At 44.9% G+C, this 284,666-nt stretch overlaps 7 protein-coding genes and 3 long non-coding RNA genes across 19 annotated transcripts; 5 read left to right on the top strand and 5 right to left on the bottom strand.

Annotated features, from left to right (window-relative positions):
- Positions 1 to 1,528: 1,528 nt before the first annotated feature.
- HDAC11 (histone deacetylase 11) lies at positions 1,529 to 35,504 on the top strand. 5 transcript variants are annotated; one of them, XM_054838591.1, is made up of 12 exons: positions 1,529 to 1,642; positions 1,746 to 1,853; positions 2,702 to 2,763; positions 5,120 to 5,268; positions 8,363 to 8,463; positions 15,677 to 15,793; positions 20,886 to 20,928; positions 22,337 to 22,413; positions 23,838 to 23,900; positions 25,881 to 25,977; positions 29,077 to 29,255; positions 32,341 to 34,319. In XM_054838591.1, exons 4-12 carry the CDS (start codon positions 5,202 to 5,204, stop codon positions 32,581 to 32,583), a joined length of 987 nt encoding a protein of 328 aa, XP_054694566.1. In that variant the 5' UTR covers positions 1,529 to 1,642; positions 1,746 to 1,853; positions 2,702 to 2,763; positions 5,120 to 5,201; the 3' UTR covers positions 32,584 to 34,319. The 5 variants fall into 5 exon arrangements, with proteins under 5 accessions (XP_054694566.1, XP_054694567.1, XP_054694565.1 ...); XM_054838592.1 differs by lacking the exon at positions 1,746 to 1,853 and having other exon boundaries at positions 1,546 to 1,642; XM_054838590.1 differs by lacking the exons at positions 1,529 to 1,642; positions 1,746 to 1,853; positions 2,702 to 2,763 and adding exons at positions 3,346 to 3,433; positions 34,382 to 35,504 and having other exon boundaries at positions 32,341 to 32,526.
- An 18,095-nt stretch (positions 35,505 to 53,599) lies between these two features.
- On the top strand, positions 53,600 to 58,087 carry LOC129211456 (uncharacterized). The gene is made up of 3 exons (XR_008578844.1): positions 53,600 to 53,765; positions 56,445 to 56,518; positions 57,684 to 58,087. It is a non-coding gene; the product is annotated as an uncharacterized LOC129211456 (long non-coding RNA).
- A 2,106-nt stretch (positions 58,088 to 60,193) lies between these two features.
- Positions 60,194 to 64,088, bottom strand: LOC129211517 (uncharacterized). The gene is made up of 9 exons (XM_054838726.1): positions 63,949 to 64,088; positions 63,497 to 63,568; positions 63,343 to 63,414; positions 62,934 to 63,005; positions 62,468 to 62,566; positions 61,737 to 61,844; positions 61,310 to 61,372; positions 60,696 to 60,870; positions 60,194 to 60,353 (listed from the first exon to the last, which is right to left on the bottom strand). The coding sequence occupies exons 1-9, from the start codon at positions 64,064 to 64,066 to the stop codon at positions 60,194 to 60,196; spliced, it is 939 nt and encodes a 312-aa protein (XP_054694701.1). The 5' UTR covers positions 64,067 to 64,088.
- Positions 64,089 to 66,848: 2,760 nt separating this feature from the next.
- LOC129211518 (uncharacterized) lies at positions 66,849 to 70,744 on the bottom strand. Its single transcript, XM_054838727.1, has 9 exons — positions 70,604 to 70,744; positions 70,152 to 70,223; positions 69,998 to 70,069; positions 69,589 to 69,660; positions 69,123 to 69,221; positions 68,392 to 68,499; positions 67,965 to 68,027; positions 67,351 to 67,525; positions 66,849 to 67,008 (listed from the first exon to the last, which is right to left on the bottom strand). The coding sequence occupies exons 1-9, from the start codon at positions 70,719 to 70,721 to the stop codon at positions 66,849 to 66,851; spliced, it is 939 nt and encodes a 312-aa protein (XP_054694702.1). The 5' UTR covers positions 70,722 to 70,744.
- Positions 70,745 to 74,497: 3,753 nt separating this feature from the next.
- LOC129211519 (uncharacterized) lies at positions 74,498 to 77,398 on the bottom strand. Its single transcript, XM_054838728.1, has 7 exons — positions 77,259 to 77,398; positions 76,807 to 76,878; positions 76,653 to 76,724; positions 76,244 to 76,315; positions 75,778 to 75,876; positions 75,047 to 75,154; positions 74,498 to 74,682 (listed from the first exon to the last, which is right to left on the bottom strand). Exons 1-7 carry the CDS (start codon positions 77,374 to 77,376, stop codon positions 74,498 to 74,500), a joined length of 726 nt encoding a protein of 241 aa, XP_054694703.1. The 5' UTR covers positions 77,377 to 77,398.
- A 3,948-nt stretch (positions 77,399 to 81,346) lies between these two features.
- On the bottom strand, positions 81,347 to 84,010 carry LOC129211521 (uncharacterized). Its single transcript, XM_054838737.1, has 6 exons — positions 83,914 to 84,010; positions 83,462 to 83,533; positions 83,308 to 83,379; positions 82,899 to 82,970; positions 82,433 to 82,531; positions 81,347 to 81,809 (listed from the first exon to the last, which is right to left on the bottom strand). Exons 1-6 carry the CDS (start codon positions 84,008 to 84,010, stop codon positions 81,379 to 81,381), a joined length of 843 nt encoding a protein of 280 aa, XP_054694712.1. The 3' UTR covers positions 81,347 to 81,378.
- A 2,803-nt stretch (positions 84,011 to 86,813) lies between these two features.
- LOC129211525 (uncharacterized) lies at positions 86,814 to 90,708 on the bottom strand. Its single transcript, XM_054838745.1, has 9 exons — positions 90,569 to 90,708; positions 90,117 to 90,188; positions 89,963 to 90,034; positions 89,554 to 89,625; positions 89,088 to 89,186; positions 88,357 to 88,464; positions 87,930 to 87,992; positions 87,316 to 87,490; positions 86,814 to 86,973 (listed from the first exon to the last, which is right to left on the bottom strand). The coding sequence occupies exons 1-9, from the start codon at positions 90,684 to 90,686 to the stop codon at positions 86,814 to 86,816; spliced, it is 939 nt and encodes a 312-aa protein (XP_054694720.1). The 5' UTR covers positions 90,687 to 90,708.
- A 13,303-nt stretch (positions 90,709 to 104,011) lies between these two features.
- Positions 104,012 to 106,963, top strand: LOC129211457 (uncharacterized). The gene is made up of 3 exons (XR_008578845.1): positions 104,012 to 104,106; positions 106,500 to 106,761; positions 106,865 to 106,963. It is a non-coding gene; the product is annotated as an uncharacterized LOC129211457 (long non-coding RNA).
- A 6,562-nt stretch (positions 106,964 to 113,525) lies between these two features.
- LOC129211335 (uncharacterized) lies at positions 113,526 to 118,222 on the top strand. Its single transcript, XR_008578822.1, has 3 exons — positions 113,526 to 113,689; positions 117,265 to 117,841; positions 118,035 to 118,222. It is a non-coding gene; the product is annotated as an uncharacterized LOC129211335 (long non-coding RNA).
- A 21,689-nt stretch (positions 118,223 to 139,911) lies between these two features.
- On the top strand, positions 139,912 to 246,190 carry FBLN2 (fibulin 2). 6 transcript variants are annotated; one of them, XM_054838246.1, is made up of 18 exons: positions 151,282 to 151,388; positions 152,947 to 152,983; positions 167,583 to 169,044; positions 209,992 to 210,103; positions 213,374 to 213,503; positions 217,597 to 217,783; positions 219,202 to 219,408; positions 221,909 to 222,025; positions 222,477 to 222,578; positions 229,866 to 230,000; positions 232,164 to 232,301; positions 232,627 to 232,770; positions 236,399 to 236,527; positions 237,052 to 237,177; positions 237,819 to 237,935; positions 238,785 to 238,913; positions 242,991 to 243,114; positions 244,115 to 246,190. In XM_054838246.1, exons 3-18 carry the CDS (start codon positions 167,664 to 167,666, stop codon positions 244,470 to 244,472), a joined length of 3,636 nt encoding a protein of 1,211 aa, XP_054694221.1. In that variant the 5' UTR covers positions 151,282 to 151,388; positions 152,947 to 152,983; positions 167,583 to 167,663; the 3' UTR covers positions 244,473 to 246,190. The 6 variants fall into 6 exon arrangements, with proteins under 6 accessions (XP_054694220.1, XP_054694224.1, XP_054694219.1 ...); XM_054838245.1 differs by lacking the exons at positions 151,282 to 151,388; positions 152,947 to 152,983 and adding an exon at positions 139,912 to 140,127; XM_054838249.1 differs by lacking the exons at positions 151,282 to 151,388; positions 152,947 to 152,983 and adding an exon at positions 139,912 to 140,004.
- Positions 246,191 to 284,666: the final 38,476 nt, after the last annotated feature.

Consider the following 284,666-nt stretch of genomic DNA (forward strand, 5'->3'; position numbering starts at 1 on the left):
GGCTCACCTGTCCTGGCTCCTTGGGAAATTAACTCTGTCCTTGCCAGAACCAGGACAAGGGCTTTTGCTGTCCCTTCAGAAACAACATAGTTTGCCAAATTCCTTCATTCTACTGAAGAATGAATGTGTAACAAATTACTCAAAACAAATTTAATAATCTGGCACAATTACTGGCAGGCCCGACTGGGAACATTAATATGGAACATTAGTCACTCTCGCTTTTCTGTTTGCTGAAAGAAGTTGGTTTTGGTAGCAATTTGGACGCTGGGGCCCATCTTCAAATGGATCCACACAAGTGGATCCCTGAACTTTAAAGAGACCAATCACATAAACAGCTTGAAAAGAGTTCCCTGGAAGGACAGGGCCGTTTTCTGAATCAATTTCAAACTAGACGCCCATTATAAAAAAGTATTTCTCTTTGGAAGGAAGCCTGTCCTCCCAGAGGTGCTTTTTATGATTTTCAACATGAGATGAATGATCTGGATGACGAAGAGCACATTAAACAGGCCAAACCTTGAGAGTTAATAGGTTGCTGGTTATTTATTGTAACAATGATATGCCTGTGCTTTCAAGTATGCAGCAATTAATAGACTCCCTTACCACAGGACCCCAGCAGTATCCATAATATTGTCAAAACCATTCAAGTTGCACTTTGTCTCAACAGAAGCAAAATGGTATGAGGAGAAACGTTTCCTTTGTCTTGGGAAAATAGAGCTATCACTTGAGAAACAACATCAGTACACTGCACGAGCTGGGTTGTAATTCATCTATTTTCTCACTTTTATGCTGTATTTGGGGCCTAATTTTGAGGGATTCCAAGAAATTTAGAGAAGTCTGGGTTCTGTATGGTCTGTAACTATTTTCTGCTTGTTATGAGTCTCTTTATTCTAAGAGACTTAGGTCATCTTATCGTATTTGCTGCTGACTTATGCTTGTTGTTCTGCTGAGTTCTAATCTTCTCTTTACAAATCTGAAAAGCGGAGCTTTTAAAGGAAATATCTTTCAGCCAAAAGTATGGATTCAGGTATTCCAGTGCATTTTATGAATGTATATTAATTTAAAAGTTTATTATTTGTCTGAGTCTGATTTTTATTTTTTTAAGAAACAAAATATTTCACTTATACGTATTTAAAATACGGTTTCCGGACAGACTGACTTTTTTGGAAATTTCACTTTGTTTTAAGTATTGCAATGTTGTAAAAAGATATTGTGAACCCCAAATTTTCTTGCAAAAAGCTTTTTTCAGAGTGACTAGTGAACCAAAAGTGTTGTTATTTGCTCAGCTCTGTTTCTTCTACCATGCTGTAAGGTTTCCTAACCCATTTGCCTCAAAAAGTCTGCTAACCGGAGATCAGAGAACATCCAAAATCCAGCATGGGTCATTCGCTTGCGTATCTTGGGTCTAATTCATGAGGAAATAATGACCTTCCTATGCAAACAGATAAGACTGAACAACAATGCTTTGTTTAAAAACTCATTGTGGTAATGAAACCAACCGTAAATGTTTCCACAGTAGGGCTGTACCTCTGCTGGGATGAGGACTGCCCACGTGCAGACGGCTGGTTAGGTGTTCGGTGTCCGCAACTACCGTTCCTTGGAACCATGGCAGTATCAAGAACAACAGTCACAGAATGCCTGAATGGTAAATACATACTATAAATAATATTTTCTAATTTGTAATATATCTTATATAGCATGTCCTACAGGGAAATAGGCACATGTCTTGATCGTATTTCTTTTTCTAGAATCGTACCCCAGCAAGAGTGAACAGGTGTTTAGTCTAAATACGAGCAGCACTTCCTTAGGCTGCCTCCCAGAGAGCACGCCTCTGCCACTGCTGCGGAAAGGAAAAGGTATTATTGGGGGGCCTGGTGGGAATCAGCCTGCAGGTAAGAACCCAACTTACTGGGGCACAAGAGGAGGAAAATGAAAGCAACAAGCATTGTGGCTAGCCAGAACAGAGGAGTAGGTATTTTCATTTGATTTTTGATGGTGAAAAAAATGACTAAGTAAACTTTCCATTTGGAGCAGCATGTCATAGTTTATATGTGAATGATTAATGGAAAAGTGCATACGGAAAACAATTTACAACATCCAACAAATACGGAAACCACTCTGCAAGTTTAATTTAAGTTTAAAAGTTAATTTAAATGAAAATGAAATAACACGTTATATTTGTATCTAGTTAACCAAACAATACTCAAACTCTAATTAAGCACCAAGCATTAAGTAGTCAGTAACAGGGAATAAAAGGTAGATATGCTGAACCAATACTGAGGGAAGTGCACAAAGGGCCAGAACAAAAAGAAATGTTAATTAAAAGATAATGTCAAAGGGATAGAATGTTTTCTTGGGATAACAGTCTCCTGCTGCTAAATAAATACCAAGGTGAAGTCCAGGCATCCATCAAAACTGAATGCCAAGCCAAAGCCAGCATATTTTAAGAGAAAAGACATTTATCTGGAGTTCTCATAAAGACACCCTATCCCTCATGAGAAAAGAGTGCTTCTGTACATTTATCCTTGGTTTGATAGATATTGCTGCTATTGATGGACCATTTTTCATGACGGGATTATTGATTTAGCTGTACAACTGTATAAGAAATGCTTTTTGTATATATTCAAGCAGGGTTAGTAAAGTACACGTAGAACTTGCCTTTTGACATGAAACTTGCTTATTTTCCTTGTGTGCCTGGATTTAGGGATGGTGTTCCTGGGGTGAATCTTGACCTGAAAATCAGTGGGAGTTCTGCTGCTCAGTTAGGTAATACCACTATTTCATCTTTGTTTTCCTCATTCTGCTGCTGACCTGCTATGTCTCTTCACCTACTTGTGTCTTGTTAATTTTATGTCATAATGAGAATCATATTTTCCTAGCGAAAGATGCTGTGTGTGGAATCGCTTTGAGCCCCTCCATATAAAATCATGGCAGCAGCTGATATTCAGATTTTTATATTAGGGTTGACTTTTTCTCACTCCCACAACATCAGATCAACTGCTTTTCCTGTGAGCTCTCACTTCCCTTTACCAAACGCCTTCTGCATTTCATCTCGTGTCATCGCGTCCCTCATGGAGATCACACAGATTCCCATGTGTAAGATGACGTTAACATTTTCCCCAGAGCCGTGGCAGCACTACCCTTGATTCCTCCACGCGTGACAGCTGTCCCTCTATCGGCTCTCCGAAAGTGCCCTCCTTGTGTCTCCCGCCCCGGAGCCCCGCGGCCCCGCCGGCACGAGGGCCCCGCCCTCCCTGCGCGGGTGCGGTGCGAGCGCTTCACCTCCGCGCGGCTCCGCGCTGGAGCCACCGCCCCGCCCCTGCCCCGCCCCTCCGTGTGTCCGCCCCGCGGTGGGGCGGGGCCGTAGCGCTCTCGGTGCCGGGCCGCCGCGTCCCCTGCGCGGCCTGGCCAGCGCGCCCGCGGGAGGCGGGGGGATGTGAGTACTGCGCCGGTCGGTGCCGGGCACAGGGACAGGCGCGGCCCAGCCGGGGCGGGCGGGGGCTCCGCCGGCGGGAGGCGGCTCTCGGGGCGGCGGGAGGGCCCGACCGGTGCCCGGGCCCGGCGAAGGCCTGCCCGGCTATGGAGCCCGTGGCCCGCCCCTGCCCTGGACAGGGCCGCAAGGTGCGCCCAGGGAGACGCGAGGGGCGGCGGTCTGGCTCCTTGGCAGCGCCGCTTGGCCTCCCCGCGCCCGGCCGCCTCCTGCCCGCCCCTTCTAACGCCCGAAACCGGCGTGAGAGCCAGCCCGGGCCGGCGCTAGGGGCACCTGCGCCGCTCCCGGCCCGGGGTGTGAGGTGTCCCGCCGGGAGGGAGCGCCCCGGGGAAATGTCCCCTTCCCTCAGCTCCCGCAGTACCGAGGCCTGCTGACAGAGCATCAAGGGCCGGGGGTGACACGTTCCATCTTACAAAAGCCGCCTTTTGTTGCGGGGTGAGACGAGGGCAGGATCGAGGGAGCCCTGGCTCTGTCTGTGGGTGGCGTGTGTGGGGATTGGGAGCGCAGGCTCTGGTGAAAAACCTTCATTGTCTTTGTGGTTTTTGTTGATTTTGACTGGATTTAAAAGGGTATTTTTGAGCATATTTAGGCTGGAAATAAGGCTTTTCTGTCTGTATTGTTCACCTGACAAAGGACCCTTCTGTCTCAGTAAGTTGTGAAGCCTTTTGCAAACTTCAGCTATATTTGGGGAGCAAGCAATGTCTCTGTGTAACTCGGTAAGACAGAGTTTGGCGTGGACTTGGGTGGCCACAGCTGGTGGAGTGGGCTGAGTGTGAACACAGAATCATGTTTTGTGTTTGGCCTGCCTGCTGTGTGCACACAGGTGTCCACCAAATACTCAGCGTGCGCATTTGTAAATGCACAGCATTGCTTGTTCTGTGAATGGGTTGTCAAGGAGGGCTCTGAGGGGGCTGTGCTGTTGAGTTTTGGAGAATACAAGAATTTGGAGGGGGGAGTAAAGGAAAGTATTGGTTAAGGGTTACAGGCGTGAGATCTTGAGAGTATATCCTGTGGTTGTATCTTACACAGGTACAAAACCAAGCCTCTATTTTTGTTGAGCTGGTCACAAAACAATCTGTTGTTCCTTGGGAAGGATCCTAGAAATCTTGTCAACCTGATGTTAGAAACATCATGTGTAGGAGCAGTGTGGTTTGGTTTTTTTCAGTTGTGTTTTGATACAGACTTTAAAATGTGAGTCTGGTAATGTATTTGTTGAAGGTTGTTGTCTGTAAAACCAGGTACACCTTCTAAGATAGAGGTGCTGCTTGATGAACTTGGAAAGACATGGGGAGAGAAGCAAATGTTTCCATTAATCAATGTCCGCAGTGAAGTTCGTATGCATAATTCATTAATGTAGTGTCTTCGGTTATTCTTTCTTTCCCCAGTACTGGTTAGTTCAGGAGTTTAACTGTACTGGTTGGATGTGAGAGTTGTCGCTCTCCCTGATTCAACCATTGAAGAGCAGTTAAACAGCCAAGCATTTCCTTCAGTAAGTATGGGAAATAACATCTTCAGGAATCATTCCTAACGTAAAGTTGGTATCAATGCGGACTCTAATTTGTAATTTGGAAATGTAGTGACTCTGTAAATAGTTGCTAAAAATGGTGACTAGTTTGTATTTTGCTTTTCAAGGCCTCACAGAACTGAGTTGTATGAGGATGCTCCATCAGCATGTTGGCCTATCGTATATTCTCCAGACTACAATATCACGTTCATGGGACTTGAGAAACTGCATCCATTTGATGCAGGGAAATGGGGAAAAGTAATCAATTTCTTGAAAGGTAAAGTAACAGAAGGTACCTCTTAGACCAACATTTGCACAAAAGCTAATAGAAATTATGTAGTTAGCACAGACTTATATTAATAATTGCCAGTATAATAGTGATTGTACATCGTCATTGAGTAGATTTAAGCTATGCTCTTTAATCATATTTGCAGTACTTTACTATGTTGATATATTTGCAGACTTAAGTCTTAGCAAGTTAAATTGATTGTAGGCTTTCTGAGGCCAGTTGGATATCATATGTTAGGCATTGTTGAAGATCTTGCCTGTGAAATATTTATAAAGATGAAACTGCAATGTTAGAGCAAACATCCTACGCTAGGGCTTTTCAATACAAAGGTTGGTTTCACAGTCCTTTGAAAAATATATGTTCTAGCCTGCTCCACTAAATAAACCCACAATTTTGGTTTGAGCTCAGTCATGGTATCTGTGCAGAGTGAAACTCGTGAAATGTGATTGAAAACTCAAGCTCATTAAACAATTTGCTTTCCCCACAGGCATGAATAATACTAGTCAGAATAACTAGTTTGATTTGTTTCAGTCTGGCCCAGAGCATTACAAGACTGTGAGTAAAAAGGAGTAAGGAGAAACACGAGCATAGCACTGTCTCAGACCATCTTAAAATATTTCTGGTCTTTGCAGTTTAAATGAGCATGAAGTGAGCAGAATTTCATTGCTTGGCCTTTGCAGCAAATATTCATGTGGAGGAACTGTTTCCACCTCTGAAGTGAGCACCAGAATCTTGACTTTCAGCCTAGGTGCAGGATGCTGGAGCCTTGTGGATGTAGCTCAGTGTGTTGTGTTTTGATACTCAACAGATTTGTAATGATTCAGACACTTCCTTTCAGTTCTAGATTAATGCATAAGAAAAAAGATTTCCTCTAAGTTTCCTCTTGAGGTTAGGTGCTCTTTGCAGTTCCAGTTTCTTCTTGCTTTTGAGGACCCAGCCTGGATCTGAAACAGAATGCAGACTTCAGTGTTGTAGCAATGAATGGAAAATCCTTCCTATGTTAGCTGCAAGCTTACAAACGGTTTGGCTTGCAATTCCATTGCTTTACACCTGGTGTAGCAAGAACTGGAGCATTCCTTGTGGCTTGTGAAATTACAGGTGTTAATGACCGGCTTGCTATGGGGTGTAACTTAGTTATTCCACTTGGACTGCAGACAGTCTGCTGGCAAATGGTGCTTTTCAGGCTGAAAGATAAATGCAGCTTGTATAAATCCATTCTTTATCAGCCTCATGATATTATTCTGATAATGTTTGGGAAGAGCTTTGAGACACCTCCGGTGACAGGCAGAACTTCTTGTGCTGGTGCTCATTATTGCTGTTTAAAAAAATTGGAAGATATAGGCAGAAATACATTGAGGAAATACAAATCTAAGAACCAAGGTTAGGATCAGGGCCTATAAAATCTTGGCATCTCTTCCTCTAACTTTTAAGCTTGCTCATCAAGTTTACAAAAAAAAAGGTTTTTCTTTTGCCAGGACAAAGGTTGTCGGAGAGCCAGGCCTTCTCCATTTATGTGGTCCTAATGACTCCTTCAACTGATAATCTTTTGCAGTTTAGTATTGCCCTTCTGACTTCAAGCTGCCTTGTATTCATTTAACCAAGGCTAAACAAATTATGACCCTCCATTTAGTAGCTCAGTTTTGGATCTTCCCTCTAAGAACCTTAAATAATAAAGTCTTGGGTTCCGTGACTGTTTTCTTAATTAATCAAAACCTTTGCCTTTCTGCTTCTTCTCTGTGTAAATTCTTTTCCTCTAGCTCTTTTCTGTGTGAAGTGTCCATTCTTTACTCTCAGTGTTTCGCAGAAAATTAGTCTTCCGAATCATTTTACTCTCCTTGCTTTGTAAAGCAGAAAGAAGCCACAGGATACCCCAAGGCGCTCCTGGTTTTCTCTGGCTCTGTAGCAGCTCCTGGCAACAGCAGACCTACACTGTTCCCTATCACCTTCTAGAAAATCACCAGTGAAAATCTTTCTACACTTACCTTCTCCTTCCTCAGGAATGAAGCTGTTAGCAGTTTGGCTTTCTGTCTGACAGCAGTGAATGAATGAAACATTTCTCAAGCCTCAGTCAGGAGAAACGTAAGCTTGCCAAACCAAATATTGTTGCAGGTGCTGTTCTTGTACAACGCTTCAGAACAAAATCTCTCACATTTGTGAGTTGTTTTCTTCCTCCTCCAAGTATAAAATTGGAGAAAAGGTACAGTCTTAGGAGGCTGCAGCCGTCCAGCAGTTAAATATCAACATTTATCTGGGAAGACCCATGTGGTGCGTTATATTTGTTGTTTGTAGTGATCATATGCAAAGCAACGTCGTTTTTGTGCACTGCTTAGCTTTTTTATTTGACCCTAACTTGAACTTTCTGGCAAGTACATCCAGATGTATGCATCTGAACATATTATCTTTGATCACATTCTCAAATCTTGGAGCGATATTTTGTAACTTGCTCTTATAAAACTAGGATTTTAAATAAACTATCTATCTTTTGGTCTCTAAGGGGAAGAATTAATAGTTGGTCATTGGTATTTCTTGAAATTAAATGGAGGTAGGGGTGTGACTGAAATGTCCTAATTAAGTGTAAATGTTTGCTGCCATGAACATCTAAGCAATTATTTTGTTTACAATTTTGATTATTTTTTTATTCTCCTCTGATTTAGGGAATTAAATACTAGTATCAAATGTGGAATTCCTTAAAGCATGTTAAAGAGTGGTGAATATTTGATGGTACGAGCACCAAGACTTCCCTAGTGTATCAAGCCCTAGACTGTACAGATTCTCTTGTGTCTGCCCATCCTGTGTCACTACCTGTCTTGTCTTTTAGCTTAAACAAGAAGCTACCATGATTACACACTGAAAACTTTCTGTAAACAAGATTTATCATATACGCATTACCTTAATAGCTTACCTGTATAGAGGGTATGTATTTGGAAAACTTGTAAACGCTGACTAAACGAAAGTTGTTTCAATGATTTACATTACAGATGAAGTTATTACCTCAAGGTCAAAGCAGCTTTTTTGGCAGGGTGGAATATGGGAAGTTAAGCAATGGTGTACAATGCCAATTGTTATTTCTCTCCTGTTTCAGAAGAAAAACTAATTGCAGATGACTTGATTGTACAGGCACGGGAAGCTACTGATGAAGATCTCTTGGTTGTTCACACAAGGCGCTACCTTAATAAATTAAAGGTGCTGTACTTATTAATGTGTTTTTCAAGCAAACTGTCTAGAATTAGTGTCAAGGGCAACAGATATCTACTAGATTTGTTACAGAATCAACTTTTACAGATTATGGAATGGTAATGTTTTTAATTCAACATAGTCATTGAGAATACTGAAAGGAAAACACAGAAATAGTAGGCAATTCACACTATAGAGGGGGGATTGGAAAGAGGGTCTACCATGTTATATAGGTGACTGAAATGATATTTCAGCAAAGTTAAATGAATATAAGGAAAACGTTAATATTTGAGATGCAAATGATACTCTCTTTAGTACCAGGGGTTTAATCTTCAAAAGTGTAAGTTTTTTATTTGGTCTAGTAAAATGTAGTTCTGAAATTGAAAATACATTGGAGAGCACTAAAGTGGAGTACTTTACTGGATGTTTTTTACTGCAAGGATTGCTTTATGAGCGCAGGTGACATTGCTTTTATTTTGCAACTCTTTACTTGGAGGCCAGAGGAGGGATTTGTATTAGAAATAATCTTCCATTTCATAATTCAGAAGTTATTTTGAGTCATCTTTGCTCTTCCATGGTGAAAGAGTCCTTGTATTGCTATTTCTGGAATGTTTTATTTTTCTGTGTATTGGATCTATTATTTGTGTGATCTTTTCTCGCTCTTACTCCTTTCGAGTTCTCCTACGCTTCTTCATTCTGTGCTATAAAGTTACGTGCGATTTCATACATCATTAGATTTGATCTTATTGCAGCTATTCTTGATATTGAGCTTTTAATTCCATAGAACCACCTACCTCTTTTTACTGAATCACTTCTTTGAAGCAGAGTGTAATGTGCATAGCTCAGTTTGGAATACCATAATAATATTTTTAGTACCTGCAGGATGGCTTCACAGGGAATTGTCTGTAAAACTTGTGTCTTGGTGTTCAAAACTGTCAGTGTTCAGTACTGTCGTGTGCATTCAGATATGATTAACTGTGTATTTCTCGTTCTCCTTTTCTTGAGAGAATATTTCCTGCAACTGTAGAAACTGGAAGATGTTGTCTTGGTCATGCCAGCAAATTCCTGCCAAGCAGGGAAGATAAAAGTGCTTAGTTGCAAATGAAAAATAACAGAGCTAGATGTGAAAAGGCCCTGGGTATCCTCTGTATTGCCTTATCCAAAGTCTGCTGTGCCCAGACAAATACAGATCTACCAATAAATGGCATCGTTTTGTGTTAGAACATTTCTGATGACTGCAGAGGTGCTTGCATTTCTGGGAATGCCTAGGTCTTTTAAAATAATGGATCACGTCATTTAAAATTTGGGCATAAATTTGGTAGGAAATTCCATACACTTGCAAGAAGAGGTGGTGGTTGGTATCTGTATTGGGTTTGCGTGGCAAGGTTTTGGTAGCGGGGGGGGGCTACAGGGGTGGCTTCTGTGAGAAGCTGCTAGAAGCTCCCCCTGTGTCTGACAGAGCCAATGCCAGCCGGCTCCAAGATGGACCCGCCGCTGGCCAAGGCCAAGCCAATCAGCGCCTCTGTGATAACATATTTAAGAAGGGAAAAAACCAAGCTAGAGAGAGTTTTTTGCAGCCAGAGAGAGGAGTGAGAAGATGTGAGAAACTCTGCAGACACCAAGGTCAGTGCAGAAGGAGGGGCAGGAGGTGCTCCAGGCGCCGGAGCAGAGATCCCCCTGCAGCCCCTGGTGAAGACCATGGTGAAGCAGGCTGTCCCCCTGCAGCCCATGGAGGAAGGATGAGGGGGTGTAGAGATTCCACCTGCAGCCCATGGAGGACCCCACACTGGAGCAGGTGGAGACACCTGAAGGAAGCTGTGACCCCGTGGGAAGCCCACGCTGCAGCAAGTTCCTGGCAGGACCTGCGGACCCATGGAGAGAGGAGCCCACGCCAGGGCAGGTTTGCTGGCAGGACTTGTGACCCCGTGGGGGACCCACGCTGGAGCAGTTTGTTGCTGAAGGTCTGCACCCCATGGGAGAGACCCACGCTGCAGCAGTTCGTGAAGGACTGTAGCCTATGGGAAGGACTCATGTTGGAGAAGTTTGTGAAGGACTGTCTCCTGTGAGAGGAACTCCGTGTTGGAGCAGGGGAACGATGAGAGGAGTCCTCCCCCTGAGGATGGTGTGATCAACTGACTGTAACCCCCATTCCCTGTCCCGCTGTGCTGCTGAGGGGGGGTGGAGGTTGAAGCCGGGAGTGAAGTCGAGCCCGGGAAGATGGGAGGGGTGGGGGGAGGTGTTTTAAGATTTGATTTTATTTCTCATTCCTCTACTCTGTTTTGCCTGTGACAATAATTAGTGAGTGATCTCTCCCTGTCCTTATCTCAACCCACAAGCCTTCTGTTATACCTTTTCTCCCCTGTCCTGTTAAGGAGGGGGAGTGATAGAGCAGCTCTGGTGGGCACCTGGCCAGGGTCAACCCACCACAGTATCTTAGCAGCAGCTGAAGAAGCTGGCTGGAGGTTGATTGAAGAGAAACAAAATGGTATGCACAAAGTAGATAAAACAGTACTGGAAATCGGTTCCGTGTTGGAAGGAAGGGTCTCCATGTTCCCTGCTTTAGGTAACATGACTAGTTCTAACAGCAAAATTTGGCCTTTGAATTGAGGTGATTCCCCCTCAGTTACTCTTTTGAAGAATTTAAGTCTCTGAGGTAATGACTGGACTTTGATAATTTGCTTGCAGTACTTTTCCACTTACTGCCTTTTTCTAGTATTATGTAAAATAATGAATTTCCTGCATATCAGCATTCTGAAATTTTGGAAGGAGATAGGCAATGAGGTTAAAGCTAGTTACAGACCATATGAGTCTTTCACTCGACCCATTTTTATCTATGAGAGGATCTATGGTAACATATGTGAGTGAATACTGAAATGCAAACGATGAGGATAATGCTTGTGCGTCAGTGGAATGCAAGATGTGCTTTTCTGAGAATGATCTGAAACAGGTGATGCTCGAATTAACATTTTAATCTGTTTTATGGATTTGCAAATCATGTAGGTTTGAAAAGAAAAAGTTAATCATTTTATTAGAAATGTAAATTTTTCTGACTAGTGAAAAGTGGATTGATTTGGTAATAGGGAGTGTTTTCTGGTGCTCAAGTGCTTGTGTGCTTTGACGCTTGTGTCAGTGCATCTGCAAGAGACCAGCGGTACCTGCCTGTTTGCTGCACGCACGGTGGTATCGGCAGTGTGCCTGGGGGAGGAGGTAAGGCTCTTGGGAGCGAAGGCGGGAGAAGCAGGCTCATAAAATAACTGGTTCAGCCTGTCATACTACTGCCTGTTTGAGGTGTTCTGGTAAAACAGTGCGTGCGGAGTGCATCTTGGGCTGTGCGTTAGTAACCAGCTGAACACGTGTGGTGGTGGTTTGGATAAAATGAGCACCTTCAGAAGTGCTTAAAATTCCCCTGTCCAGTTCCTCAGTTCATGCAGTTCTTGTGCTGTCATCTGCTGTCTCTGTTCACTCCCTACATTATGATTTTTCCTTGCTCCATTTTTTTCAAACTTCGTTGGTGAAAAATATATGAAGGTGAGTGGTGGTTTGCTGTAAAATGTTAATTTCAAAGGTCATGAGAGCAGATAAATGATCCATTTCACCTAAATTTTCATGTTAATGTGTCAGGTAGAGATCTGTAGGAGTACACAAAAATATTATTTTAAAGGTAATGATATTTGGGTATGTTTAGAGAAAACCCTGAATTCAAATACATGGTCACGGGGAACAAGGTCTGCCAGGTTTCCATATTTAAGACCGCTGTGCAAATGCTGTAGGGCATTCTTTGCAGCTAAAGCAACAAGTAAACCTCTTAAGGATGAGGTAGCATTTGGTTAACAGTGATTTGTTTCTTTCCTTTTAATATTTCCAACTCATTGGTTGGGAGAGTGGAGACCGATGCACCCCAATTGTGTTTTGGGTCGTTGATTTTCTTGGGTGTCACCTGGCTGGCATTGGTTTCTACCAGTGCAGTGTCTTCTTCCTAATGATAATAGTGCATTCATGCCTTGACCCAGAACTTTTTGTGGTAATTACAAGCTTCTTGCTCTCCTTTGTGATTTTATCTGATGTTAATTCAGGCTAAAAACATACTTTATCTGTTGAAGATGGACCCACTTAACTTTGTCCCAGGCAAACTTCTATGTATAATGTCATGTTAGTTGCTTGGTGTTGGATTTGTAAGTCTGTGAATTTTCCCTCGATGCTGGGACTAGCCTCAGGAACTTATCAAAGATTTAAACACAGTTTAAATTTAGATATTAAAGAACAAAATTGCATATTTCTTTAAAATTTGATGTATTGTTGGCTATTTTAAAATACTGGAATGCAATGAATGCATAACATGAAAGGCAGTACATCAGAGGTTGGTTTTGATCATTAAGGCTGTTTGTATTAATCCAGCATATATCAGCATAAAAGCAACTACTTTATCTTCCTAGTATTAGTTTTCAGTTTAACTTTTAGTCATTAAACACTACTAATTTGAAATAATTTGTGAAGTCATTTAACCTTACTAAGAAGAATTTTTATGGTTAAGGAATTAAAGTTAATAGCAATGATACTTTATAAGTAAAAGTCCTGCAAGAATATCCTCATTAAATGTGTACGTTATTATAGAGTTTGGGCTTAACCAAGGAAAATTACAAACTCTTGAAGTTGATTTTTTGTTTGTTTGTTTGTTTCATTTTGGTTTGGGTTTTTTTTTTTTTTTGGATGTAACATCTTAGTATAGTGTTACACTTAGACACATCTAGTGATACTGCCTAGCAGTTAATTTGATTGGAGGCCTATATTAAAGGAAAATATACCTGGCTAAGGGTTAACCTGACTTTTTTACTCCTTTTAAGAAAACAAGGAGTGAAGTTTTTTAAAAATTGAAACTTAAATTCATACATTGCATTACTTATCCAAAACACAGGAAGGTAAATAATTGTAAAAAATCTTGTGATATTGGCGATAGAAGTAAAGAAAGAGTTAAATAGAGTTGATAACTAAAAGGAATAAGTGAAGGCATGTTATTGAATAGTGTTTGTATATAGTTATTACTCTTTTCTCAATCCAGACCAAGTTTTAATTTCTGTGAAGTTACATAATTTCATGTCTACAAAACTTGACTAGAGAATCAGTAATGTGATGATGGCTGAGTGAGTGCAAGGATCTACCAAAAGAAATAATAACTGATATTACTCTGATATATGCAATTTCAGTGCAAAAAATAGTGATTTTAAAAAAAAAACAACCCAACAACAAACACCAAAGATTTGAAGGGTTTGTTCTCTGTCAAAGGAAACTAATATGTGTGAAGACTTATGTTACGGAAGCCAACTGACAGCCTGGAAAATGTAGTTGATGTAGTCCTCATCTATTCAAAATCATTTTTTATTTTTACGACAAGAAAAAGTATACAATTATGTAAAACCAATTCCTTTTGATTTCTTTTTCGAGTATATACATAGCTGTTCTGAAAATTTATTGCAGGAAATGTTGGAAGACAAAATTAGCACGTTGACCTAAAAAACCACAAACCCGTCCGCAGTTTGAGGCAATGTATTTCTCAGGTATTATAGTGGTGGTTTTTGAGAAGCATTTCCATTAGCCTGTAGCTGTGTTCTGGAACCACATGACTTTCCTCACGGTCAAATCACTTTCTGCATATGTTGGGAATTACAAAGACACGGTAAAGGACTAAGGCTGAAGCAAACGCGTGTCTTTAGGCTTGGCACTGTTCTGTAAGTGTCCTCAGCTTTGCTTACTCTTCACTCGTGCCACATAGGGATTTCTTGCATTCACTTAAAAACCTGCAGCAGCATATGTGTTGATTTGAGTCTTTATTGCTCCCACTTCTTCCCATTGAGATTAATTTTTTTTAAAACTGTGTTAAAACTTTCTGAAATTTTATGATCATTGTTCACATTTGAGATCAAAATTTATCTTATCCAAATGCGACCTTTTCAATGCCATTTTATAACAACAGGATTGAGTCTAGTTTTTTTACATTTTAAAGCTAAAATATCTTGTAAAAGGACTTAATTGAGACTGTATTACAAAATAATTAAAGCATTTTGTTAATGATGGAGAGCTGATAGTATGGCAACAGAGTAATGTCTTACAAATATAAAAGTAGTAACAGCTTAAAATGAACTGTTGAGAAAATATAGTTAGTACTTAAGAACTTTTATGAATAATGCCACCCCTCCAGTCCACCCAACAGTACCTCATAGTTGAAATATTGATAACTGGGAAGCCAAAGTAGCTTAAGTTTTTGGGGGGATTTGTGGGGGTTTTTTGACTATCAGAGGACCCTGAATTTGGCATGTGATTACCTTTGGTTAAAATTGACCACTTGTAAACAGCTAATGGTAATCGGGCAATGAATGTACTGAATCTGCTTACATTTCCTAATGTTGAAGAAAGGAGGTTGTATTCAGAATCTTTGTACAGGATGTCAAATTCATAATTCTCAGTACCTGAATGTTTCCGTTTTGGATGAAGAGGTATACTGCTTGTGACTTACGCTTTGAAATATATTTAGAAGTGTAATCACTGGTAGCAATGTTAGTAGAAGTTCTTTGAAGTAATCTATATGTGTTTGCAAAAAAAAGCATTTACATATTGCAAATATTTTGTGTTCTAACCTTCAAATCATGTTCTTGATGATAGGACTTTTTAACAAAACATTTCCTTGAAACATTTTCCAGAAGTGTTTAATATGCTAAATAAATTTTAATCAGTTCTCCATGCTAAAATTTGCAGTGTGTTCACTTAAGTATTTGAACTTCTTAGTTGAGTTGTCTGTTTGTTTGTTTTTCCTTTCTCCTTGGTATATCCTTTCCACTTGACATGGGAAAAGATACTTTAGGTTTGAACAATATATCAAGCGTAGCTTGCCTTTAATACTGCTGAAGGACATTTTACAATTCTTCCTCCCAATCCCAGGGATATTAGATTTTCTGAAATAGTAACTTGCTGAAAAATTGCTGATTTATTATCATTTGATACTAAAATCTGAAAAACCTAGTGAAAGTGATGATTCTCCGAGTTAACAGCTTGAGGATGAACCTAATGAACTGAACTAATAAGGACTGTTGTGGTCATCTCCATCTAAAAATATTAAAAATCTTGCTAAGGACCTATGAGCTCCTTTTTAGTAAATAGCAACTGATGAGAGGTCTAAATGTCATCATTAAGACAGGCTACATTAATTGGAACTTTTTTTCCCCTCTTGTAGTGGTCATTTGTTGTGGCTACAATCACAGAAATTCCACCAGTTGCCTTTCTTCCCAACTTCGTTGTTCAGAGAAAAGTTTTGAAACCTCTACGAACCCAGACAGGAGGAACAATCATGGTAAGGTGCTCAATTCACTTTTATCATATTCAAACTTGTTGATCAAAACACTATAAACCCGTGAGTTTAACTCAAAGGCTTGAACCCTGTAGAGGGAAGGGAGTTTGTGTACAGTCCTAAATATGAGCACAGTTTGCTGCTTTTTAGCAACCGCCCAGGTGAAGGATATCACTGATTTTATGGTCTGTGATTTGCAGAAGGGGAAGAGCCTGGGCAGGCAATGATAGATACAGCAGGACTTACGGCAAACAGAGAAACTGAATTCGTTTTGAACAGCGTTCAAACACGTAAATTCTAGGAGTGGGAGGTTTCAAAATTGGTAATACAGAAGCTATTTTTAAAGTACATATTTACCAAACGGCCTTGGTACTGTATGGGAAGAGATGCATGGTTTGGTTGCTCTTGAGACTAGGTAAACGTTTAAATCTAAAAATCAGATTGCCTTGTTCATTTTAATGATTAAAGTTCGTTTATCTACTTTTTCTTTTGTAAATACAATGTAAGCAGGTCAGCTGAACTCGAGTGGGGCATAGCCCGTTTCACCTTAACAGAATTGTTTTCTAATTAGTTAAATGAGTGCTCTGCTCAGAAGAGCTGTGGAAGCATCACCAGACGTTTAATTTTGCCTGAGAATTGCAATTAGAGGTGTTGAGGAAGTAGAAGGAAAGAAAACAGTTAATAGGTGGAGCCAAGAATGAGTTATTTAAACCATGTATTGAGGAAAAGATGCCTTCATAATTGTAAACCGGTAACTAATGGAACCTTTTCTGCCCTTTGTATCATTCCTTGTCATATTAGAGCTAGAGTTCAGAAACTATACAGCACGGTGCTGGGAGGAGATGGGAACAGTTCCGATCTCTCTTCACAGGCACTGAGCTGTAACAGTTACTTAAATGGAAGACAAATAATCCTATCTGAAATCATTAGTATTACGTTACAAATAGATCTTTGCTGCATTTTAGCTCCTCTTCCCAAAGGCAGTGGTTACAGTGGGTGCATGTGAAAAGGATAGAAGCCCACATTGCTTTTTCTAGATCTATGTGAAGCCAGTTATTGCAGAACACTATTCTGTGGGTTGGCAAACCTTTCAGAGTACGTCTGTGCCAGGTATGGGAATACGATTTACTGCAACTACTAGATCTTAAAGGTGAGCGAGATTGGGAAGTCATTAATGAATGATAAAGTAATAGCATTATTTTCAGAAAGAGGCTAATAGCTTCCCACTTCTGTCAACAGAAATGTAGGTACTTAGTAATCTGGAATCAAGGTTTATTTTTAAATGCTTACCCTAGGTACTTAGTAATCTGGAATCAAGGTTTATTTTTAAATGCTTACCCTTAGGAATGTATCAAGAATTCCTTCAAGACAAATAATATTAAGAGCTCTTCTATGACTAGTGCATAAAAAGCACGGTTTTCGGAAACAATGAAAAAGGTTGAATCTTTGAGACTGACCTATGAGAATGATGTGACTGAGCCCAAAAGTTTGATGAAGCAGTTCTCCAAGTTTTCTTTAATTTCGTGGGGCTGACGTGAGATTAACTGTTGCTACTATCATTTGTGTGTACAAGCGGATCTGGGCACTATTAAGTTTCAGCCCTCTTGGGTTTTACTATGTGAAATGAAAGTAGGGATCCAGTTGTTATCAGATTTTCAGGCAAGATGAAATGTCCTGCTTTTCTGTTGTATTTACTTTTTTAATGGTCTTTACTTTTTTAGTGGTAGAGCTACTCAATGCCTGATTCTTTATCAGAAAAAAAATGGCAATTTCTTTCAGTCTTTTAGTACTCTTAAATCTGTGTCCCATCCAGCTGCTTGATTTGCAAGTGTGTGTGTAATAGTAACTCTCTGCCAGCTGTTGTTTTTTATTACCAAAAGGTTGCAGAGAAAGGAATAGAATGGACTAGACAACTTGTTACCAGGTTTAATTATCTACTCTTAAGATTCAGAAACATCTTTTAACAGCGCGATTTAATTGTTTTAAGCATGTCATCTTAACTCCCTTTGTAATATCCAAAACATTGGTCATAGATCTTTAAAAATCTGGAGCTCTTAAAAAACTTTGAGTTATATCATCATGTTTGAGTTGTGTTGCAAACTGGTGCATTTTATTATTTATAATGGGGAGTGTAACGTTTACGTAATGTAGCTCTTCATGATACTGTGAAGTACTTGGAGTAATTGAAAAATGAATCAACATAGACACGCACGTGTTCAGAAGAATCTTGTTTATGATAGGAGGAAGAGGTGATAGTCATGATTGTAGCGGAGAAGTAGCAAAGGAAGATTCCCAGTAAGTTTTTGAACAGAGGGACAGTAGAGGGAAAGGTGGAAATGTCACTTCCTTGATGCTGGAATTGTCTGTGTGAAGTGAGTTAACTGCTGCTTATTGCTCTGAGCTGTTAAATAAAAATGGCCGGTGGTTTCTTCCTAATTCATGAGGACAGTAGCGAGTCCTGTGACATTTAACATGTTTAAGTATCCTTGCAGGTTGCTGTCTGGTTTTAATTCACGCTTGTGAGTGGGAAATGGCTTTCTTCTGTAAAATAAAAGTTGCATTTATCTTGCCCACCTTGGACTCTGTTTCTCCAACTATCGTTGTTCTTAAATCTCATTTTCTAATTCTACTTTAATTTTCTTGTGTTGCTCTGTCTTCTTGGATGTACATATTATTTAAAGTCAAAGACTCGTGAGGTAAGGAAATACGTGAAAATGTTTGTACAGTGTAGCGGTGCCTGATGCTTTTGCTGAAGCCTAAAAGTCTGCATAACCAGATAAACTACTGAAAATGTTAAACCAAACTTTAAGGACAATTTAGGTATATGAGTTTGGAAAGAACATCTTAAGTTCTGGATAAATCTTTAGACTTATTAGATTATTGTAATAGACTAAATAACAGAAAGTGCTACCTCCTTTCGTAGGTGTTTAACTGGCAAAAGCAGAGATGATAGAAGTGGAACAGAGCGCATCTCCCTAATGCAAACCTGCATAAGCTGCCTGGAACATTTTATTTTCTCCTGGCAATTTCCCCAGTTTCCCAGCAGGAGCTTGAGATAGGTATCAGCAAACCCAAATCTGGTGCTGTGTAATTGTCTTGCTTTCAGTGGACTGCTGAGAAGTTTGGGGGTAGTATGACTTTTTCCTTTCTTTTTTTTTTTTTTTGTTTGTTTTTTTCCAAACCTGATCTTACGGACCTGGTAATAGTAGAGAGAAAGAATTCTGGTTTCACGTGATTCATATAGTTCAAGCTGCTTAAATTTTTGGTTGTCACTTGCAGGCAAAGAAGTAGCTCTGTTCTGTCTCCATTTAGTCCTTTAGTGTCACTTCAGACTCCTGGTCGGTTCTCTTCTGTGCCTTCTTTCTGACTGCAGTCAGTAGTGGTTATTGAGATGAGGCGTTTGGGTCTGAACAGGAATGTGCAGAGTCTTCTGTCATACCCACACTGTCTTTCTGTACAATAGGGAAGAGGAATGAAGGAAATGGTAAAAGAGAAAAATAATTGTGATGAGTCTAGAGTTTCCTAATATTCTGCCTTTGATATTTCTGGAGGGTCTTGACAGTACGCACGTGTGAAATCCATTTCAACTTGGTTCTAACGAGTCAATGCTCTTATATAGTTTTGTGATGTTTTTCATTGTGCTTGTGTTATTTTTAATTCATAAGTGCGTGGTCACTAGTTACAAATGTGGTCATGTTGAAGAGATAGCCGCTCGTTGTCTATTATGTCTTTGGATCATGCTTCCTGCAATACAAATGACATCACTGGTCACTTTTGGATTGATTGTGATGCCGTATGCTGTTGTTTTTACCTTCTTTTGTTTTTCTTTATGGGGAAATAGGTGTGTACTTTAAAAGCAGTTTTGATTCACCGGCCAATAAAATTTGTACAGTGCAAGTCAGAATAACAATCTTCTGCTGTTCCTGATGGTCCTGTTTATAATGAAAATTACTGTTGAGTTCCTATACTTTTTATTGATTTTTAAGCAGTATGGGAAGATTGTTCTTTGGTGAGAAATCCCTAGGAAGTATGCTAAATCACAGATAATGGGCTTTCCCTGTGACTTAATGGGTTTTATAACTCAGAAATGACAGTCCTGTTTCAAGATCTAATTTGTGTAAGTTAGCACGTTCATAACAGGATGTTGTTTACCTTCCCAGTAGTTTTCCTAATACTAAATTAGAACTGTTCAAATATAAACATTGGTGATGAAGAATTCTCAACTGTTTAAACTTCCTTTTGTGTATGATGTGTAATATGTTCTTTCCATGATTATTGAGAAGACCAATCTGGTTTTACCTTTTTTCTCCCCTCCCCACCCTTTTTTTTTTTTTTTTTTTTCATTATAGCTAGTAATACCTTTTTTTTTTAACACAACACCTCAGGAATACTGCAGTTAAACACTTGCTTGACTCTTCCTGACCAAAAGAAGTCAGGTTTTTCAATTATAATTTCATCATTTAGACGTTGTGCATCTCTTCTGTGTCAGTACTTTCCCTTCCCTGAATGTTATTTGAGTCCAAAGGGGAGATACAGGCACAGTTTTTCTGTATTGCAGGGAAAAAGATTTGTAATATTCTATACTCTGCATGTTAGATTATTTAAAAAATGAAGTCACAGGACACTTCATGCTGTAACATTTTTCTGTCCCCAGTGCCAGCTGAAACTATGTTAATCTGTATTTTCAGGATTTTGAGCTTTTTTTACATGAACAGGAAAGATATTGGGAGATTCTTGCTCGTTTTTTACTCTTACCAACAGTTGTGTATTCCCTTTTTCATTTGTCTGCTAGGGGTGCATGTTCATCTCTGCAAGCTGCAGTTTTAGTTTAGTTTCAGGGTTTTTTTGTTTAGAACTGTTCAGCTGCCACAGAATGAAATACAGATGAGATATCAAATATTTTTTCAACTAATTATGCTGAGGACAGTTTTGTATGGTTCATATTCAGAGGTCTGATTCAGAATGACCTGTAGTGGTGAAACATCTGAAAATTCAGTGGGCATGTCCAAATGCCAAGGGTTGCATTTGAGGTGGAAGCAGACTGTTAAATGGTTGCCGGGTTCATTCCTGGGGTTCTCACTGTAATTTTCTCAAGGCAGGAAAACTTGCTGTTGATAGAGGCTGGGCGATCAATGTGGGTGAGTACAAATGTAGTCCATTAAATGCTCTTTGAAATAGTGTGTTTAAAATCATACTATTTTCATTTTAGCATGATGTGTATTCTGTTTATAGTAACAGAAAGCAACTGGATTGTGTTTTAACTAAAATTAACTCTAAAGGAGAAAACATGGAAAAAGTACTGAATTTGTTTTCTCCTCCGCTATCACACGTATTGCCGTTTTATAATTAAATAAAATGTTTTCTGGAAAGAAAAAAAAAAAAAGATAACTGGATAAAGATAAGATAGCGTGTGTAAGGAAAAGTGGACTGAAGTAGTGCGAAAAAATTAAGGAAAAACGATTGGAGTAAATGTAAACATTTCAATAAAATCTTTCTTTAAATGATAAAATAACTTTCATAGATCTTATCATCAGCTAATTTATATATTATCCCAGATAAAGGGATTGGTTGATATGCTGGAGGGCAGGGCTGTACCAGTTCGTGTCTATTTTTGGCTGCACAGTTTTTCTTGAAAGACTTGAATAAATGAATTATGAAGAATATAGTGAATATAAATCTGCTCTCCTGCTCATAGCAAATGGCAGTGCAGTACCAGTAAACTATTGAAGCAGTATTTAGTGCCATGTAAGACTTAGCTTGTTGTTTTCATAGAGCTCATAAATTCTGGGATTCTTACGTACGTCTTCTACAAAGTGAATATCCAATATTAAGAGTTAAATAGACATTAAAAACAAACCCAAAAGCCTGTCATATTTACTGATATGTAGAGTGAGCTTGGTAAGTTTCTTGCTTAGATATTTGTAGTGGGTTTCTCAGTAAAAAGTTCTGATTTATTGTATAAAAAATATGTTTTGGGAGGGCGAGGTCTAAATACCTTTTCTGTATAAAGAGTGTTTGTGTTTTAAAGAGGAGTTCTTAAAGCTTCTTCTGGTCTGAGTGTTTGCAAAAGACAATAGTATGTGCAAATAATAACACCATAGTTCTTAGCTTAGTATTTTTTTTTGAGCCAGTGTTCAGCATAAGAAAGACCTTTCCCCACGTCCTTTCCACCTGCCCTGTAATGTTAATTATACAATGCCCAGTGCCTGGGGGAGCCAAACTTTCCAAGCGACATGCTTTGTCATGGAGGCACCATGTGTTGTGTATGTACTTTTCTCAGTTCTTAGGGGGGTTGCTAGATGAGGGGGACAGTTCCCTTTAATCTGGGCATCTGTAGATCCTTTGCCTGATAGGCCATGCATAAGATACATACAGAAACCCTATGAGATGTTTTGTGTTGCTAGGTAAGGGCTTAACAGCTCTAGATGTGATATTTGCTAAAGGAAAAAATAGTGCCTGAAATGTAAGTGATCTCTGTCTCTTTGCAAAGACCGTCTATGTTCCTTAGTATCTAGCTTTTCACCTCTTCAACATTTTGGTGTTTAGGGGGTGGTTTTCATCACTGTTCAAGTGACAAAGGTGGAGGATTTTGTGCGTACGCTGATATCACTCTGGCTATAAAGGTAAGACATACCCTTAAACCAGTATTTTCTACTATTTGTGCAAGTGAGGAAAAAAAACCCCACATAAATTCATAAGAACTAATTTACTTCTCAATAGGAGAAAATAAAGCCATCTATAGATGGGTAGGAATAGGAAAATGGTGTGATACTTGATGCTGCAGAACATAACGCATCTCTGCTATTGTTCAGTGGAAGGGAAGAGCTGCAGGGGTCAGAATTATGAATGTAAATATGAACCATTAAAGTTGCATTAATAACGTCTTCTTGCAAAAAAGCACTCAAAATCAAACCAGACTGACTCTTAGTATCCTCAATGATAATTATCCTAGCCTTGCAGTTGAACCTGAAAATTCCACGTTATTTTCAGTTGATCCAATCAAGATGAACGCAGAGACAGAAATCCTCTCTCTGAATTGAGCCGCACTATACAGCACTCAAAGTGGTTCGAATTAATGAATAAAAATGTGAATGTCTCCAAAATAATCACTGAATGTAATGAATATATTTGGTATTTAGTTGTTGAAAAGCTGAAGCAAGAGCCTTCTGCAATTAGGGCTTATTTTTATCAAATGTACTATGGCGTATTTGTATACTAGAATATTAAAGTATCAGTAATAATCAAACATAAAAAAGCTCTAATGATTGCAGCACACTGTATGACATAACATTCTAATTTCTGTACATGGCAATTTGTAGAAAAGTAATCCAGAGTGTTCTACTTCCCCTATCATTAAAATACAGATTGAGAAATTACAGCGAGTGACAGTTTGTACAAAATCTTTGGGGTTTACCATGACTATATTAAAGTTAGTAACTTGTCAAAGTTAAGACTCAAAGAATTAAAAAATACTTCTTTTTTCACAGACGTGGAATAAGAAATGAATTCTGTTACTAGCAGTAGATTTAATGCATCCAGTCCCTGCAGCAGCTTTTCCTAAGTGGTAGTTTTTATGCTTATACAGTTGGATGCCATCGCAGTGGCCTGTTTCTCCCTTCCTGCTGCTAAGCCTCACTTGTGCTGTCGTTCGTGTCTCGCGGAGTGAGCTCCTCGATGTTCTGGGGCCTGTGCAGCTCTTCCTTCACCCTGTCCCGACCCACAGTTGCTGTTGCTTCCTCCGTGCTGTTGCTGGTTCCACTCTGGCCTCTGACAGCACCAACGCCAGAATCAGCTCTATAATCCTGAATTGGACCTGTCCTTTTTTTTTTTATCGTATAACCACAAAAATATTTTTTATGTGAAATAACTAGAGCTTTTGTAATTAAATATATTAGAATCATTTAGCCATTTGTTTGGTGGATGAAACAAATAGACATGCATTACATTCAAATCAGAACCATAGTATACTGTGCAAGCTTCAAGTCTCCATTTTAATGTTACCTAACTTCATAACTTTGTCCATCTTTTTCTTTGCTTATATATCCAGTTCTTATTTGAAAGAGTACAAGGAGTGTCTAAAGCCACAATTATTGATCTGGATGCTCATCAGGTGAGTGGTTTACCTGTATTCAGTGCTGCAGATGTTTTGCTCAAAATACAAGTGTGTGATAAATACTATTTTTTCTAATAATAGTATAAACTGTCCACTCCCAGAATACAAAGTTAATTGTAGGTGAAGGAAACTGAGCAGTTGAGTTGTTTAATTATTTTATGATTCAAAAGGCTGTTAAGCCACTTTAATAAAATTAAACTGAGTTGTAGCTCCATCATGTGGATAGATGTAAAAGTATTTTTGAATTGCATACTGATCTGAGGCATAACAGTCTCCAGACTAGATCAGTATCCCAGAAGAAACAAGACTCTGTTAAAATGGAATTACAGTTACCTCAGCATGCGTAATCATTGCAGCAACCTTTGAAGGGGATGAATTTGACCTTCAGTGTTTTAATGGAAAACCTGGCTTCAGGCTAATGACGTAAAGAATGCATCACCCTTCACTTGGTAAAGTGATTTACTGCGGGTACTGAGAACAAATCTCATCTTTGGTAGGATTTTCAAAATAAATCCTGAAAGGAGGTAAATAGTATTTTTAGAAAAGCAATTCATGCACCAAAATTGTGTCCAATCTGAAGCACTGAAGGTAACTTACTGTGTGTAAATAAACCATATTTAAGTAGTTCCATGGTAGTGAGGAAGCCTAATAGCTGCAAGTTTTCCATCTTCTATCATTTCTTCTCAGGCATCTCTGTCAGGGTGTGGATTTTTTGCACTTTTTTTGGTGTGTTTTTTTGTTTTTTAAAAACATCTTGAAACGTGTTTTAATTTTCAGGTATCATGCTGGTAATCTCAGTGTTGCACACTAAATCACCTCTTTGTTTCCTTTCTTTGGGAAAGGAGAGGTGTGTGAAGTAGTAGCTCAGCAGATCCTTTTTAAGTACACAGATATTCTCATCTTGTACATGTTCCAATTCTTGATGCACTGCTGAGTTTCACCTTTCATAAGAAAATGGTTCACCCAGAGGCTCTCATATTCCTAGATTTCTGTTCATGAACTGTTTATTTGTGGACCAAAGGTGCTGAAGAAATAAGTAGGAATTGCCATTTTTCTTTCTTTTGTGGGTTTGGTTTTGGTTTTGTTGTTTCTATGAGGGGAAGTTGTAGCAGAAATATATCTTAACTGTCCAGGGACATAAATTATGTAACTGAATTACAGAAGATACGTCTGTGGAAATGTCTGTTTCTGTAGTCCAAATGAAATTCTATTGGGGGTAGGGGCTGGGGTCCTGTATGGTAACACTGATTTCAACAAAATGATCCTAGTGATTGCTGTGAAAAGGTGATTTTTATACTAATGGAAGAAAGTCTAAATGAGGGCCAAAAGAATACTATTGAAATTCATATCTGGGGGAAGGGGAAATATTCAGAATGTGAGTTTTCTCTTGAGCATCCATCTTTACTCCCAGTACAATCTTTTTGTAGGGAATTCCTGGTGTTAAAACAATATGTTAAACTGTTAGTCTCTACTGTTTGTGATTTTTCCAGGGATTACTTATCTCACCAAGGCTTGAATTGTCAGAAGAGCTGTAGTCTATTTATTTATTACTCCTTGTATAAGAATATGAGTCTCTCTGCTGCAGTTGAGTGACCTTGTTTTCCTTTTTTTCTCTTTTTTTCCCCACAATTGGAAGATGAGGGATCTATTTGGTGGTCTCAGTTGCTTTTGTAATGTTGCTGGAGGCAATTAGCTTCTAATTTTCTTTGATTTTTCTTACATATGCAATGAGATCCATGATAATTACCTTCATAGAGCTATAAGGATGTTGATTTTGATAATACCTGCAGTCTTCACACTGATACTGTCAAAGCCACCAGAACTCTGTACCTCAAAATAACCTTCAAGACTATAAATAAGAGAATGCCACAGGAGTTTTGAATACTAGATCCTTGTAGTCTTAATTATTCTAGAATTTGCAGATTATTTAATTCTGTGTTAGTATGCTAGGAATAGCTAACTGCAAACTTCCTTCAGGGAAATGGCCATGAGAGGGACTTTATGGATGATCATCGGGTATATATTATGGATGCATACAACAGATATATTTATCCAGGGGATGGATTTGCTAAACGTAAGTATAATTGAAATTCATATTCCAAAATGTAAAAGACCTACTGTGTTGTTAAATAACTTCTTCATTTACTAATAAGCTTCCTTGCAACAATGTTAACTAGATTTTTAAAATTTTTTAATTTATTTTTTTTTTAATTTCACATTGAACATATGCTTTTCAATTATCATTGTGATATATCACAATAATGTTAATGTTGTAGTGTTTTCCCTCGCTTCTGGAATGAATTTCTGGAATGCAAGGTGTGGGTATTACATGGACTTTGTTAGCAGTCCATTCAAAAGCTCATGCCGCGCTTAGAACAGTTAGTCAAATCATTCTTTGGATTTGAAGATAACTGTTAGAACTTAATCTTTTCCTTACACTAAATTTAGAAAAGAATTCACTAAGGATTAGCTAATACTCTGTAAAAAGGTTTCATGTTCTTTTGAAAGTTATAATTTATAACATATTTCAGTGGTATCTTTCCAGTAGAGCTTATTTTCTAAGCATCTAGAAAACAAGATGCATCTGAATGTGAAACAAGTTGGGAAGCAGAAGGAAGTCATACAAATGTTAAGAGCTGGTGCTTGATTTCTTGTTGTTGTTTGTTTATCCCTACTGTGATGTGCCTATTGTCTGGTGACCTGTCACAATTAATTAATGGGGTTTTGATAACAGTTAAATCGGAATGCAAAAGCCCAAAGTTTATTTGATCTTTGATTCTGTAACACTGTCATTTATTACAGGCTTAATTTGTTAACTGAATCATAGCTTACTGGGGTTAGATGTTCTGCTGCTGTTGAATTTCTTCAATGACGCTGTCATTCTGAAAAGCCTACTTAATTTGGATTCTTGGCAAGAAGTAGGTGCAGTGCATTGGTTTTAACTAGTAAAGATTTTGAAAATCGTAGGATATGTATTTTCAAGGTATTAAACTAAAAAATGACCATTTAAAGCACATAATGTCTGTAAGCAGACAAATTGCAAGCAAATGAAGATTTTTTTTTTTTTCCTAAAAATAGCATCCCTTTATCCACATATCAAATGGCAACACTTTGAACAGATGGATTAAGACCAAAAGAGAGTAAGCCCTTGTTAGCTAATCTGAAGTACTGAACTGGCCCCTCTCCGGTGAAGCTGGCAGTACTAGCATTCCCTTCCTACAGATGAAGCAGGAGGCACAGAATGCTCCGGCCAAAGGCATGTGAATATGTGGTTCCTTGTAGATTGTATAAGGGTGTCTAAACAGGAGTTCAGCAGCTAAATCCTTTGAACTCTCTCCTGCTAGGTGACCACATGAAGGTGAGATCAGAGAGGGCATCTTTTTGAAGAGAGCTAGAGGCTTGAACCTGAGAGTTTGAATCCTTGATCACTGACTTCCTACTCATTTTCTCCATGATTTGTTAAAGGAGTCTCTTTGTACATTTTTTTTTTGCCCCATGCACTTCATTAGTAAAAAAAAAAAAAAAAAGGACTAGCTAACATTGCCTAATGAGCTAACATTGCCTAATGCTTAGCCGTAAGCATGTTGGGTCCCTAAGGGGAAGTAGTTTGGTATTACGCAGAAATTTAGGAAGAGAAAGGAGGAGATGGATGAGGAAAAGGACCAGTTCGCTGAAGGGTGAGTGTAAAAAGACAACAGCTGAATCTTAAAGTTCAGGCCTTAAAAAAGCATTGCTGTTTGTCTCAGTGTCACTTTACAGTTTACAAAGCTGTAGAAGTGCATTCACTAATTAGCAAGAGATGGACAAAAGACTATCAAATGCAAAAGCTGTGTTCCTTGTAACCTACAGATCCATCACTGTGTCCATCTGTCCCTGATCTGGGTAGTAACTAATCACTGTAGTTCTGTGTCTTGTGGTGGAGATGAAGACAAGAGACATGCAGAGGCATGGAATCTTACTCATGATAGTCTCAACTCCTTAATGGTTTCATCAGAACAATACTTATTTGTTCCCCATGCTAATGTGTTTACCTCCTCCTCAAAAGCTCTCTCCAGCTAGCAGATTCTTTACTCTGAAGAGGCTCTAAGTGCTGTTCAGAAGAGCACAGCTGTGCAGACTTATATGAGCACTTATCTAACAATAAGGAGAGAATTCAGGAAAAATATCATAAAGAAACAAAAATCTTTGAAACTAATGTTGATGCAATAAAATAAAGACAGAAAAAGAATGCTTCGCTAATGTTGAACGGGAATGGAGAGCAGAAGAAACCCTACCCAACAATCACGAGAATAAATAAGTTTCATTCTGTATTGAATGCATTCATGTTTGCTTGCTGGGTGCTGAATCCACACTTAAGATTTAAGACTCCAAGTCATTCAAGGCATAGGGAGGTAGAAGTCATACCTTGGAACACTTCTGACAGATTTGATTAATTAGCATTTCGAGTTACACATAACTCTGTAAAAGCACCCAAAGCTAGACTGCATAACCTTGGGTTTCTTTCCGCTACCTTCTCAATGCTCCTCTTCTAATGCTTATTAGAAGCATTAGAAATAATTTGATTTAAATTAAGAATAGATATTTGCTCTCCTGGTAGGATTACGGGGTAAGAACATTAAATTGAAAATGCTTGGGGCAAAGCTGAATCTTGTTATGCATTCATAAAGCAGTTCACATAAATTCATGATCCTTTGCTGTTAAGTTTTGAGTGTTGTGATAAAAATAAAAGATCTTAATAATTTCTTAGTGATATTTATCTTGTTTTCCCCCAACTATTTCCTCTGCAATAGCAATTCAGTGTTTTCTTTCCTTTATGCTTTATTTAGGTTACTTAAAAGTTAATTTTCTTTATGATTTCTTTGCTGATTGGTAAACGGACATGTAGATCAGCTGCTTTTCAATAACATTTTCCACTTGTCTCAGATTTTTTTTTTTATTCTCCCCTGCATCTAATTTTCTCTCTTCGGTGGAATTTTTTCAAGGTCATTGTGCTTGCGTTTGCTGGGAAAACATGTAGTTGAATAATTTTCTTTAATTCAGGGTTCTGTGAAAATGCAGTGTATTTACAAAATTTCCAGAAATGTTCTCTTCTTCTCTTGCTTACTTAAATCTTACATTTTCCCTCAAAGCAATGCTTTGTTTATCAAGTAACAATGAAACATTTATTTTTTAGGTGCCATAAAACGCAAGGTGGAATTAGAGTGGGGTACAGAGGACACAGAATATCTTCAGAAGGTACATACTCACGTGGAAGGAGCATTAAATGAATTAAAACCTGACATCATTGTTTACAATGCTGGAACTGATATTCTGGATGGCGATCCGTTGGGAGGACTTGCTATTTCGCCTCAGGTTTGTGTAACACTGAAATACCTACAGACTTTCACTCCTCACTAGATACTGAAGGCAGTCCTGAGAGTGACTTTTGGCCCTTTGTTAGAGGAAGGTAAGGTGTGTACTTCACACCACACTGGAGCGTTTTCCTGTTAGAGAGACATCTCCTTTGCTATTTCACCATATGTTTTTATCGTCTCTTCCTGACTAAATATTTCTGTTCTTTAGGTGCCTGTTCTGGTATCATTTGTCGTCTTACCAAAATACACTGATTTTGAACATTCAGACAGTAACCAGAGGCATATATTTTCACACTTCACCTGACTCCTAATTTTCCTGTTTGATTCGTTCTTTCTTTGTTTCTTTTACCCTCATATAACCCATTTTGCAATGTGTTCCTTCTGTCACCTGCCCCCAGTATGTATCTTACACTTAATTTCCTCTGTAGCACTCCCAGCTGTTTTAAACTGCTCTTCTGATATCTTCCAGTTCTAGCAATTTTGTGCAGCCTGTGTGTGTATTATTAGCAAATGAACAGATTTTTTCCCTTTCCTCATTCTTTTCCATACAAATATCATTATCCTCTTTCAGTTGAGTTTACCTTCTCTCCAGTTTGGTCTCAGATTTAAATTTTGATTTGTTCAGTATAGCTTCATAGCAGTCTTCACCTTCTAGATGTAACAAGTTTGTTTTTCTCAAAATAAAAATTTACGGATCTCGTAGCTCCTTTTTTTTTTTTTTTTTTTTTTTTAAATGATTCCTTCTCTGACAGCTCCTCGGTTCTGTCTCTCCAGTTTTCACATTTGGTTCTCTTTTAGTGTCCACCAGTTCAGTATAGAAGAGTGTCTTCTGTGTAAAAGTCTCTAAGGAGAAAGGGAAGAGCTTGATGGGCTTGGATTGTTTGGTTTTGACCTTGGAGAGGACATGACCTGAGGTGTAAGATCTCACTTGGTGGAGCAGAGCTTTTTGGAACGCAGTGGCCACTGAGAGAGATGGAAGCTAGCGATAGCAAGATATGCCTTTTCAAAATGTTTTCTGCTGTTTGAGAAGGAGCTGCGTTAATTGCCAAAATGAGTTGCTGTAGCTTGTTGGGTGCTGTGTAGGGAAAGAGACAAAATGTAGGGATGGGGAAGGAAAGGTGAGGCAATTCCTCTGGTCTCAAGTAGACGAAGTGCAGAGTGCTGTTTCCCAGGTGCCTGATGTAGAAAATATTTCTGAAGCTCAAGACTTTGTTTTTTGAATTGAGGGCAGGGTTTCTTGTCTCTCTGATCACCTTGGCTTAAATGTGAATGGAGTGTTTCACCAAGCTTTCCAGGCTACTGGAAATGCCGAAACTGAAGGCATTGAACCTGGATAATTCATCTCTTCAAGGTTCGTTAGTCCAGTCTTCAGTCCTGCGGTTATAGATGTCATTCATATTTTAAAATCTTGCTACAGTGTTAATTCTACTCAAAATTATGCCTCCTCAGAGTGCTATGAGTGATAGCTTCTTGGTGCTTGAGGCTAGAGTCAGAAAACTTGAGGTGTAGCAGGTAAGTCCCTCTTATCTTTGTTTCTAAGTGGGAGCTGTATCAGGCTGTCGCTTTCATTTGATCTATTTTCTTTCTTGGTAACATGCAAAAGTTGGAATAAGCCCATGTGTTTTCCCCTCAGTTCTTCCAGGCTGAGCCACTAGAGATGCTGGAGCAGGGATGAGGAGGCGGTTAGGCTCCTACAAATAGTGACTGCTTCCAGTTCTTGTGTGGTATAATGCTTGCTGCATCCAGCGATTGTTCCCAAGGGATGTACAGCTTGTTCTGTAATTCTGTTACTTCTTTTAAAGATCTGTTCCTAATATAATTCTTCAGTTTCCTTTGTCTTAGTTTTCAGTTGCTATTCCTTATTCCCATTGTTCTTTTGCAGGGCTGTGTCAAACCATGCAAAACCCATTACTGTTGTATGGTTTTACAAAATATTTTTTCAGCTACGTTTGAATTTTATTGTTTCCCTTTACCATTTGTTGTCTAATTTTTTTTTAATGGCAGGGCAATATTTCTTGATGTATTTACAGTCTTCCTCTAACCAGTTTGAGTAGCACATACTGATTTTGTTGTAACACCTTTGCTGCTGCTTCCTTAATTTTTTGCATTTGATTGCATTTAATCCCTTTCCCCTTCTCCAGTTTTTGAACTTACTTAAATTTCAAGCTGTCTCCATTGTCAGCTCTTGTCTATTATGTTGTCAGTCTTTTTGAGGAGTTGTAATGGATTGTTTTTGCCTCCTATGTATCTCTGGAACTCTCTGCTTTTACTTTTTCCACAAAAGTAGATTTTAATTCTGTTCTCACTTATTTCTGAATTCTCTCTTTTTTTTTTCCCCACACGTACTTATTTGAAACCCAAGAGACTTGAAGTCTTCTTTTGTACGGGTTCAGTGACAGTACAGTACCTCTTGGTCAGCTGTCTTTGTTATTTAGTTCCATACCCTTCTCTATTAGTAAGAGCTTATTTAGAATTTATTTTCCTTTCTATGGATTTACTGTTACTTACATTCTGCAACTCCCCCTCCAGCCATAGATTCTTTTAGTATTGGCTTTTATTAAAGAAACTGGAAGCTTACAATTCAGCTAGTGATTGTGAACATGTAAAATCTGATTTGAATTTTTAATTCTTCTGTAGCTTTCTGAAATCTTGCTCAAGTTGCTAAACTTTTGTCAGAGGATGTTCTGCAAGTTGAGCATGAACTAAAGCGCTTTGAATTCAGACAATCTTTCGTAGTCTTGATTTCTCACCTGTAAAATAGGGTGACCATTTCTAAACTTCGTAGTCAGTCTAGACTTTATGGCCTTTGAGCAGGAATTCTTTTAGGAATTTATACTAGACTTTTATTCGTTGTGTCCTCTAAAACCAAGTCAAGGATTTTTTATTTGCTGTTTATCTTTTTTTTTTTTAATGATTATGCATGTAAACCTCCTAACAGGACTTTCAAATGAATTTTTTATTTGTATTGTAAAATGTAGGACTTAATCGCTTATCAAGCATCCAATACTATAAATCCATAAACCATAGGCTAGAACTAAAATATCATCTTTGTATCACTTTTTATAACTATTGTAAACTTGCAGGGAATTGTGAAGAGAGATGAAGTCGTGTTCAAGGCTGCCAGAAGCCGCAGAATCCCAATCCTGATGGTGACGTCTGGAGGCTACCAGAAGAGGACAGCACGGATTATTGCCGATTCCATCCTCAATTTGCACAACCTGGGGCTTATTGACAAGGAGCTAGCAGCCAGTGGAGCTGAAAATCCCAAGGTAGAACAGATGATTAGAGACTCTGCTAAAGACTTAACCAACTTGTCGCTGCAATGACAAGTTACTAAATTTTAGGAAACAACTTCCTGGTTTAGGAGTGGGAAGTCTCCACATCGTTATCAGGGTTAATATGACATATTTAAAAAAGCCTCAAGTTGCCTGTAAAGTAACACAGTAGAGATAATATGCAGTCACAGAGTAACTGTGTCTAACTTCTGAAGCTATCTTGAGCAAAGGCAACAAATCCTTTTAAGCTAATTGAGACATATACTCAAGGGTACTGTCTTTCAGTTTGTAATATTACTGTAGAAAGCTTTAATTGCTTCTCTTTCTCTTATGGGTAGTCTGTTATGTTGAAAGAACTATGCAGTTGGTATCCAAAGACTGTCCCAGACCTATTTCAGACGATGCAGTTTGGACTATAGTGGAAAAAATATGGACTAAACCTACTGGCAATTTTTTTTTTTTAGATATTGCATTTTATTTATTCCTTTTTAATTGAAATGCGGTTAAAAAAACAAGTTCTGTGCAGGCTTCAACTGTCAGTTTAATACTAAAGTTAAGTGCAATACTATAAAAACCAGTTCAGTTGGTAGGCTTTTAAGCCATAGCCTATTAGAATGAAAGGTGATTAATTTATATTTTATTCCTGTTAATAGTGACTTAAATCCTACTTATAAACACCTTGAGAAATAAAATATGAAATGCCTTTGGCTCCATATGCAAATGAGCCATAAGGGCTCAGCATTAACAGTCTAGTTTTTGCCTCTCAAAATGAGGCCTGCATATGAAAGGCAATAGTTACTATGCATTGTAAATCAGAGTAAAGAAACTACAATAAAATGAAAACTAATTTTAGAGTTCTGAGAATTCTTGCAGACAACATTAGTAGAAATATAGGGTATCTCTTATTATTGCCAGCTTGTCATGTATAAAACAGTGAAGAGTAAATCTTTTTTTCCAAATAGTGCTGTGTTTTTCACTTGCTCGAAGAGTAATAGTACTCATAGTTACAGTCATAGTTAGTAACCAAATTGTTCGTATTTACAGATAAAAATACAGTGAAATTTCTACACTAAGTTAACCTGCTGACTTTATATGGGAGCTTCTAGGAGGATTTGGGAACAAAATAGGGTATTCAAAAGCAAATCCAGTACACTAACTGTAAAGTTTGGTTTTATTTAAGTTGGTATATTTTGCATTAGGTGCTGTTTGTAGCATTGCATCATAAATATACTAAACTGTATATTTTGCGAGAGGTTTTTTAACTGCCAAGTATCACTGATTTGTAGTACTAGTTTCACATCATGTTTAGGTTGGAGCCTTTCTGTGAAGGAACACCAGTATTTTCCTTGTAGTAGAATTGGTGTATAAGTTATTTATGGAATGTTCAACTCTAATTAGAATACTTACCTCACTTAGTGTTAATTTTTAGATTGATGGGGTTTGTTAATTGTAAGAACTTGCACAACTGCTATAAATAGCTGCTTTAAAACAGATTGACATATTGCACTAATCTTGAGTTGCGACACTGTTATTAAAAAGCACTTTTAAATTTCTTACTAGGAGGACCATCAGAGTACAACTAATGTTGAGATTTATTTTTTCTATACTGTCTGATGTTACTGAAAGATGTTGTTCTTTCATATAATTTTTATAAAATTCTAAATTACATTTCTATAAACTAAAACCCTGTCATAGTACCTTATGGTCTTTTCCAAAATGTTTTCTGTTTGTATTAACATGTTTATATTATTTTTCCTCAGTGGAGATTAAAATGATGCTGAACAATGCTGACTGACTTTTCTTTTCACTTCACATGTATCTCGGCTGTCAAAAACTTTGAATGGAACAGTTTATGGAAAAGACAAGAAGATGTGTTTTTCATACTTAAAATGGAACTGAAACTGCAGTGAATCTTAAGGGTGAATAGTACAAGGTTTTGTCAACAGCGGATGACTTCTCTGAGAGTTAATGTGTTGATCTCTAAAGTGAGCTTTGAAGTTTTATATCCAAATACTTTTTAAGACGTCATAAGGGGTTAAGTCACTTTCTAATTCAAAGTTACATTCCATTACCTATATTATCCATATTCTGTTACCTATATTGTCACTCGTGTTTTATTGTTAAAGTATTGAACTGTAAACTAAGCTTCTGTTAAGGCCACGATAGTTTTAGAGGCCTTTTAAATCATGATCTTTTCAGAGAGAACTGAATGTTCGCAGAAGAGCCTTCAGCCTCATCTGTAAAATTTCCAATTGTTAAGCAACAGACTGCATTTTCAGTGTTCATTATAAAGTTGGAATTGGTAAACAGATAACTCCTTCATATTTTTCAAAAGTTTTCATTTAGCCTAATATTTGACTTGGTTGTTAAAACCAAAAGATTAATTTCTACGTATGAAGAAACTAGTCCAAGGTAAATGTGTACTGTTTTTCAAAAAGAAGTGGTGAAACTGTTTCTAAGTTGAATTTAGACCACAGATATTATATGATTCATATTTAATACATTGTTATCATTAGGCAAAATTCTCTGGAAAATTTCATCCTGGAAACCTTGCCTTGACCTACCACCATCAAAATTTTTAGCTTTGACAGAAACTTTTGTGGAATGCAAATAACCATGTAAGTCTGCTAGGAGAATGCCATGGAGTCAGAAATTTTAGGGGGAATTTTTTTTTACAGTTGTAACTGTAAAATCCTCCCATAATAAGAAGGAGTGTTTCAGAACTGATGCCTCAACTTACAACCAAAAAACTATTGTGAAGAAAGACCTAGTAGGTCTTGTCTTTCATAATAAGACACTAGTTTTGACTCAAATTACTTAAATAGTATTGTTCAGTAGCTCATAGTTAATACACAAACATGCGTTCCATGTGTGAAATTTATTTTTAAAAAACCCGAAGAGTTGATGTTTTCATCTATTTGATTTGACAGTCAGTGTGTCGAGCTCCAGCCCCGCTTGCCTCTCTGACAGTCGACACACAGTACAGAACTTGGCATTAAAAACCCTGGGTGTTGGGGTAGTACAGAACTTGGCATTAAAAACCCTGGGTGTTGGGGTAGTATGAACTAAATTTTAGCTTTAGATGGTAATAGCAATCTCTCTCACACTGAAGGTATGACTTGTTTGGGTTTTTTAGCACCCTGCATTGTGAAGTCCAGACTTGTATCATGAATACAAGGAATGAGAAATGCTGTAGTCATACAGCTGTGATTTATTTTTTATTTTTTAAAGAGATTATGAAAATTAACTGGTGGACAGCTTATTGCATGTGGGGCAGGTAGTGCTTGTGTTTGGTGACTAATAAATGTCCATGCTCCCAGGTTCTGCACTCCTTTCTGCTCCTCAGAGCTTGAGGAACCTAATGACCCTGAAACACAATTCTTTTCAGTGCTGCCTGTGTATGTTTTTTGTCATCTGTGAAGTGACACTTAGGAATTTCTTGTACTTTATAAATTGTACTAGACAATTGTGTTCTACGTGCAACATAGCCACTTTGGGGAGAACGTTCTGACAAATCCAGAAGTTATGAAGTTAGTAGTCTTGGATCTAGACTTTGCTCACATTGTGCTGCCAGGAGCCGAAGGAGTTTGCTGAGTTCTGAAAGCTGCAGGGTCTAGGATCTTGGTGCTGTGTGCTATGCCAGTTTTTGACTAATTGAAAACATTCTTCTTTCAAGAAAACTGCAGTCCCTTGGTGAGGAAGAAAATTCACTTGTTATCTTTGCCCAGTGGAAGATGATCTTCCTTATACCCCCGGTTGATTCTGAAATGCAGAGCATATCAGAAGTGATAAGAAGGGCCTAATCCCAAGTGATGCTGTGTCCGGAACTTGCCTTGAATTTAGCACGGGTTGTGTATTTGCCAGCCATTCTAGACGCAAGCTTGCAAATTGTTCAGTGTGTGCCAGCTTTTAAATAAGTGTGATTTTTCAGGTTTTTAGTCTTTCCTTGATCCTGATGCTTCTGGTAATCTCTTAGATTTCCCATCCAGTGCTCATTTAATTTTCCCTTCTTTATCTTATCCTTTATGCAGGCAACGTTGCTACAGCCAGTCACTTTTTACCACAGGTCAATAGAATTAATTTCCTCTAAAAAGAGATGATGTTTTGGTAAGCTGTATGAGGGACTAATTCCTATTACTAGGCCTGATTCTCTCCTAGGCTTGCCATGGCAGTGAGAACAGGCGGGGTTTTTTGTTCAGTGCATGTACGGTACCTGCAGATGATCCATGGACAAATCAGATAACTCCTGTCCTGCTTTCCTATAGCCTTTTGAATGTGCAAGAATGCTATGTGCTGCACATCGTGCTGACTGCCTTAAGCTAAATTCAGAATGTTGTGGTAAGACAAAAATGCCATTTTGATTGAAAAGATTGAATAGGCATAGGAAATGATTGGGGCGGGGTTGTGATTCTGACTTACCAGCCTGATGCCATCCTGACCTCCCTCCTTCCAGTTTTTTTGAGATTAAACTTCTGCTTGGAGATGAATTAAGTACAAAAATTATGAAAAGACTGCCAGTAATGTTGGGCACATGTTGTGTTACCAGTCCTGCAGTGTTATATTTTGTCAGTGCAGTGGTCTGTGGAGCCATGGCATGCTTCCATAAATCATGTCTCCTTCAAAAGTACCAGTTAAACTAGTTGTAGTCAGATAGAAGGCTAGTTATACATTTCACTAATTAGATCCAAACTCTTGTCTTATTTTGCAGTTGAGAGTAGACATCCTTTGAGCTTGACTGGAACTAATTATCTTTGTTCTGGAAATGCATGTTTGATCACTGTTTAAAAAAAAAAAGTATTCAAGGCCGACCTAAAATAATGCATCTTGGCTTTATAGTGTCTTAAATTTAGTCCTTAGTAGAGTTAGATCAGATTGCGATGCTTTGTAAGAGCAAAGAGATGGCTCCTTTCTTTCACTTTCGACACCTAAAAAAGATCATAATTAATCCTGTTAGCCAAAAGCTTGTCATTTGTTCTGTGATTATTTTTTTTCTCTTGTATTTGCTACAGGTACAGAAGAGGGCAAAGTAGACTTAAGGCCTATTTAGGCCTATAGCAGAGGTGAGACAAGGAAACTGAAAATTTCCTAAACAAAAAGCTGCAGCCTGCTCTCAACTTTCCTTGCGTGTGACATTGGAGCTGCAGCCAGCAAGAGCCTCTTTACTTTTTGTATGAATCAAGTAGAATCTTACCTGCTATGCGTAGGTATCAGCATTTTTATTTGCTTCTTCCATGTATTGGCTGCTAGCTTTTATCTCTTTTCTTTGCTAAAGTTTCCCGTGACACCCATCCACCAAAACTGTCTCCAAGAACATTCTGCTTTTTTGTCCTAGTGACCAGGACTTCCTCAGTGTGGGCGCCGCTCTCCAGCTGTGGTACACCTATCTGCTGGCTGATTGTCACTTTATAGGGGCCTCCAGCTACTTAGAAATTCTCAGCGTAAGGGCTTGGTGGAATTTGGGCTTACTACTTTTGGTCTGCGGCTACATTAGAGTTTGGATCTTGTTTGGTGTATGACATTTTTCAGAAGTGAATGTATCAAGGCAGGCTCTGCATGTGCACCTGAGGGTCTGTGGCAGGTATACACTGCAACTTCTGTTGACAACTGTTTTGTGTTTTAGGATAAGCAGCTCCATAGGGTCCCAGTTCAGAAAGAGATGTTTGATTGCTGCCTGAGTAGAAGTAATTCATAATAACGTGTTCAAGAATGGAAACAGAATCAGATTTTAATTTGCTTTCTTTACTAATCAAAGCAAGTTGACAAATAGCAGAAGTAGATGGGGTTGGTTTTTTTGTGTGGGTTGCCCAAAAACTAGTGTGTCTGATGGTTCTTAATTTCAAGATACTATGATTGTCTTGGAGTATTATTGTAAATTAGATGAGTTCATCTTTGCCAAGGCTACATCCTGTGATAATCATAGAAGTGCAGATTAATGGAAAGCAGAGGGGAGAAAGCATAGCTGCAGGTGACATGCTGCAACTGCTGTAATCATTCTCAGTTTCACGAGAAGGCTGTTTTGGCTTAGCAGAGGAAGTAATGGCGTAATAAGATGCAGCCCTGCTTGTAGCTCTGCAGTCATAAACAAGAGGGTCAAGTTCTGAAACAGGTAAGTGGTTCTAAGGATTCTAATTCCTATTTATTTACTTTTTCCAGAACAGTTAAAACGTAATTATGTGAACATTGTGAGATTCAAGTGTTCTTTTAAAAAAAGAAAAGTGTTGATTCATACAGATTCTAGAAGAAGAGTTTTAAAAAAGGCATTGCGAGCAATGGCCGCAGCTCAGCTAGAGTCTGAGGGAGAGCTTGAGCGCAGGCTGTAGCTCAGGCGTGCCGAGGAGCGCTGTGAGCTGTGCCAGCCTGCCGGGGCAGCTCCAGCCGCAGTCAGAGGGAAAGGCTGGTTGGTAACACCCCTGAACACCGTGCATCCAGCTCTGATCTCCGTAATATCTTGTGTCCGTCTTCACGCAGCCCTGTCAGATGGCACAATACCCTGCTTATTGCCCTCCATATCTTTTTATAAGAATTTCCTAAAATACTATTAGAGGAAGTGCTTAGACTATTGGAAGTTGCAAACAGAAATACTGATGAAAGGAGCTTTGTCTGGATGAATCGTTTCAGCTTCATGGTATGCTGTCTCTGTCATTGATTCTGAGGTTAGTTGTCTTTATCTTGGCCACTGTTTCTCAAAGCTACCTTTTGTTAATTAAAAGCAACAACAAAAGCCAAACCCCAAACTCTGGGCAACTTTGTATTAGCAGTGCTAAATGTATTGCAGGAACTATGAGAAAATGCTTTAAGGATTTTTACATAGGCATCAATTAAATAGTACAGTTAAAGCTATTGATACCATGCTAAGATCAGAGAACAAAACTCTACAAAGAGAAATTAGTTATCCTCACAGCTCAAAGAAATATTCTGTGATGAGATTATAAAGCCAGACTAGAGCTTGATACCATGCTGTTGCACAGACTTGGAAACCAATAGGTGCTGAAAATCAAAGAATTATTTTAGATGGTAGAACTAGACGAGACTGTATAAAGACAAAGTCCGAGAAGGAGAAAAGCCAAACTTGGGCTTTTCATTCTTTCTAGTACGCAGTATCATCAGCTCTGTAAATCATGTTAATCTTTTGACTCTCTTTTGTTGTTTCTAGATGTAAACATGGTGTCATAAAGATGCAGTTTTGGAGTGGAAGCCATAGTAAAACATCTGTGCTTTTGATTTCTGGAGGGAAAATCACCTCAGATTTGCTTCCCAGGTGATTCCCTCCAGTTCCCCCTTATCTTCCATGTATTGACTTACAAACACATCAAGTTGTAAGACAGTAAAGCAACTCTTCACTGTAACTCAAATAAATGACAGGCCAACCAATGTATCTGAAGTCAACTTATCTTGTGATTTCTTCTATTTACTGTTGATAGTGTTACAAAGCTTTAAGAGTTCCCAATGATAAGTTATGTTTTTTGTCCTGGTTTTGGCTGAGGTAGAGTTAATTTTCTTTCTAGTAGGTGGTATAGTGCTGTGTTTTGGATTTAATATACACTGATGGTTTGGTTGTTGCTGGGTAGTTGTAGCGTCTACACTAAGCCAAGGATTTTTCAGCTTCTCAGGCCCTGCCAGGGGCACAAGAAGCTGAGAGAGCAGAGCCAGGCCAGCTGACCCAGACTGGCCAGAGGGATATTCCATATCGTATCACACCATGTTCCTATATAACTGGGGAAGCTAGCTGGGAGGTAGGATCGCTGCTTGGAAACAGACTGGGCATTGAGTTGTTTGGGGTTTGTGTTTGTGTTTTTTTCTTTTTCTTCCTTCCACAGGTGGTGAGCAATTGCATTTGTGCATCACTTGTATTATTATTATTGTTAACTTCCTTTGTTATCCTATTAAACTGTCTTTATCCCAGCCCACAAGGGTTTTTTTCCATTCTCCTCCCCATCCCCTTTAGAGGGGAGAGAAGAGGATGAGTGAGCTGCTGTGTGGTGCTCAGCTGCTGGCTGGGGCAAAGCCATGACGGCTTTTAATGCTCTTGGCAAGTTGGAAACACCTGGAATGCTTCAGCTTAGCTCTTTCACTGATCTTTACAATAGATGCATGTTTTACCCAATCCTTAATAAAGCACAAGTTTTACAAATAACACAGTAAAACTGTGTCATCACAGAAAAATAAGTACAATGTGCAGTGGCTACATTAAAAGGCAAGAGAAGTCTTTTGTATTTTCTCTAGCCTGCATTCATTTACTCTTTAGGGAGTAGGAAATTGAAACAAAACTGGTGAGTGATGGAGCTGTAGAGGTTCCATGATCCGTCAAGATTTCACACTGTTCGTTGTGATTAGATACAAGACCATATGCTGATAAATTAATTTGAAAACTGTATCTAACTGTGACTAGGAACAGAACTCCATGTAACTCCTAATGATTCGTCAGCTGTATCTGCTGCTAGGGATAACTTTCCTTAAATTGTCATAAAAATCCAGAAAGATACTAAATGCTATATAGTCTGGTTTCATTTGGTTAATAAAAATATGAACTGTATTTCTATGCTAGTTAACTAGAAAAACTCGTTCAAAGATAGATACACTGTGGAAAAAAAAAGCTAAGAAGTCTAAAGAAAGATGACATTTTTCTGAATGTATGGTTTGCTAAGCCATAAGACAAGGATGAAAACCAAAGCTTGATTTAATGCTATTTAAAAACTTTCCAGAATCCTTGCTTTCTCACAGCAGCTGTGTGTCAGTAGTGATTGCAGCATGCTCTGTGTAGGTGTTGGGGATTCGTGCATGGCTACACAAAAAGGACTTGATTGTTAATGAAGTCACAGTACATTTCCTAAAGTGCTACAGCAGGAGGTAATTTTTACATGGCAAGCAGCGTAAGGCCCACTTCTCTCCTCCGTATGCGAGGAATCTTTGTGACTCAGTCACAAAAGCAGGCTATTTTATATAGATTGGGTTTTCCTGTACCCGTTTGTGCACGTGTTATGCCACCCATGGAATCTGGGTTCTGTAATATCTGAAACAATGTTCAGAATGGAATGGCAGCCGTAAAGATGAGTCTCCTACTGTAGTGACACATCAGACCACCTCACTAATTATTTTGCAAATTTGGTTTTATACAGTATTTCTAGACAGACATTTTCTTACAGGCCAGCAAGCAGTGTAGCAATAGCTCGGAATGCTGCAACTCATTGAATAAGGGTGAGTGTAGTGAACATACTTTAAGGTTGTGATCTCATACGTTAATGTAAATTGAAAATTGAGTGCACTGCAGTATGAAAATAGCGATGGTTGTTAACAACTGTTCAAACAGTACCAGTCCTTTAAGAAATAGTGAACTGTCCAAACTAGCAATTAAGATGTTTTACTGGATTTGCAAAAAGAACCACTAGGTAGCCTCATTTTATAGAAATCCTTGGTTTATAGAGGAAGAGGTAGCACAAATAATCATTGTTAGCCTTTTCATTTCGGTGCTGCTTGTTTAATACGTGCAAATTGTTGTTCGCTTTGTCTGCTCATGAAAATGCTGCACAGACCAACAGCATCCACAGAGCAGGAATGCGAAAGGTGAGAGTTGCGGTACAAGCGTGTAGCCTTCCATGCCAGCACACTCATTGAATTAAAGGGTTTCATGAAGTGTGGCAGCAGCAGCAGCACTGATGAACTGCAGACATGGGATTTTTGAGCTGAATGCATTTGCTTGAGAACAACATGAAGAATTCAGAAAGTTTACCTTATTTTGACCTCAGAAAAGTAAATATGTATATCTGAAAGTTAACAAGCTGTAACAGAGATCTGTTCTTCACGATGTAGCTGCAGTAATTCTTATTTTTAAATACCTGAGGCTCTTGATGTAATGGGTCTCTACATTGAGAAATAAAGCTGAGTCACCAAATGAAGAATGCAATAAACTGCATTCAAAACGATTGCCATCTGTTTTTTTTATATTCCTCCTCATTAAAACTGGAAGGCTGATTTTTATTTTTTTTTCCCCAGATGCTGCAATGAAAATCAGGCATTCCTGAGTTGCAACATGGCCATTTTCATGTTGTTCACAACCTGAGAATTATACATGCTGTCTCCCTTTCATACTCAAGCAAATAATTAGAGGGAATTTAAATCACACGTTTTCAGGGTACAGGTAAAACCAAAGACTAACCTTACTTAGGCCCCACCTAATAATCTAAATCAGTAATCTAGTAATCTAAAACAAATAACTACATGTGGCACACTGCTATCTGAATGATTTGTCATTAAGATCAATTTTATTTAAGAAAAAAAAATGGGGTGGGGCAAGAGATGATAATTGCTGTTAAGAAATGCAGTTTCTAAGCTTTAGTTCACATACAAGTCTTTTCCCAGCTACGGACAAGGAATATTTCATCTTAGATGTGAACAATATAAACCTATAAAGAATTGCCAAGGTCAGTGCTAATGAAGTTGGGCCTGATTTATTGTGCATTTCTATAACAAGGACAGCTTGGAGGGTTGGATTTGATTTAGTTTTCAGCACTAAGGTATTGCTAGGGAAAAAAACCCCTACAACTCAACAAATTACCGTGCTGTGGATGTGGTGAAATCAATAGTGGTCACACAATAGAGATAATGCTTCTTGTTTCTTTTTTTTGAGGCATGCTGAAAGACCTTGAAATTTTACAGAGTGTGGGAAACTTAGTCTTTTAGCATGTCTCAGTAAAACGCTGTCTTTGAGATGCACACTGCTTCCACACTGGGCGATGTTACTGTCCCTACAAAATGCATGTAAACCTTCTCCTTATACTGTGCTTGTGGCATGTGAGTGGAGAAGCCTACTGTGTTTGGGAGGTGGATGACATCCCGTTGGGGTCATCTGGAAATGTGGAAGTGGACTTCTTGTAATGCAGTATTTTAAATGCGTGTACAAGGAATCACGGGGTCGTTTCAGTCATGAGGAGCAGTTCAAGGTTTGAAGCAGGAGTAATACCCAGGCAGATACATTTTGATGGTAGTTCACCTCTGGGAGAAGAAGAATATTGTTACTGACCCTTGACCTGCAACTGCTAATCCGTGCTGCCTAGAGGTGGAAAGTCAGCAGTCCTCCACAGAGGAATGACCCAGAGACTGGCAGCTAGTGAAGCTTATTTTAGAGTTCGAGTTGATAGAACATTTCTAAGCATTTAACAATTTTTCTGTTTGTTTGTTTCTAATCGTTCCCTTCCATTGTTGGCAGCATCTGGGGTTTACCAAACTGGACTCCTGGTGTATCTAACGCTTAGGGCTCTGGTTGTATTTCATGTTTTTCTTCCTCTGCTGTAGCTGTTTTGCAGCTCATTTATTTAAAAGAGGGTGGAAAAGATTTTGCAAATCAAAGGGCTGGCTCAGTTCTCTCTTTGACTATTTGGAAGAATTTCATTAAGAATAAAACTGTAGATCTGAAAAAAAAAAAAAAAGTTGCTTTCATAATGATACTTCCCTTGCTTCTATGGAAGTGGTTTGCATTTCTTTTGCACTCTATATGGGTGGTTTTCAAGCTGTTCCTCAGTGGAAGAGGAGCGGATGCAATCTCTGTGTCATCAACCAGAAGTCAGGTAATTTTTGGTGACTTAGTACGTAAAGAATACTATAAGGAGAAGTTTCTCTTTGAAAGTTCCTATGTGCTACCAGATACGTGGTATTCTGCTGTGCTTTAATCGGGTTCCTCTGCTGCGCGTAATCTGTATATGAATGAATTGGTGCACAATTCTTTCAAAAGATGTCATTATTAATCTTTAACTGTTTATAAATGGAGTGAAAATATGACTAATAATATTGAGTATCACAAAAATTTCTATATAGAAAAGATAGAGACATTGCAGGGCCTGAGGAGTTTGAGTCTGACAGCTGGCAAGGTTTTGTCCTGTCAATAAATAACTTGTTGAGGGAGAGTGAGGCCACAAATCCTAGAAATTAATTTTTTTTTTGCTAGAGGTCTTTCCAGGGAAAAACTGGTCTGACGTGTATAAATAACGTACAAATTTCAACAAGCCATTTTAATGTTAGAAGATATTTCATCTGTTTACACTTACTTTGAATATTTTCTCATTAAGCGTAGAGCTGTGTAGCAGATTACCAAGATGCACAAGTCTTTTTCAGTATTTCTTCGTGAACATAAACCGAGGTCACAAGACTCTCATTGAATTTTGACTGCATGGAAGTTAGAGGAAACTATCATTGCTGTTGGTATATGTATGCATACGTATAGTTATTTTGCACTGCATGATGACTTTAACAAGTTTGTGCTGCCACTGAGGATTGTATAACTCCTTCTCCCTTGCAAAGTGAAGCTGGCTAGGAAACTCTTGAGCTGGCCTTTTTGTCACCAAGATAACCTCCTACACAGCAATCCCAGGGCTAGTTTACAGCTGTAAATTACTAATATGTAGGAAACCACTGAATTTAGAGAAGAATATAGACTTTTTTGCCTTTTTTTTTTTTCTCCTCCAAATTTCAAGAGCTTGCCTTGTTTTTTGCCAGTTCAAGGACCTGTGGTGGAAAACAATAGCCATTATTGTGATGAAGATAAAATCTCTGAGAGAATATGTCTGATAGGAGTAGGGCTTCTAATTAAGGATGTGATGGTTGAGTTGTAGGCTAATTATCTTTTCCATCTGTTACCTAAGAGAATTTTGTTACACTGGGATTTGAAGTTTGTCAATTTTTGCTATCTTCTATTCTAAACCTGGGCATCTTTGCCAAGGCCAACAACGAAATGAGCACATTAAGATAATAAATCTCCAGCGAACAGACCAAGTTATTTATTTTGGATGAACGAGGCTACATGTAAGACTGGGGTGTGTTTGGGGTTGACTGGTTACTGGAGGTGGGAGTGCTTTGAGTTGAATGCTTTTATAATAAGGTTTAGTTGTGGGAACATTTGAGCCCAAAACGTGAAAGAATGCAGACCTTTCAAAATATGGTATGTGAGAAAAATGTATGATTTAGTGTTTCCATTTCCATAGAGGAAATAGCAATGCTTTGCTTGAACCAAATGATAAATTTCCTTTAAACTTAGTCATATGATGATCAGGGAAATAAATTCCCTCTAAACTTTTGTCAAAGCAGTTGAGAGAAAAGTTAGGTGTCTCAAAGTAACCTGTTGTCTACAAGGACGTGCTCATATTACTCAATGAGCAAAGGATTGCATTTGTCCTATTTTTAAAGACATTTTATAACAGCCCTAGAAAAATGAATAGAAGTGTTTCTCAGAATCTGAATTGGGTTTGTGGTCACTGCACTGTCAGACCAATTGTAAATATTACTTCTTCTTGGACAAAAACACACTTGTTCCTTCAAGGAGTAGAGATAATTGGGGGGGGGGGGGGCAGTGCTGTGTCATCAGTGTTTCTGCGTTTGAGCTTTTTAAGAGCATATGGTTTTTGAAATGTATGTTCTTCAGCATGTAATACACCTTTCCAACTGCACCTTGTACAGAAGTGTGGCAGGAAAAGGTCTGCACTACATCTTGGTACTTCTGGTACCATAAAATGCATCTTGAGGTCTCTGTGTAGCACTAAAATGGATATAACTGGGAAGAGCTTTTGGTATGTCATGGAGAATAGTGCAGAATCATAACGAGATGCAGTAGGGACTTAGAAAATATACAGCTAAACATCAGTAATGATCATTGCTGCCTTTATGTCTCTTGTTATTTTTAATACTTAAGCCTGAGAAAAAATGATCTTTTGGTGCTGTGTAGGGTGTTGGGGGGGGAGGGGGGATATGCTAAGTGAATTTGTAGGCTACTAAGCTGCTCAGTGTTGGAGGTTGCTGAGTCTTGGTGTACTACTGCTCAGGAGCAGCATCTGCAGCGCTGGTGTCCTCTTAAGATGAAACGGCTAGTTCTTTGAGCGTACAAGCAAGATCCTTGCTTATAGGGACTCTGCCGGGAGTTAACGTGACTGCCTTTAGGCAGATTTTCCTCCTGGCATTGTACAAGGGAAGGTTCAGTCCAGTTTGATTTTGAATTTGGGAGACTCAGTTACATCATGTTGAAGCAAATGTACCATTTCCCCCGACCCACTGAAAGCCAGCTCCCACAAAAGTGTTTCTTGTTCCTCAGCTCAGTGGGGTGAATTGTGCATTTGTACGTGTTACAGGAGCAGTCAGAGTTTATAGGATGGAGCCTGTCAGCAGCATGGAGTCTTGGATTAGCATCGCTTCATAACAGGGATGTTGCAGGTCTGTTGAACAGGTAGAATAACATAAGAGGCGGATTATTAAAATTATTTAAACTTTTATTGCATTTACAACAAATTAAGTGCTCTGCAATTAAAAACCCCAAAGTGCTCAGTTCAACAAGTGCTGAGCTACTGTGTAAATCCTTTCATGAGCCGTTTCTTGGTCCATCTCATTATATAATGTAATTGTGTGGCCCGGGTAGCTTCCAGTAAATCGCCTCTCTGGCTCCGTGGCAATCTCCCCACCATCCCTTATTCAGCCTCTCTCTGCAGGGAAGAGTCTGAAAAAAACACGGGAATGGGAAAGATGACCAGTGTTTACAATAAGCTAATGGGGAACCCAGCTGTTTTGATAGGTTGCATAATCTTGGAGAGGAAAATCCAGTGCCTTGAAGAGAAGGCAATACCAATTATCCTCTTTATGCTAACACTATTAGAAGATGTGTTTTCATCTGTGCGCGTGGTCATATTTAAACTCTCCAATCTGTCTTTTCTAAGTTACTTGCTTATTGCAGAAGGGCCTAGCGATTTTATATTTTAACTGGAGGAAATCTCTCTTGAATGTGTGTTGAATTTGGAAGTCTGATTTGGCTCAATTAAAATGTGATTAGGCTTTCTGTCTCCATTGTAGAGGTTGTAAGTGCTCTGGAGAAACATTTAATGTTGAAGGCTGGCCTGCTGGTTTTGGCTGAAATGTAGATAGAAATATGCAATGCTCTGAGAAATTCCAGGACTCCCACTAGGTCAAAAAATTTTCTCTCAACTATAGCATTTCATCAAGTTCCCTAGTAATATGTCTCCATGTATCACAATCATTATTGCTTGGAAATTCACCAACTTTGCAATGAGCTGAGGGTATTTATTATATGTACTGGATGGCATGCTCTTAGTAGAGAGGTCTGATTAAAATTATTTCCATCCTTTCTGGTTTCAGACTGTGTTACATGCTGTTGTTTTACTGTATGTTACATGCTTTGGATGAGATTAATGTAGTTATGTGAATATTTAGTCTAAGTCAATTAATTACAATATTTTTAGTCAACCTGGTAAAATATGTTCAGGATCTGGTCACTCAAATCTGGGCTAAAGCAGAAATTAGCTATACTTTGAGAAGTATACTTGGCATAATTCAAAATACTGTATACAGGAGATCTTAAAAATCCCTGAACTAGTCATCTTGTTATAACCAAACTAATTGGTTATAACCAAACAAATTGGGAACACAATGATAATGGCTCACTTCACTATATCTAATCTTTAAATCTTTAAGAACTGTATCTAGCTGGTCTTCTTATGGAATATCACTTTTCTGGGTGAAAATACAGAAAGCTTCACATAAGCAAAGTTAAGATTTGTAGTGCACCTGTTGTCCGATCTAAAACTGGCTGACAGCATAACTGCAATCTTGCAACAGACCTTTCTTGCCTTTGGCGCAGTGTTTTCAAGCAAGTTGTTAAGAGATAGTCTAACAAATTATTTCATGAATCATTTTCAACTAAAAGAACAGTGTGATTTGCATACAGAATTAAAAAACTCTTCCTTTGCAACCACATCAGTCTAAAGATATTCATAATACAGTAAGTTTATAGTGAAATGGGACACTAATGTTCCATGGAGTCTCAGCGTATTCGATATTTTTTGATCCTACGATGTGCTGGATTCCCTAGACCCCCTTACTCCAGGATGTGCTGATTTCATGAGTCTTCACAGTGAGTGGCTTGATATCCATTTTTATAATGAGAAATTTGGGAAGCAGAGCGGGGATGTTCTGCATTGTGGGCCTCTCAGCAGCTTTTTTCATGTGGCCCCATGCAGTGAAGGGTTGTCCATGCGCTTTTCAATATCCTGCCTATTCTGTCCTTGTATACGTGCTATGCTAGCATTGGGACGTGTCTCTGTGTCTTCATGACTTCTTAAAGGAAAAAAAAAAAGGCCATGAAAGTCTTAAACATTGCAAGTAGGGCATCAGTGTTGGTGGGGACCCAAGTTTCTGAAAGTATTTGGGCACCCTGGGCTCATTTAGTGCCTAGTTCCTGCTGAATAAAGGCATGTTGGGCACCTCGGTGTCTTTATGGAACTCATTCAAGGTGAATTGCCAAAGGCTATGCAGAAGTTAACCTACAGAGTGGACTGCTGGGCTCATAACTCCCTGTCCAGTGTTTTAACCACTAGAGGACACTGCCTCATTATTATTAGGGAAATTAATCATTGCACATTTAAAATGCCAATTTATAGGGGTTGTCTTTCTGTTGGCTTAACTTAATCTCAAATAAGATTGATTTTTTTATTTTGCACCATAACTATCCACAGTGCTGCCATATGCTCAGGTTCTAGTTTGAGCTGAATCGGTGACAAAGGCAGGTGGCTATGCATGTGAAAAGCTAATACCTGATCTTCTTCTTCAGTGCCTCGAAGAAAGCACAGCAACACTAGAAGACCCTGCAATATTAAGAGCTGTGCATCATCTGTGAGTGATCCGTCAGGCTCACACTTATTGCTACAGTCTCTTTCCGGCTTGCTAAGCTTTGGCCTTTGCTCTGAAGCATGTGGACAAGGACTGTCCAAGTAGGTAGATCCCACACCTATCCTGTGAGCAGCTCCACGGGGAGGCAGAGGGCAGCATGAAAGACGTGTGCCATTCTCCTGAAACGGTGGACTGGTGATCACAGAGTTGGTGTGATGTCATGCTTTACTGCCCCGTGATGCTCTTGGTGGCCTCCTGCTTCTGCCACAGCCAGAGCACAAGTGAATGGTGCTCCGGACTTGTGTGCAGATCTGGTATGAGAAGGCGTCAGGGGCAGACCATTGCTTGCTCTGGGAAGGGAAGGAAGAAGGTACAATTCTTTTTTCTGTCTTCATCTCAGAAGAGCTTCCAAAGTAGGCTGTCCATCAAAAAACACTTTTTCTATAGTTAGATCCAAAAAAAGAGAATAGAGAGATGCTTCAGGGTAAACTGATAGAATTTGTTGCTGCTGTCACTGATCAGAGTATTTAATTGTATTGTAGTCCCATGGTGGTAGCAGGAATGTAGCTCAATTTTTAAGTATTGTGATTACATTCACAGAGCTGCTATAACCATGAAGAATACCTGAATATAGGAGTAGGTACTCTTGTGTTAAATCCCACAACTGATTTCCATTGCATCATGAACTTATGAAGTTGGGAAGTCATCCCTCTTGAATCAGACAAATGCATCTCCTCCAAGAGCTGCTTATTTTCTTGTACCTTGTGCATCACGTACGCTGCAGATTGGAAAGAGGTAATTTGCTGGGTTAAGTTACAAAACTGTCTCTGTTCAGTCGCTGTGAATCACTGAGGTGTTCAAGAGTGAATTCAGCTTTGATAAAGTGGTATTATAACCATGAGGAGATAGGATACTCTGGAAGTATCCATCAGTCAGATCCTATGCAGTGTCAGTACTGGTGTGCCCATGTGCATTGTATGAAGACTGCTTTTATCTGCAACGCATTGCACTGGTTTTCCGCAACCCCCCGCAATGAATATTTGTACTAGTGTCTGCTCCCTGTAAAAACAAGCTATCCCATCTACCCCATTTATGTGGAAAATCTGGTATTGTTATATTAATATATGGAGATGCAAAGCACCTCGTGGAACTTAAAAAAGAGTAAAAGCAGTAGAATTGTCTAAAGGCAGATGAGTGGTGCAGTCCGGATGTGTGAACCCCGGTAACCACCACTGGCAGGGTCTGTGTCGGGAAGGTAAACTGGTACGTTTTTCCCTTGCTAGGAAGGATTTCTGTGCTTTAGTCAGAAAGTATCTATGCAGATTTCCTTGCTGAATGCTGCCAGCAAGCACTATTTCACTTACAAGCGCATGATAGCTTTATTAATTTCCATTGTTATAATTGCAGTGAATTCTTTTCTTGTACGCTGAACAGCTTTTCTCTTGTTCTGAGAATCGTTTTAGTGCAAAGGTCTCTTGAGGCTTGAGTTTGACTGAAAGACAGCCAGATGGGAAACATATTTTTGACTGACAGATGCCTGTGATTTGTAGCCCTAAAGCTTCTGGTAAAAATGAGGGGGAGCTCAGAACACAAGGTCGCTTGGAAAAAGGGAATGTTGGGAATGAGTAGCTAATAATTGTCTGTGTATGGAAATATATTGAGCTTGATCACTTTTGTACAGCTGGAGGCCCAAATCAGTTACATAAGCAATGATAAATGTAAATTGTTTTGTGTTTGTTTTATTAGGAGAGCATTTGGGTTTGTCTTTAAAACTCACTGTGGGACTGCACCAAACTCTCTTCTGTGTCAAACCAGATAATAGGTGATTCTTGCTGAGGCTAGCATTCACTGCAGGTTTACCTCTAGTTCTACCTCTCGGGCCTGTCTGCACACGCAAACAGTTATTTGTCTTTTTGAACTTGAGCTGGCTGCGCTCTCTGGGGATGTTGCTTACAGCCTGAGCTAGCGCAGCTCCCCAGCTGCTAATGCAATCTCTTGTGCAGTTTGAATAATATTTAGCACTGTATTTCCTCTCGTTTAAGTGCAGCTAATGCAAGGGGAGTTAACTTGAGTGCAGCAAACTCGAGTTAAATCTGTGATGAAAACAGCCTTAAATGGGTATGTTCAATAGGTTCTGCATATGTTCACAAAATTAAAAGAAAAACAATAAAATCACCCCACAAACACAAATGGGCAAGTTGCCCAGATCAGCACAATTTAATGGATGAGCTGTAAAGTGCTGACGTGCCACCCTTGAAGCGGAGCAAACGATCCCAGGGACACCCTCGGCCACGCCGTGTGCAGCAGCCGGGCTGCTCGGGGAGGACACGAGTGTTCAGGGACAGCCTGGCACGGGGGGGTCCTGGGAGGGCAGGCTTAAGATGCTCTTTCCCTTTATGGTCTCATCAAAACGGTTTCATTTCTTTATGGTGATCTGATTTCTGTGTAACCAAACGTGTTCTTGGTCCCCCTTTGAGTCAAGGAAACGTGTAATTCTCTTAACCGTGGTCCTGGCTTCTCCCTCATGCGTTTTCCCAAGGCATGCCTGCCCGCTGCAGTCGAACAAACCAGGTGGATGCAGCGTGTGCATGAAAACCACCTATGCCACATGTGACAAAAACTTAAAAAGCAAATTTAATAATCTTGTTGTATACAAGCAGTGTTTTTTATAAACATATTCACTACTGAAGTTGTGGAATGCTTTTGCCAGCGTAGTGCTATTATAAAGCATTTTAATGATTTAATATATGAGTATTATGGTTCACCTAAGTCTTATCATATGATGTTTCTGTTCTTTAAACAGACACCATCACTGAGTGGCTGGCTAATGGCCTCAGCACCGCAGTGTTTGCTGTCTTTTAATCAAGATCTGGTCTCATCAGTGTTAACAAAAATGGTTATAGGTACGTCAAACTTCAGTTGTGGGTTTTTAGCACAGAAATGGTTCTGCTTGGGATGCCAAGGAGAGTTGGCTCAGGGACATCTCAGTACCTGAGGGACCCCCATGTATGAGAGCCAAATCGAGGGGGGTCTTCAGGGTTCTGGTCTATCCAGATTTTCCACTGGAGGTTTCTCTTGCATCGTTGTGGTGAGGGATGGCTGAGCAGCATCGGGCTTGAGGTGTCTTGCAGAAAACCCCACAGCAGCAGCACTGTTGCTTGGAAAGCAGGTCAGATTTTGTCTTGGGTTCAAAAAAGGCCAAATTCTTCTCTCATTAGTGGCTGTAAATGGAGTTTATCTCCATCGCTGCTTCATTTGCACTGCTGTGGATTAGGTGCGGTTGATAGCAGAAGGTTGCCAAAATTCCTAAATGCTCAGCAGCTTGTCTGTTGGTGTTTTCAGGCATTGTCTAAGGGAGCTCAGTATTTTGCCTGCTCTCAGGTCTCTCCTTTGGCAGTCAGCAGTGGTAGGACTGCATGTCAGAAATGGTTGGACTTGAATTGCAACCCATGGACAGTGGGCATAGGGATCCCACCACCTGAAGGTAAGTAGGAGATGGAGGTGGGCAGCAGGGTGGACAGACCGGGAAGAGCTGTCAGAGGAAGCTTGTTCTGGTCAACTTCATACCTGGAGCCAAATTTGAGCAGTGGCGTAACCTTTGATGCCAAGAATTTTGGTCCTGTCTGGTTGGGAGTATTGGAGTAGTTCAGAGTAGGTGGGGATAGAGAGAGAAAAGAGCCTAGATGAGTTTTAAAATATTTTTTGTGAAATTCTGCAGCATTTGCTGTTACTTGTATTGTCTCCTTTGAATTTCACCCTGTTGCAGAGTCAGATCATCTAGAGGAGTTAAACTATGATTAAATTCCATGTTAAAATGAATAAACATATTGGGATCCTTTAGCACTAAATCACAGTGATGTTATATTAGACACTGAAAAGATAATCCAAAAATTACTCAGTAATAATTTAGAAATTATTTTAGGTGCCTGCCTTTTAATGTCTTCTGACATGTACTCTTTAAGTGATTTATCCATGCATTTATAAATTTCTCTTTTGCTTGGAATACAACAGAACTAGGTCTTTGATATTTAGATTCTTGTAACTGTTCTTGGAATTTTTCTTTGGATGAAGATTTTGGCATGGATGATACTTTGTGAAACAGTCCTGTTTCTGGATCTCATTCATCACAGATCTTGAAAAGAAATGTTTCTTGGCTTTCAGATAAGGCCATGGAATTTTTCAAAGGATGAATTTGAACTATAAAGCGTATATACATTTAAATATAGGTTCCTTTAAATATGCAGAGCTTACGTAAGGATCAGATTTGTATGCATTCCTTTATTGCTAAGTGTACATTTTAAATGTATTACAGGCAATGCAACATGCACCCTTAAGCTGGGTTTAAATATGACAGCATTTGCCAAATAAATTTATTTCCTTGAATTAATTCTGTTCTGATCAGAACAGATCATGAATGGAAACTGAATTATTTCTGTATATTTTTTTTTTTTTTTTTTTTTGGTCAGCTTGCATGTGCCATTTCTCCTTACAGTGTTTTGCACTGGGGTGTGCAGCAGCTGCCCTGCAGAGAGCACTGAGCAGATCCAATCCAGAGCTGGAATCCTGGCATTTAGGCAAAGGTAAAGCACAAAGATGGTCCGTGCCAGCTCACAAATTACCAGAGTGCAGGAAAAAAAAAGGGGGGGGAGGGGAGAGTAGAGAGGGGTCCTGGGCTACACGATGTGTTCTCTGTCTCTGACCTTGACACCTCCAGTTCTGAAAAGGTGTTTATGAGCTGTGCTCTGTCCCGCTGCACTCCACAGAACTACTTCTAGTGTGTAAAATTAAGCTCGTACATCTATCACATCAGGTTTGAGGCTTATCACTTTAACTGGAGTGTGGTTATTGGAGCCAATGTTTGCTTTAGGTGGGTCGCTGAAATTATAAAGTAGGGTATTGGGTTGGATGAAAGCAACTGAGCTCGTATTAGCAAAGCCTGGCAGTTCTGACGTGGAGCCTTTAGATTTACATAGTCTTTTGTCTTGGGCCTGATCTAAATCACCAGCATTTAGGGACAAGAAATGAATTAAGTCTTGTCTCTGTACAGACTAAATCCCTGGCCTCTGCTGAGCGTACCATTAACAGAGCCAGCAGTACTCATGTCTTTTCCTTGAGTCTATCATAAATTGCATTTATTAATGGCAGATTATATAAATTTCAGCCAAGTCTTTATCAGCACTTAGGCCAGACACCAGATAAACAGTTGGCTGCAATTCTGCCCTCTAATAAAATTGTACATGAAACTTGAACTCAGTTTTGTGGTTTTAAACACTCTTAAAAAATGAGCTGGCTCCTCAGCGGTATAAACCGGCGGTGCTGCCTAAGGCCAAAGCGCATCCGCTGCAGTACATCCGATGAGGATCCAGCCCTTTTCTCTCAGTGGGAGAGTCCTGGCTCCTGCCCTGGCCCCCGCTGTGCTTGCAGAGGAGAGAGGATGAGGACGAGCACTGCTGGGGAGGCTGCCCAAAGCCCTTGTGCGCGGCTGGTGGTGCGGCTGGGAGGGCACCCATCCCCGGAGCACGGTGTGCATCCCTACTGTGCGTCTCCCGGGCTTGGTTGAGATGAGATTCCCTTCACATCTGGCTTGCAATTTCCCCTCAGGACGGGCTGTTTGCTGCCAGTTGTACTAAGCGAAATTTCGCACTGCTGGGAGCAGCTTCCCCAGCTCGTGACGTGCCCATGCGGCGGAAGGGGTGGATGAGCGCAGACCGCACATGCCAGAGCTCCCAGGGACCGCGCTCTCAAATGAAAGCAGTGTGACAACACATGTAGCATCAGTGTTTGTAAGAGAGACAAGAGCAGCTCCGGCAAAGTTAGCAACTGTAGCATTTGTGCTATTTTTCTAAGTTCTTTTTTTTTTTTTTTTAAGTCTTTGAAATATTTCTTGACATCTGTTCTTCATTACACAACAATATAGCTGTCTTTTTAGGAAAAGAGACATTTTTCATTATTCATTTCAAAGTTAACAAACACATTTTAAGGCGCCCACAGTAACTGCAAGGGATTTGCTTTCAGGTAATTACAGCCAAGTCCAACTACAACACTGTTTTCTGTTCCATGTCTACATTTACCTTGGTCACAACTAAAACCAGGTTTTTATCAGAGTTCCTGGGTTTGTTTTTTATTAAAGAAGTACTTTGACTTCATTTGGATGGGCAACATGAAACTCTGGCAGGAAGTCTGAACCTTGCAGTACTTCATGTACTGAGTTCATCAGCAAAAGCATTTTGTTTGTTCTTTGTAGGGACAGCACAGTTGCATTGGGGCTTTTCCCTTTCCCATCAAAGGTATAGCATGTAGTTTTCTTATTTTACACCCGAGTGGAAAAATATGTAAATTTTGAGGGGTTTTTAAGCAAAAGTAATACATAAGAATTTTAAAACAAAGGTATGCAGTACCGAAAAGCTGACCTCTGTTTCCCCTTTCATGCCACATCGCATTCGCTGTATTTCTTTCTCCGAAACACCAGAGCCGAGTGTAGGGCTTGGGCTGCTTTCAGAAAGTAAGGGTGCTTTGAAGGAGAGGCCAAGGGCGCAGTGGCTGTAAGGGTAAGAGCACGCATGTACCTCAACTCGTGATTTCCATAATTATCGCTATGCCACCTCCGTTTTTTCACATCAGGGAAGGTGTTGCAGGCATCTTGGCATTTCAGTTGTTTCTTGATACTTACAATTCTTCACTTTTGGTTTTGTACACGTAGGGGGATCTTTTTCTGATCTCTGGGACAGTAAGAGAAGATTGTAACTCTTAAAATATTAATTCCCCTTTTAGCAGTGCTAAAAATTAAGAAAAAAAAAAAAACAACGAAAAAGCTCTGTTAATCAGCAGTAAGCTGTTTCCCAAAGCACATGACCTCTTTTGATCAGGTAAGCTAACCTGGAGCAGTGCATGCAAGTTGGTGAGGGTACAGCCAAGAAATTAACGCAGATTTTTCTGTACCCCTGACAACTTCTGAAAATGTGATCCCAGTGCTTCCAACCTGTATTGCTCCATCTTTTTGGAAGAGAAAAATAAATCAAAGAAACAAGTAAGGGCAAAAATACGAGGGGTCATCTGTGAAAATCCATGGAGTGCAATCTGTAACTAACCAACACCCTGCAAGCCGCAAATAGCAGTGGAAGCGTCTCTTATATTTGCAGTAGGCATCTTCACATTCAGTCACGTGCAGAGCCCAAGCCTTATTCTGTATTCTTGACCTGAGTGCAGAAATTACACGTTTGTAGCAGTAATATGTTTATTCTGTTTCTCATTCTGGATAGCGGCCGGGTGAAGTGTTGGAGCTAGGGATTCGCTGCAGACCGCTGATACTCTGCGATACAGGAAAGCAGCTGAGGTGAGTTTTCTAAAAACTGTTGTTAATTAGAGGTACAGCAGCTGGCTTGTAGCTCGGTTATTGAAGACGCCTAATAAATTCAATCCCTCTTGTCTTTTCCAGTGTAAAGCAAATGTCAGAAAAATGAATAGAAGGCTCCTGTCCTCACAGGGCAGAGGAGCTTTAGCTATAAAGAATTTTGATAAAATGAGAGACAGTGTGTCCCTGGACTTTTATTTCCCCCCTCAGGGCAGCAAGTCTGTACTCTCAAAATATCTGAAGGTTATCTTCTAGGCACAGGTCACTGCTTCGTGGAGTGGGGCTACCGCTGTCTGCTCACACTGACTCACTTTCCGAGAGTTTCAGTGTCATGACCCTAACACATCCAACAGAAAATAAGAGCAGGTTACTCTAAACTTAGAGCGCAGCAGGGTGCAGCTGGGATTAAGCAGGACAGTGACCAGAGCAGCAAGGCTACAAGCTAGCTCGGTTCGACTTGTTCCCGATAGTGGAACAGTATTTGCTTCATTTTATTGTGTTGACTGCTGCAGTTTCAGAGGAAAGCTTGAGCTCTGGACTCATTCAAACCCCGAGCATCTCCAGGCATGGTGGGCTCGTAAGAGCTCTGATCTGGGCAACCCTCCTGGGTGGACTCTTTCAGCTGTGTCCTGACTCGCTTGACTCTTTTTCCTCTTGCCAGATATTATTTCTGGTCTCCATCCAAGCACAGTGCCGATGCAGGATGATAGTGTTAGTCCGGAGAGCAATGGGTTACCTGCCGTCTGAGCCCCCCGTCAGCCTGCGGAAAAGAACTATGCCAAGCATGCTGCCCGCGAGTCATGGAGGGGAGGGAGGGAGAAAGATTTGCCATTGACTAATTTAAGGGATGCTCTAATCGGCTCCAACATTTAAACAAGCCTCTTTTCATACATCTATTGGGCCATTTTCAGTACTAAATGGCTCCATTAAATGGTTTTCCAGGTCTTATGCTGGCCAGACAGCTATTAAAGTCAATAGGAGTTTAGCCTCTGTAAGAAATGGAGCATCAGTTCTTCTGCCAGGTGAAATATATCATTCAACAAAAGCTAAACTCTTGTTCAGAGAATCCAACAAGCTAATGTAAACAAGGATATAAAGCTTCTCAAATCCTGCTGAGCTGTTTTTGCAGAGGTAATGTCTTTTACAGCACTAAGATCAGTTCCATGGGAAAGCGAACTGGGAACCACATCGGTGTTGCATCTCCAGCCGGAGGCGTGGGGACAACTCAACAGGGACAGCCATGAAATGAAGCGGAGTGGCAGAAAGCTGAGAGCAATTCCCCTTTTCTAGAAGAAGAGAGTGAGTTCTTCCAGAAGCAAACTAAGATCATGTCTTCCAGAGCTTGCTGGAGCCCGCTATGCGTAAAGCTCATCTCTGGAGACTAACAGGTTACCTTGTCAGAAATGTCCTATATGTGAAGTGTTTTTGCAAATGCACAAAAGAACAAAAAGCCTCAAAAATATCTTTGAAAAGGACTGGAACTGCCAAGGTCGTTTGGTTGTGATTAGGCACAAATTTCCAATCGGAAAAGAGCCTCTCCAGCAGGTTGGTTCTCACTGGGGTATCTTAGTGCTCCTAGAGTCAAGAATTACATATAACTTATTTTTTCTTGCAGAAATGTCAGAATATTTTTTTTATTTCCCAGAATTGTGAAAATAGTTTGACAATTAAATACTGAATTGGTGGGGAAAAGGGGGATAACCATTTGGTTTTCTTGACTATGAAAAATATTTTTTTTCAAAACAAAGATGGTAGCTAAACCTATCTATTTCAAAGATTTATTTTTTTTTTATGGATAGCTTGTTTTTTCAAAAAAACAGAACCACGCAGGAACATGTTTCTTAAGATGTTAATGATCTTGGAATGTGTTACTGTTAGTAGGGATAGGGATGGTGTCCTGAAACCAGCTGTGCAGGTTGCAAGGGGTCTGGCTCTAGCCAGGACATGTAAGTGTGAAATGGAGAGAGAATTCCAGTCTCAGTGTGTGACTCCTGGAATGTAAATCCGAGGGTAACAGCTCACGGCTGGGCAAACACTGGCCGGTGCTCGTTCGTGCTCCCATCAGGTTGGTTGTTTTTCATTTACCTCTGTCAACACAGATGTAAAACTAGATACAGAAGGAGATTTCTCATACTATTTTTGGAAGAGAAAAAGATGTTGCATCAAAGACAGGCTTCCATGGAGAAGTGGTTACTAAAGAAAAAGGACATGAATATTTCCTTTTCAGCTGATGCCTGAAGCACACTGTTTGCTTTGCTCTGTCATATAAATAACCTGGGCTGCTGTCTGCCGGCACATCCTGTGGCACAGCAAAGCAAATAAATGCACTTACCTGATATTCTTAAATCAATATATTCACAGTACTGCAAACAATGCACAGAGGGCGGCCACAGGCAAGGGCAAGGGCGGCCAGAGAGTTTTGTTCTTTGCTCACTTCGTTTGCTCGGAATACGGGGGCTGCTGAGGACCCCCCTCCACTGCAGGCTGTGCTGCGGTCTATGGCTGCCCAAGGGAAATGGAAATGCTGAGATCAAGCTCTCTTGATTTCTTTTTTTTTCTCTTGGTAGGCGAAACCTTCAGTTCTTACTGGAGTATATAGAAAGAGCTGCTGGTCGGCTGCAGAGTTGCACAGTGAGAGGTCCCCTCACTGCTGTAGCTCACTGGGAGGCACCTCTGTGTACCTCCTTGGCTCGCTGTAGCCCGTGTTGCTGTCCTGCTTATCTAAACCTTGACAGCAGCCTGTAAACCTGGGGCCTTTTAGTAGGGCCTGTAGTGATAGGACAAGGGGTAATGGTTTTAAACTCAGAGGAGAGATTCAGACTAGGTGTAAAGACGACTTTTTTTTTATGCTGAGGGTGCTGAAACACTGGCACAGGTTGCCCAGAGAGGTGGTAGATGCCCCATCCCTGGAAACGTTCAAGGTCAGGTTGGACGGGGCTCTGAGCAACGTGATTGAGTTGCAGAAGTCCCTGCCTATGGCAGGGGGTTGGACTAGATGGCCTTCAGAGGTCCCTTCCAACCCATTCTATGATTCTATATTTCACTCCACCTTCGTTGTGAGACTAGGTAACCGGATGTTTTAGGTGCACGTCCAGACACGCTGTAGCCTGCACAGCAGGAAGGGACGGATCAGAGACTTGCCGCAGCGACACTGGGTGTCACGCCTTTTGCCATAGTTACTGCATCACAGTGATGTTAATGGTAATGTTCATCCTGCCCTTGGATGGGGAGGTAGTTTGCAGCACCCCTAGTCGGTAACGGCTCATCAGTTCGGGCCCATTAATTAACAAGGAGCTTTGTTTTGCCTCTGGTACGTTTGCTTGTTAGGCTCATGTCTCGGGAGGTGCTCAATGGCTTCCCCCTTTTCCAGGGTATCCCACTTGATCAGATCCACAGCCAGAAGATCCCGCTGCAATCAACGTTCCCGGCCAACTGCCATAAAACGGGAGCTGGCAGCCCCTTTAAAGGCCTCGGAGAGAGCCCCTTCTCTAACCACGTCGTGAGCAACCTTGGGCAGGGCCGGTGCCTGGTGGGGTTTGCTGTTGGTACCACACGGACACTTGTGCGACAGCTCTCGCTTTATTTGGAGAGACAGGGCTGATCCCCAAAGCTGTTGGTGGGGGTTCTGTCAGCGCACCCCTACCCTGGTGCCCGCCTTCAGCCCGTGGAATAGGGCCAGAGCAGCGGACTCGAGGGGCGCGAGTTTAGGGTCCATGTGGAGGGCAGGCGCGGCAGGCTTTCGGGCCTGGTCTGGCTGTGCAGGCGCGAGGGGTGGTCACCGGCTTCCGCTTGGTTTTGTAAAGTTGTGGCGATGCGCCTGTGGAGAGAGGAGGCTGCTGAGGCCCTCGGCTGAGCTGGCACAGAGGGACTCTCCTCCGCGGCACGGCCCAGAGCCGGCGAGGCTCACCCCCGCGGGCTGAGCTGCTGGCACGCCTTGGCCGAGGTGGACACCTGCACCCGCGGCACCAGGCGCAGGGATGTTCCTCCGGGCAGGCCCCGGAGCGAAGAGGCCAGTTCAAGCCTCTGACAGCAGCAGCAAACTCGGCAGAGCTTTCTGGCCAACCGCTACCTCCCCGCTCCGCAGCGGCCCAACTAGAAATGCTTCGTGGCCAGGAGCAGCCATCGCAGGCAGCAGCAGGGGGGGAAGTCAACGACTCACTCTTTTCTCTTCCTCCACCACCGGATCAGGAGACAGCACACCAGTACGGCCAGCACCAGGGAAACCACGCCTGCTGTCGTGTCTGTCACCCAGTGCCAGCCAATGTCTTGCAGACGCGGAAAACTCCTGGTGCTCTGGGGACTGTAGGCAGTTGTGGTTCTCTCGCCGACCACACCTGGAGGAGCAATTCGGGACGTCAGTCCGTCCTGCGCACCACTGGTGAGCTTGTGGCACGTTTGATGTGGCCAGGAAGTTCTCTGTTTCCCGCCAGCGCGGGTGCCTGGGGGCATGCTCCCACCCTTTGGGACAGGTTGTTCCTCCAACCAAAACTCGGGGGGCCCGAAGCAGAGCACGGGGGGAGCGCAGCTGCTGGACCAGTCGCTCCTTTGAGGGCCACGGATAGAAACCGTCCCTGCGGCGGGGACTGCCACCCCCAACCCACCCACCCCACGGGCCAGCGCCCACAGCCCCAGGGGACGGAGTCAGGCCTTCTCAAGACACTTGCGCCTTGCCCTCCCCTTCTGCCTCTTCCCCAGCGTGGGCACTGCTTGCGGCCACTGCCCGGTCTCGGGACGCGTCTCCCACGTAGGGACCCCAGCAAGACGGCTCAGTACCTGAGTCCACCTGGAAGAATTCATGCGCACCGTCGTGGGAGTCTCCTGGGGGCTTTGGCAGCGCTGCCAAGAAGCAGAGACGACAGGTAAAGCCTCAGCGTGGCTCAGCGACAGGGGATGCAGGAGGACGGGGAGGTTCCCCCTAAGCCCCTGCCCGATCTGGACCTCAGCTGGCGGCAGGGATCCCGCTCTGTGCTGCTCTTGCGCCTCAGGCCTCCCGGGACTCCCGGCAAGCTCTGGGACGCAGCTACAGCGGGAGGTACAGTCGTGCAAGAGTCACGTTTCCCATCAGCTGCGCAACGTGGTCCCCAAACTCCTTCAGCTTTGGCGGCTGACGTGAAGCGCAAGAGCGGGCACCGGGGCGAGAGCCTGCCGCCACACAGCGATCCTGATGGGTGACCCCAGCTGACCACGGGACAGCGGTTACCTGGCATGCCGGTGCCTTGCATCGCCTCCGTCTCTTTGACAAAGGGTGGCAGCAAGCCACTGCTTCCTTCCGGAAACGCCTGCTCCTGCCCAGCCTCTTGGTCTGTCTCTGGAGAAAGGAAGCGGGACAGTTGGCTCAGATGGAACCGTTCCCCGTCAGGGAGATGGCTTCCTCAGGAGGCAATACTGCTCAAAGACCCGGACAAGTTGAGAGCAAACGCCTGGGCTTCGGGGCTGCGCCCAGTCCCTACTCCAAACAGCAGCCACGCCTGACCTGCCGGGAGACCAGCCATCTCCTGGGTTGCATTGCCCGTGGCGCGTTTTCGGCAAACTGCAAGATAACGCTAAATGCCTTCCTGCCGAGAGGACGGGGAGAAGCTGCAGCCGGGCCAGCCGGGGAAACAGCCCTGCTGAGAAGGGCTCCTCCTCCTTCAACAGGAGCTCAGCACACGCCAGGCCTCACACCTGACGTCTGCACGACCCAGCTCTGAGCCGCAATGGTAAAACTGGGGCAGCGGCTGCCCCTGGCGCTCGGCCTGAGCCACAACCGGCAGCAGAGGCTCTGCACCATCTCTGGGGCTCGCCAGCACCGGCGAGGCCTGAAACCCGGCGCTGCTGCGGCGAGGCTCTGATCGACCCCCTCCCGCTGTGCGGGCTACAGCCTGTCCAGACGCGCAGCTGAAACCTCCGGCTGTCGAGTCTCACGGCTGATGCGGAGTGAAATACACCCACCGTGCCTTTTCTCCAGTTCCTCCAGCGCTTGCTTTAGCACTTCCAACGACTCCAGGGACTTTTTTCCTCCTTCAGCATGGTTCTTTGCCCTTGGACGACCTTAACAGAAAGTATTGGGTTCAATTTGACAGGAATAAATTACGGAAAGCCCCTGCACAGCCTGTGAGGTCAGCAGAGACAGACCACTCATCCCTGTGATGCCAGCCGGGCTGTAGCCCAGCATCCAGCCGAGGAGCTGGCAGAGCCCTCCCTGCGGGCACCCCCCTAACTAAAGACCCAGAGAAGCCTCCGTCATCTCCTGCCATCGACATTGGCAGAACCGAACCGCAGCAGCGCCGAGGGGATCGCGCGAGGAGAGCGCACACACGTGCCGGTCTCTGTCCTCACGGCCGCGGAGGCGCCCGGCTGGCTGACCTCTGGGCTTTGAGCTGGCAGCTCGCAAAGGCAGGAAAGCGCCAGGACGTACCCACGCGAACTGCCGGAGGCTCGGTCCTGGAACCCAGCCGGGACACTGGATCACCTTCGCCTACAGGCAGGGCTGCAAAGAAGCGCAGGACAGAAAGCTGCCGTGACACAGTTCAAGGTGGTGCTTCTTCAGATCGGAGTGGCAGCGAAAGGACCCCTGGAGCCCACAGCGGCTCTAAACTCAAGCCCAGCAAGCCCGCCGGCTTGGCAGCCGGCACCGGGAGCAGCTCAGGCTCCGAGGGGCCAGCAAAGAGCTCCGCGAGGCAAAGCGCCCCAGGGCACATCGCTGAGGCCGACCCGCTCCCTCTCTGCTCTTCTGCATCCCTGCGCATCGGCCAGGGAAGGAGCAACTTGCATTTCACTCGGAAAGGAGATGCAAAGGTAAATGCTCCTTCCTGCCACCGACTTACCTGTGGGACTGCGCTCGGGCTCCAGGACGGGAACAGGCCAAGAAGTCGGGAAGCCGCCAACCACGAGAGGATCTTAGGGAAAATTGCACGCGAGTAAGCTCCTGCCACATGGCTGGTGTGGGTTCTGTCAAGGAAAGGGACGTGGAGAACTTACCTCCAGGATGCCCCGAGGGCTCCAAGCCAACATCCAGCTCAGAAGCTGGATAACCGTCGCCACCGTCCTCGTCTAGAAGCAAGCACAGAGGAGAAGCGTTTCCATTGCATGTTGGGATCCACGTGTGCCTCAGTGACCTGCGGGCCCTGGAAGGGGGTCAGCTAACAACGTGGCAGCCAGGCGCGGGTGGAGATGGCCGCAGCTGCCGAGGGGCCTGGGGACCTCTTGGCTGGCTCCTTGCAGCTCCCCAAACGCTTTCCAGGCCACGTGCAACACCCCTCGAGGAGCGGACGGACCAACACACAGCCCCGCGGGGCTTTCTTGCCGGGAGAGCTCTCGCGCACCCAGAGGAAGCCCTCGCTAAAGCACTGGAGGGAAAAACCATCCTCCACGCTTCTTGGGGAGAAGGGCCCGCTGGCCCGTGAAAGGCGGCACCAGCTCCACCTGCTTACCTGCTCCCCGTGCTCGATACGGAGCAGCCCGGGCAGCCCTGGCATGCAGGGCCACCAGGAGGAAGAGGAGGAGGAGGAGACGGCAGACAAGAGCCATGGCTCTCTGCACTTGCACCATTCTGCTGCTGCTGCTGCTGCTATCGCCGCTGCTGCTGCTGGTGCAGTCGGAGCCGGGGTCTGAGGGGTCGGTCTTTATGGCTGATGCGGCAGCGTGGGGATCTGTGACCTCACAGCCCTGCTGTGACCTCACAGGCGGGGCGAGGCTGCGTGGGGACGGGTCTCAGGGCGCTCGTGGAGAGCCGCTGGAGCACAGCTGGGGGAGCTGCCCTCGCGGGGAGGGGAGCACGTCCTGTCGGGCAGCTCCGTCCGAGGGCTGGGACACAGTCCCACACGGGGCCGAGCCCGCAGCTCTGCCCTGTTTTCCGGGCGCTGACACAGGGGCAGCGAGGAGCTCACAGTGCCCCAGAACAACAGGGAGCCACAGCCACGGGATTTCTGGCTCCCCGGGTGCTGTTACCAACAGCTCGTGGGGCTGAGAAGCCAGTGACCTCAGTCTTGAGACAAGGCCAAGATCCCATCCTGTAGGCAGCTTCCTGGCTGGAGCCCAGTTTGGGGCCTTGGGGGACCCCCGGGCTAACGAGTCACTTTGGCTTTACGGGCAAGATGAAGCCTTCACTTTTCCACGTCTTCTCCGTCTGAAATTGAAGGCGATACTTTTGGTCAGGAACCTCAGAGAGCAAAGTCAATCAATAAAACAGAAGAAATAATCGTCTCTCATGTTAGTTGACATGCAAAAGGACACCTCGAGAGAGCCCGCGGTGGGTAGACGCTGCCTGACCAACCTCGTGGCCTTCTATGACGGAGTGCCTGCATCAGCACGCAAGGGGAGAGCGACGGATCGCAGCTCTCTGGTCTTCCGTAAGGCCTTTGACGCGGTCCCCCCGTGACATCCTTCTCTCTAAATTGGAGAGAGGCGGGTCTGATGGACGGACTGTTTGGTGGATAAGGAAGGGGCGGGATGGTGGCATCCGGGGGGTAGCGGTCAACAGCTCAATGTTCAGGTGGAGATCAGTGACAAGTGGTGTCCCTCAGGGCTCCGTCCTGGGACCAGGCCTGTTTAATATTTCACCAGGGACACAGACCGGGGGATCGCTTCAAGTTGCGTCAGGGGAGGTTTAGATTGGATATGAGAGAGAATTTCTTCACCAAAAGAGTGGTCAAGCATTGGACCAGGCTGCCCAGAGAGGCGGTGCAGTCACCATCCCTGGAGGTGTTCAAAAAACATGTAGACGTGGCACTTTGGGGCATGGTTTAGTAGACATGATGGTGTTGGGTTGACGGTTGGACTCGATCTTAGAGGTCTTTTCCAACCTTAAGGATTCTATGATCGTGTGCACCCTCAGCGAGTTGGCAGGCAACACCAAGCTGAGCGGTGCGGTTGACCCTCCCGAGGGATGGGATGTCCCCCAGAGGGACCTGGACAAGCTGGCGAAGTGGGCCCATGTGAACCCTAGGAGGTTCAACAAGGCCAAGTGTAAGGTCCTGCACCGGGGTTGGGACAGCCCCCAGTGTCAATGCAGGCTGGGGGATGAAGGGATTGAGAGCAGCCCTGCCCAGGAGGACTTGGGGTACTGGTGGATGAGGAGCTCAACACGACCCATCGATGTGCACTGGCAGCCCAGAAAGCCAACCGTGTGCTGGGCTGCATCACCCGCAGCGTGACCAGCAGGTCAAGGTAGGGGATTCTGCCCCTCTGCTGTGGTGAGACCCCCCTGCAATACTGCATCCAGCTCGGGGGTCCCCCATCCAAAACAGAAGTGGAGCTGTTGGAGCGAGTCCAGAGGAGGCCACAGAGATGATCCGAGGGCTGGAGCACCTCTGCTATGGAGACAGGCTGAGAGCTGGGGTTGTTCAGCCTGGAGAAGAGGCGGCTTTGGGGAGATCTCATTGCGGCCTTTCAGTACTTAGAGGGGGCTTTTAAGAAAGGTGGGGACTGAGTTTTTAGTAGGGCCTGTAGCGATAGGATAAGGGTAACGGTTTTAACCTCACAGAGGGGAGATTCAGAGTAGATACAAGGAAGACGTTATTTATGCTGAGGGTGCTGAAACACTGGCACAGGTTGCCCAGAGAGGTGGTAGATGCCCCATCCCTGGAAACGTTCAAGGTCAGGTTGGACGGGGCTCTGAGCAACGTGATTGAGTTGCAGAAGTCCCTGCCTATGGCAGGGGGTTGGACTAGATGGCCTTCAGAGGTCCCTTCCAACCCATTCTATGATTCTATATTTCACTCCACCTTCGTTGTGAGACTAGGTAACCGGATGTTTTAGGTGCACGTCCAGACACGCTGTAGCCTGCACAGCAGGAAGGGACGGATCAGAGACTTGCCGCAGCGACACTGGGTGTCACGCCTTTTGCCATAGTTACTGCATCACAGTGATGTTAATGGTAATGTTCATCCTGCCCTTGGATGGGGAGGTAGTTTGCAGCACCCCTAGTCGGTAACGGCTCATCAGTTCGGGCCCATTAATTAACAAGGAGCTTTGTTTTGCCTCTGGTACGTTTGCTTGTTAGGCTCATGTCTCGGGAGGTGCTCAATGGCTTCCCCCTTTTCCAGGGTATCCCACTTGATCAGATCCACAGCCAGAAGATCCCGCTGCAATCAACGTTCCCGGCCAACTGCCATAAAACGGGAGCTGGCAGCCCCTTTAAAGGCCTCGGAGAGAGCCCCTTCTCTAACCACGTCGTGAGCAACCTTGGGCAGGGCCGGTGCCTGGTGGGGTTTGCTGTTGGTACCACACGGACACTTGTGCGACAGCTCTCGCTTTATTTGGAGAGACAGGGCTGATCCCCAAAGCTGTTGGTGGGGGTTCTGTCAGCGCACCCCTACCCTGGTGCCCGCCTTCAGCCCGTGGAATAGGGCCAGAGCAGCGGACTCGAGGGGCGCGAGTTTAGGGTCCATGTGGAGGGCAGGCGCGGCAGGCTTTCGGGTCTGGTCTGGCTGTGCAGGCGCGAGGGGTGGTCACCGGCTTCCGCTTGGTTTTGTAAAGTTGTGGCGATGCGCCTGTGGAGAGAGGAGGCTGCTGAGGCCCTCGGCTGAGCTGGCACAGAGGGACTCTCCTCCGCGGCACGGCCCAGAGCCGGCGAGGCTCACCCCCGCGGGCTGAGCTGCTGGCACGCCTTGGCCGAGGTGGACACCTGCACCCGCGGCACCAGGCGCAGGGATGTTCCTCCGGGCAGGCCCCGGAGCGAAGAGGCCAGTTCAAGCCTCTGACAGCAGCAGCAAACTCGGCAGAGCTTTCTGGCCAACCGCTACCTCCCCGCTCCACAGCGGCCCAACTAGAAATGCTTCGTGGCCAGGAGCAGCCATCGCAGGCAGCAGCAGGGGGGGAAGTCAACGACTCACTCTTTTCTCTTCCTCCGCCACCGGATCAGGAGACGGCACACCAGTACGGCCAGCACCAGGGAAACCACGCCTGCTGTCGTGTCTGTCACCCAGTGCCAGCCAATGTCTTGCAGACGCGGAAAACTCCTGGTGCTCTGGGGACTGTAGGCAGTTGTGGTTCTCTCGCCGACCACACCTGGAGGAGCAATTCGGGACGTCAGTCCGTCCTGCGCACCACTGGTGAGCTTGTGGCACGTTTGATGTGGCCAGGAAGTTCTCTGTTTCCCGCCAGCGCGGGTGCCTGGGGGCATGCTCCCACCCTTTGGGACAGGTTGTTCCTCCAACCAAAACTCGGGGGGCCCGAAGCAGAGCACGGGGGGAGCGCAGCTGCTGGACCAGTCGCTCCTTTGAGGGCCACGGATAGAAACCGTCCCTGCGGCGGGGACTGCCACCCCCAACCCTCCCTCCCCACGGGCCAGCGCCCACAGCCCCAGGGGACGGAGTCAGGCCTTCTCAAGACACTTGCGCCTTGCCCTCCCCTTCTGCCTCTTCCCCAGCGTGGGCACTGCTTGCGGCCACTGCCCGGTCTCGGGACGCGTCTCCCACGTAGGGACCCCAGCAAGACGGCTCAGTACCTGAGTCCACTTGGAAGAATTCATGCGCACCGTCGTGGGAGTCTCCTGGGGGCTTTGGCAGCGCTGCCAAGAAGCAGAGACGACAGGTAAAGCCTCAGCGTGGCTCAGCGACAGGGGATGCAGGAGGACGGGGAGGTTCCCCCTAAGCCCCTGCCCGATCTGGACCTCAGCTGGCGGCAGGGATCCCGCTCTGTGCTGCTCTTGCGCCTCAGGCCTCCCGGGACTCCCGGCAAGCTCTGGGACGCAGCTACAGCGGGAGGTACAGTCGTGCAAGAGTCACGTTTCCCATCAGCTGCGCAACGTGGTCCCCAAACTCCTTCAGCTTTGGCGGCTGACGTGAAGCGCAAGAGCGGGCACCGGGGCGAGAGCCTGCCGCCACACAGCGATCCTGATGGGTGACCCCAGCTGACCACGGGACAGCGGTTACCTGGCATGCCGGTGCCTTGCATCGCCTCCGTCTCTTTGACAAAGGGTGGCAGCAAGCCACTGCTTCCTTCCGGAAACGCCTGCTCCTGCCCAGCCTCTTGGTCTGTCTCTGGAGAAAGGAAGCGGGACAGTTGGCTCAGATGGAACCGTTCCCCGTCAGGGAGATGGCTTCCTCAGGAGGCAATACTGCTCAAAGACCCGGACAAGTTGAGAGCAAACGCCTGGGCTTCGGGGCTGCGCCCAGTCCCTACTCCAAACAGCAGCCACGCCTGACCTGCCGGGAGACCAGCCATCTCCTGGGTTGCATTGCCCGTGGCGCGTTTTCGGCAAACTGCAAGATAACGCTAAATGCCTTCCTGCCGAGAGGACGGGGAGAAGCTGCAGCCGGGCCAGCCGGGGAAACAGCCCTGCTGAGAAGGGCTCCTCCTCCTTCAACAGGAGCTCAGCACACGCCAGGCCTCACACCTGACGTCTGCACGACCCAGCTCTGAGCCGCAATGGTAAAACTGGGGCAGCGGCTGCCCCTGGCGCTCGGCCTGAGCCACAACCGGCAGCAGAGGCTCTGCACCATCTCTGGGGCTCGCCAGCACCGGCGAGGCCTGAAACCCGGCGCTGCTGCGGCGAGGCTCTGATCGACCCCCTCCCGCTGTGCGGGCTACAGCCTGTCCAGACGCGCAGCTGAAACCTCCGGCTGTCGAGTCTCACGGCTGATGCGGAGTGAAATACACCCACCGTGCCTTTTCTCCAGTTCCTCCAGCGCTTGCTTTAGCACTTCCAACGACTCCAGGGACTTTTTTCCTCCTTCAGCATGGTTCTTTGCCCTTGGACGACCTTAACAGAAAGTATTGGGTTCAATTTGACAGGAATAAATTACGGAAAGCCCCTGCACAGCCTGTGAGGTCAGCAGAGACAGACCACTCATCCCTGTGATGCCAGCCGGGCTGTAGCCCAGCATCCAGCCGAGGAGCTGGCAGAGCCCTCCCTGCGGGCACCCCCCTAACTAAAGACCCAGAGAAGCCTCCGTCATCTCCTGCCATCGACATTGGCAGAACCGAACCGCAGCAGCGCCGAGGGGATCGCGCGAGGAGAGCGCACACACGTGCCGGTCTCTGTCCTCACGGCCGCGGAGGCGCCCGGCTGGCTGACCTCTGGGCTTTGAGCTGGCAGCTCGCAAAGGCAGGAAAGCGCCAGGACGTACCCACGCGAACTGCCGGAGGCTCGGTCCTGGAACCCAGCCGGGACACTGGATCACCTTCGCCTACAGGCAGGGCTGCAAAGAAGCGCAGGACAGAAAGCTGCCGTGACACAGTTCAAGGTGGTGCTTCTTCAGATCGGAGTGGCAGCGAAAGGACCCCTGGAGCCCACAGCGGCTCTAAACTCAAGCCCAGCAAGCCCGCCGGCTTGGCAGCCGGCACCGGGAGCAGCTCAGGCTCCGAGGGGCCAGCAAAGAGCTCCGCGAGGCAAAGCGCCCCAGGGCACATCGCTGAGGCCGACCCGCTCCCTCTCTGCTCTTCTGCATCCCTGCGCATCGGCCAGGGAAGGAGCAACTTGCATTTCACTCGGAAAGGAGATGCAAAGGTAAATGCTCCTTCCTGCCACCGACTTACCTGTGGGACTGCGCTCGGGCTCCAGGACGGGAACAGGCCAAGAAGTCGGGAAGCCGCCAACCACGAGAGGATCTTAGGGAAAATTGCACGCGAGTAAGCTCCTGCCACATGGCTGGTGTGGGTTCTGTCAAGGAAAGGGACGTGGAGAACTTACCTCCAGGATGCCCCGAGGGCTCCAAGCCAACATCCAGCTCAGAAGCTGGATAACCGTCGCCACCGTCCTCGTCTAGAAGCAAGCACAGAGGAGAAGCGTTTCCATTGCATGTTGGGATCCACGTGTGCCTCAGTGACCTGCGGGCCCTGGAAGGGGGTCAGCTAACAACGTGGCAGCCAGGCGCGGGTGGAGATGGCCGCAGCTGCCGAGGGGCCTGGGGACCTCTTGGCTGGCTCCTTGCAGCTCCCCAAACGCTTTCCAGGCCACGTGCAACACCCCTCGAGGAGCGGACGGACCAACACACAGCCCCGCGGGGCTTTCTTGCCGGGAGAGCTCTCGCGCACCCAGAGGAAGCCCTCGCTAAAGCACTGGAGGGAAAAACCATCCTCCACGCTTCTTGGGGAGAAGGGCCCGCTGGCCCGTGAAAGGCTGCACCAGCTCCACCTGCTTACCTGCTCCCCGTGCTCGATACGGAGCAGCCCGGGCAGCCCTGGCATGCAGGGCCACCAGGAGGAAGAGGAGGAGGAGGAGACGGCAGACAAGAGCCATGGCTCTCTGCACTTGCACCATTCTGCTGCTGCTGCTGCTGCTATCGCCGCTGCTGCTGCTGGTGCAGTCGGAGCCGGGGTCTGAGGGGTCGGTCTTTATGGCTGATGCGGCAGCGTGGGGATCTGTGACCTCACAGCCCTGCTGTGACCTCACAGGCGGGGCGAGGCTGCGTGGGGACGGGTCTCAGGGCGCTCGTGGAGAGCCGCTGGAGCACAGCTGGGGGAGCTGCCCTCGCGGGGAGGGGAGCACGTCCTGTCGGGCAGCTCCGTCCGAGGGCTGGGACACAGTCCCACACGGGGCCGAGCCCGCAGCTCTGCCCTGTTTTCCGGGCGCTGACACAGGGGCAGCGAGGAGCTCACAGTGCCCCAGAACAACAGGGAGCCACAGCCACGGGATTTCTGGCTCCCCGGGTGCTGTTACCAACAGCTCGTGGGGCTGAGAAGCCAGTGACCTCAGTCTTGAGACAAGGCCAAGATCCCATCCTGTAGGCAGCTTCCTGGCTGGAGCCCAGTTTGGGGCCTTGGGGGACCCCCGGGCTAACGAGTCACTTTGGCTTTACGGGCAAGATGAAGCCTTCACTTTTCCACGTCTTCTCCGTCTGAAATTGAAGGCGATACTTTTGGTCAGGAACCTCAGAGAGCAAAGTCAATCAATAAAACAGAAGAAATAATCGTCTCTCATGTTAGTTGACATGCAAAAGGACACCTCGAGAGAGCCCGCGGTGGGTAGACGCTGCCTGACCAACCTCGTGGCCTTCGATGACGGAGTGCCTGCATCAGCACGCAAGGGGAGAGCGACGGATCGCAGCTCTCTGGTCTTCCGTAAGGCCTTTGACGCGGTCCCCCCGTGACATCCTTCTCTCTAAATTGGAGAGAGGCGGGTCTGATGGACGGACTGTTTGGTGGATAAGGAAGGGGCGGGATGGTGGCATCCGGGGGGTAGCGGTCAACAGCTCAATGTCCAGGTGGAGATCAGTGACAAGTGGTGTCCCTCAGGGCTCCGTCCTGGGACCAGGCCTGTTTAATATTTCACCAGGGACACAGACCGGGGGATCGCTTCAAGTTGCGTCAGGGGAGGTTTAGATTGGATATGAGAGAGAATTTCTTCACCAAAAGAGTGGTCAAGCATTGGACCAGGCTGCCCAGAGAGGCGGTGCAGTCACCATCCCTGGAGGTGTTCAAAAAACATGTAGACGTGGCACTTTGGGGCATGGTTTAGTAGACATGATGGTGTTGGGTTGACGGTTGGACTCGATCTTAGAGGTCTTTTCCAACCTTAAGGATTCTATGATCGTGTGCACCCTCAGCGAGTTGGCAGGCAACACCAAGCTGAGCGGTGCGGTTGACCCTCCCGAGGGATGGGATGTCCCCCAGAGGGACCTGGACAAGCTGGCGAAGTGGGCCCATGTGAACCCTAGGAGGTTCAACAAGGCCAAGTGTAAGGTCCTGCACCGGGGTTGGGACAGCCCCCAGTGTCAATGCAGGCTGGGGGATGAAGGGATTGAGAGCAGCCCTGCCCAGGAGGACTTGGGGTACTGGTGGATGAGGAGCTCAACACGACCCATCGATGTGCACTGGCAGCCCAGAAAGCCAACCGTGTGCTGGGCTGCATCACCCGCAGCGTGACCAGCAGGTCAAGGTAGGGGATTCTGCCCCTCTGCTGTGGTGAGACCCCCCTGCAATACTGCATCCAGCTCGGGGGTCCCCCATCCAAAACAGAAGTGGAGCTGTTGGAGCGAGTCCAGAGGAGGCCACAGAGATGATCCGAGGGCTGGAGCACCTCTGCTATGGAGACAGGCTGAGAGCTGGGGTTGTTCAGCCTGGAGAAGAGGCGGCTTTGGGGAGATCTCGTTGCGGCCTTTCAGTACTTAGAGGGGGCTTTTAAGAAAGGTGGGGACTGAGTTTTTAGTAGGGCCTGTAGCGATAGGATAAGGGTAACGGTTTTAACCTCACAGAGGGGAGATTCAGAGTAGATACAAGGAAGACGTTATTTATGCTGAGGGTGCTGAAACACTGGCACAGGTTGCCCAGAGAGGTGGTAGATGCCCCATCCCTGGAAACGTTCAAGGTCAGGTTGGACGGGGCTCTGAGCAACGTGATTGAGTTGCAGAAGTCCCTGCCTATGGCAGGGGGTTGGACTAGATGGCCTTCAGAGGTCCCTTCCAACCCATTCTATGATTCTATATTTCACTCCACCTTCGTTGTGAGACTAGGTAACCGGATGTTTTAGGTGCACGTCCAGACACGCTGTAGCCTGCACAGCAGGAAGGGACGGATCAGAGACTTGCCGCAGCGACACTGGGTGTCACGCCTTTTGCCATAGTTACTGCATCACAGTGATGTTAATGGTAATGTTCATCCTGCCCTTGGATGGGGAGGTAGTTTGCAGCACCCCTAGTCGGTAACGGCTCATCAGTTCGGGCCCATTAATTAACAAGGAGCTTTGTTTTGCCTCTGGTACGTTTGCTTGTTAGGCTCATGTCTCGGGAGGTGCTCAATGGCTTCCCCCTTTTCCAGGGTATCCCACTTGATCAGATCCACAGCCAGAAGATCCCGCTGCAATCAACGTTCCCGGCCAACTGCCATAAAACGGGAGCTGGCAGCCCCTTTAAAGGCCTCGGAGAGAGCCCCTTCTCTAACCACGTCGTGAGCAACCTTGGGCAGGGCCGGTGCCTGGTGGGGTTTGCTGTTGGTACCACACGGACACTTGTGCGACAGCTCTCGCTTTATTTGGAGAGACAGGGCTGATCCCCAAAGCTGTTGGTGGGGGTTCTGTCAGCGCACCCCTACCCTGGTGCCCGCCTTCAGCCCGTGGAATAGGGCCAGAGCAGCGGACTCGAGGGGCGCGAGTTTAGGGTCCATGTGGAGGGCAGGCGCGGCAGGCTTTCGGGTCTGGTCTGGCTGTGCAGGCGCGAGGGGTGGTCACCGGCTTCCGCTTGGTTTTGTAAAGTTGTGGCGATGCGCCTGTGGAGAGAGGAGGCTGCTGAGGCCCTCGGCTGAGCTGGCACAGAGGGACTCTCCTCCGCGGCACGGCCCAGAGCCGGCGAGGCTCACCCCCGCAGGCTGAGCTGCTGGCACGCCTTGGCCGAGGTGGACACCTGCACCCGCGGCACCAGGCGCAGGGATGTTCCTCCGGGCAGGCCCCGGAGCGAAGAGGCCAGTTCAAGCCTCTGACAGCAGCAGCAAACTCGGCAGAGCTTTCTGGCCAACCGCTACCTCCCCGCTCCGCAGCGGCCCAACTAGAAATGCTTCGTGGCCAGGAGCAGCCATCGCAGGCAGCAGCAGGGGGGGAAGTCAACGACTCACTCTTTTCTCTTCCTCCGCCACCGGATCAGGAGACAGCACACCAGTACGGCCAGCACCAGGGAAACCACGCCTGCTGTCGTGTCTGTCACCCAGTGCCAGCCAATGTCTTGCAGACGCGGAAAACTCCTGGTGCTCTGGGGACTGTAGGCAGTTGTGGTTCTCTCGCCGACCACACCTGGAGGAGCAATTCGGGACGTCAGTCCGTCCTGCGCACCACTGGTGAGCTTGTGGCACGTTTGATGTGGCCAGGAAGTTCTCTGTTTCCCGCCAGCGCGGGTGCCTGGGGGCATGCTCCCACCCTTTGGGACAGGTTGTTCCTCCAACCAAAACTCGGGGGGCCCGAAGCAGAGCACGGGGGGAGTGCAGCTGCTGGACCAGTCGCTCCTTTGAGGGCCACGGACAGAAACCGTCCCTGCGGCGGGGACTGCCACCCCCAACCCTCCCTCCCCACGGGCCAGCGCCCACAGCCCCAGGGGACGGAGTCAGGCCTTCTCAAGACACTTGCGCCTTGCCCTCCCCTTCTGCCTCTTCCCCAGCGTGGGCACTGCTTGCGGCCACTGCCCGGTCTCGGGACGCGTCTCCCACGTAGGGACCCCAGCAAGATGGCTCAGTACCTGAGTCCACTTGGAAGAATTCATGCGCACCGTCGTGGGAGTCTCCTGGGGGCTTTGGCAGCGCTGCCAAGAAGCAGAGACGACAGGTAAAGCCTCAGCGTGGCTCAGCGACAGGGGATGCAGGAGGACGGGGAGGTTCCCCCTAAGCCCCTGCCCGATCTGGACCTCAGCTGGCGGCAGGGATCCCGCTCTGTGCTGCTCTTGCGCCTCAGGCCTCCCGGGACTCCCGGCAAGCTCTGGGACGCAGCTACAGCGGGAGGTACAGTCGTGCAAGAGTCACGTTTCCCATCAGCTGCGCAACGTGGTCCCCAAACTCCTTCAGCTTTGGCGGCTGACGTGAAGCGCAAGAGCGGGCACCGGGGCGAGAGCCTGCCGCCACACAGCGATCCTGATGGGTGACCCCAGCTGACCACGGGACAGCGGTTACCTGGCATGCCGGTGCCTTGCATCGCCTCCGTCTCTTTGACAAAGGGTGGCAGCAAGCCACTGCTTCCTTCCGGAAACGCCTGCTCCTGCCCAGCCTCTTGGTCTGTCTCTGGAGAAAGGAAGCGGGACAGTTGGCTCAGATGGAACCGTTCCCCGTCAGGGAGATGGCTTCCTCAGGAGGCAATACTGCTCAAAGACCCGGACAAGTTGAGAGCAAACGCCTGGGCTTCGGGGCTGCGCCCAGTCCCTACTCCAAACAGCAGCCACGCCTGACCTGCCGGGAGACCAGCCATCTCCTGGGTTGCATTGCCCGTGGCGCGTTTTCGGCAAACTGCAAGATAACGCTAAATGCCTTCCTGCCGAGAGGACGGGGAGAAGCTGCAGCCGGGCCAGCCGGGGAAACAGCCCTGCTGAGAAGGGCTCCTCCTCCTTCAACAGGAGCTCAGCACACGCCAGGCCTCACACCTGACGTCTGCACGACCCAGCTCTGAGCCGCAATGGTAAAACTGGGGCAGCGGCTGCCCCTGGCGCTCGGCCTGAGCCACAACCGGCAGCAGAGGCTCTGCACCATCTCTGGGGCTCGCCAGCACCGGCGAGGCCTGAAACCCGGCGCTGCTGCGGCGAGGCTCTGATCGACCCCCTCCCGCTGTGCGGGCTACAGCCTGTCCAGACGCGCAGCTGAAACCTCCGGCTGTCGAGTCTCACGGCTGATGCGGAGTGAAATACACCCACCGTGCCTTTTCTCCAGTTCCTCCAGCGCTTGCTTTAGCACTTCCAACGACTCCAGGGACTTTTTTCCTCCTTCAGCATGGTTCTTTGCCCTTGGACGACCTTAACAGAAAGTATTGGGTTCAATTTGACAGGAATAAATTACGGAAAGCCCCTGCACAGCCTGTGAGGTCAGCAGAGACAGACCACTCATCCCTGTGATGCCAGCCGGGCTGTAGCCCAGCATCCAGCCGAGGAGCTGGCAGAGCCCTCCCTGCGGGCACCCCCCTAACTAAAGACCCAGAGAAGCCTCCGTCATCTCCTGCCATCGACATTGGCAGAACCGAACCGCAGCAGCGCCGAGGGGATCGCGCGAGGAGAGCGCACACACGTGCCGGTCTCTGTCCTCACGGCCGCGGAGGCGCCCGGCTGGCTGACCTCTGGGCTTTGAGCTGGCAGCTCGCAAAGGCAGGAAAGCGCCAGGACGTACCCACGCGAACTGCCGGAGGCTCGGTCCTGGAACCCAGCCGGGACACTGGATCACCTTCGCCTACAGGCAGGGCTGCAAAGAAGCGCAGGACAGAAAGCTGCCGTGACACAGTTCAAGGTGGTGCTTCTTCAGATCGGAGTGGCAGCGAAAGGACCCCTGGAGCCCACAGCGGCTCTAAACTCAAGCCCAGCAAGCCCGCCGGCTTGGCAGCCGGCACCGGGAGCAGCTCAGGCTCCGAGGGGCCAGCAAAGAGCTCCGCGAGGCAAAGCGCCCCAGGGCACATCGCTGAGGCCGACCCGCTCCCTCTCTGCTCTTCTGCATCCCTGCGCATCGGCCAGGGAAGGAGCAACTTGCATTTCACTCGGAAAGGAGATGCAAAGGTAAATGCTCCTTCCTGCCACCGACTTACCTGTGGGACTGCGCTCGGGCTCCAGGACGGGAACAGGCCAAGAAGTCGGGAAGCCGCCAACCACGAGAGGATCTTAGGGAAAATTGCACGCGAGTAAGCTCCTGCCACATGGCTGGTGTGGGTTCTGTCAAGGAAAGGGACGTGGAGAACTTACCTCCAGGATGCCCCGAGGGCTCCAAGCCAACATCCAGCTCAGAAGCTGGATAACCGTCGCCACCGTCCTCGTCTAGAAGCAAGCACAGAGGAGAAGCGTTTCCATTGCATGTTGGGATCCACGTGTGCCTCAGTGACCTGCGGGCCCTGGAAGGGGGTCAGCTAACAACGTGGCAGCCAGGCGCGGGTGGAGATGGCCGCAGCTGCCGAGGGGCCTGGGGACCTCTTGGCTGGCTCCTTGCAGCTCCCCAAACGCTTTCCAGGCCACGTGCAACACCCCTCGAGGAGCGGACGGACCAACACACAGCCCCGCGGGGCTTTCTTGCCGGGAGAGCTCTCGCGCACCCAGAGGAAGCCCTCGCTAAAGCACTGGAGGGAAAAACCATCCTCCACGCTTCTTGGGGAGAAGGGCCCGCTGGCCCGTGAAAGGCGGCACCAGCTCCACCTGCTTACCTGCTCCCCGTGCTCGATACGGAGCAGCCCGGGCAGCCCTGGCATGCAGGGCCACCAGGAGGAAGAGGAGGAGGAGGAGACGGCAGACAAGAGCCATGGCTCTCTGCACTTGCACCATTCTGCTGCTGCTGCTGCTGCTATCGCCGCTGCTGCTGCTGGTGCAGTCGGAGCCGGGGTCTGAGGGGTCGGTCTTTATGGCTGATGCGGCAGCGTGGGGATCTGTGACCTCACAGCCCTGCTGTGACCTCACAGGCGGGGCGAGGCTGCGTGGGGACGGGTCTCAGGGCGCTCGTGGAGAGCCGCTGGAGCACAGCTGGGGGAGCTGCCCTCGCGGGGAGGGGAGCACGTCCTGTCGGGCAGCTCCGTCCGAGGGCTGGGACACAGTCCCACACGGGGCCGAGCCCGCAGCTCTGCCCTGTTTTCCGGGCGCTGACACAGGGGCAGCGAGGAGCTCACAGTGCCCCAGAACAACAGGGAGCCACAGCCACGGGATTTCTGGCTCCCCGGGTGCTGTTACCAACAGCTCGTGGGGCTGAGAAGCCAGTGACCTCAGTCTTGAGACAAGGCCAAGATCCCGTCCTGTAGGCAGCTTCCTGGCTGGAGCCCAGTTTGGGGCCTTGGGGGACCCCCGGGCTAACGAGTCACTTTGGCTTTACGGGCAAGATGAAGCCTTCACTTTTCCACGTCTTCTCCGTCTGAAATTGAAGGCGATACTTTTGGTCAGGAACCTCAGAGAGCAAAGTCAATCAATAAAACAGAAGAAATAATCGTCTCTCATGTTAGTTGACATGCAAAAGGACACCTCGAGAGAGCCCGCGGTGGGTAGACGCTGCCTGACCAACCTCGTGGCCTTCGATGACGGAGTGCCTGCATCAGCACGCAAGGGGAGAGCGACGGATCGCAGCTCTCTGGTCTTCCGTAAGGCCTTTGACGCGGTCCCCCCGTGACATCCTTCTCTCTAAATTGGAGAGAGGCGGGTCTGATGGACGGACTGTTTGGTGGATAAGGAAGGGGCGGGATGGTGGCATCCGGGGGGTAGCGGTCAACAGCTCAATGTCCAGGTGGAGATCAGTGACAAGTGGTGTCCCTCAGGGCTCCGTCCTGGGACCAGGCCTGTTTAATATTTCACCAGGGACACAGACCGGGGGATCGCTTCAAGTTGCGTCAGGGGAGGTTTAGATTGGATATGAGAGAGAATTTCTTCACCAAAAGAGTGGTCAAGCATTGGACCAGGCTGCCCAGAGAGGCGGTGCAGTCACCATCCCTGGAGGTGTTCAAAAAACATGTAGACGTGGCACTTTGGGGCATGGTTTAGTAGACATGATGGTGTTGGGTTGACGGTTGGACTCGATCTTAGAGGTCTTTTCCAACCTTAAGGATTCTATGATCGTGTGCACCCTCAGCGAGTTGGCAGGCAACACCAAGCTGAGCGGTGCGGTTGACCCTCCCGAGGGATGGGATGTCCCCCAGAGGGACCTGGACAAGCTGGCGAAGTGGGCCCATGTGAACCCTAGGAGGTTCAACAAGGCCAAGTGTAAGGTCCTGCACCGGGGTTGGGACAGCCCCCAGTGTCAATGCAGGCTGGGGGATGAAGGGATTGAGAGCAGCCCTGCCCAGGAGGACTTGGGGTACTGGTGGATGAGGAGCTCAACACGACCCATCGATGTGCACTGGCAGCCCAGAAAGCCAACCGTGTGCTGGGCTGCATCACCCGCAGCGTGACCAGCAGGTCAAGGTAGGGGATTCTGCCCCTCTGCTGTGGTGAGACCCCCCTGCAATACTGCATCCAGCTCGGGGGTCCCCCATCCAAAACAGAAGTGGAGCTGTTGGAGCGAGTCCAGAGGAGGCCACAGAGATGATCCGAGGGCTGGAGCACCTCTGCTATGGAGACAGGCTGAGAGCTGGGGTTGTTCAGCCTGGAGAAGAGGCGGCTTTGGGGAGATCTCGTTGCGGCCTTTCAGTACTTAGAGGGGGCTTTTAAGAAAGGTGGGGACTGAGTTTTTAGTAGGGCCTGTAGCGATAGGATAAGGGTAACGGTTTTAACCTCACAGAGGGGAGATTCAGAGTAGATACAAGGAAGACGTTATTTATGCTGAGGGTGCTGAAACACTGGCACAGGTTGCCCAGAGAGGTGGTAGATGCCCCATCCCTGGAAACGTTCAAGGTCAGGTTGGACGGGGCTCTGAGCAACGTGATTGAGTTGCAGAAGTCCCTGCCTATGGCAGGGGGTTGGACTAGATGGCCTTCAGAGGTCCCTTCCAACCCATTCTATGATTCTATATTTCACTCCACCTTCGTTGTGAGACTAGGTAACCGGATGTTTTAGGTGCACGTCCAGACACGCTGTAGCCTGCACAGCAGGAAGGGACGGATCAGAGACTTGCCGCAGCGACACTGGGTGTCACGCCTTTTGCCATAGTTACTGCATCACAGTGATGTTAATGGTAATGTTCATCCTGCCCTTGGATGGGGAGGTAGTTTGCAGCACCCCTAGTCGGTAACGGCTCATCAGTTCGGGCCCATTAATTAACAAGGAGCTTTGTTTTGCCTCTGGTACGTTTGCTTGTTAGGCTCATGTCTCGGGAGGTGCTCAATGGCTTCCCCCTTTTCCAGGGTATCCCACTTGATCAGATCCACAGCCAGAAGATCCCGCTGCAATCAACGTTCCCGGCCAACTGCCATAAAACGGGAGCTGGCAGCCCCTTTAAAGGCCTCGGAGAGAGCCCCTTCTCTAACCACGTCGTGAGCAACCTTGGGCAGGGCCGGTGCCTGGTGGGGTTTGCTGTTGGTACCACACGGACACTTGTGCGACAGCTCTCGCTTTATTTGGAGAGACAGGGCTGATCCCCAAAGCTGTTGGTGGGGGTTCTGTCAGCGCACCCCTACCCTGGTGCCCGCCTTCAGCCCGTGGAATAGGGCCAGAGCAGCGGACTCGAGGGGCGCGAGTTTAGGGTCCATGTGGAGGGCAGGCGCGGCAGGCTTTCGGGTCTGGTCTGGCTGTGCAGGCGCGAGGGGTGGTCACCGGCTTCCGCTTGGTTTTGTAAAGTTGTGGCGATGCGCCTGTGGAGAGAGGAGGCTGCTGAGGCCCTCGGCTGAGCTGGCACAGAGGGACTCTCCTCCGCGGCACGGCCCAGAGCCGGCGAGGCTCACCCCCGCAGGCTGAGCTGCTGGCACGCCTTGGCCGAGGTGGACACCTGCACCCGCGGCACCAGGCGCAGGGATGTTCCTCCGGGCAGGCCCCGGAGCGAAGAGGCCAGTTCAAGCCTCTGACAGCAGCAGCAAACTCGGCAGAGCTTTCTGGCCAACCGCTACCTCCCCGCTCCGCAGCGGCCCAACTAGAAATGCTTCGTGGCCAGGAGCAGCCATCGCAGGCAGCAGCAGGGGGGGAAGTCAACGACTCACTCTTTTCTCTTCCTCCGCCACCGGATCAGGAGACAGCACACCAGTACGGCCAGCACCAGGGAAACCACGCCTGCTGTCGTGTCTGTCACCCAGTGCCAGCCAATGTCTTGCAGACGCGGAAAACTCCTGGTGCTCTGGGGACTGTAGGCAGTTGTGGTTCTCTCGCCGACCACACCTGGAGGAGCAATTCGGGACGTCAGTCCGTCCTGCGCACCACTGGTGAGCTTGTGGCACGTTTGATGTGGCCAGGAAGTTCTCTGTTTCCCGCCAGCGCGGGTGCCTGGGGGCATGCTCCCACCCTTTGGGACAGGTTGTTCCTCCAACCAAAACTCGGGGGGCCCGAAGCAGAGCACGGGGGGAGTGCAGCTGCTGGACCAGTCGCTCCTTTGAGGGCCACGGACAGAAACCGTCCCTGCGGCGGGGACTGCCACCCCCAACCCTCCCTCCCCACGGGCCAGCGCCCACAGCCCCAGGGGACGGAGTCAGGCCTTCTCAAGACACTTGCGCCTTGCCCTCCCCTTCTGCCTCTTCCCCAGCGTGGGCACTGCTTGCGGCCACTGCCCGGTCTCGGGACGCGTCTCCCACGTAGGGACCCCAGCAAGACGGCTCAGTACCTGAGTCCACTTGGAAGAATTCATGCGCACCATCGTGGGAGTCTCCTGGGGGCTTTGGCAGCGCTGCCAAGAAGCAGAGACGACAGGTAAAGCCTCAGCGTGGCTCAGCGACAGGGGATGCAGGAGGACGGGGAGGTTCCCCCTAAGCCCCTGCCCGATCTGGACCTCAGCTGGCGGCAGGGATCCCGCTCTGTGCTGCTCTTGCGCCTCAGGCCTCCCGGGACTCCCGGCAAGCTCTGGGACGCAGCTACAGCGGGAGGTACAGTCGTGCAAGAGTCACGTTTCCCATCAGCTGCGCAACGTGGTCCCCAAACTCCTTCAGCTTTGGCGGCTGACGTGAAGCGCAAGAGCGGGCACCGGGGCGAGAGCCTGCCGCCACACAGCGATCCTGATGGGTGACCCCAGCTGACCACGGGACAGCGGTTACCTGGCATGCCGGTGCCTTGCATCGCCTCCGTCTCTTTGACAAAGGGTGGCAGCAAGCCACTGCTTCCTTCCGGAAACGCCTGCTCCTGCCCAGCCTCTTGGTCTGTCTCTGGAGAAAGGAAGCGGGACAGTTGGCTCAGATGGAACCGTTCCCCGTCAGGGAGATGGCTTCCTCAGGAGGCAATACTGCTCAAAGACCCGGACAAGTTGAGAGCAAACGCCTGGGCTTCGGGGCTGCGCCCAGTCCCTACTCCAAACAGCAGCCACGCCTGACCTGCCGGGAGACCAGCCATCTCCTGGGTTGCATTGCCCGTGGCGCGTTTTCGGCAAACTGCAAGATAACGCTAAATGCCTTCCTGCCGAGAGGACGGGGAGAAGCTGCAGCCGGGCCAGCCGGGGAAACAGCCCTGCTGAGAAGGGCTCCTCCTCCTTCAACAGGAGCTCAGCACACGCCAGGCCTCACACCTGACGTCTGCACGACCCAGCTCTGAGCCGCAATGGTAAAACTGGGGCAGCGGCTGCCCCTGGCGCTCGGCCTGAGCCACAACCGGCAGCAGAGGCTCTGCACCATCTCTGGGGCTCGCCAGCACCGGCGAGGCCTGAAACCCGGCGCTGCTGCGGCGAGGCTCTGATCGACCCCCTCCCGCTGTGCGGGCTACAGCCTGTCCAGACGCGCAGCTGAAACCTCCGGCTGTCGAGTCTCACGGCTGATGCGGAGTGAAATACACCCACCGTGCCTTTTCTCCAGTTCCTCCAGCGCTTGCTTTAGCACTTCCAACGACTCCAGGGACTTTTTTCCTCCTTCAGCATGGTTCTTTGCCCTTGGACGACCTTAACAGAAAGTATTGGGTTCAATTTGACAGGAATAAATTACGGAAAGCCCCTGCACAGCCTGTGAGGTCAGCAGAGACAGACCACTCATCCCTGTGATGCCAGCCGGGCTGTAGCCCAGCATCCAGCCGAGGAGCTGGCAGAGCCCTCCCTGCGGGCACCCCCCTAACTAAAGACCCAGAGAAGCCTCCGTCATCTCCTGCCATCGACATTGGCAGAACCGAACCGCAGCAGCGCCGAGGGGATCGCGCGAGGAGAGCGCACACACGTGCCGGTCTCTGTCCTCACGGCCGCGGAGGCGCCCGGCTGGCTGACCTCTGGGCTTTGAGCTGGCAGCTCGCAAAGGCAGGAAAGCGCCAGGACGTACCCACGCGAACTGCCGGAGGCTCGGTCCTGGAACCCAGCCGGGACACTGGATCACCTTCGCCTACAGGCAGGGCTGCAAAGAAGCGCAGGACAGAAAGCTGCCGTGACACAGTTCAAGGTGGTGCTTCTTCAGATCGGAGTGGCAGCGAAAGGACCCCTGGAGCCCACAGCGGCTCTAAACTCAAGCCCAGCAAGCCCGCCGGCTTGGCAGCCGGCACCGGGAGCAGCTCAGGCTCCGAGGGGCCAGCAAAGAGCTCCGCGAGGCAAAGCGCCCCAGGGCACATCGCTGAGGCCGACCCGCTCCCTCTCTGCTCTTCTGCATCCCTGCGCATCGGCCAGGGAAGGAGCAACTTGCATTTCACTCGGAAAGGAGATGCAAAGGTAAATGCTCCTTCCTGCCACCGACTTACCTGTGGGACTGCGCTCGGGCTCCAGGACGGGAACAGGCCAAGAAGTCGGGAAGCCGCCAACCACGAGAGGATCTTAGGGAAAATTGCACGCGAGTAAGCTCCTGCCACATGGCTGGTGTGGGTTCTGTCAAGGAAAGGGACGTGGAGAACTTACCTCCAGGATGCCCCGAGGGCTCCAAGCCAACATCCAGCTCAGAAGCTGGATAACCGTCGCCACCGTCCTCGTCTAGAAGCAAGCACAGAGGAGAAGCGTTTCCATTGCATGTTGGGATCCACGTGTGCCTCAGTGACCTGCGGGCCCTGGAAGGGGGTCAGCTAACAACGTGGCAGCCAGGCACGGGTGGAGATGGCCGCAGCTGCCGAGGGGCCTGGGGACCTCTTGGCTGGCTCCTTGCAGCTCCCCAAACGCTTTCCAGGCCACGTGCAACACCCCTCGAGGAGCGGACGGACCAACACACAGCCCCGCGGGGCTTTCTTGCCGGGAGAGCTCTCACGCACCCAGAGGAAGCCCTCGCTAAAGCACTGGAGGGAAAAACCATCCTCCACGCTTCTTGGGGAGAAGGGCCCGCTGGCCCGTGAAAGGCGGCACCAGCTCCACCTGCTTACCTGCTCCCCGTGCTCGACACGGAGCAGCCCGGGCAGCCCTGGCATGCAGGGCCACCAGGAGGAAGAGGAGGAGGAGGAGACGGCAGACAAGAGCCATGGCTCTCTGCACTTGCACCATTCTGCTGCTGCTGCTGCTGCTATCGCCGCTGCTGCTGCTGGTGCAGTCGGAGCCGGGGTCTGAGGGGTCGGTCTTTATGGCTGATGCGGCAGCGTGGGGATCTGTGACCTCACAGCCCTGCTGTGACCTCACAGGCGGGGCGAGGCTGCGTGGGGACGGGTCTCAGGGCGCTCGTGGAGAGCCGCTGGAGCACAGCTGGGGGAGCTGCCCTCGCGGGGAGGGGAGCACGTCCTGTCGGGCAGCTCCGTCCGAGGGCTGGGACACAGTCCCACACGGGGCCGAGCCCGCAGCTCTGCCCTGTTTTCCGGGCGCTGACACAGGGGCAGCGAGGAGCTCACAGTGCCCCAGAACAACAGGGAGCCACAGCCACGGGATTTCTGGCTCCCCGGGTGCTGTTACCAACAGCTCGTGGGGCTGAGAAGCCAGTGACCTCAGTCTTGAGACAAGGCCAAGATCCCGTCCTGTAGGCAGCTTCCTGGCTGGAGCCCAGTTTGGGGCCTTGGGGGACCCCCGGGCTAACGAGTCACTTTGGCTTTACGGGCAAGATGAAGCCTTCACTTTTCCACGTCTTCTCCGTCTGAAATTGAAGGCGATACTTTTGGTCAGGAACCTCAGAGAGCAAAGTCAATCAATAAAACAGAAGAAATAATCGTCTCTCATGTTAGTTGACATGCAAAAGGACACCTCGAGAGAGCCCGCGGTGGGTAGACGCTGCCTGACCAACCTCGTGGCCTTCGATGACGGAGTGCCTGCATCAGCACGCAAGGGGAGAGCGACGGATCGCAGCTCTCTGGTCTTCCGTAAGGCCTTTGACGCGGTCCCCCCGTGACATCCTTCTCTCTAAATTGGAGAGAGGCGGGTCTGATGGACGGACTGTTTGGTGGATAAGGAAGGGGCGGGATGGTGGCATCCGGGGGGTAGCGGTCAACAGCTCAATGTCCAGGTGGAGATCAGTGACAAGTGGTGTCCCTCAGGGCTCCGTCCTGGGACCAGGCCTGTTTAATATTTCACCAGGGACACAGACCGGGGGATCGCTTCAAGTTGCGTCAGGGGAGGTTTAGATTGGATATGAGAGAGAATTTCTTCACCAAAAGAGTGGTCAAGCATTGGACCAGGCTGCCCAGAGAGGCGGTGCAGTCACCATCCCTGGAGGTGTTCAAAAAACATGTAGACGTGGCACTTTGGGGCATGGTTTAGTAGACATGATGGTGTTGGGTTGACGGTTGGACTCGATCTTAGAGGTCTTTTCCAACCTTAAGGATTCTATGATCGTGTGCACCCTCAGCGAGTTGGCAGGCAACACCAAGCTGAGCGGTGCGGTTGACCCTCCCGAGGGATGGGATGTCCCCCAGAGGGACCTGGACAAGCTGGCGAAGTGGGCCCATGTGAACCCTAGGAGGTTCAACAAGGCCAAGTGTAAGGTCCTGCACCGGGGTTGGGACAGCCCCCAGTGTCAATGCAGGCTGGGGGATGAAGGGATTGAGAGCAGCCCTGCCCAGGAGGACTTGGGGTACTGGTGGATGAGGAGCTCAACACGACCCATCGATGTGCACTGGCAGCCCAGAAAGCCAACCGTGTGCTGGGCTGCATCACCCGCAGCGTGACCAGCAGGTCAAGGTAGGGGATTCTGCCCCTCTGCTGTGGTGAGACCCCCCTGCAATACTGCATCCAGCTCGGGGGTCCCCCATCCAAAACAGAAGTGGAGCTGTTGGAGCGAGTCCAGAGGAGGCCACAGAGATGATCCGAGGGCTGGAGCACCTCTGCTATGGAGACAGGCTGAGAGCTGGGGTTGTTCAGCCTGGAGAAGAGGCGGCTTTGGGGAGATCTCATTGCGGCCTTTCAGTACTTAGAGGGGGCTTTTAAGAAAGGTGGGGACTGAGTTTTTAGTAGGGCCTGTAGCGATAGGATAAGGGTAACGGTTTTAACCTCACAGAGGGGAGATTCAGAGTAGATACAAGGAAGACGTTATTTATGCTGAGGGTGCTGAAACACTGGCACAGGTTGCCCAGAGAGGTGGTAGATGCCCCATCCCTGGAAACGTTCAAGGTCAGGTTGGACGGGGCTCTGAGCAACGTGATTGAGTTGCAGAAGTCCCTGCCTATGGCAGGGGGTTGGACTAGATGGCCTTCAGAGGTCCCTTCCAACCCATTCTATGATTCTATATTTCACTCCACCTTCGTTGTGAGACTAGGTAACCGGATGTTTTAGGTGCACGTCCAGACACGCTGTAGCCTGCACAGCAGGAAGGGACGGATCAGAGACTTGCCGCAGCGACACTGGGTGTCACGCCTTTTGCCATAGTTACTGCATCACAGTGATGTTAATGGTAATGTTCATCCTGCCCTTGGATGGGGAGGTAGTTTGCAGCACCCCTAGTCGGTAACGGCTCATCAGTTCGGGCCCATTAATTAACAAGGAGCTTTGTTTTGCCTCTGGTACGTTTGCTTGTTAGGCTCATGTCTCGGGAGGTGCTCAATGGCTTCCCCCTTTTCCAGGGTATCCCACTTGATCAGATCCACAGCCAGAAGATCCCGCTGCAATCAACGTTCCCGGCCAACTGCCATAAAACGGGAGCTGGCAGCCCCTTTAAAGGCCTCGGAGAGAGCCCCTTCTCTAACCACGTCGTGAGCAACCTTGGGCAGGGCCGGTGCCTGGTGGGGTTTGCTGTTGGTACCACACGGACACTTGTGCGACAGCTCTCGCTTTATTTGGAGAGACAGGGCTGATCCCCAAAGCTGTTGGTGGGGGTTCTGTCAGCGCACCCCTACCCTGGTGCCCGCCTTCAGCCCGTGGAATAGGGCCAGAGCAGCGGACTCGAGGGGCGCGAGTTTAGGGTCCATGTGGAGGGCAGGCGCGGCAGGCTTTCGGGTCTGGTCTGGCTGTGCAGGCGCGAGGGGTGGTCACCGGCTTCCGCTTGGTTTTGTAAAGTTGTGGCGATGCGCCTGTGGAGAGAGGAGGCTGCTGAGGCCCTCGGCTGAGCTGGCACAGAGGGACTCTCCTCCGCGGCACGGCCCAGAGCCGGCGAGGCTCACCCCCGCGGGCTGAGCTGCTGGCACGCCTTGGCCGAGGTGGACACCTGCACCCGCGGCACCAGGCGCAGGGATGTTCCTCCGAGCAGGCCCCGGAGCGAAGAGGCCAGTTCAAGCCTCTGACAGCAGCAGCAAACTCGGCAGAGCTTTCTGGCCAACCGCTACCTCCCCACTCCGCAGCGGCCCAACTAGAAATGCTTCGTGGCCAGGAGCAGCCATCGCAGGCAGCAGCAGGGGGGGAAGTCAACGACTCACTCTTTTCTCTTCCTCCACCACCGGATCAGGAGACAGCACACCAGTACGGCCAGCACCAGGGAAACCACGCCTGCTGTCGTGTCTGTCACCCAGTGCCAGCCAATGTCTTGCAGACGCGGAAAACTCCTGGTGCTCTGGGGACTGTAGGCAGTTGTGGTTCTCTCGCCGACCACACCTGGAGGAGCAATTCGGGACGTCAGTCCGTCCTGCGCACCACTGGTGAGCTTGTGGCACGTTTGATGTGGCCAGGAAGTTCTCTGTTTCCCGCCAGCGCGGGTGCCTGGGGGCATGCTCCCACCCTTTGGGACAGGTTGTTCCTCCAACCAAAACTCGGGGGGCCCGAAGCAGAGCACGGGGGGAGTGCAGCTGCTGGACCAGTCGCTCCTTTGAGGGCCACGGACAGAAACCGTCCCTGCGGCGGGGACTGCCACCCCCAACCCTCCCTCCCCACGGGCCAGCGCCCACAGCCCCAGGGGACGGAGTCAGGCCTTCTCAAGACACTTGCGCCTTGCCCTCCCCTTCTGCCTCTTCCCCAGTGTGGGCACTGCTTGCGGCCACTGCCCGGTCTCGGGACGCGTCTCCCACGTAGGGACCCCAGCAAGACGGCTCAGTACCTGAGTCCACTTGGAAGAATTCATGCGCACCATCGTGGGAGTCTCCTGGGGGCTTTGGCAGCGCTGCCAAGAAGCAGAGACGACAGGTAAAGCCTCAGCGTGGCTCAGCGACAGGGGATGCAGGAGGACGGGGAGGTTCCCCCTAAGCCCCTGCCCGATCTGGACCTCAGCTGGCGGCAGGGATCCCGCTCTGTGCTGCTCTTGCGCCTCAGGCCTCCCGGGACTCCCGGCAAGCTCTGGGACGCAGCTACAGCGGGAGGTACAGTCGTGCAAGAGTCACGTTTCCCATCAGCTGCGCAACGTGGTCCCCAAACTCCTTCAGCTTTGGCGGCTGACGTGAAGCGCAAGAGCGGGCACCGGGGCGAGAGCCTGCCGCCACACAGCGATCCTGATGGGTGACCCCAGCTGACCACGGGACAGCGGTTACCTGGCATGCCGGTGCCTTGCATCGCCTCCGTCTCTTTGACAAAGGGTGGCAGCAAGCCACTGCTTCCTTCCGGAAACGCCTGCTCCTGCCCAGCCTCTTGGTCTGTCTCTGGAGAAAGGAAGCGGGACAGTTGGCTCAGATGGAACCGTTCCCCGTCAGGGAGATGGCTTCCTCAGGAGGCAATACTGCTCAAAGACCCGGACAAGTTGAGAGCAAACGCCTGGGCTTCGGGGCTGCGCCCAGTCCCTACTCCAAACAGCAGCCACGCCTGACCTGCCGGGAGACCAGCCATCTCCTGGGTTGCATTGCCCGTGGCGCGTTTTCGGCAAACTGCAAGATAACGCTAAATGCCTTCCTGCCGAGAGGACGGGGAGAAGCTGCAGCCGGGCCAGCCGGGGAAACAGCCCTGCTGAGAAGGGCTCCTCCTCCTTCAACAGGAGCTCAGCACACGCCAGGCCTCACACCTGACATCTGCACGACCCAGCTCTGAGCCGCAATGGTAAAACTGGGGCAGCGGCTGCCCCTGGCGCTCGGCCTGAGCCACAACCGGCAGCAGAGGCTCTGCACCATCTCTGGGGCTCGCCAGCACCGGCGAGGCCTGAAACCCGGCGCTGCTGCGGCGAGGCTCTGATCGACCCCCTCCCGCTGTGCGGGCTACAGCCTGTCCAGACGCGCAGCTGAAACCTCCGGCTGTCGAGTCTCACGGCTGATGCGGAGTGAAATACACCCACCGTGCCTTTTCTCCAGTTCCTCCAGCGCTTGCTTTAGCACTTCCAACGACTCCAGGGACTTTTTTCCTCCTTCAGCATGGTTCTTTGCCCTTGGACGACCTTAACAGAAAGTATTGGGTTCAATTTGACAGGAATAAATTACGGAAAGCCCCCGCACAGCCTGTGAGGTCAGCAGAGACAGACCACTCATCCCTGTGATGCCAGCCGGGCTGTAGCCCAGCATCCAGCCGAGGAGCTGGCAGAGCCCTTCCTGCGGGCACCCCCCTAACTAAAGACCCAGAGAAGCCTCCGTCATCTCCTGCCATCGACATTGGCAGAACCGAACCGCAGCAGCGCCGAGGGGATCGCGCGAGGAGAGCGCACACACGTGCCGGTCTCTGTCCTCACGGCCGCGGAGGCGCCCGGCTGGCTGACCTCTGGGCTTTGAGCTGGCAGCTCGCAAAGGCAGGAAAGCGCCAGGACGTACCCACGCGAACTGCCGGAGGCTCGGTCCTGGAACCCAGCCGGGACACTGGATCACCTTCGCCTACAGGCAGGGCTGCAAAGAAGCGCAGGACAGAAAGCTGCCGTGACACAGTTCAAGGTGGTGCTTCTTCAGATCGGAGTGGCAGCGAAAGGACCCCTGGAGCCCACAGCGGCTCTAAACTCAAGCCCAGCAAGCCCGCCGGCTTGGCAGCCGGCACCGGGAGCAGCTCAGGCTCCGAGGGGCCAGCAAAGAGCTCCGCGAGGCAAAGCGCCCCAGGGCACATCGCTGAGGCCGACCCGCTCCCTCTCTGCTCTTCTGCATCCCTGCGCATCGGCCAGGGAAGGAGCAACTTGCATTTCACTCGGAAAGGAGATGCAAAGGTAAATGCTCCTTCCTGCCACCGACTTACCTGTGGGACTGCGCTCGGGCTCCAGGACGGGAACAGGCCAAGAAGTCGGGAAGCCGCCAACCACGAGAGGATCTTAGGGAAAATTGCACGCGAGTAAGCTCCTGCCACATGGCTGGTGTGGGTTCTGTCAAGGAAAGGGACGTGGAGAACTTACCTCCAGGATGCCCCGAGGGCTCCAAGCCAACATCCAGCTCAGAAGCTGGATAACCGTCGCCACCGTCCTCGTCTAGAAGCAAGCACAGAGGAGAAGCGTTTCCATTGCATGTTGGGATCCACGTGTGCCTCAGTGACCTGCGGGCCCTGGAAGGGGGTCAGCTAACAACGTGGCAGCCAGGCGCGGGTGGAGATGGCCGCAGCTGCCGAGGGGCCTGGGGACCTCTTGGCTGGCTCCTTGCAGCTCCCCAAACGCTTTCCAGGCCACGTGCAACACCCCTCGAGGAGCGGACGGACCAACACACAGCCCCGCGGGGCTTTCTTGCCGGGAGAGCTCTCGCGCACCCAGAGGAAGCCCTCGCTAAAGCACTGGAGGGAAAAACCATCCTCCACGCTTCTTGGGGAGAAGGGCCCGCTGGCCCGTGAAAGGCGGCACCAGCTCCACCTGCTTACCTGCTCCCCGTGCTCGATACGGAGCAGCCCGGGCAGCCCTGGCATGCAGGGCCACCAGGAGGAAGAGGAGGAGGAGGAGACGGCAGACAAGAGCCATGGCTCTCTGCACTTGCACCATTCTGCTGCTGCTGCTGCTGCTATCGCCGCTGCTGCTGCTGGTGCAGTCGGAGCCGGGGTCTGAGGGGTCGGTCTTTATGGCTGATGCGGCAGCGTGGGGATCTGTGACCTCACAGCCCTGCTGTGACCTCACAGGCGGGGCGAGGCTGCGTGGGGACGGGTCTCAGGGCGCTCGTGGAGAGCCGCTGGAGCACAGCTGGGGGAGCTGCCCTCGCGGGGAGGGGAGCACGTCCTGTCGGGCAGCTCCGTCCGAGGGCTGGGACACAGTCCCACACGGGGCCGAGCCCGCAGCTCTGCCCTGTTTTCCGGGCGCTGACACAGGGGCAGCGAGGAGCTCACAGTGCCCCAGAACAACAGGGAGCCACAGCCACGGGATTTCTGGCTCCCCGGGTGCTGTTACCAACAGCTCGTGGGGCTGAGAAGCCAGTGACCTCAGTCTTGAGACAAGGCCAAGATCCCGTCCTGTAGGCAGCTTCCTGGCTGGAGCCCAGTTTGGGGCCTTGGGGGACCCCCGGGCTAACGAGTCACTTTGGCTTTACGGGCAAGATGAAGCCTTCACTTTTCCACGTCTTCTCCGTCTGAAATTGAAGGCGATACTTTTGGTCAGGAACCTCAGAGAGCAAAGTCAATCAATAAAACAGAAGAAATAATCGTCTCTCATGTTAGTTGACATGCAAAAGGACACCTCGAGAGAGCCCGCGGTGGGTAGACGCTGCCTGACCAACCTCGTGGCCTTCGATGACGGAGTGCCTGCATCAGCACGCAAGGGGAGAGCGACGGATCGCAGCTCTCTGGTCTTCCGTAAGGCCTTTGACGCGGTCCCCCCGTGACATCCTTCTCTCTAAATTGGAGAGAGGCGGGTCTGATGGACGGACTGTTTGGTGGATAAGGAAGGGGCGGGATGGTGGCATCCGGGGGGTAGCGGTCAACAGCTCAATGTCCAGGTGGAGATCAGTGACAAGTGGTGTCCCTCAGGGCTCCGTCCTGGGACCAGGCCTGTTTAATATTTCACCAGGGACACAGACCGGGGGATCGCTTCAAGTTGCGTCAGGGGAGGTTTAGATTGGATATGAGAGAGAATTTCTTCACCAAAAGAGTGGTCAAGCATTGGACCAGGCTGCCCAGAGAGGCGGTGCAGTCACCATCCCTGGAGGTGTTCAAAAAACATGTAGACGTGGCACTTTGGGGCATGGTTTAGTAGACATGATGGTGTTGGGTTGACGGTTGGACTCGATCTTAGAGGTCTTTTCCAACCTTAAGGATTCTATGATCGTGTGCACCCTCAGCGAGTTGGCAGGCAACACCAAGCTGAGCGGTGCGGTTGACCCTCCCGAGGGATGGGATGTCCCCCAGAGGGACCTGGACAAGCTGGCAAAGTGGGCCCATGTGAACCCTAGGAGGTTCAACAAGGCCAAGTGTAAGGTCCTGCACCGGGGTTGGGACAGCCCCCAGTGTCAATGCAGGCTGGGGGATGAAGGGATTGAGAGCAGCCCTGCCCAGGAGGACTTGGGGTACTGGTGGATGAGGAGCTCAACACGACCCATCGATGTGCACTGGCAGCCCAGAAAGCCAACCGTGTGCTGGGCTGCATCACCCGCAGCGTGACCAGCAGGTCAAGGTAGGGGATTCTGCCCCTCTGCTGTGGTGAGACCCCCCTGCAATACTGCATCCAGCTCGGGGGTCCCCCATCCAAAACAGAAGTGGAGCTGTTGGAGCGAGTCCAGAGGAGGCCACAGAGATGATCCGAGGGCTGGAGCACCTCTGCTATGGAGACAGGCTGAGAGCTGGGGTTGTTCAGCCTGGAGAAGAGGCGGCTTTGGGGAGATCTCATTGCGGCCTTTCAGTACTTAGAGGGGGCTTTTAAGAAAGGTGGGGACTGAGTTTTTAGTAGGGCCTGTAGCGATAGGATAAGGGTAACGGTTTTAACCTCACAGAGGGGAGATTCAGAGTAGATACAAGGAAGACGTTATTTATGCTGAGGGTGCTGAAACACTGGCACAGGTTGCCCAGAGAGGTGGTAGATGCCCCATCCCTGGAAACGTTCAAGGTCAGGTTGGACGGGGCTCTGAGCAACGTGATTGAGTTGCAGAAGTCCCTGCCTATGGCAGGGGGTTGGACTAGATGGCCTTCAGAGGTCCCTTCCCACCCAAACCATTTTGTGATTCTATGAAACCAAAACTGCTGCTGGTGCTGTTTCTCGGTACTTACTCTGCAGTATGCTCCCCGGGGGGCCCTGGTTTGTGGCTGAGGTTCCCAGGTAATACTGCAGAAACTATTTTTTTTTTTTTTTTTTTAGTGCATTCCTCTGTGTTTGGGAGTTATCCCAAAATATAATCTGTTATTGATGGAAAAAACCTCTTGTTCCTTGTAGAAAAACAGGTTGTAAGGCAGTGGGATTTTTTTACGGGCAGTTGTTTTCACTATGTGGATTGATTGCACAGCCGATGCCTGCTTTTATCTGCTCGTGTATCTCTTGATAAAAAATTATCCTTTCTTCTTTATCACCACTGTTATGCAGTCAGAGAGTGATTTTTCTAGTCTTGGAATTTCCTGGGGAGCAGGAGGCAGCCTTTTGCAGAAATGCAGGCTCAGGGTTTCTGAAATGCTGGTTTCATCTCTGGGGTAAAATAAGGTTTTGTTCCTTTTCATTGTGGAGCTAGAGATTAATTTTATTGGAGCCTTCTCATGCCTCTCACTGTTCATTCAGTCTTCTACAGCCACATGCAAGTGCTCACACCTTTCACCCATGCGCGACAACAGGAACTGTAAGAACTGTGCTGTATTGTTCAAAGATTTATTTTGAGAGTAAAACTTGGGATTCTGCCTCTTTCTACTGCCTCAGTACCTCTGCGTATCTCTCGCCAGGCGCCGCAAGGTGGAAGTGATGGGTGAGGGGATGGATAACCTGCAGGCGCTGGGCAGTGCTGGGTAGCGCAAGCAGCAGGAGGTCCAGCAGCCCACTCGTCCCCAGTCCTGCACTAGGGCTCATCTGCACTAGGAGAGGGGGGATACAGCAGAACAGCAAAAAAAAAAAAAAAAAGGTATCAGCTCCAGTAAGGCCTTTTGCCAAGTGTCTGTGAGACCGAGGGTGGTGGTTGCTGGATGCCACACTCAGGTTGGTGGTGACGGGACCCGTGGAGCCTTGCTGCAGGGGCTGGTCTCGGCTGCGGTTGTCGCTTGGTTGTGTGAATTTAGCCCTGAGCTGGAGGCTCAGCCGGCGGTGGGGACCCGCATCCAGCTTTGCAGCGATTCACCAGGCAAATACCAATCCCAGGCTGGAGCCTCTGCCCTCCCCGAGCATTTTCCCTGCTCAGCGCCTTGGAACTGACACAAAAGGTTTCCAAGGGTGGGTTTGTATGTTTCTCCCTGTTTGAGTTACTGGAGGCTGCTGAGGGATGGGCCATTGCTCCCGCGGTCTCACACCCCTTCGCTCGCGGGCAGCGCTGAGGAGGACTGCGAGGATGCCGAATGTAACCTTCTGCCCCGCTGCCCCCCCGAATCACGAGCTGGCTGCTGCCCCCGCACGCATGGTCGCTCTGCAAAGGGCTCCGTGGAGCAGATGTTACCATTAGTTTACTCCTTTGCCTCCGTACTGACGTTTTTATACACACACAGCAGCTTGCGGTCCTGCTGGCCTTTTAATGGAAAGAAAATACCCTGCTCCATTGCAATTTGCTTTCTTTTCCTGGTGCCTGGCCACAGCGGGAGGGGAGCGTCCACAGCCCCTCTCCTGCAGGCAGCTGCTCGCTGGGAGGCGATTCCCCTTCGCACCCCTGCCCCGCTCCCAGTGCGGACGGGAGAGACCTCCCAGGGAAGGGGCCTGGCTGGCAGCAAGCAGCATTGCTATTGCTGCTGAAATACCTGCTTCGGGCCTCCCTTCTTTCTGGGAAAAAGCACTTTGTGCTCTCCTGCTCCTCCTGGCCTGGCCCGAGGCTGGCTCAGCGCGCGTGGCTCCCCGGGGCAAAACGCCCCGTCCGCTGGGCTTAGGGAAGCGTGAGGCTTGCTGCAGACTGATCGCCTCTGCTGAACGTCCCCTCACGCGGGCACCTCCGCAGGACCCGTCTGAGCGGGGACGTATCTCCTGAACAACCTCCTGGTGTTGCATTTTGGGGGGGTGGGATCCCACAGCAGGGCTGTGCTCTGCCCCGGGGGGGGACCCCGGCTGACCCCAGGACCTCTCCCAGGTCTCCTCCCTGAGCTGCGCCCCATGGCTCGGCCCCGAGGGCGCAGCACACTGCAGCGCGGACATCAGCTTAGCACAGGAATTTCTCAGCCTGTCGCTAGTGACTCATAGCCAGAGCGCACAGGAAAACTGTAGCCGCGTTTCAAAATACCAGACGCTCTGTTGTTTCCTTCCCACTGTGGATTTTCCATCGCCCCAGCCTTGGCCCGCCGGCAGCCTGCCTGGACACTCTCCCCACTGTGCTTCAGCAGTGCGGCTGGTCCAGGTCCTCCCGTTTCTATGGAAAGCCCTTCAGGTCAACGAGTCTACATTCCTCCTTACTTGGAAGCACATCCTGGTGAGAGATGATTCATGAATTTGCACCGAGACATTCAGCAATGACACAGTCAGTTCCTAAATGCACCCAGAGCCCACAGGCTTTGTGCCACTGCACGGCCCGAGTCGCACGCGTGTCCCTGCAGGGATCCGGAGGGGGAGGTCGGGCAGGAGAGTGGCCCCCGCAGCCCCTGCCCGTGGTGGTCCTGTGGCCTCCCAGGGTGCAGAGCAGCAGGTCATGGCTTGGCCGAGGCAGCAGCCGTGGTGGGTAGGTGGGCAGTGCAGTGAGGGGCGAAGGATTGCGCACATCTACTACATATTGTAAACATATCTATCTACTACATAGATATGTTTACAATATTATGTGTGAAATATTAGGTATGCATATTTATTAAATACTACAATTTGAGGAAAATTTTGGGAAAGTGGGTTAATCTCAAAGGTATTGGTAAAGAATTATTACCACTCCTTTCCTGGCTTATTGATTCAAGAACATTATATGTTGTTTTTTCTTATAATACCTTACACAAACAACCTCTGTGTCCATGCAACAGTCCCTTTTTCCCTGAGCCTTTGCTTTTTGCTTCCCCCCGTAACACCCGCCTGGGGAACGGGAACCCTTTAGCTCCAGGGTGCCAGGCCAGGACGTCTGTCCCTCGCGGGCAGGGCTGAGGTGGTCTGGGCACGGGTCCCTCTTGTCCTGTGCCACAGCCCCTCTGCGCACAAGGGCCCTGCGGACCTCCAGCGGCCGGAGGAAGCTGTCCCAGCGGCGATGCCGGCAGAGTGCTGCTGGAGGAGCGGCTCCGGCGAAGGCGCTTCCCTGGGGAGCAGCCCAGGAGGAAACTCGCTGCGCTGAACTTCACAGCCCATCATGTCAGCGAGTAAAGTTCACTTTTCTGTATGAACGGTTTTTCCACGCGTCTTAGGCGTGCTTTGGCTGGAGGCGCGCACGAGGCGGCAGGTGCCTCTCCGCCCTTCGGGGTGCACTGGGGTTTGCCTTTTGTGGGGACTGGGGACCAGCGGGAGCCCAGCTGGAGCCCCTGTTCGGGGGCGAGTGGTGTGGCCTCGAGCAGCATCGTGCTTCTCAGCAATTTACCTTCTCCACGTGACGCGTTGCTCCCTTGGCACTGAGCTTTCTTTTTAAAGCCCCCTCTCCCACGATGACGCGTAGCGGTGCTACAGAAACCACGGCACACCTGTCGCGGGCCAGGAGCAGGGTGAGGGTTTCTCCCAGCCCTTCCTGCGGCTCTGAAGGATGCTCGTGCCAGGCGTGGGAGGGGGGAGGCAGAGGAGGGGAGCGAGCCGCTCCGGCGAGGAGCCACCTGCGGTCAGTAATAGAGTAAGTCCTACAACAAACTGATACTCCAGTCTCATATCTTCTTGCTGACAGAATGATTTGTTTCAGTGTTTCGAGCCAGGTTCTTACTTAATTTAACAGTGTATTTGGTAATTAAAAGGCATGGAAGACTAAATGAAAAACTGAGTGAGGATTACAAAAGGAAAAAGGGCTGCTTCTCCCCATAGCCCGTGGATTTACCAGAAAGTGAGTTTTTCAAGCACAAAGGTTCTTGCTCCACTCCAGGAAAAGCCTAATTCAGTGCACCAGAAGGATTTTCACTTGAAACGTTGCTGATGTTCTCATGCTGCCATTCATTAGTAGAGATGGGCTGATTTCTTACTATTCACGTTTGATTTTTGTTTGGAAACAGTAGGAGAAAAAATGTGCCCGCTGTGAAGATTTGGTTCACACAGGTTGGCGTATTATTTCAGCTGCAGAAGTTGCAGGATGAATTCACAGCGGCTTTCCCAGATGAGACTCGGTACCGGCGTGTGTGCCACCGGAGCCTGGAACAGGCCCCCGTTCGGTGCCATACACCACGCCGAGCTGCTGGGCACATTTCGTTTGTTTTCTGGTTTTCAGTGACTGTAATAAGAGCGGCCACCCAGGGTGCTGGGCATCCTAGGCAATCTGTGCAAAATGCATAGGCCAGATTTGTTAGTTCCCCTGAATCAAATCAAACAACCCAGCGATAACATAACCCTGGCGTTGTAAACGTACCTAAGTGGCATTTGAAGCTTTTCGCTGTGAAAAGCGTGGTGCTGTTAACGCACTTCACGTTCAGCTCCAGCGCACAAGTGCCTTTTCTGCGGTTTTTGATCCGAGTCTCTGTGCCCCTCTCCGGCGGTGCTGGTTTTTCCCCCCTCAGGGCCGGACTCTGCTATATAACCTTCATGCCGCTGCTCGTCAGCGCATCCTCGGAGGGAAGGCGCTGGCTGCAGAGGTGCAGGGGGCCCTGGCTGCTGGGGGTGCACAGACTCGCCCCCCGCGTGGTCCGGGCTCCTCCGAGCCATCCAGCCCACGAGCGGAGTGAGGTGGGTGCCTAAGGATTCCCACAAAAACCTATTTTTGTGTGTTCCTGTCTCTTTCTCCTTTTGCTCTTAGTAAATAACTATGATTACAAGAAATGTTGCTTGAAATATTTGGACCTTGTAATAAAAAATTAGCATATTCACTGGAGAGCTTTTTTTTTCCCTTTTTTTTTTCCCCCCAAAAGGCAAATTTACTCTTTGATTTCCCTTTTCCTCACGCATCACCATGAGTTCCTCCATCGTGTCCGAGGGGCTGCCTCTCCCCAGATTCCCCAGCCCCGTCCATCGAACCCGTGCAGCCAAGTGCGTCGGGCGGAGGAGACGCTGGGTTTGGCTGCGGACGCTGGACAAACCAGGCAGGCTGCGATCTTCCGAGGTGGAAATACAAGCGGAACAGAGCAGCGGGTAAGTGGCAGCATGTGAAACAGGCACCCTTCTCGGTGCCGCTGTTAACGATCGCCTTTGGCTGGGCCCGGGTGCAGCAGGAGATGCTGCGGGTGCCCTCGCCCCGAGCGGAGCTGCAGTGTTGCTTTGAGGAAAAATCCCACTGCGAGCAGGGTTTCCGAGAGGGGAGGAGGACCAGGCGTGCTGGAGTGCAGGTCAGAGATCTTTCTTCTCGGGAGCTTGCAGGAGCTTTGCATGGGAGCAAGGAACAGGGGTCAGGCAGCCTCTACAGTGCTCCCTCAGCTGCTGGCGAAGGAAGAGGAGGAAAAACAGGAATGAAAAAAAGCCAAATAACTAAATACTCTCCTCATTTCTTTCCTGTATAAATGGCTTGGTCCGCGCTCTGCTGCTTTCTCCACCTTCCTCCAGCGCATCTCCCAGCACGTGGAAGGAATAAACTGGGTGTGAAGATGGGAAGGGGAAGGAGCCCACGGCACTTTCCCCGGGAAGGGGACAGAAAAGCCTGCAACTTCCAGAGGAGACGAGAGATGGAGAAAAGGGTGAGGAGCCGATGGCGTGGCTGAGGGAGTAGGGAGAAGAAATAAGGGGGAGGAGAGAAATGGTTGGTGGCTGTTTAATTGCAGGGCAGGCAGAGGACGCCAGTAACTCTGAAGAGTTTGGGACCTCCCTGCCATGAGGCAGCTGGCCCCAAAGGTTCATCTCTGCTCCAAGGGCACCCGCAGCCCGGGGTCAGCCAGCACAGGTACCAGGAGCAGCATAAAGGAACTGGAGCTTGGTGTAGAAAGCTACCTACGTGTTGCTGTGCGTTGCCAGCAGGTTTTGCGGCCCGTGCTGAGCACCACGGCTGTGCTGGGCGCGGACACCAGCCTGGTAGATCAGAGGAGCTGGGTACATCTGTGCAAGCTTAGGCTGCCGCCTCGGCTGCAGCATGGGCGCTGAGCGGGCGCTGTCCTTCCTCGCAGAGGAGAACCAGCGGGGCAGGCTGGGTGGAGAGACGCCCCACGTCCGCCTGAGATGGCAGGAGCCCTGAGAGAGTTTGAGTTTTGGCGTTGGTCCTCAGTTCTCATTCCTGCCCCGCGCTGGGGTCTGACACGGGGAGAGGTGCAGTAACTGAAGTTGTATCGGGTGGATGTTTTGGATATGGGTATTTTCCGTAGTTAGTCTGTGGGTCTGTATCAATAGATCTCTGGGTGGAGGGTAGGAACCATTTTAATCTTGCTTGCTACTTAGGAGAAGGCAGAGGATTGGGCTAGAGCCGCAGCTTGTGAGGAACCACCGGGCAGTTATAAACAGACCCAGGGAACGAGCAGCATGGCACCACCTCCATTTGGGCAGAGTTATTAGCCCAGCCCCAGAGCAGGGTGCCTGGAAACCTCTGCAACGCAAATAGTAGGGAGTTCGTTCATACAGCAAAAGATTTCCTGACCTTACCTAGCCTTGCACATTCGCTACACTTCTTCATTTGAACGGTCATCATGGGAGCACTCTGCCTGCGCCGGAAGGTCCATCCTTCCCCCGCTGCCGCTCTGCAGGAGGATGCTCTCCGTAATGCTGCTATACAGTGGGTCTCCTGGGTCCCTACCACTGAAGGAAAATAAATCTGTTTGCAAGAAACAAACAGCTTTGCGTAAACTACAGCTGTGGGCTGCCAATTTCATGTTCTTCCAGCACAGACACACATACCTCCCCCACCATAAAGCGCTCCGTTAACAGCAGCCACGGTACAGCTCCAGGGGCGTGTGGTTATGAGATCATGTCACTCGGGAACAGAAAGCACCAGACTATGCCCTGTGTCTTACAAATACAGATGTGTGGTGATTATTTCATGATAACCATCAGACTTCCTGCTGGAATGATACTTCTAATAATTTATCCTTCAGAAGTTTTTAGGTTGGGATCACCCTGTGCTCGGAGCCGAAGCAAACTGCTGCGCTAAGGTCTGCTCTGTGAAATAGTCCCCGAGATCCTGCTGCTGCACGTGCCGTGCCAAGATGTAGCCGTGATGCGTTTCAAACGATGTGTGTAACCAGAAAGTCGGATCGTTTCTAGCTGGGACGATGGATAGCAATGCTCAGACCACTAATATCACTAAGCACGGTTGCATGGGATTAAATAAGAATACCCTTATTGTCAACCATGTTCCCTTTTTTATTACTGGATAATATGGTAATACATGATTATAGTTCTTTCTGTATGTTTCTTCTTTATATACGTTCATCATCTAGACTCTAGGAGGGCTGCAGCTGCAGCAGGAGTGGAAGCACGCGGGGAAATGACTCACCTCCCATGGGCTAGGCATGGATTTTCGACCCGGCAAACCACGGGAAAACTGACATAAAGGTGGAGCGTTGTGTTATTCGGGGAACAAAATGTCACAGCAAATCACTGCTTTGAGTTTGGTCTGTTTTTTAATAGACTTGTAGGCTGTGAAGTAAGCGTGAAGAAAATGTACTTGTTGTTGCCTTACAAAAGGTCAAGTACAGTAAACACCTTCCGCTGCAAATGATCGAAAGGATGCTGCAGTTACAGGCAATCTGGGCCCTGCTCTCTTCTGGTGGGAGGGCTCTGGCTCTGAAATGAGGAGCTGGTGGAGTTTCGAGCGATAGCACGAGGCTCCCTTTTCCTTTATGGTTCTTAAAAACTCCTCCCCTGTTCCCACTAAATGTCCTGTCTGAGCACCCTTGGATGTGAATTCCAGTTCCATGGTTTCTTCGTCCAGTCCTACAAAATTGCAGAGTCCCTGCAGGTGGGCCCTGGTTCTGTGAAGACGTTTCTCCTCTGCACTTTGCAGTAACGTTCAGGTGCACCCACGCTTCTCCGACGCAGCGCTTGTTGCAAGGATCAGTTTGGTCTCTGTGGGCTTCCAACAAATCCCCCTTTAAACCTGCGCTGGGGGAGCGCAGTATGTGCAGGGGGTCGGAGGGCTCCCTGTATCCTCATAGGGTGGAAAACCTCTGTCCCTCGCCTGAGGGACCTCAACGCCAGGCAGACAAGCTGCCTTCCCCCTCCCTTTCCAGGGCAGTAGGAACGAGAGGACTGGGAACGGTAGCGCAGGGCAGTTTGTTCTCCATCCCGCCTCCCGCAGTCCCTGCCTTCCCCGCTGCCCTTGCAGGAGCTCCACAGCCTCTCCCCGTGAATACACCCCACGGAAAATCCTCTGCTCCCGCGCAGGATTCAGAAGTAATGCAAAAATCTCTCCCCACTTCTCCCCTTCCCAGAAGTCGGGCTCTGCATGTGTGTGTGTGTGTTTGCGTGCGTGCACGTGCCAAGTTTCAGCCCAAAGAGAGTTTTTACACCTGACTTACAACCCGCTGAAATAATTTTATTATGGAAGCAGTGACATAACTTTATAGCAATGCGCATACGCCACTCTCATGCCGGTGGTTTACAACGCTTTTATGAGGTGTGCCTGTAGGAGGTGAGGGCCCAGTGCAGCAGAGCCGGCGGTACCTGGCTGGGACCCCTCCAGCAAGGGGCCGGGTGGCCACAGGGTGCCCGGCGGCAGCCGCGGTGATGGGGGTTTCGGGGTTTCTCACACAGCAGACCTGGGACCTGCTAAAGGGACGATAACATGAGCTGAAGTCGGTTAAGGCAAGGAGCTCTGCTGCACAGGCCGGTGGGAGCTTCCCACAGAGAGCACGTTCACCTGAGAGCAGAATGTGACCCCCGAAAAGCTTGCAGGTTTTTCTTCTCCTTAGCCCTGAAGTAGAGACAATAAAAACAATTTCGTAGACGCTGCTATTGGCCAACTTCAGGTCAGTTCAATAAGAGCTCCTACTCCTCTGTCCCCTGCCAAAGAAAATCAGTAGCAAAGGAACAGAAGAGAGCGTCTGCTTGGTTTATGGCACGGACCGCTGGCATCAGAGCCCTGTAGCAGTGGGTTTCTGCCACCACGGGCCACAAAACAAAATGTCCGTGGCTGGTGCAGTCGTGTTTGAGGGAACCTGGCTGAACAGTCGGGTAACTCTGGAGCATCTCTGGGGACCACAGGTTTTAATTAAAATGTGAAACTGTCTGCCACGAGCTTGCATTAGTGCTATTAAGAGGAGAAAATCTTTTGTTATCGTGTAATTTCTGAAGGTGCAGAGTCATAGCTAAAGATGGGTTGGTGACAAGAAAGAGGGGTTTTTGGCTAATTGGTCACTAATTCATGTATAGTTGGCATTCAGCAACCGATTTGCATTGCCGAGTCTGTAAAGATGAGGTGCTATTTCAAAGCTGAAAAACTGCCTTCGTGGCACAGCGCTTGATTCAGAAATTGTCCCAGAAAAGAACGAATAAGCCTTTTTTAGGAACATTTCGTTGTTTCTATTGCACGTATCGCTACTGTGGGAGAAGGCTGCCTGTATATCAATATTTTTTCTGCTACTTGAAGTTCCAAAATGATTGATTCGGAAACCCTGATCCAAATGCCAATATGAGCAAACCACAACTACAGTTCTACCTACACTTATTCCTGCAGGGCATCGCCATGCTGCAGAGGTGGCTCACTCCACAAAACCACATGCAGACATCTACTACGTCCAGTAGAGCGATACATCTGGAACAAGCATCTAATCAGTCAAAAAACGTGACCAAAGAAATTAAAACCGTGAGCGTTTGGGGCACCAAAGTGACATCAATGGAGAGACTGGGGGCTCTAAAGGAACTGGGTGTCCCAGGAGAGCAAACGGTCGTTTTTAGACCACATACGGGAGCACTCTGTAGGGTGAGAACAGTTTTGAAACACAATTTTCTGATTTTTAAAAGCTTCTGTGGGTCTTCAGTACTGTCCTCCATTACCTCTCTGAGATACTTACAAGCTGGTGAAAACCAGATGTGCAACACAGCTGGGTGGGAAACGGACACCACCCCCAGCAGTATTTTGGCCTCAGGTATGACAATTTCAGTCCTTTAATGTTTTAATATTAAAGACAAGGAAGGCCTGTAAACTTTGTTTAAAAGTTACATATTAGCTCAGACAGGAATACTGCACAAATGCAATTTATTATTTTTCTAATTGCTACTGTTAATTAGAATGGCAAGGTATGAAATTGCCTGAGTAGATTAATGAATAATTTATTACTTTTTTTTTAATTCAACAAACCTTTTTTTTTTTTTAAACAGAAATTTGCAAAGTGAATGCAAACAGCTAATTAGAGCAAGGTGCTGTGCCAGCGAGTGCTTTGATGGGGTTTTGAAGAACATGCACCTGTTTTCATGCCGTAAGTGTGGGACTGAGTTTTGAGAAGGGATGTTGACGCTATCTTAGGATGTTCAGTCAAGGATAATTAATCTTGTGCACCCCTACCGCTTCCCTGGGTTAGTGTTCGTGTGACTGCGCTACGCAAGTGGGCTGTGCACGTGCAGAAGATGAGCAGAAGTTTCTCATGATGCAGAGGACTGCTGGGCTGGTGGGTCCGTGCTGTCTCTTCGTGTTGCTATGCTGGCGTAGAGCTGCTCTGAGTTTGCTAAAGCAGCGTTTGAGCGTAGAGTTGCTTGCCGTTATTTCAAATGCCAAAGCAGTATCTGCTGCGTACCAGGTAATTGAGCTATTTTTCCGATATTTTCCCAGATGTTGGTTATTGTAGTGGAACGAGTAGTCTAAAAGGTTGAGATGGAGAAACAAAAGAAAATTGTGGCAACTGTTTCAGGCTGATTATGTTCTTCTTCAAGACATCTAAATGAAGTAAGTAGCAATTGCGATGAGGGAGTAAGGAGACGCGTCAGATAAACAGCATGCAGAGGTTTCTGGAAGGTCTGCCCCGACGAGTCGTGAGCGCCGCAGTGAGCCTGCCTTGCCCACGGTGGGGGCGGGAGGAGCTGAAGGAGTCCGAGCAGCTCCTGGGAAGCCCTTTCCTTGTCTATGCGAGGGCAAATGGAAAACCAAGAGGGCGGGTAGCGCCGCAGGATGCTGGTTTAGAGTGGTTTGAATTGCGGCCTTCAGTAAATACAACTAACACACACTGTGGCATCAGGCCCACGAAGAAATACCATTTTCTATTTATTTAGCCCCCTTCATTCCACACGTAGCAGAAGCTGATTGTCTTAACGCTGAACCGACTCCCGATGACGCAGGAGGGACTGGGAACGCAGAGCCTCCGTCCCGAGACAGGCACCAGCTCTGCACAGAGAACTTCTCGCGCCTTCCGTGATCTGGCTGTTAACGGTAACTGAAGCGTAAAAAAACCCCAAACCCAACGCCACCACCCCACCCACCCAAAAAACCCCAACAAACCAACCTTAGAGGGTATCTAAGGGTCTCAAAGATTGTGTCAAGCCTTTCTGTGAATTGACTGAATACCTTGGGGCGATTCTCAAGCAAAGGCTCTGAAAGCGGGTGAGCCAGGATTGGTATGTACTTGAAAGCTACTGTCCAAAACCAACTGAACGCCATATGTGTGTTTTCTTCACCTAAAGCCTTGTGTATTTTAGTAAATCTCTGGAGAGCTCCTTGCTGTACAAAATCTTTAACTCTTGCCACAACATTGTCCAAACCGTGTTTTCACACGTACGTTGGCACAAAAGACCCTCATCAAGAAAGGTTGTATTTGAAACAAGCTTTGCATCTTTTACTGCAGATCCTAGGACTCGTTTACCTAAGTCTCACCATATGGGGAAAGAAAAATACTGTACATATGTACTGTGGTATTACAAATATTTATTCCTTTAACTCCATTTCTCTTACGGCTGGCTTCCTTGCAGTCATGCTAGCAGTTCACGTGTTTCCAGTATAATGCAGTGTCTTTGGTCACCGTTTTCTCAATTTATTTTAAATTACAAATCTATTGACTTTCCATATGCACGTACAGGATTATATATACTAGCATAGTTACATACTGTATGTACGCAGAGTATGCAGTATGGGCTGGTCTGCTTTGCCCTCTTTCTTTCCCCAGAAAAGTGGGTCAGCTGCTTACGTAGAGGGAAAATACAAGGGGAAGAAAAGGGATACCGAGATCTGTCACAGACTTTGATAGCCTATGCATTTTTCAAAACAGCGACATAAATATTTTACAGTGCGGCCCTGAAGCTTTATTTCAGAGAATATTTCTCCTAGCCAGAATGCCTAAGGTTGGAGGCAACGGGCCCTTATCCTCTCTAGTCCGCCTCTGTCGCAGTCTTGCCTGGTGGTCTCGGCCACTGCCAAGGTATTTACCGAGTCTGTTGGTCGTCACTAGTCAGAGACCCGCACACACTGTTCCGGGATGTGGTGCTGTTGGGGAGCTGGCTTAGCCTTTGATTTTCTGCCTTAATTTTGATTTTTATTTCCAGAATGTCTCCCCATTTCCTTCCATAGCTACTTTACTGATCTAGAATAATTTTCTGTCCTTTTTTTTTTTTTAAACTTCTTGTGCTGCTGCCTTCCCTGTCTTTTTGATCTGTTCATTGACATCAAGTCCGTCTTGCCACCCCCAGTGCTGGTGTAAGACTCTGGAACGTTATGGCCCATTGATGGTTATGGGCCACGGCATCCTCCTGTTGGTGCTGCTTACGCTTCTAACTCGATCATCTTCCCCTGGTCTCCTTGACGACCTTCTCCATTTCTTTCTTAGATACATCTCTGTTGTTTTACTGCCTCCCTCACGTCCCTCCTGAAGATTTGCATCTTTCAGGATTTTTTCAGGCCAGTAAATATTAGCAATATAAAACTTAAACCTGAAAATGAAAGATCAAGAAATAAAAAAAGTAGCTCTGGGTGGGCCATACTTTAATTATCTCACAGCACACACAACCCTGTGGCTATGGTTCCTCTGTGCAGCTGCTCACCTCTTAACTGGGACCAACTACTGCAAACCCCCCCAGATTTTAGACACCAAAACAGCTCTGCTTGTTTGACTCACTGGTATCTGTATGTCAGAGGGCCTAAAAGATCAGCTCTTTGCTGCAGGGAACTTGAATTCCTTTATTTATCACTTTTCTGGCAGTGCAATAGGTGATAACAGAAGAGGTAGATACCAAAGTCCAGCTTTGTGATTTCCAGTAAGATCAGAATGAAAATAATGAGGAATTATTTTGTTTCTTAACATGAGAACAGAGAATATTTTTAATATCCAATATGATTAATTTACAAAAAAAATCTAAATAGATTAATGATGCATACATAGTATTTCTTTTCTCAGATGATCATTTAACCAGATAACTACGTGAACCAACAATTACAGCATCACTTCCGTTGCTCTGATAATATTCTGTAGCATTCCAAACCTCGGCCTGCCCGGCCGAATGATGGGCTGTGCAGCAGCTGAGCACATAAAACGAGGCTTTTGACAACAGCATGAAATGATGAAGCACTGTGCGTGAAAGCTTGGTGCTCCTTTGCCAAAAGAGTTTTGATTCAGAGCAAAACTTCTAACAAACCACTGTGTTCTCACTTCCGTAATCTTTTCTGACTCTTAAATAACCGCTGGAGGATGAGATGGTTCGTGACCTGTTTTATCAAGTAGCGTGTCACTGAATGATCTTGTGAAGTCAGTCTTCAGTAGCTTTCCCGTCTTTAGTTTTTCTCAAATATTAATCTGAGGGTTGCTTAATTACTAAGTCATCTGCTTTTACTTTTAGATCATTTAAGGGGGAAAAAGTGCAGTTCAGACTCACACTGATGCCTTTCCAGCTTCAAGGTGCAAACAGAAATTTTCTGCGCTCCCCTTCAATTGGTCTGTGGTGACACCAACGACTCTTGCAGAGGTGCACCCTCCTTCGCCAGGGCACCGCCTGTCCCAGGGCCACCGTGGCAGCGGGAGCGGCTGCTGGGCTTGTTGTGAGGGCAGTCGCCTGAGCAGAGCCCAAGCAAGAGGAACCTGGGGCAGTTTATGTGGGACGTGTAAGCACACATTTATTGCAGCCTACCGTAGTAGCGAGGCATTTACTAGTCTCTGTGTAACCAGCTACTTGATTATCCTGTCCTTATTCTTACTTGTGAACAGATTTCAAGTCTACAGTGGTTTCGATGCCTGCATCATCCCATGCGGCTGTTCAAAACCTCGGCTCCACGCACTTGGTGGACTTGCAGGAAGAGATGGTGAGCATGCAGCTTGCAGTCCTTTGATCCTTTTTCCGGTGGTTTTTCTATTTTCTGTATATTTTTATCATTAATTATATCTTTCACCGCTCCAGATCTTGCCTAATTATCAGTCCTGGTATAAGCCCCATCCCTCTCTGGCAAGATTTCTGTTGGGTGCCTTGATACCTGCAGGTCTGAAGTTTAGGGTGCTCATGCAGAGCTGTGCTCACGTTGGAAGTTAAACGTTTTTAAAGAGTCTGCAAGATCAGCAGCGAGGATTTCAAGTTCCTCATGGCCGAAGCTGTGTCCAGTCGGCACCTACAGCCATTCGAAGGGAGACTGTCAAGTCTCCACGAACTGTCTGATGATGCAGTGTTGAAACATCCGCCTTTCCACAAACGCTACTGACCTTCCATGGCTCGGCCGAACTACCTGTAGCTAAAGAATCACGTATGAATTTGCATTTTCAGAGGGAAGCTTATTTTCCTGTGAAGTCTGAACGCACTTTTTAGCGACAGCAGCCTGTTTGACACTGCCTCGGCTCGCCTGAAGCGCCACTGGCTTCCGCTGAATGTCCACAGTCGTGTTGTGACTGTTGAGAAGTTGCCAGAGAAGTTGCTCGATGTTTTCCGAGTAGTTGTTTGGAATTCGCTGCTAAATAACGAGGAGAGGTCTGCTGTGCTGCCATTTTTGGTGAGGTTTCAAACGGCCTAGTTTTGTGCTATGATGAATTTTAATAATTGCTGTAAGTATGCTATTAGTCAAAATGAAGCAGAAAGAAACGCAATTATTGAACTAGACTGCTGTGACTGGAATCTATAGCTGATATATTAAAGCCCAACTGTCATGCTTAATAATTAACTCAAGCCGCTGGCAATTCTGGAAAAGAAAATGAACATTAATAATGAGTTAACTGATCATTATTTCTTTTTCCCCATAGCATTAGAACAATATCCTGCAGTATATCAATTAAACAATACAATAATTTTACATCATATACACTCTCTGCTTTCGCCTGTGCTTTTCTACCGCCTGCTTTCCCAACACCACTTTTATGTAATTACCACTTTTTTCAAAGTCTGTTTGCTGTCCTGGTCTGCGTAAGTATTGAGAGAGCCGTTACAGGATGCAAATATTATTTAAAATGCCTTGTTTCCACCTGAACCAAAGAGGAACGATCCACGTTCAGGCAGACACGCACCTACTTGAGAGCACTTTCTGTGCATTCGGAGTCTTCTAATTCCCTAGGCTGCTTTAGCAAAAGGGTGGTGATGGCAGGAAGAAACACCCAAATGAAGTGATCGGTGTACTACAACACGTGAGCATCTCTCTCGTTAAGCTCCCAGTGATGACTGTCTCTCCGTCAGGTCTGAAGTGATTGCTGATGGGGCAATCACAGTGATTAGCTCCTACAGCTCGCGCAGACTGCTCCGCTCAAGGGCCCCGCGCGTCTCGCGGCTGGAAGAGCAGTCCCTGCCAGACAAGGGCAGAGCAGGCATCTGGGGATGGTCAAATCCTGACTCAGGACAGCTCACTGACCTTCTGAAGCCAGAATCTTGATTTTTGATGCAAAATAACCTGGCTCCACAGGCTTAGTTGTGCTCCTCTTTCAACGGGCCGTGCGGCAGGCGTGGGCAGCAGCCAGCTGTGTGCTCGGGAAGGCACCTACCCTCGCTGAAAGGTGCACCACTGTTGCCTGGAAAACCCCACCTTTGGTGGGGCGGCACCACGACCATGATTTTCCCAAATCATGTTAGAAACAAACTTGGGTTTTTTAGTGATAAATGTTCTTGCGGGGAGGATGGAAGGGCTTTGGTTTAACATTGCCCTCAGTCGCAGGTTGGGACTACCTCGAGGGAGTCGTTTTAATTTGGATCTTATCTTCCGCATCTCGATGAGCTGTGCCAACCTCATCTTGCAGTCCTTGCAAAAATCATGGGTTTGGCTCTGAACGTGCTAATATTTACAAGGGAGTCTGAGAAACAGTAGAAACATCGCACAAATTCAGAGCATTATCTGAAGTTACCATGAAGATGACAATTCCCTCCTCTGTGCGCAGGGAAAGGAAAGCTGAATGCAGACAGCAGAGGAGCGCTGCCCTCTGAATTATTCAGAGGCCTTCAGTGCCCACCAGAGACCTCAGGATAAGCTAGATCCTTTTGTACATTTACCTTTTTTGTTTGATTTTGGTTTTTATTTCAGGAGGAGACTGAACTTTCCAAACAGAAACCTGGACTTAATGACGTCAGTGAGAGCTTATCAAATACGGGGTAGTGCCCACAGCTGATTACTTGTCCCCGGTGGGCTGGCTGGATTGATTTCTTCTGCTCTTGCTATTCATGATTAGAGGGCTGAATTTACAGATACAGCTGTGTTTGGGGGATGGCTCAACTTCAAAACCACGTTTGGTTTTTGCATCCTGCAAAAAGGCGGTGTGTGCTTGGGCAAGAGCGTTCGTCGTGCACCGTTTGCCTTTGCTGTTTCTTCATCTTCTGTCCCCTGCTGAGCTCCGGCCTTACCGACGGCGGGCATGCCATACCCTCGGGTGCGAAAGCAGAGGCACGCAGAGGTGAAGCCAATTCTTCAGGGTCAGATATCAAACAGCAGGACAGAGAGCTCAGCCCTGTTTGGGGGGGCCCCTCTCAGCCCCTCACGTGGGGTCGTGGAGGAGCCCTGCTGCAGGGCTGCCACGGCCAGTGCGTCCCTGTGCCCTGGCCCTCGTCCCCTGCCCTTCCCCGGGACTTGCCCTGAGGGGCTGCAGTCCCACAGCTGGGCTTACAGCAGGCTGGGCCCTCCGCCCCTTCCTCTCCTCTACTTGCAGCTCATTTGCTAGACTATCACTAAACTCCGGGCAAATTCTGCCAGGCTGAGGTGACAGGGCCCGGCATGGGTCAGAGACTGGGTAAAGTTAATCCAAAGTCTTTGCAGGATGAAGGCTTATACCTTTTTTTGCCTTTTTTTATGGGATAATTTTACTTCAAAGTGGTTCAAGGAAAAATTCTAACATAAGTGGTTTTTGAAAGAGTTACTTAATGATGTGTAAACATAGACCAAATAAAAAGGACTTTATCAGTACATTTGTTAGTTAGAAAAGTAAATCAAAGTGCAACTACAGAATACTGTTAGAAAAAGAGGAGAAGGGAATAAGCAAAAACCCAGCCCTCAAAGTGGAAAACCCCACTTACAATCCATTGGGAAACGGTTTCTAGTGCTTACATCTGGTCTCGCCTCTGAGAAGCCCCAGTAACCACCTTCCACTAGAGCTATCCCAAACCAGCCGCATCACTGCGTCGCTCCGTGTCCCGAGGGGCTCGAGCCTGGCCCGTCACCCTGCACGAGTTCATGCACGTGGCTACAAACGAATGTGAGTGAATTGTCTCCTTGGGGCACTAATGATAAAAGTACAATTCCATATGTGCAGGAGTTTGTTTGTTTGTTTGTTTGTTTTCTGCAGATCTGGACCTACATTTTAAGCTGTGTACATATTTTATTTTTGTATTCCTGATTTGAATTTTGCTTTCCATGGTGTTTTTTGGGACTTGCTGCTGCTGCAGTCCTTGTTCAAACTGATAATTTTGAGTATGGTGCATTTAAGGGTGTAGAGACAGGACTTGTAAAGAGAATTTTCTGTATGGCAGCACTATCATTCTAAACGCTTATTGAAAAAAAAACTTATTTATGCTGTGCATTAAACATACAAGGACTTCAAGGGGTTTAGCAAATCACGTCCTTTAATATGTATAAAAATGGACAATGATCCTAGATCACACATTGCTGGTCTATGCAAAAGGTTTATAGAAGATTTGATGCAGTTTACATACGTCTTTGTATCGCGGTGCATGTGGAAAGGCCATGGAAGAGCATTTGGTTTTTGTCAGGATGTCCATGTGGGATGTGCTGAGCCCCAAGCCATGCTGACGTGGCTCTGCACGCGCCAGGTGATGCGGGCTGGGGTGTGCCAGAGCGGCTGGCGGCACGGCCGCGCGGTGCCACGCAGTCATTGGCACATCCTCCCCACCACGGGCACAGACCTGCCGCTCGCAGGGAGCTCAGGTTTTATATTTTACTCATTTAGCACTTCTCATGCTCGGTGATGGTGAAGCTACGTTTTGATCGGTCTCCTACCACATGAGGTCCTGAGCATCCTCTTCTGCCTTTTCCAGCTCTCCTCCAGGGTCTGGCCAAAGGAAAAAGGGATTTATTGGAAGTAGCAAAAAAAAAGTAACTTTGAGTCTAATTTGGCACTAGCCTTTAGAGAGAGACAGTTGAAAAAGAAAGGTTTGATATGACCTTTTTTTGCAGCTTGGGTTTTAATATTAACTATTTTGTGGACCATTAGTTACTGTCTCGCTACATACTTTGGCTGCTGAAATGACACAGTAATTCTGTAATTCTGTCTGTCCTTGGGGAGGATGTTACGGATCAGCCTGTAAAGGTTGCTCTGATCCCGGAAATGGCTCTCGTGTCCTTCTGGTCCCATTGCAACGCGCTGGAGGGGATGGAGATCAGGATTCCCACCGTGGTCTGAACTCACTCCTGGTCTCGCTGTCCTGCACGAAGCTACTGGCAAGCTCAGAGAGCAGGAGTGTTGCAGAAAGCCCAGCCTGGCCTGCAAGGCATGCCAGTACCGGGGATGTGGCTTATCCGGGAGGGAAAAGCTGAGCTGCAGCAGCTCCGGTTCTGCAGCAATCGGCGAGTGGGGGTAAGTTAATCAATTTTCTGAAGGGTGTTAAGCTCTAGCTCAGCGTTTCAGGTTTTTCAAGGAAATCTCGCTCCCTGTGAGATCACCCCAGAGGTCAGCTTCTCGTTAGCACAGGAGCAAGGGGAAAACGACTTCCAGTGCTCACCTTTTGTGCCTGCAATAAATTCAGTGATGAAATACCAGAAAAGCACCTACGAAAGAAGTTGTCCTGCAACTTGAGATAGAAAGAATGAAAGAAATCCCTGGACTTATGAATTGGTTGTAGGGCTGAGGGAGGAGGGAGTGCTGCTTTCAGATGTGGAAGAGAATCGAGGTATCTTTAGAATGAATGGGAATAAATATTACTTGCCTATAAAACTTTCTTTAAAACTGAAGATAGCTGTATTAATATTCCTAACAGTTTTGGAGCAAGTAAATGACTCACTGCATTGGAGGATATTTACTCACTGAGTTTCTTTAGATAAATCCCCCTGATGCCTATGTTATCTGACACTTTTTATTTTTCTATTTTTAACAGGAACCAAAGTACACATCTCTACTCCAGGAACCATTGCCAAGGAGATGATTATTCATTAACTCTGGGTAAGGAAAAATGGGCTTAGCAACATCTAAGATCTCTGGGGGGAGTCTCTACATTAATTTCCTGTCAAATTCCTGTTGGTATTCTGTGTAAGCGTTACTCCAAATTAATAATGCAAAATAACTAGAAAGTAGCAGAAACCTCAAGGAGAACATTGCAAGTTTTAGCCAGAATGGGTTTAATTGATACTGTTAGATGCATCCATTGCTCCTGAAATCTGCTGAACTATTTCTGGCGCAGGTACCTGAATAATTACTTCACTCTGCGCTTTATATAGAAAATATAGCTAAAGAACATTTTATCTCTCAATTAGAATCGGTGGAATAATAATTGCTAATAACGTGTTTGATTAATTTTCAACATCATTGTTGAACATATTTCTTATGAATAAATGCCTTCATTAATAGATCGGTTTCACAGAATATAAATAAATTATTTGCAATACTTCCCCCCATCAGTCACTGAATAAATTATTCTTGAATATTTCTATTCATTAAGCCAGCTGCATTCCATTAAGAAATGATATAGACCATCGTTCAGAGAAAGACTCTGTAATTCTTTAAAAACCCACAGGGAATATTTCTCTCATATCAACGTTTTTATAGATATAATCTTTTAACCTGGAAACGCTGTGCTCTGAGTATAATTTGTGGAAATCACCAGGACTTTTGGGATAAACAACCTTGTGTGTTTGGAGCCCAGCTCTGCAGTGCCCCTGGGACACAGCCCGGGCGGTACGGAGGTGAGGGACGCTGACATCGGTGGGGTTTGCACGGGCTTGGTGATCCAAAATAAGCACTTTTCTCCATGGGGCCGTGGTTCAGTGCCTTTGGGTCCAGCAGAACTTGAGCACATCCTTTTGTGAGGGAAGGGCTATTCGGGAATGCGGGAGGGCTGGTGCTGCTGTCTTTGCCTGTCCCAGGGCCGGATTTTTATCTGCCTCTTACATTGAAATTCTCGATATAACTGTACAAATTAATGACTATTTGGCAATAAGGGTTGAAGGCAATGCCTCCCCATTGCTTAAATCTTGGAAGAATGTCTCATACTAGCAATAGTTTGACCGTAGCCACCGAAGCACATAGACACATCATAACTTTTTCCCACAATTAAGCGGGTTCACATTTGAGCATTTGGCATAGTCTCCTATAAATTTTGCACCTAATCACTTAAAAACGAGCCAATATAATTTTGATTTTTAAACAGTAATAATCCTCTTCTCATTTCAAGGGTCTACTCCCTCATTTTTATTCCTGTGACTAATTGTTCATCCATTTCTTGCTGATAAATGCCAGTTAGTGTGGCTGGCGACAGGAATTAATGGAAACCATAAATTACTTCTTGTCTGAGGCGATTCGTCACTTTGCAGTCCATCTGGTAGACGAAATTCCTCAGCGGTGCAGTGTGTCAAGGGATGAGAATGTCTTTGTTCTGGGTAGAGCTGCAGCACCATAACCACTTCAAAGGTATGTAAAGAGTGACCGGGCCTTAAAGCTGTGAACTGATGCAACACACCACCCGCAAGTGCTCAAGACTCAGTAGCAGCGTACGCAGGATGCAATGGTGACGTTACGTGAGAAAGAAAAGGGCCAAATACCGCTCATAAAACAAACCAAAACCATATGCCTCCGGTATAATCTAAATTCACTTTCATTAGGTAACTTGGTTGGAGATGGTTGAAAAGAAGTAATAGCCCAATTAAAGAACAAAACCTCTTGTCTCACGCTTAGGGCAGACCCTTACTTAGCAGGAGCGGAGATGAGGTGAGCATCACCCCTGAGGTGTTTTTCCCTTTGCATTGACTGTTGTGCCAGTGCTGGTTGCTGTAGCAGTTCCCTGGCAGCCCTGAGTACCCCAGCAGCTGAAACAACCTGCAGGGGAAAAACCCTTCTTGGCCTTCTACTAATCAGGGCAAACACTGCAACAACAGGAGCTCCCTGTAAAATATTTTCCTGCTGATACCTGCTGTTTCACTGGGAGCTGCTTGGCGTGAACCTTGCCTCCCAGTCTCTTTCAATCAATAGCTACAGAAGATCCAGTTACTGATATTTTTAAATTTATTTTTGTTCAGGTGGGTGATTGGTCAGGCTCTAAATGAATTCCCACGTGCTCCCTTGGAAAAACAGCCCCGTGCTGCTGCCAGCACTGCTGCAGCACATGGCGTGTTCTCAGCGACAGTAGGAAGGGGCTCAGTTGTTGGTGTGTGGTGCAGCCCTGGGGCAAGTGTAGGTCAGCCAGATGATCTGAAGAGCACAGGATCTTGTGGCTGGCAGGGGAGAAACAAAAAGAAGAAAAAGAAGAAAGGGAAAAAAAAAAAAAAGCAGGCCAAACCCACCCTTGTCTAGTAAAAGCTGTCTTGGGATCTCTAACACTTCTTGCAGCTGTATGGGTTGTTAGATGCATGAACTTCTAGCATTGTACCACAAAATTGAAGTAGAGGCCTTGAAGGCATTTCATGAACTCCTAACTCAAAAGCAAGTACATAACTTTTTTTTTTTTTAATCATCGAGATTTTTCTCTTACATCCTTCTCATCCCCTAGGTACAATATATTTAATATAAAACTTGACAAGAACATGGAATATTGCCCAAAGATGGTGGCTAGTGATGAAATACTATCCTGTGCTCTGGTAGATGCCTTTTTGTCCCCAAAGACTTGTAGGTTACACTGGTACACATGTCCATAATATGCTCTTACAAACTGTTGTGCTGTGCTTTTGGCACATGTAGTAACACTGGTTTTACGTTAATTTTTTAATGTATTCTCTATGTAATTGTGCTCCATATCGTATTTTGTTATTTCCAATTTGGATTGCTTTAATCATTCAGTGAACATACTAAGGAAATTCTGTTTACAACAGTCTTAAAAATTTAGGGACATTTTACTGTTTCTAATGGCTCCTAATATAATATTACATATGAGACACAGATGCTATCATTATGCCAATGTTACTAGTCAGTGACAAAATCAATGGGTATTTTAAAAATAGGTCATTTTGAGTCTGTGTCTCAGGAATATCAAATGACATTTCATAAACAGACAGCATTTCTAATTATGTGTTTATCCTGGGTCACTGCTTTTTCAAGACCTTCATTTGAACTGGCAAAGCAGAGAAAAGAGCAGCCAACCCCCCAGAAAGAGCTGATAGTTATCTGTTCCAATCTGCTTACCTTGGAGAGAACACATTTACCGGGTGCTTTATGGGGGGCTCAGGATATGCAATTATTAACTAAATCTGGGAGGGTTTCCTCAGGTTTTGATAAGTGAAAATAAGAGTGTTTCTCCCAAATTTACCAGATCAGAACCAAAACTTAAACTCCAGTTGCTGGGAGAAAGGAAGCTCTGTTCAGTCAGCTCTGAAGGTGGCGTTCGCTGTGCAAGGAGCTCGGTGATCCAGAGATGACTTGCGAATGAGGGAGAAAAAAAACCAGCCACCCAACCATCTACACTGTAATTACGTGAAATTACTTTGAGAAGTGGAAGATATTAAGAAAAAGTATCTGCTGAACAAAAAGAAATTGGGCGAAGCCCTTGAGTTGTATGGAGTGCAGTGAAACTGCATAACCTGCACTTTTTAAGGCCTGGGGAGGCTTACGAGGCACAGCTTTTGCTGTATCCAAACTATGTCGCATGCTGTGATTTTGATCTTGTGGAAGAGGATGGGGGGAAAAAGAAATCTCCTGCAAGATATCATGGGTTAGACTGTCCTGAGGACTGCTTTGGTATCGATACCATGAAATGGGCCTTTTGCGCATCGTTCCTATCTCCCTTCTCTCCAGCGAGTGAGTGCATCACTTGTCTCACCTTCGCTCCTGAGAAGAAGTGGGGAGGGTGAATTTCAGACAGGTGCTGTTGGTCTCTTGCAATCCTCAGTTATTTTTGGGTAACGTCTAAAAGAGGACCTTGCTGACATGTTAATTCGATGCTAACTCTTAGACGAGTTTCCCAGGCAACAAGGAAATGGCTGTGCTGCTTTCCACTCTCACTAAAGACAAACCAGATATTTAATGGATGACTAAAAAGGAACAAATACTTTAAATTCGTAAATACCAGTGAGAAGAAACTAATTATGTAAAGTAAAAAGGCAAATTAGCATGAAATTAAGGAAAGAGGAAATTTACATTTTGTGTCAGAAACATATTCACAGACTGACATATCGGGCTGTGACTAAAACTGATCAGAAGTCAGCACTTTCACTGCTGGGGAGGCTGCAGAGCTGTAAATTCTGTTTTAGAGCAATTAGCAGAATTTTTTATATTTCTGTGTTGGCAGGAAAATACCAGAGACACCCAAAGCATTTAATTTTTAAAACTGTGAAGGACGATGTGGATACCAGGACTGGGCTCCCATTGGAAAACAGTCCCAATGCTTCTTGGTTGTGGGTCTGTCCTGTCCTGTCTGGTGAAAAACAGGGTTCAGAAGCGATGGGGGTTTGAAGCTGGTGATGCAGGAGGTTGCAGCAGCCTCAGGTCAGGAGCAGTCCACGACATCCAGCTGCTCCAGAGCTGAGTGACCTGGAAAGTCCCAGATGCAAATGTGGCTAACTAAAGCCATCTTCCAAAATCCTGTCCTCCCAGGAATTCTGGGGGAACATCCCCCAGGGCTGTCATCACAGAAACAGGCTCCTCTTGCTGTAAATGAAAGATGGGTTTGCTTTTCCTCACCACGTCTGGTTACAGCTGGGCTTGCAGCTCTCTTTTGAGGCACGGTATTGTTTTTGACTGCCCGCTAAGCATTGCTTAAATAGTATCTTAAAAATATAGTTATCTCAGATTTCAAGTAGATGATACACTGGGTTAATTGTTACATGCCAACATATGATGTCTAGTATGGGAATCTGGAAGAGAAGCTAGGACATACTATCAGCCCCATTGTAGTGTTGGAGTGAATGGGCTCTTGATAATTTTTTCAAAGTGAATAAAAGTGGGAGGAAAACTAGCTTGCCAAGAGGAATAGTTGGCAATTAATGAAAAATAGCTTTGCTCTTTGTAGACTTTACAGATGCAAGGATGGGACGAACATTTTTTTGGTCCTGATTCAGCAGGTTCATGAGGGTCACACAATTCACAGCACAAAGCATTGGCCTGACCTGCAGAGCGCGATCCACTGGAGAGCCACGGAGCTGCAGGAAAGCCTTTGATCTCTGTGTGTGCCTGCCAGTTGGCCACTGCTGTCAGAAATGCCTCTGTTGTTCATGGGGAATGGGAATGTGATAAAGAAGATTTCAGAGCGTGCCGTATGCAAAGTCTCTGCTTTCTCCTGCCTCCAGAAACCTATGTGGCTCCAGAGCCAGCTGTATGGCAAAACTTTTTCTGTAGCCACCTCATTCCCCCAGACATCATACTCCTCCATATACCACATGAAGAAATAAGTAAAACCAAGTCCAAAGACCTTCAGTCAAGTTGTATTAAATCTTTTGCAACCACAAAACATTTCCTCTGCCTGCATGAACCATAAGGAGACACCCATAATTTATACAGCCGTGCTGGTGCCATAAGTTGCTTCAGCCGCCAGCAGTGACAGTGGTGGCCATGTCCTCCCAGTATTGCCCAGGATGGAGGCCAGCTTGCAAGAACGGCTGCCGTGCAATCAACCTGCAGCAAGAAAATTATGGGAAGGTGAGCGTGCCCAGGATTTACAGGGAGGCTTAGCGCCAAATGCCTTGTGTGCCCAAAGCACATTGAAAAAGTGCTTGTTCTGACAAGTCAGTCACGCAGTGTTTCTCTAAGGAGCTGAGCGGCGAGGAAAGGGGGGGTGCAAAATGAAGCCCAAAAGGCTGCGGGTCTAATGAGGTCTCTCCACTCCACACAGGGCTGGAGCCTGAATGCACGAGAAGGGCGTCAAAGGGACTGGCTCCCCGCTCTGCATGCCTGTGGGCAGCTGATGGGCCAGTGAGCTGGTTTGGGTAAGCGTCATTGGTATCTCTGTCGAGGGCAGGAGAGAGAATAAGGTAAGGGGCATGAAAGGAGGAGGAGAGGGTTGGTTTGGAGGAAATGAGAAACTGAACTCTTCTGGGGGACAGGAAGGGGTCCCAGGGCAGCACTTCCCTGCTGAGCGTGGAAATGTGAGGGAGAGGAACACAGCCAGGTGTATGCAGCCTTACAGTGCTGGGATGAGGTTGCTGGAGGTGGCTCTGGGAGTGAGATTATTGAATCAACTGCCACCAGCAGTTCTGCCTTACAAAAAAATCTCCTCTCTAGTTTGGACCAAGCAGCAGTCTGATTTCTGAGGTCTTGCAGAGAGCTGGTTGCTTGGGAATGGGAACTAGACCTGATAGCCCTGGACTTAATTGAAGCTGTGAGTATTCTGGTCAAATACAACTATTAATAAACTCCTTTAATATGGAGGAATGAAAAATGTCTTTTTTTTTGAGTTGTTAATCTGTTTGCTAAACTGCCTTCAATTCTAAGTTGGTCTTTTGACTCTTTGTGACTAGTTAGACCAAAGGATAGACAAGAAGGCCACTGCTGCCTCTTGGTAAAACCCCCTGGTATTTACAGTAATGCAGAAAATATTCTTCCAGTAATGTGGGTGAGAGGAGGGTTGTGCCTTTGAATCTCACTCCCAGCAGGAGCTGCACAGCCTGGCAGGAGCAGGAGGGTCTCTGCACTGACACCGGGAGCAGATGTGGAGGGCTGCATTTGCTTAACTGCCCTGGTGAAACGGGGCACCTCTGGCTACTAATTAGTGATGTACATGGAGAGCAGTTCTGTAGCATGACCATCCATGTCTCCATGCTAAGTTCCCGCTTAACAAGTCCCCCAAGAATTGCTCCTCGCCTCTAAGCGAAAGGTAAATGGGGCGAGTGGGTGTGTTGTGATATAACAAATACTGCATCACACATTTCCTGTGCAGAGGTCTCTGGGCTGTGAAGCCAACAGGCTTTTTGTACCAGCAAAGACTATTCTTTTTTTTTTTTTTTTTTTTTTTTTTTTTTGCGTAAGAGCAGCATTAACCATGAAGGGAAAGCCAACATTTTTGAAATCCGGCTCCAAGTTTACACTGTGCTGAAATGTCTTTCCATTGCACAAGAGCATGGCGAGCTGCTCTGGGATAAAGATGGAGCAATTTTTTGTTTAGCTCTCCAGGAGCAGAATAAACCACATGTATTCTTCACACCGCATAAGGATTTATGGGAAATGTTGACACGGTTGTGCCTGTCTGTCAAGATTACAACAGCAGCTTCAGCATTTTTTTGGCATACCTCTTTAAAATACAACTGTTTACTGATTTGTCATCTTTGTCTTACAACAAGGAAGGGGTAATTTTGTTTTGCACTTCAGGGATCTATTCAAGTAACCTCATCTCCTTATTTAGGAACATAATGAGGTGTCATTTTCATACATACATACTCAAACTGCAGCTACCAGCGTGTCCCTCATCTTACAGGAGCCATGCCACCAACTAATATGCTGATTTCGTATTTTAATGGATGTTACAGTAATTTTCTTTCCATACTAGGTACAGAAAACTGAGCATACTTTCCTGTATACTTTATATTGCGTTATAAAAAGGAACTCATTGCTCTGGACATTAAGTTCAGTTTGCAAAACAGTGTTCCTACTGCAACCAGTACTGCCAAACAAAATATTTGCCTGTTTACTGCTCTGACAGTAGGAATAGGGTAGGTGGTAGCAGAGCCATAGCAGTTACCTTTGTTAAATAGTAAGGATTTGAAAGAGGATTATATATATACTAAATGCCTTGCAATCAGGTGGAGACAGACTGGAGGGCTGAGAAGAGAGGGCTCAGGCTGAGGGTGATAAATGGCCAAGAGACTTACTATGGGGACTTGGGTAGAAATAGCAAAAGAAAAAAAAAATTAAAAAAATCAGATCAGCCAGCAGCAGATAAAATCCTTGGGGAGTGGTGCAACTGGAAAGTGAGATCAGGACCAAAGCAGGGAAATGGGAGAACTGAATGAAGCCTCTTTGCTCTGTTAAAGCTTTTGTCTTTTATCCGGTAACTTTAAATAACTGGAGAATCTAATAGTAACACGGAAAATCTAATAATCACCTGAATTCTCACTATGAATAGTTGTTGGCTTTCACTGCTGAAATATTAATACATTTAATTTAATATAAAATATTAAAAAATATTTAGGATTATTTAAAACACTGCCTAGTTTTTGAAGGTGCAAATTCCGTGAAGGTACAATATCAGTGAGTGCTGGTGCCCTGCCCTTGCCCTGCCCTCTGCTCCCTCCTGACTGCTGAGCACCAAGAGGTTCAGGAGACGGAGCTCTGCATAGTGTTCGTTAGGCAGAAGGGTTAAGCGAGTTTTTTCTGCAGATCTTTATTGCTAGGGTATGACAGGGAAGGAATCCAGCTTGCCTTTCATATCCCAGATTTGGTTTTGTAGTCTTAGCAATAAATTAAAAAAAAAAATCACCCTGTGAACTGCACACGCATTATCATTTCCCATGGATTTCCAGATCACTATGAAACCCCACCAGGCCAGCTTCCAAATGTCAAACTGCAGAGTGGAATTGCACTGGAAAAAAAGAGGTCACTGACAGGAGTTCAGAGCTGGACCAAAGAGCAGCACAAAGGGCCTCGGCAGTGTGGTCTGCGCGCAACCAGTCCCGCGAAACCGGGCGGCTGTGCAACTCCATCTTTGCATCTGCCACCACCAGCTCTGCTACTGGGCAGTGTCAGCGCAAGATTTAAGTCTTGCATGAAAAACTTCTTAGAAAATTGCTAGTACTTTTGAAAAGGCCCAGATCTATTTATTCTTTTGAAAATATGCATACAAGTTCATACAGACACTGCGGGTGTCCTCACCACAAAATTTAGCAACTGCCAGTAAAGGTTGTGAAGGGAAAGAGAAATGCAGCTGAACTGGAGAGTGTTCAGTTACTGACCATCTGTGTGGTAACTCGTGCTAAGGAATGACTCTTTTTTCTGGTTACTTCAACAAAGAAAGCACATCGGACTCTTAAAGTATCTGCTGCCATTCTCCTGGTAAGAAACCTCAGGCATTATGGAAGTTGCATATATTGTAACACAACCACATTATCATCTTGGTGAGAGGTATGGCACAGCTGACAAACGCTATTGAGTGAGGCAGACTAATGGCTGTTATCTTAAAAAAAAATCAACTAGCAGAAGCGAGACAAAACATGCAATTCATTAAGTAACCCCATATGATCTTCTGAGTTCCAAAAACTCTTCAACTCCAAAAAATGCCGATTAGGAGGAGGCTTTTAGTTAAAAGAAATCCTGTGGTTGACGACGCAGAAGCAAACCAGACTCTGACTTCTCAGGCAGCGCAGAAGAGCTGCATGGCACAGTTAGCTGGTGCCTGAGATACCGCTGCAGAAACAGCATGAGTATGCCCGCGTACACCTTTCTGTCTGACTGCATTGGGAAAGTTTCTTTGCAAATTCTCCATTAATGCAAATAGCTTGTTCAAGTGAGTTTCAGAAGCCGCTCAGCCTCCTGCGAGTGCACGCGTTACAGATGCCTGTTCGCGATCCCCTCCTATGCGCCTTCGGTGAGCCTTGCAGGGACTGGAGTGGCCTCGGCTGCTTCGACTTCTAAGAACCGCAGTCACTGCTTCCTCAGATGGTGACTAGTCACTTCCAATATTCTGTGGGTAGTTAGTGAAATTAGGTGTTTGGAAAAACTTGATAATACGAAAGTATACTGGAACATTTCTTGGATCAGACAACTGCATTACTCATGCATCATTAATTCTCAAAATATTAAGGGAACATTTCTAAATATTGGGCCGTATTCCGTTAAAGAGATACAAAACGGCTTGCTTAGTGTAAACCACGATGCAAAATGCACCTTTGGCCAAGCAGATGCCCTGTGTAAGGTTAGGTAGGAAACCAAAGTGGGACTGTTGGTGTAGGAGAGACTTGGGCTCAGACTGAGAGCTTTGGATTTCTGTTACGCACTGTGGTGTCTGCATGTTTTATTAGCCCAGAACTGCAATATCTCATTGTTAATGCTCGTATTGCTTAACTCCTCTGTAGGATTTTCTGTTGTCACAGCAGACAACATGATCTATTCAGCATTCCTTGTATAACTAAAAACCACTACTAACTTTGCCTGCAAGCCTGAGTTTGAAGAGAATGTAGCCTTAGTACTAATGGTACTGGGACCGCAGCTGCATTCATTAGCTTTGTGTTTTAGTTTCTGCCGTTCCAGCGAGATTCTCCTCTTTTCCAGGCTTCAGGCTGCCCTGGCATTTTCACTGCCTTCGTTACTGCCGTGCCAGAAACGCAAACAGAATTTCAAGTGAGCCTCATTTTCCCTCTTCTCTACATTGGTTCATAATGATGCTACCTACTGTTTCATTGCTCGCATCCCAGTTCCTGTGAAACTGATAGTTGTGCATAATGCTTTTTAGCTGGGAAAAGTTTGGAGCGTGTCAGCAACCAACTGCTTTATTAAGTTATTTTTCTGGACGAGTGATGCTATCCACTGCATTTTAAGGTCGTCTATGAAGATGGAGCGTGGAATTGGTAGCTTGCAGAAGAGCGGACCCCAGAGAGCAGCTGATCTGAGCCCAGCATGGGTTCCCACTGCCTCGTGCCTCCTCCCACAGTCCCTGAAGATCTGTGCTTGCAGTGGAGGAGGTGACACCCCATGCCTGACAGTTCCAGAAGTTGGTCCTTTTGATTCAGTCTGAGCTGGGGGGAATAGCTGACCAGAGACTGCTCCTGCCTTTTTATCACTTTCCAAACCCTCCACCCTGTTGCTCCAGAGCTCTTAACCTCCCCTGGGTGACCTGGCTGTCAGGGTGAGGGTTTTTTTGGTGACAAGCTCACTTACCACAGCTAGCTCATTCTCCAGGATTTCTGCGTAAGAATAGTGTAATATTTCATGGCTTTCTCCATTACTGACCCCTTATTAGATGGTTTGTAGGCAGACACCTTTTAAATTACAGCCCAAGTAATGGACGTGGAAGGCTACAGAAATGTCAAGGGCCATGTATGCAATTAGGGGAAAGTGAATAAAGATGAATAATGCGATGCGCAGGATGCTGGGAGGAGGTCTGCGGCCTGTCTTCCTGCTGGGCCCGTGCAAAGAGTGGAGCACTCCTGCCTTTGGGATCAGCTTAGGATGTAAGCACTGATTTACGCAAACCTAAACATCCCTGTAAAGAAATGCTCAGAATTCTGCATTATCTGCCTGAGCTAAGTAGAAATTGGTCTCTGAGCATCCCCCTAGTTTCCACGGGACTGCTCAGCAGGGGTCAGATGCAAACTCTTGCTAACTTGAACTCCCCGAGCTCTGATGGGGCCTCTGGTTTGGAAGATGCAGAAGCAGGAGGGAGCAAGGAGTAGGACAAGCCATGTAATCCCTGGGCCCCGGGGACATTCCTTCTATAGCAGAGTGAATTTTGCTGTAAAAATTTATCAATCAATCAGCTTCACTTGCTCTTGCATACAGAAGAGTTTATGTTGGAGAGTGCTGGGGTTTTTTTCTTTTTTCTACTTTAGTGGAATTATTTTAGATATTCCTGCTGGCTATATGTAGAAATTTGAAAGGAAACAATATAACCACTTTTGGAAGCTGACGGTTCTTTGTCGTGGAACTGATTTCTTAAAACAAAAACAATTTTCGATTTAATTTTTCTCATGTGTTATTTCTCTTTCTATATTATGCAAAGTAGTTCTTTACAGAAATGTCGCTCTTGTACATAATGTAAAAGGGAGACTTTAAATAAGATATTTTTGGCAGGCTACAAGATGGAATTTGATAAGGTGGGCTCTGGGGAGTTACTGTTTTGGGAAGTACAATGAGGGCAGGTGAGCCAAACTGTCTGTCTTTTTGGTGCCCCTGCTAGACACCCCAATAGGAGGGGGTTTATGGGAGCTTTGAAACAAGCCCTCCATCACTACAACCTACTTCACATTTAAAACTTGTTAGCATCGATGGAACAACAGAAAGATAAAGTGAAAGACTTCTGTGTGAAATTTGAAGGCAGGGGGGAGAAGGCTGTTCAATCCCACTTGATAAACTAGGAAATTCAATTGCTGTATTTTTCAACAATTTTCTCATCTCTGGCACGTCAGGTGGGTGGTAATGCTTTCAAGTTGTTACCACCACAGGGACTCACTATAAAGAATAGAAAAGTCTAAGCACGACATCAACCGCAGGCAGGCATCAAGCAGCTGGGAGGGACAGCGGGCACCAAGTGGTGCAGGATTGCTGCTGGAAGGGAGGCTGTGATCCTGCAACAGTCAGTCGTCACCCATGGTAGAAGAAAGGCGAAAAGAGAAATACAAATAGCAATGGAAGCAGTAACGTAAACATTTTACAAGGGAGGTCAAAAGCGCTTTATTATTTTTATCAGTTGTATTAGAATGAAAAATGAGATATGCTCGGAGTGTTTTTGAAAATATCTAGCAGGTCTGTGGTTATGAACTGCTAGGCTTGATGCAACACACTTGGTAAGTGGTAAATTACCCACGTATTTCCTAGACATGTGAGCTCAGCTTGGAGTGTTAAATAGCTGTTGTGGTATTTCCTTAGCAAAGACAGCTACTTCGTTTTTCTCAGTAGCATTTCCAAGCAGCACTCCTTCCTTTCCCACCTTCTCTCTGAGGGCCTCAGAGGCTGTTGAACATACCTAAGCACACAGACTTTTTTCTGTGTCCCAGGAGCTGGCTTAGTCATTTAATGATTTTTATATATCTATATATCTCTTTTCCTTCAGGGAGGAGAAAAGGTAAAAGCTCTGCTATTCTGACACTATTCAAGTTAAAGGCATGCTCCTATTGAACTCACCCAGGGGATTCAGTAACCTGCAGGGATTTCTAAGGAAAGCTGTCATGGAGCTGAAACCAAAGCTCAAGGTGGCTATGGCACCTATGTAATAACTGCCCTGTCTCTGTGCTGGAGGTTACCTTGGGCTCCAGGGAGGTATATCTGTGGCACCCCAGCATTGCCTGGGGCAGTGGCCAGCCCATGTAATGCCTGGAGACATCCAAGGTTGCTTCTCCTCTCTGGTGTTTTGCCCGGTCACTTGAGCAGGACATGTACTCACTGTCCAGTTGCAGTAAGAACTTGTTTCTTGGTTTCTGTGTGGCAGCACTGGACTCGAGACAGCCTGCTCAGAACATGAACGTCTGGAGGCTATGAGTCCTTCAGGAAACAATTCCAGCAGTCCTTGATGGCCTTCCCTCTCCAAAGCCTCTAGCAGCAAGGTACCACATCTTACCTGAAAAGGGGAAAACCAAGATGATCATCACCTAAAGCCTCCTTGGCTATTTAGCCAAGATCTATGAGTTACCAATCAGGTTAGCTCTGATATGGACAATTTTGAATATAAACATAGTTCACCTACACACATCCCCACTGCAGTTAAAAAGTGCCAGCAAGGATGATGAATAAATATGCTCACCATTAAGCTAATGAGACCCATATGCTTGTGCAGTCAAATAAAAGAACTAAATGTAAAGAGCCAAAAAGCAGATGAATGAACCACGACAGACATCCTGAAATCATGTTTAAAATGCAAATATTGATATTTCTCACACTTTTTTCCCTTATGTAAATCACATCTAAATAAGGCATCTGGTAGAAGAGAACATATTTTTGCCTTTGAGCTCATACTCGAATGAAGCAAACCCAACTTCAGAGAATACCTACAGGCTGCTACAATTAGTGCAGACAGTTGGGGAGTCACAAACAAGACTTGCCATCGTGATGGAAGCTGAGCCTGAAAGTAATTTATATCCAAATCTGCACAAATTCATCTGAGAATTTTTTTCCTAAAGATGCAAGCCACACAATTTTCTCCTGGGATGAAACTGCAAATGTTGGGTTTGGGGAATCCAGAAATAGTTGCAGTCAGAAAGCACTTTAGTGCCAGAGAAATTATCCACTTTCTTCTGTTTTGTTTCCACATTATACAGAAAAAGAAAAAAAAAAAAAAAAAAAGAGAAACGAACTGCCAGCTTTTATGAGCTTGATATTACTTCTTCAGGAAAGGTATATCTCAGGGAAGAATTTTCCTTTCTTTGCTAAAGGTTTGGGCTACTTGTAGCTATGCACTCGCTCTTCTAGCTGCTGCTGTTACCGACATTTATTGCTTTGTGGGTCTGACAGATCAGCCCATCTTTCTCCACCAGTGATGTCATTTAATTAGACAAAATATGTCTTATAAATACTGCTAGCAGAGGGCTACAAATTTCAGGCTACCCTCCAGGGAAAATGTGCCAAAATTCCTCTCCTTCCCTTTGAAGGTGCCACTTTGAATCGATGGAGCTACCGGCTTAACGTGCGTGGGATGGACCAGCCCTCCTGCCTGCTGAGACGCGAGGATGGAGCTTGCTGTTAGCTGAGCGTGGTTATTATTGCATACAGTCCTAGGTGCTGATGTTTATGATTAAGAGCAAAGTGACTGAATTGTGAATTTGGGGCCAATTCAAACGGAGATCAGGGAAGAAGCTCTATGTGGTGGTGGCTGCTTGGATTGAGGAGGAGGGTCTTGATCAATGCTATATTCTCGTGCCATCTTCCGCAGTGATATCGGGGATTGCACTGGGAACTAGCATGAGCCCAACATCAGATAGTCTTCTTGTGATATGCTTAATGTATCATGAGGTATATGTACTATACCAGGCATATATCACATGCCTGGGTCATAGGGGCAAGCATGTGATACTAAATAATGTTTGGCTCAATGGCAGTCAGATGTGTTTTCTTACCTGCTTTTCTTTTCATATGTATTTTTTTTGCCTTTTGCTGATATTCCTATTTTTCTGACCTCCCTTTCAGGGAGCAGGAAGAATAAATATACCCTTTTCCTTGGCTTCCTTTTGGACTATCTTCCTAAAAGCCAAAAAGCTGTGAATAATCATTGCATTTAGTTTAATTCATAGTGCCCTCTCAGATGGAAGGCTTAAATAGCCAGCAGGTACTGACATACTGTCAGAAATGGACACTTTACTAGTCCAAACTGTCTGTACCCAGTCGATGCCCAGCAGCAAAAGATGTAAATGTTTGGAAAAGACACTCCTGGGTTTTAACCAAGCATAGATTTTCACAAAACACAGTTTCAAACTGGTAGCTAAAAGTTTATAGTCTGTTTATCTGCACCTTGAAGTGGAAAGGCAAGCTGAAAAGCTATGAAATAATGAGAACCGAGCCCAGAATGGAGAAGGTAAGTGTAGATGTATAGAGCTATGCTAGTGAACACCAGCTAAGGATTTGGCTTTCAACTTCTATGTATTATCTGATTACACAAGTTTGTTGTTGTTGTGGGGTTTGGTTTGTTTTGGTTTTATCTGCAGGTCCGCTGTTACAGGATTTGACTGCATTGCAACATCCCCAGCTAGATGCCTGTCAAAGACCCTGCTGACAAAGGTTTTCTTGTGGTCCATATTACATTTATAACATCACTGAAATATAACCTAGCATTTACGATTAGGAGTAAGTGCTGATTAGGGGACACTTCTCCTCCAGCTGAAGCGTGACACTATCATGTGCTGGCATCATCCAACAGACTCTTACAAGCCACTAATGACAACTTCCTTCCCTCATATCGTATTGTAAATGCATTAATAGATCGCAACTGTAGCTCATATCTTGCTTAGCAGATGAAAGGAAATCATTCTCCTCCAGATTAGCTGAATTAAAATGGGAGTGCCGTTCTTGATTCACCAGGACTAAAGCGAAGGCTTATTTTATGATTCAACATTGAGGAGAATAGCTGTATGTTCCTGTTTCTTCTCAGTAACTGAAAAGGTTCAGTTTGGGAGATCATATTAACCACCCTCATGAAGTGCACCATATGTTTTAGTCTTTTTAATTACTGTAGCCTTTACAATCTCAGCTAAAAGTCATACTTAGTGCTTTGTTTTACAATTAAATCTCTCCTTTGGGGAGATCTTAAAATCTTTTTCTCTTGTCATCTGTGAAGTGTAAAGGAGAACTGCAAATTTTCATTACTATGGGCAAACAATAGTTTTGTTTGGAAAACAAACTTTAAACTATTATTATATCAAGATGCTTTTTATTAAATGCTGTGTTGATGCTACATAATGACAATGTAGGAGATAAAAGACATTCTTTCTCCCTCTTCAGCAGTGCCTTGCATAAGCCAAAGCATTGGTTTATTATTTAAAGATAAAGGTCTACACAAAATAAATAAGACACTATCAGCTCAGGTCTCCACACGTTTTTAAGATCTCAGTACTAAGGGCTAAGGATGAATTTACATCTCGAGCAGACTTTTGGTAACTGCTGAAGAACTTGAATCTATTCACAGCTCTCTCCCACTCCTCAAACCCACACGTACTTTCTGCAAAGTTCTTTGCACACAGATATGTCTCATTAAAAAAAAAAAAATCATTTCTCAAGTAACAGCAAGCTTAAATTTAGCCCTTCTGAACCTCACGCAGAGACAAAGTTCTGCTGGAAAACTTCTAAATATGAGGCAATGCCTGAGTGCAGGGATAGAAACATGACTTTCTCTGCCACAGGGTTTGGCTCCAGAGGATCTCCAAGCTGTTCCCAAGCACTAATTAAACATCCCAGCTCCCCTGCAAGATAAATAAGGGATTAACCTCAACTTGCATGCACCACCTTGGGGTGAAATTCAACAGCAGTGTGAGTAAAGGTGAGCCAGAGCTGCCCACAACTGGAGGTGCAGGCTAGTGGGGTACCGGCCATTGAGCTGGCTTCACCTGAAGTCGTGAGGAGCTGCAGCTACTCTCATCACAAATGTCACGAGGTTTTCTATTTAGGGCGACAATTTCCAACTATCTTGTTTTGTGCTACTTTATGTAGATAACACTTAAGACGGACATCTTCATTATCTTTTCCTATTTCAAGGTGACTGGTGCTTCCTGTTTGTCACAGAAGCTATTAGCATTGCAGTTTCAGGGAAAATTAATTTAATTTATTGCTGATTAAAATAGAGATGGTCAGAAACAAAAAACTAAACTACTTTCCTCCTCCTCCTCCTCCTCACCTCTCCTGGGTGTCACAGGGCTATTTCTAACACTTTTTTCCTCACAGTGGTGTGGCATTTTAACCTTTCCTAACGACCTCTCCTCAGAGGTGCCGCCAGCCTCCCTGAGGGGCTGGGCTGGGGCTGCTCCAGAGGTGGCCGGAACCTGCTGGAACTGGCTGTGTCCAGCCTGGGCTCCCCTCACAGAGAACCCTGCAGCCCCTGTGTCTTGCCACAGACACCCAGTACAAGGAGAAACAAGGAAAAGGAGTTTTTTGTGTGGAAACTGTAAGAAGTGAAAGCCACTGCATGGCTCCAAAGGTGTTTCAAAAGCAGAGAGATACGGGGAGTGCCAGGAAGTGGAAAGGACTGCTGTGGCTCCCCCAGCCCCTCACCCTGCAGCAGAGGTACGCGCTGCCCCCTTCTGTTTCTGTTATTTTATACAGCAGGAGTTGCAAGTGCACCTTATTCATCTTGGGAGACTTTCCTCCTGCTTGTCCCTTTTTCCCTTGTCTGAAACTCTCCCCCGTCGTCAGAGGCTCACTGACTTCTGGCAGATGCTCCTCCTCAGATGGTTGTAAGCTGTACTCCAGCTCTGGGGCCCCCAACATTAGAAGGACATGGAGCTGTTGGAGCGAGTCCAGAGGAGGCCACAGAGATGATGTGAGGGCTGGAGCACCTCTGCTATGGAGACAGGCTGAGAGAGTTGGGGTGGTTCAGCCTGGAGAAGAGAAGGCTCCAGGGAGACCTTAGAGCCCCTTCCAGTCCCTGAAGGGGCTACAGGAAAGCTGGAGAGGGACTGGTGACAAGGGCAAGGAGTGACAGGACAAGGGGGAATGGCCTGAAGCTGAAGGAGGGGAGATGGAGATGAGATCTGAGGAGGAAATTCTTCCTTGTGAGGGTGCTGAGGCCCTGGCACAGGTTGCCCAGAGCAGCTGTGGCTGCCCCTGGCTCCCTGGCAGTGTTCAAGGCCAGGCTGGATGGGGCTTTGGGCAACCTGGGCTGGTGGAGGATGTCCCTGCCCATTGCAGGAGATTGGAACTGGATGGGCTTTGAGGTCCCTTCCAGCCCAAACTGTTCTAGGATTCTGTGATTCCATGATTTTTCCCTTCATTAATGAGTTCCCCATTCTCTTATCTTGAACCAAGGCACATCTCACTGGGAACCCCAGCTCCACAGGTTTGCCACTGGCACAAGTGGGACTGCGATAAGGAGTCCAGTTCTCGTTGGGCACATGCACAGGTGCTAGGGGAAGGCCAGGCACTCCTGCAAGAGGAGCCCTGTGTCTCCAAGGGCTTGCTGTGCAAATGGGGCCTGTGGCGGCCACACAGAGTCACCTCTGCTCCTCCTAATGCCTGGTTTTTGTTAAAATTTGGGAAAAATTGGATCCTCTTGCCTTCTTTGGTGGCAGGGGTTTGCACAGGCTACAGATGCGGACTCCAGATTTTTCCCTCTCCCCCTCCTCTGTGCAAGGGCAAAGCGTGGGCCAGCTGTAACTGTTTCAGAAAAGCCCAGAAGGTGAGCAGGTAACACAGCTAAGTGGGGCCTTTCTGATGAGCAGCTACCACAGTGCTTTGGTAATCCCAGTTTTCAGATCTTAACAACAAAACCCCACAAACAAAACTTCCTCTGTGACCCTTTCTTTTCCCTGCAGAGGTGCATGGCTTACACTGGAGACCACTGGAGTGGGATCTGTGGGCAGCTGGGGATCTGCCCACCCCTGCCTGAAAACTTCTTCAGAGCAACACTTCCTGAGAAACTGTATTGTGTGGAGAAAACAGACCAGGATGCTGCAGGTCAGATCCTCACTGTAGAAGTTTTTCTTCTCTATTTATTTATTTTTTCTTTCTGATGGTTATAAAACTAACAGGCCACATTTTTCATTCTCTCTGGCATTGTTAAGGAGAAACAGGGATATAGGGATATCCCTAAACAGTTTACATCTGTGCTCTGAATCTTGAAGAAAACACCCAGCCAAATTTCAGGAGAGAAACTGGAGACAGCTGTGAAAGGGGCGTTGCTGCTGTCTGTTTTATAGGGTCATCTATTCCCTTCAGTAGTAACAGGAGAACCATATCCAAGGCAGTCATGAGTTGGCCTTTGAGTACAAACTGACCAGGGCCACATAGTATTGCAGCCTTGTTACTTTCCTACACAGCAGCATCCATAAATTTGGCAAAGAAGTATGTGCTGTATGTGGATGCCTGTTGCATGGATCTGGCTCCAAAGCTGCAGTTTCAGCTATGGTGGAAAAAAAGAAAAGGAAATGTCTCAGTTGGATTTTCCAGAGCAGGTAACACTGGGAGTACTTTTTAACTTTGAACTGAGATGATTTTGTGCGAACTAGGTGCATTTGTGCAGGATGACATCTCCAAATAGTCCCTGTGGAGCTCATGAGATGGTTTTGCTAAGAACTTGGCTAGCTGTGTGTCTGTGCTGCCCAACAACAGGGATGTTTTGCCTTGCTAGATGATAACTTTCACATGTTGTTAGAGATCCATCACAGTAGAAGTTAGTACTAACTGGCTCACATGGCTTTCAGCTTTCAAAGATTTAATCATCAGGTATCTAGGCTGAGTCAAGTTTTTATTAGCTCCACACCTTACCCAATTTGGGAAGCCTCTAATATGAGCCCTTGTTCCTGGCTAGAGGAGAGAGATGATCTCCCAGCACTTGGTGACAGTCACCCATTTCCCCACAGCAGTCAAAACACAATTTTACTTGTTTCTTTGAATCATTTGCATCTTTAAACAAGCAAGGAAATCAGCAATGACAATTGTATACTAAATAAGAGTAGATTAGTTTCTAACTCAATTGGTTTATTTTAACATAAGGCTAGTTTTCTGTGGAAAAGGTGCTGAAAGCCTGAGGCTGATGCTTTTACTAAAGAATAGCTTTTTGGGGAAAAAAAGTGAAAATGAGTGTTCTGGTGGTGGCCACCACTGCCTGGTGGGATCAAGAGACAGATATAGTGATAAAACCAGCAGCCTGTGCCACGTCTGTTCCCGTGTTGGTGTGTTACTGGAGGACAGACCCAGGCAGTGTGGCACAGCTCTGCCAGCCTCCTGGCTGGATCCACACCCGGACTAGGGCAGCTTCTCAGGTGCTTTAATGGTAATGGCTTGTAATAGCTGCTGAAAGGTGTTATGGCAAGGAATTGTCTGTCACGCTCCTTCGGGATAGTAGGCAGCATCAAACAGGAACTTGTGCACAGGGTGACTTTGTGACATGTGGGGAAATAGTCATTCGGGTGGTTTGTTTGTATAGTAGGTGTTTATTACAAATGCAGGATGTTACTAGGGCTCGGACCCTGCATTCTTGGCCTCAATGCAAACATTTTTATTTGAGCCATCCACCAGAGGAAAACAACGATCTGTGTCAAGTAATGATAAGGGTCTACACACATCTTTGTCTAAGAGGACCGTGCCATACCTCCCAAATGCAGGGGTTATTGCCAGTGGCCTGCACTCATTGGCAGCAGGTCTCTACCTGTGTGGGCTGACCGGAAACCTCTCATCAGCAGTGGTGGTCTCTGCCTTACTCTTGTGTGTCACTGTGGCCGGGGTTACACCAGGCTCCTCGCAAAAATTCAGGTGCTGGTTAGAACAGATTCCTGTGTGCCACGGAGCAATGCCTGGTATCAGGAGCAGATGAGGTAGAGCAACGGCCTCAGTTAACACGGTGATGTAAAGTGCTGCTGGGATGTGAGATCCTGCTGGGGAGTGGAGAACTGTGGAAGGCTTAAACAGTGATTCCCTCTGCATTTGTGAGCATTAGAGATGAGAGAAGGTTAGTCTTATTTATGAGTCTAGCGGTTTTCAAGGGTAGTTTCTGGCAATTTTCTGGTAACTTGGGGAGCAGGCAAAAAAGGCAGCGGGCAACTCCGGGTAGCAAAGCAGAAACTTGTGAAACACTAGTTCCCATGCAGTGAAATGCAGAAATATCATATGGAAATCATACCTTGCTTCAGGGATGAAGACACAGTCTTCCCATTTTGGGTTGGTAATGGTGAGAGTTATGGGAATGACGAGCTTGCGATTGGAATCTAGGTGCGAATATTCAGGTCCAGAATGAAACCTTTACAAAATTACTTTATAGTTTGGAAAGGAAAGAAGGGGGATCCTGCATAGGCTGGTACTTGGGCAAAGCACACAGAACTAATGTGGACATGGGAGTGAACCCCAAATTTTACAAGAACAGAAATATGGGTGCACAAGAACACGCCTGCAGGGCTGTCTGTGCCATGGCAAACACACATACACCATTTTGGGGGAGTTCTGTGGCGTGGGCATTGTGCACATGGACAAAGATGCTGACTCTAGCAGCAGCAGCTCCTCCTGATAGCTACAGGATACTGCAGCGGGAGGTGGTTATGTGCTCATCTTGGAAACAAATGCAAGAACTCTTAATTTTAAGATGGCCATACAAATATGAGCCACTACACTGCTGCAAGCAGAAATATTTCCACAAAGGGGAAAAAGTCCTGACAGTAGAAGATGAGCAGGTAAAATTTGGCGCTTGGGAGGTATGTAAACTAAAAATCTAGTAAGGGAATGAGAAGATACAAATTACTTTAGGTTTAAAGCCTGGCAAGTCCTTGCTTGCACTGAAAGGGCAAGGGATTAAAAAAACGCCCCCACAAACTTAAGGGAGAGCTTACACTTATCCCTGCACCCTGCCTGGGGCTGGCTGCATGCCCCTGCAGCCTCTCCAATTTCATCCCTTCTCCCTCCCTGGCAGGTGGCTGCTGCCCTTACTCTTCGCTGTGCGGCTGTTGGGGCTGCTGCTCGGGGCACAGAGCCATGGCAGTCCTGCTCCCCTGCGAGCACCCTGCGCCACTGCCCCATGCTCAGATCCTAACGGGACCTGGAGAAGCAATGCTCCAATGTTATCAAACAGGGGCCCTTTGCTGCCTTCTGTTTCCTTTGCTGTCAGTCCCTCTCTGCTTGCTCAGTTGATGCCCTTTGGCAGATGCCCCAATCCTTAATTCCTCCTTTGCTCTGAATAGTTCTGGGCAATGCCACCTATTTGCCCTGTCAGTAAGTACTCTCCAGACAAATGACTGTCTTGTGACGTTAATTTGTTTGTGCACCAAAACCATAAGAGTGGCTCTTTACAAGAACAGCAACGTAGAGCGTGCACAGGCGCTTCAGCCCTGCTCACAGTCCAGCTGCCAGGCTTCCCCTTGCTTACTTTCTTCTTGCAACCTGTAGCCATCCTGGCTTTCACACTGGCTGCTCTCTTGCGTCCTACCTACTGCTATATCCAGCAAGGCTGGGTACAGTGCTGACAGATCTCTGCACCCACAGAGAACCCTGCTGACGTTAGCAGAGCTGTATGTGGGTGCAAAAACCCACATAAAAACAGCCCACACAGAAAGAGCCTGTGGGCTCTGGATCTTAGTGGGCAACCTTAAATATTTGTAATGTTCTGTTGAAATGACATTTCAATACTGCTATCCTTTCTAAATCAAGAGCATGTTTCAGAATTGTAAGGCAAAGCATTACTTGGAGGGTAGCTTCACACGATGTAGCATGTTGGCATTCTTATCTTGGATATTTGTTTTGTTTACAACCTGCATGCAATTTGCTGCTGCAAATCTGAAGTGGATTTTAACAGTGTTAGTCAGCTCATCTACCATGAAAAGAGCGAGAGCTTCATCTGTTTTTTGAAAACTTTCAAGGTCAATACTGAACACTTTCAAAAATGAAAACAATAAAACTCGTTGTTTCAATTGCATTCTCAACTTCCTCACTCTCAAAATCTTCAGGTACAGAAGATCCTGTGAGAGGAACTGGGATGGCCAGGAGGAAATGGGAGATACCAACAGGGGTGACTGGGGAAAAATGCAGCTCTGCCTGCTCACTGCACATCTGTATGGATGTCAGATTTGAGCTACTACTGCATAATCAGAAATCAGTCCAAACTAAAGTGCGTTGACATGCTCAGCTGGGATTTCTTGGGAACTTTACATGTGACAAAAATGAAGGTAACAAGCCCTGGAGGAGGGCATGTTGTACCCGTTTCTATGGCTGTGGGGTATAGGAAGAGCTCGCCTTGGCAGGGGATTTGTCTCAGTAGCATTCGCAGTCTGAAAATTCGTCAATGAGGTGACATTTGCTGGCATCAGAGTGCTGATTTCTGAGAGCCATGCTTTCCGTTGTGTACTTATTGATGGTGAAAAAGTTTGAGAACAAGGAATAGTTTCAAGTCAGGTTCCAAGATAAAGATAATTTTCCTGCCATTTGTCTTGAAACAGCCCTTTGATCTTATATTTGGGTATATTTCTGAGATGCAGTAAAATGTCAGAATCTGAGAGAATACCTTATCAAATGCTGCTTATAAGTGCTCTTGGTTTGTCAATACATTAAATTAACAGCAAGTCGCTGTCGGGCACACTTGCTCCTTGGTCAAAGAATTATGCTTTACTCTGTTTCACGTGTACAACTTTATTTCCTCCAAGGGCACTGAATGTGTATAGTAGAGTACTGAATTTGACCAAATACCTGCAGAAAAACTGGCTGATGATAAAGAAAGGGCGACGCTGTTTTCTTCCTAAACTGTCCAAGTAGGTAATTCTCACACTACGTTCATCCAGCACCACAGGAATCTTCTCTTGTAAGCTGTTTCTTTAACTTTCCACTGCTAAGAGTTCAACCATGCAGGTCACGGCAAAACTTTGTAAGTCCTGGTGATCGGAACTCTCCAGAACAGTATGAGCTTTTCTCCACTGGGTTCAGAGTAGACTTACATTGTAATTGATTTGTTTGGATTGGGCTAGTCTGTAAACTGTGCAATCTTTCTCTCATTTGAAATGTGTTAGATTATTGACTCTCTGGTATTTCAAAGCAGCAACATCTGCTAAAAGCTTTTCCTATGTGAGCTGTGCATTTCTTATGTTTCTCAACTGTACACTGCAGTAAAAGGCATGCTGTTGGATGGCCTGACTTTGGCCAAGTAGGCACTGTTTTCTGTTGCTTTGTGACATCTTCCCAAATTCTGAAAAACTGTGGTTGGATGAGGACATGTGAGGAAATATTTCAGTCTCAGTCTGCCCGTGCTTAACAATTGTTCAGCTCTGCTCTGTGGTTATTCAGCCAGAGTAGCACTGCTTTAAAGTGGGAATGCTATAGCCATGTGGAAGAGAGGGTCACGGAAGACATGTGGCAAAAGAGTTCCTATGCCTTACAGTGGCAGAAAAAAAGGGGTAGAGGACACTGCTGTGCGTGGTTCCTACCAGTCTGCAGTTAGGAAATTGCTGCTCAGTAAACAGTAAATTTTTTTTTTTTGTTAGCAGTGAAGTTCTAAAATGTCACATTTTCTCCCCCCTGATTTGGTTCCTCTTCTTTGGGGCTTTTATTTGGAAAAGCCCCAGTTGCTTCTAAGTGGGTCAAGTTCTCTAGGATTAGCTACACCATGTGCAGAGGCTTCTCTGTGTGTCCTGGTTTCCTGCCTGTCTCTTGGAAGGAGGCAGTGCTACCCCTCTCCCCTTTGGTGCCCAATGCAGAGCTCAGTTTCCAGAGTGTTGGAGATGCAAAAAGTGGCTGAATAAAAGTCCAAAAGAACATTTTTCCTCTTTAAGTCAGACTTCCAAAGAATTAGTTCTGCTTTCCAAAGCTAGTCCCTGAGTGGGTATGAGCTAATCCCACCAATGACGATGGCTGCTCTGTATCTTATACAGATTCACACAGCTTGCCTTATCCTTTCAGTCTCCAAACAACACGTTTTTGTCAGTTTTCTTTCATTCAGAAATGATGGATATTTCCATTTAGCCTCACTTCATGAAATCCTGGATGTATTAGTTCTTCAGTGTCACTTGAAGTCAAAGCAAAATATTTTAAGTGATCTTATGATGTTAAAAAAAATTACCCTGTTTCCGAGCCATATTTTTACTCAGGCAAATAGAGGGAAAGTGTTGTCTGAGGACAGCCCACCAGCATAGGACTCCAACTTTCAGTTCAGGTTTAGGACTTCCTGGGCTTATCCAGGTGAGTGGTGGTGTGGTGAGGTGCAGCAGGGCTGAGCTGGCAGGTTCTTAACAGCTGTTTTCCTCTGCTGTGCTGAGGAGTTTCTGCCCTCTACAGTAAGGTACTCTGGGGCTGTGTTGCATCTGTTACTGCTGTTTTAGACTGATATGTAGAGGTATGAATTGATTTGTCAGGAGATCATTGGCAGAGCAGGGTAGAGTCAGCTCCCTGTGTCCGTTATCCTCCTGGACAGTGCCATTGCTGTCCTTCAGCTCAATCCTCAGCTGCTGGACACGAGGCTGAGACCCTGTGCACGACTTCCCCATACCTCCCCCCTCCTAAAGGTGCACCAACAAACAGAAAGTCTTTGGTCATGTTTCCTCCTGAAGTGCCCCCCTTGCTATACATTCAGCTCTGGGCATAGCAAGGGCATCGGGAATGCTCTTGTACAAGTGGTGAGAAGGATTTTTAACTTCTGTCTTTAATGGGTCTGGTTATTGGGATCTCCTGCTGCCTCTGCCTGTGTTGGTTGAGCTGGTGGAGCAAAAATGGTGGTAACAGTCAGTGGGTGTTTCAGGGAGAGGAGACCCCACATTGAAGATCTAACAGAGTTGGGTGCAGCTTGCGTCCCCTTCTTAGATCTGAGAGAGGATTTGTGTGCCTGAAAGCTTCTTAAGTATTTTCCATGTGCATCAGTTGATCTGATGAAAGATTTTACCCCTACCTACAGACTTTGCCTTGCTAAGGCCATCATGGCTTTAGCAGCAAAAACTGCTGGAGTGATTTTGGGAGTCTCCTGTAATTCCTGTTTTAGTTTTCTCACAGTCCTGGGGTTGACTCCACTGGTCTCTCCTGGTCTTTCTCAAACGCGCGTGACTCAGGCCCTGGGGTGTGGAGCTGGCCAGTGTGGGCTCATTCCCAGCTCAGCCACAAACTTAATGTGCCAAGCCCAGATGAAGCATTACTGCTGGCTCTGCTGCTTCCCATCTGCTCATGGTGCAGCTGGGTGACAGCAAGTGGCACTCATGGGCTGTCACCGGATGATTTAAGGAGACCGTAAACACTACCTTCAAAGCAGCAGTGCTCACATCACGTCTTCGCAGAGGTAGAGACAAAGCAGAGTCCTCTGCTCTTTCTATGCTTGCTTTTTTCCTTCAGCTGAAATTCAAGACTGTGTAGGATCATTTTTGGAGGGTTGATTGTTTCCTCACAAAGTAAATAGTATTTTTCTCTCTGGCTAAAGTTACACAATAATTTTGTATAGTTGGTCTAGCCCTGAGGGTGTCCGGCAGCAAACCCCCTCCCCACACACACTGCAACATCCCACAATAAGACAGTCCCACTTTCCCAAGCTTTGGCTGTGTCAGAGACAGGATACCACAGTATTCAGAAATGGAAATTCTTACACTGCTACTTTTCCCTAATTGTACGCACATTTTGTCTGTGCAGATTTCAAACTTGCCTGTGAATGGGAGCTGCTGAGAGCCAGCCCAAAAGTTTCTTCAGTAGTGTTGCATTTTTACTGTCACAGACTGGGCTGAGCTGTGTCTCTTACGAGGAGAGGAGAGTGCAGGAGAAGGGCATGACGAGGAACCTCTCCCCCAGGGTAGCAGTGGCAGGAGAACGTGACCAAGCGCTGCAGGGAACCACCACCTCTGACTGCAGCAGTAGATGCTGCTCCATCCCTTGGTTGCCAGAACAGGCAAAGCCGGCAGCCAGACTACGGATGCTCTACTACATCCATTGGCGGGTTGCTCCAGGCAGCTGTCTGCATTGCCTGTGCTAGGGGCAGGCTGGTGGTGCAGAGCCGTTTTGCTGAGGGCTGGACCGGCAGCCTTGGCGGGGAACTGAGTGCCGTGTTTCGTGTTTCTGTGGCCCTTCCCACGCAGGCTTTGCTGGGTATCAAACAGGACAAGTACTGGGGCCTGGATGTGTGGAGGGTGTTCGGTCAGCCCCTTCCTCCCGTAGCTAAATGCTGAGGAGCTGGAGGAGCTCTGCAGTGTTGAAACCAGCCCAGCTGGGTCTCCCTGTGCTGCCTGCCCCAGGGGCTTGTTGCAGAGGTTCAGGGCTGACCCTGTAGCCAGGCTATGGGATGGAAACAGCTTGTGCTGAACAGGCAGAAATGCAGGGGGGAGCTGAGCCTGGCTCCATGAAGGAAGATCCCAGAGCTCCCCATCCAGCAAGAGACAGGCTCCCTCTGACCGAGCCAGGGTGCTGGGGCAAGCCCCCTGTGCTTGCAAGCACGTCCCTGCTGCCTGGCAGGGAGAAGGCACCCTGGGTTATTCTTAAGACCCTCTGAGGGATGTTTTCTTGACATAGCGCTGCAGTGACCTTGTTCTTCCCAAGAACTCATCTTTAATTTGTACAAGGATGAGTTTCTATAAAACAGGCTCTATTGTCATATAAATATGACAACTGGACCCTCTTGAAGTAAAGATTAGGATCAAAATCACCAGATGCTTCTGTGGTGGGTTACGGCGAGGTAAGTTTGGGGCTACTTAGATCTTAGTAAGGAGCAGTGGGATGAAAAGAAAATTAAAAGCACTACTTAGAACAATTTTGAAGCCACCTTTGATTGAGCGGGCTTAACCTGGGCAAACCCAGGAGGTGATGTAGCTCTGCACCACGGCGGGTGCGGGGCTCGGCTTTCACCCCCCACTTTTTTTCTTTTCTTTTTTTTTTTTTTTAATTGGAAACCCCAGGAAATCGGATGCAGACTTTTCTCCTCCACGTGAGCGTTACAAAACAGCCGATCTCATTGTTTCAGTATGTCCAGCCCCGCTCCGCGGGCTCCCCGGGGCGGCGGGCACTCGCCTCCCGCCCGGCCCGCGCTGAGGCCGGGCTGCCGCTGGCCGCGGTGCGGAGCGCGGTGCGGCGGCAGCAGCCCCCGGTGTCAGGTTAGACAAACACCCCGCGCCGTCGGTCAGCCCCGCCGCAGCTTTCCGGCCCCTCCCTCTGGCTCCCGGGGTCCCCTTGCCCCTTCCCCCGCGGAGCGGAGCAGCGCGGCGCGGAGCGGGGCGGTAAGTGCGGCGGTGGCGGAGCGGCCGGGGAGCGCGGGCGCGGAGTCCCGGGCGCGGATCAGCCCCCGGCGCCCCGCTCCGCGGAGGTGCAGCGCTGAACCGCTCCCGCGGAGCCCAGCGGTAGGTCCCGGGACGCCCGCCGGTCCCGGGCGGAGCGGAGCCGGCTGCAGCCCCTCGGTGCAGGGGACACGATCCAAAGCCTTTTCCCGGCTACTGGGACGAATATGCAAATATTTCCTTACGCTGTTTCTCTTTTTTCTTTTCTTTTTTTTTTTTCTTGTTCTGAGAGTGGCAAATTGTCAAAGAAAAAAAGTTGCTGTAGATGTTTCAGAGCTGTTGCTTTATTGAAAACATCTCCCCGGGTGGAGGCGAGAGCAGCCTGCGGTTCGGTGGGAGTGTTTGTAAATCAAATGTCATTTGGAGGTGGGGGGAAATCTGGCAAAATTGTTCCGTAAATGTGTTCTCCAAGTTGTGCAGGCTTGCTTGCCTCGTGTGAGCTTAACGAAAACCAACGGGAAGTTTGAAAGGAAGAGGAGAAAATACACGGGATAACTAAGAAAAGTGCTTTCTGCCTGCTTTTGCTGGTGTGCTTGGATTCCTGGAGCGAGTGGCGCTGGGTGTGAACGCTCACCAGCTGCCTCCTTGGCAGAGTGGAACAGGGGGCTGTGTCGGGGAGATTTGGGGGACCAGACTTGTAGGATCGGTGGAGAAATCCAGCCCCCAGCAGCATAATCGCTCACGGCGTGTTCAGGGCTTGAGCGAGAGGCAGCCTGTTCTCTGCCCCCACGCCTCCCCTCACCTTATCTCTTCCTCTTGTCTCTCAAAGGCTTGTGCTGGGGGCCTGTCCGTCCTTCCAGAGCTGAACCACCCGCGGGGAGCCAGGCCAGAGGAGGTGGGGTTGGGCGCGTGGTCTGTACCACCTGCAGGAAGGTCCTTTGAGCTTATTGGCGCCACACTGGCGTTGAGAGTTTTCTCTAAGCTTTTGGTACTGAACGAAAACGTGTTATTATTGCTGAGTTATACTAGTAATGAGTTTTGTTTCTTTGCACCCGTAGGTAATGAATAGAGGGGTGGTGCTTGAGATTGTATCTGTTCCTATGGTTTTCTAACAGACCATCAGCACCTGGATTCTCCCCTTTCTTGTCCTCGTGGGACATCTTTGTTTTAGACATCCTTTCGGTTGCAGAGGGAGGCTATGGGCACATCCCATAAACATGGCTTTACTTATCGCTTGGTTAGACTGTCATTTAACAACAAAAGCTACAGCTTATGGTATCCAGTTAATGGGCATAAAATTATCTAAGATACAGCTTTCTAGACATAAAGCACGCTTATTAGTAGAATGGATGAAACTATTTTTAATATGAAAGATTTTCCCCTAATGGCAGAATGGGGCCTAAAGAGGCCAAAAAAGGGTCTTTTAACTGCTGCTTTTCCCAAATGGAGTCAGCCGGACCTTCAAAATCACTTTGAAGACAGTTACACCAGCATTAATAGGGCTGGTGTTGGCGTAAAAATATCATCCAAAAATCACACCCTTAATTGGCATTACTGTGTTGGCAAACCCCTTCCAGTGCTGCCTTATTCTTCAACAGCCGTATTATTTTAATTATATCCATGTATTCTGTCTCATGGGTAAGGCTCTGAGCAGGATTTATTGAATTCAGTGTGGTGGCTGGAGCTTTAACTTCTCTAGTAAAGGCAAGAAATCAGCTGCAAGAAAGTAGCTGAGGCCTTCAGTCCTGGTAGCTTTTCAGGGATTCCACTTTTGTGGGGCTGCTGATCTGAGCATACTGCAGTAAGCTACTTTGCAAGCCGTACTGGGTTAAGTAATGGCTAAATGCTAGCCTTGCAGTGTATTTAAATACTAGAAGAAATGTTTTTCTTTTAATTCAAATCAGTTTCTGTGACTGGAGAGATCTCTCACTCTTTTCCTTCCTTCCATTCATCCATCCACTTTTAACACCTTTTCAGATGCATTAGGTGATAACGTGGCATTATATGCTTCTAAATTTATCTGAAGCTGGAAGAAGCCATCTTTATGCAATTTTGTGCACTGAGTGGTATGTAGCCTTTCAGGGGCGATGATGGGCAGTGAGTCCCACGGTGCTTGGTGGCCTTAAAGGTAACATTCCAGTGCCATCGGCACCTTCTGTCCCGCTCGGGCATGCAGCATGGGAGAGCAACAGCAACCCACGTGCCTGAGGGCTGGTTGGGTGAATATAGCTGAGGATCAGTTGGCCCACGGGAAAAGGCTCATGAGCACGCAGGAGTTTGCACCGAGGCGCTCGTGAGCATAGCTTTACTCCTGCATAGCTCCTGAGTGCATCTTTACTCCTGCATATGCACAAGAGGAAGCCCATCAGATGTCCCAGGCTGGCTCTTGGCTCTGGTGGTAGATTGCTACAGAGCAGCAGTGCAGTGAGGAAATGGCATCTTCTCAACTGCTATCTCTCTGGTTGGTATTGAGTCCTGTTATTACACTTTGTGGAAATATTTTGTTTTGCTGGACAGTTCCTCAGCAACAGGAGGGACAGTGCTGGGGCATTTCCATGCTGCCAGAACCGCTCCAGCCCTGCGGATGTCTGTTCCTCTGGATTTGCAGGAGCAGAGAGTAGTTACATCCCATCTCCAGACTGTGACCTGCTTGCACTACATGTTAAAAATTATGCTTTTTGTGCCTTTTTTTGTGTGTGTTGGAACATCTAGGAGCTCCTATGGCTCTCACTGCTGTAGTGTCTGGTATTTGCTCTCAGTTCTCAAGGCCTGGTGGAGACTGTTGGGTATGGAGGGTACCTTGAATCTCCTTCCTTGTCATCCTTGTGCCCTTAGATTTTGCATCCTGTGTAAACCAAACCAAGCCTACTGCCAGCCATGCCTTTCACAGCTGCTTTCTTTCCTTTAATATGGGAGATGACAAATGTTTGCAATGTTGGTCTTCTCTTTCAAGCTGGAAGTTTTTCCATGCCTGGGAGTTTCTTCCCTTAGTTTGTGGGTAAGAGGTGGGATTTAACTGCTTCTGGCAAAACCAGAAGTGTCCCTTAAATTATGCAGAGATTTTTGTGGTCGCCAAAAGACTTACGGTGGGCACATGCTTTCCTACAGCTGCCTTCTGGCTTTTGAGCGTCATACCCTGAAGAAACCAGACGGCTGCTAGCTGGCCCAGCAGTGCTGGGGGCTGTGTGCCTCTTCTGTGAGCCTTTGACCTTGGGGAACCATGATCTCAGGTGGCTTCACACCGCCCTGGGGGAGGGCTGTGCCTGCCAGGAGCTCCCTGTCCTCTTCTGTCCCAGGGCTGAAGTGTACCAAGGTGTTTCTTTTCTAAGTTGTATGTAGATCCCTAGTGGCAGAAAGAACCTTGACTCTTAATTACTCTGCCTCTTACCTCCTCTTAGATACACCAACAGCCCGTGTGTTTAGAATAAGGCTTTAGTATAGTGACATAGTCTCATGCATTCACTTTTGTTTAGCTTTTCCCCTCGTTCTCTTGCATTAGAAATTTGGATTTCCTTTCAGTTCATTGGCATATTAACCTTTCTTTTTCCTGGAAGTGACATCTTGCCTTTAATAACAAGGGTCTGGATTTAATACCCCAAGAGGTCCTTTTCTGATTCCATGTTCATACAGATCAGGAGCTAAAAGAAAGAGACTTCTGAAAGGGGCTTTCCATAAAGTGGTTTGTTTTCTCCTGCTTACGTTATTGTGGTCTTTTTGTAAGAAATCAAACTGTTGAAACAAACATATATCCCACTCAGATACGAAGAATTCGCAGCTCGCTTGTGTCCTGGATCCACTGTTCCTCCTGCTGAACATGATTAGAGCAAGATCCTTTGAGTTACCTTTTCATTCTTGTGTTACAAACCTAATATATTGTTCATGAAAATTAAGTTCTGTTAATTACATCTCTTGGTCTGCTTTAAGACAGACCTACATTCCTGTCTGTCTTGTTTGCTAATGAACTCCGTGGATCGAATCCAAAATCAGGGAGAAGTTTAAGCACTGCCACAGATCCATGCATGCAACTCGCCCTGACTTCATTGTCCAGATGTGACCTCCAGGCTTCCCGCGTAGGGGTGGCCGTGGAAGTAAATGTTTGACTGGGAGATGTCACTGGCATTTATTGCTGGGTGCACGAGAGCCTGTGGCTCCTTCTTATGAATGAAGGCAGGCAATGACTGCTGAGCTGTCCAAACCGGTGCCAGAAATCTGGTATTGTAAGGATGTGGGTGGAGACGAGAGCGTGAGAAGTGCTTCTGCACCGGCAGTCCCACCATGGGACAGCTGCATGTCCAGCCCCAGGAGTGATGGACAGCCACACTGCTGCTCTGGCCTAGAGGTGGTCTGGGCTCAGGGAACCCTGGAGAAAAAGTCATGAAGTAGTACGTCACACACTCCTTATTGTGAAGGCTGAAAAAATGTCCCTTCTCACCTCACAGACTCTTTCCTGCCTATTTTGGTAGGAATTTTTTTTTTTTTTTTTTTTAAATTCCTAGCATGAAACTTCATTTAGTTCAGTTCTGGTTTTTACTCTTGACTGTATTCAGTGAACACACCTTGGAGACAAGGAGCTCATTTTTTCCTGTATCCACAAAACCTTTTAGTAACTGCTAACCCTTTACACCTGTACATGTATAGTCAAAAAAGGATCTTAACGTGGTTTTGTCTAGACTTGGGATGGAGGGAAAGAGAGAAAGCAATTCCTGGGGCATGGATACATGACTTTTTGGAAGTAGAAAATATAACCAGCAAAGATTATATCCCCAACAGAGCTGGCAGAAGGGGTCTTATGGGTGTTCTTAATCCACCTCACTGCAAAGTCAGCCAGGTTAGCTCAAACCACCTTTGTTTTTGACTTAAATTAGCTGAGTCTGCACTAGCGCAGTGAATGTTCTCTCTGTCCCTCCTGCCAGACGTGTGGTGGGGGACTACCAGCCAGCTGCTGGTCCTCAGCCAGCTCTTGCTATAGCCACGTCCGTGAGAGACTGTCTGTATGTCCCCCAGGCTTTACTTAAAGCAGAGCTGAGCCGTTTGTCCAGTATCGACTTAACCACATTTGTCAGGCAGAATGAGCTTAAGATGTGCCCCTTACATTCTCGTTTGTGCTGTCCTAAATCATTTCAGCTTGGTACCTATTCCCCAGCTCTTAGCTTGGGTCCCATTAACAGTTCTTTCTGGGAAATTTCACAGGTCACTGGTGCTCTGTGGCAGCCATCGTTGAGTGGGACCAGCTGAACTCCTTCAGGGTGTCTGTGTGGTTCAGATTGAACAGCTGGTTTTACCCATGGGAGGACAGACCTGTTCTTTTACCTGAGGGTTTGTGAACCAGTTAGGGTGATACTGGACATGCATGCATGGACAGAGATTTAGAGGATGCCTATGAGATTTGAATTCCCATTTAAATTAAAAGGCAATATGTTTTGAGTGTTTCTGTGAAGTGTTTCAGAGAAACACCTTCTAGGACTTTTGCTTTTCTGTACTGTGCTCTGGACTTTGGAGGCCAGGTTACTTGTGAAAAAGAAGATGGAAGGCAGAAAAATGCTGTTCTGTTGGTGTCGTGAATCTTCAGACAGGAGAGAAACAGAATATATTTAAAACTCTGAATTGTTGTGTAACAGGCAACCTTTTCACAGGAGAATGCTACTTTAAATATATGGCCGGAATGGAACTAAAAATAAAAAATCACTTCTGCAAATGATGATTTTTTTTTAAGAATGAAAACCAACTGGTTAGAAATGATTAATTATTGTAACATGTGAGTACTGTAAAGTTTCATCTATTCACAGTAGTATTTCAAATGATTTAAAGTTGTTTGCTCAAGGTTTGCTTTTACCATGTCATTAAATGTCATGGATTTTTTCCAGCTGTCCTCCACAAATGTATCACTCGTGATGGATTTTGCATGGGAACAGACTGCCAGATTTTAGGTTTTGATACCAAAACCCAATTTTGTTTTATTTTTAATATAGTTTTGCTTTGCAGAATGTATTACTGGCTTTTGATGGAGTTGGCAGAGAAGATGCTAGCAACTCTACTGGGCAGAGTTATTGGACCTGGCTTGCAGCTTCTGAAACCCTTTGAAGCTGGGGTCAAGGGTGGGCATCTGTGCAGATATCCAACCTCTCTGACCACTACCAGAGCTTTTCCCTGGTATTGACTGTGCCCAGTCACTGCCTCCCATTGCTGTCACTGCTTCCTATCTGCTGGCTGCACAATTCGCATGAGCACTTCCTAATTTGCTGTAGGCAAAATCAAGTGGATTATCTCAAGCCACTAATTAGACTATTGAAGATAATCCTGCTGGCTTTTGGGTTTGTCTCTCTACTTCCTGAAGTGAATTAGAGAGGACTGAGAGAGGCTGCTGGAGCAGCCACATCTGAAGGGAGCTGGGCTGTTGCTGGGTGTCAGGACAGGCAGCTGGAGGTCTCCTCACCAGCACAGCTGCAGCTGAGAGGGGGGATAGTCTCCATGGCCTCACTAACAGCCTAATGAAGTCATTATTGAAGGAGAACATCTTTCTTACTGAGCTGCTGAGGCTTGCCCAGTGGCTCTACCAGGTCTACTGAGGCTTATTTTTTACTTATTCAATTTTCATAACCAGAACACTTACACTTGGTAGCATGTCATGTTTTCCTGTTCTAAACTAATCTGCCTCATGCATGGAGCTCTGTCATATAATCAATACAACATACTGCCTGATGATCCTGGAAGACTGGCTATGATTAATGTATAAAACTTGGACGGCCACTTGGAAAGGATATAATCTGATGCTGTAGAGAGCAGATTGATTTGGGGGATTTCCCCCTCAGTTCCGAATTGGTAAATAGCGTAAATGGATCTGCTCAGTAAGAGGAACTGCATGCAGTGTGCTTTGAAACATTAGTTTGCCTTTAGAGCAAAACCAAAATGCAATCTGTGTTCTGACACGCCGTTTGGTTCCTGGCATGGCTGCTTGCATATCCAGAAAGATATGTCCTGTGGAAAGTGTTTGTAATAATTTGTAGGTTTTTCTGAAATGCAGATGTTAATAGCAAGATCACACGATAAGCAATGTCTTAGATTTTTGCATTCTTCTCAAAGTGGTGACATGGTACACTGTACCCTGGGGTGTTGCAAGTGTCTGAATACTTAGTATGTGTAAAAGAACATGAACATGTAATAATGTCTCTTCAGTCTGGGCAAATAGGTTGAGTGCATCCCTTTTATTCCTACATTTAAATAAAATTAACTAAGATGCTAGTAATCAAAAATGAAACTCACTGGTATATATTTTACATTTACTAAAATCTCTCCTCCTGTAAAGAGTGAAAAAGTAAACAAGCACTGTATGATCATCATGAAGATGAAGCATACCTCTAGACTGGACAGTTTCATATGTTTAATTCTAAGTCTTGGTTATACTTCTTTAGTTTGTGGTTGCTTATCTCTGAGGCTAGAAATAGCATTTCGTCGCATGCTTGTGCAGTGATGGGGCACTGTGGTACTCTAACATGCAACTAAAGTTCCATGTGCTGCCATGATTGTGATATGTCTTTGCACTGGTAAAAACCTGCTAAAATAGTCAATGAAGCGTGTCAGGCAAGCATGTGTGTGTGTTAAATAAAATAGTCTCCACTGGGCTTAAAATGCAATGTTTCCATTTCTTTTTAAGCCTGCTTTTCTAAAACTCATTTAAAGAGACTAAATAACATCTGCCGTCAGTAACATCCTTATGTTTGGGCCCGAGCCCTGAGAGCGCAAAGCACATGACGTTCATCCTAGTCACTGGGATGGGGTGCAGAGCTAGGTGTTCGCAGGCAAGCACTTGGGCAGGAGCAGAGCCCAGGATTTGGGTAATAATGCTAGTAACTTTTTCTAGTTGTTTTTCAATGGCCTTTTTTTTCCTGATGGGTAAATTAAGTAGGTCTTGTTTCCTCATTAAAAGAAAAGTTATGTTAAAGAAGAAAAATGCTTTCTGCAAATCACATCCTGTTTTCATCGTCATTCAATTAGCACAGATTTTAAGTTGCAGAGTGAGTGTAGTCCATCTGACCTACCTCCCCTCCCCTCCTTATTGACACTGATACTAGAACTATGGGAAAACTTAGGCTGCTGGCAAAATGGGTGGAAAATCAAATGTTTAATGTTTTGCTTGAACATTTTGTGGTTTCTCCTGAAATTCTTTGTCTGAAACAAAGGGTGTTCTTTGTTCTTTTTTGTTGTGTCTTTTTTTTATTTGGAAAAATCTGCAATGTCATTGTGGATTGCAGAAGTTTCTACAGAAATTGTGTAAGTTCTCTACAAGATTTTTTTTTTTAAACCTGGAAAAAAGAAGGGTAGTTATAAAATGCAAAAAATTGCCTATTCTGATGGTGAAAAAATTGTTGGCAGATTCTTACAAATGCATTCAGAATCAAAATGTTAGTGATTTGGAAAAATCTCGAAACAGAGTAATTTCACATGACCCCCTCTTGGAAGCTTCTAAGTTTTGCATTCTTTGCTCCAGCATAATTCCCACTGAAGAAATACTTCAAAAAGCAAGATTATGGATTCCTTTAAAAATGTCATTCCTTGCTTTTTGGGTACTGCACTAAGTTGTGTTTATATATCTTAATCTTATCCTGATTTTATATGATCAAAATTAAGCTTTCATGGAGTTGTTTGGAGTCTGGAAAAGATAGGAACTGAACCATGAAATAGACAGTTGCTGCTCTACTGAACTTGGAGGCTGTGGATGCCCAGGCTCTTCCAACTGGAGGCTGGGCAACCATAGTGGTGTGCTGCCCTTTCTCCCGGGCATCCCAGGCGGGTATCTGACCCGGGGTGCAGGAAAAAAAAAAAAGCCCTGGGAGCAAGCAGTGAGGGAGAGGTGGTGGTGCACCCACGCTTGGCACACTCAGTGCCTGCACAGTGCCCAGTACAGGGCCTCTGAGCTCTGAAGGACAGTCTGAAGCATGAAAAAAATGGTGGCTTTGGGATGATGTGGGTGAAAGGACATTCTAGTCACGTATCTTCTGCCCTTTCAGCCAGCCTGATGATTACTGGGATGCTAGCTTGCACTGTTAAGTAGTTGCTCGTTGTCACTGGAAGAGTATTCCTTTGTTATTTCAGGATTACTGAGACACTTAATTGGCTGTTCATTAACTGCCTTAGAGAAAAATAAGATCTGATTAATCATCATTTCAGCAAATTATAGCCTGTTCTACAGGCTAATGAAATTAAGCAGTGAAGGGCTGGCTTCCTGCAGTTAGCTGTGACCTGCCCTAGCTGTGCAGCCCTCACCGCCTGGCTCTGACCTGGAGGGCTTGAGGCGCACAGAAATCTAAGGGGTCACCGACAGGAATCAGGGATGGGGAGCGTAGAGTCCCATGTTAATGGGGTGAGGACCACTGTGGAGCTGATGCCTGTGCCTGGCAGAGGTACAAGTTGTGGACAAAAATGCAGACAGACAGCAAGATGTCTGTTGGCCGCAATTCCTAACCTTTGAGATCACTTCCTTTTTGTTACATTTTGTAAGCAGTTGTCATTATAACTGATCAAGATCAAATTTCTGAGCTGAGATCTTGAATTCATCATTGAAGAATGTATAGTTTGCTCTGAAATAGTCTTACATAGTACATTATTTCAAGTTTTACCTTACACAGATGCTGATTTCAAACATAACTGGTTTTAGTAAATTATCCAACAGGGAAGATGCAACTAGCACCTTTGCTTTAGAATAGAGGTCTAGAGTTTGAAGAAAGGAAAAGTCTGCAGATGCATAATGCAACGTTAGAAATCCCACACAAGGTATTTGCAGGTGTTACAAGGCTAGGTATTTAAAAAGCTGATTCCTTACACAAAATGGCCAAGAGTTAATGTTCCCCCAAAGCTTTTCCATTTTCTGCCATCTTTGTGTCTTGCATCCTTCCTTCTCCAAGATCCCTGAACTGTTGCTCCCCTTTAATCTCTTTAGGGGCCCTTTCTCAGCTGTTTAAAAGCAGCTATAGTTGCTCCCCCATCTGCCTAGGACTGGCAGAGACAGTAATAGAAACCTCCCATTTCTTTGCCAAGTGGGACTCCTTCAGCCTCCCTGTGTAATGTGATTTAGCAGCGTTTGAGACATTGATAATGTTGGGATTACACGGAATTTGCTTTCAAGAAAGTCAGGGAATACCACAACCATTGACAGTTTGCACTTTACCCTTTTCAAGACCTAAACATTCAGGAAAAGCCTACGCCAGGTTCGTGCCAGTTGTTAATCACCTGGGTTTTGGTGTGTGGTGCTTAGGACCCGATGGTGTGGTTGGGGCTGGATGAGCCGGAGTGACAGGACTTGAGGACTACTCTACCCCTTCGTCTCTGTGCTTTCTCTGGTGTATGTGTGTTTGGTGGCTTCACAACTGGTTTAACTCTTCCCTGTGCAGAATTTGGGAAGAAGAGGCATTTCCTTCTTCTCTGAAGTGTAGTCTTGTCATCATTAAGCATGATGATGATTGCAAATACAAAGCAGAAATAGGTCAATACAACAGAAAAAAATTAACAGAAGAATTAATAGAAGAAAATTTAGAGGCTGCTTTTTGTGTGTGTGTGTGCAGAGTAGAAAGCTTTTTTCTGTTAGCGGAAGAAACTGCAATTGTTTCTTGCTTAACTGATGGCAACACTGGAGAGGAACGGATGGCAGTCTTGCTGCATGCCCTGTTGAATGTCTTCATTGCCAAAGATCCTGGACCAGTTGCCCAGGCTTCACTGGGTCTCAAGGGGCCTCGGTGGGCCTTGCCAGAGCTCTCTGGGAAGGACCTTGGTATTGGCCGTGGGGATGGCGATGGCTCCAGCACGGTGATGGTGCTGAGCAAGGAGAGCTGGCTCCCTTTGGTGTGGGGGCTATGGTCTTCTCTGCGCTGGGCCCCCCCCGGGGGAAGAGAGACAAGGGCCTCAGCAGCCTGGTGAGTCCCCCGTCCCAGGATTTGGTGGGTGGGAACAAGGTTTTTAACGGCCCCATTTGGGTGGAGGAGGCAGCCCTAGTGCTGTGCTGGCTGTACCTGGGTCAGGCGGCCAGGCTCGGCTTTGAAATGTGAAGCAGCTTCCTTAGGCATTGCGGGGGGTAAAAAGTGAATTAACCATATCATAGGCACATGGTACTTCCCTGCTCAGATTACACTACAAAATCTGGGCAGTTCCTAAGATAGAGCTGGAAAAGGGGATTTGGGAGTGTGAGCAGCACTTGGAGCAGAGCACAGCTGACATGGCTGGGAACAAAAGGTGATAGGAAAACTCCCCGCATCTACATTGCTGCACATCCACAGGTCAGCAGAAATCCTTCCTAACTGGACATTTGTTGCAAATTTACTGGGAGAAGTGCAAAATAACTTTGTTTGAGTGCTGGCTTTGCTTTGTGCCTTGTGTTCTGCTAGTTGCAAAGATTGTATCTGGCTGTGTTGCTCTGATTTTGTACTTTGTTTTTTAGATTTACTTTCTAACTGTTCATCAGACTCTAATGCTCTTGTTAAATATCTTCTGTTTGATACAGTTTAAGGACTTATGTAGATAGGGGCGGATTTGCTTTGTTAGTTAAGACCGCTAAAGCTGTGTCTACTCTGCTTGTGGACAAAGCTTTTTGCAGTACAGATTTTTTTTTTTTGCAAAATACTCCATAAGCAACACATGTGTTTGTGCTATTAGTGAGATCTTCATGGACTTTTTTTTATCTTCTCCTCTAATGCGAGCTTCTTACGAAAACAATTATTTTTAATGCTGCTTCTGGCCTTTTGACTGGGAATTCAGAGAGCATTTTACCTCACATACTGAAGCGAAAGTTAGGTTTGTTTTTGTTAATGTAAGTCAAGAAGTAGCAATGATTCAGTGTGACAGGCTGAATGTGAGCCATATGAGCCGAGCTGCACAAGCATAAAGGCTGATTGTGCTGCAAAATATCTCCAAGTAATTTAGATTTTGACACACTTACCACTTCTCAAGTTGCATTTCCCCCTCCCCGCCACTCCTACCCTTCCCCCACCATCCAGGATCTGATGTGATGGAAAAATATATGCATTGTCTCTGGGAATAGTAATGGTTGGGCTAAAAGTGCTTTGCTTCTGTGAATTTTATTATAGCAATGCGAGAGCTTCACAAAGAGATGATAATAATTGTGTATGCTTGCATACATAGTCTTAAGTAACGACTTCATGGGCTTACATAGCTCAATTTTCAGATGATAATTTGTAGTACTCGGAGCGTGTAAGTGTCATCAACTTATCTGTTTCACTAACAGGTTTTGAAACGCACCGATATATAGTAGTTTTCTGATTTAAGAAGTGTAACTTTTGCATTGAGCCGCAGGAGCACAGCTCACACGCAGCTCCCGGCGCCTGTGACAAGAGTTGCATGTCAGGGAGGACTGCTTGTCCCCAGGAAGCCCAGAGAACCGGGCAGAGTGCCACTTGAGTCCCACTCTTGGGTGGAGGACTTTATAGTGCCATTTTTTTCCAATTAAGCACTATTGATTTCTTTTGTGCATGTTTTATTTTTTGTTGTAGACTTTTTTTTTTTAATCTGTGGTTTCTCTGTGTGAATGGCAAATGAAGGCTGTTTTAATGTTGACTCAAATGATACATACTCATAGCAGGATTTTATGTCCAGCCTTTTTATTGATTAAACATCTGCATGTCTCAGCATTTGGATGTAGAAAGGAATAGCAAATGGCAGTTCATTTCTGCCATTAAGGGTTTCTTACCAATAAGTGAAAGGTGGGGCAGAGAGCTGTGTGTGTATGTGTGCATGAGTATAATATATTAGTGTAACATCTATAAAATAAGACATATTTTAATGGCTTTTAAACTCGAAGATTGAATTCTGTTCTCTTAGGAAGTATATCGTGCAGACACAACAGACACATACCGAGGTAAGTGAGAACAGAATTTGTTTTTTCAGTGAATCTGTTCTAACCCATTGGCCCAGTCCAAGCCTCCCCCTGAAGTTTTTAGAAAGGATCCTGCTGACACTGATGGAAGTGGGGATAAAGCCAGGCATTAAGATGGTCTAGATTGTGACACGCCTTTGCTGTTTAATGTTGTATGTGAAGTCTTTAAAGCAGCAAACCAAAAATAATACATTGGATACTATTTTTAAGGCAAAATCCCAGCAAAATGTCTGTCATCAGGTTCCAAATGATTCCTTGCTTCACTTTAACAATGAGCTATCCGTTATATGGTCTTAATTTATGGAATGTTAAACAGTTTCTGGCATTACTGTGCCCCTGCAGGAAGAACAGATGGTACTTTTGAATGAGTTTTGCTATGGGATAAAATGTTCCAGGTCTTCTACAGATCATATCCATCTGTAAGTAAGGAATAGCATTTGTGTAAGAGAAACAGGGTAGAGTCAAACCACTGGAAATCCTCTACTGAAGGAAAAACAGTGCCTCTAGGCTGAGGTGGTAGTACGCATTGGAAGGTAACATGGAAAGCTACTGCTTAACATTATTTTAAAGGTGAACACTTATTTTGGTTAAACATCCCAAATGGGAAATCTTATAAATCAGGACTTAGAAGGCAGTGGTCAGTATATAACGTGGTCAGTATATACTGACAGTAGTCTGTATAGCAAGAGTATGCTACATTTCTAATTGCATAGATTGGCTATGTCTTCATCTTGTCGCCATGCAATAAAGTTCTGTCTGATTTGATTTATAGAGCTTTGGCTCTCTGAGAATAGTGTGGAAGCAATGAAGACCCAGATCCTGACAGTCCTCATCATGTCAATGTATAATGTAGCTAACTCTGCAGAACTGAGCGGAACATCTCCGTTGTGATGCACATCTTGCACCCTCCATAAAAGTTAGTCTTGCAAGTGAAACAGAGGATTGGAAGAATTTTGAGAAGTTGTGACACTTTCCTTCTCCATTCTTCTGAATGACCAGGAATTGCTAGGATGATGGAATCCATCATTTTTCAGAGCTCTGCTACAATTTTTCCACTTGGCCTCCTGGGGAATGATTGCTTTCTCCTCATTGGCCTCTGTACTTCTGGTCCGCGTTTTGTGAATGAGCATTCCCTTCAGTTTATCTCTTTCTTACAATTCTATGAATTTTATTTGTATTCCCTGTAGAGTTCTCCCTTGCAAATTGAAAAATCATAGGCTCTTCAGCTTTATCTACCTGAAAATAAGGTAATTAATCATGTAAGTTCCCTGTATGGTGCATAAAGACAAGCTCATGTCTAGGGGGCAATCCATCCATCCTAAAACACATTAACAGTGATATTAGTTACTTTCTGAAGTTTTACCCACCTCTCTGCTGACTGTAGAGGAAGCTTCATCCATGAGGTAACTTCTAGAAAACTGAAGTTAAAGTGAACCTGTGATCTTCAGAGAGTTTATATTCGTGGTTGTTGTTGTTCTGTTCTTGTTCTTCGTGCTTTGAATACTCAAGGTCACTGTATCAGCAACTTGCTTTTAGAAGCGATTCTGCAAAGTTGTAGTACCTTTATATTACTGGAAATCTAGTGAAAATCTTCCCTTTCCCAGCCTCCAAAATCAGTCAGCTGGGTGTGAACGTCTGACTGGGCTGCCAAAGTGGTTAAAATCATTCTGGGGTGAGGCTGGGTCGTGCCACAGGAAGGCTCTCTGCAGGTGCCTCTTTCTGCCGGACGGCTGCACGTTAGCCCAGCCTCAGCAGCAGCATTCGTTGAAGCACTAACGGAGGAATTTGAGAGAAGGCTGGAAAGCTAGAATACGTGTTATTTCACTTTCTGTACTTTCCTTGGTGTTTGGTTTTGGGTTTTGGTTTTGGTTTTTTTTTTCTACCAGATGTTCTGTGATTTTGGAAGACTTTATTTTATCTCTTGTATATTAGTAATGTTGTCATCTTAATTTTTCTTGCCACTCGTGTGCTGGACTGTGCATAATGAGTGTGGAGGGAGGGAGTATCAGCTCATTCTTCTTCCATTGTATTAATAACTTCTTTCCCATTGCATAAATCATCTTTACAGTTGTAGGATTTCTTCATCTGGAAACTAAAATATCTTTCTTCCCTTGCAGGAGAAAATTCGCCACAACATATATATGTATTTTAACATACCAAGATCAAACAAATTGTGCTCACTATCAATACCACCTTCTTGGAGTATTGCTCATTGTAATGAAAATCAGACTCAATTTAATGTTTCATTAGTGTGTTCAACCAAAAGATGTTATGAAAGGAAATGTAGTATTCAATATTACATGCACCTCTATAAGGTAACATATAAAATCCATTCAATCAGCATTTTATGTGAGAGTACCTGTATGTACATAATTTAATGTAAAAATAGCGCTCTCATCAGTTGATTGCTCTGGATTGTCTCTCCAACATTGGAGGAATACCTGGGTGTGGCCTGGTATGAAAAGCAAAGTTTACATCAATGTTTTCATTTCCCTTAAATTTTATACAAGAATATGGGCTACCTTACTTTTTGGTATACTTGAAAGGAGCTGTCTTTTTCTTAGAATTGTTGGAGAAGTCTGGTTGGTTTCTTCAGTGATGAGACCTGTATTCTTCTGGGCAGCAGTTAAAGAAAAATTTCCGTTTTGTTAGCTATCTTAAAACACATAGTATATTCCCCGTTAGAACAAAGTCACATTTTTGTGGTATCATCAGTGCTCCTGGATTGCTGAGATTTCTAATTTTTGAATGTTCTGCCTTTAATTGCAAGTTATCATGGATTTATTTGTATTTGTTGATGATCAATAACTTAAAATATTCAGGAGTATGGGTTGCATATTCATACAGCAGATGATACTAACTTCCTGTGGTAATAGAAAGTGTAATGTATAACTTACAAGATAAACAAGACTTGCTCTTCTATTATCATTCTGGTTTATAGGGTAAATACAGTGCAGTACCACAAATCATTATGAATACAAGAACTACATACGTGCGTCTGAGGGCAGAAGTTGTCTAAATGTGTTTAGACGTATAGCAAACTATCTGTTTGGGATCACTGAGTATGCCAGTTTGACATTTTGTACAGTATACAGAAAAAACAGTGCTCCTATCTCCAGGAAATTATGCTCCAAATTAATGTTACACCTTTGACAATTTGGATCTGGTCCAAAGCTACTGAAGTCAACGGAAGGAGTTCAGGATCCAGGTTTGCACACATGTAGCAGACCAAAGGGCTGTGAGTTACTTTCACCTTCCTTAGCAAAAATATGCCAGGGTACTACAAGAAATACCTATATTTATGTGTTTCTGTATCTGTTTATGTTGAAACCTTTCCACAAAAATTCATACTAAATATTTTGCTTTTGTGAGTTTAAAAATACCAGTCAGTTCCTTCATCTTACGACGGCCTCTAAATAGCTTTAAATCTATTTCAGGTTGGTTAGAAATAAATTTGCTGCCCAGAAGACAACAGGTCTCATCACCGAAGAAACAAACCAAACTTTCTTCAACATCTAGTACAATGCCTCCTCTGAAACACTTCTCTAGATTTTAATCTTAAGTAAATGAGGTAGCATTACTGGCCTTGGGCATCTCTTGAAGGATAAATCAGGCTCAAAGCACTATCCATCCAGATCCTCTCTGGCAGAGTACTGAAGCTGTCAGTCTGTAGGAGCTAGACATCTTCCTGGTCAGCATCAAGTTTAGTTCAGATGATGTGCTGCAGCAGATGTAATAGAAGGTCCCAGGCAGTGTGTGTGTGTGCTGGGTGCCTGGCACCCCAACTTGCTTGTCCCATCACCTCAAGGACCTGCTGGCCTCTGAGGAGCAAAGTCTTCCCCAGCCAGTGAAGCGCAGGATAGTTTGTGTCCCAAAATGGGAGTCTCACAGCAACTCTCAACTCCTCTTACACAACCCCTTCACAGTCTTTGAGGATCAGTGAAGAATAAACACAGGGTGGAAGATGGGAGGTATTGCAAGGGTAACTTCTATTAGTTACATCTGGCATTATTGTTGTCTCTGAATGACGGGCTCTGAGATGAAATAGCAGAGCAGGCATCTTCACATTTTGGTATCCAACAAACCAAATTAATTCCATTATCTTTTATGGAAAGTTTATGCAGGAACAGTTTTGATTGATGGATTACATCTGCGGCTGCTGACTGATTAGCAGCATGATAGATGTAGCTTCATTTACAGGGATTTGCTTTCATTCATGAGGAAAAATTGAAGGTTTCTTTCCAGCACATTTTTTGCATTAAAACTTTTCAAAGTGATCAACAAATGGTAGGCTTTGATTTCCGTTTGTTTAATGCCTGTGGTAATTAACATTTCTGTGAGAACATTTTAACCAAATGTTCTAGTTTCTCCTCCATTAAAATAATAATTTTTTGCTTTAGCTAAAGAATTTAATTGGTATATATAACAACCCTGATTTGGGATTTTTTTTGTAACCATATGAGAGGAAACTGTTGCTGAGAAATTATCATTGTTGCTTTTTCTGGACTTCATTAATTTATAATTGGCAATATGCCTCATGGTACATCCCGTCCACTTACTACAGATATGTGCTGTCTGCAGTCCATTGTCTCATGGCGTGGGTGTGGAGAGAGGGCATGTGTGTGAGTGCTGAGATAAATCTGAGTTCCTCTGCTTCATACCAAAGAATATCTGGGCAGATTCTCAAGCAGATCAATTAGCCAAACAGTTTTCAATGCAAAATTACAAGGCTGGATCCTTAACCCAGCCTGTCTTTGTGGAGTTGATTTCTAAATCCTTTCTCCTCCTCCATGGCTTGTAGAAAACCATAGGATTGGGAAATCAAGAGATGGGGCTGAGTTGTAGCAGAGCGAAGGAGATAACTAGTAATACTGGTACCAGTTTCTGTTGGGAGATGCATCCACCCTTGGATCTTTTACACCTCCATTTCATCCTGTATCCATGGTTCTTGCGCCGCAGGTTCAAGCACAGACTGACCTCTGGCAGTAGAGGTCCTATGCAACTGGTCTTGTAGTGAAGTGCAAAGATTTTGATTCATGCTAGGCTCAATCCAGATAAGCCTTGCAGGTAGAAGGAGTGGTCAGGACAGTTGTTTCTTCTTGCACTGCTTATTCTTGTCCTTCCTTCTAACAGGAAGACACTCTGCTCAGGTTAGAGCACAGCAAAATCTCAGGATCACTGTCAAGGGCAGAACTAGCAAATCTGGGATGATTCCAGCAGTAAGAGTGTGCTCAGGGCTACACAGAGGGCTGAAGATTTTGAAAATGAAAAATTCTAAGAAAACTTACTGTAACAAAGAAAAGGCAATCCCAGTTACTCAAGATAAATATTCCTTGAAGTGTGAGGTGGAGGTGAAGATGACAGCAGTGATGCCTCCAAAACCTGAAAAGGATCACAAGCTATGGTGGGCTTGCAATGGATAGATTTGAGCTAGCATTTTATCCACCCGTTACAACAAGTTAAGGAGTCTTCCTCCTCCAGTTCCCCCCCCACCCCCAGCCTTCATCCAGAAGAGTAGGCCAGAGAATGCCCTCTCTGTATGGAACAAAGGCAGCGATGGCCTTGTGTGCTGTCTCTAAGTGTTATTTATTTAAGAGCCAGAGCACAGGCAGGACAGTGGGTGTGCAGAAGTTCACCTACTGTCATGCGAGTCTCAGCTAGGTGCGTTCTGCAGCTGGGAGAGCAGAAGATGTATTTTCTCAGCTGCAGAGCAGAGCACAGCCAATGAAAGGTTTGTTGCTGCAGTTGGTTACTGAGAGCACGTTTACTCTCTTGAGGGACAGATTTGGATCCTGTTGAGTCATAAAGGAAAAGAGTTTGATGTTGGGTCCTGGGGATTTTGCTACATTGTAAAAAAAAATCATCCTGCCTTTTGAAGGGAACTGTCAGGATTCACAGTCTACTCCTAGGGAAATCCTGATTGTAGACAGCAACTGTATGTGTTGTGGATTAGAAGAGGTATGTTGACAGAGCTCAGTATAAAAGTCATGGAGAAACTGTGATCCAAATTAGTAAATGACTATAAAATGTTCACAGTGCAATACGTGTTATTTTCACCTCATCAGCAGATAGAATTTCACTATTAATCATGACAATGACAAGGCCAGGACACATTTACTGAAAAATTATTTACTACAAGCTTACTGTATTGACATCTTGTTTTGATACTCATTTGGAATTAATTGGCAGACTGAAGCAAGCCCCTCCGAGTTACTCTGGAGAGTCTCAGATCAAATTCTTCAGTTCTGAGGATGAAGTCCAGGCGATGGAGGAACTGCTGCTCCTCCGGCTGGTGAGCAGTTTTGCCTCACAGGTAGACTGTGGAAAACTGTATTACGGTTCCCTTTAGTCTTCCCTCAATGAAAACAGTTGTTAATTATTTCCAAATTGGCACACAGCAGTGCACAGGGCAGGAAAGGCCGCTTCCTAAGCTGTCAGTTAATAACAGGATTTCTTTTGTATTTTAGGGTGGGGGTGGGGGAATTTTAATCTTCAACTGTTCCCAAAGGGCTGTCTGAAATTGGTAGGTAGTACCCAGATGTGCTTCTCTTTGACACTCAGACGCTCCCACCAACATGTTTCCCAACAAAAGGAAAAGATCTGTATTACTGACTGTCATTGATTAGGGCAGCGGGGTTGAAAGTGCTGGCAGGACTTGTGCATGAAAGAGGACTGGATTAAGAAAACGAATAAACCCAAAGCTTGAATCTGTTGCTTACAGAAAGTTCTAAGTAGCATCATAGTCATTTGATTGAAGAAAGAAGGAATGGGGAGAGAGGATTGCAGAGGGAGTAGAAATGAGATGCTCAGTATTTGCACGCCACTGTCCTTGAGATTGCAGCTGGGTTTTTTCCTTGTTGAGTCAGCAGCATCCCTGCAAATATGTAAGCTCTGTAAAACACTGGAAGGAGCAGAGGATTGGAGTATCCTGGAGGAAGATTAGGGAAAGAAAGGAGCAGAGAGAGAAACGTAATCCAGCACCTTGAAATGATGCTTTCTGAGGAGCACGGTTATGACACTGTACAGGGATACATTTTACTTGAGTTACTTATGTTTTCCCACAAAAAAGTATCTAAATAATGGGGAGCATCGTGGAAACTAGGGATTTGCTTCTTTCTGAGAGGCAAGGGAAGAGTGCAGCTCTTTAAGTAAATGAGAAAAATTTTTTTCCTTCACTCATCAGAGCAGCTGCTAGTATTCACAGTGCTCACCTGAGCCCAGAGCATTGAACCGATACTGGTGATGGCCCTGCCCACTGGAGCTGTGCTGCCACATCTCCTGAGGCTGTCTCCACATGCGTGCGGCTGCTCGAGGTGCTGTGGAGCTGAGGGACACGCTCTGCCTGCCTGCTGCCAAAAGAGCTCTCTCTGTGCAAATTAGTTCATAAGTTATGAGCTTTGACAAGTTTTTGTTGGCTGTGCCTTGGGAAACGTTTTTGAATGGCTGTTGCTGAATTTGCTTTAATCTTTTCCCAGATATTTTGGCTGTCGCAGAAATAGCTGGATTATTTAATTGTGTTTTTTGAGGTGCATATATATTCACCTGAAACTTGGTGATGTGTAAAAAAAAAAAAAAAAAAAGTGTATCAATAACAAACACATTTATTTTCCCTATAAAGAAAGAGTTAGGCTCCTTCTGCAGCAGAGCTGCAGGACCCTGACCCAGCTGCAAGTGCATGCTGAGCTGCTGAGCCTCCTGTGCATGGACACTGCACTTGCATCGTCCTGAGGGAAACCGAATCTTTGTTGGTTTGTCAGGAGGTTCCGTGGCAGTATGCTTGGCATGTTTCCGCTCCTCTAGTCCCGCCATCCACGCACAGCCCCTTTGCTGAGCTCTCCATTGCCAGCGTGTCAGAGCTGGGACGAGGACCAGCCACGTGCGCTGGGCGGGACGGTGTTTCTGTTCGCCTCCTTTCCCCCATGTGAGTCGTTTCTCTCTTGCTCCTCTGCAGCTGCCATCCTCCCACTGAGTCACTTTGGATCTGCTGCAGTGGCGACTCCCAATGACACAGAATTTCACTCTTCAGTGAGCCAAGTACCTGCCCTGTTATTTTGGGCTGGTCTGGGGCAAGCGGGAGCACTGACACACTAGACCCAAGACCTGATTCTCCCCTCCTCGGCTCTGCCCTGTCATTCACTTGGAAAAAGGCTGCCTTTGTTCTCCAGGACTTCAAAAATGGCTTCAAAAGCTGCACATTCTGGAAGACTACGTCCCAGAGCTGCCTGCTCGCTATTGCTAATGCTTGGCTACTTCAGCTGAAATACCTTGGGTGATGCTTTTCCATTACTGCAGCGTGTCAGGTTCCTGTTTGGATTTGAGCGTGGGGAATGTCCTGGAGAGCGTCAGGAGCATCTCTGCCCGGGGGCGCTTCTGCTGGGAAGGGAGGTCTTGTCGGAGCCACTTTTGGGAAACCGCGTGAGTTTTGATCCCGTGCTGCTCGCTCCTTGTTTGTCCCACTGTTGAGTTCTCTGTTGAATTAAGTAATGATCTTCTGGACTCCCAAATGTCCATTTTTTAAGCTTTTCCATGAAAAGGGGGTTAACAGTAACTGATTTCTTATTGAAAATAAAGCCGAGGAAAACCGCCTGCAAAAGCTATGACTTCTGAAAATGGGCTGATTTTGCCAAGAACTGGAGTGTTGACAACACTGAAGTGACTAAGCATCTCGTGCTTTACTTTTGATAAGAAAAAGCAGCTCATTGAATCTGGATTTACAGTGGGGTTTATCCTACTCCTCTTCTCTTTCTCCCCAACCCAGGTGCCCCGAATGAGAAAGCTGACTTCAGCTCACCTCCAATTTCATTAATTAGCAGGCAGAAATGACCGGCTCTGTGCACTGTATATTGCATAAGAGCAGTAAAGGAAACTCTTCTCCACTTTTCATTCATCCATCTGCTGAATAGCACTTTAGTTACCTCTGCTAGCGAGATGGGCTGGGAGCAGCCAGCAGCAATCCCTTCCAGCGCTTGGTGAGATCACAAGTTTCCGGACTGAGAGGGTGTGAAAGGAAGAGCTAATCCACTGGCTGGCACAGCCGAGTCAGGAGTTACCGGGCTTAGGGGTTTTTTCTGTTTTTCATACAAGAAAGGTCTCTCACAAATTTCCATTTTCTCTTGCATTTAAGGGGGATTGTTTTTAAATTGATATTTCCTTCCGTCCCCTCCCTTCTTCCTCCCTTAGTCTAAACTATGACCGCAGCCATTTAAGAGCTGCTGGCAGCTGCAGCAGACCAGAGAGGTCTGGCTGGGGAGAGGTGCTAAAATACATAGGCTGGTGTAATACGTTAGCCTTGTTGTTCAGTGTGGGTGTGCACATGCGCTTCAGCCTACTACTGTGCTTTTCGCAATGCTTTCACCAGTGCGATAGAGAAGAGATTCAACATCAGACCAATGCTGTGTTTGGTCCCTGGTTATGTACAGCCTGAGCCTGGAGACCCAGTTTGGACTGGGTAGCACTGGGAGAGACCAGGAGAACAGTTCATAGCCGCTCTGTGGGTTGATGAACTTGTTTTGTGCACAGGTGGTGAGTGCCACTACTGCATTTGCTTTCCCACAGCTTAGTGCGTTGACAGACCTTTCTTTCTTTGCACGCATGAAACCTGAGCATAGATTACTGGGTGACCTAAGTGGCTAAGCCCCGCAGTTGCACCCAGCAGAGAGTGTGCTCCCACTACATGGCACAGGAGGGATCACGCACCTGTCTGCCACCTTCTGCTTTTGCATCAGGCTTGCATCTGGCTCTGCACGCCGCTCAAAAGAAGATGTATATCAAAACAGCATTTCTATTTTTACCATCCTCGAAAAGGGCAATTTAGTGAGGAGTTGAGAGGTAGGACAGAGAAAAGAATTGTTCTATCTAAACCTATTTGGGGGGATCTACAGCTGATGTATGTCTTCAAAGCTAGAAGTCAGTGGGTTCTCATGCAGGTCTTGTCCTCTGCAGTAGGTTGAATTTATTCTATTTATTGCTTTTTGTTTATAAATGTCTGCCTCTTTTTATTCTGTGAACATTTGAAAGAATGCTCTTGATCCTGCAATATCTTCCACACGTACACACCTTCTGCAGTTGTTCTGCTGTCTCTGGGGCAACCTTCACACAGAAAGATGACATTTGTGTCAAGTCTTTGAGGGAAAGTGCCTCTTGTCACCTCTGCTTACCTAGACTAAGCTTTCTGGTTCAGCACTGAAATGAAACCATCTGGATAAAAAATCTCCCAATAAAATACTCCTCTTAATTTAAAGAAGTTGCACATTTAAAATGTCTAGATCTTCTGTGGGAACACACTGGTTTCATCATTTTCAAATAATACAGCTGAACTGTTTTAATCAAGTCAACATTCTTCCTTTCGACTTTATGCTATGGCTTTGATTGAAGTAAATCACTCTGAGTATATTGTTTCGCAAAAATGTCAGAATTTATAACTTTCTGGCCCCAAATTGAAGCATTTTGAAATCTTGTTTTGTTTTACCCACTTCCCCTGCCAGGAGACAGGAATATGATGTTTTTCAGCCAGTGCTAGTTATAATTTTGATGGTTGTTGCTGTTAGCCTTGGCTGTTAGCCTATCTGTCACACAGATATTGGTTTCATCTGCAATGTGAAGGATTCTCATTTCCTTTTCTGTGAAGATGTGTGCCTGTAGTTCATGTTCATTTGGACTCTTACTTTTTTTAAGCTGGTTTTCCATAAGGTGTCTTTGCTTTGCCTTTCCTAGGAATCATTGTTAAAGAAGGAATTGAGGAATAAGGAGCTCCTTTGTGGTCTGACCATTCTCTGTTTACTGCTGATTTACCTCACAGGTTTACTTCTGTTGACTTTGAGGTACTTAGTCCCAATCCAGAGCACTTGCGCTCCCTTTCACGGACGCTCGTGCTTTCTCAGGACGCACTGTGTGCACAGGACTGGGAACAGCTGCTTTAACTGTGGCCCAGTACGACCCCGCTAAAGCCCACAGGGTTAGCACTTGAACCAAAGCAGAGTAGGATACGCAGGTTAGGAAACTCCACAAAGGACGTAAATTGAAGCTTTCTGGGTCATGAAGCAATGCATGAGGACTGGGGTGACACTTGGGTTATCTTGCTGTGGAGCTCTGTAACGTTTTTCACAGAGACTTTGAAAGACCTTTATTTTAGGTGTGCAGGGCTTAATTTGTTGTGACATCCCACCCGACTGAGCAGCGAAAGTCAATGACATTGGTAAGAGCGGGTGAAGGACAGAGTTGAGACTAAAAAAAATCTGATTCTCATTTAGGTGAAGCCCTTGTCTATTGTCCCAGTTGTGTAACAGGACATTAAAGAAAGCATTAAAATAGTTAATGGAAACAAATTATTGCAATAATATCTAGTGGTTTTAAACTCCCCTATCCTCCAGAGACAGTGCATTTTTTACCCGCTTGGTGTAGACACCTTTATTTCACAGCTCCAGCTTTTGATGCCATTACCGAGTAATTAGCTGCTGTCTCCAGAGCATCGTTTCAGCACTGAGGAAGGGCATAGATCCAGAGGCAGTTGCACATCAGCTGCGTGGGCTGGCAAGAGCACACACACTGTTTGGAGGGATGCGTTTTCTCAGTGGGGCTCAATAGTCGAGTCTGTGTGCTTCACTCAAAGCTGGTTTTCTCTGTGCCTGAAGGAGAGACTGTTTCTTTGATATGCGAGTTTATGGGTTGTTGTTGATGGGGAGAGCGATGGGTGTGGGGAACAGATGGAGAAAGCTCAGGGAAAATGCGATGGTTTAAAGGAATAAAAAGAGATACTTTTGTTGGAATCATTACACCAGAAACAAGGAGCCTCTGATGAAGGAAAGTGAGCCTGAGGATAGGGAAGATTGTGGTGTTATCAACAGAAAAAAGGTTTATGAGGATGTCAGCCTTATCAGTTTGAGCTTGATAGCTTGAGAAACCAAATGTTGAGAGATGTGGAAATGATCAAAAGAGAAAGGTACAGAGGGACTGAATAAGGCATTGAGCAGGAAGTGTGAGAGGCGGGGAGCAGGTCAGGGCTTGCTGCGGGAGAGGGGCCGCAAGCTCTCCGGGCCTCTCTGTGGGCGAGAGACAAGGGAGCAAGGGGAGGAACAGAGTAAAAACTGGAGGTGACCTGGGAAACGAACCAACCCTTGGACAGAAAGGGGGTGCAGATGAGGAGGTGAGGACGTAACTGTACAGGGGAGGGCAGTCGAGCAGCTCCTTTTGTGAAAACAGGACCATTCCATGATAAAACCCTCAGCTGTGCTTGAACATCTAGGCATGCTAGATATAAAGTATGACTGGCTTTCTGCTTCTTGCTCCAGGATACACGGTAATTTGGGGGGTTCTTGTTGGAAATTCAAATTTACGCCTGAGAAGTGAGCGCTTGTTTAGGGAAGCCTGAATGTACAAGCAGGGCAGGCAAACACTGTTCACGGGAACGTCCTGCTCCCATTGTCACATTTACCTGTTGGGCTGTGCTGCACCGGGACAGCAGTAGTTGACTGTGAGTAGCTGCTGTTTGGATCTAAAGTGGGTGATGCACACAAGCTTGTCCTTTACTTGGCCCACAGGTGCTGATTACCAAGGCAATGCTGTGCCCTACCTTCGTGCATGCAGAGGTGGCCAAACCTGGGGCTGAGACACCCAAACAGCCCACATGGTTGTCCCGGGGCTTTCTGAGCCTGGGAAGCACTGGTATGGGAGAGAGAGGAGCGGGTGAGGGCAGAGCTGTGCTCAGCTGCCACCAGCAGTGCTCTGGCAAGCACAGAGTTGGACCAAGGGACTTACATGCGCTGAAGCATTAAAGCCAGGAGGTTCCAATGGGAGGGGATGGTGACAAAATCCTGCTGTGGGATCCTCGCAGAAGCAGCTTATCATTAATCGTCCTTCCATTTATTATTTCCCACTAAAGCTATTTGTAATAATTACAAATTTGGATTACCTGGAAAAGCTGCTGAAAGTAGGATAAATTATTAATTCCCAGGCTGGATTCTGAAGAATTAATTTCAGCACCACATATTGAAAATTCTCCTTCATATGAAATATCCTAGTTTTGAGAGCAGTTCTGAAAAAGTGAGATTCTTCCAAGCCATTATTACACGTTCTGACAATTTTATTTTTCCTTCAATCAGTATCCTTTAGCACGCCCAACTAATATACTCAAATTAGTAGTAGAAAACCTACGTTTGTAAGAATTATATCTCTGTACAACGTACTGAAGTAATTCAAATTCCAGGGCAGAGCTGTGGAAATTCTTAGCACAGTTTGTCCGTATCTTATCAGAACAGGCACGCTTTTCCCACTGCCTGGCCGCTTTCCAGCAGTGCCGAAGCAGACTTGTTGGAAGCCCGGTTTGAATGGGAGAAGTAATCTTTCTGAATGGATTTTCTGGCAGAATTCCTGTTGCGTGTGTGGTTTATTGTTCTTGGTGATGTGACTACATTTTACCCCCTAGATAAATGTTTTAGGGTCTTTATTTTTTTGATGATGGGAGGGGTTCTGGAAAACTAATCAGATCGCTAATTCTATAAAATTCTATAAGCAAACTTTTTTCTGTTTTAACTACTTTTCCATGTTAATTGTGTAGCTTTTTGAGCATGCTTTTGATATAAAGGAAAACAGCTGATTTACTTTAACTCTTAAACTTCTCTATGGTCAAAGGGTCTTGTAATTAAAAAGCAAACAACTTTTTTTTCCTCAATGCATTTTAACAAAGCGTTATGATGCCAATTAATTTATATATATTCTGTTCATAGTGTAGTAATTCACTAGAAGTATTGCTGGTGGTGTCAAAAATAAAAGAAGTGGTTGCCAACGGTGGCACATCCTCGGTTGATGTAAATGTCCACAGCATGTACAGTTGTAACTGTAGTGAAGTCAGAGTGGATCCCGCTCTGCGCTATGGGCCTGCTGTGGAGCTGTGCCAGCTTCTGTGAGCTGAGGATCCAGCCTCTAATATGTATTACAGGATAGCTAATATGGTGTTTAACCACATAGTAACCGCAGTATACAAAGAAGTTCTATTTTAGCACTGCTGGGGCAAAAAAATAACTGTTAATGCCAAAGACTGAGGTGCACAAGACTGCGAAGTGGGGGAAGGAGGCAGAAAAAAACTCCTCTTATTTTGAGTTAACATGTGTACAGACAAATTCTCACGTCTCAAGGCTAAGTTTTGTCTAAGAAAGATCTTTAAGATTTGGGTCTTTGTAATTAAAACATAAAGAATAATTATCTTAAACTTACATCTGCAGAGGAAGAATGGTGTATTTACTTATTATCTGCCAAAAAAAATCTTTCTCTTTTTAGCTAGAAAGATTTAACAAAAAGGCATTCAAGTATAAAGGCTGCCTTTTTATTGAAATATATATAGATTTTGTGAACAGATTCAAAAAAGAACAGTCACAACCTTTTTTTTCTTTCTTTCTTTTTGAAAACGGGTCGGGGGGGAAGCATGCAACTCCAAACTTGGTGCCTACAATGCTTGGAAGACATTATGATTGATTTCGTACTTAGGTTTCCAGATGTTGGATTTTGTCCCAACTTTTAAAGACCTCTAATGTTTAACAGGATATGTGCTGAGTATAGTCTTTAACAGCGTTTTCTTTCATAACTCTAGGGTCTATGAGAAAAGGTAACTCGGGAAAACACTGCAGATTTGGAGCTGAATCTACAGCCTTCTAGGAAAAAAAGCCATTAAATGTGCAAGTTTGGACTGGAGCTGTATTTGTTTGGGAAGACTATGGATAGGTACCAGAGCTGGCAGCTGAGCTGTTTGAATGCCATCCTCCTTGTGCTGCTGTGGACCGGCATTTCCCGTGCACAGAGGGACTGCACGGGTGCGGAGTGCCAGCCCCTGGACAACTGCATCGAGGACGTGCTGGAGCCTGGCGAGTGCTGTGCCACATGTCTGCAGCATGGCTGCACGTGCGAAGGCTACCAGTACTACGACTGCGTCAACGTGGGCTTTATCAACGGCAAAGTACCCGAAGGGCAGTCTTACTTTGTGGACTTTGGAAGCACTGAGTGCTCGTGTCCCAAGGGAGGAGGCAAGATCAGCTGCCAGTTCATGCTGTGCCCAGAGCTGCCCCCAAACTGCATTGATGCGGTGGTGCCAGCTGACGGCTGCCCGCAGTGTGGGAGAATAGGTTGCCTCCACGAGGGCCAGAAGTATGTAGCGGGGCACACCTTCCACATGCCCCCCTGCAAGGTTTGCCATTGCCCGAACGCTGGTGGTGAGCTGATGTGCTACCAGCTTCCAGACTGTAACACCTTCGCCTTAAACACTGCAAGTCCGATAGATGCTGAAGACAGCGAACCAGAGAGGCACTACGACGATCCGTACAGCTATGACCAGGAGGCTCCAGAAGGAGACAACACTCAGGTGGAGTCTCCAAAAAAATACAGGAGTTATTCGTCCCACCTAGAGCAAGAGAGCATCAGCCAAGAGCAAAGCGAGGATTATGACTATCTGCCAGCCAGCGTTGCTCCTTCAGCTTTGGCTCCGGCCGATCCGTACACTGAGGAAACGGCTGCGCCACTCAACACACCAGTGCCTCATGTCCCCTCTGAAGTCCGCAGTGCCACAGAAAGAAGTGAGCGAAAGAGGGTGCCCCGTACCACTGCAGCTTCCCTGCAGCAAGTGATGCATAAGGAAGCACCAGTAACCACCAGTGCTCCCCCGGAGCACACAACAGCCGCCACTGAGGCACCCAAGCACCTGGAAGAACTGGAGAGGCGACCAAAGGGGAAGCAAGGGGATAAAGAGAGGCCTGAGCAAGAAAGAGCCCCCCATTCTAAAATGAAAAAGCATGCCAGAAAAGAAGACCCAGGGAACAGCATGCATCTAGGCTTGAAAGAGGTGAATTTAACAGATCCAAGTTGGTCAAAATCTTCCCATGAAACGCACGAGGGAAATGCTTTCCCCAAGGTAAAGTTCAGTGCAACAACCTCTCCTCCTGTTGCTCTGAAGGAAGACCGTAGTCAGTCATCCCAAAAGCAGTCACAGACGCTTTATCGTTACCAGCCTGAGGAAGATGGGGACCCCAACTCTATTCACGCTAACCCCAGGTTACCAGAAGGTAAGAACCACTTCCAGTGTAGATGTCTAGAGAACATTTACTCATAATAATGTTGGTGCATATCCACTGTTCTCTTCTTACTGCTCCATGTGGACATGAAATCAGGCACACCTCCAGTTACCTTCTTTCATCCCTCTCAGAAGATGGTGTGTGTTTCAGTTGACGTAATAGATACCATTTCACTATTGCCTACCCTGCTTTGATTTTGCAGACTGTGGATGGTGTTTTCTGGGATTTTAACTTCAGATGATGATTTGTTAAAATCTGACCTTTTCCTTCCATTGCTGCTTTTCATTTCTAATGTGAAGTTAGAGAAACATCTTTCTCTACACAAAAGGATTTAATTAGTTATCTGCTTGGATCCTCCAGTTACCAACTGAATGTAATCACATTTGTAGCTTTTGTCTTTTGCTGGGGAGGAAGTGAAAGAGTTGCGCTTCTACTACAAAAATATTTACAGCACTCCTTGTAATATTTATCCTATGGTTGAAAGACTGTCCAAGCTCGTTAGTACAAGAACTTGATAGATACACTCAAATACCCCTGAGGTGTAGTAGGCAGAAAAAGGACTGCCTCTTTCTTTGTGTTTTTTGGGGGGCTGGAAGTTTACGATGTTTACGATCAACTGTGGCAAGTGTATCTATTTCCTCTCTGCCTCTGGATTCCTCTTGACATCTGCAATGAATGTTGATTATATGCTTTATGTTATGCTCGTTACTGTAATGAATGCAAACTTCATTGCTATAAATTAGCATATGTACATCTCCTATTTCCAATTCATTTTTCATCAAATCAAGAGTAATATCTCCTTTTTCAAGATGTGGCACAAAATGTTCTCGTGAGACTCAAATGTATCATACTTGCAGTCTTTGTAGAGAATACTGATTCCTCCCTAGACAGTAATATTTCTTCCTGGGTTATCTAGGTAGCCCTTAAACATCTTGAGCTGCCTAGTCCATCTACCCAAGAAGTTTAAGGGAGATACAAGGAGAGCAGATTTGGAGCTGAGACTCTAGGTCCCAACACAAACAGCGCCTCATGACTGTTTACCAAACAAAAGATGTATGAGGACCATGAATGGAGATGGTAGCCTTTTTCTTTTTCTTCCACTTATGCTTTTATTGTAAATATTGACCTCACAATTAGTGAGGTTGTAGCAGCTATAACCTTGACTTCTTGATTTCACCAAAAAAATGTTCTAGAAACCAGTCTTACCTGAAGAACCTCACTGCGTGGTGGGAGTTCACCAGGCAGTAGCATTTGAATGCAATGCCTTGAAATGAGAAAACATTAGCTGGGCACATGTACCGTCCAGAGGGATGCCATTAGGAAGAAGTGTAGACTTTCAAAAGTGATTTAATAGATAGTTAATGTGCTCCAAGCCTTACCTCTATGTTACCATCTCTTCACGGATGCCTGTTGTATTTTACTTCTAGCTCCTTTTGTTATGTGACCAATGAATCAAACAGGGGTGACTGATTGATTATCCTAGGGGAATAGTGAGCTGATTCCAGCCTTCCAGTTTGTGTAACCTGAATAAAAGGATCTGTCCACAACACCTTCATCTGCTCTGTGCAAATGCAAGTGGCAAAAAGCATCTGCCTACATGGTGCACTGAGTTCATCTGTAGTCAGATTTTACGCTGCTTAGAATTACCATGCAGCTTAAGCGCAAAGCTCTTCCCTTATATTTGTTACAGCCTGCCACAAAATCTGATCTGAGCTGTGCGTAATACGTGGGTCTGAGTTAGGTCTAATATACAATAACCTATTTTCTGATTATAACTGAAAAATAATCTATTTAAAAATAAATTGCCTTGTTTTTCTCTCAAAAAGGAAAGACGGGCAGGGTTTAAGAAAGCCTGTTGGGGTGAATGTGTAGCGGCAGAGCTAACGACTACATTTTAGAGTCTCCTTAGGTGATTTCCAGTCTCTGATTCCTGGGAACTGCTTGGGTGAGACAGGTTGGTTGGGAACTGGATTAGGTCAGGATGCCTGTTGGATAGGAGCAAAATGTGATGGATGTCATGTCAGGCATGACTTGTCTAGCCTACAGCAGGCTGGGAAGTCACTGGATGCCATTTTTGCCTTAGCTGAGATATAGATATATATTTCCTTTAAATATTGTAGAAGTAGAAATGAAAATAAATAGCCTTTGGGAGCACAGCACGCTCTGGCTGCAGACAATGCAGCTCTGAGACTGCTGGTCCTGCGTTTGGCGCACGGAGTTGCAGCACGCCCTGGCAGTGAGCACCAGTGTCATTGCACCGCGTGCATCATCCCGCAGCCGCTGCCAAGTGGGGCCTGGCCGGGCAGCCCCTGCCCCCCGTCTGCTCCCCCATTGCCGTTAGGAATAGTTGATGGAAGCAGATCTGTGCAGGCTGTAAAGGAACTACAGAGGCTTCTCCAGAAACCAGGAATCTCCCTTGACATGGCTAGCGCCAGTGCTCGTGCCTAGGGACTGCTGTATTTTCACTTGTTTTGTTGTTGGTTTAATTGATGTGGTTGTGACTCATGTGAGTAGATCCATATGTTTCAAGTAATAAAACACATACATCTTCTGTCTCTTTGGTGACTCCTGAGCCAGTGATAGAGGGCGAGCGAAGATATTAGACTCGAAAGAAAAATTAATTTTGCCTTCAGATATAGAATGAAAACATAAATTTTGTACTTGTATTTCTAACTATTAAGTGGCAAAATCTACCAGAATTGCCAAATAACTTTTCTCCTCTCAAGAATCAGCAGCACGACGTAAACTGCATCAATCCCCTCATTTGAAAACCTGCGAGGTCATTTTGCTGTTTCCTAAAGGGGCTGCCAGTCTCGCAGCGGGGTGGTGCCACCCCTCTGGGTGCAGTTAGGCAAATGGGTGGCCCCAAGGCAGGGTTCAGGCCCTGCCCAGCTCTTTGGGGTGCAACGTGAGCCAGCCCTCGTGCAAGCCAGAGTCACTCGTGTCCCAAAACAAGTGGGAGCTCCCAGGCCACCGGCCGCACCCTGCCCTGCCCACGGGCTCCCAGAAGCAGCGAGCGCAGATTTTGTTCGACCAGCTCTCAGCGGGGTGCAGAGGCCATCGCTGGCAGCTCAGGGAGGGAGTTTTGGTCACTGTGAGTGCTGTGTGATTGCAGAGCGTCTGCAGCGTGCAGGGGAGATGTATGCAGCCCGAGGGGCTGGAAGTGGCTGTGCCTTTCCAGCAGTGGCTGCCTCAGAGGGGAGAGCTGCGTTAGGGGATTGTTTGGGGGTCTTGCACTTAATTGGATTTTCCTGGGTTTTTTCATCAGTCTCTGTATGGGGATGGATTTTCTTTCTCTATTTTAGATTTTCCTTCCTTGAAATCATCAATATGGTTATTAACATTTCATGTTAGTTGCTAAATTTATTTAGGTTCCTGAGTCACTGAGAAATACTTTTTTGTGACTGTCGGGACATTCTAGATTATTTTTTTTTTTTTAGTCTTTCCTTTTATCCAGAGTTTAGAAAAGTATGGGAGGCTTCATAGCTTCGTAGATGCGTTTGCTGCCACTAAAAATTCAGCCCAACTTACATGGTTATTGCATTTGTTCTTCCTATTAGCTGTATCCTGGCACAAGAACTCAGCTGTGGTTGGATCCCTGATGCCTTTGGTTAAAAACTTGGCTTCATTACTTATATTTTATGTATCTCACTTTGCTTTTATATGTAGCTGAGTTTTCATCTCCCAAATCTCCGATGCCTCATATGTAATCTAATGGTGGAAACAATGTGGAGTACTTTGGTGCTCAGGAAAGGTTAATTTTGTGTTTTGATTCTCTTTCTCCTTTTGCGCTTCATTTTTCATCTGTGTTTCAGTACGACTCCGAGGCTGGCACTCGCAGGTCCCCAGGAGAGGCACCGTCCCCGGCGAGGCTGCCCTGGGGCATGTGCTGAGCTCTGCCCGCCGGGGAAGGAAATAACTCTGCATCTGAAAAGCTGCTGCTGTTAGACACAAGCACATACAATGAGATGTACCATTGCACTGTATTTCGCATCAGCCAGCTAAGATGGTCTATTTAGCGTCTTCACTCATGGACTCCAGTGAATTCCCATTTGTTTGGGGAATTCTTTCCTCTCTCCTTTTTTTGGCTGCTCTGAGCTTTTCTGGACCAGCCGTTTTGCTGATTACCTGGGTGCTGTGTGAAGCCAGGCCCTCACTGGTGGCTCTCTGGGGCAGCAGCAGCAGCAGCACTCACAGCCCCCAGAGAGGACGCGAGTGCTGCTGCCTTGACAGAAATGGGCCCTGCTGCAAACCCACGGGTAAAATGGTGACTTGGGGGAGCCGGCTCCATTTGCAAGCTGGGAAGCACAGCACCAGCTCTGCTGAGCTGCACGAGCTAGGCGGATGCTTTCCTGTGTCCGACGGTGGCGGCCGCTGCTGCTCAGGGGTCTCGGCCACGCTCTGCTCTGTGCCAGCCCATAGCACTCCCTGCTCTGGAAACATTTGTCTCTTACTCTGTGCGTGAGTGCGCTTGTCAGAGATCCTCTGTACATATAGACTAAAGAGCAACTTTCTTCACCAACGTACAGACCTATTGAAGTTTCTGTGGCAAATGATAATTACTTCATTCCTAAAGGAACTGTAAGTGTAAAGTAGAGGTAATTACTCAGCTGAGAAAGTGTAAATTAAGACTTTTCACCAAGGGAGGGGATGAGATTGATGGAGCCTGTTCACTTTATACAGTCTCTTTCCAAACATTGATCTTATCCTGTCACTTGCTGCAAGAACAACAAACAGAGGGAGTTTTGATTTCTTTATTTCCTATTTCCTCATCCTAAAAATGCCCTGATCGGGGGAAGGTTGAATAAAACAACTTTAAAGATCTTACTGTCAAGTTTTGTTATGATTTTCCCACTTTTTTCCATTTCCCTATGCTCTGCCAGTAGAGTGCTGTTTCTTGGATAAATGTAACTCAGGTAGAAAACAGCCTTGTTGTGAATGTTTCATGATTTGCATTCTCATTTTGGCAGGCTGAGTAGCAATTTGTGTCTAGTTGGAACCATTGTGTTTCAGAATGGAGGTATTTTTCCACTTAAAAAAATCACCAGTTGTGGATGAGTTTATCATGGTCATTTTTAGAGATAAGGATAATTGCTCTCCAACTGAAGTAAATTGCACCAAGTAAATATTTGCAAGCCAAGATCAGCAGATGTGAGAATGGTGTTTATTGCATCCTGATCAGGTAGGAGGTACTGGGAGGTGCTCGTGTGACTTCTAGGGATGTAGTTAAGATTTTAACCATCCCATCTACTGCATGTTTGCTGATATTGAGGCTCATGAAGAAAAGGTGGCCTTGAATTTCCTGAGAACAGGGAGGGAACGAGATGCAGAAAGCATACTTGCAGGGAGGGTTTCCAAGGCTTTTCCCGAGCACACCAACCCTTCATCCCTCCTACTGCCACCATACAATGCACCGGAGGTGGCAGAATGCTGTGAAGGGTGCTTCAGAAACACACACTCTTACTTGCAGTATTTTGTATTTTTGCTTAATCCTATGTTGTCTACTTTGTCCCCGTTCTCTCTGCAACAGGAAGAAAGCAGCTTTGAACCCTCAAACTAGGGTAACTGAAAAATAAAAATAAACCTCAGGAGAGTGGGGTGTGGGGTGAAAAAGCCTCTGGGCCAGTAAGTGCAAATCAGCGTGAATTACAGCCCCAGGTGACAGCGTTCAGTTGTGTGTCTGGCAGTCACAGTTCTGAGTAAGATTATAGAGGAAGATAGCATGAATGGATATAAGGGCGGGCTAAAATACTTACAGAAAGAGGAAGACTAAAATACTATAAAATTAAGAAGCATTTAAAGAGAGAACTTCAACATAGATCTAGCTGTTCTGCCAAAGATGGCATTCATACCTTACTAGGTCGTTAGATGCAGTTTAGAAGGAAAAAGAAAAAATGCAACAGCTTCTTTCCTAATTAAAAAATACCAGGTATGGTATGGGGGGGGGCTGATCCCCCTTCCCTTGCTCACCTCAGTGCTGTGACCCCAGCACCCATGGCCAGGGGCTGCCACCCCCTCCTTGCCAGCTCCACTGCCCAGCTGGTGGTGAAGCAGCTTGTGCAGGGACCTCTCTTGGACTGGCTGGCAGACCTGGGCTGCTGGGCCACTTCCAACCAGCCCTGCTGACAGTGGAGCTGTCATTTCAAGTTTGTGCTTGAGTGGAGCGTTGCAGGATGAAGCGTGGCTAGGTCTGCCCTCCTGCACGCACGATTTGGAAGGAAGCCTACCCAAGGTGCAGTAGCCACCACGGTTGTGTTTCTCTGTCTTTTTATTTGTCTGCCTTCCGCTATCTAAAAGCACAAGTAGGGGCTGAGGTGGGACAGCAAGATGAAGGGAAGCACTTGTGCTGTGATGGGCCCTGTTGGCACTTTCCGTTTTAACAAGACCAGCAATTTCAAGTGTGTGCACGCTATACACTCTTTGTGGCACGAATTTGTGAGCAAAGGTGCAAGGGAAACCATAGCCTGCCCCATGACATGGAGGAGTGCGTTCAGACTAATTGTTTGCAGACTCTGAAATAAACAGTTGCCAAAGGTATCAGATCTCCAGGCACTGGATTGCCACGTGTGGCCTGACTTTCTGTTTCCAAAGCTCTTGCTTTCAGTGAATGCAACATTAGGCCTGTATCAAGTGCTTGAGGACTCTGAGCTCGGATCAGAAGGGCTGATCTAACCTGCCAGCACGTAGGCAGCCGCTAAATTATAAGTATCCAGACTTGCCCTACCCAGGGGCAACCCCTGCTTCTGGGGTCAGTGGTGGTGGTTTGGTGTTTGTGTCTAGATGATCTCTCTGGACGTGTTGCTGCATGACTACTGCCTGCCTCTTTGTGTTTTGGGAACTGCTTTGGGTCAGACCACTGCTGCTGGTTTTCCAGCTCCAGTGTGCCTCTCAAAGCTGCAGGCTCTGAATTTGGAGCATTATTCTTTCTTTGCAAGAAGCTCCCTGGTAAGCCCAAGCCCTCCTCACTGCAGACCTTCTTCCATTCATCATGTGCTCCATTTTGCTAAAATGGAGATAATAACTAAAGGTCGTGAGCTCCTGGTTAGCAATACTTTTATGTCAGGCTTTTATGGGGCTGTTTTGGTCCTTAACAAAATACTGAAATAGAGTATTTTAAGTGGTAGCTGTATATTGAACCAGGAGCTCATGATCTTTAGTTGGAGAAAACAGTTTAGAAGATCTTTTCCTAAAGATGTGAAGATCTGTGAAGTGGTGCAAGCAGAAGCCTGGTATGCAGAATGCCAAGCTTCAGCACCATGCTTTACTAAAAACTGTCTGCATAACCTCTCATAGTGAGAGGTATGCAGATATTTAAGAACCTAAACAACTTACAGAAATGCTCAGGTCTCAAGGTCTTTTCTTTTTAAACCCCAGTACCTGCCAATCTAGTAATTAGAGATGTTTGAAAAGGTAGCTCTCTGTCTTCCTGAGTTACCCATAAAATGAAGATAACAGCTCCTCACTTCAGTGAGATCTTATGGACAAGGCTATGACTCACTGGGGACCATGGCAAGCAGGTACAAGGTGGGACAAATATGCATGTTCCTTCGGACCTTGCTAGTCTTGCGTTCGTTAAATACACTCTGAAGAGCAAGGTCTTTTTCCCAGCATCTGGTGCAATGATGTGGTGTAGTCAGATTTCCCATCCGCTGATAGTGCATTTTATACACTGAGGTCTTTTTGCTGCAGCACGAGGACTATTACTCATGCAGTTGGCTGGAACAGGGTTTTTTTTTTTTTTTTAATAAGGAAATTCATTGTGTTAAGTGTTGGCACCAAGGGGAGGTGCAGAGAATGTTTGGAGAAAATGTGAAACAGGATGAAACATTCACACGTGGCTGGGGAATGTGTATCGGCAGTATCAGTGTCCTGTCCTGCCCTGGAGGAGCACAGCACTGCTGGCACTAGCCCGAAAGGTGATGTCTGCGTGGGACAGGTTTTCCACAGTGACACTGAACACACACTAGGATTTTCAGATATCCTTACCTTCATGGGATTTAGTTAAAATCTTATATGTTCATATTAGTTTAAATCTTAAATGTTGAAATAATAAAATCAACTGGAGTTGAGCACCTAACCTATAATGGCATCAAAATATTTTTGGAAACCCATCCTATTACCTATTTTGTAGAGGTAAGCATCGTTGTGAAAAGTTAGCTCCATGCATGGTTTGCAACAACATTTGATCTCAGTTCTGAAATTAAAACATGCTGGAGACAAGCTATGGAAGTAAGATGGGAGTTTTCTTGTACAAATTAATTAACCACTTGAAAAGACAAGGCTCTTGGACTCACCAGGTTTCTCAAGGGGACTGCATTTCCTGGTTATTTATAGTATGCATCTGAGAGTTTTTTTGATTTTTTTTTTTGTATGCATGTTTGATACTTCTTCAGAAAACAGAATTTAAATGAGACTTCTTTGCAGTAGTGTTTGTAGTATTCTAATCGATCACTGAGGAATTAAAAATGACTCTGAATGTAGCTCCTTGCTAGAGAAAGGCACATATAAGTAGTAATTTCTGATCCAAATTTTGTGAGACAATAACCTTTTGAATAGTTTCAAATATGTAGGCCAAATAAACGTAAGCTTTCTGCTTACTCATGAAAGGATTTGTAATTTCATTACCCTGGGCCTCACAGTAAGCAGTATCTCTTACCTCTTAGGGATTCTTAGGTAACAAGGCAGCAGTAATTGGAATTTTATAAAGATCCCCTTATGTGTGAGCAGGTTTTATGTTTTATTGACTATTCACAGTCTGTGCTGTGCCTGAGATGACCAATTCTCTTCCAAAGCCACCAAAAAGTCCTAACCTGCCATCCCAAAGCACCAGTGGTGTTGGTGCTAAGCCAAAGCCTGAGGGATGGATTGGGTGAAAAAAGTAATTGTTTTGTCTTTAGGACCAGCAAACCTCCACTGCTCATTTTTCCCTTTCCTGCCTTTTCCTGGGGGACCAGGGAGCTGCAAGCCCCCCCTGGAGCCACCTGTGTTTGCTCTGACACTACACGTGGAGCGGCTGTGGCCCCACCAAGCACGTTGCAGTGGATGAATTTGTAAGCAGCAACCTTACAGAGCCTCTGGGTCTGCAATTGGTCACTGCGTGGTGGAATTACTGGGGTTTATTCCATCACTGGGACACGCTGATGGTGATGGAGTACCTAATTAGGTGGTAGCAGTTGCTAATGCGGGTGCTCTGGGGTGTTACAGGGAGGCAGCTGTTCCCTCAGCCTGGGGAGCAAGGGGGGTGCGTGGGCAGCATGCTGAGACTACCCATGCACAGCTGCCCTGCCTGCTCCTCTACAGTCTGGTCACGCTGGGTGCAGTTCTGGCTGCAACTCATTCAACGCCTTCGTGCACCAAAAAAAGAAGCAATTTAGAAAAACACATGGAACAATAATTCCTTCTCCCTCGTTGCTATGAGTACTGCTTGGTTTTGTGTTGCTTTTGTGAACCATAGGGATGCTGATTGCATTCAAAAGGGCTCAGAGTTGTTTGACGGTAGTTTTGAATTACCAAGTACTAAAATAAATGTTTATGGCTCCAACAACTCTGGGTTTAAAACCTGTTAACAGTATAAACAATTGCATGAAAGGGGAGGATTTGCATCAGTAACTTTTAAAAGATGTTATGAAAGTTGATGCTCTTGTGAACTGTTGCTGTGTGTATAATGTACATCTTAAAAATAATGAAAATCATCAGATGAAACCTTGTAGCCTTACTGTTACCATTCATAGGGGAAGTTATTTCTTGCATCTCCAGTGACCTGTACTGCGCTGGTTTGTGTGCAGTGTTGTACCTTTCCACTACGGTTATTTGGATTGAGCGCATGATTATGTCTCAAGGATGAGTAAGGTAAGTGCTTAGGATAAGCTTTATTTTATATGAGGTCACTATGTAGAAATTTTATTTCAAGAAGAGTGATTTGCATCTTCTCTCCTGTGTTAGCCTTCCTGTGCTACACCTTTGCCTTCCCTGCTTTTTTTGGCCATTCCTGGATCTCATTGTGGATTTTTCCCCTCCTTGTTTACTGCGTCTCCCCCTTCCCTACCCGTAGCCCTCAAGGAGCCAACTGTTGTGGCTTGGAATTGACTTTCTCCTGAAGTCAGCACTCTGAGGCATGCTGATAGCTGCAGTTTGGAGGTGGCGTGGCAGCGCCTGGCTGCAGCCCTGCATGGGGTCTTTGTGGGCAGCACGGGGACTTTGCAGCCTGGTGTTGGCCACCAGACATTGGGGACCAGTACAGGAACTCTTCTGGGAGAGCTGCAGGAAAGAAATGAAGATGTGCCTCCAGTGGACTTAGGGAAGTTAGCAGGTTACCAAAACCTAAATAAACTGAAAAGACAAGTGCTCAGTACAGGATCGTCAGTGAGCGTTGTCGAGAAGGGACAGAAGAGTACCAGATGGGAAAAACCAGCATTTGCCATGGGTATCATACCTAGCCCAAGGAATTTTAAGCTAATTTTATGCAATATATTCTGGTCTTAGTATGTCACTGAGGTGCTTTTGGTGTATTTTTTTGAGTAATAAGCTTAATAACACTGTGTGAGGGCTGCAGTCTGGCATTGAGCTGTAATAGCACTCACCTCCTCCTCATATTCATTGTGAGCAACAACATTAGCTGCGTTTGGAGCAGGGGAGCTGGAGTTTGACTGAGCTGGCTCATATGCAGGGAACAGAATTGAGAAGAAAATGAATGAGCTCTTGCAACAAGAACATCTGGCTATACTTCAGTTTCCTTTTCACCTCTCACTATTTATATGTTAGTTTCTGTCTGAGTTTTGAAAGACATTTTGTGTGCTACTTACTGGAATAATTTTCTGAGCACAAGTTAAAGTGATTAATATTATAAAGTTATACATCTTGTATGAAATGAGGCATCAAAAGTGCTGCTCGTATTCGTATTCTGATTGAGACATCCTACAGGGACTGAGGAAAGAATTGTATTTTGCTGTCAGTGGTTTGTAACATAGAATTTATTATACTTAATACCAAACCTACTGTGTGCCGATAGCACATGGCAAAAGGAATTCCAGAAACACAAACTTTGCTTCAGTGGGGAACAGAATTTCCTGAAAAGCAAACACTGAAATGAAAAGCATGTCATCTTCTCCAGTGAGCTTAGCGATGAAAGCAGATAGCCTTGTGCGCATGATACAGGCATTGTGTTTTGGGAGGACGGGTTTTTAGAAGACTCGTGTATGTTCAAACTTGTCTAGTTTGTCATTAAAAAGTCAAGTTCACTACTGAAAACATATCTTCTTAATGAAAATGGAGCTTACTATAGATAATGTTCATTTCTTAGGACTCTTTCCATGAGGCTAAAGAGTTCTTTTGCATTCAGCAAGCAGAATGGGAAACTTTCAGCTAGATTAATGGTGTTTACAGAGTCTTTTTTTTTTATTTGTTTTTTAATAATGATTCTGAGAAATCACTAGGAGGAGGACTTTTAGATAAGAGCATTAGGTCAATCCATTATCTGCTTGGTGGCATGGAAAGCCTTACACCCACCCAACAACTCTGCCAAATGCTGTCAGTATTTGACGATCAAGCTTTCAGTTGATGGCTGTTTCTCTCTAATGCTCAAGTAGACCCAATTGTAATTCTTCAGCTACCTCTATAAAACATCTTGTTTATGGCCTATAAGCAGCTGAAATTAGTGTAGTTCTCCCTCTTATCCAAGAATTTTTTCTCTGCAATGTGCAATAATTTTCCTTGTGTTGGAATTGCCTTGCATGAAACTACTAGTAGTTTTCATTTCCAGATTCCAAATTACAATATTCTAGCCAAATGATTTTGTAAGAGATTTACTCTGTGGAACTGCTTTCATTGAAGATAACATACACTGAAGTAATGTCTCGTACATTAATGATAAAATTTGTACTTTTACTGGTTCTGGATCAAAGTTGATAAGCATTGTCTTAACTCATGGCATTGAAATCAAAAGAAAAGTATAGTAAACATCAGTGATGACTAGGTTTTACATTAGAAGGTTACATAAATGTTTAATTTCAATCAGCTTGGATTGACTGTGGTCACAAGCAAATTGTGTTTTTGCTTGTATCTTTAAGTGCGGTGGAGACTTTCCAAATTCTTGTGCAGTGGTCTCAGAAGTTTGGGTTGTTGCATTAAACTAATGAATGTGCCTTTACATATGTTCCTGAAATATGGACTTTTGCCTCACTCAGTCTGTGGCCCTGGAAGTAATGTTCCTGGACTGTGAACCCTTTGTTACTTGGCCCTGGGGACAAGTGGAGCAGGTTTGTACTGTGGCATGACTGAGAATCCGTTGTGGAACAGGCAGGGACTCTCACTGCCTTGGCATTAGGTGAAAACTAACCAGTTAAGATGAAAAAAGAGTTATACTACTGGTTTTCTTATTCTTGATGAATTTAACCAACCAGTTAAAATGAATAGGAGCTTTTGGAGTCAACCAGTTATGTTTGCTTTTCAGTGTGAATAATTTGGTGTGCTGAAAAATTCTGGCATGTGGCAGAGAGGCCAGTTTATGCTTACCGTTTATGCTCACGCTCCTGTGCTAAGGTTAAATGAGTTTAACACCTTGGGGCTGAAACTAAGCATCATCCTTCAACCCTCAGGCCTGAGTCCCCATTCTCACTTTGGTGAGTGCCAACCTTGCAGATGCCAGCACAGTCTGGCAGAGCAAGCAGCTCGCATGTAAGGAAACGTCAGTGCCTTCAGAGGTGGAACGCTTCATCAGCACTGCTGTTTGCCTGCACTCCTTTGAACCATGCGCTCTGACCTTTATTAGGGAATATTAAAGTCCCATTTTGGTATGGGGAACAGCTTCACACAGTCTTGAAATGTGACCCTGATAGTTCAGAGACATTGCTCACTGTTTTTCAGCTTTTAAATGGAGTCAGTAACATTTCTTGAAAAAAAGACTTTGAAGGTCAAATCCTGTCCTGTCAATGCCATATTAACCCCATGAGTTCCAGTAAGGTGTACACTCATTTTAGCTGTATTGCTTCCTCCTATACTACTATAAATGGTAAAGGGCAACTGTTAAGTATTAGAAATTCTAAAAATTAAATGGTATCTTTAAGAAAAAACTCCTTACGTTTCATATGAACGTACAACAATTGGTCTCACTTCACAAGGCTTTCTTTGCAGTCACAAAAAACTTACTTGTTCATCTGTTCTATTTTTTGGTCAGACTCAAATTCCTTTCCCAGATCTTACAGTTAATTTATAGTAAACGAATACCTCATAAAATGTGCAATCATACAAACACGTTATTGTAGCCATTTGTCTTTTTGTTCGTAAATTCCACAAATTAAATGTCTGGGTAATGGATGTTTATGGAGATGCAGTCGATAGCACTGACTGAGCCCACGGCACGACATGGTGCTGAGGGTCATGAATGAGCCCCTCTTCCCACGACTGGCAGGAAAGGGATTGATGCCTACTGATCCGGCATCACGAACCACATTCCTTCAGAAAAAAAGAGCTGGTGTTGATCGATGAATAATGTGCTTCCCCATCCATGCCAGTTTAACAGCACTGAGGTTCACACTGCTGTGTGTCAAATCTGGCCCAGAAAAGTCCAGAGTACCCCAGGGAGTTAATCACGCACCTGACCACACGTATCTGGATTATGGTCAGTTTTGTAAATGAATATAGCTCTGTCTTTCAGAGAGACACCAATTCATTATTTTGCTAGTCTATAAACCCAGTGTAATTGCTCTGTCTTATAAATAATGGCAGTATGAAAATTGTTCTTGTGTACTGCCTTCGTACTAGGTCAAAATACTGTGTTCTTGGAGCAAATCTTGGCTTACTTGGGTGCAATTGCAACAGAGGTAGGTCCTGGTACTAGTGAAGAAATCTTCACAGCACTTTCATAGTTTATGTTCTTCAGTGACAAGAAACAAAAATATATAAATGCTGCAAGATTAGGGAATAAATCCATTTCCTGGAAGGCCAGAGGACCACACTGCTGAAATGGTGATTGAATGTATTCTCAAAGATGAACTAGAGAGGTTTTGTAAACCCAACTTGTTTGTTTTGGCTGGCTGTTTGCTGCCACCTTGCTGAGATTTTTCTTTTGCTGCTTGAATCTGTGCCAAACTCTTCAGAACCTGAAAATTGCCAAATCTGATGATAAATAAGGAGCAAGTGTTGGTGCAGTGGAAGGAGAAAGTGAGCTAGCAATGGGTGTTAAGAGGACCAATATTTCTGGCATCATAGCCCGTGGCACACTCAGTACCGTGGGTGTGTGTTGCCCTGTCTGTGCATTCTCCCAAGAACGGAAAGCAGATTATCTGCTTTCATACCCTGTCTCCTTCTCCCTGCGGCTCTGGTGGTGCTAGTGGTACAGTGCAGGTTTGCTCAGCAGTGCCTCTCATGGGACTGAAAAGGTAAAGTTCAGGCTTTATCTATGCCCTAGATCTAATTAGGAGAAGATGCTACCTGCGGGCTCCTGTGGACTAGTTTCAGGGCTTGCCTTTGCGTGCAGCTGGTGGAGAGCGAGGAGGCTGCTGTACCCGCATGCATAGATGTGCAGGCTGAGCTACAGTATAGAATTTAAAGTTGGTGTTCATTACAGAAGTTGCACAGAGAGAGCAGGCAGGACGGATGTGTACATACAGCCAACACTGGTTACAGGTTGTGTGTGACTCTGTTGGGTATCAAATGCCTTAAAAAAAAAAAGGTGCAAAGTAACTTCCAGCTGTGTGCTGGAGAGCTGTGTGATAAGACTGGAAAATGCCTTTATCTTGTTTGCCCTCTTCTTTTCTTATTCCCTGGTGGTAAGACTTGGTTACTAACTTTCAAACTGCTGAGCAACTTTTAACCACTTGTGTGTATTTAAAAAAACCCCACCTCAGTCTGACACTAAAGTACTTCCTAACATGTTCTCGGAATTGGTCTGTCAAGCAGGAGAGTTCAGCTCGGCAGTAGCGATGGCCATTGCCACAATTTATGTAACTGAAAATAGAGGTTTTATAAGGAGGAGTTTATAAGTGGCAAAATTATTCCACAGGTTTGCATGGTGCTCTAGGAATGCTTGATCCCTATAGAGAGATGGAAAATCTGTGCATATCTCTTAAAAGTGTAGTGCTGCCGAGAGCCCCATAGATTTGGCAGCTGGAGGTCAAGCCATACTACAAGGTATTCCAGTAACACAGGGAGCCTTTGCTCGGGATTGGAAAATCCTCAAAGTGATGCAAAGTAGGTCCTGGTTTGCACAACTAACACAACATAGCAAATACATTTCTAACTGTAGCTCGATAACAAGAATATGTAAACAGACTTCACCTGGTTTCACGTTTAACTGCAACATTTCTCGCAGCCCAGACTTGCCTGGCTTTTTCTTCCATAAGTGCCAGTAATGGAAATTGATTAATTTGACAAATTTCTGCTTTTTGTAGCAGGTCTTGTTCAGAACAAGGAAGAGTGAAAATCTAGTATGTGGTAAAGTTCCTTGTCAAGTGTTGTGCCGCACACGCTTGTAAAAGAGACTAATAAACAATTGCCAGCATGGAAATGTATGCCTTGGACATCACTTATAAAATTAAGGAAAGAGTGCCAAATCCTACAACATGTTTCAAATAATCTGATATTTGAGGTTATTCATAAGGATCCATCTCCCGGAGTCATATGGCTGCCCGAAAACATCACCTTTCATTTAAAAGATTTTAAAAAAACTAAGTAGGAGAGCCACACAGTCTTCCTTAAAGAGAAGAGCTAAATCTCAAGTGTTTAAAAATAAAACAAACAAACCCCCACCCCAGCTTGTAAATAGATAGCAAATGAAAAGAATTCAAACACGTGCATGTTTCTGCGTGGCCCCTGTCGCAGTCCTTCCCCAGCCATCATGCTCCGTGGGCAGCGTGGGGGGTGGCGCAGGGCCGTGGAGGGGTGGCCGTGGGCTGGGGGGAGGCGTCTGTGTGCACCTGGAGCACAAGCATGGGAAGGTCGCTGCAGCAAGGAGGAACCGAAGAGGTGCAAGGCAAATCTGGAGTAGGAAACCCAAATTGAAGGCATTTCTCTTGCTGAGACCCAGAAATCACTAAAGAGGGAAAACGGAGCCTTGCTGAAATTTCCGCAAGGGAAGGGAGATTAGCAGACAGGTATGTCCTACTTTGTCGCACACTGTGAGCTATTAGAGGAGTGGGTGATGGGGTGGGCTCCGTATTTTTTCTATTTTACTTTCAACCTGGAGGCGGCTAAATAGGAATGGTTTAAAATAGTATTGTAGTTGCCATAGATACTTGTCTAAATTGAAAATAGAGGTCTGGACCAAGCTTTTAGTCTGTCCGCCAAAGCAAAACTTGGACCTGCGTGAAGAAACCTGAGTGGGTTTGAGGAGTCATGCCGAAGCTTGCGCCACCACAGTCAGTGATTCAGCCGCGCCGCAGAGGATGTGGATGTGTGATGTCACTGAGCAGCTCCAGCAAGGGTTCACAGGGGCCTGGAGACTCTGGGAAGGGAAAAATCCTTCATGCTTCAAACGTTTTCCTCTCTTTTTTTTTTTTGCCCCAGGAGGTCTGTAGAACTTGGAAAAATGCCATGAAATGTTGCTTTCCTGGGACTGGGTTTGATTTTTTTATTTTTTAAATGTTACTGTGCAGCAAAGCAGCAGCAAATTTAAAGTAGTTCAGCTGGATAAAAGCATCCTATTAAGGTAAATTCAGTTTATTTGTCCCAGGAATGTGTGGCAAATGTGTGTCTAATTACAGATAAGGCAACTAAGCCTTTCATCTTCTTTCAGTGAAAAAGAATCTGCAATAAAGTGAAAAAATGTTTTGGTGAAACGTATGAAGGCCTTTTCAAGGATTTGGTTATCACAAATGAGCCCCACTTAAGGGAATTGCAAATGTTTCGCCCTGTAGTGCTGCTTTGTGGGTGGCATTGGATATATTGGGACAATTTCAGCTGACACCGGAAATCCCTCACTTTGAGATAAAAATCTGTCGTTCTGCCTTTGGAGATTTCTAGTTTCATCTGTCCATTTTTAGGTGGGGAGGGCAAATCAGTCCTGGTCCGGTGAAGACGACAGAGATGCACAGCATACATCAGTTGAGTCTGGCCTGAAAAGTGCATACTTAACATTGTGTTGTATTTCCTCTCCAATTTCTTGCTTGGTAGGTGGTAGAGAATTAGTGCTTAATTACTTGCAGGCTGTGGACAACAACCAGCCCCCTTAAACTGTTTACATTTGTGGATAAGGCTGGAGCTGAATGTTCTTTGTGGTTCGGTCTTTCTCAAAATCTATGGAAGGCTTTATAGTGCCTGTTTATCTTTTATACCATATACTGGGATAAATGTTTGTTCCCAAAGAGCTTTTATCTATTAAAAAAAAAACATTCACCCATGTCTATATCACATTATGTATGATAAATCCAATTTATACCATTCAGCTTCCCAGCTTGTGGAAAGCCACAGTCTGTTGTTCAACAGGCTTGTGTGATTGTGGGAGTTCATAACTGAGCAGAAAATCAGATCCAAGTCTTAAAGGTGGAGCTGGAATTCTAGACTTGCTTGGATACATGGAATTACATCTAGCAAACATCCCTTGAATAAAACATTAATTTCCCATTAAAAAACATTATGTTGCTCTAATAATTGTTCCTGTTTTGAGTAATCCTCATTTCCTGCATATCTCTGGTGACTCATCACAGCAGAGATCTCATCCATTCTGCTTTGCAGATGCTCTCAAGCTGTCTATTCCTGATCTGACTCAGCTTCTTTATCATCAGCATCTTCTCTCGTTGCTATTGTGCTGTGAAAATGTATGCCTCACTAAGGATTTAATTCTCCTTCCAGCTTAAAAATGACTGCCACTGCTGGCTACGCATCTAAATTTAACTCAAGTTTTAAGAAAGTTGCAGGTTAAAAATTTACATTTTATGTTTTCAGGTTGTCTCAAGTCTTGAATCTGCAGCTGAGAAGCCCAGATTGCAAAAATGTATGCCTCTCTCAGTCCATATCTCTATCTATAATGGGAACAAAGCTTTCTTCCTTTCAGATTTTCTGCGAGTGGTTTGCCAGTGTAATAAATTCCCAACGTGATCTGTGCATCCAGTAACTTTAATTAAACTTTACTTCAAGGGGTTAAAAGAGATGGGTGGTGCATGGGTCTGTATGGAGCTCCGCGTGTCAGCTATCGCCTTTGTAACAAGGTTTGAGATTCAGTTACTGAAATTTATAGGTAAATATGGTTTTAAGAAAGGTAATTGGTGGAGGGTGTACTAAGCAACAAAATCACAGGATTCACAGAAATCCTTGTTGAATATATGGCTTAGAGGGCTACAATACTCTGAACTGTGACACGCCTCTGTGCAGTATGTTCTAGCACATTAAAATTCGGAGCCCTCAGAGCTGTGGTACAGCTGCGGGCAAGTCTTGTGTGATGGTTGTATTGCTCATGTGACACGTTTGTCAGCTTTGGGGTGCACAGCAGAACCTTTTATGACTCTCACTTGGCAATTTGGATTAAAGGAATGGAAGGTACAGGTGTCGTAAGGGTATAACTCCTGTTAGAATTACCTAGCTGTAAACATGCATTTAAGACACTCTGCTCTTAGTTTAAGGCTACAATAAATTTTTGATCCTGAAGCAACACGGAAAGTTTCTGCCATGAGTCCTGTGGGCGATGGGGATGTGTGCAAGGAAGAAGTGAAGGCCTCTTGCACAGATGAGTCTTTCCTTCCTCTGTCAGTATTTCCTCTGCATGTTCTGGGTTACTGCTCAGGAGCTTCGTTGTCCATCTCATTAGTAGCATTGAGTCGTACAGGTAAGCTTTCTTTTTCTTTTTTAAGTCACCCTCATCCTCCTATGCGCAAAATGGAATCTGTTGTTAAATATACAGTGCACTGCAGGGAATAAATAATTTGGTAGGCTGTTCTAGGGTTTTTGTTACTTAAGTTCTGCATTCTGAATTGGTACTGCCATTGTACTACTTGGAGTTACCCTCGTTACTTGTGCTACAAGTTGTACATGCCATTCATGATAGCAGATCATCTTTATTTTTAATTGACTTTTCCACTCTTTGTACTATTGTCAGTTATTTAAGCTTCTTAGGTCATATTTGGGTAAAGGTTTTGTTTCCATACTGAAAACAGGTTCTAGTATTAAAAGATGCACGCTGACAATAGCTTTCGCTCAATGACTGATGATGGAGAGAGGACTTTTGGGATAGTGCCATGCTTCATATGGTACTTTAGATATATCTGTCATTTGAGGTGGTTACCTCAGCTGTCAGTCTGTTAAGATTACGTAAAGTTTTTAAATTATCTCCTCTTTGCATGGCCAAAAAATGATTCAGTCCTCTTGCGTATTGTATTACCTCAAGCTCTTGGTATTTATTACGCATGCAGTCAAGAAATTAAGAGTCTGAGGCTTGCAAAGATTTATTTAGTAGCATTTAATAGCTATCTGTTTGCTAGTAATTTGGCTCAACAGAATGAGAAATTTATTTTTGAATTGTTTTTTAATGAGCAGATAAGCAGGTTTCTCTATCGCTCTCAAACTTTGGGTTGTCACTTCAGGGCTGCGTTTTTACAAATGGAAATTGTTATCTCTCAGATAGGTAGCAGGCTGTTGTGGTAGTTTCTATTGATTTTAATGGGACTTGATTTTAAATACCCCTATTAGCTAAAAGAAGAATAAGAAACTTTCTCTTTTACTTCAGAGATATTTCTTTTACTATATATTTGATACTTGATGGAATTGGTGCAGCGAGAATGAACCCTAAACGATTCCCAACTCTCTGAATATCTGTATGTTATTTTTTGTCATTGTTCTGCTGTTTGCAGAAACAGTCATGTAAGAAAATTTAAACACATCTTTAATTTTGAAGGAGTTACATTTATCGTAATGATTTTGAGCTTGTTCATCACTGGACCTGTACTCATGACTAGAGCAGCAGGGCCTGTGGTCCAAGAAAGCCTCTTGCACCACAGAGCTCCAGTGCGAATCTACCTGGTCCTGCAGCATCACCAGTGAAGTGTCACCATGTCACGATCAAAAAGAGCACTTGAAGGTGTGCTGAGAAATATGAAATAACTAAATACGGTGCTGCTTTGCTAAGTGACACGAGAGTTTCGTGGCTACACTGCATCTGTGCCCAAGTATGGAGGGGTTTACGCATGGTTGGCTCCACTAATGTGCAGGGGTGACTCTGCCCTGGGCTTCTCCCAGGCTGAGAGCACCACTGGGAGGAGAGGAAAGGGTGGCTTGTGATACTTGTCTTTGGAAGGGCCAGGGCAAACAGAGATACTGCCTGTGTCATAAGGATTTCTGCAACTGAAACAGAGGATGAGCAATGTGGTGAGTCTGTGGAAGATAAAAATAGTTGTAGTTAACTAATGAACGAGCTGTGATTTAACTTCATGCTGCTGAAACCATTCATATGTGCAGCTGAATCTTTCTGGAAGGGAACTGAACTGAACTGCAAGAGGTGAGTTCAGCACCTGGGTGCTTGGTGCCTGAGCCCACCGAGCAGTAAATCAGTGTCTGACACTTGCAGGTTCTGCTGCAGATCCAGAGAGTATCATCTCTATTCTGGCCGAACCAGTTCCGTTCAACCATTCCTTTCGTCAGAGCTTGGAAACAGCTCTGGGGGAATTTCAAAGTCTAGCAAAGCTGGTTTTCATCTTCCAATCTCTAAACTGAAAAAAAATGTGTGTGTGAGAGAAGGTGTGGGTCTACTAATTTTAAAAAGATCAAAACCTATTTTGCACTTAAATATGATGTTGTCTTAAATACTGGTTGTGCAAGCCGAGTCTTGGGAGGGCAGATATTTCAAAAAATGCTCCAGAGGATTTGTGTGTGTCTGCAGCGAGGTCCTGTCTGGCATTGAGCTGGTCCTCCCTGGGACACCGCAGTTGGGCTTCCTCTCTCCGCCTGGGCCAGCCGGCCTCACAGCATTTCCAGGAGCTTGACATCTTTGATAGCACTGTCTTTCTGACAACTTCAACTAGAAGTCTGGCTAACAACTTAAAAAATGTATGAGATGATTGGAAATTGTTAGAGACATGTAATGCGCAGTTCTGCAGGGCATTTCTTTTTGATGTGAGGTATGAAAGAGAAAAAGCCAAAAGAGCTGAGCGGAATGTGCATGCTGGTCCAGTGGGGTCCCATAGCAGCATTTAGGGTTTTTCTTTTGCTTTTTCTAATCAGAAATTTAAAATTAAAAGTCACTGCTGATGAAGCCTGTAGATGGCATGTAGGCTGAGGGAGCAATGAGTAACAAGGAGGCCAGCATAGGTCTATATGGATTGCTTGCATTTTAGCACAGTCAAATGTAAGGTCATTCACCCAGGTTCTTGGGTCAGGAAAGACAAAGAAAAAGCTAACTCTGTCTTCTTACAGTCTGGCAAAGCAAACAGCTTTGCATCACACAGGGCTTAATGCTGCCATGAGGCTTATGGAAGAGAGCCTGTGGTGACTGAAGGTGTTCAGCATCCCTGCTTCAGCTGTCATTACAGTGTTAAGGCTGGTCTTCCTATGAACAATTAATGTACACAAAATGACTTGCCTTTGGGTACTGTGTTATGATAAGTAGCATCAATCCCTACAGGTAAAAAGTCAACTTCTGTCGTTTGCAGTTTGTGAAATCCTATGGGAAAAAAAAAAAAGATAAAACAAAGGAGTATTGTCTCATAGAATCATAGAATGGTTTGGATTGGAAGGGACCTCACAGCCCATCTAGTTCCAACCCCCTGCCATGGGCAGGGACACCCTCCACCAGCCCAGGTTGCTCGAAGCCCCATCCAGGGTAATAGAAATAGGTAGGTAATTACTGCTTCATCTCTCTTTTACAGAGTATATTTGGCACTGCAAATTCTCAGATATTTTTAAAAAGACGCAGAATAGTAAGTAAAGTGTGGGGGATTTTTGGTGAATATTCTTGTCCATTTTTAAGGAAGTCAGAAGGACTCTTAGTAGTACATGTAGTTCTTTATGTTGGCTTCTTGCCAGGGCATTGCTTTTTTTTCCCCCCTGTGACCTTCAGTTTACTCCAATTATGACTTATTTACAAATGCAATCCTTGGGAATGTAATTCAAAAGTCATGTACTATGAGACAAGGCAGATCTTCATTTTTCACAATGTCAGATTAAGTGGTAGAAAGTGCGATCCTGTGGATCTAATGGGACATATGCCTGGCCTCTTCTCCACTCTTCTCTTCTCCCTGCTGAAATAAACTTGTAGCTATGTGGAAGTAAATCATAACTAACGTAATGCTTATACCTGTGAACTAGAGTTAGTTGAGCCAAGTCTCCTGGGGGCAGGCGGGAATGGTTACGCAGTTGTAGTAAATCAAGCGAACAATGCATAGGGTTTGCAGGAACTCCTCAGTGTCAGCAGAGCTGGGGATTGCTCACAGAGGATGCCTTTAGCCTAGAGACTCTGATCCGTTGGCTCCTTCCCCGGATGAAGGAGGACTGTGGGCTGCTCTAGAGCAGAGCCAGCCAGTGGCCCTGGAGTCGCCCGCAGCCTGGGGCTGGCACAGGGCTCTGCCACTGGGACTGCAACCAGGCACCAGCCGTGGGGGTCCCAGCCCATGGGAGCAGCACTCAGGGCTCCCGGTCAGTGCTGCAGGGTCATCCCAGGACCCGGGTGTGCCGGGCCGTCCTTCTAGCTCAAGGGAATTTGCTGGCACCTTCTGTGCAGGAGCCATGCCTGCAGCCTCCCCTCCCTTTGGCTCGGCAGCTGATGTGACTTGGCACCTACAAAGGCTTTTGGCACGAGAACTGGCAACCTTCGCTTGAGAGAGTGACGTGGAGCAGGAATTCAGTTTAAATGTTTTGCCTTGTTGTCTGGAGGAGTCCGTTCCTCCCTGCTGTTTTGAGAGCCCAGGAGGCGTTATCCCCACTGAGTTGTTATCTTTTGTCACTACCCCGTACCCTAGTTTCCTCAAATCCTGCCAGTTACAGAAAGAAAATGAATATGCTTTTTCATAAAGCATGAAAAAACTACATAATCTCTTCTTTTATGGGGGAAGAAGGATTGGGAGGGGGATTTGTATGGCACTGGCTCTGGTAAGTGAAGATTACTGCTATTAAGGGAAAAGTACCTTGATAAGATGGTTAAAAAAAATTATATATATAAAAATTGCATGCTAGCTTGGATCTTTAAAAAAAATAATTTCGTAAAGGTGATGCGTGGTGGACCCATTTGTTTATCTGAGGTGACAAAGGAAGGAAGAAGTCATCTGAGCAAGAGATCTGTATGAAATGAAGATGACCTCAGCCATGCCGTACATAACTTTATAGATGGGAACAATGCCTCATTCTAGCAGCCAAAACAGTTCCTAAGGCATTGAGAAGACTTTCAAGACATGCATAAAGAGAAGTTGTTGTGAGTTAGACTGCTGGGATTTAAATTTATGGCCATATTGAAAGGAACATATCCTCGGCTTGAAGTCATTCTAATTAGTGTCAGGTCAGTCTGTCCTCAGGATTTAAAGTAATAGTTGTACGTAGGGTACGTAGTTCAGAAGTTCAACTTTTAACTTGTTTTCTCATACTGGACTGGATTCTGAAAATATTCCATCAAGAGTTAAAAATGTTGTCTTTGTAGCAAATATCACTGGATGTCAAACAAACATATCAAATTTAATTGACTTCTTAAACATATGAAGTTTTTTGGAACTGTTCCGTGGAAATAGCATTTGGAAAGTCCTACCTGTCGGTACTGTTTCTCTTCAAGTTGGATCTATACATTGCTGGCAGAGAACTGGGCAATTTGGGCTCTTGCTGGTCTTGGGCTGATTTTGTTTGAAGCCAGATGCTGATTCTTGGGAATTAATGTAACCTTCTGTGTTTAAATACCAATGTATTTTCCTCATTTGCAGTTGGTTTTTATGTGCCAACCCCACTGGACAGATGTTTGTAAAATAACTTTTTTGGTTTTTTAATCACTGATTCTCAGTGACAATTGATGTCCTTTTAACTTTTTGTGTCATAGATGTAAATTGACATAAAGCCTTGGAAAGCTGCAAGTGGTGAAACAGTTTCCCTGCTCTTAGGCAGTTAAACAACTATAATATGGGAAAATTTGTAGAGAGGAGGGGAATGTGGAAAGCAAAATTGTCTGTAGAAGGCCTCTTTTCACTTCTTTCAGTATTCAGTATTACTTCCTTGCTAAATATCTTTAGTCCACAAATCAAGTGCCTGGAGTTGCACTAGTCATTACTTTAACAGATGATGGTGTGGAAAAGTAATTAGCCTTAAATAACAAATTGGTATTTAACAAGTATTATTATTTTATTATATTATTATATTGATTATATCATTATTTAACTGCCTGCTATGCCAGGCAGTTTTGCTTTATACATCATATGCTGTAAATATGTCATCTTAATATCATTATGAATTCATGAAACTGTTAACTCAGGTTTCCATGTTCTCTCAAGTTCTTGAAATATTATTCATTCACTTACAGTGCTAGTCAGTTCATGTGCAGACACTGGAGATTAAAAGTCATATAAAAGTCAATGAACCTCTGTGCAAAAATAAAGTCTTTTCCAGTTGCAAGTATCATATTCCTTTGATTTTATCCATTGGCTTGAGGTGGTTGCAAACAGGAGTTGTGCAGTGGGGTGGTGCAGCGCAGACACAGTATCTACTGGTGCTGCCAACAGGATAATGGATCTCCTCAGCCCTTTAATACCTGCTGAATACAAGCTCAGCGCTAATAGCGCTTTTAAGAGCACTTCGAATACACTGAGCACTGGCAGTCCTGACTGAAATCAGAAGCTTTGCTGAGTCAGCGAGTGAATGTGCAAAAAGGTTTAAGATTGATAAAGGTCCAGGGGAAACATATTGTCCATATGAGCAGTGTGGTGGCCAGTAAATGTAGGATCAGTAATTGTGGGCTTGCTGGATGGTTGTTTTGCGTCCTGACATAGAGGGAAGGAGATTGCTTTTTTTTTTTTCTGTTGGAGAGTTTCCAAAAAGACGTGGGAAAAGAGATGGCGTTTGGGGAGAGGTAAGGAAAAAGGGTCAAGAAAGATAAGAGTAAGGTGCACAGGTAGCAAAGGGAGAAGAGTAAGGGACTCAGAGACAAAAAACAGTAGTGAAACAGAGAAACCCTCCAGGACAAGAGCTACAGGAAGCCAGCTGGACACAGATGACATTGCTTAGGGTTGTAGGGGGCTGTCGCTGCTATAGTTACTGTGTTCTGGCCCAGCAGCTGGGTTGCTGATGCTTTTATCAATATAGCACAGTGCCATGCGACCAGCAGACTCGGCACATGGTCACAGCTGCGTGCACAGCACTGCCCTTTGCCCAGTGTCATTTGGCTGAGACAAGAAGATTAAAGAGTGTGGTCCTAACCTGAAACATGTGGATGGCACTTTTCTGTTGTTGAAAGCTGAATATTTATATTTTATATGAAAGTTTTTGTAACGAAATGCCTAGAAAGCTTGTCATCCCAAGGGGTTTTATGTTGTCTTTTGCCAGATAGCCAATCTTTCATTGTAATGTGGTTGCAGTGCATTTAACTTGAATTTAAAAACAAACAACTCCTCCCTAAAAGCAGCGTTGCCAATACACTCTGTTGGTGGTCCTAACCCTTGCCGAAGGGAGCACAGCTCAGAGCGGGTGCTTCTCCCAGCAGCTTTGGAGCCCCCTTGGCATGGCAGCTTTAACCTTTAATTGTGCTCCCATTACAGAAAAGCCTTCTCTCATGCCCTCGTGCTGAACATCAGAGACGTAGGGACAGTGTTAGGCCTCAGAAAGCTTTCTGTCTTGTCTGCAGAAAGGACTGGAAAGTCCTTCAAAGCAAAATGCATCTCAGGTACCTGCAGCTTGGGCTAGTTGGGTTGGTGGCCTCCAGAGCACTCCTGTGCTGGAAACAGGTACATTTTTCTTCAAATTTTCATAAGGACTCACCTATCTGATGTGATAAGAATTTCTGACTTTCATTTGGTTTGCAGACACTGGGAAAATGTGTGCCGATACTCTGCTATAGTTATATACACTCCATCTTCCCTCCACCCCTCTTCCTTTTCATTGCCGGTTTACACAGAGTGGCAAAGCCACACCAGAATTTAGATTTTGACCCCATATTTCCAACTGTGTGGTAGAGGGGAACAATTGCTCACCTCTCACCCCTGCGTGGCCCTTGTCCTGTGTGAAAGCTGATGTCTCGCAGTGATTAGGAAACAGCTGGCAGTTAACAAAGAGTGTTTGTTGACTGGGAGAAGCAGCAAGTTCAAAGTTGAACTTCTCCCTTGATTAAGAAAGATGCATTCCTTACTGGGGGAGGGATCTGGCTGGTGCCCGGCCACTGCCAAGAACGTGCTGTACCGTTCCGCGTTGTCCTGCACGTTGCTCACTTTCTGCTTCCCACTGAGGTCTCGATCTGTTTATCGGCGATGGAGGCAATGGAGGGTGGAAAGCAGAATAGCAGCTTCTGGACCTTGTAGAAATGCAGGTGCTGAACGCAGAACCTCTCATCTCATAGGTGTCATTGGAAAGCACATTACTCTGGAGTTCATGTCTGCGTTGCATCATGTTTCATCTCTGAAGTCCTCAAATGTTTGAGTTTTAGTGCTGTAAGAGAGAGCATTTCCCCTCGCATGAGTTAGGTATTGAGGTTACTGAGTTACTGGGTTTAAATGTGATCTGGAACCTGGCAGAGGTAAGGAGGGTCCTTCCTGCAGGAACTTGCCTTCTTTCCTGCCTCCAAGAGCCCATTTGGGATGTGCACGATGTGCTACTTGGTTCATGAGAGACCTTCTGAGGAGGAGAAGCTTTTTTGGAGGTTATTAGGAGGAAGATGCGTCTGGGGAAGAAAATGAGGGCATGCCACTGGCGCTTTACTGAGATCTGTGGGTTGCCTGTGGATGCTCCCTAGTGTTCTTAAAGATCCATTTCAGATTACAGATACAGTATAGAAAGGTGTCATTGGCAAATCCAAATAAAACCAAATTTGATCTCAGCTAGACGTCATAGTTTTTTTAAAAGAGTCCTGCTTCTGTGGAATAGTTTGTAAAAGACCCATTTTGTGCCGATTTACCTTCATGTACATAAATAACAAAATAAATTAGATTAAATCTGCTACATAATTAAAAATCTGCATTACAGTCTGTTTTACAGAATGATGCTGGTGTTTGTATGTAGTACGGCCAATGTGCATAGATAGCATATGACACCTCAGCACTAAAAGATTTCTCCTCTTGGCCTGGATCTATTGAAAAACCAAGAGGGGGTGAGTTTATCTTTCATTCGCCTTTTCGGTGCTCTCTGACCTTATTTAAAGAATCTGGTTTTTATGAGGTGTATTGATGCAGAAAGAAAAAAAAGCACTGGAAAAAATACCTGCCTAGTGATTTTGGTCTTTGCACAGGATATATTTATATCCTTTTGACTTCAAGGGTGGGCATGCAGCTGGATTATTGAAACACAGTTGAGGTAGTAACCACGCACTTCAGTTCAGGCTGTGAAGCCACCTCTAGACTCAATGCAGACTACGTAAACCATGCTTTTAACCATGTGTCAGTAGTTACCAGAATTATACTTGTGTTTGTAGCTCTTCAGCATGCAAGCAGCTCTGTATGAAGTAATTACCTCATATGTGAAGATAAAATTTATGCTTTACTGGGCTGAGAATGTATTTTTCCTTTCTCCAGAAAAAATGGGCAGATCCCTTCTAAGTGAAGATGCAAGGATTTGTACTCATTTTCCTTAGAAATTAATAGGCTACTGAGAACTCAAGAGGGGTGAGAGAAAAACTTTTATTTTAAACACATGCGAACATTAAAAAGCTTGACTCTGCATCAACATTTTGTAGCCTAAGATTATAAACAAACACTGTCCTGTTTGAAGCTATTGGCAAACTCAGCTAATGGAGCACAGTTGTTAGCTTAACAACTAAAATTCGGAGAATACTGTGAAGGACCTTGGCCTTCGTAGGCATTGTGCTTGTCTACGTGGGCCTGTACAATTTGGTGGTGCTCCAAAACCTCTCAGCCACCAAGAGCCTGGTGTTTCAACCACTCAGATCCCTACTTCATGGACGATGACTCCACAAGTTATTTTCTTTTTGCAGCTATGTCCAGACTTTTCTGAGTTTAAGTATATAGACGCTTAGCTCCTTTCTTATGTACTCCCCCAAGAGGTTTCTCTCACCACAAAGTGCTTTGTACGGATCTTATTATCAACAGCCTCCAGTACAGAGCTGAGACTGTACACCTATTACTAGCTAGTAGTAGGCTGACTTGAACTAGAAACCTGGATAAGAAATTTCAAAATTGAACCATCCTGATACTTTGATCTATCAATTATAATTTGATCTTTAAACACGAAGCACTAAAAGCACTTCTCTGCTCTGATTTTCAGTTACTTCTGTTCTCCATCATGTCCTCCCTTATCTAGCTCCTGTTTCCTCAGCCTGAACAGGTGCTGTGTGTAAATGGACATTGCTTTCCCAGCTCGTGCCTGAATATTAAAAAAGAAAGAAAATGAGCAGTGGACTCTTTACTTATTTACATACAAATAATAAAACCTGGTTTTTGGAGATGTGTTGACAAAGTGGTATGTAAAGTTCTGCCTCTTTTAATATTCTCTTTTACTGTGTTTCAGATGTCTCCTGCAGTAAGTAACTGTAATGAGCCTTTGTGGGAGAGATGAAGAGACTCCTCCACCCTTCATTAGAATTTGTCGCCTTATCCCAAATGCTCCAAAACACATTTAAATCACAGAGTTGGAGCTTTTCACAAGTCAGTCCCTTTTCTCTCTCTTCATCTCTAGTTCCAAAGTAAAATATGTTCAGGAATGTAAATTCCTTTAAAATTGGCTGCAGTCTGTAGTTTCCAAGTAGGAAGTGTAGCCAGAGTCCATTGCAGGAGATCGAATTCCAGCTGAGATTTAACTTGTGCCTGTTTCAGGTGTTGCGTGCGGGGTGGTGGAGCCTGCCCCAGTCCTGCTGTGGTCCACAGCCCTCCTCCTCCAGCTGGCCAGGATCAGAGAGAGAAATCTCCCTCCTAGCTGTGTATGGAGTGCCTGGCTAGGCTGGACCATGGCTCTGTCTTTCCAGTCATGTTTGTGCTTGTTCTGAGTGGTGTACATGTAAGAGCTTGAGAAGGAAAAGTATTGCGACTATCTCTGCAGCTTAGAAAAAGCATAAAATGCTGAGACCGCTGAAGAAATAGTTTCTGCAGAGACAGATACAAGCTGTCAGCTAATGAAATGCTAATCTTTTCACAATGTCCTTATGCTTATTTCATACTTTGTAGGAGACAGATGTTACTTGTTGAATGTTCCCTGTAGGAAGCACTGTCATACTTGATCTCACTGTGCCTCGTACAGGACTTGAGTCAGCAAAGGGCTTCAGCACGTGTCTAAGGTTCATCAATGCTGCTGAACTAAGGATTTGCTTTAATATACCATGGCCGTAGTTATTCTACGTATTCAAGGACCTTGTGCTTTAATTTTTAGTAAAGGAGCAGACACAGCTTGTAGGCTTCCATGGGCACTGGTTCAAACCATAGCGTTAGGTGAAAACATCCACTTCTGCCATAGTTTACAATAATTTGCAAATGGTTGCCTTATTTGAAGGTCACTTCAATAACAGTGCTTGCAAGTATACAATAGTATCCTTTAGGGAGCATGACTTGCTCTTTTTAATTAGGAACAATGAGTTGAAACAAAACGCGAGTTTTGTGTGTGATCTGAATGGTGTAGATTTTTAACAGGGAGGAATTAGGGAATTAAACACTTAATGTCATTGTTTTTCTCTTGGTATATTATGGCCAAAGGCTCCAGTGGGGTTACACTGAGCTGCACCATGGGAGACCAGATAGTTTGAGCTGGAGGTAAAGTCTGAAGTTGAAATGAGCAAAATGAGTCACCCAACACCTCCTGTGGGAAACCACAGTAACAGTGTCAGACAAGGTGCTTCATTTAGAAGTTAAGAATTCTGTTTTCCTAATTTCCACCCCAAATCATTAATTTCTTAGGGAACTGAAAAACCTTGTTTCCAAACAGCTCTGGTTCTGAAGCATACTGTATGGCAAAAGAGAAATTTCCTGCTGTGCTTCCTGCTAGGGGCTGCTAAATTCCCCTGAAACACTCCAAAGATCATTATCAGCCCATTCAAATTAATATTTCCTCCTACGTTTGTGAGGGATAAAAGGAAGTTTGTTTTGTTACTGTTGACTCAAGTATCCCACTGAATTTCCTTTGCAATAACTGCTCTGGCACTGGGTGCTTCCTGGAGAATTTAAACCTCCTTGGGGTTAATGCATCAAGGCAGAACCATGGGCCATCAACTCTTCCAGCCTGTCATTAATCCAGGAAGTGCCCTGGGCCGCAATGGTTATTGCTGAAATTCTTGCACAAACACTGATTGCAGAACTTCATAAAGAAAAGCCAAAGGAAATGAGAGAGCTCTTCAGAACATCATAAAATAAATAAACAATGTAATTTATGATTATAAACCTGACAAGGACTAGCAAGGAGTACAGTAGGATACCCAAATAAGTAGAGCTGGAGCCCTACAACAACTTTTCTGCTCAGTTTAAGCATCCCTATGCACTAATTAGAAACTCAATGAAACTCAGAGGTTTCCTTCCTCTGATATTAAGAATTTTCTGGTCAATGGTCCTCAGCCCTGTCCAAACAGAGCTGGAGGGCACATTCTTCACCAGGTACAGGTCAGTCTCCTGGGGCGTGCTGCGGGTTGCTGATTCATGCTATCATGTAATCTTATCTTTTCTTACTTTTTCAAGGTGTGCAAGACTGTTTGGCTAGGGCTGCTGCTTCTGTGTTAACATACTGTCTTAAGTTACTTTGAAAGTTGTGTTGAGAAATGTAGCAGAGGAAAGGAGCTGACACCAGCAGCTGGGGATGAGTCAGTGAGTAAATTTTCCCAGTTTGTTTCAGTGATGTTCTGAATAGAGATGAGCATTCAATATACAGTGAATAACTTCTCTGATGATTTTTACTGTTTTTCTACTTTGCCTGAATTGGTCATGAAGAGAAAGAAAATCTTGGCCATTCCCCCCCCCAAATGATTCAAGAGTTTTTCTGTGAACAATTTCTGGACGGGCTCTCCTAGAGTGCAGCTAAGGGTGTGTGGTTTTAGTCTGTGCTGCATGCGGTTGTACTGATCGAAGCAGATCAAGCACTGGTCATCTGCTTGGGATTTTTTTTTTCAGTTACCAAAGCTGCAAAACTCAAATACGTAAAAGCTTGCAAGTGCAACCTGAAAGAGGAGTGAACTTTGGGGTTGGCTTCGTGTGACTATTCATAACCAGTTCCCTCTCACGTGTTAGCTCTGCCGGTGTGTGTGGTGGCTAAACCTGTAATCTGTGCCCCAGTGAAGAAGATACAGTTCAGATACATATGTACAATCCTCCTTTGTGACTTTAAACAAAAGTACAGTTTCTACTGTGATTGGTATGAGATCAAATTATGTATTTATATGGGTTATATGGTTAAGGTGTGTCTAGAGTTGTTAAGCAGTTGAACTCCAAAATGGTGCAATAGCTTGGCTTGTCCTTGATTAACATTCCCAGTCCAAAACAAAGACCTTTTTCACTGCTACACTCTTAAAATTTAAAGGAGCAACATGTCTTGATGGATGGATGTCCCTGGTATTGCAATGTGTGGGTTTGAATAGTTACATGGTGAAACTAATGATTTTTTTTCTGTAGATAAATACACACAAGTAGGGGGAGCACATAAGCTAAATTAAGGCCTTACACACACATCAATTTGCCTCTTTATGTTTGGGTTTTTTCTTTAAAACAGAATATTATTTCTGTAATTTAATTATTGTTACAACCTCAGCTCAGTTTGTAACTGGCTAAGAACATACTGCAAGTGCTTGTGTTACTAAATGCTTGAGTTGCAGCAGATTCAGTGATCCTGCCTAAATTTTCCAAGTGCTCTGACAGACAGTCCCTGACTACATCCCCTGATAAACACTATGCCTCTTAATTTTAACTTTAAAATTAAACAGGGCTGTTGGAAATGCCTGCTTTGAAGAAAGGAGCCTACCTAGCCACAAAAAGGAGCAGGCAAAGAGCGTGCTCTCCCCCAAGATAAAATTCTTTAGACAGGAATTACAAGGGTAATCGGAACCAGGCTTTCCAAAGCCTCTGCTCTTTTGAAAGTTAATAGACAGCATAAATATACTCTGTGCACTATCTGGGGAAGGAAAGTTGAGGTGGAAAATACAGCCAAGACTATGCTGAAGGGCAAGAAACATTATGCCTACTTGGAGTTATTATTGGAGCTGATAGAAGGATGATTGTGTATGAACTGCTTCACTTGAAACTCAGCGACAGAAGGATAGATCCAAATGAGACAAATGTTTAAAAGGCAGGAAGAGAAATTGCTTAGGTTTTTAGTTGGTGAAAAAGGTTAAAGAATTTATTTAGTCATCCGTATCTGTCCATCCCTGCCCCACACACCACCACCCCCCTTCTTTCAACCTGGAGCTAATAAAGGGTGCTGTCATGGAAACGTTAAAGACCAAACATAGTCTAAATTATCTGACCTCTGGCACAGGTAATACAAGTTTTGACTTACAAGGATTATCCAGAACTAAAGCCAGAGGGAATATAAGGTTGCTATTCATTCACACTTTGAACAAAATCTGCCAAACAATCCTGGCTGAGGTTATGTTGATGTATGTCTCTATTGTACAGTGCATAGTAAAATGAGAACATTCAGTTTGTTTTCTCCAGTTTTTCATTGTGCCTTTGGGCAGACACAACTCTTTATATTTTGCCAAGCAAGCCAGCATAAGGAATTTATGAAAAAAGAATAATGTAGGAAACAGAGCATTTTCAGGTTGAAATGGAAAGCAGATGCCTCCCAAGGAGTGAGGGCAATATAACAGGAACTTGTCCTGGATGAATGGTGGGATGGATTTCTAAAGAGATGCAGGTGACTTCAGAGGAAGTAGGAGAGCACAGAAAAACTCTTTGCTGTATGAAGTTTAAAATGAAGGCAGGTTGCTGCAAGTGTGATGGACCTCACTCACATTACTGTGGTGATGGCATGGCAAATTGAGTCCAGTAGGAAAGGAAGAGGATGATGGAAAAGAGGAGAGAAGGATTAGGTACTGGATTGAAGCCATGAGATGTGTGTTGAACTCTCAGCTCAGCCTGTATTTCTCCTACAATCTGCTTTTTCGTTATTTCCAATGAGAGGAGCCTAAAAGTCTAATGAGCGCTCGTGGGTTAAAGCCCCTTCCCCAGCAATGAGCTAACTGAGGATTTGATCATGGAAACACTCAAGCGCTACTCTCGTTTCAGTAAGATTTAGAGTCAAGTATGCTCCTGAACACTGAGGCACTTTGAGGAGCCTGCAGTAACCTGCACATACGCTAATTTATCTGGGAACAGGTCCTGAAGAAAGCTTAACCAGTCCTAATGACGTAAGTGATAGTTCAGTTTCAAGTGAAAGCAGCTGGCTTTGGGGCAGTGTTGTCGCTCTCCCCTCCTCTGTCTTTGCCAAGATAAATGTTCTTCTCCTCTTTACCTTTACTCATTAAAATGTCTTCCTAGCCGTCTCAGATAAATCAAGTTAAGAACATGTTACATTGCCCAACCAAATGGTGAAATTCAATGAGGGAATTTAATAAAGCCTCTCAGACTGTTGATAAGATAAGAAATGACAACCTATTAAGGGGTAAAGCTACAGTACTTTATTTATTAAAGCTTTAAATGATGAAGAGATTGGAGCAGATAAAAAGACCCACTGGAAACAGGTAGTTTTCAATATTTGAAGAACTCCATCAAGTTAATCGTTTTTCTGTGAAGTTCTTCTTCGTTATTTGCCATAATACATGGTTTTATGTTTGCAGGCAGGTATTTGATAAGGACATAGAATACCTTTTTCTCCAGTGTCAGCAAACAATTCTTGTGAAATGTATGTGCCGGGTGCATTGCAGGTCTAGATACCCCTTCCTTTAAAAGGAAAGATAGACATATATGAAACTATGAACATATTTTCAAGGTGCTTTTAGGTTTTTTTTCATAAGGGAGTGCGAAACAAGTCATGAGTGCTGACTAGACAGGAAAAGCAGCACTCTGATTTAATCCCTTCACGGACCACGTGTGCTTGTGGAAAGGCAATGGAAACTGCTCCTGTTCCACTCCAGTACCATTTCTGTTCTTTGTCCACACATTTCTGGTGGGTGAGGATGGTTGCAGCAGGTGAAAGCAACCTATCCCACTGGATCAGCTTTTATACCAACAGCTTTCTTTTAAGATGTGAAAAGGTGCTAGTGAACTCCAGTACCTCAGGAGTCAGCCTCCATGCTTTGCTACTTGGGAAGTCCTAATCCACCATGGGTGCTGCTGGAGAGACTCATTAACTGCTCTCAGGGGCCAGTTCGTTAACTTGATGTGCTGCAGGCTGCTGCTGCCTTCATGTATGTGATGCTGGGCTGCAGCTCTGGGGGTGGCTGACTTATGCCAGCTCAGGACTTGAGCAGTTTGCACAGTTGCTTTTTTCAAAATTATGTTATTGCTTGAGAGTCGTGGCTGTCAGCTTCCCGTGTGGATGAGCAATGAGATCTTCAAAATGAAGATGCGTCTTTGTGTAGTGCCTCATTTCTAGAAGGTTCCACATCAAAATTAATCTTAGTGCACAAACCCATTTCCTTGCAAGATCCTGTGTTGTTTGTTGGTTTTTAGTTCCCAGCCCCCCACCCAAAGAGTAAGTACTATAGTTTGGGCGAAGACACATTATTTTCCTCAGGAATAGGAACTGAATAGCGTGCTTCATCATAAGAACAAGAGTTCTGCTCAGTTATGGAGGTATGAGCATTGCCTCTTTCACATGTGGGTACTGATCCGGCAATTAACAACTTAAATTAAAGCCAGCAGTGAAGGGATGTAGCTGCCTGGGGCTGACAACATCACACTGCCCCTGAAATGCCAGTCTTCATGCTTCATCTGGAACACGGTGCACTGACTGTCCCTGGCTAGTAGGTGATCTTATTTGGAAATAATATGAATTTTGAACTTACCTGTATCTTGGATCAAGTGGTTGTATCCAAGCCCCTGCACTGCGTCTGCCTACACGGGTGTCTCTGTAGATAAAAACTACTATCTAAGGCGCTTCAATGCGTCATGGCTCCTATGATAATTTTAGTAGAAAGGAAAATAGTTGTTTATTTTAACTGAATGAAATCTTGGTACTGTTAAAGCTAATGGCCAAGATTTAACCCGTGACTTGCCACTCATGGGTGGAAGGCTTGGATGGATTGGTTAGTGTGAAGAGTCAGTGCTCACTGCTTGCATTGTGTGAGAAAGTGCTGAAGTCTTAAGGTTTGTCTGTCTGTGTTCTGCTTAGACAAAAGAAACATTTAGGACAGGAGAACGGTGGATAAAACATACCTAATAGCTCGGTCAGTGAGTCAATGCATTTGCTCAAAGACTGGGTATTTGCACAATTGGAGTTAGTCAATCGATGCAAATGCTCTGCAGAGCTGCAAAACTAAAGTGAGAATGGAAGTAAGCAATGAAATCAAAGGTGCGAAACCGCTTAAATGTTCTGAGTGGAAATTCAGGTGAAGCTGAAATCAGTGAAACTTAAGTGTCCAAAAAAGCTCTGGCAAGAAACGGAAACATTCTATCCCTGCTTGACTAGTCATAGAGCTGGCTGATGTTTTATCACTCTCGAAACATCATTTGTGAACACTGGGAGGAAAAAAGGGGAGGAGGAGGTTTGAAAATCCCTTTTGTCTCCTCTGCTGTTCTCACAAACTGATGGTGTGAGTGGGGAGAAATAATTTAGTAGCCTTTAACTGTGTTTTCCTCAGTCTAATGTTTGAGTTTCAGCTAAATGTTTAAAAATACACACACCTCCCCTATACCAGATTTTTCGAGCTGAAAGATGAAATTCCTGGGTAGCAGCATGTAAAAGCTGCGTGGATATCACGTGGCTATGGAAAACCTTGCTGTGACGCCGTGTCAGTGGGAGGCCATCCCGCCACCCGTCAGGTTTGGACCAGGCAGCGAGACAACATCACGTTTGCAGGCACAGTCAAGGATGAGTTAAAGTTCTCCGGGGGGAAAATGTTTCTCTAAATATTTGAATTAAATGCTAAATGTCTCTAAAAGACAATACACAAACTTCTGAGATTAGGCCAAAATGTACTTTAGTTCATATCTTCAGAGTGATGTAGAGTGATAATTGTAGGAGATAAGTTACTAAATTGAAAACAAGTGAGGAGCCATGATGCTGGTTTATAGTACAGCCTGAAATAAATTACTTTTTTTTTTTTCCTAGTGAAGAAATTAATAAATAGCAAATTATCTGTTAACAGGTATCTTGTTAAATGACTCTTTGAAGTATCAAAGGTGCATACAGTATAACAAATATTCAGTATGATGTTTTCAAATAAAATGACTTTGATTTCCATGAGCAGATGCAAATCTACTTCTAAACGTGCTAATATCATGAAAGCCCCAAATAAACAAAGCTCTACTTGAATGTTTAAGTATTTCAAAGTCTGTTATACATATAGCTGAAAGTCTCCATCCAGCATAGAAGCTATGTGATCTTCAGTCTTGTGCATGTTTCTAGTTGTATATGTTTGTTCTTGCTAATGTATAATGAAAATATCATAAATCTGTGCTAATGACTGTGAATCCTATTATGAATTATTCAGTTTTTCTAATTCCTGATTGAGATAAAATGCAATAGTTTTGTTCATTTTATTATAACTGCATTCTAGCTTTAATTATTCATAAGATCATAACAAAAGGCAATATATTTTGTAAATATGACTGCTTAATAGTATGGCATTTCAGTACAGCAATCTGATATTGAATCTTTAGTGAGGAATGAGTAATTCATTTTTATTTGAATTATAAATAATGTAGATTACTGCAGTATAGATTAGTAAATTCTGCTATATTCTTGTGTTTTAAACCTAGCAATACTGTAGCAACAAATGTGGTTCAGCATTTGGTAAAATGAATGGAGTTTCCACTGAGGGACTGAATTAAAACTATGTTGAAAAACTGTTTTATAGCAATGTTTTGCGATTATTTGGTACCAGGTATATTTCCTGCCTAGTTTAACTGCATATATCATCCCTCTCATGTCATAAAGCAACTCTTACGTGTAATACAGCTTTCAAGACTTAAGTATAGTTTTAACATTGTTAATATGCTGCATAAAAGGAAAGCATTGCACAGACTGAAGTCCAGTGGCAGTTTGTTGTGGTGCTTGTGCCCTTGTGTGTGAGCACGAGCATGGCGATGTGGGAGGGCAGAAATGGCTTCGGTGACCAGAACCCCTCTGCAGCTGGGCTCACAGGGTGAGGGTGCAGTGGCGTCAGGTCTGGTTTGGGTTCTCTCTCCCTGAAGCCTTAAAGAAAACAAAGTAAAATTTACAAAAGTGGGATGTGCACCCCGTTTTCCCCCCTCACTCCTTTTCTTTTTTAACATATAAATAAGGACTGAGGGTCGAGACGAAGCTGTCTGTGCCACGATCTCGTCTACAGTCCTTACTGTGCACGTGAGTTTTCTGTGGCACTGACTTGCCGTAGCGCCTCTCCCCTTCTCTCTGTAACCTAATGGAGCTGCACAGCTGGAGTTTATGGGCACAAAAAGAATGGGCTTTGTCCTGGAAGCCAGACTCTCCCTCTTAGTGTCAACTGTCAAAACTATTACTACTTTTTTGGAGTTCCTGTTGATTGACGCACTATCAAGAAACGTGGAAGGGCTGGGGCAGACGGGCAGTTGGGTGGCAGGTGGTGCGGGGTTTGATGCTCCTGGCCACAAGGTTGCTGCTGGTTTGGGCACACGTGGCTGCAGCTGTGAGGAGCCGTGTCTTGTCACTTGCTGTAATCTCCTCCCCTCACCCATCTGTCTGAGTTAGTGATGAAGGAGGTGTTTTTCCACAGACCGTTTTCCCTTTTCAGTGAAATACCTAATTAAAAAGTCAAAATACTTTCGCCAAGAAGTTCCATGTGGGAAACAAAGTTCCTGCAGTACCGCTGTGCAGCCGGGAGTAGAGCCGGAGGCAGCAGCGCCCACAGAGCCCCCCTCACCTCTGCAGGTGGCTCAGGCTTGGCCCCAAGCTCGCTCCAGAGGGAACGGAGGCAATCCTACTTATCCTTGGTATCATGGCTTAATTACATTGCAAGAATATCCCCCAAACTGTGTTTCACCTGCCAACTGCTCAGCCAGATCAAACTCAGGTCTGTTAAGACACTGCTATAGATTGTGTGTGATGAACCCTATCAGGGATCAAAGAACACAGAGGGAAATGGAATTTGGTAATTTTTCTCCTGTGAGATCTTGGCCAGTAATGGGACGCATATTCTTTCTTTCTCTCCCTCCTCTTATCTCCTATTAGATACAGTTTCTTAAAGTTGTTTTCTCATGAGCAGACATCTCATGATCCCAGGCACTGTATTTTGTACGTGTTTCATTATTCTAGTTGCTTTTTATAAAGCGAGCCATGCTGGTGATGAGAACTTTCCAATTTCCAAGATGTGATTTTGTGTCCTGTATTAACTGTAACAAGTACAAAGGAATAGTCTTCTACTGAGGACGTTTGTATTATCCGTGTAAGTGCTAATATTTTTTAACACTGAAGATAGCACAACACTTCACTGAAACTTCTTACCCTTGATATCTAATGACTACTTAGCTCTAGAAGACACTATAGAAAGTTCTTCTGCTATTGTTTGAAATAGAGAATAACTGCTGTAAATACGTGACAGCAGAAATGTGCTGGTAACGTAGGCTGTCTCTTTTTTCTGAATTGTGCAGCATGGATACCCAGATGTTTTGAACTATAGCCATTTCTAAAAAATGTCTCACTTAACCATAAGTGTTAACAGTTTTGCAAAGAAAAAGTATTTATCTTGATACCATATACCAAATGCAGGCAAGAGGAGGGATTCTGTTAACTTTTTCATCAAATCTGGCCTATTGGAGAAGCTGCCATCTAACACTGCTGTCAGCATGTGGGAGGAGAGGGTTCTCGGTTCGGATGGGATGACTGCAGCATCGCTCCTGTCAGCCTGAATGCAATTCCCTAATAGATGGAAATTGTGCAAGGCCGGTCCAGCAGCGGCTGGCTTCCAAATGTGTAGTTTTGTTGCTGAGTCTCGACAGGAGAGCACTTCAGCGTTTTTGCTAAAGCCCTTCTTGAGAAAGAGGGTCCCCCCCTCCCACTGTAAGCAGAACTGATTGAGGAGGGTTTTACCTAAAAACTGGCTGAGGGTTCTTGAAAACACCTTGTTCTGCAGCGTGGGTTGCTGGGTGTTGGTCAGTGAGAGCTACCCAAGGCCCATTGCACCCATGCACCTCCTACAACTCAACATTGGGGTGGTTTTGTCTTGTTTCCTTGTAATGATAACACCAAACCATGCCAGATACTGGCCTGGAAGGATGAATAAAATGCACAAACTGTTCCTTATATCCATGTAAATGGCTTTAAAAGGAACTGGAGCACTTCTGATGAGCCAGTGGAGAGAGCGGGCGCTGCTCCAACTGATCAGCACAGGGCCATTGACTCTTTGTGGGGAAAGCAGAGCCCTCTGGTCTGATATACCATCTTTATTGTGTGTGTTGACATGTATAGCAATACAGTGAAATCACAGCCCCCGAGCATTCGTAATGCACCTCATGACTCTCTAAAAGGCATCTCTTAATCATTTTCTTACCTGATATCTGTGTAAGTGTTCCCAAGGCAGACAGGTCCTGCTGCGGACCCGTTAGCTGGTAGGGGGCAGACCACGTGCTTTGTGCGATGCAGCCCATCCGCTGCACGAGCAGTCGCAGGAGAAAACTTCCTAATGACACAGCACAGCACTCGCCAGCTGCTGCCACAGAGCAGGCTCCTCGCCCTCCAGCGTCACTTTAGCTGCCTTATGTTAGTGTATGTTTGGTGTTTGCACCCCAGTAGCATGGCAAGTGTCCATCATGAAGTAAACTTCTGTATAGACTCCAAAAAATATTGTTTCTCCCCAGTCTGATGTGTCCTGAGTCTGTTGTATACAGTGGAGAGGTAGTATATTGAAAATCCACTAGTTTAAGTCATATTTTACTGATAATTTACATCTTAAGAGGAAATCCTCAAGGAAAAATGTAAAAAGTAGCGTAGCATTCTACATGTCCATCTCTTTTGCTACATCTTAGTGGCAGTGTTTTACATGAGCTCATTAGCAGAGTCAGAGTTACATCTCTCAAACCCTTTTCATTATGGTTTTAAACCAGCTAAACCTTCAAATTCAGCCATAGGACGCTTTAGGTATATGTACTCTAGGTAATTCTGAGGAGAGAAATTTCTTAAGTCTGTCTTATGGAAACAATATCTTAATGCTACATATGTCAAACCTACTAAAAGCACTCTTGCTAAATACTAAGAACTTTAAGTGACTGTGACAAGGAATGTGTTTGAGTTTGTTGTTACTCATCAGTGAAACTTCATATTCACAGTCTGGTATAAGAGAACTCCCGAGGCTTGTGTGCGCTCTGTGCCCGGCTTGTGTGCGCTCTGTGCCCAGCTTGTGTACACTCTGTGAGCTGTATTTCATGTGTTGTGAACTTTGCTTGGACACCTTCATGCTAATCCAGCTGGTGGTAGTGGACGCACTGTTACAGAAGCATGGTGACTTATTAAATCAACTAGCATTAAGTGGCCAAGAATGACTTTTCAGGGTGGGGTTTTTTTTTGTTGTTCAGAGATGCCAAAGGTGGAGTTGTCTTCAAACCAGTTATGTCTTTTATTGTATTTAAAACTCTAACTTTCTTCTGCTGTTCCTCCCTGAAAGACATTACCAGGTGATCTTATGTCAAGATACTGCAGGCATCAGTTGCCTTTTTCTTTTTTTGCATATAACCAAATGAAATGTGGAAAGAAAAAAAAAAAAGAAGAAAAAGGTGAACTATTGTTATTTTAAATATCTTCTCAATTAAAAAAACAGAGCTAAAACGAATCCATTCCATACAAAAAATTCTGGGTGTATGTTTTATACAGGTTCCACAAAGGAATTGATTGAGAGCTGCTGTGGAGCTGGACAGCAGTGGGCTGTAGACAACGGGGAGTGCACAGAAATCCCTGTAAGTGGCATGGATGGTGATATTTGCAGGTACGTAAGGCAAAACCGAGCATTTTAGATTAACATAGAGAGCAGCCCTTTAGGAGAAATCAAATGATTGTACAATTTGTGAGATGTTCAGGAGACTGGGAGCTGTTTACTTCATTGTATAAATTACTGGTAGACTGGCAATATGTTATGGCAAATTAGAAAGAAGGATTTCCCCCTCCCTTTCCCCAAATCCTAATCTAAACAAAAGCCTTTTAAGGTTTCTTTTCCTCTCTCATGTGAGCAGAGCACAAATTTTTGTTTTCCAGTTTTATGCGCATCTGTGGAGTTGCAGATAAATAGAAGGGCAGAGTTTGTCTTCTATTTGGCAAATGCTAAATGCAATAATTATCCATATCATTAAATGATGTGTTTATTGTCCAGCGTGAATGGCTGCTGGTTCTGATGTCTGTGTTCAGCTGGAGGGGGGACCATACGCCTTGATAATGCTGCTGGTATCAATAGCATCTGGTCTGAGGAGGGTGCCAGAATCAAACTGCACAGCGAGAAAAGAAGAATGGGTGCAGAGTAACCTAGACAGCATATTACACTATCTGCAACTCATCCCATCTCTCTCTGCTCCCCCCCTAGTCTGAAACAGGCCTTAGGGAGGGATGAAGGCAAAGTTATCGGAGTCTCACACAGTGCAACATAAGCCAGATGGATTTCTCTAAGAGTGATCCCAACATTTTCAGCATTAAAAAAGTATGGCATAACTGATTTTATCAAAGTTAGTATCATTGCACCTTTCTGAAGTTAGTGGGAGATTAAAATCCCCCCCACTGGGATCTGGCATGACATAACTGACACAAACCAACTGTCTATGAAGTAAAGACAGATTAAAAAATTCCAGCCTGGGCCTAAGTAGGTGCAAATCCAATACATTAATGAGTTACACCTGCACATCTGAGACTGGGTTTAGATGAAAAAGCTGGATCCTAAATGTTTCAGTCCCTGTGAATCTATTGGGATTTGAAAGAATAAGAGATCAGGAGTTGTTTTACTTTCAAAATTTCAGTTCTGTCCCTGTTTTAAAGATGTAAAACCATCTGTAAATATTCTGTTTAAAGAAAAAATTTCATGTAAAAAAGTATTCAAATCTATGGCCGCAGAACCTTGAAAGCATAGACAAAAACTTACTGCTCCCATTGGGAGATGTGCCAGCGTGCAGAGCTGGTCACTGTGCACGTGCCCAACCTCAACTGCACTGTTCTGGGTGCCAGAATGCTGGCAAGTAATGCAAGCTCCTGAGAGTCTGCCACTAACTCGGCTCAGTATCTAAAGACTTTGAAAGTAGAAGATAGATACTTATTGTAAAAATCAGTAACTTTTCTCCCAGGACCATTATCTATAAATACTCGGGTTTTACAAGTGACCACCACTGAGGACTGATTTTTTCAGCAGAGGCAAATAAGTGAAGCCTCCCCTGTGTCATCTGAGGCTGTAGATTGTTTATGTAGAGGTTGCAGATTGTGGTGTCTGTTGCCTCCAAATACCACTTTGGGGTTTTCAGGTGGCAAAAACTTAAATGTTAAAGCTTCTTGTTGATGTATCTTGATGTCACTGGACATTCACGTGCCAGCTTGGCTTACCTCTGTGTAGTGACCAACAACACTAACTGCAGGATGGGAACTGGGACTGCCTAAAAGAGATCATGTGTAGTAACTAGATGAGTGAAAATAAAGCAAGTTACAGGAAATCCTTAGATAGTCAATTGATAGCCAGATGTAAAAATACTCCCAGAGCTTGTACTACTGGCTGTATCAGAAATAGGATGTTAGGCTAGATGAAATCTCATCTGACCCAGTATAGTAGTTTTTATCTCATAATTGATATGTGGTTTATTGTAACGGAGCAGTGTTTATCTGGGTGGCATTTACTTCAGCTGTAGAAGTATGAATCCTGCTTTTTGCTGCCATGCTGTGTCCCAGTTCGAGACTCCCATCAGTTTAATACATTGATGTCAATTCACTGATCTTAACTCATTAACTCTTTCCCTAAAGCAGAAATGTTCTGAATCTTCTTTGAACCAACAACTCATTGATCTGGTCTGCAAATAGGTTTGTGACAATGCATCAGCAAAAGATAGTTAGACATCAAGGTTATTCTTGGAAAAAGAAAAACTTCACTTAAGTCCTTCATGCCACCGAATCTGTCCAGAACAGAAATTTACCCTTACTCATAATATATTATTTCATCTGAGTTTTAACATGTTCACCTGTGTCACATATACCCAATCTACTGGTCATGTACTCAACATAACTTCCTCAGGAGAATTCTTGTGGCCTGCAGCTCTCAGACCTCACCCTTCTCCATCACAGGGGCCCTTCCCTGTCCCGGGACCAGACACGCACCCCTCCCGGGGAGCCCGTGCTGCATGGATTGAGAGACAGGGTCATGGGGTAAAGCCAAAGGGACTACGTGATTTTGTCTGCCCTTTTGTACCTGAGCGAAAGAAGCAGATACCTCTTTGAAAGGGCGGGGGGGTGTGAATCCACTAGAGACTTTAATAGGGAAGAGTATTTTATTATTTCAGCGAACATCTATTAAATTTCATTTAGGAATTTGCCATTTAAATTTTTTATCTGTTTCATTTCAACCTTCAGTGAATCTTGTTAAAATGTTTTAACATTTTAAATGCTTTGAAGAGCTGTGTATAGGAAATGTACGTTCCCAAAGTACTTCATATCCAGTGATCAAGTCCCCATAACCTTCTCTTTGATAACCAAAGTTGGACGAAAGGTTAAATTCTGGGTTGCAATCTGCAGGGCTGTAAAGGAGAGTTTATAAGGGTTTTGTGATGTGACACTTTCCTTAGCTCCTGTCCAGAGCTTCGTCCTCTGGTTGGTGAAGAAGTAAGTGTGTACACATGCGTTTCCCTTTCCCCACTTTCCAGGGAAGAAGGTTTCTGTCCATTTTCTGTTTCTGAAACCTACTGAAGAGTTCTGAGAAGCAAAACACGGGGAAAGAGGAACTGTTGCACAGATATAGATGAGCTTTAAGAGATAATTGTGACCAGACTTTGAGGACAGTGACCTAAACACAAGACTTCTTGAGCATTTATCAGTACATCTTTTTATTAGAAATGAGGGGAAAAAAATATATCCTGCAAAGGTCAGCGGTACTGTCTGTGTTATACTAGTATTGACACACGTGTCAAACAGACCAAATCTGTGGAATGTGTGGTGAATCCAATGGGTCTGGGGTTTTTTGCATCCCATCCTGATGTCTTCTCAATGTCAGTGAACACTTGACCTCCGTGATCCTTTGCAGAATTGCTCAGAAGCAGTGTTGCATCTCCACCGTAAAGGAGAACAGCTGCCTGGCTGGCATGATTGCTGCTAAGGAAGGAGATGTTTGCGGACCGGAGGAAAGCGATCCCTGTGGGGGATCATCGTATAAGGTAAGTTGCTCTGATACTTCTATAGGTTTTGTTCTGATATGGAGCGTCCTCATTTCCTGCATTCAACAGTAACTTATTCATACATTATTATGGAGCACAGTAGGTTATAAAGTTGCAGGAACATGGCAGGGAAATTATGCTATTTGCGTTTAGGTTTCAATTGCCTGGTGATGCAGCTCCTTTTAAAACTTCATAGTAATGTTGTTTTGAATTATTTCCATCTCCATTTTTAAGATTTAACTTGCTGTATTACTTTTGCTTCCTCAGTTTGGAAGTAGCTGAAAAGACCATTTTAGGTTTTATGTCTATGGTGTAGAAGAATTTAGAAAATGATAGGGCAAAACTTAATCAAAGATATAATGCAAAACCCGTACTGAACAGTTTGCTTGGCTACAGTGTTGAATTGCAGCCTCATTTCTCAGTTAAACAAAACGATGGACTAGAGGAACAAGCATTTTAGATGATGATGGAAGCTTTTGTTCATAAATAAAGGCAGACCATTAACGAATGGTTCAAATCACAAATCACGAGCTGCAGCCTCAGCTTGCGTAAATGAGATTTGCTTTATGAGAATCAGTGGAGCCAAACCAATTTGAACCAGTTTGAAGATTCAGCATCTTGCTTGCTCGCTTGTCTTGTTTTTACCAGAAGGGTGCATTTCAGAATTCATTTCGATCTGATAATAATTTACATAGCTATATCTAAGCTTAAGTGCAGCTTCCGTTGTCTCAGCAGGAAACTGATTAGTTCTGTCTGTTCTTATACATTGGGGATTCTTGCGGATAATTGTTCGCTGGAAAAGCAGAATACATGGACATCTACTGCGGAGTTTAAAGTTTAATTAGCTATGCCGATTTGTCATTTTCAGAACTATTATTTACTTGGGTCTGGAGTCTATCATTAGAATAAAAAGAGAATTTGTACACTTGGGAGAAAACATTAAGGTTTCTGAAGTGTGACAGAGTTATTACTCTTAGGTTTTCACCGTGGGTCTTTTGCATGCCAGGCAGAGCACAAGCTGTAGAGTAAGTCTTATCACACATGCCATTCCTCAGGAGGAAGTGGAGAAGGAAAACTTCATCATTCCTGTCTGAACTGAAACAAGTTACACCATACTCTTGGGGAATAGCTCCTTGTGCCAGTTCCAATGTAATGATTTCCTTCAAAAGAGACCATCTGAAATTGTAAAATTAGTGAAGGAGCAGCTTTGCCCTCCTCTATAGCTCCTAAGTCATTGCAGCTACTGCTTGAAAAAAATAATTAAAATGAATAAATATTGACAGTGTTGAGACTAAGAAAGGTTTGCTAATTTTATTATACTTAAGGATTCTTTCAGAGGTGACCTCGCAGAAAATGCTGAAAGTGTATAGCGGTCTTTCCCCTGATCTGCTCCACTATTAGTGACTGCTGTGTCGGGGTGTCATAAATCAAAGAAGTTTGTCTGGAATGTGGAAAGATAAGTTCGTTGCCCCAAAGACTTTGCAAGACATTTACACTGTCCTGCTAAAGGCTAGGCAGTTTACTTCCAGGTAACAAACGTGCGTAGGTCTTCTTCAGGCGTTTTAGATGTGGGGTCCTTACTTTTCCTTTGAGATGAATGCAGCAGTGCCAGTTCTTTGGATCCAGGTACTGAACTTGAGTTCAATACCACTTAATCTTAGGCTGATCTTACGTGTTATTTATGCTAAGAAAAAAGCACATGCTTAGGGGCTTTTTGGTAGTGGATGGAGATGCCACCATGGTAAATCCAATTATGCTGGTTTCCAGGAAAGGTATTTTTGAGAGGAACAGAGAAAGTTGTGAATCAAACAGTGGTTCTCAAGGCATGTTTCTCAATGTCAATGTAAAAACGGTATGTGAAAATTTATTACTAAATCAGTTGTAGAATTCTGGTGAACTTCAAAAGGTAGCTAATAGAAGATCAAGACGTTCAAGTTTCTACATTTCAGAAGGAACTTTTTGACTAACAAATTTTTTCACTGGAAAATGAGACACTTGTATTCATCTGGAAAATATGTGAACCCAAAAGTGTGTGACTGATTTAATACTTTCTGTGATGCCTACACATGGGATAAATTGTGAATCAAAACTATGACTGAAAAAAAACATACATTCAAGGCAAATATTCCAATATTTTACAGCACTTCAGTAAAAATATCTATTATCCTTAAATTCTTTTATCTTGCATACTGGAGCTGAAAAATTTGTACCAAAACTAAAAATATTTACAGAAAGTAGAATTTTCAGTTCATAAAATTTTGAACTTGGGGATTCTGGATTTGGGGAGGATGAAAACAGGATTTTTCTCTTTTCTAGCATGACAACAATCAATTATAGTTATATTATTTTTTAATACTTCTTTTGAAAAGATGATTTAGCCTCTTTAGTATCAAAAATAATTCAGCATCTTCATGACCTGTACTGGCTCTTTTCACAAACATGTCTTTGGGCACATAAAGGCAGCTCTTTATGGCTGTGCATATTTGCAAATGTGAATAACATCTACTACTTACGATGGATGTTTGTGGACTTTTCAGATTAGAAAGGAGGGACATAAAACATGAGCCGTAGCCATAGGTACTGGGCTGAACATGCAAGGCGTACACATCGCATGTGAAATGCCCAAGAAACCCTAAAGCTACAGTGTTTGAGTCTTGAAAAAGTGACTCAGCAGAAGTTTCTGCAGATGGAGCTGTTAGTGGACAAGTTTCCCCATCTCCCTAGTGGAGACAGACTCTGATTTAATGGGAATGCCAATCTAGGATTGGTGATCGTGAAATGACTCCTCTCCAGCTCCATACTGCGTCCAGCCCTTACAACACTGCTGCTCTTATTTGCTCTCCTCAGGCCAGAGATCTCTCTCCTGGGAAGTAGGAGCTTAGTTTAGTTTTCTTCTGTTCCATCCTTGGACTTTCTGTTGACGTAGCTAACTGGTGCCAGTTTGAATTATGGCCTTCATTTTGCCTGTCTGACGCCTTTTCATAGACTGCATATTTGAATAGACTGAAATTGCTTCTCTTGGTTCAGAGAGGCTGTTTCAATGTAGCTGCAAACCTTAAATGAGTGTTGCTGGGCTGGATGTCGTGACTGTCAAAGGAGTTGCAGAGGGAGAGACTCTGCATTTTATAAATATTCTGTCAGTAAAAGCATCTAAATATATATGTATAAGGGATATCAGGACACTTACATTTAAATCCAGACAGGCATCTTCAGTTCACTTATGACCCCATATATCTCCATAGCAGAGACTTACAGCTCCTCAGCTTCCTTGGTTGATTAGGTATCCACTATGCATACACAGTATGGACTTTTGGAATTTGATATAATTTATCTGATGTATTTTTGTGACTGTGCAATAGATTTGTATGTGACTGAGTAAAGCACAGCACAGCTATTGTTTGCCACCTGCAGCAGAGGAGACCGCAAGAGAGGCTACATTTCAGGGATGCCCCGTTGCATCAACCTGTCAGTGAAGCTGCTGCTTAGATGCACTCAGGAAAGAAAAGGAAGGCAAATAGATCATAAAATATACCCTGGCCTTTCTGTGGCCACTGTCTCAGTGGGATGCTGTCCAGGACAGTCAGGTAGTTAAAGGTCACAGTAGGTTTGCAGGGCAGTGGTGCATAGAGTCTTCATCGACAGAGCTCAGATGCTGCAGCTGATCCTCATGGCCATGCAAGATATTTACAATTCCTTTCACATTGCTTCAAACTAACCATTTTTTGAGATCTAATGTGACAACCTATAGATCTGTATTACTTTGTTTATAATATACTATATACAAAGCAATGGCTGTGTGCAAGAGCTAGAAAGAGGTGATGTGCGGCACCACTACTGCCTTGCATGTGAAGTTGCTGCAATCATTGTCACAGCGAGTTTGTGTGTAGCCTGGTTGCAGCTGACCCATTTGTGCAGGGATGGCAAAATCAAGCGCAAGCAAAGCTTTGATGTTTGCGAACGTCTAAACCCCAAGTGCTTTTCCAGATGCTCTGCTGTTAAAGAAAGTGCAGATCAGTTCCCGGTGTGTGTGTGGGCTCATCTCTGAAGCGGACTGTATTAAATCCTCGTTACTGATGGTCTCCTCCTTTTGCAGCAATGCTGTGATTGCTGTAATCTGGGCCTGCGACTGAGGAGCGAGGGGAAAACCTGTGAGTCCAACATAAATCTAGGCTACCCCTGCAGTCATGTGATGCTGTCCTGCTGCGAAGGGGGAGATCACTTTATCCATCCAGAAATAAAAAGGCATCCTGAACCTTTGCCAACAGTGACACCTGAGAAGGGTAAGTGTCTGTTTATGATTTGTAAGACATTGCAGATAAGGTCTCTGCCTCACACGGTTGTATGGGGAGGTGCTGGAAGGACTGATGCTACAGGAGCACAGTTGCTTTCTGTCTCAGATCAAATAGATACTCCTTTGTTCTTAAAACAGTTTTGAAAAAGAAAAAAATACGTCATTGTTTCTGATCCTCAAAACATACCTTCTTTAGTAGTTTAGGGCTTTGTTTGGGGTTTTCTGTTGGTTTTTTTTTTCCCCCCCTGAGTCACATAGTACAGAGACCATTGTCTTTCAGCAGGAGCAATCCTGAAAGATTCTGCATAAAGCAAATAAGGGGTATTTTCCAGCCAAAGTAGTCCCATGGATTATGATACCAATGAAACATGCTGGGAATAGATTTCCTATTGTACCACTGAACATCACAGCGACTTTCTCACAGCACACTCTGGAGATGCCCCAGAGCACCACAAATTTGTTTGTACTCTTTCAACATATCAACATAGTGATGCTGAAGACCTAAGTCAAATCCCTGCAGCCAAAGAGGCATGACAAAGGGAGCGTGACAAATCTGGAGCTTGGACAGCTAGATTTCCTCCCTCAGCCCAAGGCCACGCTCCTTCTAGCATCACTCTGTAGCCACCTGTCATGCATGAGTTGCATGGTAACCTCCTGCGTATGCTAGGGTTCAGGTTTTGTCCATTCTCTTCTGATGAGCTGAACATACATTTTCTCTTGCCAACAAATGTGAGGGTTTATTTCAACCTAGCTGAGACCTCACTGAGCAAGGAAGTTTGCATGTATGTGTTTAAGAAAAGCTGACTGAGAAACTTGCGGAACAATTCATTTTAGTATCACAGAAAGTCTTGTCAAGCTTGGTCAGGAAGTGAAGAAGTGCTTTTGCCAGTGTTCAAAAGAAGTAAGTAGAATAGCCATGTCACTATTAAGTGGGTCGCAGAATGTTTGTAGTGCTAGGTACAGAAGCAGCTAATAAATTAATAGTGGTGTAGAAAAGAGTTTCCAAACCAACTGGATAACTTTTTCTCCTGAAATTAGAAATTCAGTGTGGTTCTTCAGTGGGACCAGTCTCAGGTGAGGCTTCAGTGTGATACCTTAGTTCAAATAACAGCAGCAGTGGCATTAGTAGTCAGTGTGAAAGGTGAGCCCGTGACCTCCCAGAGTCACCCTTTTTCTTGGTGGTTCCTCTAAAATGTCCATCCCTCCAGCCTTACAGAAGGCGGTAGTGGACCTGCATTTGGCACAATGCTCTTATCTTCAGGATGGGTTCATTTTCTCTTGTCCTTGGAGTAACTGATTTGGGTAGATTTGCCTGTATCTGGAGTTTGTGTGACCAAATGCTCCATGCTGTACAGTCCTAATGCCAAAACACTTTTTAGAGAACCAGCAAGTGTTGTTCTGTTGTAGTTTCAGAGACAGAAGATCACAATGAAGCTTTGTCCATCAGTAATGAAGCTGAGCTGTCAAATAACCTGCCTGGAGATGACCTGGATGAATGTCTTATCTATGGTGGGGAACTCTGTCAGCATTTGTGTATAAACACCGTGGGCTCCTACAAGTGTTCCTGTTTTCCAGAATTCACTTTGCAAGATGATGGGACCAGCTGCTCTCCAGGTGAGAAAATGGGCGGGAAACACCATGAATGATGGTGTCTTTGTGCCTCCTGCATTCATCTACCAGGCTTTTCTTTTAGTTTCTCTGTAGTTTCTGTGAGGTTTTTTATAGGTACTGATGCATGGCTATTTTCTGTGGAAATTGGACTGGTTAATAATGTAAAGAAAAACAACCATTTAGGAAAACTTAATTATGCCTTATTTTTGTGTATTGGTGCATGAGATCAGGGTGGGATTTAGTGTGTTCAAATGAAGTCTGTTTTCACTTTTCAGAAGAGGATTTGTAAAGATTGTTAATGAAATACCTTTTCTTCTTCGAGTCATTTTGTATTTCAGAGCTAGCTTTCCTTTAGATAAACTTTGCTCAGTTCAGACAGAGAGCATTGCTTCCTGAACTTTGATTTTTATCTAAAATCATTAACGTCTTTCAGTGATACAAAATCTAAATATATCTAGTGTGGTGGAAGTCTTGAAAAGAAAGTCTATTGTGTTGTAATTGTTTTGATGTCTGGAGTTCTCCAATGGCAAGATTTCAAATCAGATAACCCAAAAAGTTGAAACCTTATATTAGTTACAAGTGCTTTCAGTTATTTAACAAGGAAAATAAGTGTTGCCATCCCATGACAAAGTTCCTTAGACTTCAAGTACTTTCTACCCAAGCCAAACAATGAGCGTTCATTATGTCATTCTTCTCGACATGATATTACAGTGCTTACATCAATAATGTGTTTGACAGTGTTTCTGCGGCAGCTGTCTGCCCTGTTGTTTATATTAAAATTCTGAGGAGGGAGCCTAATCCAAAAGAGGTAAAGAAAATGGTTCTTATTTCAGCACTGCAAAATTTGGCTTGATCACTCACCTGGAGCATACGTGTGGTTTTGTTTTCCTTTACTTTGCTTCTCCCATTACTAACTCCGTCAAAGTGCAGATTTGTGTTAATACATCTTGTATCTGGGTAGTCAGTATTCCTGGCAGATCTGCAAGACTGCAGTGCTTATGGCTGTGCCAAGAGGTGTAGAGGGATTTGCAGAGCTCAGCTGAGGCAGAGGATTGCGACGAGGGTAGGGGACTGCGAGTGAGACATCTGAGGCATGTAGGAAGAGCGAGGTGCTGCTGTCATCGTGGAGTACTGGGTCAAATTAAAGGCTAGGCAAGGGAGATGGCAGGGCTGGGCACCTCACTCGCTACGCTTGCCTGAACCGTGTGTGCTCCACCTGGCGATGTGGTACGGTGGCCCCGCATTTCTCGTTTTTCCTTTGCGCATGTGCACATCTCTGTCATGTGGTCTGTATGTGGAGACCCACACCAGACAGTTTGAAATCTCACACTGCTGGTAATTTTTACTCCTGTGACTGGATACAATGCTTTTGTGTTTGTACCTGTCCCAGTACGTTTCCTGCTCTTTGCTGGACTGTGAATGTTTTTGTATTTAACTTTTGGCTTTTAAAACATGTCACATTTTTTCATGAGCCTTGGAAGAAGCAATGTTCATGCAGTGGCTCCATGAGGCAAGGAGAAAGCATACATGGATGAAACTTCAAAAGCTTCTTCTAGCTTCTCTGCTCTCTTTCTGGGGAAATCATTCAGGATATGCCACAGGCAGGTGTCTTGTGTTTGCCTCTGTGTCATAGCCCACTGTATGTCTGTGATTTTTATTTTTTTTTAAATGAAATCGCTCTTCCTGTACCCCAAACACATATTGCAATCACACTCCATCATTTAATGTTGCCATAGTCTGGTGGCTCACACTTTGCTCCAGGTGACACTTGAACTCAAATCAATAGGAATAGGACACATCCCTCATAAGGAGGAATTCAGCCTTATGGATTTAGGCTTCTGTTTTGATGATATTGATAAACTGGATTACTCTTATTGATGTAAGAGCTTTTTTTTTTTTTTTTTAACTATTCTGATACCTTTACCGTTACTGTTTGTTGAAAATCTTAATGACAGATAGCAGCTGTCATGTTTTCCGCTTGGCTGTGTAAAAGTCATTTCAGAGTATCATGTGCTTGTAAAGGTGAGTGTCTGCTTTTTGTCTGTGTTGAAATAGGACGTACAGAATAAGTTTAAAGACTTGTTTTGGATTCTGCTTTTTTTTTTATCATACACCAAATGAAAGACAACTGCTGTCTTTACAATATAGCAGCATTTTAAAAAATAAAATTAACAGTTTCTGTTTGATTCATTAGGTGTTGCAATAGTTTACAGAAGTAATTTTCAGCCAAGCTCCTTGCTCTGTATTCACAACGTTAGTGAGTGTCTCCATTAGCTTGCAGCGCTCTGTGTGTGCGTGCTGTCAGACAGTTGTTCATATCAAACAGATTGCAGCATCCAAAACTGACTATTCACCTCCGTGCAGAGACAGTTGTCTAGGTCACCAAAATATTTCCTCCTACAGACCACGATGGAGCAGGATGAATGGGACTGGGACCCTTGTCATGGGGTGTGGGTGGGGGTGATGCTGTCCCTGATCCACCTCTGCCTCCCTTGCCTTACAGACCCTGACAGAGGACAGGTGACAAGGCTGGAAGCAGAAGCCACCATCCCTCCAGCAGCCTCTCCTTCTCAGCCTCTTCTCATCGTGTCCTTACAAGAAGAGCAGGATAAGTGTAAAGGTATGTTGGAGGTGTAAACTGCAGATGCAGACGAGTGAGGAATGTTTAGAGAGCCTGAATAAAATTCCACACGTCCCTTCGCCAATATGATTCAGTGCACATCCTCGATTTGTTACCTCTGGCATAAGGCTGAGGAATTGTCAGGGGAAACCTGAGGAAGTAATTTGAGGCACTACTCTGGTTTCAGGGTTATTACACACCTGCTATTTAGTTCAAGGTAAGCAGCGCAGCTGTGCAGCGCAATGTGAACAATACAGGTAGGAGTGGCACAGGTGTGTGTCTGTGTAATAGGAGGGTTGTAAGTAGTGATTAGGGCTGTCTGAACGGATTGTTTACAAACTGCATTCCCCATTGCCTAAACTGGGATTATATTTGGATGACCTGGAAGTTCGTAACTTCAGCTGATTGATGTTGTGAATGCTAATGTGTTTTGCAATTTCACTTTGTATAGATAACGGCCCCTGCAAGCACATCTGCAATATTGTGGAAGGAAATGTTGTATGCTCTTGTTTGTCTGGATATACTATCATGGCTGATGGGATTTCTTGCGAAGGTAAGTGGTTCAAGTTCACCATAGAGACATGGTTAAAACACTTCTATATACATCTTATTGATCCCATACTCCTAGGTGTTTCTCTAAGGGCTCCTTATTTTCAGTACTGTGAATTGCAATGGCAGTACAGAGACCATTTGCGAGAAGGAATACCAGATCTGCTTCACAGATAACTCCTGAAGCATGTCTATCCAGTGTGCCTGTTACCTGGGGACTTCAGGTGAAGGCAAGCGTGGATTTGTGCTCTTCTCCTCTGACATTCCAGGCTTTTTTTCAGCCCTCTTGGTTCATATTCCCACTATCGTTCTTCCCCAGGGTCTGTCTAGTCAGCACCTTTTCTTCCTGAGAATGGGAGCAGCTAGCAGGACGTGGACTTAGTTGCTGTCCTGAGGAACTCCCTCAGAGCTGCAGCGCTGCTGTCTCATCTGTTTGGTTTGATTTGGTTTCTGCTTGCTTTGAAAACCTGGGTTCACTGGGGCTTCACTGCTAGGAAGAGTGTGCCAGTGTGAGCTGGTACAGCTCCATGTGTTTCACGTGACGCTGAAGCTCAGGCCTGCACAGTGATGAACAGTGAATTGCAAAGCTGCGTCATGATCATTCACATTATGTACATTGTAAATGGATGTGTTTGGGTAGTGACAAAGGGTGTGTTTGCCCAGGAAAGATTTGGGGGTCGGAAGCAATGCCCTGTGACATACCTTAATTATAAATCTGTAAGTATGGGAGCAATAACAGCCAGCAGTGAAATGCAAGGAGAAGCCTCTGATGCTCCGAATTGCTCACAAGTGATCCACATCCCTCTTAATCTCCGATCTTATTGGATAACAAATAATTTTCATGAAATTCCAGATAGTCTGTAAAGAAAATGGGAATTTAATATCACCAGATGAAATATTCACTGTGCATTGCTTACTCAAGTGTGGTGGAAGCTAATTTGATTAATTGATGTCAGAATCAAAAGGGGCATTTCAAGGCAATTGTTGGAGGTGAAAGCATTCAGAAACGTCAGTGGAAGTAGTGAGTTTAAATTGTAGCAAGGCACATTTATAATCTGTATTAAAGTAAGTATTTGATGGTAAGGGGGGTGGTGCACTGAAACAGGTTTCCTGCAAAGAGTGTGCGTTGCATCTGTGTGACTGCCTGTTCTAAGAATGGCTCTTTCTGCAATGACAAAAGCGTAGGGGTGTGAGCAAGGACTAGATGATCTCCAAGGGTTTATTCCAGCCCTGTGTTCAGTGTAACACTGTGTGTATTATAGCATGGTGCTGATGTGGTAGCTCCAACACACTTCGTTTAGAGATCTCCAGCATGAAAGAAGCGTTGTTTCATTTCAGAAATTGTTCTAATAGAGTTCTATTTTTCCCTTTTGGTTGCAACATGTTGATATAGATTTGGATGAGTGTCTCACAGGTGCTCACGCTTGTTCCAGAGGACAATTATGTGTGAACACATTGGGATCATTCTACTGTGTCAACCACAGAGTGATCTGTGCAGAGGGCTTTATACTCAACAGGCATAGAAAATGTGTTGGTAAGATGATAGGTATAAGCCGTTCACCACAGCATCATAATTCTTCATGCTCTGCAATGCATTTAAACCATTTGTGCTAAAAGGCTCTCTGGCCATCTTTGCATATGACATTTCAATATGAGTTAGTAAAAACACATGTGCACCATTTGCTCAGCCACTTAACATCATGAGTTGTACGCTATTTGGCTTTTTCCCTAGCAATACATTCTCAGGATACATATAACTTTGCTCAAAAGTCATAAAAGTTCATAGGTATGATGACCACAGCAGTACTGATGACTATTGAACTGGACTAAGAAAACATAGCGGTTGATCTCCCTGGACAGTGTCAATCCCCAAACATCATGGAACAGCAAAATTTCATCAATATAGCTTGAGAAATCTGCAGAAATCCAGGCAGTGGAAAAGGTCCATTCCAAAGTGATTGGAATTTTAAAATTCAGATTAGTCTTTCGTTGATTCTGGCACAAATTTCTTCATATAAAAGTCAAAGATGCGTCATAACTGCTGTATCATCCCTGCTATTTAAGTTCATATAAGAAACTAATCTATTTTTACAAGTGTATTTATGAGGATTTAATTTGCTTCAAAAAGCCAAGGCCTGAGCTTACGAAAGAGTTTCCATCTGGGGTACTTTTCTAGTGGCTGGTCTAGGAGGCACCTGAGCTGCAGCAGTGCTGTGTGGTAATGCCTGGAAACCTGGAGCCCTGTAGTCATTAATGACAGCAGCGGTGCCTGTCACTACAATGTCACATGTGAACACATTCGCCTTCTTCCACCCCTGTCCTTCTCCCTACTTTTATAACGTTGTTTTTCTAACCATCACAGCTTTGGTTTTGTTCTTATCTTTTAAAGCTCTATGATCTCATCTTATTAATGAGCATCATACGGCATGAGGGCATGAGCAGGAAAGTTTATACAGTGTCATAGTTTAGAGCAGAAATGTGATTTACTACCTTCTGGGTTTTCCTTAAATTGCAAAAATTGGACTTATTTTTTAATTATTATTTATTTTTTAATCAGAGATACTAGTAAGCATGGAAAACTAATGAAATTATTTAGTTTAAATTAAATGGCTGAGAGATCACCACTGGAAGGAAGGATGCCTTTCAGAGAAACTGTCAGATTGTGAGATGGAAGATGGTATTTGTAGTTGGCCACGGTCTGCATGGCGTGTTTCAGGACTTTCACAGAGCCTGCTGCACGCACCACACTTCTGAATATATGGTCTGGTAAGTGAGCAGCTGAAGGAACTGCCTCCCCTTGCTTTCTGCCACTGACAATCTTACCATTTAATCCCCTGATGTTTTTCCTGGACTATGCAGTAGGGAAATATCTGTCCTTTTCTACATCTCCCAGGAGCTTTTGAAACTACATTAATGCATGTTTGTCAGCTACTTTGGCAGAAGGTACTATAGAAGATGCCAAGTGCTTCCTTTTATTCACTTTCTTCCTCTCCTGTCCATATGACATTATAACAGAGTTTGATTGTGACTGATATAAGATAAACCTCAGGCATCACCAGTAAAATGGAAGATACAGCTCGCATTTGTAAAGCTAAAAGATCCTCTTCTTCCTGACTAAATAACAAACCTCTGTATTTCTCTAATGCAAGTCGGGTTTTTACAGGTATCCTTGTAAATAAGCTAGACACTGTGAAGTTTCTCTTTCTTTTCGGCTAGCTGTACCCTGCGTTCTCCCTACTCTCATACAGCTCTGCTCTGTGTGTTTGCCTGCAGAACATTTGCGGTATTTAACATTTTTCCTGCTTTTTCAGTCAAAGGGGAAAGCCACAAGCATATTGTGGTTTCTGTTTCATTCAGCTGCCTCATTGCAGCCGTATTCGCCTCAGGTATCCTTTTCCAGCTGAACTGCTTTTGTGCTCCATCTTGAGCTATCTCAAACACCGTGAGGAAAGCTTTGGTAATTTGTTTGCAAATGATTGTTGTTTTAGTGGTGGCACCCTCTGCACACTTTAGGGACAGTAGGAATGATCTTTGTACAGCAACAAAACAACCAATAACCTTTTATCTGTTGAACTTCCTTTAGTCAAACTGTGGAAGGTTATAATCCCAAGTGCATTCAGGAGCAGATATCCAGAATTCCTGAAAGCCAACTATGCACAATGAAGAGTCACCAGCTGTTTAAATAGCTTGCACACACCAGCTTTGTGTAATTTCGTGAATAGATATTAAAATGTCTTTAGGCTTGAAAGCTCCATTTTCTCCAGAGATAAGAGCCAGGTGGGACGTTTTTAACGTGGATTGCTTTTCCTGGTGACTTTCAGGCAAAGTCATTACCACCACCCACACGCACACTGACGGGAGACTAGTTTGCTACTTTTTTTTGCTACTCCCATCTAAATTTTCCCTCCTGCCAGAGTGAGCAGTAAGTGGTCACTTTATTGCTGAACCATAGGGACTGTGCGTGAGCACAGGATGGGTGGTTGCAAAATAACGACGCTTCTAAATAAAACAGATGTATTCCATAAAACAAATTGAGCTGAAGGAATTTGAAGAAAAAAAAAATCATGAGAAACTACAGATGCAGGACAAAAAAAGTCTGCATTTCACATTTTTATAAAATGTGCAAAAAATTAATTCTCAATGTCAATGTACGTATTGAAAAAAATAACAGTAGGTGAATGTTGATATTTTTTTGCAAAATTTCAGCTTCTTAGATGCAACAGATATGCTCAGGAATCATGTGTATGCTGCTGTTTTCAATAACAATTCCAGGGAAAAAATGAGATATTACGTGATTACATTTCATTCCGGTTTTTACTGACATAAAGTGAGGAATGTTGTTGCCACACACATAGACCTAGTAGATTTCTCAAAAATTAACTGTGTGGCTTGTTTTTAATATATTACTGAATTATTTTCTCTCATTTCTTTTTTTTTTTTTTTAATAAATATCATCTTGCCCTGCCTCACAGTCTTAGTTGGCTTGGATGAAGACTACAGCTGGTCCAATGTTGGGAATTAACTTTGTTTCAAACTGGAAACATAGCTCTCATTTTTCCTAGTGCTCTGTCAAGCATCCTACTGACTTGTTGAGTTGGTTTCCAGTACTGAAGAGATACAAGTTATGGGCCCTCTTGATTTTATGGATAATCAACAGAGAGGAAAAAAGGAGAGAGAGAGATTGTCCTGTTTTATAGAAATGTATTCAGTCCTCAGTCCCCTCTGCTTGTGCCATGATGGTAGAGTGATGACATGGACAGATGGGAACTCATGAGAAAGATGCTGCAAGTCTTCTGAGATCTCATTTTGTGGCATTGACAATTTAGGAATTTGTTTAGAAAAATGAACAAAAAATGGCATGTCTGTTAAGTAACAGCAAAAAGGGAACTTTGGTGGGCTGGCAACTGGCCTGATACGAGAGATGGAGATTCGTGCCCTAACATTGGGTAGGACAGAGCAGAGCCTTGCATGCTACCTGGCTCATAGTGTGAGCCTTGCATCTCAGCCCAGGTCACAATCATTAGGCTTTAGAGATCATCAGTGTATCACTTGTGCACAGAACGTTCATCGAAAGCAAAAATTCTGCGTGTAATATTCCAGTTTCCATAATTTTAGTTTCCTCAAATGCGTTCTGGCCAGTTCTACTTATTTTCTCAAGTACTCAGAAATTTGAAAATTGAATCAAAAAATGTGGACAAAACATGAAATTATATTAGTTCTTCTCTGTGAAATCTTAACCACCTTTTTCCCCATTGACACCTGCTAATCAGGTGGGATACTTCCTACCTTGTTTGGGTGGTATTTCAGACAAACATGCTTTCCTCCTAGTGGCTCTTTTGACATCCTGCTGAACTGCCTTCAGTTCATATGCTGCACTGTGGTGCTGACAGTTTGTTTCTATGAGAAGGCTTTTTGTGGTTTGCAAGAAGAGATAAGCTCAGATCTGTTGTATAGCCAGTAGAAAGTCTTGCATTGACATTAGCTGTTAAGTAGCTATCCATAGCCATTCTTCTCTAAAATTAAAAAAAAAACCAACAAAAAAAACCCCAAACCAAATAAAAAACCCAACAAAAAATAAGCTCATATTTATTTAAGAACTACATCTAGTGAGGTGGGAGAGGTCTACCACAGCAACTCATATTCTTCTCCCAGTATATGAGGGGATTTGTTTTGTTTTGTTTTGGGTGTGGTTTTGGTGGTTTTTTCCCCAAGACCACTTACGAGAATATTGCAGCATATTCTTCATTCTAATATGTAGAAACTGGGAAACCATACAAGGAGGACATAACCCCGTAAAAACTTTGGGGTAGAAAAGTACCTGCCACTCAGTGGAAGTTCACAAACACAAGTGGGACAGGCACAAAGATATCCAAGCTGATGGAAGAGACCTTGCTGTGGATTAATTGGCTGGCTTTGGAAAGCAAGTACACAACATGTGAAGAATAGCAATGGCAAGCAAAGAGAAAACACAAGTAAATGAGAAGTGAAATGGCACCAAGCTAACATACTGGTCTTGCAAAAATCCATGCACATCACTAGTTAGCTGACTTCAGCAGGAACTGAAATTTCTTGGTGCTTCTCTTCATCTATTTTGTAGAAAACAAGCTGGCACGTTTTCTAAGACAAAAAGCTTTTAAAATGGCTTTTCCTGTTTTCATGCTCCACAAGGGGAAGTGATATATCTGATGTTGTAGTTATCTGGGAATGAGGCTCTACAGCCAAAAGGAAAAATCTCATTTAAACAGTACTTGCTTTATTGTGTGGTACGAAAACAGCTTTGTGCGCAGAGAAACCGGATGATTGGTAATAGTTATGGTCACATTTGGCTTTTGTTAGTTCTAGAAATACTTCTTAGCTTTATATAGAACTGCGAACGTGTAAGATTCTGTGGAGAATGGCAAGAAAGTTTCTCTTCCCAGTCTCTACTCCTTTTTGTTGCTTCTAAGTATTTGCTCATCATGCTATTCTTAGCTTTCATTATTAAAATAAGCAAAACCTGAATTTGAGATTATTTCATCCAAGCCTATCAAAACGTATCATTTTAATGGTGTGGCATATTCCTTTCCAAATTGTCCTAAATTCTGCAATCTTGTATTTAAGTGATTTTTTTAAAAAGAACTTTTCTACTACTCCACCTGCTGAAATCAGATCTCTTTAAAGATTTAAATACAAATTTACAAACTTGATTGAGCCTTCAGGATTCCTCTCTCCGTCTTTTCTTGTGTATGCAGTTCTAATGAGGCATTCCTTAGGAAATCAGTGTGTTGCGCGACTCCAGCTGCAGCGGGGCAGGCAGTCTCAGTACCTACCTCTTGCAGCAGCCCCACACCAGCAGCTCCTGTCTATCCGGCATGAAGGACTGATACGTAGCCTGAGCTATGAAAACCTGGTAACGAGCAATAAGTATTAATCACTTTCTCATTCAAGTTGTCCAGGAGGTTTCTATCCATTAGACCAGAAGCTGATCATCAATGCTCTGCCCACCCTGCTTTTAATCAGTTCTGTCTGTCCCTTGTCCTCAATGCCTGCACCATGTGCTGCGGGGAGGAGAAGGATATCTCCCTGTGATTTGTGTCTCTTGAGTTACTCTGTGTTAACAAAAGATCCTGGAATAAAACATCGTTTATCAGGACACTGTGGCAAAGTGTGTATTGACTATCTTTTGGAAGAATATTGACTGTCTTTTGGAAGAAACGGTTTCACTTGAGGTTTTGACTCCTTCCAAACGAGCAGGAAGGGGCAGATCTCTTGATAAATGTGAGGTACTGAAGTGTTTAACTATTTCTTGTAGACATTAATGAATGCGTAACAGATTCGCACACCTGCCAGCGGAGAGAGCATTGCGTCAACACCATGGGATCATTCAAATGTCTCCAGGAATTGAGCTGTCAGCCAGGTTATGAACTTAAGGATGGAGAATGTGTTGGTAAGACAAGTGTTTTTTCAGCTGATGCAATTCCTGTTCCCAAAAAGGAAAGGAAGGGGATTGCAAAGCATTTTATTGTTGCTGGTGCTGATTGCTAGCAGGATTGTAACTCAAAAAGGCTGATCATCATGGAAATGTTTGGCTTCATGAGCCCCTTCTATACATTCATTTATTTGAAATAGATCCCAGGGATAACTATAAATACTTTGGAAAATGCACGAAAAATTATGAATTAGGGTTTTCCCTGTTTTTAAGAGGTTAGAGAGAGATCTCACTGATGGAGGAATTTCTGTTATGTTCCTCTGGCTAGCTCTACTTCTCTCTGAAATGGCTGATAGTGTTTGCTCTTGAACACTGAATCACAGCCTGAATGGATCATGGGACCGACTCAGTCCGGTCCTTCCTGTGTTTAGGAGGCCTGTCTGCATTTATTTACGTTTTGAGTGGTCGTGGGGTTAAGAAGTTATTCTTCATCTCCCACTTCTTGGTCTATATGGAGGTCTAATGGAGAAGCTGACCTCAGCAGTCGTAGCACAGCAGAAGTTGCTCTGCAGCGCTGGAGTATGCAGCAGACACATGTGCCTTGCCTTTCAGGGCAGAAGTCAGAGTTATTTACTCCTAAATTTTTTACTCAAAGAGTTCCCTGACAACTGGAATAAGAGATGCCTCAGGCAAGAACGTAGCTCTTGACATACAACATAAGGTTATAAAACAGAAGTGATCAGAAATCTCGCTTTTATATACAGCTGTCATAAGTAAACCTTGGTTTACTTGAAGAGGCTGTCTGTGAACATCTTGTTCTCTTGTCTGATTCTATAGCATTTCTAACATTTATTGCTAATCTAAATTGCTTTCTAGTCTTAAAGTTAGATTATAACAGATATTAAATTTACAAATTGTTTCAAAGCAGCCTTTAAATTAATGACTTATAGATTATAAGACTAGAATGCCAGAACTACTCTGTGTAAAATTGCCTACAGATAACTATTGAATTTGCAGAGGTTTATGAAATACTGAATTCCACATTTTTTATTTGTCTCAATCAATAAAGATGATAGGAAGACTTTATTAATAAAGTACCTTCTGGGAGACTGGTGATGTTCCCTCGTGACCTTAACATTTATCTGAGGAGTTAGGACAGAAAGAGAAGTGCCGGCAGTTCTCCCCTTGTCTGCCTGGAGGAGTAGGGGCTCCTCAGTTGTGGAGTTTCCTCCATTTGTCTTTATCTTCACGTAAAGATGTTCATCACGGGGAGCATTCTCAGGAACCAGCGTATGTTAAAGTAGCATTTGAAAATACTCACGGGAACTGAATTTGGAACGTATTTATAGTTCAAGTCTGTTTCTAGGTGGGGTTTCTTCAGCTGGAAAATGGCAGTAATGCCACTATACCAACTGACCCATGCAGTTACTCAACACAGATCAGTGGCGTGTAAATTTGTAAGTGTGAAACTTGCAGGAAGCATTTTCAACATACCTAGAAAGCAAGCATTAAGTTGGTGAACATAATTTGAGAAATAATTTCATATACATAATAAAAAAATGAGAAAGCTGTGTAGAGCTCCGGCTGCAGAGTAAGAGAAAAAAGCAACATTTGTTACTAATATTACTACCTGCCATTCAAATTTTTTTCAGAATACTTTCCAGAGTTAGATAAGTGTTTGTTCGGTGTACTTAAGTACATAAATATATACACATGTGCACAGCTCCATTCAAGCAAGGTGTCCTTTTAGTATTAAACTCAGTGGAGGTAGGTTTCTACCTAGAATTCCTGAGGTATATAAGAAATGAGACCACTTTGCTTGTGAAATAGTGTGTTACTCATCTTATGCATCCTTATTCCTAGTTTTAATTTGGGTCTTTAGGATTTTAAAAGAGCAGATGTTTCAGTATTTGTGGTTTACAAGAGATGCTGTGAACAAGGCAGTAGGGACCTGAATCACATTTGCTACAGGACGTGACAAATTCTGAAGCCCGTACCGAAGTGGATGACCAACAGCAAACACACCTAAACCTCAGACTGACCAAGGGCAACGTGGAGCGTCTGGTTTAAATGATGCTTCCTAACTTCCTTTCTGAGAAAAGAAATTCTACACTAGTCATGAAGACTGTTGAAAATTACAGCTTAACTCGTCACAATTTGGTGTTTTGATCTGATTAACAGATATTGATGAATGCACGAGAGGAACTCATAGTTGTAAAGTAAACTTCGTTTGTCAGAATACGGAAGGATCATTCTACTGTGAGTCAAAGCAGCGCTGCATGGATGGATTTTTACAAGACCCTGAGGGAAACTGTGTTGGTAAGCGTGACCAGCAATATGTTTGTAAAACATGTGCACAGCACTGGCCAGCTCCTATTCCTTTGAGCCTGTCCAAGGGCTGTATATTGACCACCTGTAATTTTCCTCAAATCCTGCTGTGAATTAAATGAAAGAATCGCTGTCCTTTTAAAGATATGTATACTTGCATACTGAATTTGAAAGTGTTACCACAGCAGACCTTCATCAGCCTTGTATTTTGCAGCACAATTAATTGAAATGAAGGAAAAGAAGTGACAGCTAGAAGAAAACAGACCGGAAAGGTTACATAGCGTCTCTCACTATTCTGATTCTTTGTCTTCACCAGATATTAATGAATGCACATCTCTGCCTGAGCCATGTAAACCAGGATTCAACTGCATCAATACCGTTGGCTCTTACACCTGCCAAAGGAACACGCTGACATGCAGCAGAGGGTACCACTCCAATGAGGAGGGAACCCGATGCATCGGTAAGGTTGGACTCCAGCGTTTGGTCAGGTGCCCTCTCAGGGGAAAAAGTGCGTTTCATTTCTGAAAAGAGGTTTTGAGTTACCTCTAGTTTCCTAAATTTATCTGAGGAATGGGAATTTGCTGTTGAAGCAGCTCAGCGATTTGTTAGCACTACAGGATGCTGCACTGATGTCTGATGGCTGCACGGAGTTGTTCTGGGTATGCCGGGTGACATTGGTTTTGGCTGCATATGGGATTTACTGACTTCCATTCTGGAGTGAATGTGATTTAGTTACTTTTTAAACTCACGCTGTCAGTCAAAACCATGGCCCTTTGCTGTTTTTTACACTATCTCACTGTAAGCGATACGGTCTGAAGCCATGGGATGCAGCAAATGAGAAACACTTGAGTTTGTGGGCTCATGAGAGTAGCGCTAAGTGGATGTTCTTTGTAGCGCTATGAATGGTGTTCCCCATGTACATCCAGTTGTGTGTATGTTTAGGATAAATTCTTAACTTTCTTTATGAAAAGAATGCTGAAATACTCATATGGCCGGCATGCAGCTTGATACTGATTTGGTTTTGTTCCAATGTGTTTATAGAGTTACTGACTCAGAAGAGCCAATTTCATCTCTTATTAGCATTTGTTCTGTAAATGAGCACGCCAGGCACAAAGGAATTGAAAGTTTTGTTCCTTGGTGCCCAAGGCAAGGCTGGCTCCCTGTTCTTTGATTCCCTATGTTCTGTGTTACACAAAGTAGGAAATCATAAAATGACAGCAGGAAAAAAAAAAAAAAGAAATTACAAATCAGCATTTTGGTTAGTGATGATATCCTAATGATGTCTACCTATGTTCCCTTTGGATAAAAGGAAGGATGAAAAACAAACAAAATACACTTTTATGATACTACAGGTGGGTGGAAGCCGTGTTGGCAGCTGTCTACTAATTTTGTCATGACTAGCAACTTGTAGTGAAAAACAGTGGTATAGATAGACCCCATTTCCACATAAATTTCTGCATTCTCCTTTTTTGCTCTTTGTTACGCTCTGTCTCCCCTCATGATTTTACCCCCAGGACTATCCAGACCATGCTTGGCCAGTGGGATGGTGGGGAACATTTGGAAGTAGCAGAAGATGGGCACGGTTTACGTGTGTAACTTAGGAAATTGAGAAAGCTTCCTAAAACAGCTCCAGCGGTTGCATTTCATAAACTTGGAGCAAAGTAGTGCAGTCTCATTTGCTGTCTTATTATACAGAAGCCTGAAATATTTTGCTTGTTACAAAGGGAAGGTCCAAAAGTCCATTCTCTCCCAGTTGCTGTGAAGACACAGCTCTTCAGCTGGTTTCCATCAGTCCTGTTTCAGCAAATTCAACTGGACTGGGTACGTTTGCACCACCTGAAGTGTGGTGACCCTGAAATTGTTTTTAGGGTTACCACCATGCCAGTGTCTCCGTGAATGCCGTTTTTTTCGCGAGTCAGCAGTCATCACTGTGCAGCTCAGAAGTCCTGGCCGTGGTGTTTATGGCCTTTGTTTTCAAGCCCAGCTAATGGCTACGGCAAATTATGTTCCTAAACTTCAAACTGATGATTTATAGAAAGAATCACACTTTTTTTTCTCCTAAAAGAGGGTGACTGTGTGTAAATATGTGACAGAGGAGGAAATTGCCATTGTTCATACAGCATTTATATCTTCAAAGCATGACGAGTTAACACAATGCATTGTAATTACTGATGATACTTTGTCTCCACTTTACATGATTGACAGTGCTTTTAAGGAGCAGGTATAAGGAAGCTTCTCTAGTTTGATTTTGGGAAAACAAATGTTTAATGTTAATTGGTGATTTCTCTGTCTCCACTGTGCGCACTCTGCAGTCATTATCTTTTGGTATTTTTTTGTTATGCCTTTCTTTAAGTAGGCAGAGGGCATGGAGAAGAAAAAAGAAAAGCATATGGTCCTAATTTCCCCTCTCTATAATAAAAACTCATTTCTTTAAGGCATTACAATAGCTAATTAGATTTCTGATTCAGATTTATTCACAGTGGTAAATACATCATCTGCACATGTCTCTCCAGCAGAACTACACTAGTATGGTCATCCTCTCTGTTTAGAGGATTCATCTCTCTTTAAAATGTTCCTATTTTCTGATTTAGTAAATGAGTTATTAAAAACTGCCTCTTGTATTTAACTGAAAACTACCAGAACTGTCGTGAAATATAGCACACTTCTGACAGAATAATGCCCTAGAACTAATTAAAGGCTAAATGCAATGGAATATATAATTTGGGACAAACTAATGAAGTGGTTGCACACATGAATTCATTGCAAATAAAACTGCTACTTTAAAAATTTGTAGTTGCATTAGAAACTTCCTTGTTTTGATGCTACCTCTGATCTTAAAAGAAAAGGAGCAGAAATCTATGAGCCTGTCAGGAATTCCTTGCTTGGTGAGTGGCATTGCCTGCCATCCCTCACCCTGATGCCAGCAGCGACTGTGTAGGTGGGAATCTGTGCTGAAATACTGAGCAAAGTATTTGCTTGCGCCTCTCATCAGGGTTAATCTAATCTCCGCTTCTCCAAATCCAAGTTTCTGTGATAAGTAACTTGCTCTCACTTCCCTATGATTTTCTCAGCAAGTGACTGCTTTCCGGAGCACTCTCCAAGGCAGCTGTTTGATGGAGGAATGCCCAGGAACCCTTCAAAATGAAATAGGGCTCCAATTTGACTTCTAATAGGGCAGTACGGAGAACCTCCAGCCTTAGGCTACCATCCTGATTAATATTACATTGACAGGGATTTTGGTTGTAAAAGTAGTTGAAGATGTGAGTAGTAGGAAGGAAGCAGGATCTGATGGCTTAGGAAATGGCAGAACTCAGAATCCTTGAAGAAATACAAGTTTCTGAGGATTAATCAGTTTTTGATGCTTCTTGTCACAGATGGTAGCAGGGATTTGTTAGATACTGATGAGCTATTTAGTCATGTTGCAAGTCTTGTAAATCGGCCTGTATTGAAAACTCTCATCTTCGTCTGAGGATTTTTAAAATCAGATTGGAAGTGGTGCATGTGACTGGAGAAGCAACGAATTTGTTGATATTGGATTTTGGATGGGAGGCCATGAGGAATATCAAACTGTGAGTCGATTGAGAAAAGAAAAAAGATCAACATTGGGAAAGAGCAAAAGGTAGACAGCAGAAGGAAGACTGAAAGGGCAACTGGAGATGAAAATAGCAATTGCTTTAATTGAAGGGATGAGCAGAATTTCTGGCTAGTTCTTGTTTTGCTTTAAATGGCTTGCCGTGACTCATGCAATGGCAGAACATCAGAATAGGGTGTTTAAATGTCATGGTTTGATCAGAATCAAAATGTGTTTACATTGAAATGCAGAATATGCTGGGAAAGCTCCATTGCAGTTAAAGTTACCATTTTCACTTTTAAAATACTGTATTGCTTTTCAAAAGTTTGCCTTAGAGATATGTAAAGCTGACTGAGAAGAGCAGAGTGGATAAAGCTGATATTCTCTCTGCTCTGTCCAGGGGACAACCGTAACAGTTTTTATTCCTGTTATTTCATTTATTTCTTTTTTTTTCTCTTTGTAAACATTGATTTTCAGCAAACTATATTTAAGCTAATTGCTTTTTCTGGTTCTGCAGATGTGGATGAATGTCAAACGGGTGTACACCGTTGTGGTGAAGGGCAGATTTGTCATAATATTCCTGGGGCTTATCGCTGTGACTGCAAGATGGGATATCAGTACGATGCATTCAGCAGAAGCTGCATTGGTATGTAAGGCATAAGATGAGATGAAATGACTGATTGATTGAGCCTTGGATCTCAAAGCAGTATTTAGCACCATTGTAGTGTGCAGTTATTAGTTCTGCAATGCAGTGCCTCAAAAGATGATGGAATCACCCCCACAGCAGCCGTCAGGCAGTGCGACCGGCCATTCAGAGCTTTGCCGCTCCGTGCTGTGATTTCAAACCAGGTGCCCTTGGTTTGGTTTAGCTGCAGGTTATCAATTAAAGTCATCTGCAAAGTACTTTCCTACGGGTTACGCTTCTGCTGCTGTAGAAATGTATCTTTCTGAAGATTTCACAACTTTCTCTATAAGAGACTGTGATACAGCATTTTGTATTCTACCGCTACTGTAAACCAATTAGAGCACAAAGTCAGACAGCATAAAACCTGAGGTTGCAGCATTTCATGCTCTGCAAATCAATCTCTGACACTTCTAAAATATCCTCCTGCATCTTGTTTGATGCTTGTGTTTCTAAGTTGATTGTATATTTGCTTGTTACGCTGGCAGATATAAACGAGTGCTGGAATTATCCTGGACGCCTGTGTCAGCACACATGTGAGAACACCCCTGGGTCCTACCATTGCACTTGTTCTTCTGGTTTCCGCTTGTCTTATGATGGGAAGCATTGTGAAGGTACCTGACATTTTTTCCATGAAGAAGAAATTCCAGTGTGAGTTAAGGGACTTTAGAGAAGGAGTTGAGGTGAAATGTAAATACAGTAAACCCATGATTTCTGTGTACTCAAATTTGCAGATACTCAATCAAACACTCGAACTGTCAGATGAGAGCCGATGAGTTTCTCCTCTTTCTTCCTTTCCCTCACATACTTTTTCCTTTCCTTTCAGATGAGAGAAAAGGAGAAGATAATGAAGTTAGAATAGGACACTTTTCGTGCAAATTTTAATAAAGATGAAACTTGATAGTCACGAAACTTGAAAAAATTGATATTGAATGGAAGTTTTTTAAGTTCTCCATGACTTTTTTAAGGCAATGATTACACATTTTAAATGAACTGTAACGTATAAGGTCTGAAACTCGTGTTTGCATGTGTATGTGTTTTCATTGGCATACATAGAAATGAAATTCAGGTGCAGCAGACATCCTTATACTTGGCATTCCACCTGGGGAGCAGAAACATCTTTTTGGGACAAATTAGTCCCTCCTTACTCACTCTCACCAGAAAGATCTGGTAGCTGATCTCAAAGGCAAGAAGTGGTGGAAGATACTGTTCTGAACCATTGTGGCTATGTCTGTGGATTTGTTTTTGGATACAGATGTGAATGAATGCGATGCTAGTCCCTGCAGCCAGGAGTGTGCCAATGTTTACGGTTCCTATCAGTGTTACTGCAGACAAGGTTTCCAGCTAGCAGAAGATGGGCATTCTTGTAAAGGTAAGGCTGCTGCTTCGTCAGCTCAAGTTAAATATGCGTATACTCTTTAACGGTCAGTGCTGTCTAACTCGTTAACAGTAAGTGCTGTTTAACTCTTAGCAGCACCTAATGCTGCAGGTGATGCCCAAGGAAGATTCTGACTTATACCCTGCTGCAGCAACTGCAAAAGGTAGCTCCAGCTATTGACAAATCCAGTTTATTTTCATGCCTCCTACTTGGGGCTGGAATACAGTTGAGTGACCGTAGAACCAGTGAGGTTATTGTTTTATGTGGCTAGAACTTATGACTGAAGAAATTAGGAGGGAAGATAATGTTTACCTGTATTGCATCAATTAAAGCCTCCACTCAGCCACAGTGGAGTGAAGGCTTGCTCTAACTTCTGCTGGTGGTGGGTGAATGAGGAGTAGAGTGATCAGAATGGAGAAGGGAAGGGTTTTACCTGTTTTCCTGAAGTTACCAATACTGGCAGATACTTTGGAGAGCCTTTGTTTAAGCAATGGTGAAGAAACCCATGTTCTTCCTCGGACAAGGAAGCCCCCAAAGCAATGCTAGAAGAATTACAGAGGTACCAGAGAGAATTTTTCAAACTCAGATGTGCCCTAGATGTATTGTTCTTTTCTGTAAGTCCACACTACTTGCAACCAGTACTTATTGGAGCAGTCTTACGTTCAGTGTTTCAGAAAGCACCATCAACTGTCCTAAAGCAACGTCAAACTTTCATGGTTGCATTCTTGTTTAAGAATGTATTATAAATGTGTCAGAGAAGAATTTCCTTGTGTTCTATGGCCTCCCTTTTCAGATTTCTGTTTTTCTTTTTTTCATATGTTTGTAACTGTGTTTTTTTCCCAGATATCGATGAGTGCACACAAAGTGCAGGCATCCTTTGTACTTTCCGCTGCGTGAATGTTCCTGGTAGTTATCAGTGTGCTTGTCCTGAGCAGGGATATACCATGGCAGCAAATGGAAGAACCTGTCGAGGTAATGAGGAGTTTAGGAACTGAAGGGTTGATATCACGAAGCTTTAATCCTTGGAATAATCTAAGCCATTATGGTTATTCGATCAAGTCTCCATTTTTTATGTTAGTCACTGTTAAAAAGCCAGTATTTGACAAAGTTGCCAAATATTGGTATCCGCAATGTCAGCTTTATCCTGTGTTGGAAAATGTGCTGGGGCAGCGTGAGCTAATCATTTAAATGAATTCCTAAGGGAGCCCGCTTCATCATTCAAATTGGGGCACTCGATTACTTGCATGAGCTGTATGTGCACCCTGGCACAGCGGTAAGCGATCTGGTTTTTCAGAGGTGCCAGATGTAGCAATCCGTGGCCTCATTAAGAGTTGTAGTTTCCTGCCCCAGAAACCTGGGAGTGAACGTGGGAGCTGTAATGGGGACTTGGACATCCTGAAGTCTGCCACCTAAGCTTAAATATGTGGCATTAGTAAATGTTAGTGTAAATGGCATGTATCTTCCCCCCCCCCCACCCCTTTCCTCCAAAATCATAGAAATGTCTTCTGGGTGTCTGGTGTTTTTCATCTGGTGCACAGCTGTCTGTTTTTGAAGTAAAAATCCCCCATTTCCAAAGGATGCACTGACTGTGTAAGGATGATTGAAGATCTGATTACCTTTACGTACTCTACATGCATTCCTGCAGTCGGTTACACTAACTACCAGGCATTTCCTGCTCTTAGTTTTTCAGGAGCCCTTCACATAACTTTTGGTTATGTATCTCCTATGCTTAAATTCTCTTCTCAGTGCTAACTGCAGAGAATTTACACTGTGTAAATCACAAACGGCATGAGCATACTTGATCCTGACTTTGGAGCAGAGAAACAGACTAAATGACAATTAAAATCTTTTTTAAAAGATTTTAAAATATTTTTTTAAATGTCTTTTTAAGTATGAATGCAGTTATATCCATGTGCATTTAAATTCTTACCTAAAAGTCACCTTTAGAAAACTGCAGCTGTGACTCTCCTCAGGCTTTATTTGGGTTGGGTTTTTTCCTGCTAACTTGGAGTGCTGGCACGTTAGTTGCCAGCTCTGCCAGCAGTGAGGTTTGAGCTGAGGACGTCTTCCCGAGTTAATAGTGTGAGTCACTGCGTTAATCAGCCAGCACAGCTCTCCAGAGCCGCAGGCACCCAGCGTGCTCCAGGCGCTGGAGGTGGAGGAAGAAGCTTTGCCACAGACCTACGGATCGCACTTTTTTGTTTGTGTGGTGCGAAACCCTCCCTGCACGCTCGCCCTGTGGGGAGAGGGTCCCTATTGTACAGGCTAGCCCTGCTCGGTGAGCTGTACAGTAACACTTGGAAAAGCTTTTCCAAGTACCTGTGCCACCTGGTACTCACACCCCCCTCAGGGGGCAAAGTTGTCTACTTGCAAAACTTAGCGCGTGTGCAGCAGCTCTGTGCACGGCTGCACAAGCTGGCATTTAGTCAGGCGCTGGAAGGAACCCCCGGGTACGTGCCCTTTTTTTGAGCTCTGCAAGTTTGTAGTCACAAGTTTGGGCAGGCTTATATGTTGAGGTGTCTCTGAAAACGTGGTCAGGGAAACAGTCTGAATGGATGTCGGCTGTGCTAAACTCAAGAGGACTGTATTGGTTTCCACCAATGAGCTGCCTCCAGTTGCTCATCATCTGACCAGCTCTTAAGAGTTACTGGTGGTACATTCTTTGTACCTTTTTTTCAGACAGACAAGTTGTATCTCATGTAATAGCGTCTCAACATATGGATCTTTTTGGAGAAACTGCCTGTGGTATTTTGCAGCACAGCCAAACTGGTGAAGTGAGTGCTTTCATGACAATGGTTGCAATATGGAAGAAATTTTCTTTTCACCTAGGGGCACTTCTGAGAATCAGCAAAGGATTTAATTTACTTTGATTCTCTCCTACTTCCTATTGTATACTTTTCTTTGCAAGACTTTTAAACTGGTCAGGTCAGTGTATGAGATCAGTTCTCATCCCAGGGGAATGGAGGGAGTGGGAGGTTATAGTTTTCCTCTAGGAGTCTCTCCTCTGTGACAGTTGGCAGAACTGCGGAGCCCTACACAGTCCACGTGGTTTGTCTGCTAGCGTTTAGTTCATTTTAAAGCCTCCGTGCATTCTCTAGACATTTGGGAGTACACAATGTGACTGTGAGGCCTTTGCCAATATTTTCTGCTCAAGCTGGATCTGTGTTATTGCATCTGGTTTTCAGCGTTATAAGGTCCATGGGTTGGGCTTGTGCTTATGTATTATTTAGGTAACCACGTTTATACGCTAGGCCATAAAGTGTCTTTGAGCTTTAAATGTTCTTTTTTGTCTTCTACTTTTCATTACGGGGAGATATTTATATTTAACTTATATTTTAAAAAATGTGTGATTTGTTCTGAAGTGTTGTTCTTAAGTTCCCGTTTTTCCTAATAGTCTGGTGGAGCTTACATCTCCTGGATCATGCAGCTGTACGGCAATGGTTACTTTGCTTTGTATTTGCCCCCCGCTTTAATCCAGAGCAACCTTCATGCACAGATAAATTCTTCTCCTGACATAGCCCAGCTTTGTCAATTCTCAAAACATCAGTGAGAAGGTCCTGTCAGCTTTTAGCATGGGTTGGTTGTATTCTGAGGGGATTTGTTTAATCCTGAGGGACACCTTTTCTCACAGTAGGCTGTGAATGGCTAACGTGTAGGCAGACATAGGGTGTCCCTCCATCCATTCTGTGTGTTTGCTCTGGGGAGGGGAAAGCCTCCCTGCACACTGGGTGATGAGGGAATGTTTGTTTGCTTGGGATACGTGGACATTTTACAGCCTCGTCCATGAAGAAGGAGCCACTGCCATCACATACATGTTATGCAGTGTACAAGCAATTTAAAGCAGTGGCCACCTTTCATCAAGGACTGGTCCTCATACTCCAGCGCTTGCACGCAGCATCTACACCATGTGCAACTCTGTGCATGTGCTCTGCTGTTTGAAACCAGTTAGATGGTTCCCCCAGCTACTGAGCTTGTCACACGTGCACTGCGCTCACGTGCTGAACGAGCACCACACTTGTTTGGAAACACCTCGCATGACATAGGCTAGCTCTAAGCATGAAACTGTGGTTCAGGGAGTGCCAGTGACCTGTGAAGCTGTAAAAATTGGCCCATCACTTTCAGGAAACTATTTAAAAACTATCTCAATCAGAACAGCCGTGGAAAGCTTACACAGCAGCTGCGGGGATGGACAGGTTGGCCGGTCTGAGAAATTTAGGGTTCCACTGCCTTAGACTACCGCTATCTAGTTATTTTATTCTGTTTCCTTTCAGCCTAGTTTATAAAACTACTTACAACACATCTCTGACACCTCAGGAGCAAGGGAGAGTAGAACAGCACAGGCGATTCTGTCTAGATGTTCATGTTTGGGTTTTATTGCATTGGGAGGATCTTGGGTTTTGAGAACTTTTTTTCCTTCTCATGTGTATTCTCCACTCAAAGTTAAACCCTGTGCAGCATTGTCTGTGTTTGGCATGCGAATCGCTAGGTTCACAGGAGTGTGCCAATGTTTGCAAAGTACAGGTAAAGAAGCAGACTTCCCCTGTGGCAGGCGGCCAGCCCTGGCCATGCGGGACAGGAGGACTGTCGAACAGCATGGAAAGGATCACAAGCTGCTTGTAGGGAAGAGTGGGCTCCCTTGTTTGTTGCACACACTGCCGCGTGGCACTGTCATCTCTTATTAACCGATAATGTCAAGGAAGGAAATTTTTTCTGCAGAAGACATGAATTTTAGCAGAATTGGAATCAATGTGATTTACCCTGTCACTCCAAATGCCAGACAGTGTCTGTGCACAGAGCCGAACCTGACACACCTCACCTGAATGTGCATTTCACACCCCGTGTGTTTCCTCCAGGGTTCTGCGGTCCTGGTCTGCAGGCAGCAGGCACAGGTACTCAAGAGGCAGCACGCAGCAACTGAGCGGTGAAGACAACAGCCCTCAGCTTGCAGAGCCAAACCCACAGATTCCTCTTGCTTCTTATGCACACAGAGTCTATAAATTGTGATTATGCCTTATTTTTGAACTTTTTCCTTATGTTTCTTCTTGTTAGATATCGATGAATGTGCAATAGGAACCCATAACTGTTCGGCTGCAGAGACTTGCTATAACATCCAGGGCGGCTTCCGCTGCCTGTCCTTCGAGTGCCCTTCCAACTACAGAAAAGTATCTGACATGTAAGTATGGCCATCACAACAAAGCGAGCAGCCCTGTCCAGTGACTGTGGATGTTACATAGTGCTTGTGGGCGGGTGTAAGTGCTCAGAGCTCTAAGGAGCTGCTTCGGTACCTGGGGCATATAGAGACTTTCTATCCGGTTTTGCCTCTTCCTTCTTCCAAGCCCTAGAGCCCCAGTTTGCCTTCCAACTGCTGCTATAACAGCAGTCACCAGAGCCTGCAGCTCTGCTTGCTGCAGCTCTACAAGGGCTCTGTTTATAATTAGGTTTTAAGAAAATAGATCATCTGTGCTGCTTATATCATTGCAGTGGCTGCCAGGCTGCTCAGTGTACCACTTCTGCAGTGATTTTGGGGCTCCCTGTTTAATATTCAGATTGCAGTTCCTCAGAGATCGTTGAAATGTTGAGGGGGAGCAGGATAATGAGTTTGGCAGGCTACAGGGTCCTTGGGAATGGCACATCTCCCAGCAGCTGAGGCTTGGGACCCCCAAAATCTCCCTACCCATTTCCTACCTCGATGGTTGCCAGTGCTTAGGGAAGCCACGTTTAGTTGCTTATGACTTAAGCCATACTTCTCCTGCCTTATAGAATTGAGCAGCTTTACAAGCTGAGGAGCTTGTTACCCGTTCCCATGTTTCAGTTACCTTTTTAAGTGTGATTGCTTTTACTTTCTTGGAGTGGTGTCCCAGGCTTGTGCTGTCGATGATGGATCACAGAGTCCTCTTCCAAGCTCTGTGCTGCTTGCCGCATGACTCTGGCTCTTTCTTCATTGTGGACCTTCCCAACACAGCTCTCTGTGTCCGTGATCTCTGTTGTACTATGACAGTTATATCACCTAGAAATGCTTTATGGGCACTGTAAAAGCAGAACAAGCAGCTGGTAATTACACAGCTGAAGTCTGGGACTCCTTATGGTCTAATACCTTTGCAATACTCTGAAATACATGTATTTTTACCTGCTATTACACAAACACTGAATGTGCTTCATTTCTCATCTCTTAGGAGGTGTGAACGAATCAGTTGTTTTAATTATCTGGACTGCCAAAATACCCCGGTGCGCATTACCTATTACCAGCTGAACTTCCAAACCAATATCGTGGTCCCAGCTCATATTTTCCGTATTGGACCATCGCCTGCCTATGCTGGAGACAACATAATCCTTACTATCAACAAGGGAAATGAAGAAAACTACTTCAGCACTCGAAGGCTGAACTCGTACACGGGCATTGTCTATCTTCAGCGACAAGTGAAAGAGCCTAAAGACTTTTTGTTAGATGTTGAAATGAAACTGTGGCGTCAGGGAACATACACTACTTTTCTTGCCAAAATTTACATTTTCATCACAGCTCATGCGTACTGAAGCATGTATCGACATTGGATTTTATTGGTGCTATGCTCTTTAACTGTTCTACCAAAGCTTAATACTGTTGAACTGGCATTTAATGTATCTAGCCTTTATATTATTTTTCTATCAATGCTTTAAACTTTTTTATTGGTTGTGTAAATTAAGTTAATTTTTATCTTTGGTTTTGTTTTCTCATGTAATTCTTTACATCATCATTGGACAATGAGCGAAGGAAGGGTTAGAAAGGCAGTACATACATCGTGTTAAATGCTGGAACCTTTTCTTAGAAATTATTTTTAGGTTTAGTCACATCTGCAGGGTGTTGCACTAGAGAGGAAAAACGTTCAATTGGGAGTATTGGTTTTTGCCACTAAGGGAAAGAACCTTGAGCAATTTCTCTTTATTATGCAAACTTATGGTTTGGCTTAGCCACTGACTTCACCAAGGTTTCTCTGTGTTGAGATGCTGTGTCGAAGGCCGTACGTGTACACTGACGGTTAGCTCACCTCATATTACCGGTTTATTTTCCTCCTTCCAACTTTCATAATATGTTGCCTAAAAATATATATAAATAAAAGAAAACTCCACCAGTGAAAAAGCCTATGATTGAGTCTTGCTTTAGTAGGACTACTTATATGCTAAATATTTGCAAGACCAAGGCCTTACGAGCATGTCATGCTTCAGGGTAAAAGCTCACCTTGCCATTTTTAGTAGTTGTCTGGGATTCCTCTCTATTCAAACTCATTCTGTTTAGGTAACTGTAAGTGCAGATTAGGTGCATTATAATTCTTAGAGGAATGTCAAAGAGGAAGCATGGAAATAATGAAATAATCAATTACTGCTCCTTATTTTAAAGCTTGGGTGTGCCACTGAAGAATCACTTGCAATTTTAAATAAACAAAAAGAGGAGTTGTTTCTCTTCTTCAAGATAGTTACTTCAGTTGTGTTAATAAATGATGCAGAGGAAAGCACTAGTTAAATTGGCGGGTTGTGTTATGCCATTTAGAAAATAACACAACCTAAGTTTTGAGCTGGATTTCCTCTAGTTCTACAGGAAACTGGATGAGGTCCAAAGCTGAAGGCCAGATGTGGCAAAGCATAGTATAATCGAAGTATTTGTTAGAATTTAGAAATGAGTATCAGAACTTCCTTATGGCTATTTTCTTTCTTTTTTTTTCCTGCCCAAAAAAGCAAAAAAGCTCCAGTGTTGAAATTTTCTGAGCTTCCTTTGTTCCAGCTATAATTATTCTGCAAAATGTTTTAAAGGAAAAACATAGCTACAATATATTGATGTTTACTACACTGCAGTTTAAGAATCTGTTCTTTTCTACAGTGATCTTATTTTGCCTAGTATGTACACACACAAAAAAATTGAGAAATCAAATTTATGGCTTTTTATGCCATAATCAACGATTTTATTATATTGTAAAATATTTGTTTGAACTGCATTTAAAATCTTGTGAACACCACCTGTACGGTGAGAAGGGAGATGTACTGTATTCACGATATCCCACGGCCAGTTTCTTCCACTTCAAGTCATTTCTTTAATTTGGACTCTCTTATCAATAATAAAGTGCAAATCTTTCTGTATCTGATATCATAAAGACCCATTACCAGGGAAAAATTATTGCTATTCCCCAGCTGTAAAATATGGGATATCTGTGAGTTTGCATACATCAAGCTTTTCTTTGTTTTTTCTATAAAAATCATTTTGTAAAAGTGATCCTCTTCCATCCATCTTTTGTTTTCCATAGTCAACAGTTTCACAAGCATTTAGCAGGGAAGTGCCAACCAAGAAACACATGTTTATGCAATTTGTCGTTTCAGTTAATGCGTATCTTACTGCTACAGGCCTGGCAAGACGAAGAGGCAGCCGCAGCAATGAGCAGGAGAGCCTTTCAGATCCGTTATGCAGTATACATGTTAAGCAGCGATACATTTCTCCATGCCCCAGCGGGGCACATCAAGAGCCACCAACACCCAGAGTTTTCCAACAGCATTAGTATTTGATTGAGCATAAATGACATTCAAGCCTCGACAGTCTTTCTTGTCAGAGAACAAATGGACAAGCCATTTGTTACTTGGAGACCTTTTGCTGACTAAAACCGGCTGTAGTCAATCATATTAAGGATCTGGCAGTTTGTAACACCGACTTTTCATTTTCTAGACAGGTAATTGATGAAGAAAGTTTTAGGAAAGGCTTTGCATACTATGATAAGAAAAGTGCTATGTTATAAAAAACCCCCCATGTCTTCATCAGCACTGTGTCCTGTAGGCACTGAAAAGGGTTAGAATAGCTGCTCAGTGCAACTGGCCGAAGGAAAGGTTTATGGTAGATAATTTCATGTTCCTCCATTCCCAGAAGAACCAGAGGAATCTTGTACCAACGCAAAGCGTATGCCCTGTCAGTTTTAGTAGGAGCTGCAGTGCAGGGACAGCCAGCACTGCATCCTTTGCTCTTCCTTAGGACAGAGCTCATGATTGAACTTCAGCAGACAGGTCCACCAAAGACCCACTGACCAGCGAGGACGGGCTTTCACTGGGCCGCAAAGGCTTTGGGCTGGAATTGTAGTCTCCTCCTGGTCTAGCTCCTAGAAGGCCCAGTGAATTAAGAACAGCTACCCAGAACTATACAAGCTCATAAATTCATGAGGAAAACAACAGCTGCAAACATAATAAAGAATTATAGCAGACTTGAGGCATATGGTTATATATATGTAAAAACTCAGATTATTAGTATATTCCCAAAATTGGAAATAGCCTTTATATGACCTGTCTGAACAACGCATGTTCTGCTTGGCTTTGCAGGTTCCTTACTCCTGCCTCTATGAAACTTGACCTCTCTGTACTTGGTCGTTGTATCCCTTGGGAGATCCAGTGATCCTAGAGACTGAGGAAGATCAAATGTAGCACTGGAAGGAAGAAGAAATGAAAATCTGTGTGTTTGCTGGAAATTTAAATGGGTCTATTACAGAATGAAACATCAGGTTTTCTTTTGGCTGGAATTTACATAACATATAGTTGAAATAGCAGTAGATGGGTGAGAAAGATGTTTTTACCTAATATTATGAATTGTTTCCTTTCTGCACCAGGGAGGAAGTATTTTCCAATCTCTTTGTATATAAAAAATACATATATGTGGATTACTGCAGGTGCTGACTAGTCTGTGCGAGCATTCCTCTGGAGCCTGATGTAGAGAAAAGGCATCAGAGTGCTGAGCTTGGACCTCCTCCTCACGCTGGAGGACCAGAGCACGGCTCACCCATCATATAAGAGTCAGCTGTTAACTGTAATGGGCCAGAATTCTTGTATTAGCTCTGAGATCCAACCCCCCCCCCCGAACTTCATTCTTTTTTCTTTTTCTTCTCCTTTATATCAGTTATTCTTTAGTGATTTAGGACAGAAGCAGATTTCAAACTTAGGGATTTTATGGTTTGGATCACCCTTTGAGGTTAAAGCTGTAATAAGGGACATACTACAATAATGGCTTTAACATCGGAGCATGAGAGAGCCTCCTCTGCAAAGGTCCCATTCCAAACACCTCTGTCGGCACAAGTCTTGGTATTTCAGAGAGAGGGGAGAAAGCTGAGCCCCCTCCTCACCTGGGAGGTTTGCTCCAGGAGCCTGCTCCCTTGCAGACACGCTTCACTGGGGAAAGCCATTCCGAAGTGCACCTGCACAGGGTGAAGCTAAGGGGCTGCCTCCCTCTCTGCCAGCTGGTGGGGCTTTGCAGATCCTCAGCACCTGGCAGCGTTCAGCTTTTGGGTGGGTGGAGGGGCCATTGCTCCTCTGCACCCACTGGCTCGCTGCTTGTGCTTGCTCAGCCAGCCTTGGGGGCTGCACTGCTCTGAGAAACCCTACTCTTCATGGTCCCACCAGAAGCAAGAATGCTGAAAACTGCGTGTACGAGGTGGAAAGCAAAGGAGAAAAGCAATAAACCACAAAAATGAAGTAAGATTTTACAGTTCTCTGGTACTGTGATAGGTGGCTATGGTGCTGAATTGGAGGTTTTGTGTGGTCTGGTGTAAAGTCTTGAGTATGTGATTGAAATAGGTGTCCTTTGTGGGTGGGTAGGAGTTGTACTTCCCCTCACAGCTTTGCAGGGTGAGGAGTTGCCTTCATCTGGTTTGCAGGATGCAGATCGTCTGTTGCACATTCTTTGTCTCCATCCTTATTCCCTCTAGCTTGTGTGAGAGGCCCTGGCTGTTTTTCCTCATTCATTTTTCTTTTTTTCTTTTTTTCTTTTTTTTGTATTCATCTTTCCATTGCTCCCACTGGTGCCAGGAAGAAGAGAAAGTTCCAGCCAGGGAGAATGAGGATTCTGGAGTAAAAATAGATTTTGAGGTTAAATAAAAAGTATCTTCCCACTTTTGTCTTCTCTGCATCACAGAGACATTCATTTTGAAGTGGCAATTGAAAACCAGGATTTAATTATACCCAGTTTCAGTGATGTGACACTGAAGTCAGAAACTTCAGCCTTTTGTCTTCTAAACCACAATTCTTTATGTTGCATGTTCTCTGTCGATAGCAGTCCATGTGTAGGACTGTTCCAGAGCTTTGGAGCCTTCAGGGAAGGAGGTGACATTGACTTCCTGTGAGCCAAGGGTCGTGTTGCAGTGGGGTCAAAAATTACGGCATCTGCTGTGGATTTTCCTTTTTTTTAGCTGGGATTGGGGAGGAAGAGGATGCCATTGTGGTGCCCTACATCCTATGAAGAGAGGGATAGGAGGAGATCCTTTGTACGTTAGTGAGTCTTCTGTGTAGTGGCCAAGAATTGTGCTAACTGCAAAAATTCATAGTGGGATTTTTCAGTTGCTTGGAGCTTGGGATGGTGCAATGGTAATGGGCTGGAAGATCAGAACTGGTGATGCAGGGCTTGGGGGAGCTGCTGCCACAAAAAGGGATGTCTGATCTAACAGCCCGAGACCAGCCCAATGGGAAAGTAGCCCCGGGTTCGCTCCAGGTAAAGAATTGGTCTGGGTGATCCAGGGCTAGATTAGTCAACCATTAACATATGAGAAGGCAGATGGGAAGTAGTTCTGTCCCGGGTTCCTGGAGATGTGCTTCATTGGTAATAATCTAGAACTAAAGCATTAAATCGAATCTCATCGAGAAATACCAAGTTTCTGAAGAGAAACACTGATAATGGAAAGGGCCATCTGAAGGAGTCAGAGTTTAACAAATTGTTCCCAACAGAACAAGGGGTGAATGCTACCCTGGGGAGGACGATCTAAAATGTAATTTTATTTTGGAATAATAGCAGAACGCGCAGAGTGCTAAACTCTCCTCTGTGCCATCATTTCTAGAAAGTAATTGCAAATCATGTTAGTGACAATATCTGATCCACTTTAAGGAATAAACATCCAAAATGGAGATGTAAATGTCTTGAGAGGGTGGAGATGCCTGTGTCGATGAGGGTGCCTTACCACGACACAAGACTCCACCGCGCTACGCTCCAGAGAGGGTTTCTGACTTGCTGTGATTACAGAATTACTGGTTGCAGCCAGATGCACCATAGCACAGGATAGATCCTCCCAGCATTGATGGCCAGGAGAGAAAAATGTACATGGAATACTTTCAATGGGGAAAAAGACTAATGATGTTCCATGAGGTTCATTTGAAGTGGAGCATTGCCAGTTTTGGAGCGGGAATAAACTATGTAAACTAGCAAACTGTAGTAAAGAGGGAGCAGCTTGTACCATGCCAGTGCTGCAGCCATTGAAATGTAAAATTACCACTTTCTTCTCTTACGGATGTTCTTCACAGTAGTTTTATAAGAGTAATCCCAGTCAATCTTCGCTGTTGCAGAGGTCTGTTACAGTTGGTCCTGTTAGCTTTCATTGCACCTTGGAGAAATGGCTTTCACATTGACCAGGGATATTTCTGACAGAGGTTTGTAAAAGTGTAATTTTGGAGTACTGCTACAATGTAGAGCAGAATTTCTACTATGAGTAGGGGAAGGACTGTGACTAGCTGTTAGTGTAACCACCAGCTGCATGTCATAATAACTGAACTCTGCATCGTAGGTATTTCTCTTAGATTTAGGGCAAGTATGCAGTATTATACCCATGTGTTGTACTGCTTAACCCAATGAAAACAGACATGAAGGTGCTGTGGTATTGAGGACAGCAAAAGATAGTCCTGTAATGACTCGTGCTTGATTATCGCTGGAGTTGGGAGGGCAGAAGCATGGAGTTTAGTCACGAAGTTTAGGGATTCCTAAAGTCAGCATAACACTTACTACATTTGCAGAGTCTGCGACAGGAGACACAGATATTCATAAAGATTTCCAGAGCAGACATTCTCCTGTATTTTCCCATATATCGGGCAACGCTGCTTCAAACTATGATTCATGTAGAGCCTGCGCTCTCCATTTATAAAGAGGTAGCAGTTATTGATGCAAGTGATCCCATTAACTGGGAAGGCTTGAGTGCTCCACTGGGATTTGGAAGAGCTGGAGTCTGTTCCAGGCTCTGTCCAAACGAATAACTGGGCGCAAAGCAATTGTGATGCGTGTGGCTGCAACTTCTACGTGTCCTTGCATCCAGTATAAGTTATAAGATAAACTCCGTACTTCACCCTCTAAGAGTATTTGTGGTCACGTATGTTTTGTTACCACGTTTGAGGCTGGAATAAATCCTCCTGCCTGTTTGTTCTCTGTCACCCGGGGATCTCCCACACCAGACACCAGAGGTGGGACCGTGGCTGGAGGCACTGGCGCTGAGTCTGTTCTGGGGTGTCACAGCTGCTGTGGGCTGCACCAGGCACCACTGCGCATCTTCTGCTAACTCAGGTAGCACTAGAAACACCAAAAATCCCCCAAAACAACCAACCAACAAAAACCCCAACCTCTGTAACCTCGGCAATAAGGATTTCCAAAGAAAAATACTTCATTTTCTTAAGAAAAAGTTTTCTACAGTTTCCCCAACAGTTGTTGACGCAGAGCTCCATTGAAGTGAATGAGGTGAAGACACAGCTTTAATTATAATTTCATGTTCCTCTGGGGAGGGAAACAAAGACACATGTGACAGATGCTTGTAATGTTGTCTGAATCACATCCGGAAGACTCTGACATATATCATGATGAAGGCCATTTAAGAATATGATTACTCCATATAGGTATCTATACTGTTGTTCAAAAATGTACCTTTCAGCGTGTAAATTAAGTGACCTGGTTGAAGGCCAGGCCTCAGTCCGGAAGGACACTCAGAAGCTAAGGGTCGGTATTAGAGCTGCCCGACTGCGCGCTGCCAGGCTCCCCCCGTCCTTCCACCAGTCTTTTGCCCTGTGTGAAGACGGCGTGTGGGGAGTCTGGCTGGCAGCGACTGGGCTTTGGAGGCTGGTCAGTGTGTTTAGCGATTTGGATTGGTGAACATCCGGAGAAAGAGGTAGCGGGTGTTCACGTCTCTGCCATGGTACGTTGTGTGGGTATCCTGCGCGTCGCTTGGGTAGAGGCCAGGTCCTTTGGCATGGGGTGCAGAGTTGCTTTTACATGTTGTATTTACCTGCTTGGGACTGCGAAAGCCCCTGTCAGCCCCTGCACGGCTTTCCCATCCTTAGAAATCTCCAGACTTCACAGTATATCTGGTAACTCTGGTACCTCTAACCCAGCAACAATCTTCATCTCTTCCCTTTACAAATTCCTCTTGTAGCCTCTCCTCTCCTGTAGCTGCCTCCTGTAGGTTGTCTTGCTTTTACCCCGTTGCCAGGACATTTTTGTTTCATCACTTCTCTCCCTTTTAAAAGGGCACAGGTCAACAAGAGAAACATCCAAAAATCCATCAACCCTTTTTCATAGATGCCTGAGAGACTGCACCAGGGTCAGCAGCTCACTAATCCGCTGGCACTACAACTGAGCTGCCACTCCAGAATCTGAAGAATAATATTATTCTAAATTACGCTACGGCTTTAAACTGCACAGTGTTGCAGGTTTGGAAGGCAGCTGGTCTGTGCACTTCTGGGACTTTGCAGAGTGTGGTGTTGAATGAGCGCCCTGGGAAATCACTAATAAAAGATGATTTATATTTTCCCAAATTCCGCTGAGGTGTTTTGTTGGTTTTTGTTTCTTTTTTTATGAAGGCATTATGTTTCCTTCTTTCTTGGAGTGCTTTTGTAGAAGAAATCAAATGTAGAGTTTAATGTTAAATATTTGTTCCCGCATGTTCTTCATGTAAATTTTTTGGAGAGGGTATTGGATTTTTTCAATTTATGTCCTTAAGCATCATCTTCACTACAGGTGGACACAAGAACCAGCTTGGGGCGGAGCGGTGGCATTGCCAGGCAGGGCCCGTCCCGGCGCGCAGTTGGTGATGTGGTGGCCGAGCGGGTTTTGTCCCTGTTGTGACTGCAGAGCCGCTTGGGTTTGTTCTGGGCTGCGCAGTGCTGGTGTTGCTGCTGCCTGCGGCACCAGGGCGTTCATGGAAATCAACGGTACGGTGACAGTTGGTTCATAAGCTGGTCACAAAAACTAAAGGAGTGGCAGGGAGATTTCTTCTCTTCTTTCACGTGCTGGCAGTGATTTATTTTGGTTTTATCATCCCCCCTCTCCCTGCTTCTTACAATAACCAGACTATTTAGTAGATCGCTATATTCCCCTGTCCAGGCAGGGCTAGCCTTTTTCAAATGCAAATCAAGGTGTTTCATTATCTCCATTGTAGACTACAGCTTCCCCCTCAGAAGCAATAACGTAGAGATGTGCAGGCAGGCTCCTTTTCTTTTAACACTGCTCTAATTAGTTAATAGAATAATAGTTTCTCCCCTACCTCCTCCTACCTGTTCCCCCCTCATTTCTCATCTTAGCCACTGAAGAAATATTTCCTCTATTCTCATAGAAAGTAATGCATTTGCACTTGCCACAGCAGTTCAAAGATAGCAGGAATATATTTTTCTTGTGCTAGTAATCGCTTTTCTTGGCCATTAGTTGATCAAAGTGGAGGAAATAGAATGGGGGCAGTCAGACCAAATAATAGATGTTTGGAGTAGAACCAGGACTAGAGCTTTCTTCGGGGTTTTGTTTTGTTTTCAAAGTGCTAAATTATTCTTTCTCTGTGTACGAGCGTCTTGCTGGTGAATACGTGCGTAGTGACTGGGAAGGTAGTAGGGTAGTTCCTCCGTGGTGTAAATAGCAGCCTGTGCTGCTGTCTACCAGCAGCTCCACTGGCACCACACTGTGTCTCCAAACTCTAAATCCAGGTTTTGGCCACGCTGTGATCAGAAGGAGCGTGTAGTTCTGACACAGGTTTGTTTCACAAGCAAGCTGAAGAATTTTTTTTCCAATTATGAAAGCCTTTTTTAACCTGTCCTGCAAACTACACAGGCTATAATGAGAAACTGGGGAGCAGGGGTTTGGTGTTTCGTGTTTGGTTTGGTTTTTTTTTTAAAAAAGGTAAAACTTCAGATCATTCTTCCATGTTTTCTGGCACTGTTCTTGTTTGAAAAGCTCGTATGGAATGTGAAACTGAAACTTTGTATTAGCATAAACATTTCACGGTCTTTCATCAGATCTGTTATGCTTACTGTCACTGTATTTCATCATCGTTGCTCTATAATGAGATTTTGCTGGTACTGGCTAGGCAGACAGTCATAAGTTCACTCTGTTTCTTCATCTGGGTTCTTGTGGGGTTTTTTTCCCCCCCTCCTGTGTCCGGCTCCATGAGTTTTGGCAGATTTGCTTGGCTCCAAGAGTGCCGAGACAAACCAGTTTCTAGATTTTTCCTTATTTGGAACAAGTGCCCTTATCACCATTGCCAAGAATATCTGCGCTGAGTGGCAAAGGTCCAGGAGCTCGCCGCAATCGCTTGGAGGGCTGAGGTTCCCAGAAAAAGTTTGGGCTGGGATGATCAGTACAGCCTCTGGCTGAGGTGTTGGGTAGCCTGTGTGCAGTGCAGGCTTCTTCCTCGTCATTTCATAAGCACCATTTTCACAGAAATGCTGTCATCGTTGATAATCCTCACATTTAATTCGATGCTGAGATGAAAGATAACTTTTTATCTCAAACGACGCTTGGGTTTTTTGGTAGTGTCCTGGTTTTGGCTGGGATAAAGTTGATTTTCTTCCTAGTAGCTGGTGTAGTGCTGTGCTTTGGATTTAGCATGAGAATAATGTTGGTAACACACTGATGGTTTAGTTGTTGCTGGGTAGTTTTAGCGTCTACACTAAGCCAAGGACTTTTCAGCTTCTCAGGCCCTGCCAGGGGCGCAAGAAGCTGGGAGAGCAGAGCCAGGACAGCTGACCCAGACTGGCCAGAGGGACATTCCCTACCATACAGCGTCATGATCCTATATAATTGGGGAAGCCAGCCGGGAGGCGGGATCGCTGCCTAGGTGAGGAAAAGGGTGAGCAAGCGGCTGCGTGGTGCTCAGCTGCTGGCTGGGGCTGAGCCACGACAGTAGAAACCTCCGTGTTTACTTCAGTGGCAGTTAATCATCTCGAGATCCATAATACATTTAAAGACTCCCAGAAATGTGGGAGATGCTCTGATTTGCTCTGTATTTCTTGGAATAGATGAAGTGAACTTTTATGAGCTTCCTGGCAAAATTACTGCTGTCCTTCATTCATGTACTGAAGGGCCATCTTAGAAACAGCGAACAACTTCTTGACTCAGAACGAAAGAGGGAAAGTGTCTGAAAGTATTTGTATATACTTATTGGAAGAGGAAAAGGCAGGAAGAAGCTGATCAGAGGGCTGGAGCACCTCTCCTATGAGGACAGGCTGAGAGAGTTGGGATTGTTCAGCCTGGAGAAAAGGTGGCTCTGGGGAGATCCAATTGCAGCCTTCCAGTACCTGAAGGGGCCTACAGGAAAGATGGGGAGGGACTGTTTATCAGGGAGTGTAGTGACAGGACAAGGGGGAATGGGTTTCAGCTGAAGGAGGGTCGATTTAGATTAGATGTTAGAAAGAAATTCTTTACTGTGAGAGTGGTGAGGCACTGGCACAGGTTGCCCAGAGAGGCTGTGGAGGCCCCATCCCTGGAAGTGTTTAAGACCAGGTTGGATGAGGCTTTGGGCAACGCGGTCTAGTGGAGGGTGTCCCTGTCTGCAGCAGGGGGGTTGGAACTAGATGATCTTTGAGGTCCCTTCCAACCCAAACCATTCTATGATAATAGAATAGTCTTAATGATTTGAGATGGCACAATATATTTATTTGAGTATGGAGGAAGTTAGTTGTGATGACCTGACTCAATTTCAGTTGGGATTATTATAACTCCCTATGCCTGTCCCATCCCATGCTTATGGTTGGCTCCCGCGTTCTTTGGGGTGTTGCGGTACAGCTTTTCTGTGCCTGAGCAGCAGTTATACCTTCCCCTGCAAGTGGCAGCAGGGGTTCAGAGGCTGACAGTCATCCCCACGTACATGTCTGTGTTCTGCATTTGCCTGTATGAGCAACAATATTCCTCTGTGGGTACCCTGGGAAAGCACAAGGCCAAACTCACGTCTGATTCAACACTGCTGAAGCCCACAAACTCGTGACAGGGATGAAACCAATGCAGTGGTTTTACTTTCATAGAATCATAGAATGGTTTGGGTTGGAAGGGACCTTAAAGATCATCTTTAAAAAGGGGAAAAGCAGGAACACCTGGGAATAGGTCAAATCTCTGAGCAGTCTTGATCCTGGCTTTCCTTGGTGCGTGGAAGAATGGCAGAGGAAGAAATGTTGCTTTCTGGGATGGCTGATCTGAACATTATCAGTTTGCCAGAGAGGACCATCATAAAGGGTCAAATGGAAGAACCGCATAGAAAGGAAAACAAATAGGGGGTGTCACCCATGGGAAAACTGCCAGTTCCACAAAATTAAGACTCTGTTTTAAGTGCAATTGGTAAAAGCAGTGACTGAACCAGTTGCAGTTATGCCAGCCATGCTGTCAGCAAATGATCAGCTAGCAGGCATAATAAATGTTTAAAACTAACCTTAACAGCGTAAAATTTTTAGGACCCTAAAACAATAAACTGGATGGTTCATAACCTACTTTTAATTAGTACCAGTTGGGGAAGTAGCACACCTCCAGGCATTTCCACTCATTCTGCAGTGCCCACGTTTTCCCAGAGACAGAGAGGAGAAATGCACACCAGTAAAGCCATGGGCAGAAGGGACGAGCTGCTCGCCACGCAGTGAGCACCAGCTCCTTGCACGGTGGTGTACGCATTGGAGACTGAACATTGGGACAGACATGTTTCTGGAGGCTTTCCACCGTGAGGAGTTGGAAAGCACCATTTTAGGACATCACTGCCAGGAATTACATCCATCAAACCATAAGTGCTGAGGTTTACCATGGTTCAGTGGATGCAGTTTAGTTCTGGGTTCTTGGCAAGATGAGTCTATAGACTTGCATGAAGTCATCACAGTATGGCATGTGGCTGGCTTAAAAAATGGAGCAAAGCAAAACTCCCCCTTGCTGAAAGCTGGCAGGAACAGACGGGAGGAATATTTTTGACTATATGAGTGCAGGGCTTTGACGGGGAAGCTTGCTGGCTTCACTGGTTTATAACAGACTGACATAATGTTGAAGAAAGGAGCCAGAAGAGTGGGTGGATTTCTTGCTGGCGTTCCTGAGTACGTGAGCGTGGCTGGCATTTGTAATATGAGTGCTCGGTGAGAGTGGGCTGCTAAAGACTGGGCTGCCCCAGGTAGCAGCTGTGGCCAAGAGACAGAGACTGCGTCTTTTCCATCTGCGCCTGGCAGAAAGATTGTCATCTTCCATGGGAACGCAGGCATCACTGCGTTTGTCTGTGACCTCGTCCCCTTCTGTTTAGATGGTGGCACTGCCCGTGTGCTGCTGAGGTGGAGGCCATCCCAGAACACGGCAATCGAGTTCTTGGGTCTCATTTTCATTGATGCTGAGGCCGCCATGCATCACCTTAGCAGCGTATAAATGTATTTTGGGGATAGCAATTGTGCCTGCGGTCACTGTAAGGCCACCTTGCCCTGGCGAAAAGGTGCAAAATGGTTTGAGTGTAAAAGATGCCTCGTTGTCCGAAAGGCCTCTCCTCCCTTCTGCCCTCTGTAAAAACTGGGTGGGACGTTAGCCAAGGGCGTTGGTTTGGCTTTGGCCCTTCATGGGGAGGCTCTGTCCAAAGGCCCAGCTGTGGTATGGGCACCTCCTTGGGAAGGGACCAAGGTGTAATTCCCTGTGCTGCCACAGACTTGATGTGACTGGGCAAATCAGCTCAACTGCCTCTACCTTGCTTTCCTCTCTAGAATGGGAAATATACTGTCCCTTAACCCATGATGCACGAACGCAAAAGGCTGAACTTTTTTATTTTTTAGTTCCAAAACAAATAAATATGAGTTTAGGGTATTCCCTATTTGCTTTAGTTTTTCTTATTTCTTTTGGGAAGAACTGAAACTAATTTTGCTACACTCACCAACTCTTACCTCTTATCTATTACTAGGAAAAAAAAAAAGAGTTTTTCTTAAGGATTTTAGACTGATTGTACTGTACACATATTGCACTGAAACAACTGGTAACTTTTTCTTGTGCCTGCTCTGAGATCTGGGTCCTATAAATAGAATTTCACATGGCAAGCATAAAATACCCGTGCTTTGTGGTCTCTGCCACTAGTTGTAGGTATGGAAATGAGGTTAACGTTCAACTAAAAGCCATGATTTATTTGGAAACTCTTATCTACAGAAGTGTACCTTTCCCACGTTGCTGTGGGAGGGGTGAGAAGCAGTGATGGGCAGCAGCTTCATCTCTGGGAACAGATGGAAGGTGCAAAGCAGACGTCTTCAAGAAGAGTTGACATTTTAAGCACTATAAAGTCTGCAAGGAGACATAATATCATTTCTGAGATATCATTATATACTTGGAAAAAACAGACAAGATTTAGAGCAAGCAAGCTGAAAAACCATTTCGAGTCTGAATGCTTATTGCTTTTTACCAGTTTTATCTTTACGTGCAATAAAGATGTTATCTCTTCCCTCAGATCTTGTCTTGCTTGTATCCCAAGACCTTCATGTCCAAAATTACACTAGTAGGATTTGACTTTCTAACTCGCTTTTCCATTCCTGATATCAATGTCTGCATTTACCCGCCTCTAAGGCATGCTGTTATGTCCTGACACTCGGCAGAGGATGGGAGAATAAGGGTTTATTTTGCTGTCCCCGTTGTTTTTACTGCTGAATGTTTATTTATCCATCAAGTCAGAATAAGCAGTCATTTGTACTGGATCTTAATTTAGATTATGGATATCCTAAGTACTTGAGTAATAATGTCATTGTTTGTTATTAGGTTTTAAGTAACAGGCATGACTAAATAAGTAAGACAATATAAATATAAATCTACTTAATTATCTGAGCCTTAAATACGAGGCAATAAAACCAAATCTAAAAAAAGAAAACCATTGGAGTTACTAACATCAGAAAGACTTTAGAAAGAATTTGTCTCTATTACTAAATTTAAGTGGGATAGATCCTGCAGCTCCTCAGTGCCGAGGAGAGGTTTGTCCAAGGATGATAACGGGCTACGCCATGACAAACGATGGCAGAAGGTGGTGATAAATGCTGTGTGTTGCTTATTAGGACAGGCAGAGATAGGGTGGTAAATGATGGATACCAATCTAATGATTTATTTGCAGAAGAATTGAAAAATATTCAAACTTGAGCTTAAATAGATGCATTTAATGTAAGCTGTATGTTGGGATGTTGCTAAATGTGCAAAAATGGAGTCTGAAGAGTACAGTTAGGCTTGCTGAAGCAACTGGGACCCTCGCAGTAGCTCTCCGTTCAACCTTCCTCCCACCACTTCATTTTCATCTTTAAATCCTACTGAAGTTGCCAGTAGAACAGGGTTAGGGCTGCGCTGGGTAATGTCAAGTTGCAAGTGGACAAACTGGCATTATTATCACGTCTTTATCATCATGCTGTGTAACGTAATGTATTTGAAGAACAAGAACGCTTATTTTTTTCCTCCATCGGTTTCCTGATGGAAGACATGACTCTTGTTAGAAGAGGAACGGGTCAGGCTAACCTTCTCTGCTACTCTGGGATCGTTGTCCCTCACCTCCCTCCAATTTCCTGAATCCTGGGCTTTATCCTAACGGCCTCCCCAGGCACCAGCACTGGGGAATGCAGAAAGTGTACATATTTTCTCAGAGACAACGTTGACCATCTCCAGTTTTGGCATAACTTTTCTTTCCTGTGACAAACATACAGAATCTTTAGAAAGAATTCGTTAAAAAGTAAAAATGTAAATACAAACAGTAATACGCCATTGCTGTGAGGTTTGCTGTTCCCGGTTAGGTGCAACATCCAGACTAACAAAGCTAGAGCAGTCACTGCTCTCACTGTGTAAGCTGTGGACTAGTGCAAGCTGAAATCAAAAATAAATGCATATGCTATCAAGAACAATTAGCAGCTTTCATGGGGGATTTCAAAACAGATGGGCAAAAAGACAGTGAAAGAGATGTCACTTTTTTTCTTTCAAGGAATAAGTACGGAAAGAACAGAATCGCCTCTCTTTTTTCCTCCTTTTTCTCATTTAACTGTTGTCCCTTAGTCCAGTTGCTGTTAAGGCAGTAAGTGTGTTATTTGCTCTTTATGTAGAGGATTGACAGGCTGGATAGGTTACAAGATGCTCACAAGGTTTGGGAGACTTGGGTTTAATTCCTTCTTGCAGAAGACATCCTGTGTAACCTTAGGGAGTGAGCTTATGGTTGTAGAATATTTTCAGGATAGATTCTTTCTTGCTTCCCTCCCCCTCCCCTAAACCATTCAGACTGAAAAGTGTTCATTGCCTGTCAGGTCCATCAGCCTCGCTATTTCAGACATACAGTGAAATATAATAATGTGCTTCTGTCTTGTACAAGTGCTGTGAAAATACATTCAGGCTGCATGGTAAGCTAGAGAATTACATAATCATGATAGAGCTCAATCTTATGTTATCCATCTTCTAGAGACCACAAGTGGAATTAATAGTAATAAGGAATAAAAGTGCATACCCAAACTAATTGATTGAAGCCACAGCCTTAGGGACATTGCCTGTGCTTTTGCAGTAGTGTGGGGAAAGAGGAGTTGACTTGGGAAGAAATCCCTATTTTATTTGGGTTTGTTTAAGCTCTTGAAGAGGTGATGGGTGCAGCTATGTCTACCCACTGTTTTCCAGGACAAAACTGGGTTATGGTAACTGGAAAGAACGAAATGGCAGCCGTAGCTGCGAGGGAGACAGGGTGGGAAGGAAAGATGGATCCGAGTAGCAGGGGAGAGGACTGACCTGCCCAAGGAAACAAGAGGGCTCTGCCCTTGAGATGTCAGCGACAACTAAGACCTGTTTTATAAAGTAAGTGCAATTTCTCCAAGGCTTTGAGCATCCCAGTGCTCCTCAAATTATTCTACCTCCCTAGGGGCTTCCCATCACCTGATGTCAATGATACGCTCTTTACCCTACAGGAACATGAAGGGAAACGGATGTTTTCTGGTCCCTTCAGAGTAGGAAGCCAGAGGGGTTCTCATGAATGAGATGGAGGGGGGGAGATGGGTAGCAGGACAGTTTCTAAAGATAAGCTAGCTGTGAGGACAGGAGTGGGAACTCTGCTGCGTGGGCCGAATGGGGGTACCACCACATATGGCTGAGCGGAGAGCTGATTTGCAGTTACCTCACTGCTTTGCTAAGATTAAAATCTTGGAGTCTTTCAGCAAAGTACTGCAAACCTTGGAGCAGTGTCGAAGCTGCAATTTGGCTGTTTCAATCTGCATGGATTACAGAAGCGGCCTTCTACCTAAGCAAGTATTTTGGTATTGAATTAATTAGCAGTTCTCCTACCGCAGGACTTTCACAGGAACTGCGTCCCACGCCTGCACCTCTTCACCTTTTTTTGGCTGCAGCCCCAGCCAGTGAGCCAGCGTGGCTTGGAGTGTGCCAGTACCACTTACACTGGGCACAAGTCCTTCCTGAGGGAATCCACCGTCTTTACAGAGTTATACCCATAATGACCTTGTTTAATTATCTCACTGCGTTGCATAAATTTGTACTAAATCAGACTCTGCAAACTGACTGATGCTGAGCTAACTTCCAAGGTAGACTTTGTTTTTGGTCGGCAGTTAGTGACGTTCTCACAGCATGCTCGTGTGCTGCACAATAATATGAGACGGCAACATGACAGCGGTCATTCCCCTTTTGGTTTCATCATTCATTCCCTCTGACTGTGCAAATGATTTTGATTTTACAAGCCAAATAAGAGCATGGCTAATGGCCACTGCCTTCAATTATGGTATAAATTTATGTAACCAGTGTAGCCCGGCTGCAGAAGAAGGTGTGAAACTGCTGAGGTGGAGCAACGTGCAAGTTAGGTTACGTGCTGAGCTGATGTTATTTTGTGAACCGAGTAGGCAAAAGTCACAGGATGCACAAGAGGCAACAAATACCTTTCAAACACAATGAATAGGCAGTGCAAACTGCTAGTTCTCATTTAACTCTAGAGTTACCGTCAGCCTCTCGTTTCCGTATGTTTCTTTCATTCCTGAAGCTCTGCTGTCTGGACCGTTGTCCCTTCCCCGTGCAGATCTCGCAGCCTCGGAGGCAGGATCAGGCTGTCTGCGGGTAGCAGGCAGGCCGTGAGGCTCAGCTCCTACGTTTGCGTTCACAGTGCTGCAACCAAACGCTTCTGCGTATCTCAGATAACATTGTTCAGAGCGGAAACAACATCTGAGTATTATAGATAGGCCAGAATGAGAATGGTATTGTTAAAGATTTTGTCATTTGTGATAAATTGTTACAAGAACTGTTTCTCAGCTTCAGAGGATAAAGGCCTCTTTTTAAAGAGGAGCACCAGCTGATCTAAAACTAGATAAAATTCACAGCGCTATATTACATTCGTCAGCAGAAATAGCCAGAAAGAAGACAGGTACCACCATCGCCCCCAGGAAGAGAAGTACAAGCAATATCAAATCCCACACCTCACGGGTTTCTTTCAGAACTGAGCAAGCTCCCAGAAGTTTTCCAACCAGAGGTTCGTTTCTGCTGTGATCCTGCTTTCCTGACACAATACAGTTACTCGCAGGGCTTTCAAATGGGGTACTTCAGATCCCAGGGGCTACGTAAGCCTTGCAACCCTTTCTTCAGGAGGGACCTCTATTTTGCATAAGCCTGGATGCTCTCTCTCGAGGTGCGATCCAAACAAGAAACCAATTTGTTGGAATTCTTCCATCCAAACTAGTGTTCTAGAACTCATTTCTTCATGTAAGTAATCTAATTAAAGTCAGTGGAAGTGCAGAACGAGAGCTCCTCACACAGAGTTAATTTTTAGCATCTTTTAGAATTGTGCAGCTTTGCAGTACAACAAAGGGAGAGAAAAGGTGGGAGAGAAAAGGAACATGCTGGAAATGCTGTAGTGAGTAATGGTAATTGTGATGAATGCATTTCAGCTGTTATAAATGTACAGTTTGCTTTAAAAGATCTGCGAGGGAAGGTAATAAACAGCCGATCTGAGGAATTATTATTTTTTTAACATCCTCCAGAGTGGTTATTTGTGAAAGATGTGCTCGCTGTTTTCCACTTTTATAAAAGCTGTACTTAGGCGGGTTTCTGAGCCTCACGCACCCCATGGGAGTTTGGTCTGAGGGCTTGTTTTATGATTTGGGGTGGGGTGCTTGGAGGGACTCTGGGGTTGTTATTTGTTTATTTGTTTGGGGTTTTTTCTGAATATCTTCTGGTGAAATGGTGTTGAAAGCAGGAGGAATATAGCCTTTGCCTTCCATGGCATCAAGGAAGCCAGTAGACCGCCTGTTACCTCAGTACACTTAAGCGTAGCACTAAGAACTGAGTAAACTCTCTACATCTATGTATGTATTACCCTATGGTTAGGGGAAAAAGGAGAGAGACTGTACTATAAAATTATTATCTACAGGCAGAAAGAGAAGACTGTTCTTCCTCTGTGGCTATCAATTTACACAGCCAGCTGGAATTTTTTCTCTCTCTAATCTTTTCTTCTGATTGCTTTCATATTCAAATGTAAATTTAAAAAAAAAAAAAAAAAAAAGAGAACTGGCCAGGATTTCTCACCTTTAACTTACATGCTGTCTTTTACTGTTGGCATCTAGCAGCGTGTCATTCGGCAACGGTGCTTCTACCATGGAGGAGCCTGCTGGCTGAAAGGTTTTAGAATGAAGCTTCAGTGATACATGGCTCATAAATCTGAGAAACTCAGAGTACTGATTTACACTTTAATTAAAGTATGTATCATACATATATTAAAATTCAAATGCTTAACTAATATAAAGGTCAATGGAATGCAGAAGCTCCTCTCTTCCTACATTTTTAATTTCCACGTTTTGGTTCACTCAGGCAAATGTGCGTACAGAGCAATCAAGAAACTTAATCCAACAGTTTATAAGGAAGGCTATGGTGATATGTCTTAATCTAAATTCAAATTACTTTCTTCTGGGGGAAAAAATTATAGCTGTCAAAAACATTGCTGTACTAACTATAAGTTTATCACTTTTGTTACATAATCTCAGGGGAAATTAGATTATAGAGCCTGTTTCTGATTCTTAAGGCCTATACACCAAACAATAAAAAATGCATTGATTCATAGCCTGTTACACTTGATTAAAAAAAATGGAGTCTAGAGATTTATAAATAACAGTGACATTGACACAGCTTCATTTGCAAAGAAATTACATCCATAGCTCTGCATTAATCTGTAAACGCTTATGAATGAGAACTTATTTATAAATGTTAGGAAAAAATATTTGATTTACAAGTGAGATATGATTTATCTTGGGGAGTTTATAATTTCAATTATATACAATTAATACCAGTCATAATTTAAGACTTCTGGTTCACGAAAGGCTGTGCATATTGATTATTTTTCAGTCAGACATTGAGAATGTTGTGCTTTCAATAGTTTTTTAAGGACTGTAGGTTTTCATCACGTGCAAGCAATGGCACAGATCTGGTTTTTCTGGTATAGATAACACTTGGCTCCTAATTAGCTAAGTACAGGATGCAGAGTTTGCAGTGGCAGAATATTAATGTAACAGCTAAAAACTTTAGTAGGGAAGGTGAAAATATCATTTTATAACTGTAGATGTTGTCTACTTTTACCTGGTGTCTCCTCTGAAGACTGTAATAATACCAGGATGCAGAGCTGTCCTTGCGGTATCTGCTCGGTTCAGGGCGCTGGGTCGGTGTCTCTGGTACAGGGAGGTTGTGCTCTGCTGGCTCTGTATTCCCTGGGGAACTGGATTAAACTTGCAGATAAATTTGGTCCTGTTTTGTCTTTTATACCCGCTAAAGCACCAGGACAGTTTCCTGTTCCAACATCTTTGACCTTGTGTCTACCTAAATCCTGAATTTGAAATAGGACGAGTTATGTTTGCAAAGGAATATTTTAACGATTGCTGGGAAGATTGGGTGATGTTATGAGAGTATGTGATTTGTTTGTTTGTTTTTTAAATGCATGATGTAGAAATGTAAATAGTTAGTGTCTATGAATGCTTCCAGACTGGTACCAGAGGACAAAGCTGTTCTCTAGGCCCAGAAAGTCTTCAGTACAAAACACGTACTAACGATCCAAGTTTCCCCAGTTTGACAATGTCCCTCAGTTCTCTCAATGTCAAATCATTCAATGCACAGCTAAAAATACTTTCCTTATGCACAAAGCCCGCCTACATGAAAGGCCTGCGTTCTTTGAAGAGGAGAGCATCGTAGCTGTCTGCGCTGATTGACTACTCCAAAAAAGCATTCTGCAGATAGCTGTTAAACTTTTCGAATGGATTAGTTTTGGCTGCACTCGCGCCCTCTTTGTATTTTCCTCTTGTAAGAACATACAGGCATCAGGGTATTTTTGCCATGGGTATGCTCGCTGCAAGCTAAATTTAACTTGGAAGCATGGACGCCAGAAAATGGTGACTTTTAATTTAGCTTTTGAGGTCTGTTTTGATCAAGAATATAAAAAGTTATGCTCATCTTGTCAGGGAACTAGAGCAACGTGTGTGTTTTGGGAATAATCAAAGCTGCTGTTACCTATTTGGGTAGCTCATTAGTACAACAGTGAAACTTGACAAATAAATTAATTGTCCAAATGCTGTTAGTTGATGTCTACAGTTGTATAATATTTGATTTGAGGCTAATAAAGGTCTGAATGAAACAACATTCAGACATCGGGAGCTTCCATTTTGTGCTCTTTGGTACAGCCACAGCGTTTTAGAGCAACATAATATCAGATGACGTTCAATTATGTCACAGGCTGTCCATTTGTGGAGCAGCTGGAGTATAGGTTATGACAAGATACAGTAAGTGGATGAGACAGACTGAAGGAGGAACTGAGGAGGATGAAGTGAGGAACGAAGCAAGTGATGCCGCAGTTGTTCCTAGTCTCAAATAGCTTGTTTCAGTAGCCATCGTCTCGCACAGATGCTGCGGTAGCGCTGCGAGGAGGGTGACAGAGTTTGGAAGCGTGTCATGTTTCAAACAATTGAAATGTCCTGGATGGGTGGATGAAATTCTCCTGACATTTTGGTTGACCTTTTTTTGCTGTTTTTGGAAAGGCAAATAAGCCATATCTCAAAATGGCAAATGTCTGAATGTGCCTTAATTTGACCATAATGTAAATTCTTATTTTTTTGAAGATAGGCCAGAGTTGGGATAGAGGGAGAAAGAGATCAAAGTAGACTGGAGCCAAATGCAGCTGAGGGAAATGTGAAACTAATTTGCAAGAACCCAAGTCATTTTATGATCTGAACAAGAGAGATCAGTGCTGGAAACCGTAATATGATTCCTCCATGGCAATGCCAACAGTCCTGAGAGATTTGGTTCAGCAAATCACTTACATATGAGCCAGTCTGGCAGTATATGGTTCAACTGATGACTATTTGCTTGTTTAAACATTTAGCTGAGTTGATCTTTGTGCTTTCATACTCACTGTCTCTATTTAGCGACACTTTCAAATCGCAGTATTAAATGACTTTGTAATCTTGTCTCCTTGAGCATCTGCTGAGGACAATTGCCTCTTCAGAAATGCACAGTATTGTCATTATTCCTAAAGAGAATCCTTAGGTTCTAGAGACTTGGTTTGGCTTGTTCCTATTGATTCACTATTGTGACTTGCTATCTTGAAGAAGTTTTCAGGCATCTTCCCACAGCAGCCCATGACCACAGCAGCGCCACTGGAAGAATTGCTAGCATGAGGGTCCCCTAAGGCTGAAGCCAAAGGAAGGGGGAGCCACCTTATGTCTTTTTTTAAACTGAAAAGGCCCTGAATCACCCAGCTACCATCACGCTCAAGCCTGAAGCCAAAACAGTTGCAGATATACGTATAGAGCAGTACAGAAACATGAGAGCACCCTGCAACACACCAGCTGATCCCATAGAGATGCCCCTTATAGCATCCATATATGTCCTGTGTTCAAGGCAGGGCATCAGAGTATTCTTAACTTTGAAGACACAGACAAGACCCTGGTGTTTCGGTTGGTGCTGGCAGCTGTCCTGCACCGGGGACTGATTCTGCAGCCTCAAGGGAACAACAGCAGATAGCCATTCGCTTCAAAACCTCTAGCCAGGTTCTCAGCCAAATGAGGAAGAGTCTGTGATAGCTGAGATGCTGAACATGCTGAAACCCAGCTGTGTTACCAAAGAGTTTTATTTCTTCTTTAAAGAGCCTTTCAAAAAATGCTGATGAATTAAAATGCTTTTGAAAGCACAGAAGAAACTGCATTTACATCTCTTACTCGTATCTCTCCCTCACAAAAGAAACCACAGTCTACTACAAAAGCTAGCATTTGTCTGCTGGTGATGGATGTGTACGAATGAGAAGTGAAAGTTCGTTTTATTCTTAACAGCCCAGTGCCACAGTCAGAGGTTCAGCCTCTTAATCAATCAATGTCAGGCAGTGTCACAGTCACTAAGCGCCACAGTTAGCACTGCACTACCCTATTACTCCCATTACTACTCCTGCTGTTAAACAGGCTCTGCTTCAGAATTTCTTTCATCAGAAGACAGGCTAGGAGTGTGTGGAAAAACTGTTTTGCTGAAAATACTCGCTGGGCTTTGAGACATGCAGATGTCTGCTGTCTTGGCTGGCTTCAGTGGGCAGATGGCTAGGAAGCGAAAGCTTCTGCAGAGGGGGCACAGTCAATAAGGTTGAAAGACAATACATCATCTATGTGAAAGAAAGAAAAGAAGAAAAAAAGTAGGCTGAAATACACCATTGTGGGTGACTCAGACAGTACCTGAATCGCCATTCTGGTGTAGTTTCCCTCTCTATTACTGGAATGACGAAAGCAGGCCGGCTGGCATAGGGACGGATGGAGCTGCTGCTGCGCCGCTCTGCTGTTCTAGCCCCCCAGTGTGCCACGGACGGGGTACGGCTGCCCTTCAACGGTGCCTATCAGCTCTTGACCTGCAGCTTTACTCTTGTCTCTAATGTGAGGACTGAAATTCAAATGAAGCCAAACAGATTGCTTTTGTCATTTAACTTCATGCTGCAGTCTCACTGCATTGCTCCCACCCATATCTTCATTTTTTTCATCTTGGACTGATTGTCCAAAGGAGTCAGGGAGAAGTATTCTTTTTAAAAAGCACATCGCTTCCAGAAATAGGAAAACAATAGAAGGTTTTATTTTAAAGCATTTCTGTCAAGTATGGTCTAGGAATTCTTTTCTTTGAAGAACGTAAGGTTTATATGGTAGTCTTAAAAAAACATAGTTCTGGTGTAAAAAGCTAATGGTGGAAAAATAATTTTCTACCTGACAAAGAAGCAGAGTTCGCTACTCTGAAAGGCTGGGTGATCCAGTGAAAATCTGAGTCTTTTCCCTCCTAAACCAGGGCCTCTAGGAAAACATCAACACAGAGCTTATCTACAGCTATTGTGGGAGATGGAGGGGTTTCACCCTGTGTAACCCTCTTCAGATGCAGACACCATGCCAGCATTTCTTTCATCACCATGCCCAGCAGACGTACAGCCATGAACGATGAGATGGCCCTGCCTCCTTCCCCTCGCCCCAGCTATCAGCGCTGCTGTGGTGCTCAGAGAGGAACTTCAAGCTGCTACTTAAAGACGGTGCAGAGAGCATATGCCTCCCCTTCTTTAGACAGCGCCTGCAGGCTGTGCCTGGGGTCCCTCCTGGAGACCCTCCTCAGCTGAGCACCCCAAGGACTCCTGGCTGAGCTCTCCCTCCTGCGTGGAAGACAAGTGGGCGTTAGTGAACGTGGTACCGGGGCAGGTGCCTGGGGAGGACAAACTCACCAGTACGTACAATGAATTCCAAAATAAAGCTCTACACGTACCAGCTCCATGTTATTACTTTAAATACTTAGGTTTGTTGGGGTTTTTTTCTCTCTCCACTGTGCTTTGGAGCTAATCATTTACCAAGCGCATAGCTGCGCTGTTCTGCGGTGGTTCACGACCACCACCTAGTGAGCAGTTTTGTTTTGCTGCTGCAGTATTTGCACGGGGCGGTTCAGATGGTCTCCCTTTGCTATGGGGCTTTTCAAAATTCCCAGTCCTCAGAACAGAATTGCTTTGTTTTGCTGTGTATGATCATGCTGAATTGTAAAGAAAAAAAAATGTTTGCCCTCCGTGCAGTAGTAGTTCTATATGCAGCAGCATTTTAGGAGACCTAAGAACTGCACGGGCATGTGTGTGTTGGGGGTTTTCATGAGTAGGGCTGTATTTATGTCTGTAGAAATGTGCTCTAAATAACACTTCCATCGCAACTATTTTTTTGTTCGCAAAGTATTATTTCTTTGTGTTTATCAGTCCTTTACCTCTTCAAATACAAATGGTGCAAAACCTGCGAGTGTCACTACAACAGAGATTATAAATACCAAGAGTGAATGAATTCTGTACCTTCTTGCATGTTTGTGCGGTACTTCTGTGACTATCAACACAAAATCCTCGGGGAATGTCTGTACAGGTAATATCTTAATCCTCTTGCTTGTTTTGAGGTCCTTATTCCCTCGTGCATGTATTTACTCTCGGGTGCTGCTGCTGTTGTGAACCATTTAGCTCTTTTTGAGATGGACTCTGTGTGGGGCTGGGGGTACCTCACTGCAGGAACCCACCCAGTGTGCAGTGACCAGGCCAGCTCTAGCCTTCTCTGTCCTGTACAGTCCTGGGTCTCTCAGAAAGACCTGCACCTTCGAATGCAAGGCATGCAGTACGTACATTTGAATTCATGCCAGAAAACTATCACCCTCGTGGCCTGCAAGAAAGGCATCATATTGTTTCAAATGCTTTGGAAAAAAAATCTGCACAACAGAAACCAAAACCAGAAACACATTATAGCAATGTCCTGTGGCCACATGGTCATCTTGGGAAGCCCAGACAAGACTTGGACAAAGACCTGGCCTAAAGTTGGGCCGGTGCTGATGCTCTGATCATTTTGTTTAGGGACTAGGGGCACTTCCAGACTGGATGCATTTAGCACTAAACATACGGTCCTATCTCCTGCTTACATGTTTGTAGTCATTTCCAGAGCTCCCAGCAGAACTGGAACAGAGGATGGGTTCTGACTTCAAGTGGCGTGTTAACAGCAGAAGCAGGTTAGCAAGGACTATCTGTCTAGCAGTCCTGCAGGTATTGGTAGTGCTGAAAAATGAGAAGGGGAAGAGAGGAAAGCTATGATTTACTGTAGCACGCTGCTAAAACAGAATTGACTTCAGCTGCTGCAAAGCTGACAAATCAATATGAAAGGCGTCTGAAATCAGACTTCAGTGAAAATATTTTATTAAGGTACTTTAGAACAATTTGGAAGGGCTTTTGTTTTTCTCCTTAGAAACAAGTGGAAAGTTGTTTTGCACTATTACATTTCTTTTTATTAGGACTACAACTAAAATTTGTTAATAACTAGGCAAGGTTATTGACCATCTCTAAAAGATGGTTACAGACTGTCCTGGTCCTAAAGACATGCAGATTTATTTAGATGAGTCCGATGGGAAACTGCCACAGAGATGAAGTGATTTGCAGAGGGCCGTAGTGAATCGGTAGCAAAGCAAGATCTGAAAGCCTGGTTTGTGAATAGGAAATCTTTATCAGTCTAACTATGGTTCAAGGTAAGTTACCTAACGGATGTATGAATTGGGTGTGGTTTAACTGCAGACCTGCATTCCTGGGCATTTATTCCCAATGGAAAGTTATACTGAAAGTATATTTTGCAGAGTGAGGATGGGCTGAGATACGTGCTCCTCTGAGGCACAAGGCGCACTCGTTTTCATGCTTAGATGACAATGAATTTGTATTAACTCATTAAAGAAGAGCCATCTAAATAATCTTACTGCTGAAAGATTTTACTGAGGGGGGTTTGGATTCCTTAGGCCTGGGAGGAGATCGGACCCATGAAGAACGCAGCTCAGCACTTCCAGCTCTGCTTCATGGTTTAGGCAGGTTAATTATGCCTCGGGACGCTAGCCAACCAATCTGATTATTGAGTTACTTATTTATTCAATACTGATTTTTTTAAAATCCCAGGCAGATTAAAATTTGGCAAACATTGGCTGCTAGAGTGATGCACAGAGGATCATAAATGGTGCAAAATTAATCCAACTTCCTCTTGGAAACTTTTCAAACATGCATATTAAACATGCTTAAATCACAATGAATATAAAGTTCATGTTCATGAAAACACAATGCCCATTTACAACCTATGTTCCCCATAAATCCGTAGTTTACAAGGTACGTAAATTTTATGCAGGCCCACCTCCACAGTAATTCAAAACTAAGAGAATTTGCTGTATGCCAGAAGCTACTCCACAGTCCATTTCGGTAAAAGAAATCCTCCAAGCGAATCTGCGCTGTTGGGCAGGATAGAGACGGGTTCAGTCCTTAAGGAGGGACAGCTTTAGAGGTGCTTCATTTGTAAACTTCTGTATTTGTACATTCTTCTAACCTACAGAGTCCAGGGATTCTTGTTTTAAAACATTTTTTTAAGAGCTCCTGGGCTGAGAGCCAGAATGTTAAGCTTCTACCTACATGATTATTATTTTTTTAATGTTAAAAAATAAATACAGCTGCATCAATCCTGAAAAGAATGTTTAGAATATAAATGCTGAGGTGGTTTGGATTAGACTGGGAAAATGTCCCAAATTTTGTAGAGTGTTCTTGCCTAGAAAGCATGAAAATTTCATAAAAATAAATAAAGGGCATGGTGGTATGTCTGAAGGAAATATCTGAGTGCATTGTACACTTGCATGCTTCTTGTGAGTTCATGTCTCACTTCTGCTCTAGTTTACTTGGTTTTTCCCCTTAGCTTTAAGTGGCTCGCCTCTGCAATTAATCCTACTGCCTGCTCTCATAGATGGGGGGTGGTTTGGGGTGGGGGTATTTCATTTGGGAATTTTTTTTGAGGGGTGGGTGGGTTTGCATGATGTGTTTGGATTTGAGGGGTTTTTTGTTTTGGTTTCGGGGGGGGGGGGATTTTTGTGGGTGGATTTGTTTGGGTTTGTTATAGTTGTGGTGGTGGTGAGTTTATTTTTTGTGTGTGTGCGCACCTGTGTTTGAAATGCACCAGAGACTGAGTTCCTTACTTAAGGCAAGGATTGCTATTGGTGATATCGACACAGTATCACTGTTGTTGTCATGGCAAGGTTGCTGTGTTACTCCTCAGAGTGCTTTTTAGTATCTTTATTTTTCCTCTTCCAGATATAAGAAGGTAATGCAAGTGTAAACTACCACCTGGTAATAGTTTTAAACCAAGGACTAAAAGTAGCATGACCGTGTTTTCTTTGAAGCCAGAGTTTTCCCAGTAGGATTTTTGCTTTGTAACAGGTTCTGGAGGGTGAAAGTGCTTTTCTGTGCTTTTCTAGCTTAGGTTAAAACCTGATTTTTCTATTTAGAGCCCCTTTTTTCTCCCTATAGAGGCAGGGCGTAAGATCAGACTAGGTGGATTTTTTTAATTGTTTGATTAGTTTTGAATCTCCTTCCACAGTAGGACAAACTCCAGGAAGAGGAGGAGGCCTTTCTCCAAGAGACTGGTGTTGGTAGTGGCATAAACTGAGAGCAGTGTCCTCCTTCCAGAAACACGGGCAAGCAAAGGGCAGGAGTGAAAGTGTTGGAGTATGGAGACAGGCAGGAACTAGGCTGGAGAAAAGCACTGAGCCTGAGACAGCGAGTAGTTTTAAGAACAATGTTCTTTTTCTTTACAACTGCTCATCCTCTTTCTTTTATATGAAAACAGGTTCTTGCTGGCAATATTTTATTTCAAGAATTCAAGCACTGGGCCTCTTATGTTAAACACTGCGTGGACAGCAGTTAAGTTTAAATTGCAATCAAAAGTGTGACCGCCACGTATGCACCTTCAAATTGGTGCCAGCTTCAAATTGGGCAGCTTGAGCAGCTTGAGCAGCCAGAGCAGCGTGGAGCTCCAACCACACGTGTCTGTATTCACAAAGTCCTGGAAGGACAGAGCTGTCATGCTGTTTCATAAAGAGAAATCAGTTTGTTTGTGTTCTGCTTGTCACCGTGTAGTAGTGTTCACCGTGGAGATGGCTAGTACCCCTGGCAGTCCGGTCTCTTGCAGATAAGTCATATCCTGATGCCTCTAATGCCTTTGTTAGGGATAAAGGGGTTGTGCTACCTCATGGGCTTTTCCTCTTGATCAGATTCTGCACTGCAATAAAAAGTTGGTATTTGAATCTCATATTCTGTGTCTCTCAGGGTTTGTTTGACTGTATAACTCGGGTATGTTGTGTCTGACGTTATTCTGCGTGGGGAAAATGAACCCCTGAGGGAGCACGGTACTCTGAGCAGCATAAGGCCCCTGTAGTTCTGTGCACTGTGTGTGCACTAGCACCGAGAGATGAGCTCAGAAGGTTTGGGAATCCATCTGTTCTGCAGAAGAGGAAAATACATCATTTAGGGAGGAATTGTGGACAGGGAGCAAGGTAACATACAGTTAAGTTAGGACCTGAATGAAATTCAAACACAGGTATGTCATTAAGGCAATTTCTATCTCTCTGGGTGTTGCCCTTGCCTTTATTTCACACATCTGTATGAGGAGTAAAAGCAGAAGAGAACTAGTGTGGCCAGCATGTAACAAGGAATAGGGTTTCTGCTAGAAATACCTTTTTGAGTACTTGCACTCCAGATGCCACGTTCTCGAGACTTCCCAGTTCACATGATACTGAAATCTGCACGCTAAGTCAGAAGTTTGTTTCTAACCAAGCTCTTTACTTGGCTCAATAGAGCAAAGAGGTGAGGGAAAGGTGGTGAGGCCTTTATAGCTGCATAGATTGATTTTTAGTATTTTTTTCTCCCTATAAAGACACTGCTCACCTGCCTTTCATTTGCATGGAAAAATGGCTGGGTTAGTCTTGTCTGCTGATGCCAGGCAGTTCTCACCCAGCAGAAAACTGTACCTGCTGGCGGAACTGAGTCTCGGGGAATCCCTGCCAGCTGCATATTGCAAATAAACATTATGGATTTTAATGAGCAGTTCCGTGCCCACAGAAATCAGATCTCTGGAAGTAACATTGCTGCTGCCCATCCATTCAGAAGATAGTCATTGACAAAGAGGTGGGTTTCTTCCAATTCGTAAACATACTTATCCTTTGTCAACACTTTGCCAGCATCACTAATTGGTGATGTAAAATGAGGTTCTTGTATGTTGCTGGTAAATAAGTAATCTGCCATGTAAAGCAGTCTAGTTCAAACTCAAAAGCTGCTTTTTAAAAAAAAACCACAACTCATCAGCCACTTTCCAATACCAGGTTTTCTAATCTCTAAGTTAGTCCTTGAACCTTTCTCTCTATGCAACCAGGAGAGTAATAAATGTAATTAAAGCCATCATATTTCAGTGTTCCTTTCTGCATTTCAATCACTTCATTCTTTTACAAAACATCAGTTCCTTCTGCCTTATTTCCTAAGAGGCCGCCAACTAGAATATCACATTTTATTGTGGTCAGTTTTAAAAAGTACGGAATAAAGCATCTGTAAAAATAGTATTAGCAAGTATGTGACACATCATGTTCTGTGTGGGGGTAAATAAACCCAACCCCTACACTGGTAATCCTGCGGTTACAAGGGCAGAGACCATGTTTTGTCATCCCTGAGAGCTGAGCTGCTGTGGTGCTGGCTGTCGTGTTTGGAGGGGAAGCAAGAAGGGGACACCATTGTGCTACTGGTTGCCTCTAAGGGTTTCTTTGCTGAAGAAAAAGTGATCTTTAGATGTCCCTTTATTCTTTATTATGTGGAAGGATATCATGAAGGCAAAGGGCAAATGCTTGTAACATAAACCTTACAGCAGCCATTTTGTGTAGTCTCTCTTTAAGATGTTAAATATGCCAGTCTTTGGGGTTTTTTTTTAAGCTCGATTAATTTCCAAGGCATAAAAGTTCAAGTTGCTAATTATTTTCAGCATCCTCTTTTCAGTGAATTGTACTTGAGGTGCTTTTAAAGGCAGTGGCTCATTCCTTCCAGGTGAGTACAGCCCCCTGGTTAGCAAGGCCTAGCTGGGATGCCTCAGGCACCCAAGCCTGCACCACCCAGTGCCTACAGTGTCTCAAAAACACAAACCTTCCTACACTCTCTGAAAAATGTCAAGTCCCTCTACCCAGGAAGGTAGAGAGAGAGCCCAGAGTAGCCCTCAGCTTCATTTACAACTTTGCAAAATGGAGATTACAGGTTTGAATGCCATCCTTCCCTGTTCCTAGAGTAATTACATATACCTGGTAGCAACAACATCAGTAATCTAATACTTACAAAGCATGGGTCTGATTTTAAAAACTGGCTCTTTAATCGGTGATGGAGACAGCTTTGTCTTTGCTCAGTGGGATATTTTCACCCTCTGTCTGTTTATAGCCCTGGGTGACTGTGGGCAAATCCTTAACTTCAGGCTGTGTGATGATGGCTGAATAGCAAATTCAGCAATTTTCCTCATAAGCTTTATGGAGGGTGGTAGGTCAGCAGCTATGGGAAGTCCAGTGACAGCTGGAAGGTGATGAGGAGAGTTGTTTCACTCAAGTCAGTTGTGATGCAGAGGAGCATCCCTTCGTAGCTTCCTCCAGGAAGATGTACAACAGAGCTGAACTCTGCCTAATGATGGTGCAGGCTGTCCAATTTCTTCTAAAATAATTCAGGGGAAAATGAAATGCAGATACTAACTTTAAAAATGGCTAACTTGGCTCTGGCAGCTTCCCAGTTTAATGCTTGACACTGGTGAGTACCACTAACTCTCCCAGTGAATCTTTCCTACTCCTAGAGTAGCTGTGAGCTGCACAGATGGCTGATGTACATACACAGGTATTAGAGCTTTATCCACTGTCTTTGTGTGTTAGCTCATAATTCAGTTCAAACCAGGCTTTGTGATCTACCATCACATCTTCTTTTAATAGAAACATCCTTTAAGATTAAGAAGATGTGCTGCCTTCTGAGCTGCATCTGAAGGGTGTCTGCGTCCGGGGGTGAAATAAAAGCGATGGTGCTGCCCTTCAGCTCTGTCATGTCAGGGTTCTGTCAGTCGTGAGTCCTCTAATTTCATTACTCAGCAAGCTGCTGAAATTGATTTTGGTTCTCCAGCTGTTAGCAAGGGTAAAATTACATTTTTACTAGATTTCTGGCTTTCAGCAAATTAACGTGAAGCCAATTGGGATTCTGCAGGGGAGAATAGGAAGTGGAACAATTAGCCAAGCCATAAAAATCTAACTTAAAAAAAAAAGCTGCCAAAATACAAGGACAGTTCTCTCTTTAAAATGTTTATGTCAGTGTAGTTCCACTAATGTGAATTATTGGTGTAAATGAATATAGAAAAGGTCTTTGCTCCCTTTCTGCAGCATGAATTTTAAAATATTTTCTCCAATTAATAGGAATATTTTGCTTTAAGTTTTTATTAGATGCGCATTGCTTTAACCACTCACAGAATCTCTTCCAGATGATGTCCGTGGACTTTTATTGAAGCCCCCATGCTTGAGAATTAAACCAATTTGGGATCGCCTTATGCAGAAACAGCAGACCTGTTACTCAAATGGTCCTGTGCCTTTTGTTAGGAGATATTCGCAGTCGGCCCCAGTTTAGCTTTTGGGGCTTGGGACACTTGTAACTGCGAACACTTCAGTTGTGCAGGAAAAAGCCCCTTTTGCAGGCAAACCTCCTGTTTCCTACTCCTTGGGGGACAGTATGTGAAGGAAAGCACCCGCCTGCTTTATTCATCATCAGATTTTGACTCACCCTTTTTCTCTCTGTAGACTGTCCTGAGGTGACCCCTGCTTCCTCCAGTCTCTATTTTGGACCTGTGGTCTGTGCTTTGTTCCCCCATGGGCCGTCCGTCCCCACAAGCTCTGCTGCTGCCACCCTTCACTGCCGCTGCTGCCATTTCCTCACTTTCTTTATCAGGAAGATAGAGGAATCATCCTGTCCCTCTCCCTCTTTCCAAGCACATCTAGCCTCCAGATGCAGGTCTCTCTCCCAGGTGGTAGATCCTTATCTCACTGAGATGCCAATCTTAGCCTTTACTACCTGGGTCATTTCCCTGTCATGAGGTACATCAAGTGCCACCTTGTCCTTGCTTCCAATGTCAAAACATCACAGGAGTTGCCAGCATTTGTCTGCTTTCACTCCTTCACCTGCCTCTCTGCTCAGCAGTATCCATCCCTCATTTTATCCCTGAAAGTCTGTTTTTTTCTTCTTCTTTTCTTCTCTGCTTCTTGGGGCATAGATGTGCCATTTAATTCTGGACTCTCTTTCAAAACTTGTTTCTGCAAGTGTCCTCTTCCTCAGCTGTACTCTAGAAAAGAAGAAAACAAAAAGAATTTCCTCAGCATCCCTGATGTAGTGCGCATCCCTGGGGGAAAATATGCTTGCCCCCATTTAAACAAATGAAAAAAAAAAACCTGAGATGACAGGAGGGGTTTAGGTGACACAGGGCCCCGGCCAGGGAAGGAGAGGCAACCTGCTCTCGAGTACTTGAGACTTGGGATTTCAAAGCCTGAAAATACGAGTTTTTTTACCTCACAGCCAACTCCACCTAAAGTCGGAGGGATAACTTTCTTAAGACAGTAAGGAGTTTTCAGCTAAAATAGTAACTGGCCATTTTTTGCTTTTATGCATCAACAATGACATCTAGTGGTTCCTAGTGTTATTGCAGATGTCTGGCACACTGTATCCTCTGCAAAAGTCGTTAAGTCCTCACAGGGTTTTCTCTGTAATTCCCTACCAGGGATGAGGATGGGTAATCTGCCTGCCATTCACACAGCCATCTTTTGCAGATTTTTAAGAGGAAGGAGCAGACAATATCATATTTATCCTAAATCTGTGATTTTAAACCGTCGTGTTTCTGTAATAGGGTTTTTTGGAGGTTTTGGCTCTTTCTTATTGATTTTTTTTTGTTTGAGGTTGGGTTTTTTGTTGTTTTTCCTGGACACTCTCTGGGATTTTTAGCCTCTTTTGTGAGGAAGGTGAAGCAAAATAGCCCCCAGGATGGGGCTGGAGCTGAGGGGCTGAAGAACTAGCAGTGAGAAATGGCAGAGCAGCTGAGGGGAGAGCAAAAGGAGCTGCGGCCAGGCTCGGGCTCGGTCTGCAGCCCCGCACAGGGGCAGGAGGAGGGCTGAGGAAGGGGTGAGGCAGATCCAGTGGGGGCGATGTGCCGGGCGGGTTGGGATATTTGGCAACGTCCTCCGAATCCTTCCCGAAAGGCTGGCGGCCCTGTGGAAAGGGGCAGCTGGTGTGGAGCAGGCAAGGCCCGGGCCCTCAGTGTGGTGTGGTGGGTCCCTCCCTCAGTGCAGGGTGTCCTGCTCCCCCTCGGGGGGGGGGGGGGGGGGGGCAGTAGCTGTCTCCTCAGCGGGGTTCATCCCCCTCAGTGCAGGACAAGCCTCCTCTGGGCTGCTCCCCAGAGACTCCTGCCTGGCACAGGGCTGGGGTGGGGAGTACGAGAAGTGGCAGGGGTCAGCATGGAGCTGCGAGAGCGGCAGAGGGAAGCTGGGACACGACACGAGAGGCCTTGTCTGGGAGCACGTGAGGTAATGACCAAAGGTTGATGGGTTGAGGGAAGGAAATGGCGCCAGGGCTGTGTGAGGAGAGTGCTGGGCTGGGGAGCGGGAGAGGGAGGGCCATGGGCAGCCGAGGGCTTAGAGATAAGGTGCTATATATTTATCTTCTGAATGGTTGAAAGAGATCCTAGGCTAACAGATTTGGGGGAAGGTAAACTGGTGTGCAGCATCCTGCCCTGACAGGAGTGGGCAAAGCCAGTGGGAGTTGTATGCTGTCGGACCCCAAGCACCTCAAAACCCCACCAAAACCAGTGGGATCTCTTCCCCCTGGCTTCTGCCACAGCTGCCACGACACACTGACTTGGACTGAGGCATTTGGTATTTCTGGAGTGCTTTTCAACCTTAGCCATGCTTTTAATGCTATAGTGCTGACTACAGGTAGTATAAATTTAGCAGAAATTTACACTGGTCATGGAGACCATGGTCTGGTCATGGAGATGCTTGGCTCAGAGGAATATGGCCACACAGGTCATGTCAGAATTGGGCTATAATCTGGTACTTTCCGTGCTGCAAGGCTGCATGTGTAATTGCTTCATCCTTTTCCTTGGGACAGGCATGTGCCAAGTACACTGCTGACCCTAGCACATATTTTTTTTTTTACTAAAAATGAAAATGGGGGAAAAGGAGGTATTTCTAAAGGAAACTTTCACTATAAACTTTAAAAATGAAATCCACTGATTTGGGATAACTGGTATGTCCTGCTTCCTTAAGACTGTCACCTTGTGTTTCACACAAGATGTGACCTGTGAGCACACATCACCAGAACAAGCTAGATTACATCTATTCACGTCAGAGGTTTCAGAAGTCACTGCAAGACAGGCAAACCCAGACACGCTGTGCAGTCTCCGTGACACCCAGCCAGTTGCGTGTACCCCATTCCTTCAGCTTTTATGCAATCTTTACTCACTCAGATTCATACCAAGTAAAAATCTATCTGTTCAAAATGATACAAGTTCAAAACTATTCCAGGTTTCAAATGCAGAGTGTTAATTTCAGCAATAAGAACACAAATAGAAACTTGTTGGTACTGTTTGGTTCGTTAATGCCCGCTATCTTGGTCTTACGAGTAGCATATTGACCTGGGAGAGGTGCCGGGCTCTGTTCCCAGCTGCCAGTGCCCTGCTGCATGAACCCACCCTGTCAGTGCCTGCCCTTCCCTCTCAGCGCTTATCTTACAAAATGGTATTGTTAAGCCTGGGTTGGAGTGGGTGAACGATGACAGCTCAAAGGCTCTTCAGGCCTTTTTTCTCTGGATCTTTGGGGGAAGCAGAACTGGACCCGCTTCAAGCCTTTTTATTCCCAGTATGCCTAACAAGGCAACAAATTCAGTTGTGTGGGCCAAGATAAAGAACTACTTCCAGCATCCTGGAGTCCACCCAAAGAACACCCATTCCTTGCTTTTTTATAATCAGAGGGTTCAGCAACTCTGGTGAGAAGCCATGAAGAGAAAAGCAGTAACTCAGGTGGGTCAGTCCCAGGCTGCTTCAGGTTGGACTAGTCAAAAGCAGCACCTAAAGTGTGGGTGGAAAAAACAGAGGGAAGTTCTGTTCCCAGCAGTTTGCTCTTTCGGTTGCATTTTCTTTTGTTTGTCAAAAGTACTATTGTCTTGTTGCCTTTTACCAGAGTAATAGTTGCAGGACCTATCTACTTTATGGATAGATGCAAGCTGAGTACACAAGGAACAAAACTCTAGACAAATATGGAACCAAATATTTATATGATATGTAGAAACCATAGATACCATATCATTTAGATACCATATCCTATGGAATATAGTACCATAACTTAGTTTGTGGCTGTGGGAGAAAGGCAGATCTCCGAGGCTAGAAAACAAAGTGAATGGATCTTTAAAGTTGTGTATAAAAAAGGGAAGGTGAGGAATGTGGACTGTCAAGGTCAATCTGGTTTTGTCGTGTTTTCCAAAATGATGCTCATTTAGAGAATTAAAGCTACTCATTATAGAATCATAGAACAGTTTGGGTTGGAAGGGACCTTAAAGCCCATCTAGTCCAACCCCCTGCCATGGGCAGGGACACCCTCCACCAGCCCAGGTTGCCCAAAGCCCTGTCCAACCTGACCTTGAACACTGCCAGGGAGCCAGGGGCAGCCACAGCTTCTCTGGGCAACCTGTGCCAGGGCCTCAGCACCCTCACAGGGAAGAATTTCTGCCTCAGATCTCATCTCCATCTCCCCTCCTTCAGCTTCAGGCCATTCCCCCTTGTCCTGTCACTCCCTGCCTTTGTCACCAGTCCCTCTCCAGCTTTCCTGGAGCCCCTTCAGGGACTGGAAGGTGCTCTAAGGTCTTCCTGGAGCCTTCTCTTCTCCAGGCTGAACAATCCCAACTCTTATGGGGGTGAAGCAACCATCCCACAGTAGCCGTATTTTCATCCAGAAAAGTGCAGTCTTCAAAAAGACTTTAAGTAGTTTACAGAACTCAGCATGCATTAAGAGCAGCAAAGAAAATTCTTCATATGGGTAAAAGAACCAGTATCCAAGAAGTACAATGAAAACAGATTGTAAGAGTTTGGATAGCAATACCTTTGTACGAGGTTAAGAGATGGAAATGGAGTAGTTAATCATATAGTTACTTATAATGACTTATAGTTGACCACAGCAGTAGTGACAGTGACGTTTGGGTGCCACTATAGCAGCATTATGCTTTAGATTTTTATTTATATTTGAAGATGCGATTCAATGCCTAAAGACTCTCTCTAATTTCATTAACATACTCAAAGCCACCATTCTGTGTGGCCATCCTCTTATTTTAGGATCTCTGCTCATCAAGGAACCAAAATAACACTCTGAGATTATCTTTAAAAGCAAATTCTCAGTACCTTTGTAAAAACAGTCCATAGGAAACCCACTATCTTGAGTAACCTACTATTTATATGCCATATGTTTGGTATACTGGGCAAACATAAACATGGCTAATTTACACGTGGATAATATGTCCAAAGAATTTCTCTTATTCTGCTCAGACCTACTGATGAATATGACCTCTGATCATAATTCGTTTTCCAGGAGGACTTGAAACTGCTATTTAACTTACCAAAGTAATTTCTCATTCTTCCTGAGGCACGTCATCAGAAGACTTCCTTCTTAATTATAAATATAGGAAAGGGTGTGAAAAGGACTTGGACATTGATATATATGTAGGATTGTATGTTCCATTAAGATCATTGTCTTCTCTATCATTAAAAATAAATCATAACTAGTTGTAAACAATTAATTCAATTTCCTTTATTACAGTATAATTTAATTTCTCTTTGCCATGCATTTCCATAATATTATTGTTTTACTCTCTCTTTATAATACATCGGTTTACCTCCTCCCCCAAGAGCCCCTTCTGTTTTCTCTCAGTGGAAATAACACACTGCAGACCACCCCCTCATAAACAGTAGCGCTGGTATCTGTTTATTGCCAAAGCCTGCTTTACAGACGGGGCTTGCCCGTTGTCACGTTGTCCCCAGGTAAAAATACTATTTCATTCGCTCTAGTCTGTGCTAGTTTTAATTTTGATTGATCTACTCTCTCTTGAAGGTTTTTGGTTCTACAGCTCATTCGGCACATAAGGTGCTGGTAGATGGTATCATCAGATCAGCAAGCGTTTATCCCCTTGCTGAAGCGTGTTCCAAATTTGGGACACTGGGAGGGACACGAGTGCCAGCAGAAGGCACAGCATATTTGATTTCCCTGACTACCTGCCGTGTGGAACCTGATCTGCTGGACTCTTGGAGACCTGCTGTGTTGTGAGGGCTTCCTTCCTTTGCCCAGGTCCTGGCCATCACCCCTGGAAGCACATTCACTTGACGGTGGAAGCTGCTGTCAAGCTGTCCTGCTGTGAATTCTCCTCATTGTTTTTTCAGGGGCAGCCTGATCTTCACTGGGGAAAGTTTGCAGAAGGGCAAACGGCAGTTAGAGAGCTGGGCCAAGCGGCTCCATTTATGCTTTTCAGAATCTCTTTTAAAGTTACTGTAAGAGTAGTCTTCATCCTTCCCTTTCTTGACCACAGAGTCAGACCCCAAGGAGTTCCCCAAATGTTACCGCTGGACATAAGTGTGTTCAGGAAGGCATATTCCATGTGTATTTATGAGACAAATGCTATAAATTATTTACCTATTAAAGCTACAGACTTTTCTGAGGAAAGTTACTGTTCTGACAAATTCCTCAGTTGCACTGAAAGGAGGGAAAAACATTAAACCACTGGGTTCAGCTCCATCATGGGATGTAAATCTCCACCAGCAAAGAAAGCATCTGGCTCTATGTTAATGCAGGATAGCTTAATGTGAGCCAAAGGAGCCAGGTTCACCTCCAACAGTTGCATCCAGAATCTTTAAGGTTCCCTGTCTTTGTGACTCCTCTCAGGCAGTTACAGCTCAAGTTCTCCAGACTGGACATGCTTATTTGCTTAGGTAGTATCTTAATTGCAGGCAGATTATGAGCTTTGGGCACTGCGTATCTTGGCCCAGTTTGTCTCTCAAGGCCATTGTAGTCTTTCACCCTCCATGCTCTGAGACTTCCTGATGAGCGTTCTCTATTACTTGGGTATCCTGAAGAGCCTACTGGGTACAAGAGATGTAAATACTCAGCAGGCAAATGGAAAATACCACTAGGAAACAACGGGAGCCAAATGCTCCTGGGGAAGCTGGCTATATTGTTACTGGGATGTTGCCCAATCCTTTTACTTAACCCTGAGCCATTTTCAGCCCTCCAGAGACCTGCCTGGGGGCATGAATAACTGGTTCCCTAACAGAGCTCTGCATTATAGCATTAAATCTGACAGCAAGGATAGTTGTGTTGTAAGGTCCAGATCTCAGGTGAGAGCACTTTTTTCTCCTTTTTTGCTAAAGACTAAGGTATGCATTCATTTTTGTTATTAAGGAAACATTCCTTTTGAACAGGACCAAGACTGCTGTGTGCTCTTGTGAATGGCTCTCACTAGCTGAAACAGCAGCAAGCAAGTCTGTCAGCTGATTGCAAAAGGACAGGAAGGGAGTTTTCTTGCAGATGTGGGTCTTTAACATAGCTTTGCAGAAACAAGGCTAATTTTCTTTATTTTAGCAATATTTCCCTAATTCAGTCTCCCTGTGAGTGTATATATATTACTCTAGTCACACACACGTACTTGTGTGAAATACTGTTCAAAGGAGTGATTACTTTTCATTTAAATTATTGCTTTTTGTTGTCTGCCTGTGCTGCTTTGGCAGGTATTCTGTAAGGCTGTGCTGCAGAGGCTCATGAGTCAGAGTTTTATAATCAGGCTGTGCACGGGCTGTGCAACAGCAGCTAGTTGGTCTGGCCTGTTGTGTGCGTCATTTAGTCCTCTCTTGAATACATAAACTGGAGATGAAAAACGTCACCTGTTATTCCTCAGTAACTCTGGAACTGTGATGTGTCTTTGTGATCTATTGATTAAGACAAAGGGCTGCATTACAGTGCTCCGGGAAAAGAAACATTGACTAGAGATGCAGATACATTATCTCACTTTATCAGATAGGAATGCAGTTGGATGTGATTATGCTCAGCCAGAAATAATCTAATATCTGAAAGCATGAGAGACACCTTTAAATTCTCCATTAAAAAAAAAAAAGAGAGAGAGAGAGAGAGAGAAGCCCAGACCTAGTTTCTCTTTGATTGTAACTGAATAGGAAAATATTGTATCTTTCAGTTAGGTAATTAGGACTGCTGAATCCATTGACATTTGTTTACATCTTGCCTCTCATCTCTCCTCTGCTCCCTTCCTCTGCTCAGTATATTTCAACCCAGATGTACCTGTGTAGTGCAGATAATGTTGACAATCGCACTGAGGACTATGTCTTAGCTTGCACTGCCAGAGTGAGGTTGTAGGAGCTCTTTTCTGCACACCCTTCACACACTGGGCATGGGTGCACAAAGTGCGTTAGTACTTCCTGAATGCAAAGTAGGAGAGAAGAGATTGAACAGGCAGGAAAGAGGTGATTTATAGCTCTGAAGAGATGTGATGAGCCATCCATGACTCTCATTCAATCCTTGTCCTGGTGTATGTGGCTCTGATACCTCCTGGCAAATATTAATGCCCCCCCCCCGACCTCTTCCGACGTCATTTTTTCTGCCTCTGTTGCAATCAGCAAGGCAATAGGTCTTCCTCCCACCAGAAGGAAAAAGCTAATCTCGCAGCCTTCTCCTCCCAAGGCCACGGTCAATGTCTCTCAGTGAGTCAGCTGCCAAGGATGTTCCTGCAAAAGTCTGCTCACGCCCTATAACTTTTTTGTCTGTTAGCTAAATATAACATGGGGAATAATTTTACTGACACAAGGTAA

Source organism: Grus americana, chromosome 11, assembly GCF_028858705.1.
Source record: "Grus americana isolate bGruAme1 chromosome 11, bGruAme1.mat, whole genome shotgun sequence".
NCBI lineage: Eukaryota > Metazoa > Chordata > Aves > Gruiformes > Gruidae > Grus > Grus americana.

Coding starts and splice junctions, on each gene's coding strand:
- HDAC11 (XM_054838589.1), top strand. Junction 5,269..8,362: donor AGTAATCAATTTCTTGAAAG/GTAAAGTAACAG, acceptor CTCCTGTTTCAG/AAGAAAAACTAATTGCAGAT. Junction 20,929..22,336: donor AGGCTGGGCGATCAATGTGG/GTGAGTACAAAT, acceptor TTTGGTGTTTAG/GGGGTGGTTTTCATCACTGT.
- LOC129211517 (XM_054838726.1), bottom strand. CDS start 64,066: ATGGTGCAAGTGCAGAGAGCCATGGCTCTTGTCTGCCGTCTCCTCCTC. Junction 63,569..63,948: donor GTATCGAGCACGGGGAGCAG/GTAAGCAGGTGG, acceptor GCTTGCTTCTAG/ACGAGGACGGTGGCGACGGT. Junction 60,354..60,695: donor TGGTGGAGGAAGAGAAAAGA/GTGAGTCGTTGA, acceptor CTCTCTCCACAG/GCGCATCGCCACAACTTTAC.
- LOC129211518 (XM_054838727.1), bottom strand. CDS start 70,721: ATGGTGCAAGTGCAGAGAGCCATGGCTCTTGTCTGCCGTCTCCTCCTC. Junction 70,070..70,151: donor GCCCTCGGGGCATCCTGGAG/GTAAGTTCTCCA, acceptor ATTTTCCCTAAG/ATCCTCTCGTGGTTGGCGGC. Junction 69,222..69,588: donor GCCTCCGGCAGTTCGCGTGG/GTACGTCCTGGC, acceptor CTTTCTGTTAAG/GTCGTCCAAGGGCAAAGAAC.
- LOC129211519 (XM_054838728.1), bottom strand. CDS start 77,376: ATGGTGCAAGTGCAGAGAGCCATGGCTCTTGTCTGCCGTCTCCTCCTC. Junction 76,879..77,258: donor GTATCGAGCACGGGGAGCAG/GTAAGCAGGTGG, acceptor GCTTGCTTCTAG/ACGAGGACGGTGGCGACGGT. Junction 76,725..76,806: donor GCCCTCGGGGCATCCTGGAG/GTAAGTTCTCCA, acceptor ATTTTCCCTAAG/ATCCTCTCGTGGTTGGCGGC.
- LOC129211521 (XM_054838737.1), bottom strand. CDS start 84,010: ATGGCTCTTGTCTGCCGTCTCCTCCTCCTCCTCTTCCTCCTGGTGGCC. Junction 82,971..83,307: donor GCCCGAGCGCAGTCCCACAG/GTAAGTCGGTGG, acceptor GCTTCTTTGCAG/CCCTGCCTGTAGGCGAAGGT. Junction 82,532..82,898: donor GCCTCCGGCAGTTCGCGTGG/GTACGTCCTGGC, acceptor CTTTCTGTTAAG/GTCGTCCAAGGGCAAAGAAC.
- LOC129211525 (XM_054838745.1), bottom strand. CDS start 90,686: ATGGTGCAAGTGCAGAGAGCCATGGCTCTTGTCTGCCGTCTCCTCCTC. Junction 88,465..89,087: donor GGAACTGGAGAAAAGGCACG/GTGGGTGTATTT, acceptor TCCTTTCTCCAG/AGACAGACCAAGAGGCTGGG. Junction 87,491..87,929: donor ATTCTTCCAAGTGGACTCAG/GTACTGAGCCGT, acceptor TTGCTCCTCCAG/GTGTGGTCGGCGAGAGAACC.
- FBLN2 (XM_054838245.1), top strand. CDS start 167,664: ATGTGCAAGTTTGGACTGGAGCTGTATTTGTTTGGGAAGACTATGGAT. Junction 232,302..232,626: donor CCCTGAGGGAAACTGTGTTG/GTAAGCGTGACC, acceptor TGTCTTCACCAG/ATATTAATGAATGCACATCT. Junction 237,936..238,784: donor AGATGGGCATTCTTGTAAAG/GTAAGGCTGCTG, acceptor TTTTTTTCCCAG/ATATCGATGAGTGCACACAA.